This window comes from Canis lupus, chromosome 21 (assembly GCF_048164855.1).
Source record: "Canis lupus baileyi chromosome 21, mCanLup2.hap1, whole genome shotgun sequence".
Lineage (NCBI taxonomy): Eukaryota > Metazoa > Chordata > Mammalia > Carnivora > Canidae > Canis > Canis lupus.
Genome location: NC_132858.1, coordinates 20,936,699 through 21,191,333, shown reverse-complemented (window position 1 = coordinate 21,191,333; position 254,635 = coordinate 20,936,699). Strand labels below are relative to the sequence as shown.

The 254,635-nt window shown below is 43.9% G+C and overlaps 2 protein-coding genes, 3 long non-coding RNA genes and 1 pseudogene across 6 annotated transcripts; 2 read left to right on the top strand and 4 right to left on the bottom strand.

Annotated features, from left to right (window-relative positions):
* The first annotated feature begins 29,059 nt into the window (after positions 1 to 29,059).
* LOC140612843 (uncharacterized) lies at positions 29,060 to 201,324 on the top strand. 2 transcript variants are annotated; one of them, XM_072791010.1, is made up of 4 exons: positions 29,066 to 29,122; positions 94,612 to 94,738; positions 112,984 to 113,229; positions 200,885 to 201,324. In XM_072791010.1, the coding sequence occupies exons 3-4, from the start codon at positions 113,012 to 113,014 to the stop codon at positions 201,267 to 201,269; spliced, it is 603 nt and encodes a 200-aa protein (XP_072647111.1). In that variant the 5' UTR covers positions 29,066 to 29,122; positions 94,612 to 94,738; positions 112,984 to 113,011; the 3' UTR covers positions 201,270 to 201,324. The 2 variants fall into 2 exon arrangements, with proteins under 2 accessions (XP_072647112.1, XP_072647111.1); XM_072791011.1 differs by lacking the exon at positions 94,612 to 94,738 and having other exon boundaries at positions 29,060 to 29,122.
* LOC140613475 (uncharacterized) lies at positions 126,667 to 129,994 on the bottom strand. Its single transcript, XR_012014487.1, has 3 exons — positions 129,705 to 129,994; positions 129,003 to 129,156; positions 126,667 to 127,371 (listed from the first exon to the last, which is right to left on the bottom strand). It is a non-coding gene; the product is annotated as an uncharacterized lncRNA (long non-coding RNA).
* LOC140613474 (uncharacterized) lies at positions 146,851 to 151,399 on the bottom strand. The gene is made up of 3 exons (XR_012014486.1): positions 149,405 to 151,399; positions 148,487 to 148,842; positions 146,851 to 148,079 (listed from the first exon to the last, which is right to left on the bottom strand). It is a non-coding gene; the product is annotated as an uncharacterized lncRNA (long non-coding RNA).
* A 6,843-nt stretch (positions 201,325 to 208,167) lies between the features above and the next one.
* Positions 208,168 to 221,456, bottom strand: RCN1 (reticulocalbin 1). The gene is made up of 6 exons (XM_072791009.1): positions 221,188 to 221,456; positions 216,393 to 216,586; positions 215,039 to 215,217; positions 213,322 to 213,382; positions 210,187 to 210,386; positions 208,168 to 209,301 (listed from the first exon to the last, which is right to left on the bottom strand). Exons 1-6 carry the CDS (start codon positions 221,439 to 221,441, stop codon positions 209,194 to 209,196), a joined length of 996 nt encoding a protein of 331 aa, XP_072647110.1. The 5' UTR covers positions 221,442 to 221,456; the 3' UTR covers positions 208,168 to 209,193.
* Positions 221,457 to 229,788: 8,332 nt separating this feature from the next.
* LOC140612840 (L-lactate dehydrogenase B chain-like) lies at positions 229,789 to 231,046 on the bottom strand (annotated as a pseudogene).
* A 27-nt stretch (positions 231,047 to 231,073) lies between these two features.
* Positions 231,074 to 236,149, top strand: LOC140612841 (uncharacterized). Its single transcript, XR_012013954.1, has 3 exons — positions 231,074 to 231,656; positions 232,145 to 232,325; positions 234,016 to 236,149. It is a non-coding gene; the product is annotated as an uncharacterized lncRNA (long non-coding RNA).
* The last annotated feature ends 18,486 nt before the right edge of the window (positions 236,150 to 254,635 follow it).

The following is a 254,635-nucleotide window of genomic DNA, read 5'->3' as shown; positions in this document are numbered from 1 at the left end:
CCCCAGGCCTTGACCTCAATGGCTCTCAGGGCATGGTTTACTGAAGCACATCCCAGACCTGAGTATAAAATTAATAATACTAAAAAATAAATAAAATAAAATAAAATACTAATCTTTCAAATTTACGAAGCACTTACTATGTGCCAGTCACTGGGCTAAATGCTGTCTGTGGACATTTCATTTAATCTTCAAAAGAACCCAGTGGCATAGCTGTAGCCAACTGCTTACCAGGCATCTCCACTTGGCTCTCCCACTGAAACCAACAAGTCGGCATATTCAAAATGGAACCCATCATCTTCTTCCCCAAGCCTCCTCCTTCTCCCCGCTCAGTGGCTCCAGCCAGAAACCTGGGAGTCATCCTGGTCTCTTCCTTCTTCCTTACGCCTTCACCCAACATCCAGTCAATCGCCAAGCCCTGACAGTCCTAAATCTACATCTCTCTGCACTGCCTCTGCTTGTCTCCAGGCCCCCACCCCCATCATCGGTCTCTGGATTATTGTAACAACCTCCTAACTGTTCTCTCCACCACCAGTCTTGCCCTCTCTCATCTCTACTGGCACAGCAGCCATGAGGGCCTTCTCTAAAATGCGAGTCATCTTGCCTCACTGCCCTTTGCCCTTAGGATAAAGTTTAGATGTCCCAGGGGGTTACCTAGCCTTTGAACACCTGACCCCCACCTTGCGGCCCCACTCCAACAACTCACAGCTCCAAAGATCGACTTCCTTTTCTTTCATCTTTGACCCTTTGCTCTAAACTTTGTCTGGATCCCTCCTTCTGTAGCTTCCGTGTCCCATTTCTCTCAAATCCCTCTTATTCATCCTCCAGGTCCCAAGCTAAACAGAGAAGCATTTCCTGAACCCCCAAACTACCATTCCTGAGATCTCTCCTACAACCCGCACATTTCCCCTATAATTGCACTTACCACAGAAACCCCAGACTCTAAACCCCCATCCCAGCAGAATAACAGCTTCCCAGAGATGTCCCAATCCCTAGGACTGGTGAATATGCTACCTTACCAAGCAAAAGGGGCTTTGCTGATGATTAAGTCAAGGATTTTAAAATGGGGAGATTATCTTGGATTATTGAGGTGGACCTTAAATGTAATAAGGGCCCTTTCAAGGAAAAGAGAGAGGAGAGTCCAAATAAGAGGAGAAATAATAAAGGAAGTAGAGCTCAGAGTGATGAGGGCCATGATCCCAGGAACATGGGTAGCTTCTAGAAGCTGGAAAAGGCAGGAGCACAGATTTTCCCCCTGGAGCATCCATAGGAATGCAGCTCTGATGATAGACCTTGATTTTAGCCTAATGAGAACCACTTTGGACTGTTGACCTCCAGAATTGTCATATAAAACATTTTTGTTGTTTTAAGCTGCTAAGCTTGTGGGGGAATTCGTTATAGCAACAAGAGAAGACTACGGCATACTCTGCGTAGATTTTGTTCACCTCTCTAGCCCTCTTACCCAGAGCAATGACTGGCCTATTGTGTGTGCTCAGTAGTATGTTGGCCGGGTTATTGCTTTGGAAATATTATCCTCTTAATTTTTCTCCTAGCATTCTGCTCTCCCTCTCTGTACTCTAGCAGCTAGTCCCGGGGTTTCTTCCCCCAGGGAATAGGCATGCCAGGAAGAGTTGGTCACCTGGTCCCTTCTATGAGTTTTTTTAAAGTATTTTTTTAAGATTTTATTTATTTATTCATGAGAGATACACAGAGAGAGAGATAGAGACACAGGCTGAGGGAGAAGCAGGCTCCGTCTGTGGGATCCGAGCCTGGGACAAGGACCATGCCCTGAGCTGAAGGCAGAGGCTCAACCGCCAACCCACCCAGGCGTCCCATACTTCCTTTGAGTTTTTATGTATTTTTGTATTTGTATTTGCCACAGAGTGAAAAAAAAATCACGGAGCGAATGACTCTGAAAAGAAATCACTACACTTTAAAAGAAAGAAGGATTTTTTCTGAAGACCAGTAAAACATTCCTTTATGCAGGAGGAGGGGCTTGGGCAGGGAGATGGCCAGACCCGAGGGGGAGGTAGCTAAGTGATGCATGTTGGGTAGACTGGCTGGTAGGGCACATAGATGGCCCAGCTGAATGTCTAGTGCCCTCCAGGCCTGAAGGGGACAGGCAGACGGGGAAGTGTCTCAGCGAAGACCTGCGTGCACAAGCCGCTGGAACAGCAGGAAGACAATATTCCAGGCTTTGGCAGTGAGTCTCCTGAAACTTACACTAGACCTTTTAACATGAGCCAAGATCAGACCCGAGTGACACGGGAGTCTGACATAGGAATTAGGTTCCATTCGAGGAAAAGAAAGTTATGTGCTGCTTTCGTAACTGTCCTACCACAACTCAAAACTCTTTCTTGGCTGCGGAAGAAAATGTATTTGAACAACCCCTATCCCAGCAAGTGTTTTAAGTCCATCTTGATTTTTGAAATGAAAAGTTGGATCTCTAAGGCTTATGTTTTGGGGTGCCCACTCATTCACTGCATCCAGATAGTAGGCAACTCACTTAACCTCTTTACGAGAAGCCTGTGAGTTAAGTTAACACGTAGCCTTCTTGTCAAGATTAATTTTGAGTGAATATGTATAGAATACCTCTGTTTGGGTGTGCTGGCTAATTTACTTTGTGTTGAACTTTTTTTCTTAACCTGAGACATGTGTAGAGATGGAACTAGTGTTTCTTGCTGTAATTGGAGACAAGGGGGATGATAGCTTCATGTCAAAGCACCCCTCTGGCAGCTCAGGAACTTACGTAAGTGCCAGTTGTTATTAGCCAGGGCGAGCTCTGTTCTGGGTACTGGAATGTCAGTGGATAAAACAAAAATTCTGCTCCCACGGCACTTACATTCATTTGGGGAAACCAACAAAAACAATAACAACAAAACCAAATGAATATTTATTAGGTCTGGTGAAGAACAATAAACCAGGATAAAGGGGATGGGAGCTCTATTTTATTTATTTATTTATTTATTAAAAAAAAATTTTTAGCTCTATTTTTAAATAGGATAATTATTTGGGGAGAGACCCAAAGGAGGTCAGAGAGGAGGAGGGAAGAGTGTTCCACGTACAAGAGTCAGTGTAGGAGTCCAAGGTGAGGCATTGCCGTGTAGAAGGACAGCTGGAGGCTGGTGTGTTGGGACCAATGAGTGCATATTAGGTGAGTTCAGAGAAGTTCCCTACAAATCCACCTTGTAGGGAACTGTAAAGACTTTTATTTTTACTCTAGGGTGGGAAACCACTGGAGGGTTTTGAGCAAAAGAGTAACTTGATCTGACTTAAAGATGAAAAAGACCATGACCCGGCAATTCCAATCTCCAAGTATTGAAAACAAGTATTCAAACAAAACCTGTATAAGAATGTTCAGGGGATCCCTGGGTGGCTCAGCAGTTTGGTGCCTGCCTTTGGCCCAGGGCGCGATCCTGGAGTCCCGGGATCAAGTCCCGCGTCGGGCTCCCTGCATGGAGCCTGCTTCTCCCTCTGCCTGTGTCTCTGCCTCTCTCTGTGTGTCTCTCATGAATAAATAAATAAAATCTTAAAAAAAAAAGAATGTTGGTAGCAGCAGTGTTCACAATATCAAATGTGGAAACAATCAAATGCCCATCAACTGATAACTGGGTAAACTAAATGTGGTATATCCGCACAATGGGATATTATTCGGCCATAAAAAAAAGAATGAAGTGCTGAATCATGCTATAACATGAGTGAGACACAGAAAGATGGTAAGTGAGAGAAGCTGGACGAAAATGTTCCCATACTGTATGAGTCCACTGTTCGAGTATCTTTGGGCAAATCCATAGAAACAGCAGATTCATGGTTGGCAGGGGCGAGGGAGGGGGAGAGTGGGCTGTGATGGCTTAAGGGGTTCCAGCTTCCTTTGGGATGATGAAAAAGTTTTCGATCTAGATAGAGGTTAGAGGTGGTGGTTATACAACATTCAGAATGGATTAAAAGCCACTAAATTGTATATGTTAATATGTTTCATTTTATGCTATATGAATTTTACCTCAATGAAGAAATAAATAGAAGGATCCTTCAGGCTGCTGTGTGGGAATAGGCTCAAGTGGGTGAGGACAAAGATCAGCGGATGGTTCTTGTAATAATCCCACTGAGGCAAGGGGTGGCTTGGACAGGCTAGTGGTGGTGGGGTGGTGAGAAGTGGGGAGATTCTGGATATATGATTTAAAAGAAAAGTGCCTCAAGGTCCTCTCTGAGGCTCGTGCACATGGGACCCCATGACGTCTATACCTCCTATGGCCCTTGTGATTGCTTTCAGCTCTGAGTAGGACTGGATTTAGGATGCCTGGGTATTCTCCATCTTAAGGCAAATACCGATCCCAAGGATGACCACAGGGAATGGGTAGCTGTGGGCCACAGAGACATTTTGCCCGGGACAGAGTGTTGTGAGTCACCTTACCCCCAGTGAAGGATTACGCTCCACTTAAGAGCAGATAGGATGTTAAATCTCTGTATAAACTGTTTTCTTCTTTCCCATCAATAAACATTGCACAAGGGAGAACCAAAAGCACTCACAGGTCTTAATTGTTCAGAACGGTGACTAAGCCCCACTTGGTCAAGATTTTCTTGACTTAGCAGCTGTCCAGAAAGTGACGAATTTATGATTTGAGAGCAATTTCATTTTTTTCTCCCCCTGAATCACACAATAATTTGTGGGAATTAGCCACCTGATAAGATAAGGGGTGGGGGTGGGGAGAGGGGGGCTGGGGAGGGGAGAGGGCATTCAATGCCTCTCAGTGTTCCAGGGAGGGCTGTGGAATTTTCGGAGCAGCCCCGGACACACTGCAGGGACCATTAAAGGATTAGGCGGCCCTGGTCGGGCGGCTGCACAGCGGTGAGGTTAGTAAATCATGGGAGGCCGGGTCATTATCCTGGAAATTAGTTCAAGTGGTCTCCGCAGAGACACCAGCTATCAACCGGAGTCTCCGAGGAGAACGCCAGAACCCGGGGCTGAACTCGGGGACTTGCCTGGCAGAGACTTCCAGGTCACAGGCAATAGGCCCTGCTTCCCTTTTCTGGCCCAAACCTCCAAAATCTTAAATCCCACCTTCACTATCAGCACATTTTTTGCAGGGGTGGGGGAGCAATCCGTTGCAAGTTTGCTTCTCTCCACCAAATTGTATTAACTTTGCGCTTCGTTGCTTCGGGGGTGGGGGGGCGGGGAATAAATTGTTGAAACATGAGAATCATTAATTGGACAAAAAAGAAAGTTTTCTTCCACAGTGTGTGTCAACAGCTGAGGCTTAGATTTCTGCCTTTTCTCTTTCTTTGTGCATCGTTTTTTTCTTTTTATTGAGTGGAGGTGGGAGGGGGAGGCTTATTTCACGTAAACGTGGAACTATATATGTTAAAAAAGAAAAAAACACCCTAATCCATCTGGCCTATGGAATATGGAGGTTCTTGACAAAGGTAATAAGTGGGAATAAAAAATGTATTTGAGTTGCTTGCGTTTCACTCCCCAGATGCCCAGCCAAACGGCAGCAAATCTTTCCCCCTGACCCTCTTCAGGACATTTATTAATTATGCTGCCGAGTGAGACTCTGTTTGAGGAATCTGTCTCTGTGTCCTCGTGGAGTTCGACCGCCATCTGAAAGAGCAATTTTGCAGAAAGAGGGGATCTTGTGTTGCTGGTTTAAGGGCTCTTAGGCCCCTAATGCACCCTTGCTGGAGGGGTGTTAACAGACGAGGTGGAAGGATTCGGCTTGATTCAATCAGCCAACCTGCTACCAAGCAGAGGTTCTGAGGGTGTCGGGACCTGGGGCGGGTTGCCTGATAAGTGCAGAGGGACAAGCCCGCGGGGGGAGGGAGGCAAGAGTGGTGGCTGGGAGTCAGGACCTCCGTAGTGCTGCAGCTTGGATGAAGGCCTGGCATGACCACTTCCTGTCTGTGACGAGACACTGGATGCCCCTGAGCCTCAGATTCTTCATTAATAAAATGAGGAATTTTATTTTACGTAGGGCCCTTCTACGTAGGGCCGTTGGGAGAAGCAGGAGATAGTGTCTCTGAAGTGTTGGACATAGAGTAAGAGCTAAGAGCATGGTAGCTAGTTATTATTGTATTGGAGTGGGCGGTGGTGGTGGTAAAGGATTGCTTCCTTTGCTGTGTCCAAGAAAACTGCATGTCATGCCCTGGGATACTCACCGGTTCAGTGCTGGACTGTGCTTTGGTCGTGGTTACTTGCCTAATCAGCTAGTGGGGGGGTGGGGGCAGGGGAGGAACATTGGACTCAGGGTCAGAGGACCTGGTTTCAAACACCTTCTCTTCTGCTACCGAGATGGGCAGACCTGGGAAGAATTCCTTGTCTGCTGCAAGCCTCAGTTTTCTAATCTGTCAAGTGGGGCCACTCATCTGGGGCTCACCGATATATGGTGAGGGTCAAAAGAGATGACTCATTCATGTGGCTGTGCCGCATGGCCAGGAAGCACGCTGTGAATATAAGGTGGCGGCAGTTGCAGTGGCGAGTACTGAAGTCATGAGGCCTAGTGATATCATGGGCTGTCTTGGTACCCTCTGATGGCTTTGTTCTCAAAGAGGGCCTGGGAATGACAGATAGGAGGGATCCGAATGCTCCCAACCCCGTACATGGCTTTACTCCCTGGAGGTGGGACAGAAGTGTCCCCTTCACCCAGAGATACCAAATAGGTCTTTGGCAGGGCCGGTGTCTGTCTTGTAGCAGCTCTGCCTCTATCACTAGAATCACGGTAGGACCAGCTAACTTAGTCACCGCGTCCTCCTACCTCCCCTGGAACAGCCATTCCGAAGTGTGGTGATTAATCCTGTCCAGCACAAGCTCAAGAGGACTGGCCAAGGGCACAGCAGCTGGAGTGACTCCGGTAAATGTAACTGGCCTCCATCCCCCAAGGTCAGGGGAAACGGAGCAGGAGCTGGCCCAAGCCTGTTCTCAACAGCTTGTGGTTTCCTGGTGGGAAGAAAGCAGCAAAGACTAGGCCAGGACTCCATTCAGAGGAGGGCCTGGTCTCTTTCTTCCTTGCATGGCCGGGATCCCTTTAATACATCGTGCGATGTGCTGAGCTGTATGGTTTTGCAAAAATCTACCCTCAGAGTGGTAAATGATTCCCGACCAAAAAGGACCTTCCTTAGTACTTCTGTATGTTCTACTCGCCACCTTAGCAGGGAGTACAGATGGGAGGGGAGTCATGATTTAAAGCATGACAGACCGATTTCTAGACCCCCCTATGGGGATCCCTGTGTGCGTGATCAAATACCCCCAGTGTCAGCCTTCCCAGTGACCCCTGCCCAGGTATGGAACTGTGGGAGTTGAGTTTATCACTCCCCTCGCTCACTTCAGCTCTGCTCCTTCCTGATGAGGACTCAGCAGAAGACTGGCACCAATTTCTCAGAACAGAGATCTTTGATCCTAATGCTTTATGTGAGAGACCTCTCCAATATAACCTAAAGTGATCTGAGGAGACCATTCTAGATCAATTTGCTCTTTCCTTTATTGGAGACAAACTCTAAATTATCCTCTGGCTACCCAGTTGAACTTTTAACTCCAGCAACCCTACATCGAAAGCACCCCAAGAGAGACCTTCCACATAACCTTGTATTCAGCTTCTTACAATCCGGTTGATACCAGGGCTTCCTGAAAGTATTGGTTTCAATCAAAATCAACTTCCCAGAAAGGGCAACTGCGCTTGTCTGACTCATGGTCATGATTTCTACTTTTAGAAGGCTTAATTTTTAAGAAGATTGTTATTACAGAAGTAATATGTTTGCTATATAAAATAATTCAAAATGAGGTATGTAAAAATAAAAGGTAAAAAGCAAGCTTTTCACTTGATCCCATTCCCCACAGGTATCAAATGTTCATTTATATATAACATGTAAAAAAAAAAGTGGAATCATGCTATATATACTGCCTGCAATTTATTATTATTTTTTCACTGAAAAATATCTTGGACATCTTTCCATGAATATAAATTTTAGAGCAGGAAGCTAGGGTCCATGGATCCCCAGGGAGATCCATGGATGGACTTCAAGAGTTCACACACCCTGAAATTTTATGTGAATGCACATGTGTGCATTTTCGGGTTCACAGTGTTCCCTAGGTCTCAGAGACTACTATCACCCCCCAAAGAGTATAAGCAAAATCACCCCAATCCTACGTTCGAGGCTTTTCCTGTACTGGCTCCTCCAAAAATCACAGTTAAAACTCTTAGACATCATTGTTGAACTGCCACTGTGATATATTAGTCTAATGGTGACTTTATGAAATTGCCTTTAAATGCTAAGTATCTTCAAGCGTAGAAACTCACTCTAACTCAGTAACTTGCTCAGTCGACCACATTGTACCTCTCCTTGCTCTGTAAATTTTGCAGCAGCCTTGAGCCAAAAACAATAAAATCTGACCTGGACAAATCTGTGCAGTAACAACCAGGCTATTAATGGGGTCCCTGGGCTGTAAGGCTGTGCGATGCTCCGTCCAAACAAGATGGAAATTGAAAAGAGGACGACAGATAGCTTGTCGTCAGGTAACCGTTTCAGAAGAGAAACAATCAAAGAATTGAAAGCCTAGATTGCAAATCAATTTTTAATTCTTCGCTTTCTCCAACCATGGCACAGGTTGAGGATTGTTAAGAGTGCTCCTCGCCACCTCCAGCCCTGCTTTATCACAAGGGGGAGTTAGCCTAATCTGCAGGTTTCCTTGTTTATTATCTGTGTCCCCTGAGCACCCCCCCAAAAAAACGTAAGTTCCATCATCAGTCTTGGAACATCTTCAGTTGCCTAAGAAAGTGTCCGGCAGAGACGCCTGGGTGGCTCAGTGGTTGAGCGTCTTCCTTGGGCCCAGGGTGTGATCCCAGGGTTCTGGGATCGAGTCCCGCAGGGAGCCCGCTTCTCCCTCTGCCCATGTCTCTGCCTCTCTCTGTGTGTCTCTCATGAATAAATAAGTAAAACCTTTTAAAAAAAGAAAAGAAAGTGTCCGGCAAAGAGCACTTAATAGAAATCACTTAAATGGACAGATAAATCCATAAATTAGTGAAGAGATGTTGCTCTGCTGCGATCTGTGAGCCCCCGACACCTGGAAACTCAGGCTGGCATTTGCCCACGCTTCCAAACTTTCGAAAGCTGTGTGAGACACAGGCCCAAGTTCCCAAAGGAGGAACCAGGCTAGAAAGATGCCTCTTGGAATTCCTAGCTCAGGCCTGCAGCCTCTCAGCACTCAGCAAGCCGTTAGTTCCAGTTGTGGAAGGGATAACAGTAGCAAACATCTTTTCCATTCCCTGATTACAGAATGGGAGAAGGCTGCTTTTTTTTTTTTTTTTTCTTTTTTTTTAGCCTCGTCTTCAGTTTTAGGATGACAAAAGGCACCAGCGTGTACCATGCAATGATTTCACCCTCTAACACAAGTGAAAGGGGTTGAGTGCAGACAGGAAGCAGCTGCTCTGCTGTTCACTGGCACCCTGACCCTGTTTGGACCCACGACGGTCAGCAGCCTGTCCTCTTGGCCTGCCCCGCAGCCTGCAGCTAGGTAAGGCCGCCAAGCCTCTGCAGGGAGAAGAGGCCGCCCCCTGCCCTCCGCCGCCCCCTCTTCGGCACAGCCTTGTCGTTTCTTGGACTCATAAATCCTGAGCCAGTATTTGATCCCACAAAGCAAGATTGCGGTTATCTGGGTGGATGGGCCTGTCATGGGGCCTGCAGACAAACCGCAGCCAGGCTGGGCCGTGCTGGATCATTAGTCACCAGGACAGAAGTTCTGCACCGGGTCAACCCCAGGGCCAGTCCAGCTCTGGCCTCAGACAGGGCCCCAGGAGGACAGCTCATTATTGTTCTCAGGAACTCAAAGTCAAGCCTTGCTGTTCTTTTTTCGGGGGGTGGGGGGGCGGTGGGTAGGTGAATAAATAAATCTCTTGCATCTGTGTGCAGTACCTCTCGAACTCCAGTGTAGACAGGAATTCTCCTATAGAGTGTGATATAAATGCAGGGTATCCAGGGGTTCTGATTCAGCGGGTCTGACTCTAAAATGACCCTTAAAGTCCACCAATGGCCACCTTATGATGGCCTGTGCAGCACCCCCGATGGTGGCTTTGTGCCCTCCAGGCATTGCTCCCCTACATGCCACCCACCCACCCAGCCTTCCCCATGCAGGAGGCTGGAGGACGGTGAGAAGGTCTCCAAAATTCTGGCACCACTCAGTCCTCGCCTTGTTGCTTCTGGGGACAGAAGGCATCACGCGCTGCGCAACACGGGGACCAAGATGCTGGAGAGCAGAGCCTGGTGCCCCCTGGCATTGGGAGCCCAATGGGGGCCGGCTTCCCAAGCGACAGCGTCGGGGATGACAATCACAATGGTCACAACAAATCGAGCCCTTCCACACTCTGGGCAGGGAGCTGAGCTGTTTCTGTGGTTCTGTCACAGGGCAAAGCCCTACGTGATGGGTTCCATCACTACGTCCAGTTCGCAGATGAGGTCCTGAGAGGTTAAGTGACCTTCCGACCTCGGCAGGGTGGCTTTCAAGACTGTTCTACACCCGTGTCTCTCCGGGTGTGGACGGAGGAGCAGCACCAGGGATGTCCGTGATGGTTTTACAAATACGGTCACGAAAGTGTCTTCCCATCCAGAGGTGGAATTCCTCTCACGTCCGCGTGGCCTTCTGACAAATAGAATATGGCAGACGTGATGGCACGTCACTTCCGGGGTTATGTGTAAAAAGGCCGTGGCTTCCACCTCAGGGGAAGCAGTATCACACGTAAGCAGCCCTCTGGAGAGGCCCGCGGGGTGAGGGCCTCCCGCCAGCAGTCACCAACCCGAGTGAGCCCGGAAGCGGAGGGGCCGGGCCCTTCAGGGTCGGCAGCCCATGTGACAGCTTGCTTGTCACCTCACGAGAGAGCCCACCCCAGAGTCCTCCGGCCAGCTGCTCCCAGATTCCTGCCCCTCCGAAACTGTGTGAGCCAAGAAGTTATTGTTGTTCCACACGGCTACGTTTGGGGGTAATTTGTTGTTGCCTCAGTAGATAACTGACATGGCCGCCATCTGGGAGCTTTTGAGAAAGTCAGGCCTCAAGCCCCAGCCCAGGTGTACTGAGTCAGAAGGTGGGTGTTAGCAAGTCCCGCGGGTGTTTCACATGCATGTTAAGTTTGAGAAACACTGTTCTAAGCCGCTCCATCCCTAGTCAGTAATACAGACATAAGTGCGTACGGACGTGTCCCAAGGAAAGCTTTTGAAGTGAGCTCACCTTGGGTCATTCCTTTCCCCCTCGCCATCTTTTCCCCTTGGCTAAGGAAACCAGAGCCTCTGTCCACCCCCATCCCCACCCCCACCCACCACACCACCCTGGCGGCCATGTTGCTGGGTTGGCTGAGCATCCTTGCCCTCTTCCTCAGGCCCAGTGCGTGACAGGTGCCTCCTTGCCTGAAAATCTCAGTAACGGCTCACAGGAAACAACTCAAGGGAGCAAAGCTTTATTTTTATTTTATTTATTTATTTATTTATTTATTTTTAATAAATTAATTTTTTATTGGTGTTCAATTTACCAACATACAGAATAACACCCAGTGGGAGCAGAGCTTTAGACGGGAACCCGTGGAGGCCAGGTAACATGCAACTTGGGAAAAGTACCCAAGGGGTAGGATGCCGTAACATAAAAGTATGAATTTGATTCATTTCCCTGACATGGGGCCAGCCAGCCCGCCTCTAGGGGTGTCCCCTCTTTGGGGGGTTCTTAGTGACTTCAAAACCCGAGTCAACATACTGGAGAGGGGAGCAGGTGGAGGGTGGAAGGGGAGTTTTGGTTTCAGGTTATGAACATAGGGTCACCCACGTTTGGATGATGGTTGCTTTTCTTTTCTTTTTTTAGAATTTACTTATTTAAGGGACACAGAGAGAGAGAGTGGATGAGCGAGTGAGCGAGCAGGGGAAGGGGCAGAGGGAGAAGCAGGCTTCCCAGTGAGCGGGAAGCCCCCCCCCCCCCCCCCCCCCCCGATGTGGGGCTCAATCCCAGGACTCCAGGATCATGACCTGAGCCGAAGGCAGATGCTTCACTGACCGAGCCACCCAGGCGCCCTGATGGTTGCTTTTCTATGTCACGATTTACGCAGTGGGCCTGCTCTTGGTTTGGGTGCAGCTACTTCCTGGAGGACTGATACGAATTGTCAGGCCTTCGGGCTTGGGATGAGCAGTGGGAATCGAGGGAGGAGCCTTTGTTGCTTCTCGGTCCCCAGATGTTGGCACACGTGGCAAGGGACTGTCACCCTTTCAAACCATCCTTCTCGGCCTTGTCTGTCTGCCACGTGCCAGGATGCTTGGGAATGGTTCGGCCGGTTCCGAAACAGCACAGAATAAATAGTTGGAGCAGGTAGGTGAGATGTGGCTTCAGTCAATCTTTTTGGCTGTGTTTCTGGCCAATCCCCAACACATGCTCTTTCTACTACAGCCAAATGGAAGAGTTTCTATTCTGCAAAAACACTGTGGGTCTCACACCTAGGCCTTTGGATACTCGACTCCCTCTGCTTGCCAGCAATTCCTCCCTTCCCCTCGGGTAACTTCTATCCCTCCTTCCGTTCCTGACTGAAGTATCACCTCCTCTGGGAAGCCACCCTAGATTCCTCTGGGTCTGGTTTCCCCTCTTTGTGCTTTGGTAGCACCCTGCTCACTCCTTCCTCATACTATTATCACTCTGTAGGTGCTGATTTACTTCTCTCCCCTGCTAAACTGGAAACTCTGTGAGTGGCCCTGTCTCATTTATCGTCCCATTTATCACAGTGTCTGGCACAGATTAAGTGCTCAGAACTCACTGTCATTACGCCTGCATGAATGAATATTAGGTTGTGCCTAGAATGGTGCCTGGCCCCTGGTATGTGTTCAATAAAGGTTTTTGGAAGGAATTGGTATCTAGTGATTGTTTCCCTGGAGAGGTTAGAAAGGTGGTGGAACTCTTGAAGGAAGACCACCATCCCTCCACCCCGGCCCCGGAAGCCCCTAGAAGCCCATGTGAACCAGGAGATGCTCTTCCTAGGTCCAGCCCTATTCTACGGAGGAGTAAAGTTTTGGCCTCCACGGCAGCTTAGCTAGTGCTCTGCTTTCATCATGCCTCTGCTTCTCTCACTTCTCTTGACTTGATAAATAGAATTGAACTTTCTGGTCTGAAAGGTGCTGCCTTATTGATTCAAAAGCTGGCAACAGTGACCCCAGCACAGAAACATTTCCTGGGGATCAAATAACCAGCTCCTCTCAGCCCTCATCAATCTGCAGCCTGGCTACACGTCCACTTACTCTAGGACTTACTACCTGAACCCTAACCCTAAGGCCCCCAGGCCAGGGGATGGCCCAGATAATTTACTATCATCTTGAATTCCCAGGGTTGTAATTTAGAAGGACTTGCTGTTTGAGGCAAAACAAAGCAATACTTTGGTTCACTCAGGGTTCTGAGTGGTGCTACTTTCTGGGGATGAAATAATAATTCTGGATCAAAAATACTTTTTACACAAATTTTCTGGTCTGCCTTACATAAAAAGCTAGAGATGATCATGAATATTTCCAGCTCATAAGTAAGGAAATAACCTAATAGAAGTTGGGTAGATTGTCCTTTGGCCAGAGATACGATGCTATTCTTTTTTTTTTTTTTTTAAGATTTTATTTATTTATTCATGAGAGACCCACAGAGAGAAGCAGAGACATAAACAGAGGGAGAAGCTGGCTCCCTGCAGGGAGCCTCATGTGGGACTCAATCCCAGGATCCTGGGATCATGACCTGAGCTAAAGGCAGATGCTCAACCACTGAGCCACCCAGGTGCCCCTACAATGCTATTCTTAATGATAATAATAAATAAAATAGTCATAAGTTATTTCTTTAGCGTTTATTAGTGCCATTTAATACTTCATATAGATAATCTGAATTATCACACCAATATTACAGGTTAATATTACTACTGAAAATTTTGGGGGGTGAAATAGGGAATTAAGAGTACACTGATCATGATGAGCACTGAGTAACGTATATAAGTGTTAAATCACTACATTGTACACCTGAAAGTAATACAACACTGTAGGCTAACAACACTGGAATTTAAAAAAAAATTAATGAAAAAAATTTAAAACCCACCTTCACAGCAAAAGAAAAAACTTATTTTGAGGATAGTTGACACACAGGGTTATGTCTTATTATTATTTTCACCTGACACTTGCGGATATTGAATCTTAGAAAAGTGAAATGACTTGCCCAGGATTACAAAGCAAATCCATGGTAGTGCCCGTAGTCTACCTCCTATCAACTCAGCTTCCCAACCGGTCCTCCTAGTCATTATTCTGTGATGTCCCTGAGGTCAGGGACACCACGTTCACCTCGCCCTCCACTGTGTCCTAACCCACAAGCACAGAGCTAGCAGATGGGGAGGTGTAAGTGCCTGGTTCTCCTGCTTCCAAATCTGATGTTCTTTTAAATGTCTGTCCTGGGATCCCTGGGTGGCTCAGTGGTTTAGCACCTGCCTTTGGCCCAGGGCATTCCTGGGGACCCGGAATCAAGTCCCACATCAGGCTCCCTGCATGGAGCCTGCTTCTCCCTCTGCCTGTGTCTCTGCCTCTCTGTGTGTCTCTCATGAATAAATAAGTAAAATCTTAAAAAATAAATAAATAAATAAATAAATGTCTGTCCTGCCTCAAAGAAGGCAATGAAGAAGGCAGATCTGTGCCAGGCGTCAGGAGGCCAGTCAGGCCCCTCTCCCATCTATCACCAAGGCTTTTCATCCTCTGAGTCTCAGTGGGCTCAACATCCGAATGGTCACAATCAGAGCCACCATTTATCAAGTACTAACCACACAGTCAGCACGCTGCCAGGTACTCCGTGGGCGAGCACTGATTGGACCCTCTGCCCCACCCTGCAAGGGAGGCATTATTATTTCCGAGAGAGAGGTCAGTTGTGATTCAGAAAGTTGAAGTAATGTGGCTATAGTCATACAGTAACTAAGCGGTAGAGCTGGGATAGAACCCACATTCATGCCAAAAATAGGCTCCATGATGTTACCTCTCTCTTTAAAAACAGCTTTACTGAAACATAAAAAAAAAAACTATATCATATGGCTACTTATTGTTTATGATGCACTGGCTGTTAGTATGGTCACAGGGTTGTGTAGCCATCACCACAATCAGTTTGGGAATATTTTCATTATCCACCCCCCAAAGAAACTCCTTCCACCTTGGTTCCCTACCACCCCAACCCCACCATACACATCAGTTTGGGAATATTTTCATTATCTACCCCCCAAATAAACCCTTCCACCTTGGTTCCCTACCACCCCAACCCCACCATACACATACCCCAGGCGACCACCAATCTACATTCTATCTCTGTAGATCCTGGACATTTCACATAAAGGGAATCGTACAATCCTTTGCGACTGGCTTCATTTATTCTGTCTAATGTTGTCAAGATTCATCTATGTTGTAGCGTGTTTCAATCCTTCATTCCTTTTTACTGCTCAGTAATATTCCATCGTATGGTTATACCGCATTGTGCTTACCCGTTCATCAGTTGATGGACACGTGGGTTGTTTCTGATGTTATCTCTCTAACCCACCCCATTTGCCTCCCAGAGATGTCCTGAGGACCAAATAAAAATGAGACAAGAAAGCATTTTCTAACTGTCAAGTAGGAGGCAGCAGTTTTTATTGAGCTGATGGAAACAAATGAGGGCAAGTTGGCTTATGTTTGTTTATTTGTTTCCAACGAAGCACAGAGGATCCTGTGGCGGTAGTTGGAAATATAGTCCTGGCATAAGAGCTGTTTGTGTTCTTATCATTGCTAATGCCTCTTCGGCATGCCATTCTGTGATAATAGTTTCTATCTTGACTTTTATTTTTTGCTGTAAAACAAATGATAGCAAGTGGCTCTTTAAGGGAATAGTTTTTATTTGGAGTGATTCAAAAGTCTGGCATCTAACTTTAATGGAAAACAGATCTATCTTCTGCCACTAAACTAAGGAATTGTTGACTGGAAATAATCTTACTAAACCAATTAAAAAAACTCTTCACGGATCTTTCTCATCAGCAGCTCAGCAATTCATATATCTTTCAGATATCAGAAGGGGCTAATCATGTGTGTGTTACTAAGGAATCCACTGAGTATATTTTGTAAACACACTTAGATGAATCCAAGAAGAAAACCAGGACAGCTAGGAAACTCGCATCCTCTTCTCTTCCTTATCCTGGGGTGAAATGAAACAGAAGTGGGAGATTATGTTCTTTTCCCCATCTTAATTTAGCAAACTAGGAATTGTTTCAACCAAGTCCTACAAAGGTTGCATATGCTGCCCAAGATGTTCCTCGCATATAAAACACACTTTGGGGTTAGGTTTGTCAGCAGCCAATCTGAAGGCAGTAGAAGAAAATATCCACGTAAAATCTTTCCTGTTTTCAGCTAAAGGGGTGCTCCCATTATTTTCATAAGGGCCTCTACACAATTCAACAGATTTATTGAGTGCTGACTGCATCTGGCAAAGGACACAGAGACAGGCATACAAAGAGGTACCAGCCAGAGCAGGAGAAAAGTGATCATCGGGACAGGAAGGAGGGGCTGCAGTGGGGCAGGGGTTGTGGGGCAGGGGTCTGTACTGGGACAGCAAGTGGAAAGGCCAAGAGGGGCGGGAAACACGAAGAGCTAATAAGTTTGTTTATACATTTACTGTTTGCTAGACCCTGTGCTTAACACTTTGCACATATTTTCTTACCCGGTCACTGCAATTCAATAGTGGTCTGTCCCACAAATGGGTGCCACAGTGGATATCATTATAAACCCCTCTTTTAAGACGGAAACTTACTTAACCCAAGTTATACCCTTAGTAAGTGATGGAGTTCGGGCCAAGTTCCTAACCACCGTGCAAACCACCTCTCAATCAAACAGAAGCCAGTCTATTCAGGATGTTCCATATCAGAAAGTAGATAGAGATTTTTTTTTTCTTAAAGGAAAATGAAGTCAAATTTTCTCACTACAAATTATACAGCCTAGTTCTGAAATCTGAGTGTTGAATATGAGAAGATCAGAGTTTTATATTTTTACCATCTGGGCATTTTGGGGCCGAACATGTTATGGCAGTGGCCCCAGGCGAGGCTGGGAACAGGATGACTTTTATCTGTGATACTTCCACACCCCACCACTCCTCCAACATTCAGGCCCCTTCTGTACCACCTTTCAAGTTACCATCTGGCTGTCTCTTACCTCCACGCTGTCCCATGTCCCAGATCTGATGTTCGTTTCCTTCTATAATGCCAGAAGTAGGCTCTAGAGCTGGGAAAGACTGCGAGACGTTATCTGGTCTCTCTCCCATTTCACGGATGAGGAAAACTGAAGCCCAGAGAAGTAAATCACCCCAACTCACAGAGTTGGATAATAGGTGTCTGATGAACTGCTCCTAGAAGAAGTGTTGGTTTTTGGAGAAACATGAAAGGGGCCCACAGAATTCCCCAGAGTCTGGGATGAAGACCATTGGTGGCTCCTAAGATCATTTAGATGACGTTCAACAGCATTTAACTTCTCTGTCAATCCTTCTGGTTTAGGTCAGGGAGACAAATTCCATTTGGCCCTGTCTTTAACACCTACTGGGCGGCAATCTCTCTTTTTAACAGAAAGAGAACAAAGATGAGGCTCAGGGCCCTTGACTAGCTAGCTAGCTAGCTAGCTAGCACCTAATAACATTGTTTTGCTTTCATTGTATTTATTATTATGCCTCTGTTTTTGGCAAATGACACTGGCTTTCCATTGACACTCCTGAGGCAGAGTTTTCCCTAAAACATTATCTATTTGTTTTTGAAAAGTAGATCTGAATTGTTAAGCAAATAATATTGCATTCGGTTCACAAGTAAGACAAACATCTTCAGGATGGTAAACAACTGCCTTAAAAGCAAGAGCCATTTGAATGACAAAGAGCAATGATTTGGGGCCCTGTGCGGGACCCTGAGGTAAACACCTCTCAGATCACACTGCCTAGCCCCTTGCTTATTTTGAGAAGGGTCATCTTTGCTTCAGGATTGGGGATAAATTGGTGACTCGCTTAGCATCGTCCACCCTCCGCCCCATGATCCTGTCCACTCCCAGTCTGGCTTCTCCGTGGTGTGCTCATCTCTTCCTCTCCCACCCACCCCCCTCCTCTCTCCACTTCTCCCTCCATTCCTGCAATGGCCTCCAAATTCCCTTCTCTTCTCCCTCTGACACTAAAGATGGCAGATAACTCAGAGGGAATTACTTCACCTTGAAGAATGGTGATTCCCTGTGGCCTCCTTGAACAGGCTCGGGAGAGTGAAGAAATGCAGTGTGCCACAGTGAAGGAATGCTGGTGTGGGGGCTCCTGGCCCTGCCTCCCGGGAGCTTGACGGCCCTTGTACGGCAAGTCACTCTGTCTCTAGGTCTCACTTCCCTTTCTCAGCAGCAGCTATGCCACCAGCTCTGAAATTCTGCGTTCCAACAATCTGCGCCCCCCACCCCCTGCCCCCATCTACCTCACCCCTCTGCTTGCAGGAAGCTGGGCTGAAGAAAGGAGGAAGAAGGAGAAAGGAAGTGGTGAGGACAGCAGGCTTTTCCTAACCTGTGAAGTGAGAGACTTCTGGGTAGCCAGTCAGAGGCCCAAACACTTAGGGTTGTTGTGAGAATTAATCAAGATATTGACTGAAAATGTCTTCCCACAATACTCAGCACATGGTAGGTGCCCAATGTGAAGGCTAGTCTCATTGTCGTGGGATTGCTGAAGAGGTGAGTCAACATCCAGAGACAGTGGAGGCCGCTGGGGGGGCGGGGGGGCAGGAGGCTTCACCTGGGTCATTGGATGGAGGAGTCACACTTCGGCCCAGGCTGGCTTTCCCCAGGGAAAGGCCTGGAAAATGGGCCTATTCCCTTCCATTGGGTCTGACCAGGGACAGAGGGCACAGTCAGAAAAGAAATAACCCCAGGGAGAGAGTAAAGGGAATGGAGGCCCCTGTGCAGAGGGGTGGGGGGGAATGACAAGGAGCCAGTCAAAGGTCAGGAAATCAATATTTTTCTCCTTACAGATCTATAAGTTTAGAGGCTTGTAAAGGTCAACGTTGTCCTTTTAAAGTACCTCCAGGATTTACATCCCGAGTAACACTTGGTTTCCTCCACGGTAAACATGAAGATCCAATTAGTTTTCCCTATAATTCAAAGAGATCCGAGAAAACAGGGACCTTTCCGGTTGGGAGTCAGTTTGGCTATAAAGTTTCTTGCTACACTATTCTGAGGATGAACTTTAATCCATATCTTATCTCCTGTTTGAAAATGAACATCCCTTCTCTTCTTATCATAATGTTTCTGCTTTCTTTTTCACTTTTTCCCCCCCTTTCCTGAGGAGCCTTGGCCATATTCCTTTTTGGCAATTAGAATAAATTCCTCATACTTAGTTATTTGCTGCACTCGGTTACCTAAAGAATTTTTCTTCCCGACTTGACTCCAGAAGGCATTTTAAGGTCCTGTCAAAGCAGAATGTTGCTGGAACCCAAGCTTTCTGGGCCCTGATTCGAAGTCTTTTACAGCAATGTGAAATGGGGATCACTGAATATTTCTCTTTTTTATGGCATCTTTGACTGGGGATGAAATCACCGATGCAGCCGTTCCAGGAACCCTGTTTACAGAGGCTGCTTCTCAGCCTCTGGGTTTCTCCCTTTCCCTCTGGGTCCACTAATCCATCCTGGTCTTTCCCAGGGGACTAAGCGGTGAGGTGGGAGTTGCCAAATATAAACACACCCCAGGCTGGGCTTTCAGTCTCATGCTGGGTGTGGTGCTGGTGTGCAGTCACGAACAGGGCTAGCTCTGGATTCCTGGGGTGAGGGGATACAGAGGGCGAGAACCTCTCTCACAGGTGTGTGTGTGTGTGTGTGTGTGAGAGAGAGAGAGAGAGAGAGAGAGAGAATCACTACCATTGGAGTGTTCTGGGTCCTTCCAAAAGGGAGGACCGAGCTTTGAGTAAGAGGCCTGTGTGTGGAGCTAAGGAGTTGTGGGGCCTGTTTAGAAATCTGGAGAAATCTTACTTTGCTCTCTTGCCTGAAAGAAGAGGAATGAGCTCCGCAGCAACAAGATGATACCTTGTACAAAGCTCATTGGGAATATTTGGCAGGAAATATTGGCCTCCCCAGTGCAACCCCTAGTTGACAGAGGGTCCTGATCCTACTGAGTGATTACCACGACCAGGCCCTGTCAGAGAGACTTGACATGCATTATCTCACTTAATCTCAGAGCCTCCCTAGGAGACAAGTACAGTCATCATCTCCATTCCACCTCTACAGAAGCCAAGGCACAGAGAGGCTGATTGACTTGCTCAAAGCCCAACAGAGTAAGTGGCAGGGCACATTACATGTGACAGCCGGACACGTCCTATTTTTCTCCAGCTTTGGTGAGTGAAGAAGAGGATGAATGGCCATACACCTATCCAAGGTGGAGGAATGTTTTCTCTTTCACTTCCTAAAAGGCTGCCATTTGGGCTTTCCTCTCTGTTGCCCGTCAGTCCAGATAGGAGGTGTATCAAATCAGAATGCATTCTGAAGTTGCAAAGAACAGAAAATGCAGCTCAAACCGACTTTGATAAAGGAGATTTATGAGCTCATGTAATGGCAACTTTCAGACAAGGGTGATCCAGCACCTCAGTGACATTATCATGGACTCAGTTTCTTTCCGTCTTTCTGTTCTGCCTTCTGTTTGCATTCCAGGCTTCGTATGTGAGCAGTTGAGAAGGTGAGAGAGCACTTCTTTCTTCTAGCACTCCAAATCCAAAGTTCACCCTGGTTGGACAACTTAAGTTGCAGCTACTCCTTGAATCAATCACCACTCAAAACCAGGGCAGTGGAATTTGTTGGCCGACCTAAGTCAATCAATGATCACCTCTGGAAATGCGGGCAGTGTCTGCATCCACAAGCTATAGGAAATACACAGGAAGACTGGATACTCAAATAAAAATCTGGGCACAGTCAGGAAGGCGAGAGCAGAGAATGGTTAGTGTGTAAATAATTTATATCCTTGGATTATTTAAAGATAGCCACGGGATGCCTGGGCGGCTCAGCTGGTTAAGCATCTGACTTTTAATTTCAGCTCAGGTCATGATCTCATGGCTATGGGATCGAGCCCTACGCTGAACCCCATGTCGGGCTGGGTGTGGATCCTGCTTAGGCTTCTCTCTCTTCCTCTTCCTCTGCCCCTCCCTTGATATCTCTCTCTCTCTCTGTCTCAAAAAAAAAAAATCATGTCTTTGGTTAAAAATGCTAGAATACCCAATGGCTGAAATGTAGGAGATTATTAGTCACACTTAGAATGAACTGTGAAGGCGGGCCATTCCAGTTGGTGTCGTGGCTCGATGATGGCCCCGGAGATGTGGGCTTTTTCTGCTTTGTCATCTTCATGTTTCAGTAATGGTTACGACGGGCTGCTAAAGCTCCAGGTATTACCTTCTCAGATGTGACCTAAACAAGAAGGAAGCAGGAAGGATGGACACAAAAGGGCTGTCTTCCCAATGCATCTTGTCTTTTACTAATAGGAAAATCTTTCCCCACATGCCCTAACCATCTTTCTCTTTCATCCGACTGGCCTTAACTGGATCATGTGGCCATCTAGCTGCAAAGGAGGCTGAGAAAATAAATACCTGGAGTTTTCAGTTTCTGTGGTGGAAGCTGGTGAGGAAGAAGTGGATTGAGAATGGCCTTAGTAGTCATCCAATGTCTTGTTTGGGTAATTTTGTGCTAACAAAGTAGAGACCACGTCCTAAGATTCTGCTAGTGTCCATTACAGAGGATATTATCAGGATCTGACTGATGGTCTTTTTAGTAAAACTCAGACTCATAGGTAGTTAGTTTTTCATCCATATTACCTTCAAACACAAAATACAATGTAGCATTAGGTATTCAAGTGTTGACGTTGCTGAGAGGTTTATCAGAAGCAAATTTAGGCAGCAGCCTACTTCACATTGTCAACAGTAAAAGAACACCTCACACCTTATTAAAAATTAGATGTCTAAAGTAACCTTATAAAAACTGGAAATTCCAATATGGACTGTTAATTATTCTGAAATTGGTTTTTGCTCTAGATGGCAAAAATATTTCTCTGCTAATTAATTGCCTAATCTTCGCAGCTATAAGCTCAGTCTCAAAGTACGTTACAAATACCCTATCACTCAATAAATTGCAGCTAGTATCAGCAAAATATTTTTGGCTTATTTGAGGACTAGAGCAATGAGGCCAAGAAAGTGACTCAATAGATTAGGGAAACGGTAGAGTGAAAGATGCTGAGAACAATCTGATTACACACACATACATCCATTATGTTTGCAGTTTCAAACCATTCCAACTTTGGACATTTTTTTTTTCCTTCTGACTTCCTTTGAAAAATGACATGAACAGATTTTTCACTGCAGTTGGAAACAGACTCTGTGAGAAGAAAGAGGCCAATATTCGGGGAAACTGTGACAAATGAATCTGCTAGGAGGAAAGAAAAACTTAAAACATCCAGAGAGCTAAAGATCCAGGAGTAATTGCAGTTTGGCTGTGTAGGGCTGATGTAGACTTACATTTAGTACTGACTCACAACCAGCATTTCATGGTGCTTTAGCATTTATGAGGCATTTTTACGTATACTGCCAATTGGCCCAGGCTCTAATAAATCTCCACTAGAGCATATTTGGTATGTACAATTACACAAGGATGTAATAGGTTTTATTTTTGGCACCCCAGCAATTTATTCCCCACCTTCCCTTTTCTGGCAGCTGATTCAGGCCTGGCCCATCATAGTATCCATTCACCTGAACAGTTGGAGGACCAATCAGAGTCTTCCCCTGGGATTTTGATGTATACCAATAAAGTTATCCACCTACCCCATCAGCACCCTCTGTTGCAAAGCTGGAAGAGTAAGACTGGAGCTGCAGAGGGGAGCAATGGAGATGGAAAGAGCTTAGCATCACTTCTGGATCCAGAATCAATCTTTGCCTGAAGCCAGAGCTTTTGGGATGTCCTCCTTAGGCGAACCAAAAAATTCTACTTCTGGCTTAGCTTGTTTGGCTTGAGTGCCTTGCATAAAGAGTCCTGATCCATACCACCATTTACACAAGCTACAGTCCGTCTGCAAATTCAGCTTGAATTGAGCCTCTTTGATGAAGACTCTCCCAGGGACTGCCTCCTGCACATTACTTTTTCCAGGAGCCACACCACTCAACTGACTCCACCAAACAGCTGGCATGGTGTTGAATGCAATCACAATATTCTCTGATTTTTCAAATGTCTTTTCAGCTTTGTTGTAAAGTCTTATGGGAATTGATAATATATTGCCCAATAAATAAACAGAAATTCTTGAAGTTTTTTTTTTTTTTTTTTTTTTTTTTTAGAAATTGTTTGGTTAGAAGCTACACATCTTTGGAGAAGTAATATAAGCAATAGTTGAGTTCCTAGGCTAGCTCACAAAAGCCTATTCTATGAAAATGTGTGTACAATGGCAGAGAATAAAGAGTTGTCATGCATAAAACTGTGGCTTGAAAAAAATGAGTTTGATTTGAGAAAAGAAGGAGGTAGAAATAGACTTTTCTGGATCATCTGGAGGAGTTTCAGAGTTGTGGTTTTTTGTTTTGTTTTGTTTTTTTTAGTTTTAGTTTTTAACAAAATTACATGTCTATGTGGTCTGAAGAGTCAAATAGTTCAACAAGGCTTATCATAAAATCATAGCAGTTTCCAAACCACTCAGACTCCTCAATTTCTTCTTTAGAGACAACTGCCTTTAAGTATTTTAGTTGTTTATTTGGGTACTTAACACATGTGTCTAAGCCATTTCTTGGTTTTTCTCTTGTAGGCATTATCTACTGATTCTTAAGAATTTGGCTTTCATGATCATTTGCCCACCCTGGTGCACACCACTCATCCTCTCAATGCAATTCTATCTTAATTTTGGTCCAATCAATGTTTCATGGTCACATTATTGTGACTAGGTACATGCAGTTACATCTGAGCCATGCAGTATAAAAGAGTGCCAAGATTATTTTTTAATTTCTACCCCAATTTGATGTTTTCCCAGAAACAAGGATCATCTTGTTTGTTTCCTTAGGTTTTCACGTCATTGTTAATTATTAATTTAGCCTCAAATTATCTCCCAGTTGGCTATATATGTTCTCAAGAAGTTCAAAAAAACAAAACATTGTTTTTCATCAATTCCTCTTTTTGGAGACATCACTCCTGGAGCCTTCTGATCTGCTGCATTCTGGAATGCTTGTTCTCTGTGCCTATAGGACAGCTGCTATCCTACGACCTCCCTCCATCATTATCCTGGGGATCCTTCTGCCTTGCTCTTGAGTTAGATTTCTTGCTTCCTATATTTCAACTTTTTCTTGTTCCACTCCCTCATTTTGGTGGCATATCTTCTCCTCTAGTAGCTTTATTATTATTATTATTATTATTATTATTATTATTATTATTATTATTTTTTGGTAAACATAACCTAAAATTTACCATTTTAACTATTTTGAAGAGTACAATTCAATGACACTATGCATATTCACATTATTGTGGAAGCATCTCCACCATCCATCTCCAGGACTCTTCCCACCTTACCAAAGTGAAATTCTGTACCCATTAAAAACTCTTTGTTCTCACCTCACCACACACCCTGGTAACCAATCTTCTACCTTCTGTCCCCATGCATTTGACTGTTCCAGGTACCTCATATAACTGGAATCATATATTTTTGTCCTTAAGAAAGGGTATATGAAAGGTATATTTTTTGAGAACTTGCATATCTAAAAATATATTTATTTCTCACTTATTGATAATTTGGCTGGATATATAATTCTGTGTTGGATGTACTTTTCATGTTTAATTTTGAAAGTGCTGTTTGCATATGATATGCCAATTAAATCTCAGACACCTGGAGCCAGACTGCCTGGTTTCCATCCCAGCTTTTAACTATTTATTACCTGTGTCATTTGCGCAACTTTGTACTCTGCTACTGTGTATCTCAGATTTCTCACCTATAAAATGGGGATAAGAATAACACCAATTTCATAAGGTTGTTGTGAGGATGATTGTAAAGCACTTACTATAGTACAATAGAGTTAAAGTCTTGTCTAAAATATTAGCTACTATTGCCTTTCAACTTCTAGTGCTATTGTCAAAGCTGTTTTGATTCTTGATCCCTTCTAGGTCACTCATTTTTTTTTTTTCTTTGGAAGTGGTTAAAATCTATTTGAACTAATATTCTGAAATTTCATAGTGATGTTCCTTTGTATAGATTTATTTTATTTTATTTTATTATTATTTATTTATTCATTCATTCATTCATCCATGAGAGACACACATAGAGAGAGGCAGAGACACAGGCAGAGGGAGAAGCAGGCTCCATGCAGGGAGCCTGATGCGGGACTGATACTGAGACTCCAGGATCACACCCTGGGCCAAAGGCAGCGCCAAACCGCTGAGCCACCAGGGTTGCCCTGTATAGGTTTATTTTAAACCATTTTTCTGAATGCCTAAGAGGCTTTCTTCTTCTTTTTTTTTTAATAAGGAAAGTTTCTTTTGCTAAAATTTATTCATGAGAGACACAGAGATAGAGGCAGAGACATAGGCAGAGGGAGAAGCAGGCTCCCTGTGGGGAGCCTGATGTGGGACTCAATCCCAGGACCCCAGGATCACGACCTGAGCCAAAGGCAGGAACTCAACTACTGAGCCACCCAGGTGTCCCACTCAAGAGGTTTTCAATCAGGAACTAATGGCCTTCAATGTGGGAAAATCCAATTGATTAATCAATTAATTATTTAATGATAGCCTCCCTTCTTTTTTTTTTTTGGTCCTCTCTTCCTGGAATACCTATCATTTCGTTGATCTTTATTTTCACCTATATCTTTTATGCCTTATATTTTCATATATATAATGCTGAAGAGCTCTGCCTGTGTTATTTCCTTTTTAAAAACCAACCAAACCAGACTGTTCTTGTTTCATGGATTCATATCTTCTTTTATCTCTCTGAGAATCCTAATTTTTAAAAAATGTTTTTTTTCTTCTTTTTCATAGTCTGCTTCTTTCTGCTTGCTCCTACCGCATCTTTAACATTAGAATCTTACTTCTAACACCTGGTGATTCTTGGTATCTGCCAAGTAGGCAGAAAAATGCTGATTAGAAGCTCTATATGTGTGGATGGGGTTTGCCAACTATGGGCTTCACCACAAGGCAGTCTTATTGGATCTGATCAGGAGCCCTTCATGTCATAGAAAAGAATCTTGCAATTTCCTCACTGGAGAATGTATGTCAGGCTTCCAGCCTGCTGGGGAAGAGGGCTTGGGCAGTATTTATTTATTTATTTATTTATTTATTTAATTTATTTTTAATTGGAGTTCAATTTGCCAACATATAGCATAACACCCAGTGCTCATCCCGCCAAGTGCCCCCCTCAGTGCCCGTCACTCAGTCATGCCAACCCCCCGCCCACCTCCCCTACCACTACCCCTTGTTCATTTCCCAGAGTTAGGTGTCTCTCATGTTCTGTCATTGGGCAGTATTTAAACTTTCATTGAATTTTCTTGTTTTTAATGCACTTACCCTCTCAAGAGAACAAACCTTCAGTGTTTTGCTGCCATGGGGGGCAGTCACCCAGATGTAATGACTTGGAGAGGAGATCTAATGGATTCTTCAATAGCTTTCAGACTAAAACTCTGTTTTCTGCTGTGTCCCAGTTCTGCTGTTCAAATTGAGATTCTTTTCAGTGTTCACTATCACCTGCTTAGGAGTTTGATTTTGTGGGTCTTCTGTCCATTACCACTCAACTTTTTTTTTTTTTTTAATAACCAGAAAGGAGCAATTGTTCATGTTTTTCTTTTCACTTTACCCACCATGAACATTTTCCCAGGTCAATAAATATTCTCTGAACTATGTTAATAGTTGTCTTGTATTCCTTCATATAAATATACTATAATTTACTTAACCAACTCTCTACTGCTGGACAACTTGGGGTTATTTTCAAATTTTTTATATCGTAAGCAAGAAAGTGTTGGACATTTTTGTTGCAAAAATTCTGTTTGTATCTTTAATTATTTCCTCAAATTCAGTTACTGCTCCTTCTGGCAGTACCACTTTTGATAGGTCATTAATTCCATTGGGATGCTTTGTGAAACAAATTTTCTGCAAACAAATGTGTTTGGGATTGGTGACATTTTGTGTGGGTCCGTAGTTTAAAACACTCCACAGGGATCCCTGGGTGGCGCAGCGGTTTGGCGCCTGCCTTTGGCCCAGGGCGCGATCCTGGAGACCCGGGATCCAATCCCACATCGGGCTCCCGGTGCATGGAGCCTGCTTCTCCCTCTGCCTGTGTCTTTGCCTCTTTCTCTCTCTCTCTCTGTGACTATCATAAATAAATAAATTAAAAAAAAAACACTCCACAGATGATTTTGTTGTACAGTGCAATTTGGAAACCACCATGATCACAGACTCAGCTTCCATTTTCCCCAGGAAAGCCACGCTGATTGAGGCTGGAGTGAAGCAATAGAAGAAAACCCAGCAGGTGTCTTAGTCCATTTGGGCTTGCTATAGACTCAGTGGCTTATAAACAACAGAGATTTCTAACAGTTCTGGAGACTAAGATATCTGGGCACTGACAGATTGGGTGTCTGGGGAGAGCCCATTTCTGGGTTCAGACAGCCATCCACTAGCTGTGTCTTACATGGCAGGAGGGTAAAGAAGCTTTCCCAAGCCTCTTATGGAGTCACTAATCCCTGTAGGTTCTGCTTCATGACCTAATGATCTCCCAAAGGCCCCACCTCCAAATACCATTACACTGGGGATGAGGTCTCAACATGAATTTTGGGGGATGCAAACATTCAGGTCAGTTAGCAGAAGGGCAGGTATAGGTTTGGCCCAGAATGACAAATTGCTCAACGTTAGTAGCAGGCACTCAGCAAAATCCACCTACTTTTTTTTTTTTTAAATCATTGGTATGTGCTCAGAGCCCTATACAGTAGGAAGTAATGCTTTAAGCATAATTTTCTTAAAAAAAATTCATGAAATAAGGCACAGTTTGTTTGGAAGCCAAATTTTGTAGCCTACACTTAGAAAAAAGAAGAAGAAGAAGAAGAAGAAATAGAAGAAGAAGAAGAAGAAGAAGAAGAAGAAGAAGAAGAAGAAGAAGAATGTTTAATACTGTTGAGAGTTTTGAGGGAGTGCTCCAGATGGAAAAACAAGTACCATTTCAGCAGTGTCAAATAAAGGGCCAAATCTAGTAATTTTCAAACCATACCGAGCAGAAACCTCACAAGGCAAGCTTGTGAAAATGCAGATTTCTGGGCCTCATCATTCTTAATCTAGTTTATCAGCTAGAGTGTAGGCCCTAAATCCTGAATCTACACCAAGGATCCCTGGATATCTGATGTAGGTGGTCCTTGGACCACGATTTGAGAAACTGGCTTTAAACAATGTTTTGCCAGAAATTACTAGAGCTGCTTGAATCTGGAAACATCCGTAGAATTCCCTCTGTTAGCCATCCCAGGGTCTTGGGGTTGGGGCTGAGAACACTTTTCCCCATCAAACAGGGCTCCAAGCCCAGAAGACAGCGCGGGGCTGGCCCAGTTTGGAATGGTTTCCATGAAGTCGAGCGTGCAGGCAAACATTTGGGATGGGGAGGCCCTCTCCCCGGCTGGTCTGGGCCGCTGTTTGCTGAAAATTCACACAAGGCTGTCAGAATGGAAGCTATAGAGCCTCATAAAAGGGTTTTTTAAAAACGGCAATTAGAGAAAAGGAAAAGAAAAACAAGTGGGCTTGCTCTTTGGCACAAGGAAGCAGTGGCCGCTCAAAATTTGGAACCTTGGTTTTTTTTGGGGGGTGGGGTGGGGCCCCTGTTCTCTGCTCCTTAAATCTATGCAACTTAATGCTCCTCTTTCCTCCAGGCCCACGGTCTCTACTTTGAAAGCCCTGGAGTCCGACTAAAGCACCGCAGCGCAGCCCAAACCTCCGACCGCAGGGGCAGCCAACGCCCCCACCCCCCAGGCTGGGCCGGGAGCGGGTTCAGGGCGCGGGCGCAGGTTGCAGGCGCGCTCGAGAGGGGGCGCGGTCTCCGCCGCCGGGTCCGCCCTGCGGGGCAGAGGTCGCGGGGGGCGAGGCTCCCGGGCCCGCTGCTGCCCCGGGTCCGGAGACGCGCGCGCCCCCCGCCGCCGACGGTAAGCCCCCGGGACCCCGCGACCCCCGCGACCCGCGCAGGTCCTGGAAGCTCTGGAGCCCCGGCCGCTGGCGCGCGGACACACTCCGGGGGTCGGGGAGGGGCGCAGAGGCGCGGGGTGTGTCCCCAGCCGCACTCTGTGCCCTTGCACCCGCCGCTCCCCTTGACGGGTACACCTGCGTGCCCGGCCGGGACCCCGCCCAGCTCGAGATCCCTTCCAGAAATCGCCCCGGAGAGGGGAGCTTTGGGCCAAGCGAGGCCTGTTGGGTCCAGAACGCGCGCCTCCCGTTAGAAGAGCCCCGGGGTGCCCCCGGGGTGCCCCCCTCCCCCCGAGGATCCCCAAGAAGCTCCCTCCGCAGAGACCGAGAAGGGCGTGCGCGGACCCTGCAGGAGCCACCCCGTCGCTGCACCAGGGTTTGCGGAGAGCTCTGCACTTTTCAGCTCTACTTGTAGCTCGGAGAGGGTGTAGGTGGTGGTGACGTTGGAAATGAGATACGAGCCGCAGTTAAAAACACATCTATTGACATCGAAGACCAGAAAATTGCCCCGTTGTGCACAATGTATTCTTTTCTTCCCAGTTTTAACAACAATAACAACAAAAAAGGAATATTGGAAAACAACCGCCACCTCTTCCTATACTCCCACGGCCTTAATCCATGTGCACACGTGTTGTTGTTGTTGTTGTTGTTGTTAACATAGTTGCAATTAGAGGTACATGGCATTCTGATTTCAAATTCTGGGGCAAGGGAGGTAAATTACATCCGGACAGAACGGATGTCTTCATTAGTTTTAGGAGAAAGATCTTCCAGTGCATGAGCTGGAAGTTAAAGATTGTATCATGCTTTCAACCTATATTACAAAAGTTTAAAGGATAAAGGACATGAAAGGCTCTTTAAAAAGATCCTTTTGAGACATATAAATGTACATATATATTCGCATACATTCTTTTTGCATCTTCGTTTCAAAGCCAAGGACAAATTTCTTTCCAACATAGCACTTTGATCTTTATGCTCTTAAGGAAATAACTTTACCATGTACTAGGATTTTGAGAGCACTGGTTTTCCATCAGATATTTTTCAAACCCCTAATCACCATTTAATCAGAGGCCGCAGGGTCTTGCACCTCTGTTCTTTCTGGAATGCTTTTCCCTTGCCTTTGCTTTGCTAGCTCCTCCTTATTTAGATCTTAGCTCATATTCATTTCTCAGCCCACCCTCATACAATGATATTTTATTTTCTTCCAAGCACGCACCACGATCTGAAATTATTAATTTGGTAATTGCTGCACCCCCAGCCCCCACCGCAACAACAATGTAGGAGACGTTGCTGTCTTACGTGCTGTTATATTCTAGAACCGTACACCCCACTCCCAGTATCTGCTGGGACTGGGATTTAATAAATGAATTTACTAAAAAAACAATCTTTGCAACATAGGATAGCCTTGAGAGCACTTGCCGATTGTGACTGTGGAGGAAACATCTTTGGTCTCCTGTCCCCTACTCCCTTGCTTTTATCCCTTGGTGGCTTGGGTGCAGCTGCTCTCAGATCTGCTGGCCCCACTTAGGGCCCCACCCACGGTGACCCAGGCCAGCCCCAGGAAGTAGGCCCTGGAGGCAGCTGGGGCCTCAGGCAGTTTTTTTGGGGCCTGATTTTGGACTAGAAAGTGGCCGGGATTCTCCCCCAGAGGCCTGGGACTGCTGGCCGTGCAAACCCCCTGACCCTTTAGCACTTCTCAGCGCTTGGCTGCGTGTACGAGGCTGCAAGGTTCGTGGTGGGAGCTGCTCGTGAAAAACGCTCTGTTATTGTTGGCCTCCAGGCACAGGGAATAATTAGGGGAGTGACATGAGCTAAAGTGGAGGTCTTTCCCTGTGGGCTGGGCCACGGGACTGCAACTGGCCTGCTTGCTGGCAGAGGCTGTGGATTCCTGCGGAGTCCTACGTGGTTCACTTCTCAGAGGAAGCCTGGATGAGGAAGAGGCTGGGAGTGGGGGCAGAAAGTTTGGAATTTCCCGTGGTTCCTTGGGGATTGATTGTTGTCGAGAACCACCCTGGCCAACAGCAAGGTGAGGTGGCCGGGCCTGCCCGCCTTTCCTCAAGGCCACACACAGCTCCCAGGGGCTCACGGGTGCCTGGCCCAGGGCCTGGCTCTCAGATGCGCAGAGCTGGAGTCCAGCCGTGGGGGGAACCAGTGTTCTGGGAGCTGTCAGGTGCCAGAGAGGAGAAGCTTTCCATTGAGCTGTGTAGTTTCCCTGGAGGTGCCTGGCACCTGGTGGGTGTGACGTCAGGGTCCATTCAAGTGGGAAGTGTGAGGATGCCCTTAACACTGTGTTTTGGGCCTGGGTGTGTGTCGGAGAACGGAGACTCCAGAGGTCCACTGCCTGGATTCAAATCCTGGCAGCTCCATTTACAAACTGTGAGCATGCTCTTGCCTACTACCCCGTGCACCTGTAGGGCGCAGGTGGTACCTCCGTGGGGTTTGTTGGGAGGGTAAGATGTGGGCATTGTGGAAAGCACTTAGGACAGGACCTGGCTTATAGTAACAGGGTAAGTGCTAAACAAAACTGAAAAAGAAAGTATGGAAAAGGTAACAGTTCCTCCTGGGGGAGGACAGGGAAGGGGCACACTGGGGATTTCAACAGTTATTGTCATTTTTCTTAAACTGGTTGGGAACATGGGTTTCGTTATACTGTTCTTCTTTATGCTTTACGCATATAAATGTTTTAATAACGGTTCAGTATATAATATAACATTAAAACTGAACACTTAAGGACGCCTGGGTGGCCCGGTGGGTTAAGTGTTTTCCTTCAGCGTAGGTTGTGATCCCATGGTGCTGGGATCGAGCCCCGCATCGGGCACCCTGCTCGGGGGAGAGCTTGCTTCTCCCTTTCCCTCTGCCCTTGTGCTCTCTCACTCTGTCAAATAAAGCAATAAAATATTTTTAAAAAGTAAATATTGGGCAGCCCGGGTGGCTCAGCTGTTTAGCGCCGCCTTTAGCCCAGGGCGTAGTCCAGGAGACCTGAGATCGAGTCCCGCGTCGGGCTCCCTGCATGGAGCCTGCTTCTCCCTCTGCCTGTGTCTCTGCCTCTCTCTCTGTCTATGTGTCTCTCATTAATAAATAAATAAATAAATAAATAAATAAATAAATAAATAAATAAATAAAATCTTTTTTAAAAAAGTAAATATAACCACACACTTCAGTCTCCTGTACTGCATTTTAACACACTGAAGACTATTGAGGTATTATTCATTTGCGAGGCCTATCTTGTTCCTGTACAACCTTATGAGGGAAAACTGTTAATATTTCCAGCTTACAGATGCATAAAGTGAGTCTGAATAAGTTGTTTAAGGTCTGCTTTGTCAAACAGGAGAGGCAGGATTTATTTTTTTTATATTTATTTATTTATTTATTTATTTATTTATTTATTTATTTTGAGAGACAGGATTTAAATCAGCGCCTGGGTTCTTAATTGTGTATGGCTTTCTTAATGTGTCACAGATACAACAGGTTGTATCTGAGCTTGAAAAAAATGGAACTCATTGCACACTATGACTTAGCTGTGTGAATTGGGATTTTCTGAATCGTGAAACCAATCAAAACACAGAAATAAGCTGAAAATGGAAATGGCTGAGTGCAAATCACCACTCCTAGCCCTCTACTTCAGAGTTTATTTTCATTGAAACAGCCTCCTTGGGATGCCTGTGTCTCTACCTCTCTTTGTGTCTCTCATGAATAAATAAATAAAATCTTAAAAAAAAGAGAGAGAGAAAGAAAGAAACAGCCTCCTCTTCTCACAGGTCTATTAATAATAAGAAATGTTGTAAATTTTAATTTTAAATAAAATGAGATGCCACTTATACGTGCTTTACTCTGTATATAGAACATATAAACAATCTTCCTATAAAATATATGTTGAGATTCCATTAGAAAAAAGGTCTGTGATGCAAGAAAGAAAAAAGAATATTGACTATCACTGGCTTAAGGATATAACTGAGGTTTAGGAATTTGATGGTGTGTGTTAAATGTTATTCAACAGACATTTATTAAATGCTTTTATGTATAAAGCATTGGGTTAAGCATTTGGGGAAACTAAGAGATGATAGCACAGTTATAATCAAACTTGTTTGTAGTCCTTCAATTATGTAATGCATTAGTATATAGTGGACTTTTGAACTATACAGGTTTAAACTGTGTGGGTTCACTTAAATGTGGATTTTTTGGATAAATACAGTACTGTAAATGTATTTTCTTTTCCTTATGATTTCTTTTGAAGCTTTATTTATTTGAATGAGAGAGTGTTGAGGATGTACGCTTGCAAGCCCATGGTGGGGAGGGGCAGGGGGAGAGAGAACCCCAAGAAGACTCTGCGCTGAGAGTGGAGCCTGGCCTGGGGTTTGATCCCACGACCCTGAGGTCACAACCTGGGCCGAAACCAAGAGGCAGAGGCTCAGCCGACTGCGCCACCCAGGCACGTCCCCGCCCCATGATTTTCTTAACATTTTCTCTAGCTTGTTTTAATGTAGGAATGCAGTATATAATACATATAACATATGAAATATGTGTTCATAGACTATATGAACCGTAAGCCAACGGTGTTAGGCCAACGGTGTTAGGCTTACGTGGATTTTCAACTATGCAGGGATCCGTATCCCCACCCCCTGTGTGGTTTAAGGGTCAACTGTACTATGGACTATTTTGAAACTTCTGACACTTAACCAAGCTGACTGTACAATGGACTATGAAATTCCTACTGTCAGAGTCTTTGGTAGAATTCAAACAAAAGATTAATGATTTCACAAAGTCCCAGCATTTGAGCTGGACTTCAAAGATGGATAAAGACAAGGAGAGGGGTGCCTGGGTGGCTCAGTCGGTTGAGCGTAAGACTCTTGGTTTCAGTTCAGGTCCTGATCTCACAGTATTTGTCCTTTTGTGGCTAGCTTACTTCACTTAGAAGAAAGTCTTCGAGGTTCATCCACGTTGTAGCAGGGGTCAGAATTTCCTTTCTTTTTAAGGCTGAATAATATGCCATTGTATGGACAGATAGCCCAAACTTGTTTATCTATTTATGTGGGTATGGACCTTCGTGTTGTTTCTACCTCTCTGTGATCTTGATTAACTTCTTTAAGCAGTCCCTGCATGGAACTTCCCTCCACACAAGTTGGAGATGCTTTTTGAGTTTGTTTTAATTATGTTTGAGTTGTTAGTAGAAAATCACAAACCCTATCACTAAATCAAGATGTGAAATTGAGCTCATTCATCTTTAGAGAAAAAGTACTTTTTAATCCAGATTTCAAGTCAATTTGGATAGCACCGTTCTTTTTTTTTTTTTTTAAGATTTTATTTATTCATTTGAGAGAGAGAGAGAGAGAATGAGAGAGCAAGCACAGAGGGAGGAAGAAGTAGACTCCCCGTTGAGGAGGAAACCCAGTGTGGGGCTCAATCCCAAGATTCTGAAATCATGACCTAAGCCAAAGGCAATGCTTAACAGACTGAGCCACCCAGGTGCCTCTGGGTAGCACCAGTTCTGTACTTGATTGCGGGGGGACTTGGTCCCAGGAGCTCACCAAGGATGGATGAGGGCCAACTCAGCAGTTAGCAGTTCAGTGTTGGGGCCTGCTATGCTTTCCTCCATCTTTGTAAAGCCTCAAACTTTGGAGTGGAGGGGTAGAAAAGTGAGGAGGTTGGTTGGAGATCCAGGCCTAGACACCATGGAAAAGAACTGGACTGTTTCCCAGGAACATGCTACTTTGGGGGCTGCTGTTGTTCTTAGTTTTGAATAGGAGAAACATTGGCAGAGGACTTTGGTGGAATGGGGGTACAGGGAAACCACCAGAGTCCAAAGCTCAGGCCAGCTTCCCACACCGCTCTTTTCTCCTTCCTTAAAGACCTTGGTTTAGAGAAAACAAAATAGGTTTTCTGTTTTTGTTTTTAGATTTTATTTATTTGAGAGAGAGAGAGAAAGAGAGAGCACAAGTGAGGAATGGGGAGACGGTGAAGCAGACTCCTCGCTGAACAGGGAGCCAGACTTGGGCTCATCCCAGCACCTCGAGACCATGACCTGAACCAAAAGCAGACGCTTAACTGACAGCCATACAGGAGCCCCAGAGAAAACAAAATAGTTTTGACAGAGTTACTAGGTCGGAATAATTTCAGGTCTAGTTTATTTTTTTTTAATTTTTTATTTTTTTATTTATTTTTTTTTTAAATTTTTATTTATTTATGATAGTCACACAGAGAGAAAGAGAGGCAGAGACACAGGCAGAGGGAGAAGCAGGCTCCATGCACCAGGAGCCCGATGTGGGACTCGATCCCGGGTCTCCAGGATCGCGCCCTGGGCCAAAGGCAGGCGCCAAACCGCTGCGCCACCCAGAGATCCCCTCAGGTCTAGTTTAATGCATTTCTCCTTTGCCAGCCTTGCAGGCAATCGGTTTTTATCTTTGGAATTTACTGTTTCCCTAGTTGTGTGCCATGGTGCCCAGGGGTGCTGCAGTAAACACGCAGGGGTACCGTGGGATATATTACGTTTTTAAGGGAAATGGAACTATACTTGACATTTGTGGGATGCTCAAGAGCTGCTAGCTGGAGGTGCTCATAGTTTCAACATTAGGTCGTGCTACATTCCTTCCAGTGGTGTCATATCTTTGCGAAGCTGGGTTTTTGGTGCTTGCTGTGATAAAAACTGAGTACCTAATGAAAATCAGTGTGGAGTAGGAGATGAGAGCAGCAGTGTCCAATCTGATTCCCAGGTTTAAGAAGTTGTAAGGTGCCCGATAGGTGTATACAGTCCGTTAGTAAGTAATTATACCGTTTAAGAATGAAATAAAAAAATATATTTTTTCGATTTATGTGTATTATTCTTTCCAATGACCACACAATTGTTAGGACATAAATACTTCATACGTTGTTTGGACTTTAGCATTTAATAAATGGAGCTGTTAAGTGTTTCTTTCATCCAAGGGTGCCATTAAAAATTACTGAGACACTAAAGGCACAGTCTATCAAGAGAATTTGGGATTCTTTGCTTTCATTTATCAGAAAATTCCTGAAATACTTACTTTTAAATATATCAAATATGGAGCTGACGGTGAGGTCACAAGAGAAAGAAAATAAACATGTTGCTTTGAGATTTTTTAAAGCAAATGGCTTTATTTTTCTGATTGTAAAATTTAATAGGTATGGTTTATTTAAAAAAAAAAATCCAGAAAGGTACAAAATAGAAAACAAAACCTTCATATTTCCCCTCTCTGTTGTTTCCCCTTCCCAGAGGTTACAGCTGTTAACATTTTGGTGGATATACTTCCAGACTCTTCTCTCACGTTTAAGATTAGATGTTATGCAAAAATTGGATCATATATATTCTATTTTGCTTCTTCCTTTTCAAGGTTCACTGTATCACAGCTATCTTTCCACGTCAACATAAATAGATTTGGAATCACACATCATGCATATACATTTACTTTACACAGATTTACAAATAGACCTCCAAGGGGAAAAAGCCTCTCAGTTCTCAAACCTGATTAACTAACTGGAAGAGGATTCCACTGTTAGGGTAGCTCAACTGTGCCCCCTCGTGGCCCGATACTATATTTAACATTTTTCTTCCAAGATTTGCGGGAAGGCCTTGTAGTCTGATGGAAGATACAAAGGTGAATGAAATAAGACCTGTTTTAGAAACTCACAGTCCATAAGAGGAGATGAAATGTATAATGAAATAACTATGGGAGGAAAGAGAAAGTAATTAGGTACATCATAAGAGAGCTACAGTTAACAATCCCATAGGAGCAAGGGGTTAGTCCGTCTGTGAAGATTAAAGACTCCATGGCACAAGGGCAGCAGTAACTACCATAATAACAGAAAACATTAAATGAGTGCTCTTAAGCCAGGCACCACTCTTTGCACTTTTAAGAGCAAAGATGGAACTTCTCTCTTGTAGGCTTTACCCATGGGAAGGATTTCCACACAGAGGGGTCACAAGGAGATGATAAAGGATAGTACCCTAGGTGGGGGAGCTGCAGGAGCAAATGCGGGAGAGCCTGTGTAGAGAGGACCGGGCCTTGCAGATTGCTTGCAATGAAGTGAGAAAGGACATTAGAAAGAGGCAAGTGCCTCGAATCCCAGGCTAAGGAATGTGACCTTAATTCTGCTGACTGGCAGCGGTGACCAATGATTCAAGTTGTTTGGTCAGGGGAGCAATTTTATTGGAGCTGGACTTACGGAAGATTAAGTTTTCAGCAGGGCGAAGGATGAGAGGCCCATGGTGGAGGGGCCAGCCAAGAGGCTACTGCACCAGTCCAGGCAAGAATATAATGCCGCCTGGAAGAGGTGCAGCAGAGAATGGAAAGGAGACATGAATCAGAGCTTGGTTAGGAAGGCAGCAATGACAAGATTTCTGTCTTGAATTTCACAGTTTTATCACTTGGTGTGAAACCACAGTCACATTTGGTGAACTTCAAATGGAGCTCTTCATACCCGATGGTTCAGACCATTTAGTTTGATGCGAACTAAATAGATTGATTTGCCAGGGTTCACAGGCTGATCTCTTCCTCCTCCTCCAAGAAACTAGTTATTTTAGAGACACCAGCCAGAGCACATTATTCAGCCTCTCATTTGGTAATTTTGATGGGGCTCAGGTCCTCTGGCAGAGCATACTATTCCTAGCCATTTGCTACATTTGTGAAGGTGGCATGGTATTTAGAGGATGGTGTTACAATACGTTTCTTTTTTTCCAGTGACTATAAAAGCAGAGGCAATTTGCTGAGCCTGAGCAAACAGGGTTTGGATTAGGTCCGAGGGGCTGATTCTAAGGATGGGAGATACCTGGAGATTACCAGAATTGCACCATCAAGGGGGGCTGCGGCTCACTATTTTGTGGTCACTTAAACAGACGAGACAGTTAAGTTAGGTGATGGGAGTTTAGTTTGCCTTCCGAAATAATCAATTTTATTTTATTTATAAATGGTTATCAAAGAAATCCTGCCTTTAACATTATAAGCACCCAGTGCAGTGATTCTCAAAGCAGGGTCACCAGTTCATTGGTGAGTGCAGGATCCTCTGGATGGGCTCAAGCCTAACCCATAAATGTACAGGGTGTTATTTTATAATAAAAAGTAAGGCACATCAGCTCACTTTTATCTCTAATAAAGCTAATAATAAATGATTCAAATATCTTCCTCCCACTTCTTGGTTATCACAGGCTTTCCCCTGCCTGTGTGGGAGTGTCCCTACATAGTTTAAGAGTCACCGATGTGGAAAGAAGTGATTATATTGATTGCTCTTCGTGCATTTTCCTAGTAACTGGTGAACTTCTCTGCACTTCCTGGGTCGTCTGAAATATTGTTCCCCGAGAAACTATCTTGAGTTGTATCACATCTTAAAGACAAGTGAGTTGAATGAGGGGAAGTTATGTCAGGTGTTCCTGGGGTATCCGGGACCTAGAATTCAAAAAGATTCACATGGCTATCCTCTCTGAATATTAGGGGATGTGCTTTTGCTGGTGGGCAAAGAGGTGTGGCTCAATATAATATATAACATAATATAATGCAGTTCTTGAATTTGTGGATCACTAATTAACATGCTTGAGCTATTTCAAACTTTGCTGGAGTCATAATTCAAAACTGGTTTGTCATCGGGGTACAGCAGTATCATATTTCAAACCCTATCAGATGATAGTTATGTACTTTATCACTTTTTAACCATTTAAATTACATTGCTGTTAATAGGATCTGTGTTTTAACATCGACAGGCGGATTGCATGGTTCATGTCTAGTTGAGTTTTTATGGCTAATTGGGCACATATGTACGAGACTAACCCCTCTCTTCAGAACTGAGGGATTTTACTAAAAATGAGCATATTTTTATTACAGGCAGTTTAGTTTCATCTGCTTAAGTAGTTTCTTAAACATGAAGCATTTTTTCAGTACAAGTGTGCCTTAATGTGTTAACTGTATTTTTTAAATGCAGATTTCTTTCACTAGCTTAATGGGAATTCACAGAAATCATAGCCTTTTAATTAAAGCCAATCTGTTTCAGTGCCAGACATTCTGAAAGATTCCAGTGAACCAAAAAAGAACACATTTCTGCACTGGAAGTGTGCATATGGGAGCCTTCAGAAGCCTGACAGAAATGCCTGATGGAAGGATCTGAAACAGGAAAAAGATTAATAAAAAGAATGTCAGAGTAGTTTTCGGAATAGCTTAAATAATGTGTGTACTGAAATCATTTCCTACACCAAAGGATGATTTGATTGAAAAACTGTGACTCTTGCATAGTCTTAATGCTATGAAGTCTAAATCTCACTTCAGTCCATTTAAGCTAAAGAAGAGAGCTACGTTTTTTCAAACCTAAAATTGGTATAAATGACTATTTTCAGAACTAGCTCAAGTGGTCTGACAAGCAAAATTTGGAAGACAAAGGAACGGAATATTTGAAGTTGAAAGGATCCTGGAAGATCTGGAACGTACAGTCATTGTAAGGTGGTCATGGGGAAACACAGGATACATTCGGGTACAGTTTGGTCACACAGAAAGATCCAGGGACCAGAAGTCAGATGCACTTAACTCTCAGTGGGACCGGACAAGTCACTTAACACTGCTCTATTTCTATTTCCTCCATTGTAACACAGTGATTATATCCACCATAACCATTTTGTGGTTATTGTGAGGATCCTAATGAGCTACTGGGGATAAAAGCTTCTGGAAAAGCCATGCTAAAGTGTCATAAAAGTGGAATCATTTCTGTGGCTTTGGGTAACCATGGCCAGGCAAAGGACATGTTTTATTTGCCATGGCCTTACGCAAGTGCCTAGCACCTGCCTGGTGTAAGGAAAGGCTCCATAGACAGAGCTAAATGAGGGAAGAAAGGAAGGAAGGAAGGAAGAAGGAAGGAATAGTTCTCTTTGCTCTCGTTTTATATTCCCCCTCAGAGACTTGGGCCAAAAAAATAAAACTAGATGTGTGGTTTGGGATTCTTTAGAGTTTTACACAGGTGCACTGGGCTGGTACCCATCCAAGTCTGAACCACATGTATAAATACAAATCGAATCTGGTGGATATCCTAGTAGGACATGTGTACAGGATGTGAGGTGGGATTTCTTTCTGTGGTATTAGATTTGGCAGCTAGGACCATAGTTGCAGATGCAAGATTTTAAAGAAAGCCGATGACAGCGTGCCCCCTGCTCCTTCCCTTACCACCCCCCCCCCCCAACTATGGGGCAGCCTGCTAGGTCCTCCTACTTCCAATTGTTGACTCAAACTTTATTTCTCATCCTGAAGGCTTTTTCTGGCGGCTATGGGGGAAGCAAGAGAGGGCAAGTCTTCTTGGCTGCAGCCTTTTGGAGCAACAGAGCCTTTGGGGGGGGTAATTCCTTCAACAAATTAAATGAGGGGAGAAATCCCTTCTTGCTTGCAAGAAGAGAATACTGGCTTTAGGTTCCCTACTGGACATCTTCCTGGGTAGCGGCCTTGCAGATTTGTCCCCGGCCTGCTTAGCAGAGGGGAAGACTGGAGGAGGAGGCAGGACGCTGAGGGGTCTGGCTGCCACGGAGCCCGCACGTGTGCTGGCAGATGTGGCCAGGATGCCCAAGTCTGTCATGGTCAGGTGCACGCTCTGGTACAGGGCCTGTTGGGTTTGACTCTCTTGCTGGTTTTCTGGCCCAAAAGGTAGCCCAGCGGGTGAGGAAGCATTTCGAAGAGTCACACTCCCAGCTGCAGCCTGCTCTGCCGGGGAGGGAGATGATGAGGTTTAAATTGAGTCGCACTGACATTTGAAACTGAACTAACTGGCCCTAAGTGACAATGATCCAGAGGTGATGGAGCGCTTGCCTGAGACCCAACTCCTCCAATGGTGAAGGGAAATTTGACAGCACACAATAGAAAGCCGTGATCAGAAGATCGAAAACAAAGCCAAACCGAGACAGTTCGATGTTTTGGGGCCGTGAGCAGAGACTTTCATGAAGTTATTACATTAATTAGAAACTGTCCTCAACTCCAGTTGCTTAATCACAGAATCCAGACTCTGAGCAGATAAGACCTTAAAGATCATTCTTTCGGGGCTGTAGATTTCAGATGGTTGTGGGGGGCAGCCTGCAAAGGTTGCCCGGGACCCCTGGGGGTGGGACGAGGATGGGTGTAGATGAAGGCAGGTAGGGAGGCAGGTGGACACGCTGAGAAGGTGGGACTTCTGGTTTCTCTCCCTTTAGCTGGAAAAAGTTTGCTCTTATCTGCTTTATACATCAGGCTTCATTGCAAGATTACCTTTGTCCAAAGGGTTCCCCAGTTTAAAGAAAAAACTTCTGGGATCCCTGGGTGGCTCAGCGGTTTAGCGCCTGCCTTTGGCCCAGGGTGTGATCCTGGAGTCCCAGGATCGAGTCCCACATTGGGATCCCTGCATGGAGCCTGCTTCTCCCTCCTGCTGTCTCTGCCTTACTCTCTCTCTCTCTCTATGTCTATCATGAATAAATAAATAAAATCTTCTAAAAAAATAAAGAAAAAAACTTCCTTATAATCTAATCCTCTTAATTCTGAGATTAATAAATTGAAGTTCACACTGGGGAAGTGACCAGCTACAGGCCGCAGAGCCTTGAGCGGCCGAGTCAGGACACAGGTCATCATTGAGTTCTGCCCCTTGTCCCAAACCGAAGGGTGGCATTAGCCTCATGAATTCAAGGCACATTTATTAAGCAGCTACTAGATAGAGTCATGCTGTAGGTTTTTTTTTTTTTTTTTTTTTAATTTCTTCTTCTTCCTAAAAGATTAATGCAGTTACTGCATCCATTTGGTGCCTTTACTGCCGGAAAAATAACAGCCAGCAGGGGCTTTCTTGGGTTACCTCAGTAAGAGATCTCTTCAAGTCAAACACTATTAACTTTAATGAAGCGGCTTTGATGGTGGGGAAGAGACAGCTGACACCGCATTTCCCTAACAATAAACCACTCTGACAGATAAAAACAAACAGGCTCAAGATAACATATAGCATTTCGGAGAACAGGGCCAATAATGAATGTAGACGGATGTGAGCCCGGCTTTCCTCTAAAGCTGTGTCCCTCCATCTGTTGTGGAAACTTCTAAAAGGCAAGGCAGGGTGATCTAATCCGGCTTTTACAGAAACCACTGCCTGGGTTATTATAAGGATGGCCCTGGGAGGAGATTTTAAATAAACCTAGTCCCACCCTGGGCTCTTTCTGAAGACCCTCGTTGCTCCAGAGTAGGTACTGCATCTGAGCACTGATGTTTGTTTTTCCAGTGCTAGCAACTGTGGTAAATATGCTCCTCCACCTTCCTGGCCACGGGGTGGCCTACCCTGCTGACGTCCTCTCCGTGGGCTGTGCGCTCTCAGCTGCTGGAAGTGAACCCATGACCGGTGATCACATATGGGGCTGCCATCCTGGCAGATCCTGGCAGAGAACTTGGCCTAAAACACCACTGCAATGGCAATAAAAACCAGTCAGTGGGGACGTCTGGGTGGCTCAGTGGTTGAGTGCCTGCATTGGTCCGGGATGTGATCCTGGGGACCCAGGATCGAGTCCCATGTCGGGCCCCCTGCAGGGACCCTGCTTCTCCCGCTGCCTGTGTCTCTGCCTCTCTCTCTTTCTCTGTGTCTCTCATGAATGAATAAATAAGATCTTAAAAAAAAAAAAGAAAGAAAAGAAAAAAGAAAGTCAGTGGTGGGCCAGGTTTGATGGTCATGCCTGTGGGATGCAGCAAAGAGGAGGATGGTATACAGTGCAGAGCTTGGGCATGGTGCGGCCATTAGTCATCAAACCCAGATTTCGGTTAGACTATGATGAGTAACAAATATTACTTTACCAAAAGCACATTTCAGTTCCCCCTCCCCAGGCTGTCACGTAACAAACTACCCCGTAGGGTGTCCTTTCATTGGGGGCTGTTTTATGTGGGCAGTGGGGGAGGGACCATTATCATTGTATTTGCAGATTTTGAAGTTATTTTCTCCATGTATTTTCTCATTTGATCTTTACAACCTTCCTACTGACGTAGATTATTGTTAATCCCACCAATTTGCCCAGGGTCATGCAGGTAGTGAACGCCAGAGCCAACACGGGATATGTTTCAAGGCTTATTCTACTGGGATGGAAAACTCTGAGCGTTTCTCTCTTTCTCTGTTGGGGGTGGGGTGTGGGGTGTAACAGCCAGCAAGGAGAGTTTAAAGACACCCGAAATTATTATTAAAATCCACTGATGGGGGCAGCCCTGGTGGCTCAGCGGTTTAGCTCTGCCTTCAGCCCAGGGCCTGATCCTGGAGACCCAGGATCGAGTCCCACATGGGCTCCCTGCATGGAGCCTGCTTCTCCCTCTGCCTGTGTCTCTGCCTCTCTCTCTCTCTCTCTCTGTGTGTGTGTCTCTCATGAACAAATAAGTAAAATCTTAAAAAAAAAACATTAAAATCCACTGATGGGGCACCTGGGTGGCTCAGCGGTTGAGCCTCTGACTTTGGCTCAGGGCATGATCCCAAGGTGCTGGGATCGAGTCCCACATTGGGCTCCCCGCAGGGAGTCTGCTTCTCCCTCTGCTTCTCTCTGTGTGTCTCTCATGAATGAATGAATGAATGAATGAATAAATAAAATAAATCTTTAAAAAAAATGAATGGAGGCTAAAAATAAGGGATGCTTTAGGGCCAAAGTGGATTTGCGGGCTCTTCTTACCCAGTATTTTTTATTTTATTATTTTATTTTATCATTATTTATTATTTTATTATATTTTATTATATTTTGTTATATTTTATTATATTTTATTATATTATATTTTATGTTTGTTTGTTTATTTATTTATTTATTTATTTATTTATTTATTTATTTATTTATTTATAAAGTAGACTCCCTACCAGCTGTGTGTGTGTGGGGGGGGCTTGAACTCGGACCCCGAGACCTCATGCTCCAGGGACAGATCCAGCAAGGCGCCCCTCCCCGGTATTTCACCTGCCCAAGGAATCACTGCGGAATGAACCCCAGGGCCTGGGTGGAGGGAAGGGCTGCGGGAACAGCATCCTCCGGGGTGGGGCCGGAGAGCCGGCGGAGGATGCGGGGCCCGGGGTGCCCCGGGGCCTCGGCTCGGGGGGGATGCGATTGGCTTGGGGCGCCCCCCCACCCCGAGCCCCTCGGCCTCCGGCGCTCCCCGGCCGGGTGAGCAGCTAAGAATTTCTGAACACCACCGAGCTCTGCCCTCTAGTGGCTCTTTGAGAAACATTCACGATCCCTTAAAAAAAAAAAAAAAAAAAAAGGGAAACAAGAAAAAAAAAATCCGTTTAATGGCAGCGTTTAATGCTACCCCCAATTTAAAAGAGAATGGCCAGGGAGCAAGATGACCTGAGAACGCAGCGCCCCTGCAGCCCCTTCGTGCCTCACTGCTTCCCCCCTGGCCCTTGATAAGTTTAGGAACCGTGCACATCAGTTGAGAGTATTTTAATTAAAAAAAAAAAAATGAAGCAACACATCCCTAAAAACAGAACTCGGTTGGGATTCCCTGTTCTTGCTCAGTCCGGGGCCTCTCGAGCCCTTTTACTTGCAGCCTCATTTGTTTACATCGCTGGCTGAGCGCAGGGTTGCATCTCCAATTGCATCAACCTCCTCTCGCTTTCTTTATGAAACATCCCTTTGGCATTTCTCACCCTGTGCCGAGCTTTCCTCTTTTCTTGCGTGTTGAGAAGAAAGCGCCTTTAGGAGCATAGCCGCTTTAATATTCAGTTTTCTCCATGTCTCCAAAGTGAGGACAGACCTTAATTTATAGGGCGAGCTGAACTGTGTGCTCTCTTCCTAAGGTTTTTAACTTTACCCTTAAGTTGACTCTTGCCTACTCGGTGACCTTGCACCCTAATTTTTCCGTTTACTTCCTGTACTGCATTTGAAGTGCCTATAAATCACATCTCAGGTCAGCCCTTTCCTTAACATGAATAATATTTGTACACTCGCTGTGCAACACAATTTTACAACAATGCCAATTTATTTTTTTGGCAGTCTAGACTTTCATTCTTTTTTTGTTTTCCTTTTCAAAGCCCTATTGAATTTCAAGCCTCTCTCTTAGCTCGTAGCTTTAATGCACTAACTTTTCACCTCTCCGGGCATATCTGGAAAACATCACACGTGAGGTTCTAGTGGGCTGACCCAGTTTGATGCGGGTGCAAAAGCAGAATCGGGCCCAGAGGCAGGCTGTGATGGTGGAGGTAGACTGGGAAGGAGGGAAGGGTGGTGAGATAGGCCGGGGTGAGCAGATTCTCACCTGGTGCCTGGGTTGACCACTAACAGGTTTCCTGTCCCTGCCCCCTCCTCCCCCTCTTCATACGACCCTCCTTTAATTAAAATAACATACTTTAATGATCTCGTAATCATTGGTTTGTTTCCAGAAGCTATCAGGTTGTGTGTGGAAAAGTCAGTAGAGCAGAAACAAGATCCACTGACCTCATCTCCCAAGCCACGGAGGAGGGAATTTCAGCATTTGGTGCAAGCTGGGTAGAACCAGATAGAATTTTTATCTCAATCATATCTTCTACGAGCCTCGCTTTTTATGATAAACTCTGGCCATTTCCCTTCTTACCATTCCTCCACATTGTGAAAATCACTCAACTGTAGTTTGTACCCATTTTTTGTGTGTGTCCTTATGCTGTGTGTGTATGTGTGTGCATTGAATGTCCTCTGTCAGAGGGCTTAGAACTCTTAGTTATATACGTCGTTTCATAGTGTGAAATTCCTGGGGCCCTGCTCAGGCACTCAGCAGTATTTACAATTCTATGGGAACCCAGAACTTCAGGGTATCGTACCTGCCATATAATCAGCACGGTGGTCCAATTTACCTTTCAGGTGGATGTAGCAAAATGTGAAGACAGAGGGCCCTGCGGTTGGGTGACTTCCCTGTGTGATGGTGGGCGCCTCGCATATCCTTTCTAAGCCTTCACCTGTAAAATGGGACTGAGAGTTACACAGGTTTGGAATATATGAGGTGATTCATATAATGTGCTTAGCAGCACATGATGCTCCATTGTATAGTTCTTATAGTTGCGAAACTGGAGGATCGATTATAGGAGATCAGTCTGTAGGGTACAGACATGGACTGTGGGCTCAAGAGGGCCTGTGTCTGGACTCCTGACTCGTAGGCATCATTAACTCAGTGACTCTGGAACCTCATACAACCAACGAGCCTTTGGGTTCTCCGCCGAAAGTTGCTATCCTATGCTTCCATCCCAGGGCTGTTGGGAGGCATCAGTTCGATACGGGATGTACTGTGCGTGGTACAAGGCACTTAACACACGTGTTAGGCAGCTTCCCGTCTCCAGATCTTCTGAGATGCTGTGTATGGTCTCCAGGAGGCATTTCACCCCTAGTTTTGCTGGCTATGAGTCAGAGATAAAGCCAAAGGGGTCTGTTAGAACAACACTGCCCCGCCCCATATTAAAAACAACCATTGGGCAGCCCGGGTGGCTCAGTGGTTTAGTGCTGCCTTTGGCCCAGGGGGTGATCCTGGAGACCTGGGATCGAGTCCCACATCGGGCTCCCTGCATGGAGCCTGCTTCTCCCTCTGCCTGTGTCTCTGCCTCTCTCTCTCTCTCTCTGTGTGTGTGTGTCTCTCATGAATAAACAAATAAAATCTTAAAAAAAATTAAAACAACCATTTAACACTTTCTTTCCGATATCTTAAAAAACCCAGGAGCCCTTGGCTCTGTGGTTTAAAATACAACCTCCACCAAAACAAAGACTGCTGTTCTGTTAAAATCAAATGAATGTGTGTGTTGTTAGAAAACAATGGGTTGAGAGTTCTAATCCTGCTGCGGGAGAGCACAACTGCCTGGCTGGGAAATGGGGGCACCATGTGCCTGAGGTGCTAAGGATCTGGTCGGAGAGATGTCAAGGCTGGGTCCCTTCCGTGTGCCTTAGCCTCTGGCTTCTACCTCCTATCATAGCTCTGGGTAGGATTTTTGCTCAAGGGTCCCAAAGGCTTTTTTTTTCTTTTTTTCCTTTTGTAAATAAAGAATTCAGTTTATAGTCAGTGCTTCCTGGGGGTTGCAGAGGTGAGGGAAGGGGTCGTCCATGGACATGGGAGCCGGACACGAAAGATGCTCTCTGTGCAGACGTGGGGCCTGTTGGCTCCATGGGCAGGTCCGTGAGAAACAGCAACACCCACTTCGGTGCGAGCAGTCTGTTTTCTGCTTACATATACAGACTTGATTTATAATCCCAGGCCGGACAGCATCTGAGTCTAATTACCTGGGTATATGAAAGTTCAGGAGATCTCAAACGAAGTTTGCAATTCAGGGATGCGCTTTACCAGAAGCAGATGGAAAAAATAAAACACTTTAGTTTATGACTATTTTTCTATTTGGGGGAAGGAGAAAGAACAAAAAGAGTTGCCAAATTGATCCTTGTCAAGCACTAATTAAATATTATTCATGATTAATTCTGATGTTGATGTATTCAGTGTTTTAGCGGTGTCATAAATATCTGAAAGAATGAAATAACTCACTTTGTGTAGCTCTAATAAATCATGCATACCACAGTTCCCACGTGGCCTCATGAGCCAGCCCCTTATTATTATTATTTTTTAAGTGCATACACTTGTTAGTGACTTTTATGGAATATTATTAGACATGCGAGAAAATAATTTCCTAATTATGCCTTGCAGTTGCCATGTCATTCAGTTAACAAATACTTTTAAAATTACAAAGAATGAACAGTTTCTATTGTTTAGAGATAGATACTGAAATATTTACAGATGACATGTCTGGGATCTGCTTAAAAAAATACAGGTTGTCTGAAAGAGGGCTGAGTGGATGGGAATATAGATGAAACAAGAGTAGCCATGAATTGATAATACTTGAAACTTAGTGATGGGTCCAGGGGAGTTCACTATAATATCTTCTATTTTTGTGTGTTTGTGAAATTTTCCGTAATGAACTATTTAAATGATTTTTTTAATGATTTTTCCTTGGGAAGGAGCTCAAGTTTATTTCTCAAGGAAAGTTAGAGTAATCAGTTTTTGTTGAAAGCATATGTTCCTTTAATTACAAATCATGAGTCAGAACATGTTATAAATCCAGTTTGGGGCTGATAGACATGATGATGATGACGATGATGATGATGAGGAGGAGGAGGTGGAGGTGGCAAATACCAGTCGTAGCTTTGGCCTCATTGAACATTTGCTGTGTCCCGAGCACTGCGCTGCATCCGTTACACCTTTATTTAATCCTTGAGATAGCTATGCAGGTTAAATGTTTTTATCCTTACTCTGTAGATGAATAAACTGAGACAGAGATGAAATGACTTGTAAAAGTCACATGCTCTGTGACGGAATTGAGGCATCCAGGGCCCAAATCGAATTTTTTCTCTTTTTCAATTTATAAGGAGATTGCACCTAGTGGGACAGTTGGGCCGGAACCATGAATTCAAGTGATTTGAGCAGGAAGGGACCTTAGAGATGCTCTAGTCAGAGATGGCAAACGGATGACAGGCTTCCTCCCTGCTCCCGTGGCCGTGGTGGCAGACACTGCTGATGGATTGTGGCACTTGGCTGTGCTGGCTCAGAATCCCACTCAACCTAGTGCTCCAAACAGGTCAACTGGCTCAGAGTTGGCATTCCTTTAGAAAACGATTCATCATCTCTCATCCCTCTGACCACCTCAGCAGATGGGAAAACTGAGGCCTGGGAGAGAGGCAGGCCTTGCTCAAAATCTCACGGGTCATAGGTGTCAAAGCACTCGTTTCTCCTGGCATCGGTCCAAGGCTCCTTCCACCACAACAGCCCAGGCTCTTTCCAGATCAAACTTCCTATGATTCTCCATGTGTGAACACGAGAACTGCTTAGAACAGTGCCTGGTACATGCAAAGGACTGGATTGATATTGGCTATTATTACATCACTGTGTTACAAGGAGGCCAAATGTAAAATATGCCAACTCTAAGATGTAAGAGCTGTGACTCAAACCAGGTCAGCTGGCAAAAGCCTCTGCCAGCTTCCTAAAATGGTCACAGAGCCCCGGGCAGAAGCTGGCCCAACAGCTGCAGCCCCAGGCCCCGGGGCCCCCTGGCAACACAGACTGCTCAGCCTTTGCTCCCCAGTCACTGCTCCTCAGGAATGTGCATGGAGAGCACCATTCCGAGGGCTCTGTCTGCTGTAGATTGATGATGTAAAGCAGCCGACCTTAGCATTGCCTTTGTATGGCGCCAGCAGCACCCCACCAGCCTCACCTTGTCCAGGCTCGGCAGCTCCATAAACCACCCGGCTGGCTCCATGAGTTCCTGCTCTGATATGGCAACCAGATTTAGGCTTTGCTCCTAATTGTGGGTCTCTCTCTCCTCCTCTGAAGACTTTTGAATCATTCGATGACTTTAACCAACATTACTTCCACCACTCCCAAGCAGGATTCTCGTACATACACAAAAATGTCCAGCTGCCATAGTCTTTTATTCTTTGGTGGTTTTGTGGGTTGGTTCTGCTTTCCCCAGGAGCTTGGGAATAATGCAGGTATTGTGAGTGGAATCTGTTTTTTTTTTTCTTTTTTTTTTTTTAAAAATCTGTGAATTAAACAGCTAAGAAGCCCATGTAATTTGTGTGACAAGTGACAGCTTGTGTGAAAATAACTTACCCATATCCTGTTACACATTTGCATCCATTATGCTGGGTAAAGCCGTATGTCACTGGTAGACCATTAAGTCGTAGTCACCAATGTTTTCCTAGGTGAAAGGGTAATTATTTTTGCTGTTTGTTCATAATTTATTAATAGTCAGTGAAGAACATTAGGGTAAAGGATTATTTCAAACAAAGTGACAGATCAAATGTGTGGAAGGCATAGTGATCTAGCGGTTGATAAGAAAAGCTATTAGTGTAAAGATAAGCTTTCGTTTGGGATCTGCATTTGCTACTACTGATTGGCATTTCAGATAAAATAGGTGCGTACAGAAGACCGAATAGAAACTTAACGAGAACACCAGTAAACAGTTTCGCTTTGGATGAAATCAGCTGTGTTCTAGAGTAAAAGCAAATTTCCTATGATGTTATATGCGTTTTGAAGCATTAGTATGCAGAGTGATTTTAAGTGGCGCATGAATAATTTTTCTTTAAATAGTTATGTGTCTATCTTAAATGTGCTAGGAAAATAGTAGAAGTTATAAGACACATGATTTCTTGGATTGTTAGTTATTTTGCTTACACTGAGGTTAAATTAGCTATTTATGTTTTAAAAAGTGAGTGAAAGGAAGGTAAGTCAAAAGAAATAAGCCAATAACGTAAAGGTGGGTCAAATCTGACAAAAATTGAGATAAGAATATGCGAATTAATGATGTTCAAAGAACATTGGACTACAGACTGGTCGGGACCTTGGGATTAGTTTCTGTTCACTGGGGATGCCCCCCCACCCCATGTCTTGACGTAATATGTCTTATGTTGGAACCATCTGGAGCTTTCTTACAATCTTCCACCTTTGATTTGAATTTTCAGCATAATATTATTCTTTAACTTGTGAGGCAAATTGCAAAACAAAACATGGAATGTGATTCAAAGCAGGTGTTGGGTGGAAGTTACTGGATTTTTCTTCTGAGTGTAAGATGAAGAAAGATGAAAATCTTGAGTGTGTGATTGGCTTGAAGATAAGCTGAGGTCTTGTCCCAACTCTGCCACTAACTTCCTATTTGTTCTCTGGGATGACTTTGGCTTTTCCCAGACCTCAGTTTCCACATCTGTAAAATGAAAGGTTGAGTTGATCTCCAAGTTACCCTCTGGCCCTGACTTTTTGATTCACTCAATTCTGAGAGGTAGGAAAAGTGAAGCCACCCTTTGTGGTCTCATGTCCTGGGAAATTTAATGTATTTCTTAGCCTTTGAAGAGGGTATTACTAGCATCAGAAACTCAACTGATCTCTTAAGAAGTGGGATAAATAACTTCCTTAAAGGCGATGACACTCATTTGGGATGTAAATTTGGGTGTGCGTGTTAAAGTTAAACCGAGTCCCATTTCTTCATCACACACAGGATCTTTTTGGTAATGGGTGTCCCTCACCGGACTCAGGGAGAGGGTCAAAGATGATTCCCAAGTGAGCAGAACTCTGAAGCTGATTCTCGTAAACAGAGAGGAGGTTAGAGGAATGGGAAAGAGAGCTCAACAGAGAGAGTAGCTCAGACTAAGACCTGGAGAAGGAAAAGAACATGGTTCATTTAGGGAGATGCAAGGACTCATGGATACAGCCCACGATCGTCTGTGCCAGGCACTGTGATGAGTGATCAGGACAGATGGTTGCTTGGTCAGCCTGCAGCACGTGGTGGTGGTGGTGGCGGCAGGGAAGGCGTGAGACATTGGACAATGGGACTGTCACCCAAAGGGCCTCACAAAGAGGCCTTGGAGGCCTTGTTGAGGACTGAAGAGTCCGGGCTTCCAGCAGCCTACTGCCCACCGTAAGCAAGCAGTGGTTAAGGGGTGCCTGGCTGGCTCCGTTGGAAGAGCATGTGACTCTCGATCTCTCTAGTTTAGGTGGAGAGATTACTTAAAAAGGGAGTCTTAAAAGAACAACAAACAAATGCCTTTCCTAAAAAGAAGAAGAAGAAAAAGAAGGAGGAGGAGGAGGAGGAGGAGGAGGAGGAGGAGGAGGAGGAGGAGAAGAAGAAGGAGAAGGAGAAGAAGAAAGCTTTGAGATCAGGAGAATTGTGGGAAGGATGGAAGCTTTGGGATGTACTTGCCTTTCTCCAACAGCTCAGGCCCTGTTGGGGCCTTCCCTGTGAGGGAATCTTCCTGAATCTGGTCACTTGAAGGCCTCCTCGAGCCTCTAATGATAAATGTCCTTGTCCTTCTAGCCGGAGGCAGGGGGAGGGACAATGACTGTGCCCAGCATGGGTGCCCACTGTGGTCTCAGATGCTGATTCACAAATCACTTTTTTGTTTTTTGGGAGTTTTTCTTTGGTGAAAGCTGACTCTTGCCTTTGAGCTTCTTGCATGGACAAGGAAACACAATCTCAGGAGGTATTTCTGTGGATTAAAAAACATGGGTGTGTTTCTTCTTGCAAAAATTCTTCACTTTGTTGCTAATTTGCGCAGACCAGGTAAGTACCATTCTAGAGACAAGCTGCTTGTTCCTTCTGCTGATTTTAGACACAAGCAGCCTGTTCCTTCCAAACAAGCAGATCTGGGTAAGCCACTGCCAATTTGGTGAAAAAGTACAGCTTTGGAGCCCAGGAGATTTAGGGCTGAGCTAGGCACCCAGAGGTGGGCACGGGTTTTCTACTTCGTTCCATTACGGAGAGAGGATATAGAGAATCTGGGCATGCAGCCTCCTGCAGTGACTCACAGGGTCACTGCAGTAAAAAGAAAGTGTCCCCCCCCCAAAAAAATACCCCCCAAGACATAAAAAGGGTTCCACCACCACTATTCATTTTAAACTTTGCATTTGATGTCTATACATTTGAGGAGTTAAAAAATAACACTCTCCGGTGGACTTGTTGAACTGTATTTATTTATTTATTTATTTATTTATTTGGACTGTTTAAATTAAAAATCTGGCTCTGCTGCTTGCTAGCTGTGGGGCCCAGTGCAAATGGAATGCTAATATGCCTTCTTTAGAAGATTTTGGGATGGAGGGAATGTAAAGAACTTGGCCACGCTCTTGGGAGGGGGTCATGAATGGTAGCTCTTATTATTACCTGGTGGCAGTTTTGTTTTTCTGGTTAACTATCGCCTTTCCCCCGGAATGAAACACTAGTAACAACAATTTAACATGCATAGAGGTTAGTAAAGTTCATACGGTTTTTACAAATAGGAGTTCAACTGAGCTGGAAGGTAAGACACCTGTTCCTTCCCTTTTACAGGGGAATAAACAAGAATTGGAGCAGTTAATTCATTTGACCAAATTCTTAAGAGTGAATAAAAAACGAATCAGCACACAGATTCAATCTTTTGACTGAAATCTTGTGCTTTCTTCGTGCCATAGTTTCACTCTATGCCAAGAATGTCTCCTGGCTTCTGTAAGTGAACCGTCCTTACTCTTAGGAATCAAAACACCACTAGCCGCCTGGGCCCTGACATAAGCACTGGCTGGGGTACCTCTGGCTTCCTGGTTTCAGAGGGAGGCAGGCAGGGGAGAAATTAGCAGGGCTTTGGCAGGGGTGTTACCATCGTGCCTGGGATACATCTTGAAAACCCAAACCCAGTATTCCATTCCATTCGGGTTCAGCGGAGGGCTCCTTGCTGCTTTGTGGCTGCCTTGGAAAAAAGTACAGGTGACATCAGCTTGGACATTGAGTGTGATTCAGTCTTTGCGAGGGTAGCGACAGCTGCAGTGATGCCTCCTAGCCACCCCCTGTGTAATTCACAGTGGACATAGGTTTGGATCTGAGGGTATAATAATCATCCCTCTCAGAAGGCTCCTCCTCAAGTCCGGATCCTCCAGCATCATTTCTGGTTGGTTCACTGTGGTTTATGGAACTAGGTCACCTGTACGTTGTAGGTTCTGGTCCCCTGAGCTGCAGGTTCCTTCTCATTAGGATGCACCTAGGATCCTGTAGTTTGAGTTATTCTGTATTGACTTATTCCTTCACATCCACAAAGTCTAATTTTACTGCAACTGAAGACCTCAGTGTAAGCTATTTTTGCAGAATAGCTCACGGTCCTGTGATGTTAGAGAGAAGGCAGGTCCATGAGCACACCTGCCTGGGTTCTAATCCGGGTCCGCTTGCTGGGTAGGAAAGACCCTTCATCTCTGTGGCTGACGTTTCTTCTTCTCTAGGGTGAGAGAGTTGAAGCGATATCCGAGTCTCGGTCGGCTTTCAAATTCTGTGATGTTTAAGCAGTAGTTTAGGAGCACTTTAGAAGAATCGATTGGAACATCTCACTAACACTGGGAATTGCTAAGTTGTGGAGACATGAGTATTTTTATTCTTCTAAAAACTGGTTTTGTAGCTGTATGCACTAGGCATTAAAAAACATGATTAAGCAGTTTCTACGTATTGCCTTCTCATGGAAGCTAAAGGCTTTTTCTTTTTTAAATTAGAAAGTGTGTTTATTTTTCTTTTCTTCATATATATATTTTATATATATTACATATATATATATAATATATATATATAATATATAGTTCCTATGCCTGGCTTATGGTCAGAAATATGGAGGAGACCTTTAAAAGGTACAGGATTCCTTAGTATCTCCCAGACTTATAGAATTAGAATATCTGCATTAAGGCCCAGCAGTCTATTTCAAAACAAGCAGAGGGTCCAACAAACTCCCTGGGTAATTCTGATGAACAGCCAGGTTTGGGTTAAGCCTCTAAGTTAGCAGGCATTGTGCGATTTTGGTGGAGTCCGTTTCTGATTCCTGGCTCTGATTGTGATTTCTCATTTGAGAAGTTTTGTAGTGCTCAGGGTAAGTCCAGGGTAAGGTAAGTGCTCAGGGTAAGTCCAGGGAATCACCTGGGTTATTGACTGGTTAATGTATAGGAGAGGAAGCTCAGGCCTGTACCAAGGACGGGGATGATTGACTTGTCCAGTCTGTGCAGGTTGATCATTTGACTGCGTATCATACCCTGTCTTTGGTGCCCTCGGGTCTTCCCATCTCCAGGGCCTTCTGAGCTCCCACATGTGTGCCTCTTCATACAAGTCAATAATCCCATCCTACTTGGATTGCTTTCTTTCAATTTGGGGTAACCGTTTTGTTGAGATATCACTGAAATACAATTCATCCATTTAAAGTAGATAACACAGTAGTTTTAAGCATATTCACGAATAAGTACAGTCATCTCTTTTCTTTTCTTTTTTTTTAATAGGTTATTTTATTTTATTTTTTTATTTATGATAGTCACAGAGAGAGAGAGAGAGAGAGGCAGAGAAACAGGCAGAGGGAGAAGCAGGCTCCATGCGCCGGGAGCCCGATGTGGGATTGGATCCCGGGTCTCCAGGATCGCGCCCTGGGCCAAAGGCAGGCGCCAAACCGCTGCGCCACCCAGGGATCCCTCTTTTCTTTTTTTTTTCAATCATCTCTTTTCAAAGAAACTGTATTCAAGAGCTGCCATTCCTCCATCCCCCACAGCATCCCCCACTGCATCCCCAACACCAGGCAACCTCTGATCAGCATTCTGGGATTCATATAATATGGGGCTTTTTGTATTTCCTTCACTTAGCATGTTTCCAAAGTTCATCCATGTAGCAGTGTGTATCAGCACTTCATTGCTTTTGACAGTCAAATAATATTCCGTTGTATGGATATCCCACATTGTATTTATCTATTTATTCACTGATGGACATTTGGGTTTTTTCCACTTTTTGTCTATAATGTGTGTACAAATTTTTATGTGGCTATATGTTTTTATTTCTCTTAAATACATACCTAGGTAGAGTGTTGTGGGCTATATGGAAACTTTATGTCAGATTTTGAGGAAGTGCCCGCCTATTTTCCAACAGGGCTGCACCATTTTACATTCCTGCCAGCAGGATAGAAGGGTGCCAGCTTCTTGTCCTTGTCAACACTTGTTCTTTACCTCTAACAAAAACAGCCATCGAATGAGTGTGGAGGGATACCTCATTGTGGTTTCTTTTCTTCCTTTTTAAAGAGGATTCCTACCAAATGCAAAGTATTGAATTCATCTACGAAAGGTCTTAAAATCGAAATCAAAATGAACTTTTGATTGTTCATTGTAAATAAAAAACCCAAGAAAATAGAGATACACAAAAAAGTAGAAAACCGAAATCACCTACAATCTCACAACTTAGGGAAAACCAGTGTTACACTCTTGAGCATCTCCTTTTAGAATTCTTTTTTATGCAGTATTCACTTTTAAGAGGAGAATTTGGTAGGCTCAGTGAAACCAATTGGTAGGATTACGGAGGAGATATTTTTGAGCAAGACGAATCCTTACCTTTCTCTTTCCCATCTGAGATGAGACCAAGGTTGGGCCTCTTGGCTGCACCCCTGCAAAGGTCCAGACCACAGCAGTCTGGAGTCAGAAAAATATGTCTAGCAATGTAGCTGTTAGCAGTCACTGAATAAAGGTCCCTTGCCACGTAGACTTTGAGTAAGGCCTTGGGGGTGTGGGCTGGAGGTGACGAGGTTCTCTTACCCTGAACCTAAGAAACTTTTGGCAAGTGCTGTGAGAGGCATACTTTCTTTTCTTAAAACATTGATCATGGGCAGCCCAGGTGGCTCAGTGGTTTTGTGCCGCCTTCAGCCCAGGGCCTGATCCTGGAGACCTGGGATCGAGTCTCACCTGGGCTCCCTACATGGAGCCTGCTTCTCCCTCTGCCTGTGTCTCTGCCTCTCTCTCTCTCTTTCTCTGTGTGTGTCTCATAAATAAATATAATTTAAAAACATTGATCACATTGGACCCATTGGATGAAGGAAAGGATCATGCGTGCTGCAATCCTGTCTTTAATACGTGATCTGCATTTGCGCGTTGATTTAAAAAAGGCAATCTTTTCCTAACAGCCAGCTGATTGAGAATTCAGTGGTAACTCTTATTTTCATAACAACTCAAATTGTCAAGAGCTCATTGGAAGCCCGTGATTTGTATCTTAGAATATTCTCTCATCAGCAGTGGTGTTCTAACCAGAATCCAGGTGCCAAAGCTAGCGCAGTCTATTTTATATTTTAGCTCCGATAATAAAAACTAAGTATTGTGGAGCACCCTCTATATATCAGATGCCCTCCAGTCTTTTATGTGGATTATTTCATTTCATCCTCGCAGCCACCTTACGAGGTATGATTGATCACTATCCCGGTATTATGGATAAAAAAGCTGAGGCTACACATCTTGGTTTGGACATGCAGTCTGGCTGTGCGAGCATTCCAGAAAATGGTACTTGTCTAAAACTCACAATTAAACAAAACAGGAAAATGATCTGATTGAAGAAGAAAGTTTGCTTGTCTGGACTGCCTATGCCACCCCTTGACTGAAAGGCTCCTTCTTCTGTTTTTGTTGGATGTCACAGACATCCTCAGGGGAGGGTTCCCTCTGTCCTGCCCCTACTACTTGGAAAGAAGGTGTAGAATTAAGTGAGGCAAACCTCTCCTCTCTGCAGGGGACATTACTCCAACTATATACTTTGGCTACTTAAGCACTTTCTCTGGGAATACACTTGAGGAGTGAGGAAAAGCTAGGATTGTTTCAACTCCCTTTTTCTTGGTCTCGTCCTATATCCCTCCACCCCCATCCCAAGGCACCAGGGCAGGAGAGGAATGAGAGCAGCGCAGTGGGAGCCTTAGGATGGCGGGGTGGTTGGTTGGGCATGGGAGCCTTGCGGAGATGGACGATCTGGGCCTGGGGGCATGAAGACCATGTTAACCGCCAGCCCACCGTGAGCCAGGTGCTATACTGGACCCTTTATGGAGAGGGTGTCATAACAAATGCTGTTGTCATAAATAGCTAATAAAATTCTATTTTATTATGGTCACTAGTCAGTGAAGTAGGTGTTATTAGCTGCCCGAAACTTTTGGAACAGAGCTGGTGTGAACAGTTAAGACTGTCATTCTTATTGAATGGACAAGTTTGCAGGCTCAGAGCGATGAAATAACGCTTTTCACAATCCCCAAATGACAGAGCCAGGGCTGCAGTTCTGCTCGAATTCCAGAAGCTGTGTAAGTATATATTTAGTTTATTTGCTGGAGCCCTCTGGATCTAAGTCCAAGTCCTGTGCACTCTTGTGGGACCGCGGGGTGGGGTTGGAGCACGCCGTCTGCTCAGTGTAGTCGGGAGGAGGCCAGGATTCCAGCCAGGGGGTTTGGAGCCTTGGCCCAGGGGCAAGATTGAATGCTGTGATTGCTGACTTCATGTCCCATCTTTTACCAAAAACTAATTGGAATGAGTTGGGAGTTTTAAGTTACTGTTTCTAAAGTCTTTCTTTAGTGGTTAGGGACTTGGGATTAGGGTCAGACCTGGGTTGGAATTCAAACCTCAGGCTATTCATATATATTCCATTTATTTTATTTGTGATGGGGGGTTAATACTGCCCATTTGGTGGGGTTGTTGGGATGAAAATGGTAGGTATATGGTGAAAGCTCAAGTAACATTAGCTGTTACTGTTATTACCACCTGTGTATGCCCTTTTGTACTGCTCCAAGGTTTTCTGTCTTTTTTTCCCTTGATATTTATTTATTTATTTATTTATTTATTTATTTATTTATTTATTTGAGGGGGCAGGGAAAGAGAGAGAGAGAGTCTTAAGCAGACTGTGCTGAAGGTGGAACCCCATGGTGGGGGCAGGGAGTGGGGGGGCTCAATCTCATGACTCTGAGATCACAACCTGAGCTGAAACCAAGAGTTGAACGCTTAACCTACTGTGCCACTCAGGCGCCCCTCTTCCTACTTTCTTATACTCCCCAGAGGGGCTTCCTTGATACCCTCTACCATCTACCTCCATTGAGACCCACCAGCTCCAACTATTTGATGGAAAGTTATTCAGGAATTTGGTTGATTTTGCCTTTGTTTTGAGTTTGCTGGTTGGATGCCTTTAAGCTCTGGGAGACTCATATGCTGCGCTGGGACTCCCAAGGTTGTGTGTAGCTTCCATATTGACACCTATCTGGGGTCAGAGCTGCTCTATCAATTCTTTATTAAGACCAGTTATTTTTTATTTATGATGCTTGCGTGTTCATTAAAAATGTCACTCCCTGTTGGGGATACCATCAAGGCTTTTAGCCAGTTTTTATCAGGTTGTTAGAGTAGATATGAATATTTTAATAGAGAGAAAGAGCAAAGGCTTCAACAAACTTAATTTGTTCTGGAATCTAAGTGACAGGCTTAATGGGAGTGCCAAGTAATTCAGTATAATCAGCCCAGATAGTGGAATAAGGAACACAATTAAATGGACCAGGGAGCTTTTCCAAAGAGGCCACAAGGGGATTTTCCACCCCTGAGCAGCTGTAAATCACTGTTTCCCTGCATCCTTTGAGTCCAGGTAAGATCTTGCATAGCCACAGGCAGCTCCTAGCCCCTGTTAAGTTCCCAGGAAGCCAGGGGGAACATTTTTGCAGACTCCATTTTAACATTTATAGAATTCTTTTCCCAAGATGCTGATCTTATTAAATTATGTACAAAATGATGGATAAGTCAGGTCACTGCTGCCCATTCAAAGCGTATTTGGGACTTCAGTCTTGATTGGCAATCCTAGATACCATGGCCAGTTTCTTGGTGTAGTTTAAAAATTACCCACTTGGGGGAGCTTTATGATTGAATTTTAAAATCCTTATCAGTTTTTTTTTTTTATATGCGACATGTGAGATACAGATGAATACCACCCGCCCCCCCCCCCCCGCACCCACTACAGTGACAAGCTACTGAAGCAAGCAATGGTTGCAGAAATACAATGATAAATCAACGTGAGTGGTTTTACTTTATTGGCAATTCCTCCTTCTGAATTTTGAAGTTATTCTTGATTTTTAAAAAGCTTCCCTTTCAAACTAAAATAGTTTAAAGATAAAATGAAGAATAGCAGTACTTTCTGCTGTTTCTTGGATGAGTGTTCTGCGCATGTGGGCAGACATCAGTGCATACTTGAATAAATGCTTGTCCCAATTAATGTTCAATAGCCAAAGCACCAGAAAAATCTCCTTTGAAGTTTTATGAACACGGTCAATTGCAAAGAAGCTGAAATCATGAAACCAAATGTCTGAGCAGGGAATGCCGTTTTCCAGAGTATTCACCATGTAACTCTCCATCACCCTTTCTCTCTTTCACATAGGTGGGGCATGGAGAGGTCTAATGAAGGACAGTCCCTTGCTGCCCGGGCATATGTCCAGGTTCCAGATGGTCTTTAGGGTCTACCCAGATTTGGACAGTTTTGAAATAATGGAAAGCTAGTTAGGGTTCCTAATTAGGACATTTGCTAGAGAATGTTGTCACAATATGGACACACTATTAACCCATTTTACTATGGAATAAAATGAAACCAATTATAAAGCCCCGTATAGGAGGGTGATTCTGTGTGCCCACCTGCCCGCACAGAGGGAACGGGAGCGTGCTTCCCAGAGGGGGACGGCTTGCTCATTGTCTGAAGCTCCGTGTTATTCTCGTCTGTCTTTGCTCCTCTTTGTCCTTTCCTTTTGAGTTGTCAGGGCATTACTTCCTTAGTGTTCAATTATATTAATAAGGCTCTGCTCTTTCGACAAAGCTGACTTCTTGTTTTTCCTTTTCTCTCCCCGGAAGAGGAAGGGAGAAATGCTGGAGGGTCGCCTTTCAGCCTTTTGTCCATCTCTGTATGTGAGCAGCTGCTGCTGCTGCCTGCACTGGCTTCCTTCTGTGCCATCCCGCCCGCCCCTGCGCTCAGCCTCACCTTGCTGCACCCCCCTCTCCCCGGGCAGCCTCACCTTGCTGCACCTCTCTCTCCCAGGGTGGCCTCACCTTGCTGCACCCCTCTCTCCCTGGGTGGCCTCACCTTCCTGCACCTCTCTTCCCGGGCAACCTCACCTTCCTGCACCCCTCTCTCCCTGGCCAGCCTCACCTTGCTGCACCCCTCTCTCCCCGGGCAGCTTCACCTTGCTGCACCCCTCTCTCCCTGGGCAGCTTCACCTTGCTGCACCCCTCTCTCCCCGGGCAGCTTCACCTTGCTGCACCCCTCTCTCCCTGGGCAGCTTCACCTTGCTGCACCCCTCTCTCCCCGGGCGGCCTCACCTTCCTGCACCTCTGTCTCCCTGGGCAGCCTCACCTTGCTGTACCCCTCTCTCCCTGGGCAGCCTCACCTTGCTACACCCCTCTCTCCCTGGGCAGCCTCACCTTGCTGCACCCCTCTCTCCCTGGGCAGCCTCACCTTGCTGCACCCCTCTCTCCCTGGGCAACCTCACCTTGCTGCACCCCTCTCTCCCCGGACAGCCTGGCCTGTCTCCACGCCAGCGTCACACTCTGTCATCAGTGCCCAGAGACCAGGTCTCAGGTACGTGCTCCAGCGGGGACCCACTCCTCTCCTCCCCCCAGTCACTTGTTCACCATCTTCATTGGTCACATCGATATGACTTTCAGTGTCTGCTCAGTGGAGGAGAAATCTCACTTCCTCAGGAACCCTGTTGCTCCCACCAGGAAGACTTCTCTTTAGGAGACAAAAAAAAAAAAAAAAAAAGGTGCAGCTCACTCCTATTTTTATTTTCTGGTCTTTTGCTTTAACAGAGTGGTTTTCAAACTTTTCTTTGCAACCATGGACTTTTTTTCTTTTTAAATAAATCATATGCAGAACCCCAGACCAGTCCCTGCCTGGCTTCAAAGAGCTCTGTGGCAGATCGTTTCCCCAGACAGCTACAACCATTTCTGCTAAAATCTTTTGCAGGAGGGCTTTGCTGCTTCTCCCATCAAGGGGTGGAGTGTGTTTCTCCTCCCCTTGCATCTGGTGGGCATTTCACTTGCTTTGACCCTGAGAATGGGCTGATACGGAGGAAGCTGCGCTGCCCAGGTCCCAGCCCCAGCTTCGAGAGGCCTGGAAGCTCCCATTGCCATCCTCATGGGTCCCTGCCTTAAGACGACCAGGTGAAGAAACTGCCCCTCTGTCCTCTTGGGTCCTTACGTTAAGGCCACCAAGGGAAGAGGCTGCTCTACTTGGCCAGAGGACGGGGGGGTGGGATGGGAACTGAGGCCACCTTGCCACCATCCGGTACTGAGAGCAGGACATCTGAGGAGGCATCTGGGACTTTCCTGTCCAGGTGACTCCCCAGCTGATGGCAGGAAGATGAGCGACCCCACCAGAAAAGCAGAGGGACCACCCAGAGAAGTGCCGATTCAAGAGAAATAGTCAATTCTTATTAGTATTTTTAATCTTTTAAAAAATTTTTATTTATTTATTCATGAGACACACAGAGAGAGGCAGAGACCTAGGCAGAGGGAGAAGCAGGCTCTGCGAAGGGAGTGTGACCCCAGGACTCAACCCAGGACCCCGGATCATGGCCTGAGCTGAAGGCAGATGCTCAACCACTGAGCCACCCAGGCGTCCCCCAATTCTTGTTATTTTAAGCCACTAAATTTTGAGCTTAAATAGATGACCGAACTAGAAATAGAAATAGATGGCCGAGAGAGGTGCCCTCCAGGAAAATCTTAATGCTAGGTTTGCTCCGTGTGTGTGTGTGTGTGTGTAAGCCAGCTTATTTTTAATGATGAAATCACTTTCTGCACGATGACAGCGTGAACGAGGAGGGCCGGCTTCCAGCAGCCCTGTGTTGCTGCCTCCTCCTGCCTGTCCTCCCGGCTTCTCCCCCCACGCCCCACACCGCATCGTGGCTGAGCTTGTTCTGTTTGCGCACTGTGACCATTTTATAGATGCTTTGTGGAGAGCTTACGTACAATCGGATTTACGTTTGTAAACTCTTCCATCTCCTGTGCTAGCTAAGGGATCCCTGTGTCTACGGGCACAGGAAGGCCCATCTGCTGTGCTGTCCTCAGCAGCACGACCCCACTCCCTTGTGGCGCTGCGGATGGGAAGGGAGTGGGCAGGAAGGCCGCTGCTTGCTGGAAAACTTACCATCACCAAGATCAGCCACACTGGCCAGGTGGGTGTAAGGCACATATGTTACTCTTCTACTACAAGTAGGTGATTTTTTTTTTTTTTTTTAATTCTAAGGAGACAGCTGCTAGGGCTACTGTTGCACATTAGCCTATTCTTTTTTTTTTTTTTTTTAAGATTTTATTTATCCATCAATGAGAGAGAGAGAGAGAGAGAGAAAGGCAGAGGGAGAAGCAGGCTCCATGCAGGGAGCCCGACGTGGGACTCGATCCCGGGTCTCCAGGATCACGCCCTGGGCAGAAGGCAGGTGCCAAACCCCTGAGTCACCCAGGGATCCCCTCATTAGCCTATTCTTGATTGCTAGAGTCGGTGTCATCTTTCCTGGTACTACCTGGATAGTAGTTACCATATTCTCACTCCTCACTGTGTGTTGGGCTCTGTGCTGAGCGCTTCACATACAGCGTCTCATTCAGTCTTCCTAAAGACCCTGTGAGGCAGGTATGATTGGGCTCATCTTACAGGTAAAGAAGTGAGGACTCGGAGTGAAGGGATCTTGCCATCAGGGCTGGGGCATCGCACCCTCCACCGGGCACCGTTCACATAGTTGTCTGCATAGTTCACATGGTGGCCCTACTGGAGGTGGCAGTCGGAGGGGTAGCAGAGTTGGGATTCCGGACTCCCAACTCTCAGCACTTCATTTTATATGACTTCATTATAACTTCCACTTGTCTAAGCTCCTTTATTTCTTCTATCTCGATCTCTGTATCCTAGTGTCAATCCATCCAGTCACCTCTTCATCCATCTATCTATCCATCCATCCAGCCAGCCAGCCAGCCAGCCATCTATCCCTGCCTCCTTCTCTCTACCACTCACCCAGTCATCATCTATTTAGTCGATCAGTAAAGTTGAATCAATAATAAAGGTCCGAATATCCAGTTTCTTGAAATACACATGGAAACATTAATTCTCTAGTGTGTATTCTTATTTTTAAGTTCATTTGAAATAAAAATTTTAATTACTGAACGTGTAAACCAACCAGAAAAGAAAATCATTTTCTGGAAACCCTTGTGCCCACAATACAGATTTCATATTGTGCCATATTTGCTTCAAATTTCTTTGGTCCCTCATTTCAAAAATGAAAATAGAATAATGAGAGTCAAAGCTATGCCCCCTCCCTTTTACTTCTTTCTCCAGCTTAAAGATGGCATGTTATCCATGTCACATTCCCACCGTGATTTTGTGTATTTACTACATCTGTGTGTATCCATAAATAGCATTTAGTATTACTTTGAGTTTTATAGGTTGCCTTTACTATCAATATGCTTTTGCACCTTGCTTTTGCTCTTTGACATTATTTTTTGAGATTTAATCATTTTGACATGTATACATCTAACTGATGAGCCGTTAAGTTGTTTTACTTCTTTTGCCATTACGAATAATGCTGTAGTGAACATCTTGGAACAGTCTCCTTGTTCACAGGTGCACAAGCTTCTGTAGGGCAGACACTGGGGAATGGAACCGTGCGTCTTCTGCTTTCCTGTTCCAAATCCTCTCTGAAGCGATTGTGCCTCTTTACCCCCAACAGCACTCTACTGCAGTTTCTGTTTTCCCACATGCTCACTACAGCTGATATTATCTAGTCTGTATCAAATGGTGTCTTGTTTTTTATTTCTAGTTCCCTGAGCATCATTGCATAGTTATATAGGTCGTCCAGATTTCCTTTTTTGTGGCATGCATAGGCATAATTAATATCCTTGGCTTATTTTTCTACTGGATAATCTTTGCCTTTCTTATTGATTCATAGGAAGTTTCTTGTTTCTGGTGTTGTCCTGGCCACATCTTTTCTGGAAACAGATCCTTTTTTAGTTAATTGCATTGCAAGAACCATCTTTGTCAATAAACACAGCTTATCAAGTTCTGTTCAGTCTTTTGCAGCTGTGGGTCTCCCACATCTCCTAGACAAGCATTCAGAATGTTGTAGGTCATTACCTATTACTGGTCATTACCTATTACTAGGTCAACCAAACGTGGACAAACCGACATGGTCATAATTAAGGCATTGCTAATGACCTCATTTACCAGGCCTGTATTTCTCTTCTCCCTAACCTCTGCCTATCAGAACCACACTCTAGCAACTGCTGAATCCTTGCAAGGAGCTAAAAGGCCTGTTCCTGGTTTTAACTAATGAGTCAAATCAATGACAGAGAATTCATTCCCAATAAGTCCGTCTTACCTAAAACAAACCAATCCTAAGCATAAATAACCCACATTATACTTCCTGTGTCTTGGAGAGAATGTGTTCATTTAACTCTGTCTTCTCAGCCAGCTGCCCCAACAGCTTCCGTGATGACCTATAGGCAATGACCTAGAACACTGTGGGGTCAGTGGCCCTAGCTAGAGTGGGTAGTGGAATTTGTATATGAAAAAGCTACTCCAGAGGATTACGATCTGTGGCCATATTCGGAAATCTCTGAATTAGGCCAGCTGGTGTTCTGGGTACCATTCTGCCTTTACTGTGTGGCTACCTTCTGTCGAAGAGGGTATTTTTTCCCAAGACGAGGCAGGAAGCAGATCCAGATACGGGAAGAGGGTCCTAGGGAAGAACGGGAGCTTCCTCTCTCTCCAACGTATCCCCTACAGACTAGCTTCCCATCTGAAAATCTGTCTTATTCCTATTCATTGCTGTTAGGAGTCTTCCCAACCCTCTCCATCACTTTGGCCTAAATGAAACAAGCGCAAGAAAATACAATCCATTGCCCCTCCTCAAAAGTGAAATCACAGATGGGAGGTGGGGGATTGTTTTCTTACAGCTAACCTGGGAACTGGTTCCCTGATTCTTAAGATTTGTTTTTTTATTTTGTTTTTAGAAATGGGCTCTAAGGGGGTGCCTGGGTGGCTCAGTCAGATAGGCATCTGCCTTTGGCTCAGGTCATGATCCCGGGATCCTGGGATCCAGCCCAACATTGGGCAGCTGCTCAGCAGGGATCCTGCTTCTCCTTCTCCCTCTGTTCCTGCTTCTGTGCGTGCTCTCTCTCACTGTCTCTCAAATGAATAAATAAATTCTTAAAAAAAGAAAAAAAGAGATGGGCTCTAAGTTTACTGATCCATTTAAAAGAACAATCACAGCCACTAAACCTCTTGGCATAGAACCCTTAAGACTTTGTGTGACTCTGTGTTTTGTTAGTGTTGTCAAGATGATCCTCCTCATCCTATAGGATGAGGTTCCAGAGTGAGGCAAGAGGGATGCAAAGATGGGTCCAAAGGAGGATGTGGGTAATTATCAAAGTCCAGCATCTCCTCCTGTTGGGCATTTGTTGCCTGGAGAGCTCTGTGACTTCCTGAAGTGGTTGTTAGGACAGAGATGGAACAACAATTTTTTGTGCTGCCTAAACTAAGCTAAGGAAGCATTATGTTGAAACATAGTTTCATTTCAACAGAGTAACAGGACCATCCTAATCCTTGACTGCTTTGTTGGCCAAGGAACACATGAGCCTCCAAGGAGTTGGCCTGTTTACATGGGAAAATGATTCTGACCCTTCCTTCCTGCAGGCCATGTTTCCGGAGGGCTGAGGGGTGCCTGCACCCTTTCCGTGTTCTGTTCATACAATCTTGTGTTATGGAGTCTGGCATCAGCTACAGAATAGGATTATAGAAAGGAATTGCATTAATTGTCAGACTAAATCCGTGACCTTGATTGTATTACTCAGGAACTGGTGCCCAGGTAGATGAAATGTCCTAGTGTCCGGCTTACTCAGCTTTCTGTTTGTTCTCCATCTTCTTCCTCTTCTGTTTTCCTCTTTCAGTTCTTTCCATAGTCTTTTATGGAGAGAACCAGTGTTCAAATCCTACCCACTTGCTAGCTGTGTGACTTTAAGCAAGTCCCTTAATCTCTTAAAGCCCCAGCTTTCTCCTCTTTAAAATAGGAATAATAATAATGCTGGTCTCATAAGGTAGAATCAGGACTGATAATTTGTAGGGCCCAGTCAGTACAAATGAAAATGTGGGGGCCCTTAAAAATTATGAAGAATTTCAAAATGGTGGTAGTGAAGTATTAAACCAAGTATGGGGTCCTTCTAAGCACAGGACCATGTGTGACTGCATAGGTTACACACCCATGAAACCATGGAATCAATGAAATTAGTAGTATTATTATTACTTCTATTTGTTTGTGTCTTCCACTGCCTTTTTGTGCCCTAGATTTGCCAAACATGCCCTCCATCGAAACACGCACACATGTACTTATTATTCAGTTGTTTTTAAGGGTCCCTTAAGTCTGTGGAATTTGCTTTTTCTTCTTTGCTTGAACCTAATAACATAAACTACCAGGTATAAGATTCTGATTTCATTCAGAATGGTTCCATCTATATATTCCGCTTTTGCTTTGATCCTTCTCTGTGTTCATATCCGAGTGTAATTATTCCCATTACTTTTGTACTCTCCTTACATCCATCTTGTTCCATGGTTTTCCTAATTAAGTTTTTCAAAAGAAAATCATGAAATCAGAGAGGGAGACAAACCTTAAGAGACTCTTAACTCTAGGAAACAAACTGAAGGTTCTTGGAGGGGAGGTGGGCAGGGATGGGATAACTGGGTGATGGCCATTAAGGAGGGCACATGATGAAATGAGCACTGGGTGTTATATGCAACTGATGAATCACTGAACTGTACCTCTGAGACTAATAATACACTACACTATATGTTAATTAATTGAATTTAAAATAAAATTAAATTAAAAAATAAAAAGAAAGTCATAAAAAAATTAATGAGACATTAATTTATTGTTAACAATTCAAACGATGCTCAAGAAGGAAACGGGTTAGCAAGGGAGGAAATGGGATGGAACCAAGAACCAGAGAGCAGGACAGAAGAGAGATTTCAAGGGATTAAGTGTTTTGGTGACTGGGGTTTGGTTCATAAGCTCATCTCATTTGATCCTCACAATAACCTGAGACGAAAGATGGGATTGTTGTCACTAGTAAACAAGAGAGGAACAGAGGCATTGCAAAGTCAAGTAACCTGCTAGTCACATAGCTAGTCAGTGTTGACTCAAAATAGGAACTACTCGAGTAGACAGTAGTGTGTGCACCTATACGCGTGTTTTGTTGTGGTGGCTGTTAACTGGGACTGCACTATGTTCAAGTCCAAGTCCTTTTGTCATTTCACCCTTACATACTGTGTTATGCATTTCTAGAAAACATGGGTGTTTTCCTATATAACTGTAGTACCATAATGATACTTAATAACATTGGCAGTAATTCTTTGATATTACATATAACCCAATCATATTCAAATTACATTGATTGTCCCAAAAATGTCATTTTAACATCTTGATTCATGCACATCAGGATGCAAATAATGATCCCCATATTGCAATGGTTGTTATATTTCTTTTTTTTTTTAATTTTTATTTATTTATGATAGTCACAGAGAGAGAGAGAGAGAGAGGCAGAGACACAGGCAGAGGGAGAAGCAGGCTCCATGCACCGGGAGCCTGATGTGGGATTCGATCCCGGGTCTCCAGGATCGCACCCTGGGCCAAAGGCAGGCGCCAAACCTCTGCGCCACCCAGGGATCCCCTGGTTGTTATATTTCTTAATTTTATTTTGATCTATAGCAGAGTCACCCTTAAAAAAAAATGCCATTAACTTGTTGAAAAAGCCTGGGCAGCCGTTCTGTGAATGTCCCCAGTTTGCATTTGTCTGTTTGCTCCTCCTTGATATTATTTGACTTGCAGAACCTGTTTTTTAAATTCCTACACTGTATGTGGCCTCTCTTTGACATGTTGTTCTGGGTCATGCAAAAAGCAAATCTCCTTTTTTTATCTCTTTGAAAGATATCCACAAAGATTAAATTTGTTTTTCAGTGCTCTTCCTTTGGATTTTTGGATTTGTTTTTAAATATCAGTCTTAAATTTCCCCTAGGGATGGATCATCATTTAACTCTCTTTTCTCTGCTGTTTTATGTTTTGCTTACAGCTTTTCCACTTTAAATATGGTTTAGTGAACATTTTTGCAAATATAATACTTTGTATCATTTCATTAAAATACTTTTTTGTCATTTCTAACCCAGAGTTAGGGTGTCCAAAGTTATGATCATTTTAGTAGTTCAGAAAATTACTTTCCACAGGAATGAAGAATTTCAAAATGCACTTTTTTACATTAAAAAATTAAAGCTTAAAGTTTTCTCAGATTCAGTTGGAAGATCGCATAGGTTCTTTGAGTAACCACAGATTCAGGGGTGGGTGTATAATTGAAGATTTGTCCATACAATCTTTCCTAATATTTGTTCAAAGAGATGACAAAGGAGATTGCATTGCATGACCCACAACATGTCCAAAGAGAGGCAATATAATAGGGTAGGGATGAAATGAGATAATTGAAGTGATGTCCGGATATATTGGCCTAGTATGTCACAGTATTGTGATTTGGGCTCATTTCAGCACACCTGTTTTAAAGATTTCATTTTTAAGTAATCTCCACACCTAACATGGGGCTTGAACCCACAACCCTGAGATCAAGAGTTGCATGCTCCACTGACTGAGCCAGTTGGGTGCCCCAGTACATATGTTTTATTTTTTATTTTATTGTATTATTTTTAAAAGATTTTATTTATTTATTCATGAGAGACATAGAGAGAGAGAGAGAGAGACAGAGACAAAGGCAGAGGGAGAAGCAGCCTCCATGAGGGAGCCCGACGTGGGACTCAATCCTGGGTCTCCAGGATCACGCCCTGGGCTGAAGGCGGCGCTAAACCGCTGAGCTACCCGGGCTGCCCAGTACATCTGTTTTAAAGGAGATTTTGTTTTGGTACAATCTAGTGGATTGTAGCTTGGTTGTTGTAATGAATTCTGTCAAGAGCCAATACATTTCAAAAATATTCTTAGTCGGTTTAAGGATCTAAAGCAAAGTAACAACAAAAAATGAAAAATCCCAGTATTTTCTGTCTGTTATATCCCAGGTGGTTGATTTTTTTGTTTTGCTTTTTTCGTTAGATGATGTTTTGCAGACGTCTTTTGTAGAGAATACTTTACTGTGTTTAGGAATGAGGAATGTATTACAATGCTGATTTCATAGAAAGGATACAGTAATTAGAATATCAGTCTCCCTGATTCTTTCACACCCTCATGCCTGCCTTCTTACCTAAATCTGTAGCATCTTTTCCTCGCGTGTGTGATACCTGTTGGCTGTATTAGTTAGAGATCAGTTAAGCTGCTGTAACAAAGATCCTCTAAAAATGCAGTGGTTTAAATAATGTAGAAACTGACTTCTCTCTTCCATAATGGTTCCAAGGTGGTCCAGGTATTTGGGACAGCTCTGTTCTATGCAGTCATTCAGGAACTTGGGCTCTTCCAAGCTTTTAAATCTGTCATCCGTTATGATATAGCCATTGTCTGTGTGACTGAAGGTTGATCCTAGCCACTAGGAGTTCCAGTTCATGAGAAAGAGAGGGAGTCTGGGGCCAGGGAGGTCCTTTTGACTCAGAGTTTCCAGTTTACTTCCACTCATATTCCTGTAGTAAGAGCTTAGTCAAATGGCCACATGTAGGTGCAGAGGAAGCTTAGCAGTGTATTTTTTGGTGAGGCTGACAGGTGCCCAGGAAGAAGAGGAGAATAGATTTTCGTGGGCAAGTAGCAGTCTGTGATGTATTATTTATGTTGGTGGGCTCTAGAGTCAGATGCACATGAGTTCCAGTCTTGGCTTTGCCCCTCACCATCAGTGTGAGGGGCAAAGAACAAATTTAGAACAAATGATTTATCTTCTTGATTATTTCATTAGAAAAGTAGAGACAATCATTTCTGTTTTATTGGAGCTGTTAAGAGAATCAAGTTGAATGAGCAAGTTCATGCAAAGTGCTTAAGAGAAAAAGCACGGATAGTTACTGATAGTTAATAGCACAGATTTGGAATCAGACCAGTTGAGTTAAAATCCTGGCTCTGCATTTGCTGGCTGTGTGGCTTTAGAGTAATTACACAAAATTGCCTGATATCCACACTTTTTGTCTATAAAATGGAGATCTTATTAGTACCTACCTATAGAAAGACATGAATAGGCACTTTTCCAAAGAAGACCATCCAGATGGTCAACAGACATATGAAAAGATGCTCAACATCACTCATCATCAGGGAAATGCAAATCAAAACCACAATGAGATACCACATTATACCTGTCAGAATGGCTAAAATGAACAACTCAGGAAACAATAAGGGTTGGTGAGGATGTGGAGAACCCCCCCTCCCCCTCCACACTGTTTGTGGGAATGCAAACTGGTGCAGTCACTCTGGAGGTTCCTCAAAAAGCTAAAAATAGAGCTACCCTACAACCCAGCCATTGCCTTACTAGGTATTTATCTAAAGGATACAAAATTGCTGATTCGAAGGGGCACATGCACCCCAATGTTTATAGCAGCACTGCCAACAGTAGCCAAATTATGGAAAGAACCCAAGTGTCCATCGACTGATGAATGGATAAAGAAGATGTGGGCTGTGTGTGTGTAATGGGATATTACTCAGCCATCAAAAAGAATGAAATCTTGGCTCTTGCAGTGATGTGGATGGAACTACAGTGAATTATGCTAAGCAAAATGAAGCAGTCCAAGAAAGACAAATATATGATTTTACTCATATGGAGACTTTAAGAAACAAAACAGATGAACATAGGGGAAGGGAAGGAAAAATAAAATAAGATAAAAACAGAGAGGGAAAAAAAACAGAGAGGGAGGCAAATCATAAGATACTCATAAATACAGAGAACAAACTGAGGGTTGCTGGAGGGGAGGTGGGTGAGGGGATGGGCTAAGTGGCTGATGGGCATTAAGGAGGACACTTGTTGAGATGAACACTGGATGTTGTATGTGGGTGATGAATCACTGGATTCTGCTCGTGAAACCAGTGCTACATTGTATGTTAACTAACTTGAATTTAAATTTAAAAAAAGGGAAGGATTCAGTGAGGTCCTCCATGCTGGATATATTAAATGATTTATTCAAGCTCGATAAATCATGGTGGTCTTATTATGTCTGTTCATTTTTGTAACTCCTGAGTTTATCGCCATAAAAAAAGTAGTAAATTTTAAAAGTGTAAGCATGCATCTATCATGAGTTCTTGCATTCTCTTATGTCTCCTATAACTGCTTTGCTCCTGTGTCCTGTTAATATGTTCATATATTCAGATTGTGTACTGGTTCCTATTCGATTTCTTGGAAAAGCATCTACTGATGACTTTATATTCTAAATCATGTAGATTAGGCTAGTTAGTGTGAACTCTATAGCTTGTTTTAGAAGTTGAGTACATTTTTTTTCATAATGGTTTCAGTCCCATGCAGCCATTTTGAATGGATCAAGTTGGCCAAAAGAAATATCTTTATGGTTAGCTAGGCAATGTAATAAAAATGGAAAACATAGGGATGATACATGGCTGCTTTAACCTCAGGTTCTCTCTCTCTTACATCATTGCAGTGACACTGGATTATATTTTTCAGGCCTAATTTTGGGATATATTTGCAGAATTCTACTTTGATTTCATGCAGGTAGCCTTAAGTCCATGATGGCTCCCCTTCTCTTCCAGGGACCCCTCCATGATTCTCTTATGACTGCAGGGACACCTCCTTCTTGCCCCTCTTGCCACCCACTACTTACAGAGTTGACATGCTGCTGTGTGGTACCATTGTGCTATCCTGAGTTCTGTGGCATTCAGCCTGGCTCCAATGACATGAAATGAGGGCGTATGTATGTCTTTTTCAAACTTGAGACTAGCAAAAAGACAAAACCCCCTTTTGTTTGAAACCATTGGAAGTGTAGTTTTGAGTTCTTGTTCTTTTAGAGAAACTGTAGGGTGGGCCCTTTTCTTCCCTACACTCCCACCCACTGGCTGCTGTAGTTTTGCATGGAGTAATTGAGCAAATGAAATACCAAACCTATAAAAGGTAGCATTATCAAAGTGAATGAACGAACGCTTACCTAGCAGAACTGTAAGACATGGAAAAATAGGAAGACAAGTTAATGATCTAGAAATTGTATAGCTTTGCTGTCTTAGAATCATGGCAAATGGAACATATGGCATTGGGTCATTTTTTGCATTGATATGAAAAGAAAATGAGTTTATTTTACAAATAAATGGAGTTTGTGTTTCTGTTTGCTATTCATGACTGTAATGTTTACTTCTCTTGAAATAGAAATATGCCACCTAAATATTAAATATAGGGAAAGATTTTTTCAGCTGTTAATGAAGAATTTTTTCTTTACATGCCATGCCTTCATCCACTTCAATAAACATTTTATGCTTTTTTCTTCGTTTGCTATTTTACTTTGTCTGATGAGGCTGTCTGTGAATTGAGGCATCTTAAGAAAAAAAAAGGTGGGGGGAATTGGTGAAAAGACAGACTTGTTAAAATTGTTATTTGCCTGAGTATTAGAATTTCAGATTAAGGCGTAGAATCAAATTCACTTTATTTTCTCATGGATTTTAAGATATAACAGTGTTTCTCTTTCCCATTTTGAGATTCAGAATAGCTCTGGAATTCCATTAAGGTTGTCATTAAAAATTTACCACATTCATTGTCATGGTAGTGAACATTTAGTATTTTTTATCTTCGCAGCATCCCTTACTTCAGAAGCCTTCTTTTCCTTGTAGAAACAACCCTTGCCCTACTCTCAGTTCGTGTGACCCAAGCATGGCCAATCGAAGTCCCCTATTAGCCCATGTCAGTTACAAGACTTTAGAGAAGAAGGAGTTCTCTGCAGACCATTGAAATTGCTGGCTAGAGATGCAGTATGAAGTAGGCAGAGGTGATCTAGGCTTGTGCATGTTGAGACTCTGCTGAGACTGAGGCTAGCTGAGAGAAAATTGACCCAAGAGATGGAGGAAGGTTTCTAGCCATATTATTTGAGTACCCATGTCTGAAGTCATATTTACCTCTTACCACTGAATTTCTTTTTTTTTAAATTTATTTATTCATGAGACACACAGAGAGAGAATGAGAGAGAGAGAGGCAAAGACACAGGCAGAGGAAGAAGCAGGCTCCATGCAGGGAGCCTGCTGTGGGACTCAATCCCCGGTTTCCAGAATCACACCCTGGGCCGAAGGCGGTGCTAAACCACTGAACCACCGGGGCTGCCCTTACCACTGAATTTCTTATTTTCCCCCAAAATATCCTGAGTCGGTTTCATCCACTTACAGTTGAGAGAGTTCTGGCCAATACAGTCTTCATAATTTTCCTCAGGGAGCAATGGTTCAACATCTGGATCACTGTGTATTAACCACTTCACATTTAATAGGAAAATAGAGTATTAATTGAACAGTAGAATTAGCGGGGTCACCTGCTAGTTTTCTACTCAATGCAGAACTCCCTTCCTCAGTATCTTTCATTGATAGTCACCCTAGAATCAAAGTCATTTTGTTTCTTCAAGGATTTCAAGATACAGTAGGGTTTCTGTTTTCTATTCCGAGTTTCAGAATAAGTCCTGAGTTCCATTATGGCCATTACTTTAAAAAGTACACCCAATTCACCATGTCAGATAGCTTACTGTCTTACAGAACAGTGCATTCCAATTTGGAAAGTTCTAATTCTTGAAAGATTTTTTTCTTCTATTGAGTTGAAATGGATTTTATATTTATTTCACTCATTGGTCTCAATTCTGCTTCAAACTATGCAGATTAAAGCAAAGTCCCCCTTCCACAAGGTAACATTTGGGATATTTGAAATACCAATCATATCTCTACTCTGTCTTCTTTGCTCCCAGTTACATAACTCCAGTTTCTTCTCCCGTCCTTCATGAAACGGGAATATCCAGACCACCTTGGTCACTCTTGCCTCAATTTCTGTTTGTTAAATGTTCCTTTGATATGGGACCAGCACTGAGTTGGCATCTCCTTTTTATTCCTCTAGATACTTATATGAGTGTAGCCTTATACTGAATTGTATTTTGGGACTTCTATTTCCCACCTGCGGTTTCTGATTTATAGTAAAGTTGCTGTGACCTAGTACTTTCTTTCTCTCTACTTTTTTTTTGGTCTAAATGGTTCTTAAGCCATATCTGTGTTTGGGTTTTGATTATTTGAATCTGTACTAGGATTTTGCAAACAACCATAAGGTTTCCTTTCCTAAATATCCAGTACCATGTGAAGGGTACTGTTTTGCCCATGTGTTTCTGCCTCATTTGTGACCTCTGTTGTGTAGAATGATAGAAGATTTAATCACTGACACTTGGGCCATTGAAGTAGCCTACTGACTAGATAAGAGTATTCAGTTGATTAATTAGGAGCTGCATTCAGATCTGTGGGTAGGAAAGAATCTAATCGAATAGCTTAACTGTGCATAAAGTCATGTGGAGAGAGCCAGCCTAGAGATGGTATGATGTGTGCATCATCAGGTGTCTCAGGCACCTTCTATATTTATGTGCCACGACCCCAAAATTTGGCTTCTACTCTCAACTTTGCCTCCTAGTCTAACTAAGATTGTGCTTTCTAATATCTTGTCCAGATGATAGGAGGGACAAATGTTGCTTTTCCCAACCAAATAAGTTGGGTTCTCCCAAATCCCTACAATTCTTTCATTTTGATCTTATTGGATAGTATTAAATCATGTGGGCATCCCTTCCCCGTAAGAAAAGTAAGGAAATAGGTCCTTTATTCTGGGTAGCAGCATAATCATCCAAGAATTGGGATTCTGCTACTAATAAAAGAAAGTGGATATTTTGGAGACCACCAACCACATTCATGGGAAACTATGTTGAAATATTTTGTTTCTGGTCGTGGACATAAAAAGTAATGAAAAGATCTATTTAATTTGAACAATATCTTTCCTCCCTTTTGGATGGCCTTTGAGTTTGGAATGCTCTATTTTCCTCTCTAGGAATTTTCCTGAAGGCCTATTTAGAAGGTTATAATGTACTTGTTTTTGCACTTTTTCCTCCTCTCTTCCTGGCTGCCTAATTTAGCATTAATCTGCAGACTGTGGAGGTGGCAAAGATGAAAAGTGTTGGAGCCCAGGACATGTTTGAATTAAATACAACCCTGCCTTTTTAAAAAAATATATTTTTATTTATCTGTTTGTGCAAGCGAGCACGCACACACACATACACACACACACAAGTAGGAGGACAGGCTGAGGGAGAAGGAAAGAGAGAGTCTCAAGCAGACTCCATGCTGAGAACAGAGCCTGACATGGGGCTCAGTCTCATGACCCTGAGATCATGATCTGAGGTGAAGTCAGGAGTCAGACGCTCAACCGACTGAGCCACCCAGGTACCCACCCCAGCCCCTTTTTTAATATAGTAAGACTGAAGTCTAGTCTTTCCTTCTTTAATAGAACTGTGGCAGTAATTAAACCTGACATAATCTTTAATACACAGGGCTTGCTTGCATAGTTCTGATAGGCCCAAATTTCAGTACCCCAGTTTGCAAAACACCAGTCTCTCAATGATACCATTCAAATTTCAGTTACCAAATATATTAACTGAGAAGTTGCATAAAGTACAAACTGCTGCTAGCCCTTTAGTCCACCAATCAGTGCGTAAGTGACAGATGCACATCATGATTAGTGACCAATCAATGTCACTTCTTCTAGTCTTTCAGTGATTTGTCACTGCGCATGTGTTATTCAGCTCAGAAACAGACAGCAAAGTATGTATTTGTGTTTCCTCCTTGTTCTCTGGTGATAAACCCATGTGATATTTTATTAGAGGGGTAATCAAAAAGAGAGAACTGGCCAGAAAAGTGAAGGTGCAGCAAAGAAACAAAAAAGTGATAATGCTGCAAGTAAAGTTGGAATCAAACATAAATGGAAAGAAAAGAAATAGCTGATGGGGGCATGTTGACACTGCTGCCTTTTGAAAGATGTGCCATCAGAGGAACTTAGTGAAGGCAAAGTTGTTGACATAAAGAAGGGAAGTAGCTGTGATGAAAGGACAAAAATGTCCCAGAGGAGGTGACACCAGCAAAAACTTCACTTAAAGGAGCTCTTGGAGACATTTCATGACATTGAAAATACAAGCAAAGCATAAAAGGTTGTAAGCAAATGCGAAGTTAGAAAGTGAGGGGACAATTTGCTGGGGCATGGAAAAGATGCTCACTCCATTATAGAATGACAAGAAGGCAAGCACTTTTCAAACTAATCTGATTAGATCTTTTTTTTTTTTTTACAAATAAATACTTTATTTTCAACATTTGTAGTATTTTAATGTACTAAGTAAGCAACATTTTTCCCCCATACATTTCTAACCAATACTGAGGAAATTTTTAATGTTTCAACAGGTATTTTTAGAGGCCATGGTGTAATGTTTTTCATTCACAGTCTTGCACAATCTCAACCTGCATGGTCATTTTTATGGTCCTGTACTACAGTGAGGACTGCCTGTAGTTATACTCTGAATATCCACGACAATTTTACAGCTCAGGCAAATATTATCACCCCCATTTCTTCCATTCATTCATTCTTATAAATGAATGTCACAGAATGAATGAATGTGAATGAAAGCCACAGAGATTGTGCAGGTTCAAAATTACATACCTGAATAACTGGCAGGACTTGAACCATGATAATTTCCCTTTAAATTCATTGCCCCACTACCATGACACTTACATTCTTTCCAAATAATCTCATTAATATGTGAGGTATAAAGGGGTAACATGTCCTAAATGTAGAGTCTGCCAAAATCTAATGTGTCCCATGTCACATTTCACTGATTAGTGGATTAGTTTTCATTCTCAGGTTGCAAGCAACAGAGACTAACTCCAATGTGGTAGATTACTACAGTAGTGGTCTCCAATGAATCATGTCTCCTTGCAGCCACTTTCCTTGGCAAGATTTCTTTGCTATGCTTCTCATTAACAGATGAAGTCCATCCTCCCACTCCTTGAATTTGGGCTGGTTTTAAACTACCTTTGATCAATAAAATGTGGTGGAAGAGAAGTTTCACCTTCTGCTTTTGTTATTTTGGAACATTTCTCCATCATTTTAAGAAGCCCAGTTTAGCTTACTAGAAAATGAGAAGAAGCATGGAGAACTAGGTGTTTTAGCTGACTACTCCAGCCAGTTTCCAAGTGAGTGAGTGAGTGAGGCAGTCTGGGATCAGTCAGCCCCCATTGGATCTCCTCGCTGACTGGAGATTAGTTCCATTCCTGAACCCAGCTGACACCGCATGGAACAGAGACACACCACCCCAGCTGAGCCCGACCCAGATTACTAATCTACTGAATTATAAGTAAATAACTGGTTGTTTTTTTAAGGCATTAAAACTTTTGGAGTAGATTGTTACACAGCAACCCACTGGATAGTAGAAAGAGAATATATTGGAAGGATATGGGGTTATTTGTAGGATTGAAGGGAAAGCTGAAGTACAGAAAGCCTTATAGCAGGAATTACTCTGCAGTCTTGCCTGGGTACCACTTACAGAGTGAATGATCTCTAGATGTTTCTTCTGTTCTTGTGTTGTTCTGGTAAAGATTCAGAGTCCTGTGGGAGAAAATTTGATGGATCACATGTCTGTTCTAGGGATTTCTCAGGAGAATCTGGCAGAAGGAACTTCCAGTTTCCTTTTAATCTGCTGTAGTTGGGGAGGCAAATATTAGAACTTGTTCCCCCCAAATTGTACACAGAGACTACTCCCAAAAGAAATCAGGATGGGAGAAGGAATGAAAGATAGACATCTTCAAAATGACACCTGTCCGCTAGTTACTTCTCTTTCCTGACAAGGATTTAAAAAACATTTGAAGTATACAGTTTGTTATTTCATGGCGAGTAAATTTGTGGGAAATCAAAGGAATTTTATGTCCATGTAACAGGTATGTAAGTCAGTATATATGGAGAAAAATTGCATAGTGGACCAAAGAAGTTGAAGGTAAAAAGGACTCTGGAGCTCATCAAAGTCAAAGACCTCATTTTATACATGTGAAGACTGAGATTAGGCCAAGGATACATTAAGTTTGTGATAAAATCAGGACTAGAGATTGGGTCTTTTTCCCCCTGCATCCATGGCCTCAGTTGGGCTTGGGAAGGAAAAAGAAAAATTGACCTGATAAATTTGAAATTTTCATATCACCTTCCTTTTGGGTATTGTCACAGCAAGGTTTCTTTGGGAGGACTCTGCGACTATGTGTGGTACCTCCCAATAAAACACCCATTATCTCTTTTTTACTCCCAAACACATTCAAAGGTACTCAGGCCAATATTGCTTGGGGCCAGTCTACACCTGAAAAATCGGAAGAGGTGGTTGTTCCAAAATCCAAGCTAACTGGCCCATGAATCAGGACAACAGTGTCGGGTCAAGACTCAAACATTCTTAGAACTTTGGTTTCATGACATCTATACATTGTAGTTTCCCTTTGGTTTAAATATCTTGGTTTTTTGAAGGTTATTTGGGTAAAAATAGCATCTTTGAGTTCTTGTCAGATTCTGATGCATACTGTTCCTTTAAAGTCCTAATCCTGTGGTCAATTAGCCTGGATCATGGGGGATTATGGCGTCTGAGAAGAAACAGCCCATTGGAGAATCTCAAACTATATGAACACAGACCTACCACGGAGAAAAGACCCTGATATTATTAATGAAAAACTGTTGCATAAAAACAAAACAAAATGACAACAACAAATAAACAAGCGCAAGAATATATAGGAGGAACATTATTATGAAAAAGAGCTTAAAGAATATTTAGGTCTATGGTCTGGGAGAAAACAAGAAATTGGTGATAGTGGATGCCTCCGAAAAGGGGGATAGATGGCTGGAGATCTAGGTAGGAGGGACACTTTTCAATTTCGAACCATGTCTTTGAAGCCTTGCCGAAATAACTAAATGAAAACAACCAAATACATGAAGTGCTGCAACAATTCCTTTACCAGAATCAAGTGTTTTGTTTTGGGAACTTCCACTGTGTTTTTTAATGCTTCAAGCAAATTTTGGTGAACGAGTTATAAAGACATATCCCTTAGCCTTATTCTCTTGACTTGTTCGGTAATGTGGGGTTTTCTTTGGCCAAAATTTCAATTGTTGCTACCGTTCGGGTATTTTTTTCCATTCAATACAGCTTATCTCAGTATTTTCTGTCTTGGTATTAGTTGATTTTTATCATCCTAAAGACTCAACACATAAATAATACTCCATTTTCTGTCTTACTAGTCTTCTTGCACAATATTTGATATTTGGAAAATAGCTTCTAACCCATTTTATTTTCATGAAATTTCTCTTATCCTCTTAAAATGTGGTCATTGTATTAATGGACCAATTTTGCTTATCCAAAAGGTGGATTACTGTGCCATTTGTTGGCTGTTTCAGCGTATAAAGGATTAAATCAAGGTTGGTAACTCCAGGTTTCTCACTGGCATATAGGGAGATAGCAGTTCTCAGCAGGGTGCACCTTAATGGAGATTTTTTTTTCTATTTTGAAAGACATGTTTTTTGGTGTTTCTGCCATGGTTTTGCTTCCTCTGGAAATAATACCAGAGTTGCCGTTATTTGTGAGAGGAGAGAGACTGTAGAAAGAAAGGATATTGGCTTCAAGGTAAAGGTTTTGGCAGATCCAGTGCCATCTCATTGGTTACCAAGCTTTTCTGGAAAGCGTGCAATTATTCAGCTTGCACAGTACAATTAAGTAAACAATTCATTTAGTCTCTCTATTGATACTCCAGTGCAGAGGGACCAGGGTGGCTTGGGAGATTGGAAACGGGAGCTGTAGCCTTTTCCCTCCACATAGGTGGTTTGGATCTGTTCCTTAGGGTAGTGACCACATAGTGTCTCCATCTGATGGCTGTGCGGTGACCTGTGTGAAACGGATTGGTGGTTTCAGGCCCCTGGAGAGGCGGTCACATCCCAACATCCAGGATCCCAGCTGGCAGAAATATGTGAGGATTATACTGACATGATTCTATTCAGTTTGTGCTTTAGTGAAATTTATATGTTGAAAATCTTACTTGCAGGAAAGTAAGCTTTAGAATATCCTCATAAAACTCTAAATGGAAGTATCTCGGCCTTCCACATTTGTCTGATGATTAGCACACTTGGCCTATTTATTTTGTCTTCGAGGCTTCAAGAGTCTTTAGACTTCGCCCACATTTGTGAATGTTGAGGATAATATATCTGCTCACAGGTAGTACAAACTTCCTGAGGAAACACAATACCTGGGTACAGGATTCTGTTTTCAAGTTGTAGTAAATTGTGACACATCTTGGTACTTTTAGCTTCCTGAAGTGAAACAGATGTGTTCATAAATGCTAAAGATGTGCTTATAAAGTGCCATTCAGACCTAAGATATTTCTTAAACTAGGCCTGGGGGCCATGTTGATAGACCTACTGTTCTACCTCCAAATTTTCACTCTCCAATTCTAATATTTAATAACCTTTTCTACACATGTGCACACACATACAAATTTACTACTTTTATTCTTTGTTCTAGTTGGCAGAAGGAATCCACACCTGGGCCTCAGGTAGATAAGCTTTTCAAAAGTGAATGCAATGCTACACAAAAGGAATATGTATGTGCAAAATCCTAGGGTGCCATAGTTGCCAATAATGTCTGCGTAACCCTGAGATACTGTAGATTGTTGCCATTTGCCTAAGGATTCTTTGAAGACTCACTGTTATCACAGCTTTGGATGTGTAAATATTAATAAAGATGGGTAATAAAATTCTCTTTAGAGCTTGGGAGGAAGACATGGGCCCAGGCAGGGGAAATTCTAGCTTCTTCTTTTGTACCAACTCATCTATCCCCAATATTTTGTTGTGGTTCCCAAGGATTGGATGCCTCTTGGTGAGAACATCAGCTAGGTCTAAGATTTTTGGAATTTGATTTGTCAATGTCAGGCATCATCTTTCAGATGGAACGTGCTCACACCTCCTCCCTACAGGCCCAGCACCTTTACTCTTCCCCTTCCCACCTGTGTGACAAGTGGAAAAGATGGAGGAGGCCACAGATGAGTTAATATGGGGGCAGTTGGGAACATGCCTCCACTACTAATCATATTTGTGTCCTTCTGAGGAGCCGACCTCATGGGCCCTGCTAGAGGGCTACCCGCATGTGATTGGCTACCTGATGGACTACTTTTCTGGAGGAAGGGGCACATCACATGTCAGATCAGTGCTTGTCTTCCTGTTCTCATCTAGGTGGGGGGGCCGTGTGGCGGGGAGACATGATGCAAGGTGATGGGGCTGATGGATGCGTCCAAGTGGAGAACGTCTGTCCATGGAAGGGATATTCACCTAGTTGTAGCTAGTGGTGGTATTTCTCTATTTTAAAAAGAATGATGGACTCCTACTCTTTTTTGGGTTCCTGTGGGTAGACCACTATGATGAGTATATTCTAAAAACTCCTTTGCTTTCTTGGTAGAGAAATTGAACAAACTGGAGAAAGGCATGGGAAAAATAGTAGGCTTGGGCCTTTCATCTTCTCCCTTTACCTTTTCTGCCCAGCCTGATGGTGTTGGAGGCCCATGAATCCCATGGGTGTGGACAGAGCCACTATACACAGGTCCTGATAGAGTTTGGGGAGGTGGTGGGTTGAATTTGTGTCTTTGTTTATGACATACTTAAAATGCCAGGGTTTGCTTTATTTTGTTACTTGATTAAAGTTTATTATTTAAACTTCAGGGTATCATTTAAATGCAGTACTGAATTGGAAGAGGGTCAAGTTGGATCTTTTCATTGACAAGAAAATTACCAAGTCATAAATTCATCACTGAATTACAGAGACACAGTGGGATTTGTTTTCAACTTGTTTGATGGAGACTGTGCAAATTTTTTTTGCAAATTATTTGAGAAGAATCTTGTGGGAAGTTATAGAAATGATTCACTTGCTTGCAGGAAGACTGATACGACTTTTCTCTCCTGAGGTTGGCAATAAATGCTATTATTTAGTTTAGAGGAGAAAGGCTTTATAACTTCCTCTTTTCCATGACTCATAACTTTCTGAGCAGTCACATTGAGCTTTACAATGAGGGGTGTAATGAGAGTTTGGGGAAAACTGTTACCTAAATTGAGCCAGCCCTTCTGAGTGGAGAGCATGAAATAAAAAAGAGAAGCATTTGATCTTTCCAAACTTCAAATCTGCATTGAGCCCTGGCCCTAAGAACGAACTTTCCTGTTAAGAGGGAAAAAAATTTGGTGGCTATCTTAAAACAAACAAAATTAATTCTGGCTTTAGAGCTTTCATACAGATATTTTCAAGTTGCATAGGCTGTCTATAATTTCAGGAAAAGTGGGTAGCTTCAGGCTAGATTGTTTTCTCTGTTGGTGGGTGTAAATGTATATGAAAGCTATTTGTTTCTCATGTAAAATTGTATCTGTTGACATAAGCATTTTTTTTTTTAAAGCTTGGAGATGTAAGTCTGCATGAAAGACTTCACTCAAAGTTGTCCCTCCTGAGAACTTGAATTTAGTCAAACATGTTGCCGTGAGATGAGTCACAATTTGAAAGATTTTACATAGATTTCTCTCTGAATTTTATATCAGAACGGGTTTGTAAAGGAGAGTTAAGAGTAAATGCCAGTAGACTGAGGAGTGAAATGGAAAGTCTCTAGTGTTGAAATATCACTTGGGAAGGTACTATTCCGGCTAAAATAATGATATTTTGTATTTATCATCTTCTCTCTTTTCATTTGTTACCTGTTTCTGAATTCGCAATCTGTTCCTTTCTTCATATTGGAAAAGAACTAGAATTGGACTACTAGAAAAATGTGAAAAAAGATTATAAAATTGGATCCTTAGATTTAGGAAATTAAAATATTAAAAATTTTCACATGGATTTCATTACCATTTTATAGCCTAGTAAAGCAAAGGAGGCATCACAGGTTCATAAAGGGTCCCAATTTGTTTATTTTCAACAACATAATTTGAGGTTAAAACCTTTAGCTTTTTTTCTCTCTCTCCTCCTTGTCTGCCTGCCTTTCTATCTCTTTCTTCCCCTCCCTCCCCTCTCTTTCCCTTCCTTCTATACAGTAACATTTAGAGCTCTACAGCTTAGTGTCCCATAGCATATGTTTAGCAGGATCTCTTCAAAACAGGATGCAAAATTTTATGCCCCCCCCCCACCAATTTGCATTCAAATGCTGAATCTCTTTATCCAGATTGGAGGAGGGAGGAAAGGAAAGGGTAAATACATAGCTATTAAGTACATGTAATCATCGTACCCATTTGTCGTGTTGCTTCATTCATATTTTGTCCTGTCAGAAGAACTGGATTCTGGCCTTGGTTGTGCCATTAACCGGCTCTTTAACTTTGGTCTTGGCTCCTCAACAGCTCTGAGTCACTCTTTTCTCATCTGTTAAAGTAAAGTGGTTGGAATAGATGATCAGTGAAGACCTTTTCTTGATTGTATGCATACTCTATAGCTTCTCAGTCCTCCATCTGTGGGCATTTTAGTCTGTTTCCTGTCTGACTTCCCAGTTAATGGGGGATTTCACCCATGGCTGACAGGATGAAAAGTGAGAATTGAGTTCTGCAGAATTTTTCTCAAGGCAACTGGGAAGCTGCTTTCTCAAAGCCAGAGAGATGGGTCACATGGACGTACACTGCTCACCAGCTTGTTAATCCAGATACACAGAAGTCATCCATGTAGAAGTCATTTCTCTCTCTCTCTCTCTCATTTTCTCTCTCCACCTCTTTATCACCACCCCCATCCAATCTCACCTGTCATTTCTACTTCCTGAATATTTCTTGCCTCTGACTTCTGTTTCTTTTGACAGTGCACCGGATCAGGCCACCATCATCTCTCCCCTAAATGATTACAGCAGCCTCATAACAGATCTCCCTGCTGCCAGTCCTGCCTTATCTCTATTTCCCACACAATAGCCAGTGAGTTCTCATTTGATTCCACTCTCTGCCCCATGGTGGCTTTCTTGATTCCTACAGCATGCCAAGCTCTTCCTCTTGTCAAGAAATATTCTATTCCCTCCATCTGGAACCTTCCTTTTTTTTTTTTTTTTTTTTTTTGCATGTCTGGAACCTTCTCCTTCACTTAAATATCACCTCTTTAGAGAGACTTTCTTTGACTAAGCAATTCTCTATTACTGTCTATCACTTTTCTTTTTCCTTCTTGGTACTTATTACATGTTGTAACATATGTATTTGTGTGTGTAATGAGTGTCTTTACGAAAACTTAGGTGTAGAGAGAGATGGAATGTTATTTAATCTCTATACCCAAACCAGCTCATGAATTTCTCTCTAAATTAGTAATGATTTCCTCTCACCCTTCTTTGCTTTTCCCTTAAGGCAATTAAAATTCTGGGGGAGCTTAAGTGTTTCCTTTGCGTCAGGGATGAGATGTCCAGTTTGTACCATCTATCATTGATGGCCTCTACTTGATGTATATTGAGTTTTGAAGGGAATCAATAAGTAATACTCCTCTTTGCCTCTGAAATTCTGTCAGAGGAAGGCATAAGGAGACTGAAATAGCACCATCATTATTAAAGCTGATGTTAGAGGATGTGTTTTATATTTGTGGTAAATGGATTTGCTCATCGCTGCTCTAGCCTGAGAAAGCATTCTTAAAATAGTTGCTAACAGTAAATGCTGAGGTGGTTTTAATTAGGAAATAACTGGTTGTTTTAATCTTTATTCTCCTGCATCTCTGCCTGTGGGAAGAGGAGCTTGGTCATAGTCTTGGTGAATTTGTACGATACAATTTCAGTTACCTTCTTTTTTTAAAGATTTTATTTATTTATTCATCAGAGACACACAGAGAAAGGCAGAGACACAGGCAGAGGGAGAAGCAGGCTCCCTGTGGGGAGCCCAATGCAAGACTCGATCCCAGGACCCCGGGATCATGCCCTGAACCAAAGGCGGATGCTCATCTACTGAGCCACCCAGGCATCCTGCCTCCTGGTTTTCAAACCTTTGTGTAAATCCCTTCTCCCTGAGTACAGGCTGGACCTGATGGTGGCTCACATGTAATGAATAGAATATGACAAAAGTGATGAGGTATCATTTCTGAGATCAGGTGACATAAATACTACAGCTTCTCTCTCTCTCCCCACTGTCATTTTCTGTCTCCGAGGGAAGCTGGCTGCTACAGGATGAGCTGCCCTGTGGAGAGACCCATGTAGCAAGGAACTGAAGGAAGGTTTTGGCTCATAGCCAAGAAGGAACTGAAGCCTTCAGCCTAACAGCTCTCTAGGAGCTTGATCCTGCCAACAGCCAGGTGAATGAGCGTGGAAGTGGATCCTTCCCCACTTGACTGAGTCTTCAGATGAGGCTGCAGACCCAGTTGACAGTTTGGGTGCAGCTTCTGGAGAGATCTTGAGCTAGATAGAGTCAAGCAACTGAATTGTACCCAGATTCCCTACCCGCAGAAACAGATTTGTTGTTTCAAGCTGAAAAGTTTTGGGATCAGTTGTCAAGATGCGATACATAATGAATCCATTATCTGTGTGAAATAGAGACAACAGTGTATCCTATCCAGCATCTAGTGGCAGAGAGCACTTGGGAGGTGCCCAATACATGCTTATTGATATTTATAAGTGATAGACAACCAAAATATTTGTTAAATTATTCCAGGAATTAATTTCTCCCATTCCCTTGAAGGAAAATAAGGTCTTTGGGAGAGAAAGCAGACAATTCTAGAGGGCTACTTATGTTATTGTTCATCTGAGTTTTAATGTTAAGTACACTTTCTGTATTAATTGCTTCTCCTAAAGTGAAGAGGGAGTGGAGGGGGATATAAACAATTATAGCACGTCACATTAGGTCGAATATTAAAAGTGATCCCTACAGGGCACCTGAGTGGCTCAGTGGTTGAGCATCTGCCTTTGTCTCAGGTCTTGATCCCTGGGTCCTGGGATAGAGTCCCACATGTCTCTCATGAATAAATAAATAAAATCTTTAAAAAAAATTTTTTTAAAAAGTGATACCTGCACGAGACAGTCACATTGAAACATGGGCCAGAAAATCTGGTAGTGGAAAAGACAGCTAAACCAGTTTAGATAGACTTGGGATTTGGACGAGGTTAACAGATTTAAGTTCAAGGATAGTCTTTACACACATCAGTGCTAACAGTTTCCTGCCACTGCAATATTTTGTTAATGCAAAATATTTTCATCATGTTCTTTTCCATTCTGCAGGGACTGAGAGAATCCCAGTATTACTGTATATAGCCTCTGAAATAAGGTAGGACATAAGAGGTGGGAAAGCATAGTGGTTGGGAGCATGGACCCTGGCTGGAGTCAGATGGGCAGGGCTTGAATCTGAGCTCCCCCATTCTACTTTCCAGTCTTGTGATCTTTGGCATATTGCTTAACGTATCTGAGCTCTGGTTTCCTCAACTTTAAGATTATAATGGTATCTACTGGGAGGAGCAGAAATCCATATAAAGATTTACCAGGGTATTTGTCTTATACCTGGGTGATAGCCGTTGGTTATTTTTATTATTGTTACAAGTACTGAACACCATGACTGGCACATAGTAGACATGCATTAAATACCAATTTCCTGCCCTTTCTGTTTTTTGTCTACTTCCTAAAATCTAGCATATATTTTTTGAGTTCTATTTATTGATTAATTTATTCTCCAGTTCAAGAAATATTTTGAAACAGGAAATCTTAAAAAGACACTGTTTGTCTAAAGCCTCTCTACTTTCTCCTTTTATTCCTAAAGGTTTTATTGTTAGCAAAGCCTTCTGAGAGCTTTCAATATAAAACTGCAATCAGTAGCTTGAAATCACCAGGTAAAAGATTTTTTTCTTAAGCTTAGAAATTAGGAGTCAGCTGAGCTAGAGGGGAGGTATTTATCGTGTCGTTATTCTGGATATGTACGATTGAATGCCATTTTGTGTATTTTCTATGAGTATCAGGTTAGCAGGAAGGACTGTAGTTGTCTGAAATCGTGGGAGAAAGACAAGTGGACTCAGTGCTATATCAACAGGATGGAATATTGTAGGGAAATTACATAAGGAAAATGAACAGTGGCGGGTTGTTTTACACAGAATGCACAAGGGTTAACAAAAGTTAACCTACATGACAATAAATTTTAATCTTTCCTATTAGATAAAACTTTAATTTCGATTTAGTACATTTAACATTCTGATTATCAACAAGTTCTCAAAATAATTCTGCCTTTGTAAGCTGTTGCATTTAAAATAACTCATTTGAAAAGAGTAATTCTTCATCTCTGCTCAATGCCTATGATTGAATTGAATTCATTACTCACTTTCTAGGAAGGTATTACACATATCAAAGACAAAATTATGGTATTTCCAAGTCGCTTAGAAGTGTACAAAATTCTCCAAGATCAGGTTTTCATGACATGTAAAGGAACGGGGTTGATTGTTTAGTGAAGAGTTCAAAATGCAAAATAAAGCTAATATAAGGAAATAGCACCTTTGAAAGTGAAACTCAACTTTCACTTTCAGTTGAAGTGAAATTGATTGGCAATTGATTCAAGTCCCTTCGATTCTTCTTTAGTGTGAAAGTGATTTTGTTTGTTTGTTTGTTTTTAAATAAAATCTTATCCGTGGTCATTTTCGAGTATCCAAGGATTATCCCTAAGCAAAACCATTGGGGGTTCATGTCTTTGCTCCTTCATTCATTTATCCACTGATCGATTTCATTTGACAAATATTAATGGGTACCTGCTATTTGCCAGGCCCTGCATTAAGCCCTGGGATATGGTGGTGAGCCACGCATGCCTGCGTTTTGGGAAATACTGCCTTTTATATTGAACCCCATCCCCCCTCTGCAGAAATATTCACAATGCCTGTTCGCACATTAAAGGCTCTGAGAAGTCCTGCAGTGAAGAAACCTGTGTAACCTTCTCTGGTACAATGTTTCCTATATCCTTAGGGACTATTCTTTCTTGGAACACACTGTGGGAAATCTAGGTTAAGATAAAATAGGCTGCACAGAAGGACAGGATGACATTGGATAAAAAGGCAAGTAAAACACTGCTTTAATTCATACTTGTTGATTGCAGGGACTCTGTCACTGAGCAGCTTGGCACTCCACTTAATGAAGAGGAAGCATGTACTGCCTCGATTTTGTCCAAGACCCTTTCTATTCTCTGTATTTGCAGTGGCCACATGGTTCAGCTTAGGAAATAATACAAGTTCAACATGACCGGTGAGGTTTTTCAATTTGTTCACAATGGTCCTGGAGCTAGCTGTTTGCCAAAAGAAACCCCCCTACCATTCACGATGCTTCATTTGGGGGAAACAGATGAAAGTGTTGCTTATATGGTTAAATTGGATTCTTCTAAAACCATTCCAACAAATCGAACCTCTGAGAGAAGAGGTAATCTTCAGGTTGCGTTTTTTTTTTTTTTTTTTTTGGAATTACATACTTTCAGAGAGTTAAAATACCTCTCAAAAAAGTATATTAGTGTACTGCAAAAAATTAATACATGCAAAATAATGTAAGCACAGGGTACTTTTAATTTCTCTGTGGCCCCGGGGCACCGTTATCTGCTCTTTTCTGGGAAATCACTCATCATGTAGCTATTGGGGAAAGAGAGCACTTCGGCCCCTTTTCTGGGAGCAATCCAATGCAGTATGGATATTAATTAAATTTATTAAACAAATAACACAGCGACTCGGGGAAGCAGGGGTCCATCTGCTAGTTCTGCAGACAGATCTCTGCAGAGACGCGAGCTGAATGGTAGTTAAAGCGAAGTTGCCGAGCTCAGCAGATGGGCTCTTGTCTCCAGTGGGGGAGATTTGGTGGCGGTCCAGCAACTCTTTCCCCCCTCCAGGTTTTTGTTCCTTGCAACTGTGATTGAAGAAGCCCTTCTCTGTCTTTTCCCAGCCTTGTGCCTCCCTCTCTCCCACCCCACCCCGCTTTGTTTATGTGAGCGATGTTTAAATCTGAGTGATTTGTTAGAGAGGCAAGTCCCGGCTGATCTCATTTTGTGTATGTGCTGGAAAGCTCAAGCAGAAGATAATTAGGAAAATGTAATCCCATTGACTTTACACCCCACTTGTGTACATTGCAGGAACTCAGCCTCGTGCCCTGGAATAAAGTCTCTGAACAGATTTCAATTTTGTCAGCATTCCCCTTCTCTGCCTTGGGAAATTCTTATTATTCTGAGGTTTTAGATGCACATTATTCTTAAAATCGTTCTTTAGATTGCTTTTACACCTATGTTTCTTGTAAAACCATGCGATGGATTTAAGGATCCTTGTTTGTTTGTTTTTTCCTTATGTCTTCATGATCTGCTGGCAAGTGTGTAGGTGCCTTAAATCCCAGTGTCTCCTTCATTTGCCATCTGGGGTGAGATGTCACCAGTATTGTTAGATCAGCACATTTGTGATCTGCTGTATCTTTCAGAACCCCACCTCCCACCTCCCGACCTACCTCCTCCATGAAAAAAAGATGGGGAACCACTTTGCTTCCAGTTGATTATCGCTTCCCAGCGTTTGGGATGAGTTTTGACAAAAGCCCACTTGGGCAGAATTTAATGGTAGGATGTTAGATTAATGCAAATCACCTCTGGCCTCTCTTCCCCCCACCCCCAACCCTTCATCCCTACCTGAATCTTTGCAAGAATTATTTTGTAGAAGGCTCTGTCCTGTCTGGCTACATCCCCTCACCTGGGACCAGTGCCTTTCTCAGGGGAGGGTGGGGGCCGATGAAGCCTGCTAGGCAGATTGTGTGCTCTACTGATGGCAAACTTTTGGACCAAAGAGATGCCACCTTGGGCTGAGTCCTGAAATGCCCTTGCCGTAGTAGTTGTCTGATTCCAGCCAACCTGCCAGCAGGACACTTCTGCAGAGATCAAGGCACCTCTGTGGAATAGAAACTTCCAATCAGAATGCATTCCCTCCCTTGCCCCCGCCATTCTTTGCCAGCAGAGGTCTCTGCTGATTACAGAACCCAAAGAGAAGAGGGACAGATGTATCTGGGGTTTTGATTCTCCGCAGGTGTAGTGAGTTTGGTGGGAAGATGGAGGCCAGGCCTTTATTCCAGTTTGTAAGAAGAACCAACCAATGGATCTCTTGACCCAGAGCACAAGGAAATCCTAGCAGGCCGAGGCTCTATGCCCTAGGATGGTCGGTTCATTTCTGCCGCTCTTGAAGGTGTTCGGCCAAGGCCATCCTTGATATTGGTCCCTGTTTGTGCTTCTGGAACTAACTTGAAACCCCAGGCTCATTGACTTTAACCAGGAGATGCAATATTTTAGCTGCTGTTGCCAGCCCCAGCCCCTCACTGAGGTTCCAGCTCCCCCTCTGGCCATGCTAATATTCAGAATAGGAAGGCTTCTGTTACTATGGCAAATTGTTGGAATGAGGTGGAGATTTTGTTTTTCATTAGAGCCCTGCCAGCGATTATATTGTGAACTCTGAGAGTTATCGTTCCATCCCAGTTTTTTTTTTTTTTTTTTTATGGAATTTAAAAAGGCACAGCAAAAAAGACAGTCATGAAGTGGCTGGTGAAAAATGTTTGTTTACCAGCAAATCGTAGGTGAACTGCCAATTTATTTCTCTAATTTGTTGGAAGTCAGAATTGGCTGGGGGCAGAGGGGGGGAAGACTCTACATTTTGAATTCATAGGCTATTTACCAGTGTCTGCTCTGCTTCTCCTTCCACCCTGGTGTACCTGGACTAATTTTGTTCTCTGATTTAAATCGCAATCTAGTTGCTCTGGCATCTCAATTTAAGGGAAGATTGGATGTTGTTTTTCAAAGGGAATTGCAAGTGTTTTAGTCTTGTCTGAAAACAGATTGTGGCTTCTTTCCCAAGGATAAGCTTAGGAATTACATATAAATCTCAGGGTTTCATTCTTAGCAAAATGTTTTCAACCCTCTTGTCCACACATTAGTATAAATGAATAAAACAGAGAAAAAGCCAGAGAACACCCTGACAGACAGTGTGTGAATATTTCTGATCTGCTTCCTCAGCCTGCCATTCTACTGAACACATTTTGTTTACTCTATGGCTTCTAATTGCTTCATTGCAGATTTTGTAGGCAGCATGACAACTTGGAACTAAATGCATAAAAAAGCTTTTGATGGGGAACAGAAGTTAACACTCATCTGTAAGGAACCAGAGAGTAGCTTTAAAGGTAACAATTTATTTGAAAATTATCTGATAAGGGCAGGTATTTTTCAGATGTTCACATTTATTTGGCTATGATGTACCTCTCTTCTAGGAGCTCAAATGCAAGTTTTAAAAATATTCCATCTGGGGGGTCCTCGATTACTCCTTACTGTCTGTCTATCGCTTTTCTGGGGAATATTCTGTAAAGAATCCATATTTGGGAAGATCACCACCAGCCTTATGTATCAAGTCTCCAGAATTAAATGCTGTAGGTTTTCAGAGCATGTACCTCACTATGTAGGACAGGGACTGAGGAATGGTATCTTCATGCGAGACCCAGGCCTGGCAGCTTGTAGCTGAAGACACTGACCTCTGACCTGTGCTTCAGGGGACATAGCTCAGCTCCCGAGAGAAAAAGTAAGGTTCGTGATCCTTGTCATCCTTAATGATTTCTCAGCCTCTTCCCATGGCTCAGTCGTATTTCTGGTACCGTGTCTGGAGCTTTTCATAATCCTGGATAACAATAAATATTGATTGATTGCTAATTAGATTTGCATTTGGTTTCCAGGAGCCCAGCAGAATAATCCAGCACCCTATGTTTTGGCCTCTGGCCATCTGAGTCTTCTCAGGTCCAGGAATCTCTTATCTTTGCTGTGCTTCAGAAAACTGCCCTCCATTCTTCTGATCTAGTCTTCTGAAGTCAAGCTGAGGGGCCATCCTGGGGCTATATGATTTTTTTTTGTTGTTCTCATCCTACAGTATATTTTAATTCAAATTCAGAGTCTTGTGGTAGGAAGGGAATTTATGGACAAGTAGCTCAACTGCCTCCCAGTGACAGCCATGATGGAGGGATCATGCTGCTTATCCATTTGTAACAACAGAGAATTTACGCTTGCGTTGTAGTTTTTAATTTTATGCATTTTAAAATATTTTATTTATTTTTATTTTTTATTTTTAAAGATTTATTTATTCATGAGAGACACAGAGAAGCAGAGACATAGGCCGAGGTAGAAGCAGGCTCCACGTAGGGAACCTGATGTGGGACTCGATCCCAGGACCCCAGGATCACGCCTTGAGCTGAAGGCAGACACTCAACTGCTGAGCCACCCAGGCGCCCCTTAAAGTACTTTAGATGTTAGAAACTTATTCTTTAAAGTAATGAGTAGAAATTTCCATCTTAGAAACCCAGACTTTGTTTCTAGAAGTGATGAAAATAAAATCACAGTTCAACTCGCTGGTATCATGATATCCTTTTTTACATAATATGTCTTCAAGTAGGCTTACATTATTTAATGTTTCTATATATATGTATATTTTCAAGTATGCTTATATATATTTTTAAAGATTTTATTTATTTATTCATGAAAGACACACAGAGAGAGGCAGAGACACAGGCAGAGGGAGAAGCAGGCTCCATGCAGGGAGCCTGACGTGGGACTCAATCCTGGGACTCCAGGATCATGCTCTGGGTGGAAGGCAGGCACTAAACTGCTGAGCCACCCAAGGATCCCAAGTATGCTTATATTTAATGATCACTAGCTACCATTGCTAGTTCCTGGACTAAGTGCTTTACATGCATCATGCCATTTAGTCTTCACAAAACATTGATGTTCTCATTTTAAAGAAGAGAAGATTGAAGCAAGGAGATGCCAAGTAAGTTGCCCAAAGTCTCAGGAATCTAAAATAATTTAACGTTGTAGCCAATAGCCAAGCCTGGATTTGAAACCAAGTCAGCTGACTCCCATATCCCTGCACTTAACTGCTCTGCTATGTTGCTATATGGATTCATTTCTCATTTAGTTAAATCCAAAAGGAGCTTGAGGCCTCTTCCAATAAAGGTGCACATAAAATAACATAGTTCAAAACCAGAAGAAAAAGGTAAGTAATAGGAGAGTCCTTCAAATTTTGGGGGGGCAGCAATCCTATTGTGCCTAAATTTGCACTAAGTCAATGTTGCCAATTTCTTAAACTTTCTTCCTCTTGGGAAGAAGGTGGGTTGCTACACCCGCAACTCTTTGGAGGCAGAGGCCTCATCTTGCCCCCACTGTGTTTCTAGTGTCTAGATGACATCGTTAAGATTGAAGGAGAGGACTGGGGAAGACGAAGCTGGATACAGAGATTGGATTCAGGCTGCTGCTGCTAAAGCACACTCATTCACAGCAGGTGTTGGGTCAAATTGGATGGCATATGTGACTCGGGAACCCAAGGCAAAAATGGGGATGGGAGAGGAAGAGAGGTAGAAAAAAACGATACTTATCTTTCTTATCTATTCTCCACTGTATGCTATTTTGCATTTTTTGTATATATCATTGTTAACCACCTTGAATCCCTTTTCGAATGAAGCAAGATATAAATAAATGCTTATATAGGTGTACAGACACACATAGATACACATAAAATATTAGGTTGAATTGACCTGTTTAATGAAATCCTTTGTTGTTTGCTGAGATAGATAAAGAAAGTGTGGTGTCCTAATCAGGAGGAGGCTAGGTTGGGCTTCCCATGTGCCGCGGGAGCCATCCCTGCCACCATCCTGGGTAGCGTGACTTCTAGGCCTTTGCCATGCTGCTTGCCTTCCTCTGGAACTTGAGAGTTCCCCTAAAAACTCTTGTACTTCAGATTCATGCAGAAAGAATAGACATGTTCTTATTTTATTTACTGCAAACAATTTTGCTTCAATTCATGCAGCTGGAGACTGTATTTGTTTTTAAACAATTGTATACTTCACATGTATGTCATATTGATCTTTAGCCAACTAACCCCCTGGTTCTCATCAGAGAATCCCCTCCTTAGATTTGTGCAGGTGACGTTTTACACCTAAATCCAGGACTTTGCATTAATTATTCCCATTTTGTAGATGGAGAAGCAGGTTCAAGGAGGCCAAGTAAATCTTCCTTCTCTTGTGCTCCTGTTTTTTTCTCTACTGCTATGTGGCCTCTTCATTTTAATTTGTTTGCTCCCTATCCTCAGAGTTCTGCTCCTTTCTGTGGTTGATTCCATGTGTTCTTGACCACATGGTATCAGAGCACTGAATTACAGAGTTTGAGGGGATTTTTACAATATCTTCTCTGGGTGGGGAGTATTTTTAAAATATGATAAACAACTGATATTGGGTGTTTCCCATACTATCATTATGCTAAAATGATTGCCTTCCTCTGTCATCTTTATATACTAGGTCTCCAACTCCTGGGGGAAGGGGGAAGAAGGAAGATACCTACACAGTTTGATCAGAACTCAATAGCCCAATCATCACTGGGTGCCTTTGACACTCTTGCTTTATTCTCCCAAGAGAAGATTTGAGGGTGAGTGTGGTAGGCCTGGAACAGGCCTGCATTTTGGCTACTCATGTCTGATAATCAGTGCTGCTTGGCTGTGTTCAGGATGCCAAAGCCAAGTGGTGAGGTTTTGTCATGTTACAGACAAAGAATGTTTTACTAGTGGAGGTCATGGTGCACATCACTTATTTTCCATCAAGACAGAGAATTGGTTCGTGGATGGCCCTTTACACTCCTAAGTCAGGCTGGATAAGTCTCACTCAACATGAGAGTCTTCTCAGATATCAGAACCTTTTGTTTATGAAGAAGAAAACTTTGGGAAGTAAGGAAGGGCCTGATGAAAAAGCTTCTTCCTTTGGATAGGTCACAGTACAAAGAAGAAATTGTTTTTCTGTCTCCTATAAGCTTAAATAGACCAAGGCTACTGTTTCTCAGCTGGGGTAACTCCAGGAACAGGACAGTCTTGACCTGAATAGCCCTTTTAATTTCTGACCTGTGTCTTTCCCAGCCCTTACCAGGGGTCACTGAGGTGCAAAGACAAGCTTTGGTTTAGTTTTCCAGAACTTTTATTCTTTGTAATACTTGTCAATGTTCATTCATTTATCCAATATTTGTTGAGTGCTTTCTAGAATCGGGACAAACTAAAAACAAACAAACAAAAACAACAACAACAACAGCAGTGGGTCCTTCCCCTCAAAGAACCTCTGTATTTTATTTTATTTTATTTTATTTTATTTTATTTTATTTTATTTTATTTTATTTATTTGTTTTATTTAAGATTGTATTTATTTATTCATGACAGAGAGAGAGAGAGTGAGAGAGAGAGGCAGAGACACTGGCAGAGGGAGAAGCAGGCTCCATGCAGGGAGCCCGATGCGGGACCCGATCCTGGGTCTCCAGGATCACACCCCAGGCTGAAAGGGAGCACTAAACCGCTATGCCACCGGGGCTGCCCAGAACCTCTGTTTAGAAGAGGAGACAGATATTAATTAAACAACCACAGCAACAGTATTATAATTACAAAAGTGCTAAATGTTCTTAAGGAGAATGGACAGAAAGACCTCATTCTGGTGGTTATATAACAATTCTAGTAATCCTGTCCATGAAAGTGGACATCCAGATAAGGGGATGGGATGGGAGTGAAGGACCAGTGTGGGTAGATAGTAGGGAAAAAGATGTTGAATAATCTGGTAGTAATATTCATAAAGGTAATAAGTTGATATTTTTCATTTAATACTCTTCTAGAGCTTGAAGGTTTTTATCAAGTGGTATATCACTTTTATAATAAAAGAGATCTTAAAATAAAAACTAGGGGGGATAGGGATGCCTGGGTGGCTCAGTCGTTGAGTGTCTGCCTTTGGCTCAGGGTGTGATCCTGAGATCCGGGATCGAGTCCTGCATCAGGCCCCTTGCGGGGGGCCTGCTTCTTCCTCTGCCTGTGTCCCTGCCTCTCTGTCTCTGTCTCTCATGAGTAAGTAAATAAATAAAAATCTTAAAAAAAAAAAAACTAGGGGGGATGGATTGTTGGTTTAGACACAACGAACATTTACTTCTTACAGTTGTGAAGGTTGAGAGGTCCAAGATGAAGGAGCCAGCAGACTTGGTGTCTGGTGAGGTGTGGCTTCCTGGTTTATAGACGATTATCTTCTCACTGTGTAAATGGTGAAAGGGGTGAGGAAGTGCTCTGGAGTCTCTTTTATAAGGACACTAATTCCATTTCATAAGGACTCCACCCTCACAACTTGAGCACCTCCAAAACCCCTCACCTCCAAATATCATTATGTTGGGGATTAGATTTCATCATATGAGTCTTGAGGGGATATAAGCATGCAGTCTATAGCAACATATGATGTGTAAATCTCCTTATTCCTGCCCTGTCCAAGGAGGGGTGCCATTCTAGGGCAAAATCCTCCTCTTCCTTAGGACATCTCAGGTCCCACTCTGAGTGAAGGTATCAGCATCAACCCATATATTACATTCTAGTGATGCTTAATTTGTTTCTTAGTCTTGATATAAAAAAATGAACATGAATGGAAGTTCTCCTATTTTCTTCCTGCCTCCCAATGCTTCTCATCTTTGGATCATCCTGCATCTTCCACACTTTGGAGGTCACTGGATTAGAGGACAGGAAGACCGTTTGGAGATCTAAAGACAAACAAAGTAAAGCATCATTTTAAACATGTAGAGGTAGAAGTGACTGATTCTCTGTGGAGCAGATGATTTTCTTTCTTTTATTTATTCATTCAACAAACAATAAATTGAGCAATTCCTGCCAAGTGCTGTACTATATGCTGGGGAGCAAAAGATAATTCAGTTAGTCTCTGCCCCTGGGGAGCTCTTAGCTTAAAAAGGAAGACTGAAATGCAAATGAAAAATTGCAAAATGATACATGGAAAGAGGTAGTACAAAGTGTCCAGAGGCCCTCACCTTCCGTGTGTCTTTGTCACTTTCTTAATTGGCTTTACTCTGACCATTTCTTTTTTTAAAAAATTTTTAAAATTTTTCTTATTTATTTATTTATGATAGTCACAGAGAGAGAGAGAGAGAGAGAGAGAGAGAGAGGCAGAGGCACAGGCAGAGGGAGAAGCAGGCTCCATGCACCGGGAGCCCGACGTGGGACTCGATCCCGGGTCTCCAGGATCGCGCCCTGGGCCAAAGGCAGGCGCCAAACTGCTGCACCATCCAGGGATCCCTGACCATTGCTTTTAATTGCACCTCTTTCATGCAGCCTTCCCTCCATACAGGTGATGTTACAGTAGTAAGTATCCTGGTGTATCTTCTTTACATGCCACTTATCACCTTATAACATTCTCTATAATTACATATATATTATATTTATTTGTTTTTAAATATTTTATTTATTTATTCTTGAGAGACATAGAGAAAGAGAGAGGCAGAGACATAGGCAGAGGGAAAAGCAGGCTCCCTGAAGGGAGCCCAATGCGAGGTTCAATCCCAGGACCCCAAGATCATGACTTAAGCCAAGGCAGACACTCAACCACTGAGTCACCCAGGCACCCAGTATTCTATTTATTTTTATTGGTTCCCTCCCACAAGAATATCAGCTTCCCAAGGGCAGGGATATCGGTCTGTTTGGTTCACTAATCTGTCCCAACTCCAGGATTAGTTTGTTGAATGAATGAATGAAGCGATCATCAATCTCTGTCTGACTTTTGAAGGTTGTAGACAGGAGAGGAGAATGACTAAAGAGAATGTAATAAAGGTGATTTTTGAGCTGGGTCATACAGGGTGAGTTGAAGTTTTAAGAGGAAAGAGAGTGTTGTACAGAAGGAACAGTAGTATACACAATTACGGAGGTGAGCAGGAGCCTAGTGTGTCGGGAGAAGATGAATGGTTCAGCATGGTTGGAACTTAAGGCATATGGTGGAGAACAATGGAAGATGAACTCAGACAATTGAGGAAGATTGTGAAGTCCCTCACATATGTTGCTTATCATTGGGGGAACTTCAGACAGCAAAAAGTGCCTGAAGAGCTGTAAAGAGAAAAGTTGATAAATTAATTTGTGTAACATATGGAAAATCTTACTTCCTCTGTTTTCAAGCACAGTGCTTGTCCAGAGCATTGTAGTTGAGGAAAAGACTTTAACGATGTCCCTGGGCTTTGGATGAGTCCTGGGAGGAGTGACTGAAAATCTAGGTTAGGAAACATGCTGTTTTCATCTTTATCACCTGGCCCAGAGCTCACGACATGGTAGTTGTTCCATAAATATAAACAGAAATAAATGAAAGGATGAACTTGGTAAGAAGCGTGCAGATGACCTCTGAAGTGAAAAGGCTAACACATAAGTGGTGTCTAGTTTTATTCCCATGGGTGCTGATGTGAATGCCCCCCAGATGTGTTTGCGGATAATCTCCAGGACTCCTTTGTGGTGTCACAGTTTTGTGAGAAAGAGAATGAACTTTGGAATTAGGATAACTTGAATGTGAGTCCTCCATCACTTGCTAGCTGCATGCATTAAGTAAGTTCCTTAACCTCTCTGAGTCTCACATTCCTAATGGAGGGATGTCAGTACTTTCATCTAGGGCTGCTTGAGGATTAAATGAGATGGTCTGTGGAAGTGTTTCAGGCACTTATGGGAACTTCGTAAACATTCGACATGGGTGGCAAGACTCTTCATTCCTTATGCTCATGGGGAAGAATGAGGTGTTTGGGTCCACCTTGATAAGTAGGTATAGGGTTGAGACACATTGATGTTTCATTTTCCTTTGGTCAAAAGCAGAGTAAAATGAACATGACCCATCCCATTACCTCATAAGTTGGCAAACATTTCCTGTGGGCCAAGCAGTGTTAATGGAAATATAAACTCAGCGGTTAAATTACAGAAAAGATGTGTTTTTTTCTAATGACCCGTAATGACTGAACGCACCAGATACTGTGTTCCTCTTCTGTCCTGACAACTTTGGGGTGTGATGTAAGAAAGAGAGATGGTTAGGTTGGGGTGCTAATAACAGGGTCAAAGTTGTAAGAGTGATGACGGACACTGACCAGTTAGCGCCACACAGGTAAAGGGTCTGTCTTTTCATTCTAACCAGCCCTGGAATGTTGAAGATGTCACAGGATGGATAGGAGGAAGGATGGTTCCTCGCTCCTGGAAAGATCCTTGAGACTTGTGCCCTGTTGGTGGTTCATTAATCTCAGCTGAAATTTGAATCTTAGTGGGTCAAGCCTTGTGCTAACTGCCTTCTCCTGATCATCTCACTGAATATGCATAACAGCAATGTAGATATTATTTCCCCTACTATTTATTCATTTATGAAGCTTAGAAAAGTGATGAATCTTGTCCAGGTTTCCTTGAGGGGCAAGTGGTGGAGTTGGGACTTGAATCTCTGTCTCTTTGACCCTGAATTTGTAACCTCCAAAGTATTTTCCTCCAAGGTACAGCTATACTGTGCTTCTGTCTCTGTTATGAAGGAGAACCATTGTCTTAACACACATTAGAGCAGTTTGAATTAATGTCAGACACAGATGTGTGTCTTTTTTAGACTGTTCTCTTGCTGTCCTGTTTGTTCATTAAAACAAGCTTTAAAAAGGCTGCATGTGTTTATTTAAATGCTGACTTCATAGGGTAGGAAGAAGTGACATAGCTAAGTAATCAATTTTACTTACTTCTCTCTGTGATGTTTTTGTCTTGTGAGTTTGGGTGCAATATGCATGAATTATGTGTCATAGAGCTAAAATAATTTTTAAAGTTTCTAGCTTCGGGTAAACATATTTAACAGTAAAATATGACTTTAAAAAAATCAGTAAAATGATCGTTTAGGTAATAGGCCGGATTTAAGATACCCCAAGGATCAGATTACTGTAGTTGAAATTCTTCCTGGAGCATGAATCAAGCGTTTTGGGAAATGGCATTAATTCTCTTAGATGGGATCAGAATAAAGTTTCAGTGGATTAATACTCTGAGTTTCAAGAAGCTCAAGCCATCTGATATTCCTAGAAAGTCTAGGCATCAGCCTGGGCTGAAAGTTTGATTCTTATGCAATCAGTTAGCTTTATGCTATTATATGCCCTTGCCTGGCTCCCACCCCATATTATCTACGTGTTGGCTTTTGGTCCTTACCAGGGACTGGGTAAAATTGGGTGAGTTGCTTATACAGATTTATCACCATTTCCCAAAAGGAGATCACACTGCTCCCCCTCCAAGCATGTAATCCTCCTGTTCATAAATTCAGCAACTAATTTTAGAGAGTAAATGACATTAGAAAATCTTAAATTTTATATCATGTGCTAGAATTTGGCCTTTGTTTACTTAAACATTATTCAACCCAAGTACAAAATACACTGCTGGGGCCCTTTAAAACATTTTTTTTTTTGGTTAGATTTTTAATTCAACTATAAAGACAATTCAAGTGAGAAACTTCAGTGCGTTGATTTTGTTCTTTGCGTCATTGCACTGTAATTAGCTGAGTTGTGTTTTAAATGCAGCACAAGAACATCTTTCTTGTCTGTTTATGTCAGAAAAAAATGGCTAATGAGCACTTATCAAAAAGATGAACATTTTTTCATTAGATTAAGTAAAATCAAAAGAGATTTATAATGTACTATTATGTTTCAGCTTGGAATAAATTGAGTAAAATAGCTAATATCTTCACAGTTTCCTGAGAATTTCTTTGCATGGCAGGATCCTCCTCCCCCACGTACTTAGGCTTCAGCAAGTGCCCATTTGTGGTGATTTACTTTGTGAAGTCAGGGCACTTCCCAAAGGGTTTGGAATGCCATTAGTATTGTTTGTAAAATCTGAATATCTATGAAGCAGGTGTCAAAATTGATTTCCTTTGGGTATGCTAGTGTTCTTTGCTACTTGCAATACAGTTCTTTAAAATTGCTTTAAAAAATACTTTCCCTCTACTTTCTCTTGGTGGTCAGTCAAAATACCCCCTGGTACTCAGCACCATGCAGAGCATTCTTTTATTTATTTTGAGATATTTGTGTGTGTTCAAGTGAATGAATATTAACACCTGTGTTCTCAAAAGGTACAGGTGATGAAGGCTTATTCCTTACAAAAAGTTTACTGTAAAAATGTACACGTTTAAGAACCTTCTCCTTTTACATGTCACCTAGATGGCAGGTTATTTTCAGGTCAGCAAAAATTCTAAGACATTGCTTTCTTTTTTTACTAAGTGAGAGTTAAAATCCATTGTATCAGTGTCTGCTTGGGGTTGTATGTGCACATCCATAAAACAGCTGATATAACAAGGCCTTATATGGATGAAGAAGAATCTTAACTTCCTCAAGTTTTTTTGAGTTAGCATTAGAGTGGACAAGAGATAAATTCCCTGTATAAAAAAATGACAGACTCCTCTGGACACTGGAGACTTAATCTAATCACATAACTTCTGTCCACATAGCATACTTTTGGGGAGAATGTTTTGTTTGATGTACAGCATATTCACAAGTGAAAGAAGTTTGATAAGTTTCTGCAGAGTAATATACCCATGTAAGCACCACCCAGTCCAAGTTGTAGAACACAACTAACGCTGCAAAGACATTCTTTATGTCCCACCCCATTATTTATCAAAAGTAAGAATCACTCTGATTCATTTTGGAACTTTATATGAGTGCAGTCATACAGCAAGTACTCTTTTGTGTTTTGTTTCTTTCCCTCAAAATTATTTCTGTTGAGATATATTAATGTGATTATGTGTATCAGAAAGTCATTTTTCATTGTTGTGTAGTCCTCTATTGCATGAGTCTACCACTATTTATCCATCCTACTATTCATTTTGTTTCCAGTTTGGGGCTACGTGAACAATGTTGCTATAGGTATTCTTGTCTGTGTCTTTGGGTGGACATATGTATGCTTTTCTGTTGGATATATACAAAGGAGTGGAATTGTTGGATCACAGGATAGGTGTTTGTACAGTTTTAGTATATACTGTGAAATAGATTCCCGAATGATAGCTACCATTCATACTCCCACCAGAAGAGTATTAAAGTTCTAGTTGCTTTACATGCTCACCAACAAAATAAAATTTTAGCCATTCTGAGGGGCTTAAAAGTGAAATCATTGTAGTTATCATTGCATTTTCCTGATGGTTAATGATGGTTAGCACCTTTCATTATGCTTATTGACCATTTGTATATCCTCTTTCATGATGTGCCTATGTAAGTCTTTTGCTTATTTAAAAAAAATTGAGTTGTCCATTTTTTTCTCATTGATTTTTAGAAGTTCTCTGTATATATTCGATATGAGTTCTTTGCTGGATGTGTGTATTGCATTACTGATATCTTTTGATAAACATAAATTCTTAAATTTGAGGAAGTTATATTTATTAATCTTTTCTTTTATGGTAAGTGATTTTTATGTTCTGTATTCAGAGATTTATTTTGCTCACTTCAACATTAAGAATATAGCCTGTCTTACTTTCCAGAAGGTTTATTGTTCTTCCTTTTACATTTAGATCTGTAATTGATGTGGAATTGACATGTGTGCATGCTTTGAGGTAGGTTAAAGTTTCATTAAAAAAAGTCAGTTATTAAACACACCATCTTTTCCCCATTGCATTTCATAGCACTTTTTTCATAAATTAGGTGGCCTTATATGAGTGGTCTATTTCATAGACCCTCTATTCTGTATCAGTGATTTATTTGTCTATCCTGTATACACTACCAATATTTTAATTACCCTGTACTTTATAATACATCTTGATATTTGATCATGTAAATTCTTTAACTTTATTCTTTTTCATGTTTCTTTTGGCTATTCTAGCTCTTTTGTCTCTCCAAGTAAAAATTTAGGATCAGTTTATTAATTTTTATAGAAAAGCCGGCTCAAGTTTTGATTGGGTTTACATTGAACTTCAAGATCAATGCAGAGAACTGACGTACTTTGCAATAGTCTTCTAATCCATGGACATAGTACATCCCTCCATTTATGTAGCCCTTCCTTAATTTCTCTCAGCAATGCTTTGTAGTTTTCAATGTATGCATCTTACATGTTTTTTGTTAGCTTTGTTCCTCGTATCTGGTATTTTTGATGCTGGATATTCTTAGATAGCTTATATTATAATAATGTCAATGATATTGTTTTAAAATTTCATTTCCCAGTTGTTCAGTGTTAGTATATAGAAATATAATTGACTTTTAAGTATGATATCTATATCCCATGACTGCTAAATTCACTTTTATTTGTAGATTATTTTGAATATTTTATGTATTTAATCATATCATCTGTCGCCAATGACACAGATTTTTTTTTACAACTTAAAAAATAATTTTAATAATTTTAATTTCTTTCCTTTGGATCACCATGCTTAATGGAAATACAATGATGATAATGTTTAATAGTACAGTAAACATTACAGTGCTTAATAGAAGTGATGATATCAGACACTGTTTTCATTCCCAATCTCAGGGGAATAGGAAGTTTCCTTCTATTACTAGTTTATCAAGATTTTTAAACACCATGAACAGGCATTAAATCTCATCAAATGCCTTTTTTTGGGCGGCATCTATTTAGTGACTATATAATTTTTCTTACTTAGTTAATGGGGTAAATTATATTGATTGATTTTCAGATGTTAAAGTAGCCTTGTATTACTGTTATGAATTAACTTGGTTGAAATCTATTCTTTTTCTGTATCATAGGATTTGATGTGCTAATATTTTTATTTGGTTTTGTCAGATTTTTTTCATCTATGTTCATGAGAGAGATTGGCTTATACTTTTTCTTTCTGGTAATAATTATTTATTGCTAAGTTTATGGACCATGTAAAATGAATTCAGAAGTGATTTTATTTTATCCATTCTATGAAATAATTTATATAAGATTGGTGTTGGTTCTTTTTGAAATGTTTAAATAATTTACTGATGAAGCGATTCGGACCTGAAGTTTTCTTTATGAATAGGCTTTAAATTACAGGTTCTTATTTTTAATAGGCATAATACTATCTGGATTATCTAGATCTATCATCTTGTGTTGCTTTTGGTAAATTAGTATTTTAAAAAAGGTATCTGTCCATTTCATCAGAATTATCAGATTTGTTGGTCTACAGTTATTTATAATGCCTCTAATATTTTTAATGCCTGTAAGATCTGTAGTGATGTTCTTTTCCACCTTATAGTATTATTAGCATTTTATCAATTCTTCTACTTCTTTTTTTTTAATTTAAAGAGCCAACTTTCAGTTTTGTTGTATTCCTCTATTACAGGGATTGGCAAAATATGGCTTCTGGTCAGATCAGCCCATCACCTGTTTTTGTAAATACAGTTTTATTGGAAAACATTTGAATCCATTCATTTCTGTATTGTCTGTGCTTACTTTTGTACTACAATGGCAGAGTTGAATAGTTGTGATAGATCATGTAGCTTACGAGGTCTGAAGTATTTACTCTGTCCCTTTATAGAAAAAGTTTACTGACCTGTGCTCTATTATACTTTTTTTCTTATTTAATTAATTTTTGTCCTTTTATTATTGCTCTTGTCCTTTCTTTGAGTTTAATTTGCTGTTCCTTTTCCTGCTTCTTGAGGTGGATCCTTAGATCATTGATTTTTCATCCTTAGATTTTTCACTTAATTATTATATTTTCTCTAAGTATAGATGAGCTGTATCCCACAAATTTTTATGTATCATATTTGCATTTTATTCTGTTGAAAATGTTTTATTGTATATCTATTATGATTTCTTACTTAACTCCTAGGTTATTTGCAACTTTATTAATTGATTTTCAGGTATTTAAGGATTTTCAAAGTTTTTTCAATGTTATTGTTTTTTAGATTAGTTCCACTGTGGTGAGAGAGCATATTCTGATTTTAATTCTTTTAAATTTGTTGAGACTTTTTTTACAGGCTGGTATATTTTATTTTGGTAACTGTTCTAGAGCTACTTGAAACTCAGGTATATTCTATAATCATTGGGTGCTATGTTAAGTTTGTTGATCACACTGCTCTAATTTTCTTTTAACTAATTCATTTTCTTCTTGTTCTTTTAGCTGAGAGAGGTGTGTTAAAGCTGTCTACTGGGATTGGGAATTTGTTACTCCTTTGGTTTTGTTAGCTTTTGCTACATTTGAGACTATGTTGTGAGATCTTCATGTTTAATTGAACTTCTCCCTTTACCAAAAGTTTCTTTCTGTATAGTATTACTTCTTTTCTTAAAATCTATTTTGCCTGTCTTTAGTACATTTATACCAGCCTTTTTCTGTTGTTGTTGATGTTTGTATGTTTTCAATCTTTTTAGTCTAAGCTTTTCTGTGTCCTTACATTTAAGTAATGTGTAGTTGGGTTTAAGAAAAATCAATTTTTACAATTTTTGTCTATTATTTGGAGTATTTAGTTACAACTAATGTAATTTTTGCTATTTTTTTCTTAAGTCTACTACCTTACTGTTCGTTTTTTGTTTGTCTCATCTGTTTTTTGGTCATTTCATCTTACATATTTCCTTCTTTTGGATTTGAAAATATGTTTTTATTGATTAGTTTTCCTTTTGTTAATTAAATATTCATTTTCTATTATTTTTGTTATTATCCTAGAGGTTACAACATGCATTCTGGACTTACAGTGAACCTTAAGTTAGGATTCTTACCACTTACTGAAGAATGCAAGGACCTTAGAACTAAATTTGCTCTATTATCCCTTTGCTCCTATTGTGGACTATTTTAAATATATGTCTATATATATTTATATCATATGCATATGTTAAAAACCAGAAGATATTAATCATATTATTGTTTAAGCAGTCAATATTAATTTAAATTTACCCACTATGTACCTTTTCCAGTACTCTTTATTCAGTACTCTTCATTCTTTTCTGTCTTATTATGCTTCCATTAAGGATCATTGTCCTGCTTAAAATCTGCTGGGATGAATTCTCTCAGGTTTTGTTAAAATGGCTATTTATTTAGATTTCATTTTTGAAGGATATTTTCTCTGGGTGTAGAATTCTAGCTTTGCAATTATTTACTTTAAGAACTTTAAAGGTGCCATTTTTTTGTCTTCCGTTTTCCATTATTTCCATCGAATAAGTCAACTTAGGTTGTTATTTGAAGGTAAAATGTCTTGTCTTTTTTTCTTCAAGAGTCTTTGGGTTCCAGCAGTTTTGTTATGGTTGCTTTTCTTTAATTTAACCAAATGGGCATTACAGTGATTCTTGAATCTGTGGCTCTCTGTCTTTCAGTTTGGGAAATTTTTCTGTATCTCTTCAACTATTGCTTCTTACTCATTACCTGCCTCCTGTTTATCTAGAACTTTAATTACAACAATTATTAACAATAGCACTTTAAAAAAGTGCTATCCAATATATGTCAGTCACGCTTATTTGTATTTTAAATCTATCTGTTTGTGCTTCAATCTGAATATTTAGGCTGACCTATGTTCCAGTTAATTAATTTTTTCTTCTACTGTGACTAATCTGTTGTTTTACCTATCTACTGAGTTCATAATATAATGATTATATTTAGTAGATTCCAGTGCTCTGGTAAAATGATCATATTTTTTACCTGTTTTTTGAACATATGAATGATATCTTTTTGGATCAGCCTTAATTTTTTTTTAAGAATTTCAAGTGTACAGAAAACTTGTAGGAATTATGGAAAGCATTACTGTGTATCTTCTACCTAGAGTCACAAATGTGTTACATTTTTCCTCATTTGCTTTATCACCCTCTCTTCCATGTATAGGTGTTATCCCCTGCCACATTCACACACATTATTTCTTTCTGAATCATTTGACAGGATGTTGCAGATGTCATGCTTCTTTATTCCTAAATTCTTCAGTTTGTGTTTACTGAAAACAAGGAATTCATCTTACATAACCACAGTATAACTATCAAAATTAGAAAGTTTAATATTGATACAATATTACTGTGTGATCTACAATTTAAATTCAAATTTTATCAGTTATCCCAATAATGATCTTTATAGCTACACTTTTTCCCAGTCCAGTATGTGATCTAGGATCATGCATTTAGGGCTATTTAATCTCTCTTAATTAAAATAATTCTTCCACTCTTATTTATCTTTCATGATCTTGATATTTTTTTAAGAGTATAGAACTGTTACTTTGTGGAATGTTCCTCGATTTTGATTTTTCTGATGCTTCATCATGTTTGATTCAGATAATGCATTGTTGCCAGAAATGACACAGATGTGATATTGTGTCTTAGTCTCTTGGTTCGTTATTGGTATAATTGACTTGGATAAATCATACTGTCTTTGTGTGTGATCCACCATAAAGTCACTGTTTATAATGGGTAAGTAATTTGTGGGAGAAATATTTGGGGATCATATAAATATTATATTCCTCACCAAACTTGTACCTAGTGTATTTTAGCATCCATTGATGATTCTTGACTGAATCAGTTATTACTGTGATATTTGCAAAATGATGATTTTTAAATCTATTATCCTTTCTACACTTATTACTTGGCATACTTACATAAAGAATAACTTTTCCTTTAACCCCATTTATTAATTTTGAAGACTTATTTGAGAAGTTTATAATCAGGACGCCTGGGTGGCTCAGCAGTTCAGCCTCTACCTTCTGCTCAGGGTGTGATCCCGGGGTTCTGGGATTGGGTCCCACATCGGGCTCCCTGCGAGGAGCCTGCTTCTCCCTCTGCCTATGTCTCTGACTTCTCTGTCTCTCTTGAATAAATAAATAAAACCTTTAAAAAAAGAAAAGTTTATAATTCATTAATCTAATTTTATTTATTTGTTCTTTTTAGAAAGGGAGAGAGCAGTGAGGGGTCAGAGGGAAAGGGAGAGAGAATCCCAAGCAGGCTCCATGCCCAGCAAGGGCCTGATGTGGGACTTGATCTCGCAACGTTGAGATCATGACCTAAACCTAAATCAAGTTAGACACCCAACTGACTGAGCTACCTAGGTGCCACCCATTGATCTTATTTTCAAATTTAATGCTCAAATAGTACAGATTTGGTCATTTCAAACCCCCTCAGTTAGGCTTCTATGAACTTTTACCATCTTCTTTGAACATTTCTTTACTTGCTGGCACAGTGAGGTATTCCAGAATCGTCTTTTATTTTATCTGCCCCACCACTGGAATCAGTCATTTCTCTAAAGCATTCTGGTTTCTTTTTGTGGAGAAAGGTGTGTAGCACCTAAGATCTGGACACTTACGTATAATCATTTTGCTACTGGAGTGCCATTGTGTCTAGGCTCAATGGGGCTAAGAAATCTCTTTCTATCTCTAATCTATGAGTTCATATTGATACTTCAAAGTCTAATCTAGCACCAGAAGGTTCATTTTAATTTTTCTTCTATTTGTAAATCCTTTTGGCAAGGGAGAAACTTGGCTCACATTATCCTTGGCATATCTCTTTTTTCCCAGTCTTAGATTCACAGAAAGCAGTTTCAGGATTGTTAACCCTACTGCTATAAAAAAACATGTGCACTAGCCAGTGTTTAGTATTTGTAAAAAATTTTTGTCTTTAGACTGAGGGTATAGAGTCAAAATTCTGTATTAAAAAGTAATTATTGGGACATCTGGGTGGTTCAGCAGTTAAGAGTCTGCCTTCGGCTCAGGACATGATCCTAGAGTCCTGGGATGGAGTCCCACATCAGGCTCCCTGCATGGAGCCTGCTTCTCCCTCTGCCTATATCTCTGCCTCTCTCTCTCTCTGTCATGAATAAATAAAATCTTTAAAAAGAAAAAGAAAAAGTAATTATTTTTCCCTTCAGTGTGATTGTCACTCATTAGAAATATAGTTGGGCTCATATGTTTCTGTTTATATTCCATTTTATATTTCTTTCTCTTCCATCATTGTTAATTTAACTTCATCATCATCATCATCATCATCATCATCATCATCCCTGTCATCATCTTGTGTATGTAAAACATTAACATAAACCCCAAAATTACACAAAAAGCTATATTCAGCGGAGTGTTACTTCCCCTTCTTCACCCCTATCCACATTGTTAATGCACCCTCATTATAATGTTTCAGGTTCAGGCCTCTTGAGTTTCTTTTCGTAAATATAAATAAATAATTATCTTATTAAAGCATCAGCCTGGAGGATAGGCATCTAATTTAACACATCTGGTAGACTGCTGGAACATTCTCTGGGGATGGAGACTGGCTGGTGCCATCTTTATGCTCTCTCTTTGCCGTGCTCTAGAGCACCAGCATTTCCTGGATAGGAGCCTTTGTGTTTGGTGCCCTGTTTTTTGCAGCTGCTATCCAGAGGACACCCCTTGATCGTCTGGCTTTAGTAGCTCGGGGTGGGGTAGGGGCTTGCATTGCTGGGTCTCAGGAGACTATGGCTATCAGAGAGAGAGAGTTCTTGGCAGGGTGCCACCTCCAGGGCATTGCACAGATAGTAGACTGAAGCACACCCCAGTCCTGTGAAACAGGCCTTTTTGCCTGTCCTGGAGCTTTGTTCTGATGAGTGGGCTTCAGGTCTGGCATACATCTAATAAAGCTGCTTTCAAGGAACATAGGTTGTGGATACCATCTTGGTGCTCTCCCTCTGCCTTGCTCCAGCTAGCCAGTATCTCCCAGAAAAGAGCTTATTATCTCTTCTCTCTCACACAGAAGTAGGATACTATATATGGTTTATTGCACTTTGCTTATTTTGACTGACTGCAAATACATCCTGGAAATCACTCCTTATCACACCTTCTTTAGTTTTTATTTACAGCTGTAGAATATACCATCCTGGGAATGTACCATAGTTTATGCAACCAGTCTTCTGTGTATCTTTTATCATAATATTTTTTCAATAACAAATAGTGATATTCCTTGTTCATACGTATTTTTGTATTCTTGAAGGTGTACCTTCAAGGTAAATTCTTAGATATGAGTGAAAAGGTAAACTCACTTGTAATTTTGTTAGATATTGTCAAATTCTCCTCCCATAGAGGTGAGGGACATTCCCACCAGCAGTGTCTAAGAGTGTCTCTTTCCTTACAGTCCTGTCAGAAGAATGTGCTGTCAAGCTCTGTATTTTTACCAAATTTAATAATTGAGAAATGGTAACTCATCATAGTTATAAATTATGCTATGTGTAGAGTTTACATATGCTTTATATAAATAGCATAAATAGTATATATAAATTCTATTATGAAGAGAATCTTATAATTTCTCTTATGAAGTTCATCTTTTCATATGTTAAAAGGCCATTTAAAAACATTTGTGAATTATCTCTTTGTGACTTTCACTTATTTTTCTATTGGGTTTTTAAAAATCTTAACCCTCTTATTTAGAGTTCCTTATGTATTAGGGTAGATGTTAGCCCTTCATCTGTGATGTCTGGCAATCATGGCTGTCTTAAAATTTGTGTGAGTCTCTGAGTCTCTTTATTGTCTTTTTTTTAAAAATGATTTTGGGTTTTGATCATTTGTTCCTCTTTCCTGGTAGGCCTGGTTGGTTTCGACCGGATGCCAGACGTTGTTTATGAGAAGTTGTAGAGGCTATAGGTGGTATTATTTTCCTCTAGAGATGATTTAGTTTCCTTCTGCTGACAGATGATATTTGGGTAGACAAGCTTGTTTGAAACTGATCAATTTAAGGCTTGTCCTCAGTTAACGGGGTAGCCCTTCTCGGGTTGAAACTGAAAATCTGGAGTCTTTACCCTTGTCCTCAGCAGCCCTGAAAGCTGATTCTTGCATCCTCAGCACAATGAGACTCGTATTTTCTCCTTAGGTTTTTAGTCTGTTTGTCTCATCAGAGCACAAGCAGTGTTGGAGGCAGCAGGTGCCCCAAGGGGAACCTTCTCTACAGTTCACCTTTCTCCAGGATGTCGGCCTATCACTTTTTGTCCCCTCTTCCAACACGGCAAGACTACCATGAGCTGTAGGTTGATGCCATCTCTCCGACTTTATTCCCTGCCCACCTGGCAAGCTGGCAAACCCACCGATGAGGAACAGCAGTAGCAAGGGCAGGGCTCACTTGTGTGTTCCCCTGTCCCCAGGGTTACAGCCTGTGAAGTCCTGCTGCCTTGATTATTTGCTCTTAGCTTCCAACAGTTCTTTTTTTTTTTTTTTTAAAGATTTATTTATTTATTTATGAGAGAGAGAGAGAGAGAGAGAGAGAGACAGAGACACAGGAGGAAGGAGAAGCAGACTCCATGCCAGGAACCCGACACGGGACTTGATCCCAGGACCCCAGGACTGCGCCCTGGGCCAAAGGCAGGCGCCAAACCGCTGAGCCACCCAGGGATCCCTCCAACAGTTCTTCTATTACATGTCATCTCGCTTTTTTTTTTTAATTTTTATTTATTTATGTATGATAGTCACAGAGAGAGAGAGAGGCAGAGACACAGGCAGAGGGAGAAGCAGGCTCCATGCACCGGGAGCCCGACGTGGGACTCGATCCCGGTCTCCAGGATCGCGCCCTGGGCCAAAGGCAGGCGCTAAACCGCTGCGCCACCCAGGGATCCCTCATCTCGCTTTTATAGTGATTCTCAAACCACTTTCGGTGTATTCTGATCCTAGTTCTTCTATCATTGCTGGTGGCATGAGTCATCTCTCTACTTAGCACGTTTCATTATATTTGTATGGAAATGAGAGAAATGACACTGTCAAATTCACAAAGCATTTTAAAATTGACAAGGAAATTGACCTGCTCATACACTGCTGGGGAGGGTCTAAGTTGGCACCACCTTTCCGGAGGGCATTGATTTATATCAAAATCTTTAATAATTTATTTGCCCTTGGACTCAGCAATTCTGCTGCTAGGTGTTTACCCTAAGAAAATTATCGTGGTTGTGTGGGGAGTAGATTTATTTACAAAGATTCTACTCTCAGTCAATAAAATTGGAAGCAGAGTCCTAAGTGTGCAACAATAGGGGATTTGATAAATTGTAGTGTTTCAGTACAATGGAATATTATGGAACTCAGCATTACTAATGATGTAGAAGAATATGTACACATAATAATGATCTACTGTTGGGCACAAGAGATGATGACGTGGCATGTGCAGTATGGGCCAGTTTAAGAATGCATATACAGATACATAAATATCAGACTGGAATAATGCATATAACTGCTGTTGTTGGGTTGTTGGCTATTCCCCCACTTTGTTATGCATTTAAAAAATTTTTCCCCATTTTTGGAAAGTTACTTTCATCCCAAGAGAAAGAACACACTTTCAAAAAGCCTTGATAGTTGGTAGCCTCAGTTGATAATATCTTCTGGCAAACATTTTATTTTATACTGGTTGCCTGAGTTCTATCTTTATGCCCTGAGTGGTGTTATAGATTTCAGTATAAATGTACCCACCCTGGGGTGCCTGGGTGGTGAAGTCAGTTAAGTGTCTGACCCTCAGTTTCGGCTCAGGTTGAGATCTCAGGGTTGTGAGATCGAGCCCTGCCTCAGGCTTCATGATTAGCATGGAATCAGTTTAAGATTTTCTCTCCCTCTGACCCTACCCACTCTCTCAAGTAAAGTAAATAAATCTTAAAAAAAAAAAAGAAAGGAAGGAAGGAAGGAAGGAAGGAAGGAAGGAAGGAAGGAAGGAAGGAAGGAAGGAAGGAAGGAAGGAACTTGCTTTGGAAATACTTTGTGGAACAGAAGACCTCCATACAAATATACTTTAAATTTCCACTAGTCAAATTCAAAAGAGGCCTCATTTGTTTCTGTCAATGTCTGAAAAAGCCTTTTTAGTAAAGAGTCCTTTAAAAAAGTAAATAGATTTATGACAAGGACTTGGATTATCAGGGATGATTTATTTTCTAGGGAAAAAAATCGAATTTCCTTTTGAAACCAATTGCCAAAATTTAATGAAATTGCTTTTGTAAACCTGCAGTCAGGATTTCTGCACATTAGCCTTATCCTTTGTTGCTTTCTTCTTAAAGGTCTGCTCCAGGACAGCAATCACCAACTATGGCCTGCTGGGTCTCGAGGTTGCTTCCTAGGAATGTCCGTTCCTTGGGGACATCACCAAAGAACCAGAGAGTTGTGGATTGTCATCAACACCATGAGGACTATGGGTACTTCTTACCCATCCAGACGAGGTGGCAGGACAATGACCAGTATGGCCATGTGAACAATGCTGTGTATTACAGCTACTTCGACACTATTATCAACCACTACTTAATCAGGTAGGCTTGGCTTCTGAGCCCCATTTCCTCATGTCATTCCTCCAGCATGCCCTTAGTTGGGAGTACATGCAGGACATTATGGGAAGAGATTCCTTCCAGTTTCTTCTGCTAGTGCACTCTTTTGTTGAGCTGAGAGTCAGGTTATTCAAGAGGAGAACAGGTGGACTGACACGTGAGTGAGAAAGTGTCGCCCTGCTGTTCCTGCAGTCTCAGGTGTTCGTATATCTTGGTCCTTTGCACTAAATTGTCAGCAAATGTGCAGGCTTTGAATAGCAAATGAGCGTCTGTACAAAAAAAACACATATATTTAAACTTGAGCAGAAAATAACATCAGCCCTCGGGCCTTTTTGTGAGAAAAGCAGCTGCTTCCCCCAACATCAGGGAGAAGGAGAGAGTAAGGATATAAAGATGTCATAGCCTCTGAATGCAGTGTTGGCATGATTGCCTTCTGATGTATGTTTACAAGATGGTTCGTATGTATTTGGTTAATATAATTCTCTATATGAAAGATAGTGCTGTGAAAAAAAAAAGGACTGCGTCATATATAGATCTAAGTAAATCCTACCTCCACTCTGCATTAGCTGTGCAATTTTGATCGACCTATAATTCTTTTAAAAGATTTTGTTTATTTATTCATGAGAGACACAGAGAGAAAGAGGCAGAGACATAGGCAGAGGGAGAAGCAGGCTCCTCGCAGGGAGCCCAATGGTGGGACTCGATCCTGGACACTGGGATCACGTCCTGAGCCAAAGGCAGACAGACACTGAGCCACCCAGCTGTCCCTTGATCAACTTACATAACCATATTGAGTTTTCTATAAAAATAACTCACATCTGTTGAAAGTTTCTCTGTGTCTAGCACTGGGATGCATTTTATACAGACTTTTAAAAATTGGGATATAATTGACATATACCGTTATACTAGTTTCAGGCGTACAACATAATGATTTGATATTTGTACACACTATGACAACCACAATAAATCCAGTTACTATCCATCAGTATACAAAGCTACAAAACCTTGTTTCTTTTCTTGTGATGAAAAAATGTTAAGATTTACTCTTCTTGCAACTTTCAAATATGCAGGACAATACTATTGACTATAGTCACCCTGCTGTACATTACATCCCCATGACTTACTTCTTTTATGACTGGAAGCTTGTACCTCTTGACTCCCATTTCATTCACCCTCCAGCCCCTCTCCCCTGTGGCACCACTATTCTGTTCTCTGTATCTATAAGTCTCATTTATTTAGATTCCACATATAAATTAGTTCATAGGGTATTTGTCTTTCTCTGACTTAATTTCACTCATCATAATACCCTCAAGGTCCATCCTTGTTGTTGCAAATGGCTGAGTAATATTCCAGTGTGTGTGTGAGTGTGTGTGTGTGTGTGTGTGTGTGTGTGTGGACATACTTCATCTTCTTATCCATTCATCCATCAGTGTATACTTATGTTGTTTCCATGTCCTGGTTATCGTAAATAATACTGCAGTGAACAAAGAGATGCATATATCCTTTCAAATTAATGTTTTCACTTACTTTGGATAAATGCCCAGAGGTAGAATTGCTGGATCATATGGTATTTCTATTTTTAATTTTTTGAGGAACTTCCATACTGTTTTCTGTGGTGGCTACACCAATTTTAAATCCCCACCAACAGTGCACAAGGGTTCCCTTTTTTCCACACCCTTGCCAAAAATTGTTGTTCTTTGTCTTTTTGAAATACTCATTCTAACAGGTATGAGGTGATATCTCATTGTTGTTGTGGTTTGCATTTTTGCCTAATGTTGAGTGATATTGACCATCGTTTCATGTGTCGGCCACCTGTATGTTTTTTTTTGAAAAGTGTCTATTCAGATCCTCTCTACCCATTTTTTAATTGGATCGTTTGCTTTTTTCCTATTGATTTGTATGAGTTTTCAATATATTTTGATGTTAACCCCTCATCAGATATAGGATTTGCAAATATTTTGTCCCTTTGGGAATATTGCCTTTTAATTTTGTTGATGATTTTTGTGCTGTGCAGAATCCTTTTAGTTTGATGTAGTCCCACTTGTTTATTTTTGTTTTTGTTGCCTTTGTTTTTGGAGTCAGATCCAAAATATCACCAAGAGTGATGTCACGGAGTTTACCACCTATATTTTCTTCTAGGAGTTTTGTGGTTTCAGGTATTATGTTAAAATCCAATTCATTTTGAGTTAAATTTTGTGTATGGCATAAGATGGTGGTCTAGTTTCATCCTTTTGCATGTGGCTGTCCAGTTTTCCCAAAGCCATTTATTAAGGAGACTGCCCTTTTTTCACTGTATATTGTTGCCTCCTTTATTTTAAATTAATTGAAAAAATATGCATGGGTTTATTTTTGGACTGTGTATTCTATTCCATTGATCTATGTGTCTGTTTTTATACCACATCCAGACTTTTTATCACCAAAGCTTTGTAATATAGTTTGAAATCAGGGAGCATGATATATCCAGCTTTGCTATTCTTTCTCAAGATTGCTTTAGCTATATGGGGTCTTTTGTGGTTCCATACAAATGTTAGGATTGTTTGTTCTCTATCTCTGTGAAAAATGCCACTGGGATCTTGATAGGGATTGCATTGAAGCAATCTTATTCAGTCAGTGGCTAATGGGAGTTAATATATAAATACCCCAGCTTCCTCACCTCTTGGTTGAGGTAACTGTGACCCAACCCACTTTACACAGACTCTTGGCTTCTCCAGTGGGATTAAGCTCCAGTTCCTCAATTGGTAGCTTTTTTAAATTGAATTAAAATTTATATAACATGAAATCTATTATTTTAACCATTTCAAAGTGTACAAATTCAGTGGTTTTAGTGTATTCACTCGGTTGTACAACCATCACCACTGATTCCAGAACATTTCCATCACCCCAAAAAAGGAACCTCATACCTGTTAGTCACTCAGTTCCCCTCTCCTCCCTTCCTTTGGCACCTATGAATCTACTTTCTATCTCTGTAGATTTTCCAGTTCTGGACACGTCATTGTCCAGGATTGGCAAATGGAATTATACGGTATGTGGTCTTTTTTGTCTGTCTTCTTTCATTTAGCAAGATGTCTCCAAAGTTGATCCATATTGTAACCTCTATTATACTTCATTCCTTTCTGTGGATGGATAATGCTCAATTGTATGGCTATGCCACATTTTGTTTATTCACTCATTAGTTGATGGACATTTGGGTTGTTTCTACTTTTTGGCTTTTAAGAATAACACGGCTATGGATATTTGTGCACACGTTTTTATAAGGACATGTTTTCAATTCTTTTGGGCATATACCTAGAATGGAATTGCTGGGTCATATGGTAACTCTATGTTTAACTTACTGAGGAACTATCAAACTGATTTCCACAGTAGTTGTGCCATTTATATTCCCACCAGCAATGTATGAGCGTTTCATTTTCTCCACATTCTCGTCAACACTAGTGACTATATAGCTTTTTGATTCTAGCCATCCTGGTGTGTGGGAAGTGGTTATCTCATTTTGGTTCATAGATTATTTCCCTAATGACTACTGATGTTGAGCATCTTTTAATGTGCATTCTGGCCTTTGGGTATATCTTCTTTGGAGAAATATCTGTTCAGACCCCTTTTCTATTTTTTAATTGGATTATTTCTATTTTTATTGTTGAGTTTTAAGAGTTCGTCAAATATTCTGGCTATTAGGCCCTTATTGTATATGTAATTTACAAATGCTTTCTCCTGTTCTGTGGGTTTTTTCACTTTCACCAGTGTCCTTTGCTTTTAAAAACACACACACACACACACACACACACACACACAACACTCAGGGGGCTTGTTTTACTTAGAGTGGAAAATTATGCCAAGGACAAAATCAACACAAAGGAACAAATGACAAAAAGTAGCAGGAAAGAGACTCAGTTCAGTGCAGCTCCATGAGTCCAGCAGTTCTTTAGGTCATGGTTACATGTGGCCCACTGTAGGTGTCCATCTGTCCAATCTGTCTGTCCTCCCTAGATGGCAGAGTGGTACCTTTTCAAGTAGCAAATGCTTTATTGGTTACTTTCCCTTCCTGTCCCTTCCTCACTTCTACAGGAACACTTAATCTACAAATAGTACTTTATAGTTCTTGCTCACGTTGCAGATTTGCTGTTAGTGAATTGAAATTTCTTCTTCTTTCAAGAGGTTATGTACAGAACAGCTTTCACTTTGAGTGTTCCTTGTTCTCGCTTGGGTACTATGTGGTCCTGAATCTTCAAACTAATTTTACTTTGTGTGCACCTGTCAGTAATTCTTCTAGAAATAGCTTACACTTGCTTATCTAGGAATAATAAACTGTTTTTTTCAGCACTCATTGTAGCTTTTAGGAGAACGTGTGCTTTATAGTTTGAAATCCACAGCAGGTGGTAAAAACAGTATTTGTGGCTGTTTATAATTCCATGTCATTTGTCCCATAGGAATTTGACAGTGAATTTTCCAACTTACTCAGGACTATTCATTCTTTTAAAGGAAGGGTCAGCCTTGTTAGTTCTTTGGGTTGACTCTTGATCTCAGTGCAGTTGAGACCTAGTGGAGTGTCTAAGTCAGCCCGGGCTGCTGTAATATTATACCACAGACTAGGTGGTGTAAACAACAGATATTTATTTCTCACAGTTGCGGGGCTGAGAAGTCCAGATCAGGGTGTCAGCATGATTGAGTTCTGGTGAGGACCCTCTTCCTGGTTTGCGGACAGCTGCCTTCTTAGTGTGTCTTCACTTGGCTACAAGAGGAGGCTCAAGTCTCTTTCTCTTATGAGGACATTAATCTCATCATGGGGGCTCCACCCTCATGACCTCATCTAAACCTAATCTCATTGGGAGTTATGATTTCAAAATACGAATTTGGAGGGATATAGTCATATAGTCCATAACATCTCGTGTATGTGGCTTTTGAATATCTCTCTTATTTATGAATCTGGGATGTTGATGTACATACAGATAATGATGACGGAGTCCTTTATCCATTGAGGATTGTGTCTGTGTGGTCCTAATTTGTTTCAAACTGTTTCACACAAGACCAGTTTCTGCCAGTTTGGAGGGGGAGGAATAGGAATTAGCAGCATGTAAGGAAGAATTCCTGACAGAACAGAGTGTCCTTTCTCATGTAGGGGTCTCCACATATTACACATTTACTCCAAAATTGTGAAAATACCGTGGCCACCATGGCCTGGGACTTCCTAGTCATGACATACTTTTTCTAGGAGATCTGAGGATTATCTAATAGGTGGCTCACTGACTGTCAGAAGCCAAGCCAACACCACATAAAGGTGTGAGAACATGAGGAAGACCAGCTGAGGAGAGCCAACCTCGTCTCACCAGTGTGAGGTAATGTGAGGAGGGGCAGCTGGTCCAGCCAAAGCAATGCCAGCCTCACTGGCACACTCACCTCCTTTCACCTGGCTCTGTACAGATGGACAGTGCTGTACATGCATCGCGACATGGCCATCTAGAACATTCCATCTTTGAGGGGGATTTTCTGTAGGAGAGGGGACCAGGGAACTGTGGAGGGCATGATGGGGGAGGGTGAGAGAGACAGGGGAAGAGGCTGCAGCCTGCCCAAAGTTCCCATCACTTTGACACACCGAAGGGGTTAAGTCATTCTTGAACAGTTTATCGCTCATCAATTGTAATTAAATATGTTTATATTAAATTATGTTCTGTAATTAATGTAAAATCCTTTAGCCTGTGCTGTTATTAGAACCAGATGCTGAAGTACCAACAATATTTCAACATGACTGTGCTGCCTCGCCAGCTGTCTGACTGTAATTACTTTAATCTCAGCTTGTTATCTAATTATCACCTTTGTAAAGGGAAAAGTGCTCTCTAATGCTTACTGATTGTTTCAGAGGATGATGAGGAGCGGGGAACAGCTGTCAGAGATCGTGGGCCCTGCTTATCACAAGGAAGGAACTTATCCTGAAGCCTATTCAGGGCAAAACTGCTGGAAAAAAAAAAAAAAGAAAAAGACGTCCCGGGCGGGAGCTGGGGACTGGCCTAGAGAGGGGAGACAGTTGGTGCGGTGGTGAAGGGTGCGGCCCCGGTGGGTAAACTGTCAGGTGACACCTGCCTCTTCCAGGATGGCTGGAGGACAAGCTACTCACTCTGTGTGGCTCTGTTGCTTTGGCTGTAACGTGGAGACAGTCACAGTGCTCTAATGGACCTCAGAGGAAGGTTGCGAAGATTCAGGGAGATGGTGCACATGATGAAGCCCTCAGCCCAGTGCTTGACAAGATGCACATACTCAGTAAATGTTAACTGTTCTGCTTCCTTTTGGAAACAAAACAAAACAAAACAAAGCCCCTCACTGCTGGTTTTCTCCACTTCCATCTTAGCCTTTACAGCCAAATCCGAAACAATTGAAAATGGATGGGTACGTGCCAGCACCTTGGTATCATCAATTTGTTTTCCAAATTATGTTCAAGTTCGGTCCTTTTGGGACTGAAGCTTACCTTTGCATTGCTTTTTTCAGAAATGGTTCACCAAGTCAGCCAAGAGTAGAAGTAAGTATTGTCAGGGAAGTCTTGGAGCTCTTCTGTGGAATAAACTATTTTGGAGTCTCTTTCAGTACTTTGTGCATATGTTCACCAGTCAGCAGTTGACATGGTAAGGGTAGTTTATTCCAAAATGATCATTAAAGAATATTCCCTTAGGATGTTTAGTAGGCTTTTAATACCCTCCCCAGCCCCGTGCTTTACCTCTCAGGAGCTGTGGCGTCCATCAGAGGAGAGTTGGCACTGCTCCCCCTGCCCTGGCAATAGCATGTCCACCTCCCCCACTAGACTGTGAGCACCCTAGTCATTTATATATACCCAGTGCATTGTCTCGCCGGACACATATTTTGCCCTCCATGAGTATTCCCTGAAAGAGCACCACGAACCAACTTACTGTCCGACCAGCCAGGGTCACCGGGTTTTTTTCTTTCCCAGGAATGTGAAGAAACACCATCTCCTGGGGCTGTGCAGTAGGTCTGTCTCTCAGGTTTGTCCTTGCCCCCTGTTAGTGCCTTGTCCTCATGCAAGGAAACTGAAGCAGGCCTGTGGGGGAGACCTGTGAGAGCACCTGGTGGGGGCTGACCGTCCCGGTGAGGAGTCAATGTGTGTCTGGAGCAAGAGGCCACAGCTGGCCTACTCCGAGGCACACAACCTGAGGAGGACAAAGCAGTGGGTCTCTAAAGTCAGGAATGCCCAGCTGCAAAGCAGGCTGCTTTATGAACAGGGGCTCCCATCATTCATCAGAAGAGCATTAGCGTAAAGTCCCTTTGGTCAAAGGTATAAACCGGGCTCTGCAGTCACTCTTTGTTATAGTGTCTCTGTCTATTGAACGAAATATCCCCAAATGAGAGAAATAACCCAGCAACGATTTCCTGGAGGAAATCTCTGCCTGTAGTCTCATCTCCCATCACTTCCCTTGTGGTTCTTTTCTCTTGTGCAATAGGAAGCTACCTATGATTCCTTGCAAGCAGTTTGCTGAGGCTCAGCTGTGCCTTTGGTCCACATGATGCCTCTTCCTGGCATGCCCCTGCTCCTGTTCTTCTGCATCCTGTCTCTTCCCAGCTTTTGGTGACCATCCCACCACCACCTGTCGAGTAGACTATGTGCCCATCCTCTCTATTCCCATAGGGTCCTGGATTTTCTATATCAGAGATCCACAAATGTTTTGGTAAATAGCCAGATACTAAATATGTTAGGCTTGGTTGGCCATGGGTCTCTGTTGCATCTACTCAGCTCTGTAGTCGTTGTGGGAAAGCAGCCATAGGCAATATGTAAATGTGGCTGTGTTCCAATCAAACTTTATGGTAGCGCCCTACTTATTCTACTTGCTCAGTGCTCTTGGATTTTAATAGCTTGAGTCACTGCTCATAGATTGTTAATGTACCATTACTGAATTTTTCCTCTTGTAATGCCCTGTCACCCTAATCTGAACTCCTCAAGCTAGGAACTGTAGTGTCTTAGTCTTGATTTTCCCCCAAAAGCAGAGCTGAGACAAGATCCTGCCTACAAGATCCTATAGTTTGCTTTAGAAATTGATCCCAAGGAGCAAGAGTGGGGACCTAGGAGGTATAAACTAGAAGAAGGAAAGCCAGCCCAATGTTAATGTGCTGATCAGCAGTGTGGGCAACAGTGGCTGGGGGTCCCTGAAGAGCCATGTAGAACTGGCCTCAGAATTATCTGCCCACATGATAAAAATGGGGAGCACTTATCTCCTGGTTCCATCCCTCATTGGAAGAGTCTTGCCCTACATGGTGTTAGCTCCCTGATATTTCCAAGTCTGTGCATGTGTCAGAATTATCTAGCAGATTCCTACAACCTCACATGAGGTTGGGGGCAGAGACCTCCCCAGGGCATGATCTTAATCTCTGAGCTTCCTGGCACCCAAGAAAACAGGGGAACAAGATGAGCCACCTAATTCTCATTACCTGATAGAAGAAAACTTATTTCTTCTAGAGAAACAGGCTTTTTTTTTCTTCCTCTCAAATTAAATTCCAGAAGGGATTTAAAGGAGTTTCCCAAGCAGGCTTGAACAGTAAAAATCATCTGGATGCAAATAGCCTAGAAAGAGGGGTTTTATCTGGGGCTTGACCAGTGCTTGATGCAAGTGGGTGCTCAATGAATAAAAGAATAATGGGAAGTGTTTTCAGTAGCAGATTTTCATAAGAGGTGGCATCCTGCCTCTGATGACTGGTATAAAAGAGGGACTCTACTGGTAAGGTTTGGGACTGTCACTGAGGGTATGTTTGGGGGCTTGAGGAGTAGCCAGTAGGTCTTTTCAGCTGCCCTCCTTGCTGACCCTCACCAGCCTCTGCGGTTTCCACTTTCCCATGGTCTCTTTCCTTATTCCCCAACTTGGCTCCACAAGCAGACTCTACAGGTGTGGCTTCCTCATGGGGGCAGGTGAGAACAGTCTTCCTGGGGCCCTCAGCCGGCTCAGGGCTTCTCCCCTGGGGAGGCCTGAAGCTGCCCCAGGCAGGCAGGCATCCTAGGGGCTCAGTCATTTCTCCTGCTGAGTGGCATCTCCCAGACCCCAGACAAGGCCACACTCCCTCTTGAATACATTTGCATCTGAGGGCTTCTATTAACGGATGGATACTGTGTCAGTCTGAAGGCCTCAGTTAAAATACTATGATCTGTCTCCCTGAGCCCAAGGAAATCTCATTATAAATAAAGTAATCTCATTTGCGGGTGTGTTCTATAACCCACAGGCTCGGAAATGTACGGATACAGTATGCCTGGGAAGTAGGGCTGTCAGATTAATACATTGTGTGAAAATTGGGGCCGGAGGTCACCAGTCTCCTGATACACAAATCTCCCTCTGAGAATCTCATTTCATTCAGACTATCAGTTAGATTAAAAATACCCTAATTATCCCACTGAAATTAAATTACTTTATGTTAGGGTGATATAATGAACAACCATAAAGAGGATATATACAACCAATCATCTTATTAGTCACAGCAAGACCAGACCATACACTAAACGGACCTTGCTGGTTATTGTCAGCTAGTCTGTCGCACAAACAAGGGACGACGAAAGAAGAAAATGAGAGAGGTTAGCGCTGGTTCTGCTTCTGGCGGTTCGTGTGTTTTTCCCAGACAGGTGTGGGGTCCTCCTGTGTTCCTCCGCTGAGTTGCTAGGAGTTTCCCCATGAAGGTACCACCCTGGTCATTAATGAAAGAGCTATGAAGAGTCCGCTGCATTCTTGACCTTACTCACTGCCATGGTGGCGTGAGGCCTAGGGACTTAATGGATAGGACCAAGCATTCACTGCCCTTCGCTTTTTATCCCACAAACCTCCACAGTGTCTGTCAAGTGATGGGACTCTGTTGCCAAGAGAGCAACATGAGTTGTCCGCCACAGAAAGACTAACCTCTGTCTCTTGTATTTGTTGATAATGCTTGCTGCTATAGAGTCACGCCCAAATCTTAGTAATATAACATGATAAATGTTTACTTCTTGCTAAAATGACTAACACAGGTCAGCGTGTGTGTGTGTGTGTGTGTGTGTGTGTGTGTGCATATGTGTCCACACAGTCATTCAAGAACCCACCTTGTGGCTCTGCTCCCCTCTAGCTCAGAATTCACAGTAATGGGACTATCGACATTTTGGGGCTCACTAATTCCTTTTTACGGAGGGCTGTCTTGTGCATTGTAGGATGTTTAGCTGCATCCCAGGTCTCTCCCGCTAGGTCCCAGTAGGACATTCTCCCAGTGTGACAACCAAAAATGTCTCCAGACATTGCCAGATACACTTGGCGAGAGGGGCCAAATTTGTCCCCAGTTGAGAAGCATTACTCTAAGACAACAGAGCCTTCTGCGTTCCTCAGGGAGTCGGAAAGATATAGAAAGGAGGATTCTACAAGAGGTTTTTATAAGCCATGTCTGGACTTGGCATACATGACTTCCACCCACACTCTCGTAGGCAGAAATCACATGGCCTCACCTAAGTAAAAATGTCTAGAAGTGTCTAGAAGTGTGTCCAGGAGAAAAAGGAAATGGAGTTTGTTCAACATGAGGCACTTCCTGCCACACTGGCCTTCTTCAAGGACAAACCAAGGATACACAAGAACCTGGGATTTGGTATCTCCCTTTACTAGCACCCGAGGCTTTCATTCTGCTGGTTGCCACCCCGGGAACCCACTTAGGCCTGCCTTTTTATGTCTCTACCTTCTTTTGCTTCCCTATCAAAGCTCATCTGTCTTCCCTTCCATTATTTTTGCAGAGCCCTGATTTCTAACGAATTAAATAATCTAATCCAGGCTGAAGTGGTTAAAGGAAACTGATGGGCTCACGTAAAGCTCTTCTGAGGAGCATAATTATTAATTTTTAACAGAAACAGAGAGATATAGAAACAGAGAGATAAAGAGCCACCCCAGCAGATTGGGCAGAGAGGAAGGGGCTGAGCTGTGGGTGGATTATTTGTGCAACATGCTTATTAACAGGATAGTTATAAATAGAAAAAAATATTGACAATAGTTTAAAAGTTAATACCATTATCTTGGGTAGATCTTTTTATTAAATGATAAGCTAATAAGAAATAATCTACCAAAATGACCATGTTGTGGACTACGTGACTGTGTCCCTCCAAAATTCCTATGTCGCAGTCCTAACTCCCAATGAGATGGTATGAAGAGGCAGGGACTTTGGGAGGTAATTGGGTTTGGATGAGGTCATGAGAGTGGAGCCTTCATGATCCCCATAAAATTAGGAAGACAAAGAGAGCAGAGCTCACTCCTTTAGCCTTGTGAGGACATAGCAGTAGGGTGGCCACTGTAAACCAGGAAGAAAGCTCTCACCAGAACAAAATCTGCTAAAACCTGGATCTTGGACTTCAGGTCCCCCAGAAGTGTGAGAAGTAAATATCTGTTAAATCACCCAGTCAGTACAACACAATATTGTGTATTGTGGCAGCCCAAACTAAGACAGGGCACAATGTACTTTAACTCTTAAATAAAAAATTTCTACATGAGGTGAGCCTGTGTTCGGACAGTTTGGTCCTTTGGGGGACCAGCTCTCTTCCTCATCTCAGGTGTCCATGCACATAGATAGCAGCTGGAAGTTAAATTGTTTTTATTATTATCATTTTGAAGGGCACACAATTGAACTTCTCTCTTAGGCAGAGGATATGTAGACAGAGGTGGTTGGAAAGAGATCACCCGGTGGGTGCTGGTATCCCATTATTGGAGTCAGTACCTAACTGTTCTATTATTATATTACTTATCACCGTCAGTGCTTTTGTCTGTGTGTGTGGGCTGTTTTCCAGAGAGGTCTAGGGATACACTCTGATTTACCAACTTACTCCTAGGTGACATCACACCTTAAAAATTGTGCTACAAGGTAATGCTGCGGTGGAGAGTGTTTCGGGGTAGGAGACTGGTACCCTGAAATCCTGACTTGGCTGCGCCATTTCCCTTGTGATTGTGGGTGAGTCAGGTCTCAGCCGTGGCAGGTAAGGCTCTGAACACCCTGATGGGTTTTTGCCAGACAGTTCGTAGCCCTACCCCCACCTCCTAATGTGGCCTTCTCCATGCTGCAGCCAGAGAGCCACTTTCTACAGGTGTGATATTGTCTCTCCACCCACACTGCCACTTACAACTTCTCCATGGCATCCATTTGCATTTCAAATAAAGACAAAACTTCTTTACATGTCCTGCAAAACCCTGCAGGGTCTGGTCCCTTCTCAGGCTCCTCTGGTGCCATGCTCCTCCGTGCTCTCTAGGCTGAATGTATCCTAGCCTTTTCCCCAGGCCTCAGCACACTGCTGCCCAGGTAGGGCTGTGCACCTGCTGGGCTCTCTGCCTCAAGGGTTTTCCTGTCTCTCTTCTATTGGTTAACTTTTCTTTTTAGTTCTCAGCTGACAGGCCACTTCCCCGGGGACACCTTCCAGGCATGCTGACTAGGTCTGGTTCCCCTCTCCCAGGCTCTCTCGGTACCACCCACCACATAGCATTGTCAGAGTCGCAGTTTTTCATTTGTTGGAATAATGATTTGAAAGCAGCCTGTCTCCATCATTTGCTTGCAAGCACCATGAAAGTCGTGACTAATAGCTGTGCTCGTTGTTGTATCCCAGGGCTTGGCACATAGTAGGTGTGAATACATTTTTCTTGCATGAGTGCATTGAGGATTTGGGCTGTCTGGGAATATTAGTCAATCAGGCTTGATATGGGAATGCAACCTGTTTGATTCCCCTGCAAAACGGCTGACAATTTGGAAATCTCATTTTTATATTTTTGAGGGTTGCCCTGAAGAAAGCACAGTGAAAAAACAACAACAACAACAACAACAACAACAACAACAACAACAACGTCGTAGCATTCGTTAAATCTTTGTCACCTTGACTTAGTTGTTTCTACTGGAAATCTTAAAGAGCCTGGAAACCCCATAGTCTTCCAAAGCCTTTTTATTTAAGATGCATTTCCCCCGGGGCAGTGCTTATGCAACTGGCAACCCCAGGAGCCTGACTCTGGTGGAAAGCATGGTTTGTGGCTAGATAGCCTGGTTTGGGGCAGGAGAAGACTGCTAATCGTGTAGCAGTGACTCCGGCACTCCGAGCTCACTAATTCCCTGCCGGGGTTAAGGGATGAGGTGAGCAGCCCGAGACTGTGTAGATGTGAAAGTGGGAGGAAGGTTGGGCAGCCCCAAGAGAGCCTCAGCCTCTTATGATTCACGCCATGCAGCCACCTCTCAGCTCTGAACAGAGTGAGGTATGAAGTCATTTCCAAAGCAGCATCTATGAAATTCCATTACACGGTGCTTTTCAATTTAAGGGGAAAGACCTTTGCAGAAACTAATTTGCAGTTGCTTTAATCACGGAGCTCCGAGACAGCACACTTTCCCCATCGCTGCCGCTAAAAAGGCTCACACTGGTTTTGCAGATTGGGCTTCCCGCCCCCTACCCCCCACCCCCACCTCGGCTGGCTCCTGGATTCCTTCTGTGGTTGTTGTACATCCCGTAAGTTTTGCAATTTTTGAGACACAAAGGGAGTAATTATATTCAGTCCTCCTGGTGAATGTAAATGTTGTGGAATCAGAACCCATTTGAAAACACTCAGAATTAAATCAAAGCAAATGGAATCGCTCTAGGAAGGGGATCATCTTGGGGTTGTTTCTTCCCCCCTGACAGCCCCTCCTGCCTCCCAGTGCCTGTCTCTTGGATCCCCATGTTCTCTCTTTCACTGACACCACTGCGATTGTTGTGGAGACCTGGAGAAGGACGCCAGGGACTGTAGAAAGTGAAAGCGTTTGATGAGGAGTCAGGAAACCTGTGTCCTGTCTCGGTGCCCCTGGTCACCAGATTTAGTGCCTTAGGAGGTTCATTCAGCCTTTCTGGGGGTCTCATGTGCCAAATGAAGGCCCTCACACTTATCTTGAAGATCGCATGAGGTTTGGGGGAAGATTGAGTGACATAAAACCTGGGGAAGCATGTGAGTTCCCCCTAAAGGTAAGGGGGTGTTAGGGAGTTGGTGATACTGTTTTCCTAAGGGTGTTTATTAGAGGGTGGTTGCCTCAGTCCAAAGACTTCCTTTAAGGACCTCAAACTCCCCTACGTAGACTACGTAGGGGACTACATAGACTTTACAGCTGCCTGAAATTCTGCTGGGTTTGAAGCTTTGAGGCTCTTGGAATCTCCTGTGAAAATAGAAAGATTGAGGTTGGGGGGTGGGGTGGAATCCCACTAAGTGCCCCATTATAGGTTATCAGACATTTAGCAGGGATTTGTTTATCAGGCAGCCACTGACTTCTTGGGGAGAAGAATAAAGAGACCGATGTGTGGAAATAGGGGGGTTTTACAGGTTGGAAGTTTTGGGGGGGGTGTGGGGGGAAGTCGTGAATATCTTTATAATGCGGTGTTCTGGCTGACTTGTCAACACACACAAGGTACAATGACATAAGGTACAGGGTGCTAATACATCAGGTACTGGATTGAGTTTCCCTTAGTATTAGTCCTTCTTTTTGGCTATTAGCCACTAAACACACTTCATAGGGCTGCAGGGATCTCCTCCACACAACACACACATTACGGAGGCTGAAAATGCCAGATACTTGTTTTCCCAGACTCCTTTGCAGCTAGGACTCTGGCGAATGACCCAGGCTTTGGCAACGCATCTGCCCCAGGCTGTGAACTGGGAGCTGCTGATGTGTTGAGACGGGAACTGAGAGAGGGGTGTATCGATGGCAGCCACATCCTGCTTGAGGTGGCAATCATGACAGCGCTCTGGTGTTAACATCCAGCATGTGTCTGGGGACAGTGGCTGTGGCAGAGGTTTCTTCAAGGGACTCCCTCTGTGATATGATTTTGGGTGATATTCCTGGCAACATTGGCTTTAAACCTGTTTTTCAGCCCTTCGAGAGATCTGTGGGCTCTCCAGAATTCTTTTGATAAATCCCTTTTCATCCTAAAGTAGCCAGATTTCATTTCTGTGGGTCGCAATGCAAAATCCTGATTATAATGTGTATCTATGTCTTTGTCTGTATCTCTGTATAATATACTTAAATCTTCACAACTACCCTATGAGATTATGTATCTATTGCTTGCATTTTATGATAATAAAGTTGAAGTGCAGGGAAGGAGGGGTCAGGCAAAGATGAGTAGATATTTCAAAGTAGAACCAACCGTTGAACTCTGGCGTCTGGGCAAGATGAGCATGAGAGTGTGAGGAGGACCTCACAGCATTACTTGCTGAGAGGACCCAAGTGTGACCTGACTACACAGGTGCAAGAGGAAGGGGCACTGAGTATCCAAAGCCCTGGGCCAGCTCTGCTAATATACCTTAGCACCCTCTTCTCCACAGGGGGTGCATTCCAAGACCCTGTTGGATGCGTGAAACCTCGGATAGTACTGAAACTTAAATATACTGTGTTTTTTTCCTGTATATACAGACCTAGGATAAAGTATAATTTCTAAATTAGGCACACTCAGAGATTAACGACAACAACTAGAGCGCCTGGTGGCTCAGTCAGTTAAGCATCTGTCTTTGGCTTAGATTATGGTCCTGGGGTCCTGGGATTGAGCCCCTTGTCACGCTCTCCGCTCGGTGCAGGGCCTGCTTTTCCCTCTCCCTGCCACTCCACCTGCTTATGCTCTCTCTCTCTCTCTCTCTGTCAAATACATAAATAAAATAAAAACCCCAAATCCAATAACTAATAATAAAATGGAATGATTATAACAATAATCCATCATAGAAGTTATGTGAATGGGGTCTCTCTCTCTCTCTCTCTCAAAGTATCTTCTCGCTTTGGTAGCCTTCCCTTGTACTCACCCTTCTTCCTGTGATGATGTGTGATGATAAAAGGCCTGAGTGATGAGATGAAGTGAGGTGTGTGGCATCGGCATTATGATGTAGCCCTTCTGACCCCACGTCTGCTTCGGGGCCTGCGGTTGACCACAGGTAAGTGAAACCATGGAGAGTGACGCTGCGCATAAGGAGAGTACTGTATTTGAAGTTCTCTATAGATTACAGAGGGAGCCAGAGAAATCTGTTGGAACCACAAGAGCAGTAACAACAGTAATGATGATGATGGTGGTGTCTGGTTGCGAGGGAGTAAAGACCCTGATGATTCCATGGCACTTTCCACAGGTGCCATGAAGCAGCCAGTATTTTCTGTGTCCTCTCTGGCCCTATTTTGCAAGGGAACTCAACTGAGCCCTCTTACCGCAGGGGAGATTTCTGTCTCTTTAGTGCTCAGCTCCCGAGGCAAGATATAAGAGGCACCCATTCCCTGGCTGGTTTGCAGGGGTGCCCTGAGGGGAGACCTACTCTGATTTAAGGCACAGGCTGGCTTCCGGTTATTCTAGAAGACTTAAAAGAACTAATCCTTTAGCTTGGCTCATAGAAACAGTCCTCTTGTTTTTGAAGATTGTAGATTTGGTCAGAGTTCATGCTGCAGGGACTCCTCCCTCCCTGCCCAACCATAAAAACTCCCCCAAAAACTCTGGAATTAAACATGTCCTTAGTGGGTACCTGGGTGGCCCAGTGGTTCAGCGTCTGCCTTCGGCTCAGGTCCTGATCCTGGGGTCCCGGGATCCAGTCCCACATCGGGCTCCCTGCATGGAGCCTGCTTCTCCCTCTGCCTGTATCTTTGCTTCTCTCTCTGTGTCTCTCATGAATAAATAAAATCTTTTTTAAAAAATAAAAAGAAACACACCCTTGGTAAACTTGATGACTGTGTGGATCAAATATAACAAAGCAGTGTTAGTTATCAGAAAGCAGGTGACTTGCCAGTCCGAAACAGCAGCAGTGAGGAGCACTCCCTGTTCATCCGGGAGGGTGCGAATGATTGTACTTGCTCACGTGCTCCTGGAATTAAAACATTTATACATGAGCTTCTTCAATAAGGCCAGTTTAGGGAAGACTTTCATCTCAGGTTGTGTGTCAGGTTAAAATAACTGAGAAAACATACTTGTTTTTCCCTCACTTTGCATTAGAAATAGATTTGCATTCCGTATTAGAAGCAGATTTTCATTCCACATTAGAAATGGATTGTCACTCCACCATTGGCCCCTACAGTTTATTTTTAAAGGAAGGTCCCCTCGATGGCTCCATGTGAAAGCCTTCCGCTGAGCATGAGGCTGCTAGGAGGGCTCCCAGCGGCTGGCCCTGCAGGGGGTGTGGATCCTTGATCGCGCCACCTCCCCCTCTGCCGGTGACCAGGTGACCGTGTTTCTAAATCACAGAGAGTCTCTCATGTTCTGTCTCCCTTTCTGATATTTCCCACTCATTTTTCCTCCTTTCCCCTTTATTCCCTTTCACTTTTTTATATTCCCCAAATGAATGAGACCATATAATGTTTGTCCTTCTCCGAAAAAAAATGAGTGGGAAATATCAGAAAGGGAGACAGAACATGAGAGACTCGTAACTCTGGGAAACGAACTGGGGGGGGGGGGGGTGGAAGGGGAGGTGAGCGGGGGGTGGAGGTGACTGGGTGACGAGCACTGAGGGGGACACTTGATGGGATGAGCACTGGGTGTTATTCTATATGTTGGCAAATTGAACCCCAATAAAAAATAAATTTATATAAAAAATAAAAAATAAATCACAGAGAGATGTAAAGTCAAGGGTAAGGGGTGCATGAATAGAATGGTTTGAGGCATCCCTTTGGGAAGAACGCCTCGTGTGGCCAAGGAAAATGGGAAGAGGACAAAAAAAGAGTACACTGCAGTTATTTTCTGCTTCTGTAGCTCTTTTTCTTTTGCTATCGTTACTGGCAAGGGAAGTGTCCTGGCTGAAAAGTGGTGGAGGTTTTGCCTCTTTTCGGATACACCTTGTAAGCTTTGTAATTATGAAGAAGGAGTCTGAGAAGGGCGAGAAAGCCCAGGAAATGGGAGGTCTCTCTTCTTGCCATGCCGGGTAATGGTGGTTGTCAGTGCAAGTTCTAGATCAGATCGCATAGGTTGGAATCATGGAGGACAGGGCAAAGGGCTTAGCCTCCCTGTCCCTCAGCTTCCTCACCTGAAAATGGGGTAATAAGGATGCTGACCTTAGGGGATTCTTGGGTAAAGCACTTAGAAGAATACTTGGCACATCCACAGACAGCGCTGGCTACTGTAGGCTGTTGTTGTCTGCGCTCTCACTCCTAGGCTCTGTGCACAGTGCCAGCCACCTGCTGGTGCGACTTGAATGGCCCCAGACATCCCCTTTCCTGGTCACAACCTTACTCCTCTCCTCTTCTCACTGGCTTTCGAGGTTCCCTAATTCCATGCTTTTAGGAGAGGGGCCCCTTTCCAGTGACTCTAGCTGACTCCTTGAGGGCATGGCTCAGTCTTTAATGGGAGTAGGACATCACAGAAGTACCTGGGCTTGGGGAAGAGAAACACTGGTCAGAGAATGAGTGGCTGGTGACACCACCGGAGCTAAGCCAGTGTTTGTTCTGTGGATCAGAACTTGGCATGCTATGCTCTCCTTTCTCCAGGACACACAAGGTGGGGATAGGAATTCATTACTCAAGCATTACTGGGGATTCCCCAAGTTTATCTCTCCCATTGCTTCTATTTGCATATGAGTGGTATGTTCCATTTGTCAAAGATATTTTGTTATATGATATTACTTGAGCTTCACAAGACTCTATGAGGTGCGAAGGCGGGTATTACATCATTCCGCTGGAGGTGATTGAGGCCTGGAGAGGTTAAGTATAGTCCAGGGTTACATAGGTAATTAACTGCAGAACCTAAACCGGAATTCAAGTCTCTTTCCACTCCGCTACTTGGGTTTCCAAAGATGGGAGTCCTTGCACTGTAATGACAACTTCCAATGCGACCACATGTTCCTTTGCACTTTGACCATGTTTATCCTGGAAAACTCAGTCTTAGAATAGGCAAGATGCCCTTGCTAAAGAGTTTGCTGCTTCCTTACATGCCAGCCTTTGCTTTGTAGGGAAAGAAACCATCAACTATTTTCATACTCGTATGCCTTTTGAGTCTAGAAGATAACATCACATGGAGGTTCAGAACACTGACTCTGGTGTAAGCAGTCTGGGTTCCAATCCTAGATCTGTCAGTTTGCTGTATCACTTTGGGCAACTTATTTAGCATCTCAGGTTTCTATTTCTTTCTCTCTAGAATGGAGATAGGAATAGTTCTACGTCATAGATTTGCTCAAAATTAAATACGATAGGGACTGTAAGAGAAGTGGGAACAAAATCAGGAGGGGATGGTGTCATGGAGGACAGTTGCAAGGAAGAAATAACCTCTTGATATGAGGTCACTGGAGAAGTTAACTGGGACTCTTTGTGCAGTGTTGGGGTACAGCTCTTATTAGGGGGGTAGGCTGGGGCCAACTGAAGAGGTAGGAACAGAAAGCATAGACAACTCTTTTTTTTAAAAAGAGTTTATTTATTTATTTGAGAGAGAATGAGAGAGAACACACAAGCAGGGGAAAGAGGTAGAGGGAAAGGGAGAAGCAGACTCCCCGCTGAGCAGGGAGCCTGATGTGGGACTTGATCCCAGGATCCTGGGATCATGACCTGAGCTGAAGCTGGACACTTAACCGACTGAGCCACCTAGGCGCCCTAGCAACTCTTTTAAACAATGTTGCTGGGAAGTAACTAAGCGATGGTTTGAGGGTAAGGGGTGGTGGTGTGATCAATACATGTATTTTTTTTATAATTATGATGAAAAAGACATGAGCATGTTTAAATACTGCTGTGGACACAGTTGGGAGGAAGGGGTTGAATTATAAAAGAGAAGGGATGACCAATAATAATGACCGATATTCCCTGAAGGGCAAGTGGGGACATGGGACCCAAAGCCCTGAAGGAAATCCTGGCCAGGACAGGAGGTGGGACATTCCCATGGAGTCCCAGCAGGGAAGGGAGGAGCAGGCTGGGTGCAGATGTCACATAAAAAGGTTACATAATGGAAGCTGAGAGAGAGGGAGAGTTCCCATATGCTGGCCTCCTTTTCTGTCTGAAATAGATCGAGTTGTCTGCTGAGAATGTGGGATCAGGTGGATAGGGCAGGTCTGAGATTGGAGGAGAGTGGGGCAAGTTAAATATCAGGTCAGAGACCAAGAGGATGAGTAAGCTAGTGGCTGGGTTGCTCTAACAGGACTCTCCCAAGTGCCATGCCTGAAACAAGAAAAAGGTTTCTTTCTCTCTCACACAGCAGTCCATGTGAAGGTCTGGAGCTGATAGGGAGCTCAGCAGAGTTGAGGGAAGCACCAGAGCCAGATCATGCAGGGCTTTGTCGGCCCTGGGAAGGACACTGGGTTTCATTCTGGGTGTGATTGAAGGTATCAGAAGGGATGCGTAAGGAGGCAGCAGGTGGATGTCATGAGGGCAGTTGGGGAGGGCACCAGGAACCCATGTCTTACTAATGTCTAGAAAACTAAAAAAGTCGGGAAATGCAATAGGGCAGGAGGTGCCTCCACCTTTGCCCCTTGAGTACAGGGGCGCTTTGGGCATTTGCCTTATATTCCTAACGTGTGGACCTGGTAACGGAGAAAGTGAGGAGAGAGCTTGACTTCCTTCTGTGTCCTTCCTGCTTCTTGGACTGTTAATGCCCAGGGTGCTTTACATTTTATGTGAGGTCATCTGCGTGTACACACACACATGCACACACACACACACACACATACACACACACACTGAGCACAGGCTTTGGAATCAGGTGGACTTGGATTTAAACCTCAGTGACTATATGTACACACCAGGTGTCTTTGGAGAGTGAATTAATTGGAGCCTGCCCTTCCTCCTCTGTGAAATGGTGATAGGAAGAGAATATCCTTCACAGAGGTGTTGTGAAGATCAGGTTGAAGAGGGCAAGTGAAGTTCCTGGCACGTACTAAGGCCTCAATAAAATCCCCCCTACTGTTATTATCAAGTGTAATCAGTAGTCGTTACCATCATCACCATTTTACCTTTTTGCAAGAAGTTTCTTCTATCTATGAAAATAAAATGCCCAAAGCAACTCAAAAGGTACATTTGCATTTCAAAAAAACGTCTCTGTTTGGAGCCAGTTTGTGTCTTCCTCTCCAGGCCTGACCAGGCAGCCTGGACTCTGGAGAGAAAGTTATGGGGTGACGCTTTTTGATGGGAAACCACCTGCTCACCGTTTTGTGTTCTCCCCAGAGAAATCTGTTGTCCTGGGCAGTCTTTTCTTTGGATGGCAATTTGGCTGCTAGGAACGAAGCCGGGCTGCTTTGTGTCTGAGCGCATGGTGGTTCCAGGGCTCGGCATGGGGACGGAACAGCTAGTCATTAGCAGGTGATGATGGGGCTTCCCGCTGGTGGCCCCTTCTCCTGCTCAACAACCACGTGGAGTGGTGCCGTCTGTTCCTGAGCACCTCCACTTGTGTGGACATGTGTGTGGTGTTCTCGGCAGACTCCCTCAAGCATCTGATCTCAGGCTTGTCTCTTGTTTTGAGAGGCCGTGTGTCACAGATGGAGACAGAATCATCCCTTGTCTTCCAAGAGTTCGGATGCTCTATTTCTCCCCGAGAAGGGTGTGAGCAGCTACAGGTGAGGAGTTCAGAGTCTTGGTGATTCATCCCTGCAGGGCGAGGGGACCGCTGGCCCGGGACGATGTCCAGTGTGGGAAGTAAGTATTCAGGTCTGTGGGTCGGACGTTCTCAGGTTTGAATCCCAGCTCCAGCCCCTAGGAGGTGTCTAAGTTGGGACAACTCTGAACCTCCGTTTTCTCTGTAAAATAAATGCCTAACACATAGTAAGGGCTCAGTAAACAGCAAGTCATTGAGAAGACCTGGGGTCTGGTCTTGCGTGGGCCATCAACTAGCTAAATAGCCTTGCCTGTGTTATTTAACCCTGCCATTCTGGTGGGCAGAGGGTGTGGGGAGCTCAGAAGTCCCCGTTAGCTCTGGGGTTCTATGATTCTACCAGCAGCTTCTAGTCTAGAAGTCCCTCCTGAATCATACCTCTCTACATCTCCAGCTGATCACTCCTGCAGTGTAGACACATGCTCCACTACATCCTGTCTTTAAAACATTCTTCCATTACCTTTTAGCATATGTCTTTCCCAATAAGCATCCTAAATGCTTTCTCTACTCCGTTCATGAGTAGGAAACAGAAAAGGGAAAACAGAAAAATGATGTGAAGGCTGGAAGCTGCACAGAAATCCTGCCTCTTCCTGGTCTTAGCCAAGGAGATGCTCTGGAATGACACCAGCTTTGTCACTCCTGTGTGCCTATCATGGTTCATTGTATCTGTCAGCATGACTGGGCCACGGTGCCCAGATATTTGGTCAAACATTATCCTGGATGTTTCTGGAGGGTATTTTGGATGAGATTTCCTTGAAATCAGAGGCCTTTGAGTAAAGCAGATTGCCTTCCATAATGTAGCTGGGCCTCATCTGATCAGTTGAAGGTCAAAATAGAACTGAAGACTGATCACTGCTGAGCAAGAGGGTCACCCCCGCATTGATAAAAGTAAGGCTAGCTTTAAGGTGCCCTCCCTTCTGTGGTCCCCTTGGGGCAATGGAGTAGACATTATGTGAATGCAGATAAAACGAAACCCCAGGAACACAGGAAAAGGATGCCGCCTCCTGTGCTTCCTCGACTAGAAGACACTCTGTTTGGTATCCAAGTGGGTACCTTCTGAGGAATTTGGCTTTGCTCTGGGATGATCTTTCTCTTTAATTCTAAACTATCAGGTCATACTTTCAAAAGGAAATTCTCTTTTGGCAAATCTCTAGGAACATGGAAAGATTTCCAGCCACGTATTTCTGCCTGGCTCGACATTCTTCAAAAAGCCCAACTTGGTTTGGGAATAGAGAAACTAGCTTTATCTCAGATCTGTGTTTTCAGCACAGAGACAAATAGAAAAACCACGTTCCTGGTGGCATCACTTCCCCGTAGTGACTTGTGATCTCCGGCCGGATTCCACAAGGGCACTGATGCGCATTTAGCGCAAGGCTGCTGTGTTCATGCAGGACATCACGGAGACATTCAGAAGAAGAGAAGAATAAGACATGGCAACCTGTTCTCGGGGAGTGAGGAGGGCTTCTCCCTTTGAAGAAGCTTCTACCCTCGCCGTATCCCAGCATTCACCCTAGGGCAGGGTGACCAGGTGGCCGTATAAGTTGTCATCCGTAATGGGACACCTGCAAAGATGAAAGTAGATGCTGTGAACAGCAGCATCAGGACAAGAGATACCAACTGAGCCATCTGGCCACCATGCTTAGTATTAAGAGCTTTCTAGGGATCCCTGGGTGGCGCAGCGGTTTGGCGCCTGCCTTTGGCCCAGGGCGCGATCCTGGAGACCCCGGATCGAATCCCACGTCAGGCTCCCGGTGCATGGAGCCTGCTTCTCCCTCTGCCTATGTCTCTGCCTCTCTCTCTCTCTCTCTCTCTCTATGTGACTATCATAAATAAATAAAATTAAAAAAAAAAAAAAAAAAGAGCTTTCTAGTCTTCATAAGACGTAATAGGCTAAGTGAACAAAGGCCTGATCTCTTTCTCTCTCACTTGTAAATATTTAGTCGTGTTGGTGGAAACCTGTCAAAAATGAGAATTTCCCCTAATTTAATCAATTAGAGAAGTGAAGGGGGGGTGGGAGTGGAATGACTAGGACTTGATCTAAGCATCGGTCACGCTGGTGTCACAGAGGGACAGACTGCAGCCACCGCCCCTCCTGACATGAGGCCACATGAGGCAATCTGGGTTGAGTCCATCGAATAGCAGCAAAACTGCGATAAATCTCTCGCCAGCACCTCCCCGAACCAGAACTGTGGGCTCAGGATGATGATGGGTGAGCTAAATGAGGAAAGAAACTATTTTGTGCTTGTGGCTTCTAGAAGCATGAGTCATTAGCAACCCCCCCCCCCGCCACCATCCCCTCCTGATGGGGACCAGGACCCTCCAAGAAGCTCAGGACACGGTTAACGAGTGGCTGAGCATCTCTCCCCCGATTTTGGTTGACCCTTTTCATAAGTGACATTTTGTTTCAAAGTCTTGTCCATCCATCAATCCTTGTCCATCCTTCTGTTACCTTCCCAAGTCAGCGGTGCCTCTTCCCGGCCCACCTGGCACCAGATGTGCTGTCAGCCTCCACCGTGTGTCCCGTGTCCTCCGAGTGGCAGAAAGCGAAATCTCCGGCGACGTTCACCTGGAAGCGCTTGGCCCTCAACAGCTGCAGCCCCTTGATTACCTTGCCCGCCTCGGCAGCTCCGTGCCGCCACCGTATCAATTGCTTGTCAATTCGGTTTAGCCATGACTTTGACTGACTGGGATTGAGGGGAGTGGAAGTGGGGTGTAAGCGAATGGTTAAAATTAATTGCTACATAAGAAAAAATTGAAAGATAATTATTCCTGCTTTCCTGTCAGTGCTCGAGGGTAGATGACCTCATTAACTTGCAGCTTGTACACAATTCAATTACTAGGAGATGGAAAATACATTTTTAATTACCTCGGTGGCCTGCGTACCATTCATCTCCATTTGCACGGCTCTTTTTTTTTTTTTTTTTTTTTAACTGTTGTGCTCTGAAGAAGTAGCACCATCTTAGGAAGGTTGTCATAGAAGCCTGTTCCTGGCTCCTGTTTGAGGGAGGATGGTAAATGTGTGAGATTAACCCCTCGATGCTGGGTGATTTGCAAGGCAACCCTTGCCGGGGTAACGTGTTCTGAATTAGCTTGCGAGGTCAGAAAATTCCCAGTTCCTAGTGAGAGAGAATTTCCAAGGATAAAATTGTCTATTTGGTTTGCAGTCCTTGAAAGGAGAAGTTAAAAACTGTGGAAAGCGTGGAAATCAGGAAGGTGGGCCAGTACCCAAATCTATATGGACCCCGAAAGAAAGTTCTAGTGCTATTTTGATGCCTGTTGTTTTAGTGATTGAATTAAACAATGACTTAACTATCTCACGTGTATTGCTTGGCATCTCCCACCACCCTCACCTCCACCACCCTCTTAAAAAATTCCAGGACAATGTAGAAAAGTACCTAAGCTCTGGATGGTTTTGCAGCAAAGTCAAGTATAAGTGTTGTCTGTGATTTCTCTCAGGGTCAGTTGTGTTCTGGAGAGTAGCTGTCACCCCCTTTGCATCTCAGTCTCCTGTCCACAAAGTGTCCTGGGCATGGGTTCCCGGATTTTCTGAAACAAAGTAGATGTAATCACCTCTGGATAAAATTGTACATGTGGAACCTGCTCCTGCTACACACAGGCACACAACCACTCATGGGTTGTTCTTCCCTCTTCTCTCCAAATATGGAACTTGAGGTGGTGAGTCTACATCATACTTGTACAGTGTCTTTAGTCCACACATTTGCAGATTTAAGAGCCATATCTGCAAAGGCAGCTTATTTATTTGTATGAACTCCATGGATGTTGTTAATTAATGTGATGGTCATGTGCCTTGTATAGGAGGAGTAACAAGTATATATAGCATATTTTGAAAAATGTGGATGACTTTTTCAATTGACTTGCTATTGAACCCATTTGGATATAGCATCAGAATGGAAACATTGCTCTTGAATCCTAAAGGAAATACCTAAATAACACAATGAGCCATGTGACTTCTGCCAATGCCAGGTTTGTAAGGAGATCCTTTCCTCTCTTCTCTGTCTGTTCAGGCATTCATACACGAACTCAAGAATATCGAACACTTGCTCAGCAAGGCCTGGACCAGAGACACCCTGGTTTCCATGTAGCTCAAGGTCCAGCAGAGAGGATTGGCATGTAAATCAGTAACAAACAATGTCACATAGTAAATGTGCTGATGAGATATTCACAAGTAACTAAGAAGAAAATGTGGTGACCTTCTCTCCAGGGGCTCAGGAAAGCTTACTGTTTTACCAGGCTTATTTTTTTTCTAGCTCATGGTCCAGAGGAGAATGTCTCTCTATTGAGTGACCTGTGGTTAGCTGTCGTAAAGAGGGCCCAGAGTTCACATGACTTTAAGACTGGGGCTTGTGTCTGCAGGAAGGGGAAGGTCTGAAATCTCACCTCCCTGGGGGTAATTGGGACTAAGGATCTTGTCTGTACAATTACGAGAATTTACCACTAAAGGAGTTGGGTAAGTTGTCCACAGTTCTACCCAGTGGTGTGCTTTACAGGTTTCACAAGTGACTGTCCAGGAAAACAGTTTATTATAAACTTCACTGACATAAAAGAGGAATAGCTCCCAACTTACAAATAATATTGACACAGGCAACATACTTTATTGTAAGTCTCATTATCACAGGAGTGCTCTCGTTGATTTTTGCAGACCTCATATCTGTGGCCAACTTGTGGTTGCAGTCTAACCACTGTGACAAAATCAGACCATAAATAAATGGGTGTTGCAATCTGGTTCAGCAAAGAAGTTATTCACATCACTGGTGAAGGAGCACAGTTCCAACATGAATGAGACAACAAAGACGTAGACCAGAACCTGACTCGCTCCTTCTGGTCAATGACATGAGCTACTTCTTTCTTGAGGTACATACTAGCTTTCAAATACTGGAGGAATATTTTCTCAGTTTATTTTTATTTTTTTGTGCTTTTCACAATAAAATGGCTACAAAGATGGCAAAGTTTAAGTGTGATCTATAGTAACATTTTCTTTATAACTTCCTTAAGTCTAGACAACAAAACAATAAATCAAGCCTGATTTCTAGTTTTTGCTGATTTTCATGGTGTAATCCTACCACTGTAGCTTGTTTCAAGCTACCCATGAGATGTCATGGAATGCAGAGGTGGAGAGTGATACGGAGTTTCATACCACTGGATAGTATTTCCACCCCACAGATATGAGTGCAGTTAGTAGAAAAGGTAGTAAATTAATTAAGTGAGGAGTTTGAGTGCTATGTTCATTACCTTTGTTGTTTGATATAATTTGCTTGATTGTCAGTTGCCCTCTATTACCTTATATTTGGTAACTTCCTGGAGGGAGGTTTTCATGCTAGACCCAGGATGTTTGGAAGACCTCTTTCAATGCATATGCATTTTCTATAAATATTAACAAACTGGATCTTTAGAAGGAAGAATTGCCTATGAAGACTCAAGAGTTTTGTGTCAGACAGACCAGAGTTTGAAACTCAGTTCTTACAGTTACCGGTCTTTTAGGGGTTGGGCTGGTGACTTGCATCTCTGGGTCTCTATTTCCTTGTCTGTAAAATGGAAGTAAAGGTATCTAACTCTCACAGTTGTTGGTGGGTTAAATGAGATCATTTGAGGATGCTCAGCACAGAGCCCTGCATGGAGACAATGCATAACAAGTGGCAGCTCTTACAACTGAAGAATTAGCCTATACACCCTAGGTATGAACTCCACGAAGATATTTTTTTCCCCACTGAATGAAATAGTGGTGATGGAATGGAACTCTACTTTCTGTTACCCAGCCTTGAATTCTGTGCCCTGGAACAAGCCAGGTCACAGAAATAAGACTCAGGGCTTGTAGCCAGGTGTATGCTTATTCTAGGTCTTGACCCTGGGTGGGAGGAACACTTAAAATTGATTTCTTGGTGTTTTTTTTTTTTATTTCAAAAGTAACAAATTTTTCCTATAGAAACTTTAGAAAATGTAGATAAGCCTGAATCACCAGTAATTCCACACTCATCAATCATCAGTAACCTCCATGAACACTTCGGTGTTTTTCTTCATACATTAAATTTTTTTCTTTTGTAAGAATTGAATAATACCATAACACTACTTCACGATTTAATTTCTCTTACTGAACAGCATCACAAACATCGTTCATGCTAGTAAGTATTTTTCCTTCAACGCTAACTGTAGTAACTATACTGCGTGTGTGGGTAGGAGATACCTTCATATATTGACCACACACCCTGCTATTGGACATTTGTGCCATTGAAATATTTTCTGCAATCAGAAGTCTCTTCTGAAGGAGAATTTTCCTGGAAAAAAAGAATGCACATTTTAAATTATATATTAAAAATAAAAACCTCCATTCACTTTGAGGCTCTCCTGGCCTTGTCTTCTGTAGAGAAGGTAGTGTTCACACCTGGCTCATGAGAAAGAATGAAGACTCAGTGAGGCCAGGAGCTACAAACCTTGCTCTAGCTTCTGTTCATCCTCCTCAGCTTTTCCTTTTCAGGATTCTAGCTTCCTAAAGGATGTGACAAAGGGAACAAAGATTCCCAGAGCTTTGATCGCCGGCCTGGGTGGGTGGGTGGGTGGGGTGGCATGGTTCCTCATCCCTAAAATGCCTCTGCTGTCTCCAGGTGTTCCTTTCCGTGCTCATGACATGTGGACTGCTTTTTATCCTCTTAACACACCTTCCCCTTCACAACTTCCTCCTTTCCTCCTGGGTACAAAGAAATTCTCTGACCCTCTCTAACCTGCGTCTGCAGCAAAATCTTCCCCTGTTGCACGCAGTTAGGGACATTTGTCTGCTCCTACACTCCCCTTTGCCACACTTGCCTTGCACTGTGGCTGTGGCTGAGTGGTGGTGCAGTACTTCTCTACCAGAAGGTGGAAGGTGTGACATCATTGTTATTGGGAGTAGTTATAACTGTAGTTTAGCTGAGGTTAAAAGTGACATTAAGTATACCTTTTTGGACTAGCATACTACTTTTCAGAATTTATCTTAAGGAAATGATCATTTTTCTAAGCTGTAATTTCAAAGCTTTTCATTGTGTTTACTAAAAAATGTGAAATAATTGAAATATCCATCAGTAGGGGAATGACTAAATAAATTTTTGTGTTCGAATACTATGCTGCCATTACAAATTATAATATAAATTTATATTCTTTACATAGGGAGATTATGTAATTTATGGAATGATAAGAACAGGTTACAAAACAGCATGCTATGGCATGATTCCTTATCTGTTTAAAATGTGTTTATGTATGTGTGTATATGCATGTGTATGAGCATGCATGTGTACACATAGTAAAAATTCTGGAAGTATATACACAAAAAAATTAATAGTTTTGGAAGATACACTTTATTTTCTTTTTAGATTTATTTATTTCTGGGAGGGAGGGGCAGAGGGGGAGAGAGAGAGAGAGAGAGAGAGAGAGAGAAACATAGACAGACTCCATGCTCAACCCAGAGCCTGCGAGGGGGCCTGATGCCACGACCAGGAGATCACCACCTCAGCCGAAACCAAGAGTCAGTCCCGGGATCGAGTCCCACATCAGGGTTCCTGCATGGAGCCTGCTTCTCCCTCTGCCTGTGTCTCTGCCTCTCTCTCTCTCTCTCTCTCTCTCTCTCTCGCTCTTTCAATCTATGTCTCTCATGAATAAATAAAGTCTTTAAAAAAGTAAAAATAAATAAAAATAAATAAAGATGATGAAGACTGATGTTAGAATAAAATTATTTCACAAAATATGAAACTAGAAAAAGCATTTCTAAAATCAGTGTATGGTTTTCTTATACATGTGATTATGTGTGTGTGTGTGTGTGTGTGTGTGTGTGTGTGTGTGTGTGAATGTTGTAAGTAGACACTGGGCTATTTCATCTATATCCCGAAAAGGTTCCCCCCGGTTTTCTCATAGAAAAATGGGAGATTGGCATTTAGGGAGTTGCTTTATATTCAGACAATATGACATCTCCTGTGTTCAGCATATACCTGTGTCTGCTCCCTGTGTTACGTTCAACTAGTGATACTCTAATCAGTAATAACAACAGTTGCCAACTTTGCACACCAAGGCTCTCTGTTAGTTTGCTGCCATAGTGGCTTAAATGACAGAAGTGTATTGTGTCACAGTTCTGGAGGCTAAGGGTCTGAGATCAAGGTGTTGGCAGGGTTGGCTCCTTCTGAAAGCTGTGAGGGGGAATCTGTTCCTGCCTCTCCCCCAGTGTCTGGAGGTTTGCTTGTCATCTCTGGTGCTCCTTGGCTTGTAATAGCATCACCTCTATTGGTGGCTTCATCTTCACACTACATTCTCCCTGTGGGCCTGTCTCCAAATTTCTCCTTTATGGAAGGATACCAGTCATACTGGAGTAGAGCCCACTGATGACCTCATTTGCACTAGAGTAGATAACCTTTCTCCAAGTAAAGTTACAATCTGAGGTCCTGGGGGTTAGGATGTCAACATATGAATTGGGGTGGGGTGGGGGACACGGTTCAGCCCAGAGCAGCGGGGGTATTAGTGCTCTTCTACAGATGAGGAAATGCAGACTTGATGTTGCAGTAAGGAAGTGGTGCAGCCAGGGATTGAACCCAGCTTCGTTGGGAACCAGCCCCTTTGACTGCTTTGCCCAGCCATGCAGACTTCCCGGTCTGTGTGCACTCACAGATACTGCCTGGTGGAAATTCTCGCAGCAGCCATGGGGGCTGTGAGGTTTTACCTGAAGTTGATGCTACAATGAAACGCCTTCATCCTGATGGCTTTCTGTCCAGTTGTGAACCAGAGTACAAGTAGATAAGCTTTCATGTTTGTATAACTAGTCTTCACCCTTAGGAGATCTGGTCGCTAGGACTTGAAGTTGTGGTTCTTTCTTTTGTTCATTTACTGTTTAGTAGGCACCTGCGGTTAGGTGGGTAATGCTGAGAAAAATATAAAACGACAGAACCCTGGCCCTCATCCATTCCTGTTGCTAGTCTGAGGGGTGCATAATCAAATTAAACTTTAAAATGCGAAGCCCACATGTGAGAATCAGTTTGGCTTGGAAACTGTGGCCGAACTTTTGATTTTTAATTAGTTTCTGAGAAATAAACCTATTCCACTCTCAGCGCTTTAGAGCTTCCTCTGGCATGCTAGTGCTTCTTTGAAGAACAGAGGGTTTGGGGAGGTAATCGTGGGACCTTTCAAGATTCTGGAAGAGCTAGCAGGTGTTTTTACTAGTTTTAAGGTGGGAGGGATGAGAGTCATTAATTGAACCATGTGTCCACCTCTGTTCCAAGAGCCTGATACACATGGTCTCATTTTATTTAATTCTTGCAACAGCTGCTGTCCTTGGTGCTAATTTCTCCACCTTATAGGTGAAGAAACTGAGTTTGAATGAAATGAGAGTAGAGAATGGGCATTATTCTAGTGATTTCTGGAGAATGGAGTGTTTCCCAAGCACCCTCACCCTGCAGGCAATGAGTGTGCGGTGGCCGATGACATGGGCACGGTTCTGCCCTTCAGGACTGTGCAGGCTCAGGTCACTGGCAAAACTGAGGGTGGAGTCTGGCTCTGCTGTTCTCCAAAGCCGTGTGTATGACTAACACAAAGGGAGAAATGCCATTCAAGTTAGAAAGAAGGTAAGTAGGACCAAACCCTGTGAAGCCCACAGATTGGATAAAAGATTGTCACACCAGCCAGGATGGCATTAGCTTGCTCATGATCTCTGCCAACACCGTGGAGCTGCAATCTGACCCCGCCGTAATGCTATCAGTGGGGTCCGAAAACCCCACCACATAAGATGTAGGGTCACACTATTGTTTATTGAGAGGTGAATGGAATTGCTGGGGTGAATTTGCTGCCAATTGTTGATTGCCTTATATCCAAATTAGCATTATCCTGGGGCTTGAGACCACAGGGTTTTACTGTAATTTATCTAAAATCATAAACACTTCTCAGAGGAATATCATCTAGCCAAACATTGTTTCTAACAATATGTCATTGTTGTAAGTGTATTCCCCAAATCTTGTTTCTCTTTAATTTTCTTATGGACCCAGTCCAGAGTCTCTTAATGTCAGTTCTACTGACATTTTAGGCATGATAATTCTTTTTGTGGAGAGGTTGTGGTCTTGTGTATTGTAGGGCATTGATCATATCCCTGGCCTCTACCCTCTATATGCCATTAGCACATCCCCACAGTTGTGACAACCAAAAAGGTCTCCAGACAATGCCAAATGTCCCCTGGATGGGGGAGGGGAGGGCAAATCACTCCCTAGAGCTGAAGGTTGAGAACTCCTTCTCTAGCCCTATGGTTCTGTGCATTATCAGAAGTCTAGCCAACCATCAAATGTTTACTGGTGACATACTAGAAAGCACTAGGCCCACAGAATGATTGGAGTCACGTTGGGGAGACAGGACTTGGATTTGTGGGCAGAGGAGGAAACTGGAGATCAGAAGGGTCACAGGTGGTGAGCCACACCTGCTGAGGGTGGCATCAGGAAGACAGTGAGTGTGGCTGGGCCTGAAGGATACAGGCATAGGGAAAAGAAGAGTATGAGCAGGGACACCCATGGTCTGTTTGGGCCCCAGGAGTGTTATGCGTAAAGCAAAAGTAGAAGAGGAAGCAGGACAGGAAGTTGGGGTTGGAGAGCCTTGAATGGCTACACAGAGTCTTAGGCACTCTCTCAGAAAACAGGGGCTTCTTGCCAGGGTGTGGGGTCTATAGGTGGGTGAAGATCCCATGGATTCACTGTTGTTCTGTCCAAGGTCTTGTCCGCAGTACCTGGAGCTTGAGATCTTTGCTTCTGCCCTCTGTCAGCAACAGAGATGCTGCCCCATGCACTCTCTGCATCTTTTTCAGTGTTTTCTAATTCTGAGTCCTCTATCCCATTGACTTTCTTCTCTCTAAAGTTTTCTGTTCACCTCCTGGAGGGAGACTGAGCCTGATTGGCTTCACTAGTTCTCTAGTTACCATTATCCCTACTGAGCAAAGTTTTTGTGCTGGCCTCATCGTGGATCAGGGGAAGCCTATAGTTGGACTGTTTTGGGGTCAGGAACCCACCTGTGGTCCAATTAGGGGCTCTGCCTTGGGCTGCTTCCCGCAGTAAGGGGTGTGAAGATGGTACCATGGTCAACTGTCTGAAATTCTAACTCTGTAGACAGTGGGCAGGGTTCCTAGGGTTATGAAAGACTGAGTGCTGACTCCAAAGGCTCCATGTTGAAGGGAGATCATACTCTGGGTAAGCCCTGGCTGGGTTTAAGCCACTGCCTGTTTACTTACTAGCAAGTTACTTCAGGCAGATTTAAATATGCCCTAAGTCCCAATTTCAAGACTAAGGTTGATAATAATAGCACATACATCTCTAGAGGGTGGGAACTTTGTCCTTTTTTGCTGTTGGATCCCCAGCAACTAGCACGGTGCCTGGCACATAGCAGGTCCTTAGTACCTCAGTATCTTTATTAGATAAGATTAGCTACCACGTATTAAGCACTAACAACATCCCAAAGGGCCGTTACCTGTCCCAACTCATTAATCCTCACAAGGATGGTCAGAGGTAGATCCTGTTACTATCCCATTTTTGTAAACAAGGAAACTGAGAACCAGAAAGATTAAGTCACATAGTGGAGATACCCGCAGGTAATCCAGGCACCCTGGCTACAGAGTCCAAGCTCTTAGCTGCTATACCGTGTTCCCAAATGAGTAATTGATATACTGTATGAGAAGAGTCAACGCTTGATAAATGGCAACCTCTTAAAAAAACAAACTTCCCATTAAAAAGTAGTTTCTAAAATCAACGAGAAAGAAAGAATAGTGTACCTCCATACTAGATATTACACAAATGCTTGTTAGCTGATTGGTCTCCATCCCTGTCGGGAAAGTTGGTCTAGTTAAAAATAAGAGTCGGTGTTGATATAGTGTTTACTATGTCCTAAGCACCTTATATATACTAACTCAGTCAGTTCTTCCAAAGATCCAATGAGGTAGGTGTTTATTCGGCTCTCCACTTGTAGGAGGAAAAAAGTGAGGCAGAGAGATTAAGGCATCGTGCAGTGTCACCAAGGAGTAAGTGATGAAGCTGGGATTTGAACTCAGGCGGTCTGGCTCTTAACCATTAGGCTCCAGGAGAGTTCCCCTCCCCCGGGCAAGTTCCCTCTGTGGACCCATCATGATTACACATCTAACAGTCATGTGCAACAATATTAAGAGTTTTCAGAGAATCTTTGTTTCTCCAAACAAGCTGATAGAATTTTACAGCCTAGAGGTGTGATTCAGAGCCGTGGCATGAGAACATCTCTGTGGGCTTCAGAAATTGTATGCAACCTCTGCTTCATTCTGCACGCATGTTTGAAGAACATTGTTTTTCCTTACATTATTCTGTGGCTTTTCATGTCTGGATGGTCACCTGTGTTGTCTCAAATATACTGTGAGCTCTTTAAGAGCCATTTTCTCATCCTGAGCTGCTGCTTAACATGATCTTGACTGTGGTGCTTTTCAAACCCACGTGAACCTATTTAAACCCAACTCATAACTTCGATTCATTTGCTTCATTTGCGGTTAATGGAAATACACTGAGCATCTGTTGTGCTCAAGGCGACATGGAGGATTAGAGGTGGATGAGGCAGGATTCTTGCCCCTGAGAGCTTGCAGGCTAGCAGGCCAGTCTGCCATGAAAGCAATCAAATGTAATAATAGGCAGAATGAAAGGAGTGCTCTGTTAACATATAAACTGTGTGTTGCAGAAATGCTTTGAATGGAGGGATTGATTTTACCTGGAAAGAAGGGGATATTTTATCTGGATTGAAAGGAACAGTGATCATTCTGTTGGGAAGGAGGGCGACGTCCTCGTAATACAGGTGCTCAGAAATGAGATGACAAAACTAAGGTGGGACTAAATCATTAGAGTATCTTAAATGGCAAGTGAAGGAGTTTGGGCCTTATTCTGTAGGCAGTGGGGAGCCGCTGAAGGATCTTGAGCAGGAGAGTGACATAATCACCTTGTCAGCTCCAAGGAGGTCACTTCCATAGGTCAGGTGTGGGATGATGCAGTCCTCCTGAGGGCAGTGGAAGTGGACATGCAAAGGAGAGATGGCAAGGAATACGTGACTGTGGTGGTGAGAATGACATAAGCCAGTTATGATCAGCTGTCAGAGGTGAGGACAGAGGAGGTGAAGATGCGGAGCTTGGTTTCCATCCAGATGAGCTTGTGGTGACAGAGGAACAATGGAGTGTCCCTACCTAAGACAGAAGCCATATTGGTGCTGGAGACCCAAAGATGAATTCACACCATGCTCTAGACTCAACAGTCTCCCGGGGGGAGGCAAAAATGAGTGACTTACTCAGCCTGGAGTGGGCAGCGTGTAGTTCAACAGTCTTCATCCCAGAGAGGGTGGTGGTGAACTGGATTTTGAAGAACAAGGAGTGTGAGCAATGGACTTAAAGCAGGGGTTCCCCCACAAACAGGTGTGTAGGTGTCGGTGGGGCACAATGCAAGAGTAGGGATGGGATAGGGGTTGTCAAAGATGAGGATGAGGATGGAAAGTCTCACGTGAGCCAGCTTGTGGTGTTGTGGCAGAGGAGAGTGGGAGGGACACAATCACACTGTGTGGGCAGGCAGGGTGGAGGAAAGATGGGGGCCTTTGCAGGAGCCCGGACAGAAGGTGTTGATGTCTGGCCTTCTGGTGCTGGGCATAGAGAAGAGGCCATAAAGCGGCTATTGAGGACATGGCCTTTATCATACTTGGTGATGGTAGATGCCAAGGAAGAAGGATACTGGGGAGATGGTGGGTGTCTGGCCCAAACCTCACCTGGTTGTAGGGTCTGCCTCCACGTCGCCAGTCTGCCATGTTCCCCTTCAGGAGGGGGAACGTCTCACAGAGCTCACCGATAAGACCAGTGATGATCCTGCCCAGCGTCCGTTGCAGAACAGGGTACTGCCCCCCAAATGTGCTACCTTAGCAAAAGCAGCCTTGGTGGACTGCAGGGGACAAGGGGTTTCATTGTCATTTCACGAATCAAAATTGCAGTTTCAGGGAGGCTAGCTTATAGCCTGTGGTTGATTAAGGAGTCAGAGATAGCTTCCGTAGCAAAATGAGGGCAGCCGTTCAGGACTGGTGCTATCTGGCCCCTCACAAAGCCACAAGAGGGGTTTGACAAGAGGATCCTATTGGAAGGAAAAAAAAAAAATGAAACAAGGGTGGGGGGAGTTGTCAAAATCAGAAACAAAAAACTCAGGCACAACTCCAAGCCTGGCAGTGGAGTTGCCAGGAGGCCAGGTGCTGCTGCTGGAAGCCATGCTCTCCACTTGGCTTCGCCCTCTGTCGTGGCGGCTGTCCTGTGCTTGGCCCCGTAGGGCCCAGTCTCCCCACTGCTGGGGTCTGCAGCCATAAGCACGGAGGGCCTTGCTGAGGTGGTCTCAGAGAGTGAGAGAGGTGTCGGAAGGTCCTGTGAATGGGACACCTGGGTGGCCCAGCGGTTTAGTGCTGCCTTCAGCCCAGGGCCTGATCCTGGAGACTCCGGATCGAGTCCCACGTGGGGTTCCCTGCATGGAGCCTGCTTCTCCCTCTGCCTGCGTCTCTGCCTCTCTCTCTCTCTCTCTCTCTCTCTCTCTCTCTCTCTCTCTCCCTGTGTCTCTCATGAATAAATAAATAAAAATCTTAAAAAAAAAAAAAAAAAGGCCTGTGAAAAAGCTCTCTGAGGGCTCAAGGGGAGGAGTGGCAACACACCTGGTCTCTGTAGTTTGCGCGATGTGTCCCTTCCTGGTTTCCAAGAGTGTCCGGGGAGAGGCAGAGGCCTGCTCCTGCCCGAATCCGCACATCCTTCCCGGGGCAGGATCATGTGCCGGGTCCATAATGACTCGGTAGGGGCAGCTTCAACGCTAAACCAGAATTTAGCACCAGGCTTTGTAAGAACGTCGGGGACAAGCCTCGTGGTGAGGCTGAGGAAAAGCCTTGTTGGTTGGGCCTTTCTGGCCGAGCCCCAGCTGACTCTCCACTGCGAGTCTCTGGAGCCTCTTCACGGACACCCTCTATGTCCTGTTGTGAGTTCGGAGCCATTGTCTTCTGGAATCAGAGCACAGGGCTGGGTCTGCTTCCAGGTTGCCATTTCTCACGGGTTCTTGAAGCTGCCGTGGGTTCTGTTTTGTGTCTGTGAGGAGCCGTGAGGGAGAAATGTGGATCTCTTCCCAACCACTCATCCCTCAGCAACACAAAGGTGCCTCTTGAAAGGAGCTTCTGTCCTCAACTATGGGCCACCATTCCCTGTCAATAGACTTCTGTTTAGCCACGTTTCTCTGCGGTTATTTCTTCCAGCCGTGGGGACTAATTGTCATTTCCATCTGGTGATTTTTAACCTACGTCTGTAGAGTTGGATAGGAATGAACTGACGGTGGACCCAGTCATTCAGCTGACATTTACTGAGTACCTACTGGCTGCTGAGCCCCGCAGGCCATGGGAAGCACATGGCATCATGAGAGGCTGCCGCTGGTTTACAAGACAGTACGACTTTGTGCCCAGGACCAGGTGAATTTTGGTTGGATCATTACTTCATAATCTTTGAATCATCCTACAAGGCCAACGGTAGGTTATTAGCTTCTCTAAGCCTCATATCTTCATTTATAAAATATACTTGTACCCACCTCCTAGGACTACTGTAGGGTCCCGTGTGATGGCTCATATGAGGCACCGATTAGCACAGTGTCCCGACGTAGTAAGGACTCGACAGGTGGCAGCTATTATGATGAGAGGCTACCTGCACGTATTAGGGGAATGCCAGCGACCAGGCCCTAACCGAGCTTTACCGGGAGGAGGGGACACTGGACCCAGATAAGTCAGGCAACAACAGGGAGGAGCCTGAAATCTTCAGTTCGGGGAAGCATGTGGTTAAAAGGTCACCTTGGGAGCCTTGTCCAGCATCAGTGTTAGGCTCAGTGACCGGTTCCTCGAAGGGCATGATTAAATGTTCCCCCAAGGGTCTCGGGAGTTACGCTTTGCCTTCTGGGGGCTACAGAGCTTGGAAATAATGAAAAGACTAAAGCCCCACAAAAGCAAGAAGCGTGGTGATGGTATTCTGGTTTGTAATTTGCATTAGACGTAATTACATTTCCTAAACATAAAAGGAAATATTTGTGATCTGCAGAGAGGAAGCTCTAACAGACAAAGGCAGGTCTCTCTGGGTTCCCTGACCCATTAAGTGACAATCACGGTACCCGTGTTAAACATCTTCTAAGTGAAACAACTTGCCATAGCTCCGTGCGGCTAATGCCGGCAATAATGGCATTTCCTCCCTCGGTTGCGTAAATGTCAGCATTTATGATTTTAAATAATAGCACATGAGACCCCGGCCCTGATGTATTTGCCGGCTTTCTTTGCCACCCCAATTTAGAATTTCAAGTTCTTTTCCTCCTTTATTTTTTCCCCCGACTAACTGTTGTCCCACAGTGGCAGCGAGTGGTAAGGATGCCTGTGCAGAGAATCCAAAATATGGGGCTTAAACAAGAATGTCATTTTTTTTTCATACAAAAATGGATTTAGAAAAGCTTGTTAGAACTTCAACCCCCGTGGCAGCAAGTAGGAGGAGGGCAGGAAGGACAGATGCTGAGCAGAACTTCCAGGGGAGTCCGCTTCCTCGAAGAGTTTTCTGGGAGCCCCAGACAGCATTGCCGTATCCATCCCTTTGGGCATCACTTGGTCTCAAGGCCACAGCATCTGCAAGGGAGGCTGGGAAAGGCAGTCATTTAGCTGAGTGAGCGTCACCCGGGGTAACGATGGGGTTCTGTTACCATAGAGGCGAAGAGCGGGTGCTGTATAGCAATCATTTTAGCCAAGGAAGGTAATGGTTTTGTAAAATCCAGGATCATATTTGTAATAAAGGGTAGGAATAGCTGTAAAGCTGCATGATTGGCTTTTAAAAAAATAATTAAAAATGACTCCTGTTGTCTTTTTCCTTTTACAAAAGCAACACAATTTTATTGTTAGAAAATTTAAAATTGTGGATTAATGAAAAAAAAAATGACAATGGAAAGCCACCATGACTCCATCACAGAGCAATAACTGCCGTGAACGCCTTGGTAGCTGTCCTTCCAGAACTTTTTTTCATATATTCACATACATATATTTTCAGAGAAAATGGGATGATCCTATAGAAACATTTATTCTATGCTTTTTTGATTTAATAAGATAGGATATATGTTTTTTCTGTCGATAAATATTAAGAGACTTTAGACTGCTGGTATTTTATTGAACAGACGCCATAATTTCACTAACTAATCAATCTATTATTGAGCATGTTTCCAGCTTTTCACTAAAAAATGCTGTAATAAATGTCTATATAGAGCACATCCATGATGATTTATTTGGCATAAATTCCTAAATAAACTGAGAATCCTGAGAATGCACACGTTTAAAGACTTAAGCGAGTATGCCAAACTGCCCCCTGAAAGCCTGTCCCCATCAGTGCTGAGGGGTGCCCTTCGGGGTGGTCAGTTCAGATGCCCAGGGGAGCCACCTTGCCTTTGCACATCCGATGGAGAGCTGACTCCTTTCCCTTGGTGGCTTTGTAACTGCTTTAGCAGCACCCTGTTGGGTTATCCGATGGCTCTGCAGTGTGCCTATGCTTATTCTGTAGAACAGTGCAGTGGAGCCGGGCAGGGGGATCAGAGTGTGAGCCCCCAAAGCTTGTGGCAGGATAGGATCGGCCTCTTCTGTCAAAATCTTCGACTGATTTTGTGGAAGCGAAGCACCCAACAAAATGCACCCAACCGGGAGACTGAAGCCAGAGAATTGGGTGTGTGCCTCTGAGCAGCTTTTGCTCACACTCCCTTCATCCAATAGTGCAAAACTTTCCCTGTGAACATATGTGGCTTGAAATGTTTGCCTCTTCTGAAACCTGTGGAAAAACAGGGAGCTCACGTGGTTAATGAAGAGGGAGAGTTAGGAGGAGGGGAAGCAGGCCAGAGTCACTGAGGCGTGGAGACACCACGCTCCTCCAAGGACAGGCCTGGTGCAGCCTGGTGCCGGCCTGGGAGCACACCCCGAGGCTCCTCCCTCCTGCCCTGCTGGCCTGCCCCTCCCCGAACCACACACACACACACACACACACACACACACACGCGCACACACACACACACACACACAGTTCCCAGATCCCAGTTTCTCCTGTACAGAAGTCTCAGTCCTGTCTCCTGCGCTCCAGCCAACCCAGTGTCTGTCTGCGTCACCCTGACCCCAGCCCGTCAAAGTAGCCCAACAGCTGCCGGTCCGCTCATTTCACTAAAGCACTGGGCTTTAGCAAACCCTTTGGACCTCGGGCCTTCCATGGCTCCAAGAAACAAGGCCAGCTGGGTCAAAGTAGGAGGAACGAGGCTGTGCTCTTGAGTCGTCTCAACCACTAGCTTTTTCTCCATCTGCTTCCTTGTATCTCTCCTTTTTGCCTGCCAGGCTTCTTCCTTTTTTTTTTTTTTTTTTGTAAAGATTTTATTTATTTCGTGAGAGAGAATTAGGGGGTGGGAGAGGGAGAGAGAATCTCAAGCAGATTCCCTGCTGAGCACAGAGCCAGGTGGGGGGCTCAACCTCATGACCCTGAGATCATGACCTGAGCTGAAATCAAGTGTCAGATGCTCAACCGACTGAGCACCTGCCAGAGGCTTCTTTGGTGAGAGAAAAGGGATAAGGGGGAGGAGGCAGACAGATAGATTGACAGTGGATGAGTCGATCAGACAGTGAAAGGTCTCCCTACAACAGCAAGCAGAGAGGAGGACTGCTTTCCCAGCCCATGAGAAGCACCGAGAAGCAGAGCCCTGCGGCCCTGTATCCTGGGAGCTCTGAGTCTGTGGTTGAGGATTACCTAGTGATTTCATTCCACGGGCCCTAATAAGTGCCAGGCACTGGTAACCACAGGAGACTTAAAAAGAAGAAGAAAAAGCCATCGCAACGCTCACCCAGTCATGGAGGAGCTCCCAGTGTGGCAGGTGGGAGGTGGGAGCCGACCTACATATTGGCAGGGAGCTGTGGTGGGTATGCAAGGGGTGTGGGCAGAGGTGCGGCCAGGAGGAGGTGACCTGCTGGTGGGTGGGAACCTTACAGAAGAGGTGATGAGCTGCATCTTGAAGGAGGGTGTGTGGTGAAAGCAAGAGGGTAGAGAGCAAGGCAGGAGGAGGATGTGGGCAGAGATGTTGGTAGTGAGTTTGGGGAGAAGCAGGTGTTCATAGCCTGAAGCTGGAATTACAGAGGAGGTGATGGCAGGAGTAGGGTTGGGGTCAGATAGGGAAGGGCCTCCTTGACTACTTGTGCAGAAAATTAGTCTTTGAGGAGAGGAGAGAAAGGTTTGGTGGAGGAGGAAGGATTTGAAGATGAGGAAAGGCAACCCAGGGTGGAATGGGGGGATGGTGTGAACAGGGGTTTGGGGGCCCGGTGAGCGGTTGGTAAAAGACCAGCCTCGTGGGCCGGAGGCTTTGTGTGAGGTAGTGTTGAGAGATGAGGCTGAAAGTAGATCCATGTGGGAAGCAAGGACGCTCTGGAGGATTCTGAGCGAAGGAGTATACTAAAGTAGTGTTTTAGAAGGATTCATTTCTTGCTGTGTAGAGATGGTTCAGAGAGGGGGAGAGATTGAAGGCAATCGGGTCAGTTATGAGGTTCTTACAAAGACCCTGTAAATTGTGTGTGAGGACCAAGTCCTTTTTGCTTCCTGCTAGTCTGGGTCCTAAAGCTACCACTATTACCGTGGAGATTCTAGAAGGGTCACCAGAAAGCGTATACCCAGACTGTATTATATGATTACCCTACAGAAATGGTTTTGCCAGTTTCAGCATCAAGTTTTGCCCTTGTGAGAAGAAATGTGTGGGAAATATCAGAAAGGGAGACAGAACATAAAGACTCCTAACTCTGGGAAACGAACTAGGGGTGGTGGAAGGGGAGGAGGGTGGGGAGTGGGGATGAATGGGTGATGGGCACTGAGGGGGGCACTTGACGGGATGAGCACTGGGTGTTATTCTGTATGTTGGTAAATTGAACACCAATAAAAAATTAATTTATTAAAAAAAAAAAAGTTTTGCCCTTGCCTGCTATGGAGCATCAACAGAAGAAGTACTTTCGAAAGCACGCTTTTGTATCTTTTGCTAAGCCCAAAACACACCTGCAGTCCCTCTTCCACAATGACCTTTCTGTAAGCCATCGCACAATCCATCTCTCTAATTCAGGGTGAGGAAGGAAACACGTTCTATTCAGACAGACTTGTATGTTACCTTAAGGACGTCGGATAATGAGGACTAGATATCCCAGTGCCCTTGCCACTTTTTCCTTGGCCGCCAGGAAGCTCAGAACTAAATTTGCTTTGTGAATGTGGCGACTACCTCATTCTATTGCTCTCTATTCTTTTTCCTTGACTTCTTATTTTTTTTAATTTCTTTTTTATTTATTCTCTTTATCTGTGTTTGAATAAGGTACCTATCTCCCTACACCTGAGAAACAGGCTGGGTGTGTGTAATATGATTAAATCTTAAATGAAATAATTTCCTCCTCCCTGGGAAGGCAGCTCTTACTGTGCTTTTTCATGCAGCCAAAAAGCCGCTCCTCTTGTTGGCCCCAGCTCACGTCTGGTTGTGGTGCCCAGCCTGCCTCTCCGCCGGTTCATCCTGGCCAAGCTCCTTAGTAAGATACACTCACTCTGAGCCCGTCCGCCTCTGTTCGCCGGCCCTTTTGGCTTGAGATGTTTTCTCTCCTTTCTATATTTCAAAGCATTGTGGTAAATAATCAATTCAAACCAGCACCAAGTCTCTCTTTCTGTAATTCTAAAAACCCATTAAATTATATTGTTGGGAGAAAACAATAGCTGTGCTAATCATGCCCTGTGCATGCGCATCTTAATTTCCCTAGAGGCCTGAATATGAATTTTTACTAACATGTTAATTTTGTGTGTTAATCAGTAGCTGTAGGCCGAATGAATGGATTGACTATGTAAAACTGTTTGATATTGAAACAACTCCTTTTGACCCCCTCAAATTGGCTTCATTCCCCTAAAGACGGTTAAAGTTAATTAAGCACTCAATAGGTTTATGGTGTTTAAATTAAAATATATTACTCCTCATTGTGTAGTCATCAAGTGAGAAAGACATCCTCCTCCTGGCTGCCTGGCTGGCTAATGGGCTTATCAAAATTCATGATGTAATAAGAAGGCCGACAAGTGCATAAGAGACTCTGGCTGTCACTCAGGGAAGGACGGTGACCACCTTCGTCCACGAGAGGGCACAAGAGAGCCACGGATGCCCGTGGGCTGGCGCGTTGGTTTGGGGATTGGGAAGCCGGAAAGAGGCCCCTTGCAGGCCTGATTCTCTCATTTGTAAAGAAAGCAATCTGTGATTCTTTTTTTCCTATAAATGAGTAGCTCTCTCTTGATTTCTCTCATTCCCCCCCTTCTCTTCCATGTTCATATTTTACAGCCCTCCTCTGTCTTCTTGGGTTTGTCTGTGACTCTGTAACAGGAGCCATGTAGCAGAAAGCAGCCCGCATAGCTCTCAGGAGGAAAAAAAAATGCTGCCTTTCTTAGCCTGCCTAAGTTTTCTATGAAATTTTCATGGGGGATCTGAGTGGGGTGGGGGTGGGGGGGAAGCCTGAGGCTGGGGCTTCCCGAGGAAAATCACTGACATGGTTCAGAGAAAATATATAAAATAACACTTAAGTCTTCTCTCCAGAAAGACACATGAAAGCTATAATTGTGCCTGCTGACTTCCCTCTGGGCCTCTCAGGAGCTGGGGGTAGGGAATGCGGCTCTGCAGCCTGCCAGACAGTTAGCATTTAGATGCGGAGGGAGAAATGCTTAATGAAATGGGCAGAGTGCAAAGAGGGGGAGGCGGTGGTGAATCCTGCAGGAACGCTTACTTTGAATTAAAGCTGGGCCTCGGTGAGCGGGCCCGTCCTTGACTCTGCAGAGTCATTAGTCAGCCTGGGACGATTGTCTGTAATCACTCTGGGAAACTTCTTTCGATGGGTAATGGGGCTTAGTAGGGGCTTCCAGGGAGTCTGTGGCTCGTTCTTCCTGGACCGGTTTTAAGAAATCTGTACTTTGAGCTAGCTATTGTGTACGTGTGTGTGTGTGTGTGTGTGTGTGTGTGTGTGTGTGTGTACTGATGAGTGTGGAGGGTTGAGTCACAAAATGGACAGGCGATGCCTCTTCTAAAGGATAAGTAACCGTGGGTGTAAGACAAGGATAGAGCAGGGTGGTGCGGTGCATGAGGCAGGTGGCATCGTGAGGACGCCAGGTGGTTGTGACAAGAGATTTAAACTCCAAGCGGTAGGGTACAGATGCAATGAAACGCCGGGACACCTGCACCCCAATGTTTCTAGCAGCAATGTCCACAATAGCCAAGCTGTGGAAGGAGCCTCGGTGTCCATCGAAAGATGAATGGATAAACTCCAAGCGGTGCACGTCTGCCCCCCTTTAGGTCTGATGTGAATAAGCCCTGGAAGGCCCCGGGGCGGGGGCGGGGGGGGGTTGCTGGCTTCCATTCGTGTTATCTGTAATCGCATGGATTTTATTTTCCAGATGCTTTTGATGAGCAATTATGCGTAGCGACTATTAGTGGAGGGGAGTGGTTTTCAGATGTTGAGGCCCGGAGCACAACTGGGGGGTGCGGCCGAGGGGCCGGGGCCCTGCCCCTGCTTGGACCAGAAGGCTCTGCCTTTCGATCCCTTCTACACGGAACAGGGGGTGCGGCTACTTTCAATGAGAAAGAAAGAAGGAGGGAGAATTTCTGAACTTCTAGCGTATTGCCTTCTGGTTTACACAACTTTCCGCTTTCTCATTTGAGTCGTGCAACAGCTTTATTTCTCGGTGACCTGTTTTCAGAAAAGGAAGCAAAGAGGGGAGGAGGGTCCAAGAAATGTCTTCGTTGTCACTCCGTGAGTGGCAGAGTTAGGACAGAAACCGGGTCTTGACTCCAAATTCAGACCCCCTGCCCTGCAGCCGGGTAGGGTGAGGGCCTGGGACCGGAGGGGGAGAGGGTCGTGGCTTCCGAGGGCCCCCCGCGAGGGGGAGGATGAGCCAGAGGAGAAACCTGACGCTCGCGAGGCAGGTCAGCAGGAGGCAGCAGTGCCCCGGGAAGGGGGGAAGGTCCCGGGCCCTCGGGGGTGGGGAGGCCCTAGGGCCCCAGGCTGACAGGAGCCCTCCTCCCAGCCTGGCCTCTCGGCTCTGGAAGGGCCAAGGGTCCTGCCCCCAGGCGTCTCCTTTCATTTGGAGAGAGTGGGCATCATTCCAGGCCTTCAGTGGGCGGAGAAACTGAGTCCCAGAGGGCCTGGCTGCTGGGGAGTCAGCCCCACAAGTCTTAGGGCCCAGCCAGCAGAGGCCTTTCTGGGGGGGAAAGGATCGACTTTGGGGTGTGACATGGGAACAGTCATTTCCTGTCAGCTCCATGCGTGTAGAGACGCCCCGGCCCCGCAGAAGTCCTCCCACTGGCTCCTGGGACAGACAGGCCCGGGGGGGGGGGGGGGGGGGAGGGGGGGGCCGTTTTGTTCATCGTATTAAGACCCCGGCCCTCTCCCCAGCGTGTCCCGCTCTTTCTTCAAGTTAACCAGTAACTGGTCTCTTTGTTATCCCACTTCTGTGTGAGGGACCCTTCCAACAATTCCCACCGAGGGAGCACTTCTGATTTTTGTTTCCTTTCTCTTTCATGTCCCTTTGTGTGAGGGGCTCCACGCCGCCCCCCAGGATGTGCTCAGCGGCCTTCTCCTCCTCAGCGCCCCTGACGCTGCCCTCAGCCCTTCCCTTGTTCCCTTCACATCCCGCCTCAGGCAATAAACGGGGGGGCCGGGGAGATTTAGGGCTCCCCCAGTGAGACGGACTGGTAGGAGTCTCCCTTGGGAAGGAGCAGCAGGGACAATGGCATCTCAAAGTTTTCTTCTTTTGTGAGGAGCTCCTTCCCTCAAGAGGGGCCCGGTAAGGCACCGCCAGAGCCCACGGGACCAATTGGCTGGAAAGGAAATGACAATAAAAGTCACACAGATTAAAGTCTTCCGTCGGCACCCATTTAAGTAAAACAGGTTTGCAGGTTGCAGCAGAGAATTAACTGTTTGATTTGCTAGGAGCCAAGAGGAGTTTCGGCACTGAGCGTGAGGCAAAGAAAAAAAAAAAAAAAGAATTATATCACTTTTTAGATCACGTCTTAAGGCCTAGCCCCAGACTGGGACCTACAGGCAGCAGCTCCCCCAGCTGGGTCAAAGGTGCCCATTGGAAAGTCCAAATGGGAGGCCCTCAGGTTTTCTGGAAGGGTCTGTAGTTTGCAGCCCGGGAGCATGCTCTGTTGTAGAAACCTCTCCGTGTCATCTCTCCTAATTTGTGCACTTAATTGACAGCTTGTTAACAGTTCATTAGGAACACTGAAAACCATGTGGCAAAAACAGATCTATCTAGCGGAGAGGATGTGGTCTCTTCTTCAGAACCACTGTCTGTTGCATCCCACCAGAAACAAGATAGCACGGCAGGAACCACCCCCTGCCTCCTTTCAAAGCAAGTACTTTCCGTCCGTCCCTGCCAAACTCTTCAGTTCCTGGGACACTGGGCTGCCTCCCGGCTGGGGCTCTGTTCCCAGAGGACGGGGACCCCGGGGGCCTGCGATGGGTGCATCCAGGGTCCTGGGGCAGCAAAGGGAGGACTGGTCCATCTGTGAAGACAGTGTTAAAGGCTCCAGGGATTACACGGCCCCTCTGATCTTCCCACCTCCTACTCACCACTCCTCTGGGTCTCCAGAGACGGTAAATACTGCCTTTGTGGAGGCTGCTGGTGAGAACAGTCACAAGCCAAAATTCTTCCTTGTAATCTTCCCTGGTCCTGCGAGGGATCATCTTTGTGCCCACAACACTTTACATTTCCTTCTGTTTTCTATCCCATTGTGTTATCGCTACACAGGGGTTCCTCTTGCTCTGAGCATCTACGAACTTGTGTTATTTCCATCTCTGGATCCCCCACACCGAGCAATCTGGGGTGGAATTGTTGGAAGGATTGGTTTTAGGTCACCTTGAAGCATTTGGTTCTTGACTGCTCCCTGACCACCATCACCACCTGCGTCACCTCAATCCCAACCACCTAGAGGAATTACATTAGAAGAGTGGAATAGTCTCCAGGCCCAGGCTGTGTGTTAAAATAGGTTGCCTTTGACCAAATAAATTCAATCTGATTTCACTGCATCAAATATTTACTGAATGCCTACCGTGTTCCAGGACTTGGGTTCACGGTGGTGAACAGAGCAGACACAGTTCCTGCCCATATGGATGTCACTGATTATTAATTACAGTAATTGCTATAGATTATAAACTTAGGAGGAGCATTCCATCTTTCAAATGAATGTGAGATTTTAAAGCCCTCTGGAGCAGAAATATACTAAAGGATACTTTAGTGTCAAGAATTATTCTTTTTCAAAGAGCATCCTTTGCTTCTTACTTCTGGGGTTCCCCTTCCCCCCTTGTATGCCTGCCTTCTTGTCATCAGAAGAAACTAGCACGGCAAGCTTTTATGAGCTTGAGGGGAAAAAATGCATTTGAAGGGCCCATCACAGAGATTTGACATCACAGGCTTCCTTAAATCTTTTTTACTAGTTGTTGAAAAACGTGCTAGGCGTGGGCTTGACCAGGCTTCCTTGTGTAATCTTAGGGTACCAGCTGATAACACCTGAGCTTTGTTCATAAAATCTCTTTCTGTAGCTTTTAACTCTTAGGAGGCATTCATGTCTTTAATATGCCTGGATTATATTCGAGATTTCAATAAAGCACTCTGGAGAAAATCCATCCAAAATGAGGGCTTGCTTTCTTAAAGGCTTTGTGCTGGGGAGATTTCTGTCCATCCGGAGAAGTCTAGGAGTTAGGAAAGCTCTCATAACTCTCATCGGAAGGACTGAAATAAATTTAGTGAGACATAGTTGAAGCTACCAGAGAATTCAGCAATCCTCCAGTCGAATCCCCACGCATCCGGCAAGATAAAGTAACAACCCCGGACACATGATGCTGATGGTGGTGGATGTTTGTCGGGAGCCTCCCCGGTGTCGACCTTCTGCTTCTCACGTGGAGGGACCCCCTTGTATCCTCAGGGTACAGTTCGGGTGGGATGAACCCCACCTCTGGCTCCTGGGATGGGCTCTGATTGGCCTAAGCCGGCTGAGGAAGCCATGGGTCACTTGCAGTTATTAGTTCAGACATGGACATTGTGACCCAGTTCTGGCCAATGGCAGAAGACGAATCCGAGGATTTGTGGGGAACTAGCCAGGAGGCTGCTTTTCTTCTGCTGGACGTGAGGTCACTGCTGTTGAAGTCACTCTGAGACCCCGGGTGGTTACCTGGAGCTGCGGGCGACCGCTAAGTGAGGTTGGAAGGTCTTGTCAGTGTGGAGGAAGGCAGAGTGGACAGACTGTGAAGTCAGGTCCTCGGTGGAATTGATGCCGCCTCACCTGAAGCTCACCCTCTTTGGGCCTCCCACCCCTATAGGGGTCCTGATCAGGCACTCGAGCCCTGTGCCTATTTTTGGCTTGAGTTACTTTGAATTGGTGTTTCCATCACTTGCAACTGAAGCATTCCTAACCGCTACCTTCACTAATATCCAAAGTGTCCCCCACATTAGAATCACTTGGTCAGAGATCGATAAGAGAATAAAATTTAGCCAAAGGCAGCAATTGTGATGACTTTTGGGTAACTTTTTTCAGCTGTGAAAGTATCAACAGACTCTTTTTACCCCCTTATAAAGAATAACCATAGCAGGAATCCCAAGGAGCTCAGTCAGGGTTGGGCAGTCTGGGGTGCTGATGGTGCTCGGCACTGGCCCTGTTCCACTTTTGGGGGCCCGTTCCATTGCCTGGAATAGAGCCATTCATCCACAGAGCAGTTAGTGTTAACAGATAGCCAAGAAATTCACCCTGGAAAGTCCTGGACCACCCACCGTCCCTGGGTTAAGCCGGGGAGACAGATTCTGAGTCTGAACGTCACTTTATGTCGTAGAAAGAGTGGGAACAACTTTCAGCTCCACTAGACTGTAAGGGTCTGGAGCTGCACTGTCCAGTGGAGTGGCCAGTAGCCCGCGGTGGCCACTGGGGAAAGGGGCTAGTCTGAATTGAGATGTGCTATAAATGTAAAATATAGGTGGGACTTTGAAGATACAGTATGAAAAAGCTAAAGTATCTCTCTCATAATCGTCGGTATTAATTACATGTTGGAACAATAATGTTTTGATGTATGAGGTTAAATAAACTGTTCACATTAATTTCACCCGCTTCTCTTTACTTTTTATTAATGTGGCTACTGATGTGGAAATTTTAACTTTACCTGTGTGACTCTTGTTATGTTTCTGTTGGACAGTGCCTCTCTCGAGGTCGGAGACATTTCATTTGCTTTGTATGCCAGAGAGAATTCTCCACGTTGTTTGTTTCTGAGTGACTAGATCATGACTTAAACCTGCCGGTGAGAGCAGCAAAGGCTCGCGGCCTGTGTTTCCACTTTGTTGGCAGCCTTTCCGTAGACGTAACCTGATGTGGTGACGTCCTGAGTGAGGTCACACACCTGAGAGGAAAATGCAGAGTCTCCGTTGAAGAAGGTGACCATCCTAGACTGCAAGTCTGGGAAAGAGGAGGCCTCAGATAGGAAAGAAGCCTTGGAAGCTAGAGAAAGGAGCTCATCTCTTTGGTTCTAGACAAAGAAGGTTCTAGCTATGCCTGAAGACATTTCTGGAGTAGGAATTGGGAATGTGGCTTCAGCCACACAAAGGCAGGATGGAAGCAGGTGGGGAAAGGGTTTTAAGGGGCCCAGTTGGCAGTGAGACAGAGCTGACTCTCCTAATCCAGATGACCCAGCCGTGTGTTCTTCTGGGTTATTGTCCTTGAGCCAAGCCCGATCTACATGCCACTCTCCGGCCTCCATTGAATTGGGTCTGCTGGTCAGGGCTGGGTTGAGCCATGGTGGTTGTAGCAGCAGAGCTGGGTGAGATGTCCACAGCGGAAGGAGAAGCCCAAGACGGGCTGCCCCTCTGTAGTGTGGGTGTGCTTGCTCCATGGACAATCTCAGAAAAGCCCATCTGATGCTCATGGGAGTTATCTTTCAAGCAATACATCTCTGTGGTAATGTCAGGCAGGACTACCCCAGTGAAACCAGACAGTGATCCAGTGATGAAGAAAGATGTCCCCCAGTATGTGCTTGCTCAGGCTGCTTTGCTGAATGACCTCCAGGACTTGCCTACACCTACTGGACCAACGCCAGGAGGAGTCACTTCTAGAGTCACGTCCCATACCACTGAGCAGAAAGATGGTTTCTTTCTTTCTTTCTTTCTTTCTTTCTTTCTTTCTTTCTTTCTTTCTTTCTTTCTTTCTTTCTTCTTTCTTTCTTTTTAAAGATTTTATTTATTACTTAGAGAGAGAGCACAAGGAGGAGGAGTGGCAGGCAGAAGGACAGGGAGAAGTAGGCCCCCTGTGGAGCAGGGAGCCCAATGCAGGACTCAATCTCAGGACCCTGGAATCGTGTCCTGAGTCAAAGGCAGTTGCTTAACCTACTGAGCCACCCAGGTGCCCCAGAAGGATGTTTTCTATACCCTATATCTACTTCGGTTTTACATTATCATATGCCCCGTCCTCTCTACCAGATTGTGTACCTCCTGGCTGTGGCATGTTTGACACATGGTAGGCATTCAGGTAGTATTTTTTAAAAGAAGGCAAGTGGGCAGTTAGGGTCATGGGCTTATGTGAGCATATATATGTGGATGGTACCAGGCACTGGAATCAAAGACTGTAGGTAAAGTGCTTGGCACAGTGTCTGGCACACAGCAAATGCATTTACGTGTTACATATATATTTCCATGTATGCATCTGCATTGATGACCACATTGTCCTTAATGGTCTTGATCTTTCATTCTTGTTGGAGAAATCCTGCTCATTGCCTCACCGGGATAGAAGAAAGGAGATCCTGCATGTAAATATACTTGCCTTGCCCAGATTTGAAATGAAGATGATGCGGGGTCGAGTTCGGAATTCTCTGTTTTGGTGTAGACTGTTGATCAAGGTTGGAATCGTAATTGAGCTCAAGCTAGTGCTTCACTCCCTAGGTGATCTGAATCAGCCTACTTTAAAGTTTGGTGCAGACAAATGAATGACGCGAGTCACCACAAATTCCATATTCCATATTCTTTGGGAGCTGCAAAGCTAAGGAGCTCCTATATTCTACCCCCAAAAGAGAAATCAGATTTGAATCCTTTTTCTGGCATCTCCGCAGCCCCAAAGGAGCTCAAGTGAGCTGATGATACAGGAATGATCTTTTAGGGAGAAATAATTTGGACAAAGTTATTGACATTTATCAAGGTCTTATAAATTTTCCAGTTGCCAGCATGGCTGTTGCCACAATTCTTCCTAGTGGAGCCTGGGGAGTAATAGATTTTCGTTATTTGGGAGCTCTAGAGAAATTAGTACTCGCTATTTATTTTAAAAGTAGTTTTCAAGATTAGACATCTTCTGCAAATTATTCATAAAGCAAATAGTCCAGTGTAGCTTATTAGGAAAATCAGTATGAAAGTGGCACCAAATGGTACCAGAAGTTCCAGAAATTCTGGGTGAGAGGCTGGTGTTTACTTTTCAAGGAGGGCTGTTGAAACTTGCAGCTTTCAGGTTCACTGGTACATTCACAGAATCAAGATCTTTAAGGTTGACACTAAGAAAGATTGACAGTTTAATAAGGAATTGGCATTGATTCTCAGGATCAAATCGAGTGCTGCTGTCATTTTTTATCGATGCCAGAAGACCTAAAATCAACCCTATGCCCCAAATTCATTTTAGAGTTCCATTCTTCTCTTGCCAAAGACTGTCCATCTTCCTTGATTTGGTGTTTCAGCTTCTGCCCATTTCTCATTCAATCTGTCAGTTTTGTGCTTTATAACTGGGTGGGCACTCCTCCATCTCCACTGAGCCCCACTGAGAGATCTCAATGACATTACTTTCTGGAATAAATGACCTTCTTTTCTGATCTTCAGCTTACAGCCTCAGAATCTTAACTTCCTTCTAAACAGATACTGTCTTTTGATTCCATCCTGACGACCTCTTCTCTTCTTCTCAGAGTATGGGGTCTGGTGCCAAGCCCAGTGCCTCTAAGAAGGATCTCCCCTACTTCCTGGTCTTGGTTTCCATAGAGTGTCTGTTTCTTTCTGAAATCTCAAGCATCGAGCATGCTTTCCAGGATGCAGGACTTGGTAACCTTGATCAGTGTTGAGCAGCAGCCCAAGAATTTCAGCACACTTACTTGTTTTTCAAGGAAATATCGTATTATGCTTTGTCTTCAACTCGTCATAATTTCTGCCTGTCACGCTGCTGGTAACACATGACCAGATTTGGGAGGGGTGCCTGGGTGGCTCAGTCGGTTAAGTTGTGACCCTTGATTTTGGCTCAGATTATGATCTCAGGATCTTGAGATCCAGCCCTGCATTGCAGTCTGCATTGCGTGTGGAGCTGCTTAAGATTCTCTCTCTCCCTCTGCCTCTACCTACCACTCTCTCTGCCTTTCTTTCTCTCCCCTTCTTCAAAAAGAAAAGAAGAATCACTTTTCTTAGTGATTCTTCTCACATATACTATGAGAAAGGTTATGTGTGTATTGACATACCTAGTTGTCTAGTGTCATGGAATTGATTGGACTCCACACTTATTCAGTTGCTAGTTGGTTACGTGACTTCATTTGAACTAGTTACTTTGCCTTTCCGAGCCTCAGTTTCCATGAGGATAACGTAAGGATGGGGTATTTACCTCATGGAATTATTCTGAGGCTTATATTAGCTACATACTAGCAAATGCCTGGGAAGAGTGAAGTGATCAATAAAATTAGATCTCGCCCATTTTCTTAATGCTGTGTTCATGAGAAGTTCTAAGGTGAAATGTGATTACATAGTGACTTAAAGATTCCAGACAATCTTTAGAGAAATAGTTATTTTGTGAAATCTGCAAACTTTTGGATAAAATGAAAAAGAGACTAGATATTTTAGATATTTTTATGAACTTTGCAGAACATTTTGGATTGAGCTATGCTTCCATAAATTAAAATTTTAAATCCAAGTAAAATTAGAAATGGAATTTTTAGGAAATTTTCAAATGGTTAGACAAAAAAGCCAAACTATATTACCATTTTGCAAGTTTAAAAGACCTAAGCTTGCTCAAAATCAGTCAAAATCATGACTTTGGAATGCTAAGGGTCACTCCAGAGGTATCTGAAAATTTTCATTGTATATGAAAAACAAGGACTAGTTGATAACAAGCTTCTGTTCACAAAAGAAAAATCTCATGAAACCATCTTTTACTATATAGTATTGGCCTACATTGTACAAGAGAATCACCCACAGACCCTGTCATTCATGGTATCAGCCACTGTGCACTGGTCTGTATGTGATATGCTACATCAGGCGAGCACGCCCTGGTTGTGAAGGGAGGAGAAAGGGGCTGGCATTTTGCTCTCCATGACTTGACCGAGATGCTTAAGGAAGGTTCATCCATCTACCAAGGGGCAGTTTTATGCAGCTTGAAATCTATACATTCGGGAAAACTTCTGTTTACAAAAGAGAATACAGAACAACAAATACAAAATTAGATCCAGGGCCTTGAAAGGGACCCCAGTGAGTGCAGGGGCCTGACCCTAAGGCTGTAGTAACCTCATGTAAAGTGGTCCCGGCCAGATCAGTTATGAAATGTGGAAGGAGCTGAAATCCTAGAGACTGAAGGGGAGGCTCGGTTTAAGGCTGGTAATGGTTGTTCCTCATCTCCGGTGGCTGAGCAGTTGTCAGAAAACTGGGAATTGCAAAAGATGAATTTGAAAATGAACACCAAGATGTTTTCTAATTATAATTTGTGTTTCATTACCCTGTGCAAAATGTCAATGCTAAAATCATTTTTAAGCTAATAAAAATGCCAAGAACTACTACATAATTTGTTTTCTATATGCAATTTATCAAACCTCCATAGATACATTATAGTGCCATATGTGATCTTTAAAAAAAAACTTGCAAACTACATGTAACATAAATGGAGCTTTTCACTAGAGATCATGACTCGGAGGCCCAATGTGATTCTCAGCTGTTGGAAATATTTTTGTGGAAGGTGAAGCATACTTGGCTCCTGTGAGTTCTTTTAGTAGCATGGATATCACAAGGGTGATTTTGAAATTTCTTTTCAAACTCAGGATTGGGAATTTATTATTTGGCTATTTTAATCTTCATGCTTGTATTGGTATGCCAACTATCATCAAAGTCTTTCGTCTGTTTTAATAATTTAAATGGTATATTTCCCTTTTTAAACATCCCTTGGATATAACCATATGGATTCTAGAGTCTGAAGATTCAGGTTTATTTCGGGCACCCTCCTAGGATTTTAGGAATAACATTTATTTTTATCTTTTAAATATCTTCTTGGTGGAATACTTGGCTACATGCCCCGAAACAGTTACTTGGTCCCTCGGGGCATCACAGGGCCCTGTTTTCAGGGAGCTGCAAAGTCAGGTTGCCTCCTTTTCTCTTTTTCATTGGTGTCTCTTGCTCTGGCCCTTTCTTCCCTGGGTTCTGTGGAGCTGCAGCTTGTTCCAAACCCCCACCACTCTCCTGTTTTGCTTGCAGGCAGCCTGCTTACAACCATTGTAATGTACAATTAGCACTGAAGCACATGCAGATAATAAGAGAATCATCATAAAAGCACTAAACAGAGCAAATAACATTTCAGGCTGGATTTAATCCCAAATACCTGGCGCTCTAATGCAGGGAGGTAAAGAAACCCAGAAGCCAAGTAAGATCACACTCCAGTTAGCTGTAGAGGGTTGGGATTGTATGTAAATATCTGTACACACACACACACACACACACACACACACACACACACTGCAATGGTCGAATTCAGACATTAATCAGGACTGCGGGCGGAGGGAGTAAATACTGTAAATTCAAAGCGAAAGAGGCCCAGGAAAATAAAGGTAAGCCTTTAGGTTTGATGTAGCATTAAAACAGTTCTTCTGGCCTAAGGATGATAAGAGACATATTCAGATTAGAGGGACGGAATGAAGCCTTTGTGAAGGTGGGACCAGGGTCTTAGGCAGACTTTAAACCAGGGAGCTGAGCCACCACCTTGACCTTGGCCTGGCCATTTACATCTCTGTGCAGCAGTTTTCTCTTTAAAATGTACATTAAAATACCTGCTTGTGTCACTGAACAACTTCTACCAAGCATCCTGAGATGACTTTTCCTGACAAATCAGAATCCACCAGGAGGTGTTTCCCTTTTCTAAATAAGTTTATGTAGATCACACTAATAGCTAATAGTCAAGTGCTTACTCTGGAGTGGGACCAAGATTTGGAAAGATGAAGTCACTTTCCCAACTTCACACAGCCACATAGAGCCTGGGTTTGAACCTGTTCAATCTGATTCTGATTTAAGGATGTTCCTGGTGCTTCCCAACCAGGTCTCCTCCTTCCTACTTGGCTTTCCTGAGGCTGTTGTCACAGGAGGGGCATTTGGATGGGCCCTGAAACCCCACTGGGGTATTTCAGCCTCTCCCTCCCCTTTCCAGCTATGTGGAGATGGGTGGTAAGGCCGTGCTTGGAGAACCCTCACAACAGGATAATGTGAGGACAGTTCTGTGTGCTTGGAGGAGAGAGCCGGGTTTGTCCAGGTACATCCAAGTGCCTTGTTTTCCCAGAAACCCAGGGATACTTGAAGTCTGCAGGGCAGTGCTGGACCTGATACATAATAAATAGATCTTAGTCTTTCTCTCTCTCCTCTGGTATACTTTATAAGGCAGTGTGCAGAGCTGAGAGCTGATGATTTATTAATTACATTTTCCAGATGGAATGGCAGCCTAAGGGGTGATTTTCTACCCAAAATAGACACTGAAAATGTAGAGATGCTCAAGATCTAGTAACCGACCTTAATATTTTCATCTTTGCAACTAAACCTGAAAAGACTGCCAACTTGGAGGCAACTGTTCCTTTTCTGAGAGGTTGGTTTTTTACTGCGGAGAAAATAGTTCTTTATGAATAATCTCCAGCCTTAAAACTTCAGTTTTTACCAAATTCAATCACAAGTCTGAATTCTATTAACAACTTACTATTGCATTTATATCACAAGATCTTTCCAGTTTAAATTTTAACAGAGCTCAGAGAGAGTGAGATGAGGATAGAGTCCTTCACTTTGGTAGAGAAATTGTTTGAAAGTCTGCATGCTATTGGTACCTCAGGTGCGCCCAGAGTCAGTTTTGCACAGTTTTTTTTTTTTTAATTTTAAGTTGGATCTGACTTCAGCACACTGTGTATTTATACCCAAAGTAAATGAAGCTATTTTGCAAAGCTTCAGTGTGTGTGTGTGTTTTCTATCCTTTCTAATCTCCCGATAAAGCTTCTGAACCTCAGAAAACAAATCACTGGCCTCCAGAGATTGCTGGAAGTTATTATTTTTGTTTGCTCAATGTGAAGATAGCTAATCCTCCAAAACATCACATTGTGTGTGTTTTTCTCCTCATGGCATTTGGGTATTAGTCTTCAGCATGGTATGTACTTAATACTTCTCTTTCCAGTTTTCGTGGTGTGCGTTTTAATAGCAGAGGGGGATTTGCTGTTGATTAGGAAGGAAAATAGGAGGAGAAAAGTTCTTATTATATAAAATGATCCTTTGCTTACATAAAGAGGAATCTCTGGGGCTTCACTGGGAAAAAAACAAACAGGAGGTAAATGTCCCAGATGTTTACAGGTTAAACATTCCATAAGTGGCTCAGAATCAGCCTTTCCTGGCTGTCTCGAAGGTGGCTAATTGCTGGAGCATCCAAACCGTTAGAGTGACTTCATTTTCCCTGGGGATCGACACTCACAACAGGATAATGCTTACCCTGATAGAAGTGTCACAGTGGGGACTCAGCATAATTTGCTGATATGATATCAAAAATAGCATTAAGGTAATTACATTTTGCACTTGTAATATTTCACAGGCAATAATACAGTAGAAAATTGCACTTTTTTTTTTTTTTTGTGGTAACCTGGTCATTTGAAACTTTAGTGGCGGTGAAGCTGACATATTTGATGGGTTGTTGTTTCCTAAATGTGTGCTCAATTTATAAATGCGTAAAGGCAGTCATTTCTTCAATCATTTGACCAGGGTTAAAAGAACTGGAAGTAGTAAATGGGAACTGTTTCAATGGGTATCATGAAAAGTGTCTTTTTCACTGTAGTAGCAGAGAAATGAGAAAAGGTAAAAACCTCCTTTTGCCAAGGTTGGTATAGTGGAAACACTGTCTTCAGAGGCCAAAGACATGGAATCCAGGCTCTCTTCCCCTACCCTTGCTGTGAGACCTTTGTAAGTTCTTGAACCTCTCTGAGCTACTGCTTCAAACAGTAGTGCTGGATGGACTGATCTTTTGCAGGCTGTACCAGCTGTGATATCTATGATTCCAGAAGGAATTAAGTTTTTTTAAACGTATTGATTTTCTTTTAATTTCAAAAATTTTCAGGGGTTTTATTTCACCACAGAGGTGAGGTTTCTTTTTGTCAAGGGAGCATTCCAGCTTTCTGAGTCTTGGGGCTCACACTGTTTTCTTTAGACTTGAAATTTTGGCAGTAGCTTCCGGTGAAAAATGTTAGTGATTTAACTTCACTGAAGAAACTCTCATCCTTATGTTGCTCCAGGTGCATTTGCTGAGGAGTCTCCAATGCTGCCACTTTCTTAAACCACTCATGTCACTGCTTTCTCATCCAGGCATTTATCTGGCAAATCTTAGGGGCAGCTGGCTGGCTCAGTTGGTGGAGCATGTGACTCTTGATCTTAGGGTCATGAGTTCAAGGCCCATGTTGGGTGTAGAGATTACTTTAAAATAGATAAATAAATAAATTTAAAATAGATAGAGATAGAGTTTCATTATTTGGCAAGTCTTTATTGAGCAACTATTATATGCTGACACCGTGCTAAACTCTGAGCATATAGTAGTGAGTGAGATACAGCCCCTGCCCTCCTGCAGCTTAAACACAACACAAGTGTGTGTGTGTATACTTTTATATGTATATATACTTTATATACTTTTACAACAGGATATTTTTAATTGCAAGAAACAGAAACCCACTCATTAAAGCTAATTTAAGGGCATTTTTCAGAAGGAGAATAGGGCATCTCCTACAAGCCTAGGACAGGAAGTAGAGGTGGTTATTACAGAAACTGGAACGAAGTTCTTGATACTTTCTGGGCCCAGGCAGCGTCTCCCTCTTTGCTTCTCCCTGAAGCTACATCATTACTGCCCATTTCCTTTGTTCTTATCTTTGCAGACCAAAGGTGTCTTTCCACGTTCATCTACTTGCACAGAAGACTCACTGCTAGCTCATGTGACAACTTTGTGCAAATTAGGAAAAAGTGCCCCTTCCTGGGCACACAGCATAGCAAGCTGAGTTCGGTGCCCACTTGCTCCCCAGTTGGGTGCTCTCATACATTTGGCCCTACGTACACATGGTCCTATCTTAGTGCACCCAACATGATGTCTTAAGCTCCCAATCCTACATAACCTTCTAGCTAGGCTCCCCACAGGTCAATGACCATGTTTTCATGACCCAAACTCAGTTTCCTCAGAGAGAGAAGTTAGTCGGGCCTTGTGTCCCATGAAGACAATCAAATGTGTCCAGAGTGAGCGAGAAGCACACCCATGATAAATAATAGAGGAGACACTGTACACATCTCTGGGAAACACACCTCTGCCTGGGCTGGAGGTTCCTTAGAGGGGAGGCGCTGGAGGAGATGTGTGGCATCCGAATCAGATGAAGCTGTGTGGAATGCTACATATACCTGAGCCCTGGTCTTGCCCCTAAATCACTCAGACCCAGTGGGTTTGGAAGAGCAAGATGTTAGATGACAATGACAGCTGTGCTCCATCCAGTGTCAGAAAACCTTAGGGTCTGCTGTGAAAAGAGACAGAGAAAGTCACTATATAATGATAAAGGGGTCAATTCTTTCCACAGTCAGCTTCTAGTATCTTGTCTGAGATGGAGATCTCTGCCTTAGGCATCTCATAGTTGTCCCTTTTCTATACAGCAGTTCTCACAGGATCGCCAAGACACAAGGAAATGGGAGCATATGTCACAAGGGAGGAATCTGTGTTTCTTGAAATGCAATTCTCAAAAATCTCCACCCTACATTTTATAAATGCAGAAGAAGCTCCTGCAAAAGGCACAGGCATTCATCGGGGGTATCTTTTTATACCTGCCAGCTACAGGCTTTTTAGATGGAAGTCTATTGAAAGCCCTATTGTAGTTGCTAAAAAGTAACTGAGAAGATTCTATCTGGGAGGTAGTATCTCGTTATTCCATGAGTTGTGTCAGAGCATGTTGCACAATATCTGATATTTTTATCCATTAAATAAATAGGGCCAAAAAAATGGTTGATTTAGGTAGACTCACCTCATTAGGGAGTTGGCCTCGATCAAGGTGGCTCAGTGGGTTGTTCATGCTTTGGCCCAATATCTCTGCTCCAAAATCATAGTAATGAAAGATAAAATATTAAAGTAGAAAACCGCAGAGGTATAAAAGGCTAGGCTCAGAAATAAGATAATTATGTAGACAAGAAATGCAGTATGAATGGGGCTGAGCCCTTGGGCTTACTGACTCTGGATCTGGAAGTCAACAAGGATGATTAAGAAGTCCACCTGTGAGGAGTAAAAAAGATTAATAGTGTTCACTAGGCCATGTTCAGAGCTGAAGCTGAGAGCTAAGGTGCAGCTCCTTTGTGGAAGGGCTAAAAGTGCTGACCGCTGCCTGGAGCTGTGCCACTGTTTCTCACCCTCAGTGCCATTAATGCTTTGGACCAGATAATTCTTTGTAGTAGGGTTGTTCTGTACACAGTAGGATGTTTAGCAACATCCCTGACCTTGACCCACCAGATGCTATTAATAGCAAACACCCACCTCCTGTTGTGACAACCAGTAATGCTCCAGACATTGCCAAATATGCCCTGGGGGAAAAATCAGCCCTGACTGAAATCACTGGGCTAGAAAAATGATGGAAGTTGGAGAACACAGAGGCTTCCAAGTAAGAACTTAACCAAGTTGCCCCCTATCTCATGACTGAATCTTTGTTTTCCCATTAATACATGGGCAGGAACCCTGAAATGCCATTAAACTATCTAATTGGGGTAGCCTGTATGGACGTAAGTGCAAAGCTGTCACACAAGAGGCGTTAAGCAAACAATGAAAGGCAATCCATCAATCAAAAATGAATTAGGAATGTTGGAAATAAAATATTATAATCACTGAATTAAAAAAGCAATAGGATAAAGTCTGGATTATACACAGTTAAAGAAAGGATTCATGAATTGGAGGATAGCACTGAAGAGATAATTCAGAACATGGCACTAGCAGGAAGGACACTTTAATGAAACAAAACAGTAATATTTAAAAAAAACCTATCAGACATGGAGGATGGATCAAGGACTACAACACAGGAAATGGCATGATACTACAGATAGAAATAGTATCTGAAAAGATACTGAAAACATGACCTCCTTAGGTTCAAAGTGCATGCTTAATTCCAAGCAGTAAATATAAAGAAAAACTTATATCTAGACACATCATAGTAAAACTGTTTAAAACATAAAGTATAATTTTTTATAAGCAACAATAAAGACCAGCAGATTCTGAAATAATATATTCAAAGGGACAGTAACTGTCAACCTAGAATTTTTCTACCCCATGAAACCATTATTCTAAAGCAGGAGTCTGCAAATTTTTTCTGGAAGAAAACTATTTCAGATAGTAAATATTTCAGGGCCATATGGTCATTTTCACATGCTAACATCTGTGTCACATTTGGGAAGAAGATAGAACTACTGATTAATTTGGAACATTGTTGTACAAATATAAAGGTAAGTGGATGGGTTACAATATTAAGGATAACCACTACGAGAATAGCAATACAAGCCATTGCTTTTAAACCAACTGAATAAGCAAGAGGCATTATTAAAAATTTTGTCAATCTAAAAGAAGCCAGAAAAAGAAAGGAGGTAAGAAGCCAGGAAAATGGATTAGGTAATGGAAAAAACAAACTACGAAGTCAGAAGCAATTCAGTAATCACAAGAAATGTAACTAATCCATTATATGACAAAGACTATCAGACTGGATCAAAACCAAGTAAAAATTAAAACACCACAAAACCCTCAATTTTAAAGGACTGTCCATCATAAATTGTATTAGGAGGCAAAGACTTTCAGATGATTCCTGTGCCCTGGCTAATGTCCAGTGCCTACAGAAGATTTAATATCTTGGGGTTAGAAAATTCCAGTAGTCCCTTTCCGGAACTGATAGCTGAAAAGTGAGAGAATTGGATTAGAAGATACCTATAGTCTTTTCAACTCAAAAACTCCAAGATTTAATGCTTTCCCAATGTGGCATCTTTGTGGGCAGAGCTTTATGCTGGCATTCTGGAGAATCGAGGAAACACTGTATACTACCATCCACTGTGATGGAGGCTGGCCTTGTCAATTGGCCATTTAACATTTTGATTGCAGTCTCAATTCCACATTGTCACTGGTCTACGTTAAGGAGCCTTTTGCAGGACAAATGTTTGTTAGGATCATACACTTATAAGCAGCACGGAGATTGACCTGTGAGAGGCAGGAGAGGGCTTTTGACTCCTAATATGTTATGAAAGTTTGATCAGAGTGGGAATTTTCTGTCATGGGTGATTAGTATCAGCTCAGATTAATATTCTCTTTCCCTAATGCAGTATGAAAAGTGCCAACATAAGAACACTTTGCTATGAGACGGAGAGAGAATGCAGAATGATGCTGATCACAAGGTCTAGTATCTCCTTTCTGAAAAATGCGAGCCTTCCTCCACCCCCTGTTTATTCTTTTTTTAGAAAAGCTTAGCCTCCTTTTTTTTATTAGATTTTTCCAGCTTTATTGAGATGGAATTGGCATGTAACATTGTATAACTTGAAGGTGAACAGTGCAATGATTATCACAATAAGATTAGTGAACCCATCTATCATCTCACATAGTTACAATTTTTGTGTGTGTGGTGACAACTTTTAAGATCTACACTCTTGGGGCGCCTGGGTGGCTCAGTGGTTAAGCATCTGCCTTTGGGTCAGGGCGTGATCCCGGGATCCCGGGATCGAGTCCCACATCAGGATCCTTGTATGGAGCCTGCTTCTCCCTCTGCCTCTGTCTCTGCCTTTCTGTCTCTCTCTGTCTCTCATGAATAAATAAATAAAATATTTAAAAAAAAAGATCTACACTCTTAGCAACTTTCAAATACACAGTATTATAAATTATAGTCACCCTTACATCCTCCGATGTATGTATATTACATCCCCAGAACTTATTCATCTTATAATTAGAAATTTGTACCCTTTGACCACATTCACCAATTCCTCCCACTTCTCTCTCCTGGCAACCATCAATCTGCCCTGTTTTTATGAGTTCAGTATTTTTTAGACCTCATATATAGATGAGATCATATAGTATTCATTTTTCTCTGACTTATTTAAATTAGCATAATGCCCTCAAAGGGTCATCCATGTTCCTGCAAATGGCAAAATTTCCTTCTTCTTATGGCTGAATAATATTCCACTGTATATACACACTACATTTTCTTTATCCATTCGTCAGTGGATGCTTAGATTGTCTCCATATCTTGGCTATTGTAAATACTGCTGTAGTGAACATGGGGAGGCATTCATCTTTTCAAGTTAGTGTTTTAATTGCCTTCAGATAAATGCCTGAAGTGGAATTGCTGGATCATATTTAATAGTTCTTTTTTTTTTTTTTTTTTTTTAGGAAACTCCATACCGTTTTCCTTAGTGGCTGCACCAATTTACATTTCCTCCAAACATGCACAAGGGTTTTCTTTTCTCCTTATCAGCCCTTGTTCTTTCTTGTCTTTTTGATAATAACTATTCTAACAGGTAGGAGGTGGTGTCTCAGCATGTTTTTTTTTTTAAGTATTTAATTTATTTATTCATGAGAGACACAGAGAGAGGCACAGAGAGGCAGAGACACAGGCAGAGGGAGAAGCAGGCTCCATGCAGGGAGCCTGATGTGGGACCCAATCCCAGGACTCCAAGATCACGTGCTGGGCTGAAGGTGGTGCTAAACCGCTGAGCCACCCAGGCTGCCCCTCAGTATGGTTTTGATTTGCATTTCCCTGATGTAATCAAGGAGCACCGTGGTTATACCCAGGGTTGTTAAGCACCTTTTCAAATACCTGTTGGGGGATCCCTGGGTGGTGCAGGGGTTTGGCCCCTGCCTTTGGCCCAGGGTGCGATCCTGGAGACCCGGGATTGAATCCCATGTCGGGCTCCCGGTGCACGGAGCCTGCTTCTCCCTCTGCCTATGTCTCTGCCTCTCTCTCTCTCTCTCTCTCTCTCTCTCTGTGACTATCATAAATAAATTTTAAAAAAATTAGAAAAAAAGAAACAAATACCTGTTGGTCATCTGTATGTCTTCTTTGGAAAAATGTCTTTTCAGATCCTTTGCCATTTTTTAATCAATTGTTTGAGTTGGGGGGGGGTTCTTTGTTTTGCTATTGAGTTGTAGGAGTTCTTTATATATTTGGGGTATTAACTCCTTGTTAGACATGTGGTTTGCAAATATCTTCTCCCATATTCTGGGTTGCTTTTTCATTTTATTGATTTTTTTTCTTTTTTGTTATACAGTAGATTTTTAGTTTGATTAGTTCTACTTGTTTATATTTGCTTTTGTTGCTTATACTTTTGGTGTCAAATCCATGAAATCATTTTGATAAGGATTGATTGCATTGAGATTGCATTGGGTACTATAGACATTGTAATAATATTAACTCTTCTAATTCATGAACATAGTATATTTTCCCATTTATTTGTGTCTTCTTCAATTTATTTTATCAATGCTTATAATTTTTAGTGTCACTCTTTCACCTCCTTGGTTAAATTTATTCCTAAGTGTCTTATTGTTTTTGGTTCTTTAGTAAATGAGAATGTTTTCTTTATTTCTTTTTCTGATATTTCCTTGTGAGTTTATAAAACACAAATGGTTTTATATTTTGATTCTTATATCTTGCAACTTTATTGAATTACTTTATTATTTTTCATTTATGTTGTTAATCTTTTGCCTTTTTTTCCTATTCTCTATTTCATCTACTTCTGCTCTAATTTTTATTATTTCCTTCCTTCTAGTAACTAGGGCCTACTTTGTTCTTATTCTTCTAGTTCCTGGAAATGTAAAGTTTGAGATCTTTCTTTGATTTAAACTCTTCTTTTAGGGATCCCTGGGTGGCTCAGCAGTTTAACGCCCGCCTTCGGCCCAGGGCATAGTCTTGGAATCCCGAGATTGAGTCCCACATCGGGCTCCCTGCATGGGGCCTGCTTCTCCCTCTGCCTGTGTCTCTGCCTCTCTCTCTCTCTCTCTCTCTCATGAATAAATAAATAAATAATCTTTAAAAAAGTATTAAACTTCCCTTTTAGAACTGCTTTTGTTATATCTCACAAATTTTATCTCACAAATTTTGATATGTTGTGTTTTCATTTTCATTTGTTTCAGATTTTTTTTCCTCTTTTGATTTCTTCTATGATCCATTGGTTGTTCAGAAATGTGTTTAATTTCCATGTACTTGCAAATTTTCTCACTTTCCTCCAAATTTCATACCATGTGGTCAGAAAAGATATTTGATACAGTTTTTATCTTTTTGAACTTGATGAAATTTGTTTTATAGCCTAATGATACAATCTATCCTAAAAGATGTTCCATATACTTGAAAAGAATATGTATTCCGCTGCTGTTAAACGGAATGTTCTATATGTTTAAGTCCATTTGGTCTATAGTGTTGTTAATCTATGGTTTCCTTATTGATTCTCTCTTTGGATAATCTATCTATTGTTGAAAATGGGGTATTAAAGTCCTCAATTCTTATTGGATTGCTATTTATTTCTCCTTTTAGTTCTGTACTTGCTTTATATATTAGGTGTACTGATGTTTGGTGCATAAATATATAGAATTGTTATATATTCTTGATGGATTGACCCCTTTATCATTATATAATGACTTTTTTTGGTCTCTTATTATTTTTAGCTTAAAATCTGTTTTTTTTTTTCCTGATATAAGTATAGGTACCCCTGATTTCTTTTGGTTACCATTCACTTGAAATATCTTTTTCCATCTTTTCGCTTTCAGTCACATGTCCTTAAAGCTAATGTGAGTCTCTATAGGCAACTTATTGCTGGATCTTGTTTTTTTTTACATTCAGCCATTCTATGGCTTTTGATTGGAGAATTTAATCCATTTACTTTTAAAGTGATTATGAAAAGGCAAGAATATACAATTGCCATTTTGTTCATTGTTTTCTGACTGTTTTGTAGATCATTTGAACCTTGCTTTCTCCCTTGCTACCTTCCTTTGTGGTATGATGATTTTTGTGTGTGTGTGGGGTGGTGGTATGCTTTAACTTCTTTATCATAATCTTTTGTATATCTGCTAAAGATTTTTTGTTGGTTGTCAAATGACACTTATATAAATTATCTTAAATTTATAGCATTCTATTTTAAGCTGATAACATCTTAACTTCCATAGCATACAAAAACTTTATACTTTTACTCCTCCCCTCATATTTTAGGTTATTGATATTACATTTTTTTGTATTGTGTATCTAATAGCAAGTTATTTTAATTGTTTTTAATATATTTAATATAGTTTTTAAGATACTTTAAAAATTTTTAAGCAATTGTAAGTGAATTATGCATCACCATTATAATATAAGAGAATCTTTGACTATATATATTTACTATTACCAGTGAGTTTTACACATTCATGCATATTATGTTAATAATATGCATGTTTTACTTTAGCTTGAAGAACAAACACCCTTTAGCGTTTCTTGTAAGGCATGTCTAGTGGTGATAAACTCTCTCAGCTTTTGTTTTTTGGGGAAAATCTTTATTTCTTCATTTCTGAAGGATAACTTTGCTAGTATAGTATTCTTAGTTGACTTTTTTTCTTTTTTTCTCTTTTTTTCATTCTACTTTCTCCTGGCCTATAAACTTTCTGTTAAGAAATCTGTTGATAGTCTTATTTCTATTCACAAATTAATAAGAATAAGAATATTGATATGTAACAACCATATGAGTATTTACTATGTATGCACTAGGAATGGGACTAAATTATTTACAGCTATTAACTCATTGAATTCATCCAACTCCACTATTACCTCATTCCATGTATGTGGAAAAAGGCTCAGAGGTGTTGTGGCTTACCCAAGGTCACCCAGCCAGCGAGCAGCAATGTAGGACCCCAGTTCAGCAGGTGGGACTGGGATTCAACCATTGGGAGCACTGCTGTCCCTTTTGTGGATGTAAAGGCTGTAGGTTTTGGTGTGTTGGTTTGTTTTTAAGGATCTCGTAGGCTCTGGACCAGGATTTCTCAACCTTGACACTACTGACATTTGAACTAGAAAATTGTTTGGTGGGGGTGGCTGTCTTGTGCCTTATAGGTTGTTTAGCAGCATCTTTGGCCTTTACTCATTAGTTGTCAGGAGCACCTCACCCCCGACCCCCAGCCTGGGTTGCAAAAAACAAAACTGTCTTCAGAAATTACCAAATGTCCCAAGGTGGCACAGTCTTCCCTGGTTAAGAACCACTGGTCTAGATGAAGCTCTTCCACTTTTTGCTGGAGTGTCTCACACAGTCTGATGTAAGACTCACTTCCTTCCTCCCTCTCTATGTTGATAGGGGCTATTGTTTGCAGACGTGAGAGCAAGTCCAAGTTTTAGTTCAGTTGAGGGTAGATTTCCGGAGTCCTGAGCTTTTCTTGTGATAAAGGCATCCAGGCTTCTACTAGTCCAGTAAAAATGAGAGACTTCTTTATGTCTCATGACAGTCACACTGGGGTGTCTGTCTCACTCCTCCTTCCTAGGAATCGTACCACCTGGCCACGATCAGCTATATGTCTGGCCATAGCTGGGGGCCCAGGCTGGATATCTTATTGCAAACTAACCAGTCAGTTCTATCTCCCAGGAAGTTGACAGCAGCACCAGAATGAGTTTCTCCTGGTGGCTAGAGCTGTGACCTGTGAACGTAGCAGCTCTGGTGGCTGTCTTCCTGCACTGTGTACTGATTGGTATAGAGCAATGGTTCTCCTGGTTGGTGCTTGGATCAGCAACAGCAGCGTGGCCTGAGAACTGGTGAAAAATGCAGATTATCGGGCTCCTCCTCAGACCTCTGGAGAGGAGCCCAGTAATCTGCATTTTAAAAAGTCCTCCAGGTGATTCTGACACACACTAAGTTGGTATAGAGGGTGATAGGGACCAAGGGAATATGATCCATGAGAGAAAGAGAGAGCTCCTATGGATGGAATAACTTCCCAGTTCTCAGTTCCATTCCTTCTGATGCCCAGCTGGTCGTGTGCCTTCTCCTGGCTTTGGTGAGCTACTTTTATGTCCAAATAATAGAATATGCCTGGACTTATTTTTTCCCCCTTAAGTTGATTGAAGGCAGTTTCTTTTGCTTGCAGCTAAAAAATCTCTACTAATGCACCTCACAATATGACTACATACAGTTCATGTAGAGAGGAAATTATATGGAGCAATATCTCCCCAGCTGCTCAGAAAAAGACTGTAATTTTATCAAGAACTCTTGAAAATATTTAAAAGCTTCAGATAAAATACCCACGTTTTTTTTTCTTTATCATCAAGAGCAAGAATTTGTATGTGTGCATGTGTGTGTGCATGCAGAAGTTTATCTACTGAAAACCCCCACCTTTTTGCCCTCCACACTCATCTCTCTTTGTAATTTTTATTTGTCAGTGCTTAAGGGCTTGGTATTGATTTTTCTCTCACTTGACTATTCTAGGTTAGCCTATAGTTAAGATATATCTCAGTCAGCTGACAAATATTTATGGAATGTCTGCAATGGGCCAGGTGTTTGGAGGGTCAGTTGGCCATGTTCCCCAGATAGTCTCCCCTCAAAGAACTTGGAGGAGAGAATGCAGTCTTACTATGTTGTATGTCATAATGCAGCATGAAAAGTCCAGGATGAGGTTTATGTACGAGGTTCGGAGGAAACCCAGAAAAAAGAGTGGTGAACCTTCAGAGTAGGAAAGTTCTGGGAAAAGAGGAAGGAGAGGTGGTGGTCAGAGAATGCTTCCTGGAAGAAGTTCCACCTGAATTCAAGACTTGGAAAAGGGATTCGGTATCCACCAGGCAGTAAAGATGAGGGAAAGAGGGTGTTTAATTTGTGATTGGAAAGTATCCCAAGGGACAAACTTGGTGTTTTGTTCCTCATCTTGTTCTTGATTCTGACTGACCTAGAGGGTCAGTATATACATCAACACTGGAAATAAGGCAAAGAATTTTCTAGTTTCTTAGCCTCTGAAAACTGTCTCTATTATAGAGCACTGGCAATTTCTCTTCCTGGACATAATTTATTAACTGGACTTTCAACATGATGTAGCCGAACATAACTGGCCTTTTAAAGTCAGCCTTGTGAGGAGAATAGACTGTATGTTGGTTTATCTCGACCAGGAGAAAAATAAAAAGTATGAAGGGGGAAAAAAATTCCCTATTAAGTTTTATAATTATAATATGAAAATTCAGTTAATTTCTTTTATCATGGTGAGTCATTAAAGACTGAAGTAGGTTCCCAGCCTTTTGTTTCCAGAACAATCCCCTAGAGGCTTAGTGCTCCGTCATCCGAATGGGCCTGATTAAAGCGGGGAACCTCTATCTTCAGATTACTGCCCTCCGTCATTAGCATTACGTTATCTTGCTCTTCAGACTGATTTTTAATTTTTATGCTTGCAATTATAAATGATTTACAGGGACATTCATCGCCCGACCTGTCCTGAGTCATTAAATTCACCTAGGTTGAATGGCCCGATGTGCACCTGAAATTAACCAAATCAGTGACATTATCTTGCTGGATTTTTCAGAGGCTTTAGAAATAGAGGAGACTCCTTTCTCCCTCTCCACTCCTTGGCTTAATGGGAAAATATTTTTAATTGATAAAAGAGGTAATTAGCCAAGGCTAAGAGGTGCACACTAATTGTGCAGTATATCTTGCAGAGTTAGTTGGGCCGTGGCTTCTGGAATAGAGGGGCAGATGACCCAAAAACGGACCTGGCTGTAGTCACATGGGGCCAGTTTGAGTGAATTTTATCTCTCTCAGTTAAGTTCAGGGGAAGAACTGTGGTAATGCCGATCGGGGACCTACTATGTGCCACCAAGAACTCTCACAACACTCCTTTGCTCCTCTCAGTGTTGTGTTCTGTATTGTTTTATTACAAGGAATGGAAACTTCGGGTGGAATGGAGACTGGGATGTCACTCAAACCAAGGAAAAAGGAGCCAAGGGTAGGCTCTCCCATGCTCTTTTTCTGTCATTCAGATGCCATGTCATTGTTCTCATTCTGCTTCTCTCTTTCTTATCTGTTTACCTCAAAGCTCTCTTTCTTCTTGGCTGGCATCCTCTGCTCATCTCTTTTGTGCTTGGGTCCAAAGAGCTTGTGCCAACCCCCTTCATCCAGGGCCTTTTGCCTGAAGCACCCACCACTGGCTTGGCAATGGCCTTACTCTTCTCAGTTGAAATTATCTGTAGAACATCAGTGGTTTCTTATCACCTAGTGATTTTTCTTCCCTTGGGTCAAGAGTATGCCCCTGGTCCACTGTGGCCAGAAGGGACAGAAGTTGCAGACAAAACCACTAGAATGAGGATAATGCATCTTTAAAGCAGGTGTGATCCTTCCCATTTTCCAGATGAGGAAACTGAGGCTAACTTGTTAGAGGTCATATAACCAGCACGTAGCCAAGGCAGGAACTAGGGACAGTTGGGACTGACTCCAATTTCCTGCTTTATCCTTGATGTTCTGAGTCTGCAACATCCACTTGTTACACAAGGTATAAGAACAGGGGAAGCTCAAGAGCCAGACTGGGTGCCAGTTAATGTGGTTAGGGTTCCTATGACCGCTTTGGCAGTGTAAGTAACACCACCTCGCTCCATTGTCTCACGTCCCTCTGTGTCTGTCCAGGGACATTAAAATAGCCCATCCCATCCTCCTGAAATAGAGATGAAAGAGGAAACATCTTGCACATCTTGAGCTTTGGAAACAGCCCAAAGAAAATCTGGTTGGAGGGTCATGAAAGGTATTTGTCGGGCTCTGAGAGTGAAGCTTGATGAGGAAGGGGACCAAAAATCAACACTTTTCTCACTGCCAGAGGATGGAGATCTGTACCTCCATTTACCAGCTCTGAGACTTACTAGCTGGGTGACTTTGGGCAATTAACTTCACCTTCTGATCCTCTGTTTCTTCATCTATATAATAAAGATGATGTAGTTACAAAAACTAGATGAAGCAGTGTGTGCAACAAGAACTGTCTGTCACGCAGGAGTCACCCAGGGATTGTCAACTCTTCCCTCCTCGCTGTCTTGTCAACACATGAAGGCCCTGGCCTCTTAATAATTATATAGCCTTGATATTAGCCATTGCTCTGGGTCTGAGAATCCCTTGGAAAGTTCTGTTAATCAAGGGACTTCAGTTTTTATTTACCCAGCATCCCTTTCCTCCTTTAGATAATGGCACCCCCTTACTTGGTGAGAAGTGCCCCTTTCCTCCATGTGGTTCTGGTGAAGCTGTGGATTCAGCACCACACCAGGGGGCGGTCATGACACCATCAACCTGGCCTCACTGATTGAACCAGAGATGGGCACATGACTGAAGGTGAACCAGTGAGAGTTTATATTCAGGTCTGGCAGGCTGGAGCTCGCTCCCTTTGGGGTGAGTGGTCAAGTGGGGATGATAGAGCCTCTCTCACTGCAGGAAGACATGTCCACAGGAGCAAACAGAAGCAGAGTTAGATAGGAAAGCAGGACAGGGCTAATTTCTGGGAGCATTGCTTCAATCCCTAGTGACCTGAGACTACTCTTAAACTTCCCAGTTCCATGAGCTAAAAGTTCTCCATTTCTGTGTAAGCCTTTTGAGCTGACTTTCTATCACCTGCAGCTGGAAGAAGCAGTGCTGCAGCACTGAGTTTTTTCTAGTCAAGTGGTTGGGTGAAGCTTTTGTCCCAGTGATAACCTTCCCAGCCAGAGCCTTTTGGCCATCGGAGACCACAGAAGATCCCGTGCAGGAGTGGTGCTGCCACGGTGATGCTCTGTTTGCTGTTGCTCATGCTCTTCCAGGACGTAGGCACGAGCTCTGAGGGCCCCTTACGCTGCCTTCCTTCCTTACCTCCCAAGCTGTAACATCAGCACAGGTGCAATGTACCTTAACGATCCACCAGCACCATTTGCAACCATAGTCCAACACCTCCTATTAATCTCTGAGTGGATACCACTTGAAAGGTACGCTCCATTTCTCTTCACAAAACCATTTAACTGGATTATAGATGCCCGTGTTCACAATTGCTTCATCATTACGAACCATCATTGATGAGATGAAATGTGCTTTCTGTTGTGGCACTGGCACAGGAGCTTCCCCATCTTCACCTCTGTGTCCAAATTGCTTGCTCCCAGCCACATCTAAAACCTGTCCCTGTGTTTGTGCCCCATCACAGCCTGCCTCTCCCTTCTCATAGGCCTGCCTGCCAGCCGGGCCTTCACATGGGTATTGACCCATCTGGAATTTCTCCAAGCCTTTTCTAGCCTATTTCCCAACCAGGTCTTTTTCACAGATTCCCTATGTTCTTCTGAACCAAATACATGGCTTCTTCCTGAAGCAGTCTCGAGGGATGGGCTTTGGAGTCAGATTTATGTTTGGGTTTCACTGCTATCAATTGCTAGTTATGACTCTAGACAAGCCTCAGTTTTCTCATCTATAAAATGGAGAAGTATGAGGGTGCCCAGGCAGGCCTGAGAGAAGATTCAGATACATTTGGCTTATGATGTCTGGGAACAGCTCCCTCCTCCTGGATCTGGCACTACTCAAGTATTTCCAGGGGAGCCCTACTTCCTCTCTCGTTCTCTCCCTCCTGGCTCCTAGGAAATCATTGCCTCCTGGGTTTCCTCACACCACTTGGGTCCCTCAGTCTTCTTCTTCTCAGAGCTCTCTTCATTGTGTGCCTGGGTCCTAAGTTGGGTTCTCCTTAGAAGCAGACCTTGGAACAAGGGTTGGAATGTAAGTGATTTACTGGAGAGGTGGTCCTAAGACAAGCAGGTAAAATAGACATGTTGAGGCAGTGAGGTGAAGGAAGCTAGAGCAGAGATGAATGAGGAAGTAACTGCTGTGGGCAGCTGGGGCCGCATCCCAGGGAGACCCCTGGGAGGTGGTGTGGGACACACTTGAGTAAGGAAGCTAGACTGGTTACCCTCTACTTCCCATCAGCCATTGGCCAGGGTCTGTTAACCCTGGGATTTGTGGCCTGCAGCAAGCTCAACCTGAGAGAAGGCCCTGGGGAAGAGAGTTTCAGTAAGATTCCATGGGCTTATTTGGAAACTGAGCCCTGAGGAGATATGGGAAGGGCACTGAGGGCATCTGTCATGGCCCCCAAAATGCAGGGTTCGCCCTCTGTTCTCTTCTCTACCTCCACTCTGTGCTCACCATGTACCCTGCCAGACGCTTTCTGACTTCAACACCCATCTGTCTACCAGCAATTCCTGAAGTTCTGGCTCCAGCTCTGCTCTCTCTCGGGTTCCAGGACTCTGGTCTCCACTGCCTTCTGAGCCTCTCCCCCAGGCTGTTCCATAGGCATTTTGAAGGAAATACTTCTGAAGCTAAACTTATCATCCTTTTCTTCCGACCCCACCCCAAACCTGATCTTCCTTTTATAGTATCGTTCTTGGTGAACAGCCCCACTATATTTCCATTCTCCTAAGCTAGAAGTTTCAGAGTCATCTTTTTGCAGCAGCCATGTGATTCATCCTCTTGTCATCAGATTCTCCTACTCCAGCCTATCCTATGTTTAGCTGCCAAAACTATTTTCATACATACTGCTCACACCACTTTGCTGTAAAATTGTCTATTATCTGTTGTAATAGAAACCTCTTGAGGTATCTGTCTTGCTCCAGTAACCCTTGTAACTTACCCCTATCTGCACAAAAGTGGGCCGATAGCTGCCATATTATCCCTAAGACTCTCTCCATTGTCACCAGCACGGTTCATTGGACAAGCTGTGCTGGTCAGATTCTCCCAGGAATTCTGAATTGGAGCTAAAAGTTCTTGACTAGAGAGAAAGAGTAACTCGAGCTGGGGTTGGCAATATTTGCTTGGACACATGACCCAGGCTTGGCTGATCGGGGCACTCTACTTCTTGACTACAGTGATTGGTTCAGAAGGGTCCATGGCCCAACGCCAGGCCAAGCAGTCATCCCCTGAACTTCTGCTGGAACTTTCACATGAGAGGCTTGCTTCTGGCTGTGAACATAAGCTCTACAGATGATTTCAGTTGAGAGTGGCCATCTTTGCCTGCACTTCAGGATAGGCTTTTGAAAATGAAGCCATCACAGAAGAAAGTAGAGTGAAACAGAGTGCCAGGATCCCAAGGATGTCCCTAGACCCCTGCATCTAGCAGTGCCTGAAGTTGTGTTGAATCTAGACTTCTCCCATTTTTTCTTATGATAACTTATATAACATACAATTTACCATTTAAGCCATTTTTAAGTGTACAGTGCAGAGGCATTAAGCGCATTCACATTGTTGTGCAGCCAGTGCCACCACCCATCCCAGACCTTTGTCATCTTCCCCAGACTAAGACCGTTAAACAGCAGCTCCCCCACTCTCGCCTCCCCTCAATCCCTGGCAATTACCATTCTTTCTGTCTCTGTGGATTTGACAACTCTCAGCACCTCATATATGTCGAATCCTACAATGTTTGTCCTTTGGTGAGTAGCTCATTTCACTTACCACATCTTCAGGATTCATTCAGGTTGTAGCATCTGCCTAGACTTCCCACTGTTAAGAGCCAATAAATCTACATTAGCCTGAACTGTTCTGAGTTATATTTCTGTCACTTATGACCAAAAGAATTCCTGGCTAATATAGATATGAAGAGAGAAAGAAAAAATGAGACAAAAGGTAGAGGAGAGTCCCTCTGGAAAGCTTCCATCTCCTTTCTAGGCATGACTGCATGAGGCCCTTGAGGTCTCTAAAGACATGACCATCTCTTTCTTTCTCTCTGTCAATCATATGAATTCATTTCTGTTAAAATGAAGAGCTGTAACCAACATCCTTCCTTGTTCCCTCTGAGGTAAAGCCTGAACGTCTCCAGTGTGGGATAAAGGGCCTCCATCTTTAAGTCCTATCACCTTCAAGAGGATCCTATTCTTAAGCCTCGCCGAAGCTCTCGCCGTTTACCGAATAATTCAGTATTTTTGGTGCCTCCCTCTCTGCCTAGAATGTCTCTCTTTTCCTAAGCAGAGAACTCCTACAAAGCCTTTGAAACCCTACTCCTCTCTGTAGTTGCTCTGACTTCCTTTTAATTCTCCGAAGCCACAGACATTTTGCACTGCAACTGTTTATAGATTTCTTAGTCTTTAGATGAACAGCTCCAAGAGGGGATGGGTTGTATTTGTTTCTTTATATTCTAGACACAGCACAGTTGCTAACAGTGACTTTTTTTTTTGAATAAATGAACATGAAAAACTACTTGATAAGACCCAATACTTGATATCTAAATACTGAGGGCTTGAAAAATTGCTTACCATCTAAGTAGGTGAAATATGTTCCCTGAAGGCTTTTTTTAAAAAGGTATTTTCACTATTAATAAAAATCCAGAGTGAATCCTAAGCCCGGTACAGACAGAGTTAGCAAATATTTCCAAGAGTGGAAACTCAGATAAATAATTCTTCACCATATTTGGTCAGTTGTGGAATAGTGTTTTTCCATGGTCTGGCTTGCGCTTTGCAGCATGTATTCTTTTTAAGGATATACAATGTCCATTACTTGCTAATTATGTTGGATTATCCCTTAATCCTTATACTCCTGGGTGAACTCAAGAAATGATGGGTCATGACATCATGTGAAAATTCACCTTCTGTTGCTCTCTGGTATTGTTTCTTTCTTTTCCCTGTTCCCTGTATCTGTCTCTGCCTGATATATTTGGAAGACATTCGAGCTGGACAGTCCAGCTAAATGAGACATTTTGTTAATGTGCTGCCTTCTCCATAGGTTGCTTTAGAGTTAGATATTTTTCTTCTTGTGGAACACATAAAACCCTCACATAGACCCCTCTGGCCTACCACAGCTTTTTTTTTTTTTTTAAGATTTTATTTATTTATTCATGAGAGACAGAGAGAGAGATGCAGAGACACAGGCAGAGGGAGAAGCAGGCTCCATGCAAGGAGCCCGACGTAGGACTTGATCCTTGGCCTCCAGGATCAGGCCCTGGGCTGAAGGCAGCGCTAAACCGCTGAGCCACCCAGGCTGCCGGCTACCACAGCTTTTGAAAGGATAGAGGATCTTTGTCATTTAGAAAATGTCATGTCTTTGATTTTTCTAACTGATGGTCTTGAGTCATAAGCACAGACCGTTTTCTCCAAATTTCTTTGTACACCTAATTCTTTCTTTTCCACAAAAGTAGCTGCTTTTAAGAAAAAAAAGATTTTATTTATTTGTTCCAGGGAGAGAGAGGGAGAGACAGACAGACAGCACAAGTTGGGGAGAGAAGAGGCAGAGGGAGAGGGAGAGAGAAACTTAGACTCCACACTGAGCATGGAGCCTGACCCTGGGCTCAATCCCAGGACCCTGAGATCATGACCTGAGCCAAAAATCAAGAGCCAGCCACTTAGCTGACTGAGCCACCCAGGACCCCACAAAGGTAGCTTTTTAAAATTTTGGTAATATACATGCTCAGTTTGGGCAATTTAGAAAATTCAGGAAAAAAAAGAAAGGGATTATCATTAATAATTGCATAATCCCATGATCAGAGCCTGATTTTTGTTAAGATGTTGGCATATTTGCTGTTGCTAAGATATTGGTTTATCTCCCTCTATTGTAGTATTTTTAAAAACATCTCCACTGAGGTATCACTGGCATAAAATAAGCTGTGCATACCGAAAGCATACCATTTGATGACTTTGGACATATTTCCACATTTGTGAAACGATCACTACAATTGAGATAATGAACATCACCCCAGAGTTTCCTGGTGCCTCCTTGGTCATCTGTCCCTGCTGGTCCTTCCCACCCCCAGGTATCCACTGATCTACTTTCTTTCACTAGAGATTCGTTTGGATTTTCCAGAAATTTATGTAAGTGGAATCATACACTGTGTACTCTTTTTTGTCTGGCTTCTTTCACCACTCAGCATAATTATTTTGAGTTTCATCCACACTGTTGTGTGTTCGTTCCTTTTTAATTAATGACTCATATTCTATAGTGTGGATGTACCGTACTCTGTGGACTTGTGAACCGACATCTGGCTTGTTTCCAGCTATTATAAATGAAGCTGCTGCAAATATTCGTGTACAAGAATTTCTGGACTTTTATTTCTCTTGGGTAAATACCTAAGAGTGAAATGGCTGGCTCATATGGTAGGTGCATTGTTTACTTTTTTTCAAGGAACTGACAAAGTTTTTTCCCAAGCAGTTGTATCATGTTACATTTCCATCAGCAATCAGGATTGACATTTCCAGTCCTTGGCATCACTGTCACTTGGTATAGTCCATCTTTTTAATTTTAGCCATTCTAGTGGGTGTGCGATGGGTATCTCCTTGCGGTTGCAATTTTTGTTTCCCTAAAGAGTAATGATATTGAACATCTTTTCACATTCTTATTGCCATTCGTATGTGTTCTTTGGTGAAGTATCTGTTCAAATCTTCTGCACATTTTAAAAGTGTAGTGTATATCTTCTTCTTATTGAGTTGTAAGAATACTTTATATTCTAGATCCAAGTCTTTTGTTGGAGAGGTTTGTCCAATATTTTCTCCTAGTCTGTGGCTTGCCTGTTCATTTTTTGTACTAGTGGGTTTTGAAGAGCAAAAGATACTAATTTTGGTAAAGTCCAGTTTCTTGATTTTTCCTTGATAGCTTGTTTTTTATGTCCTATTTAAGAAAATCTTGCTAAACCCAAAACCACTAAGATTTTCTCCTGTGCTTTCTTCTGTATGTCTCCTAAATTTTGATCTATGAGCCATTTTTAGTTTTTGTTTACAATGTGAGGTATGGATCCAAGTCATTGTTTTGTTTTGCATACGGTTCTCTGGTTCCAGCATTTTGAATAATTCTATATCATCTCTTTGTACATGTGCTATGATAAGCTTGGTATCTCTGTGGTCCTGTTGAATGGTTGTGTGGCCTTTTACAAGTCTCTCTGACTTTCCATATCTCAGTTTAATAATATGTAAGATGGGTATCATAGTTACTGGCCCTATCTATCTGAAGAGTTGTTCTAGTGATCGACTATACAACTATACTTATAGTTGAGATAAGTAATATCACTCATGGCTTTTTTTTTCTCTGAAATGTTGGAAACGTGAAAGTCAACCTTGATGCTTCCTTCCCCATCATTGCCATGCTCAGGTACTTCTAGGTATTTATTGAATCTGTTGTCTCCTTACAACTCTCACCCCTACTGTCTTCATCAGGCAAGACTCTTTGCTCATCCAGACTATTGCAGCATCCTACCAACTGGTCTCCTGCCCCTGGATTTGCTGCCCTTTTGCCTGACTTCTCTGCTGCCTCCAGGGTGAATCATCAAACCTTGTTGGTTGGGTTATCTTCTGCTTACACCGTATCATCCATCCAAGTCCATGCTCTGGCCCTGCCTCTGCTCTAGCCTCATCTCCCACTGCTCCCTGCTGATATTTTATGTGCAGGATCACACTCTCTTCCTACCCCCTAACTACCCAAGCCCCTACAGACACATGTTGCTCACCTCCATGAGCCTGGACTCTAGCAGTGAGACTTGCCTCTTCTCTGTGTTCCTACTGTACTCTGGGAGCTACCTCCATGCCCAGAGTGTCACGTTGCCTTTACCACATCGCACTTTAAGTACCACTTGTGTCTCTCCCGTCAAAATGTAAATAGCTTAAGAAAAGGCACTGTTGCTTTATGCGTTTTTATATTTTGACATCCAGCATAGAGTTGGGCTCAAAGTAGAACCAAGAGTTATTTGACGATCTAAACATGGTATCAGAAGTTACCAGGGGCGAAATGGCCATTGGAAATCATCCAGGTGAGCATTTCCTCACCCAGACTCAGAGCCGATGACTATAGAAAGTTTCTACCCATGTCTCTGGAATGAGGGAAAGGGCCGGAATTAATGTAAGGCCTTACTCTTTTGTCTTGGCAGGGATCATTGGTGGATACTATTTAAATAGGAGGGTAGGAGGTGGAGGGAAAGGTTATTAAGAACAGTATCTGAGAATGAGACTATGATTATCTCAGTATCTCCCCACAAAATACTTGTTAAAAGGAAAAATAAAAACTAGAGTAGAGAAGATGCCGGGGTGGCTCAGTCAGTTGGGCATCCAACTCTTGATTTCAGCTCAGGTCGTAATCTCAGGGTCATGAGATCGAGTCCCGAGTCAGGCTCTGTGCTCAGCAGGGAGTCTGCTTGAGATTCTCTCCCTTTCTCTCCCTCTGTCCCTCCCCCTGGTCACATGCATTCTCTCTCTCAAATAAATAAATAAATCTTTAAATGAAATCTACAGAAAAGATACACAAGAATGTGAATATATTTACTACCACTGAACTATACACTTAAAAATGGTTAAAATGGTAAATTTTGTGTTGTGTCTATTTTACCATGATAAATAAAATAGACAAGAGGAAAAAAACTATATGGTAGAAAAACTGGACAATAAATACCTTAATCGAGTGGTCAAAATTAACATCACTAATGGTCTAATGGACACCATGGGCCTGTAGATGTGAGACCTGAGAAGGGCCCCTTAGCACTTACATAGCATTCCAGAAAAAGTACATAACCGCAATCCAACCATGGGGAGTCACGAGGCTGACCCAAATTAAAGGTCAGGCCATACAATAACTGGCCTGTATTCTTGAAAAATATCAATGTCATAAAAGGTAAGGACGGTTCCAGGTTAAAGCATGACAACTAAATGTCATATGTGAACCTGGATCAGCTCCTGCCCCACACAAAAAAGAAGTTTCCTTCTTCCTTTCCTTCTCCCTCTTCTCCTTGTCTTCCTCCTTCTTCCCCTCCTCCTCCTCCTTGTTTTTAAGCAAAGCACTTTATAGAGATAGCTGGTAAACTTGGAATTTTATCTATTAGATTAGAATAAAATGTATTCCTTTTCCTGAGTGTGCTAACTGTACTATTGTTATGGTAGAGGCTCTCCTTGTTTTTAGGAACTACACACTGAGCTGTGTATTTGAGGGGAAGGTGCACAACCTACTCTCAAGTAGCTCAGAAGTAATCTGAGTTAATGCTAAAGCCCATGTGGCAAAGTGTTACAAATGGATGACTCTGTATAAAAGATATGCAGGCATCCTTTGTACTGTCCTTGCAAACTTTTCCTTAAGTTATGAAAGTATTTCAAGACGAAAAAGTTTTTAAAATTGCCTGGGGATTGATGCAATAAATGTCATATCCATACAAGGTCATGTGTGGCAGCGATCAAAAATAATGAAAAGAAATATATTTATCAATGTGAAAACAAGTTCCTGACTTAGAATTGATTGAAGAGAGCAGGTTGCAGTACTCTCTTGGTTTTATTCAGAATAAAACAAAAATCTCCTTTTCTGAAGAACAGTCTGGAAAGATGTGTACCAAAATGTCAGTGCTGGTCATTGCTGAGTTAGGAAATAAAGGGTAATTTAAATGTTCCTCTTTAGATTGATCTCTGTTTTCTCTTCTTTCTACATTGCACATGCATTAATTGTGCCACAAAATTAATTAGTAAATATTGTAAAGAAACAAAGGATACAAAAAGCTTTGAAGCCATGCACAGGCGTGGACTGATGGGGGGCCCTCTGAGCTGGGGTATTTGTCTTCTTCAGTCACCTCTTTTCCTGGTAGAAGCTTGACATTCTACCAATTTCCAACATCACCCTGTGGTGATCTAAAGAAGAAAACCCTGTATCCCCCATCCTCTGTCTCCTGCGGCTCTGCCTTCTTAAGATAGAGCCCTCAGAGAGTCATTCTGGTGTATTGGGTATTCTAGATTGCTCTTTGTGTATTCTTTGTGTTTCCTGCCACCAGGTGGATTTAAGGTAGGTTTTTTCAGCTGCTTGTCCTCCCAGTGTCCCTAACTAATGGCGAGATGCTGGATTTTAGGGATGTCCCTGAGTGTTGTGCGTAGGGGAAATGTCACCCACCTCCTTCTCTTGCGTTCCCACCTGCTCTCAGCAGGGGCAAGAATGATCACTACATCCTGGCCTGCTGAATTTGAGGGCTTGGAAGATGGAACAATCTCGCTTTTCAGAGATGCCTTCTTTGAAATCTCTCACTCTAACTTTGCTGCAGGTCCTGCAAAGACAAAAAGCACGACAGTTATGATATCGTTAGTGTGTAGGTTAAAAGTTTCTCTCTCCCCTCGTCTGTCTTGCAGAGCCATCTCTAATGGTTGATTCAGCTTCTGGATGTCCCAGAAAATCGGATCATCGTCTACCACATTTACCCTTTAAGACTATGTTTTCCTGTTAATTGAGCATAATGTCACGGTCTTCTTATTTTTATTCAAAATGTTTTAATGAATTTGTTCCACTTCCTTCATTTTCTTGTCTTGAGTTCTTCATCAGCGCCTTTAACGTTCAGTTTCTGAACACAGATTTGGAGATTTTTGCTTATTATATATTGTACCTCTTGAGACATGTTGGATTTTCTTGTCATTTTGACACTGATTTACCAGAATGAACTTCCTGCGAGAACACTGTTGCGAAGAAATTGTTCTGCTCTGACAGCAGATGATTGTCATTAGTTTTGCTCAGTTTGGGGACCCAGCGCATACGCTGTGGAAATTGCAGTGGTGATGATCTGCAGTCCACTGGGTCTGGGCATTTTCTTAATGTGAGCTACCGCCAGCTCATTACATCAGCTTCTTATGTTTGGAGATAGGCAACCTGGTTTAAAAATATCATTTTTATTATTTATTTTTATATTGCCAAGTGACAAGATAAGCACAGCATGGAGTAAAGGCTTGCTTAGATATTTGTTCAGTCTCATGTCTTCCTGGACCTTAGTTCTAAGGACTCTTTCTTGTTGTTTTTTTCTTGATCTCATTTGTCCTTTAAAATAAAGCCAATATGTGCTAAAACTAACCGAAGGAAAAACTCAGTATTCCTCAGGTCATGCTTGTTCAAAATATCCCTTTCATCCCTTTGGGAAATAAAACAGCTTAAAAGTTTGCAAATGAATTTATTTGCATGGTCATTTCCTTTAGGTTTGGAATAATATTCTTGAAGTACTTGGAAACCCTGAACCTAAAATTATACTCTGCTAGAAAGTGGGAAAATAGCCCCAAAGACTAAAAGGTAGCTGGAGGAGGCCCCACTTTTGCTATAGGTGCTGTTACTATCAAACACTGACCTTTGTGAGATGTGGAAGCCAATCAGCCAAAAAGGCACAGATTTTGGTCCTTTGAACCCTTCCTTGAATGTCTCTGGAGCCACAGCTTTTCATCCCAGTTTGCTGCCACCTGGCCCAGTTCTCATGATCCCCTTGTCTCCTCATTGGTGCCTCTACATCCACTCTGGCCTTCCGCAGCCTGTTCCCTAAAGGGCTGTGCTTGAAATGCAAATGTGATCATGACTCGGCTTCCCTCTAAAGCTCCACATGGCTCCTCATTCTGTTCTGGCTAAAATCCAGTTTGTGCATGATTGGGCCTAACCTTCCTCTCCCATGTCATCCACCACCATTCTTCGCTCCAGCCCTGTGGTCCTGCCACAGGGCCTCACTGGCCTCCCTTCGTTCCCTTAGAAGCTCTGTGCTCCCACCTGCCTCCATTCGGGGGGGGGGGGGGGGGGGCTCCTTCATTACAGCATCTCACACGGCCCTAGCTCTCTCCTGCTGAACAAACCTTCAGTTTGTTTCCACATATTCATTATTGTCTCTCTTTGATTAAGCTCCACTTGAGAAGAGAACCGATCACTGCCATGGTGCCAGCACCAAACCCAGAGATGTGGTTAAGTCAGAAAAACTCAAGATGTGGTCTAGGTCAATTTGCTGGTTTCCATCAAAGAAAATTAACTCCACAATTGGGTGTGCTTACACCATTGCCACAGACTGACCAGGCAAGACTTTGTGCCTCTTGAGTAAATTCCTGTCTGTTATAACAATGCAGCAAGCATTAGTTCAGTTCTATAGTATTTACTATGCAAGTTACATTGGCTCAAACTTATTCTGACTCAGTTGCAGGACCCATCCTCTCTTCCCTTTCATTTGAGTCTTCCTCGAAGTTTCTGAAGTGTGGCAGCCGCCAAGCCTCATCCAGCCTCTGCTCTTCCTTTTGCTGTTGTCCGCTGTCCCAAAACCAACAGAAGGAACAATCCAGAGGCCTTTCTCCACAGTTCCCCTGGGAGATCACCAGCGTCCACACACTGGCTGGTTACCCGGGTCCTTACACATGGAGTCTTCCCAAAGTAAAGGAAAAGTTTGGCCCAAAGATGAATGTAAGTCTCCACCCCTAGAGGCCAAAACTGTTCACAAAGGTTCAAAAACTAAACAAGCAGCAATAACAACAAAAAACTTTAAGTTTTAGAAATCAGCCAAGACATATAAAATACGCATCACCTTATTTAATTTACACAAAAGTCCAGGACTGTGTTATTATCTCTGTTTTAGAGATGAGAAAACACTGAGGCTCTGGGGACATTGACTCCCCAACATGGCGCCAGGGCCACGATTAAACCCAGATCTAACCATGTTTGCTCTTAACCAGTGCAGGCTGCCGTCGGTGGGAATGGCTGACATTGCATACGATTAATTTCAATGATCTCTGTTGTCCAGAATCATCCTGTAAAGGCAAAATCATCCAATAGGCTTGACTGAAGATAAAGTATTTATAGCAAGACACACACTGCATTCCTACGTGTTAGTTTTATCATCTTAATCTCTTAACTTCAGACATGCTCACATGTAAGGTATGTTCCCCCAAGTCTCTATTTCTCCTTGTAACATATAACCTACTAACACCACCTGGGCAGGGGCCTCCTTGTGCAGACTCCCCAGAGCTGATATCCCTTTCAGCTGCCTGTGTGATGCTCTTTGAGGACTTGGCATGGCCCTAAGGTCATGCTGCCAAGCTTGTGCTTATTCTTAGTTTCAGGAGGGTGGGATAGACTTGTTGCCAGAATCCTGCTCTGGCATTCCAGGTAACTGACCACAAGCTAAAGCCAGTTCTGCTATTTATAGTGAGTGACAAAAATAGCCTCATCCCTTTAAAAGGTGCGCCAGTGCCATATGCCCGCTGGCCTCCTACCATCTGAAAGATGCTTCTCTCCAGACCTCAGATGGCAGCAGGGCTTCTGATACAGACCCAGAAGCACCATGGTGCACACATCTGCTCCAGGGGCACCCAGAGCATGGGGAGACACAAGTGTGGGGCTTTGGCACAGGAGTCAAGCTAGAACCTAGTTATGGACTCAAGGAATGAGGCAGGAGCTTAGGAAGAGGGGAATGAGGTGACGCTGACTCCAGTTGTCGGAGTTGGGTAGAGTCAGGGTAGGAACATGAGCATCACTTACCTCTTCCTGAGCCATGACCCATCCACAGACCCACTGGTCCCAGCCTTGGGCTGGGACTCAGTCTGGGTGTGAAAGGTTAACGGACCCAGCTGAAAGGGCTGGAGTGAGAGTAGAGTGTAGGCAGACCATGTTCCTCCCTAGCTGCACGTAGGTGAGCAGCTTACTTTGTCTCTCTGAGCTGTTTCCTTACCCAAAGCGGTTGGCCTAGAGAAGCCACTGCTGTGCCAGGTGTGTGCCTCAGAATCCCCTGGAAGCTTGTCAAAATCAGGATGCCCAGACCCTTGCAGACTGATTTGGGAGGTCCAGGGGGATACTGGGAATCTGGTTGTTTCCTAGGTTCCCTAGGAGATTGTGATCCACACCAGTGTTGGAGAGCCCTGTACTAGATGAACACAAGGGGTCTTCCCAAACATCCCTGTGTTCTAAAGTTTACCCAGTTGGCGATAAGAAAGCACAGATGGTAGGCATCTGCCTCACACAGTGATTGGGTGGCATCGGAATCAGACACTTTATCAGTCACTTGCTGCACCCCAAGAAATAGCCAACTGGGAGCTTACCCAAAGCCAGTTTTTCATGTGAGTTCACACCCTTCTCCATTGTCTCCTGGGCAACCCCTCCCGCTCATGGCTTAATTACCATCTCTCCCAGAGGTCACAAATTGGGGGCCACAAAGACAAACCTAGGCTAGCCACACACAAGTTTTATTTAGTCTGCCCAGTATTTTTTAAAGTCTATTTTGTGTAGGGTCAGACTGGGTATTTACTTTCTGGCTCACCACGAGCCCACCACACCCGAATGTGGCACACCCATCCAGCTTCAATCCTTTACATTACCTGCCTAGACCCCAATTTTAGATTTAATGCAGTGTCTTCACTCCTGTGTCCAGCACCGACCTCTCTCTGAGCATTGGGCCCATATACCCACAGGTCTCTTGGGGACAGAATCCAGTTGTGTATTTAATGGAAGACCTGGCACATTGGTCAGGGCAGGGTAAACATTAGTGATATTATTATCCTTACTGTGCACCTCCTCTTGTCTTGTGGGCACCTCAGTTTATCCTAGTGTTCAAAACAGAGCCCAGGACTTTCCTCACCTTCACCCCCGGTCTCTTCACGTTCCCTCTTTCCACAAATGAAATCACCAGAAAGCAGGCCCTTCATCTAGGGCCCTTTTGGGCCCTTTTGTCTCCTTCAGTCTGACTTGACATCAGACCTTGTGCAAAATCTCTTTTGGTTCCATTCCATTTTCTCCGATTCACTGTCACTATCCTAGCCCATGCCACTACTGCCTTTGCCAGGACTGTGGTAGTTGCTGGATTATTCTCCTGGGGACATTATTGTTTCTAACCCATTGCTCAGTTCAAAGCCACAATGCTCATTAAACAAACTTGATCTTGCCTCAGCCTTGCATACAGCCCATTTACTGGCTTTCTGTTGGCCCAGGATAGATTCCCAACAAGATCCTCCCCGGTCTGGCTCCTGCCTTCTCCCCAGCCTCCTCTGGCAGTCTGTGTTCCAGCCATCTGGGACTTGTGTTATCCCTGGGATGTGCCCTACTATCTCTGGCCGCTGGGCCCTTACATATGCTGTTCCTCCTCCTGGAGGACTCTTCCCCTTACTATTCATTTAAATAGTTGTGACATTTTATTTATGTTCCACTTAGCTCTTACTTCCTCAGAAAGTCTTCCCTGATACCCAAGATTGAGTCAGGCCTCCTGCTACAAGCTTGCAGAGCCCCTGTGCCTTCCCTGGCATAGCATTCATCACACGGCAACATGATGGCATGCTCTCTAGACCAAGAAAGGCTACACGAGGGCAGGAATAGTCACTCTCTAGGTTGTTCCCTGCTCTCTCTTCTATGTCTAGCACATGTATGGAACAAAGTAGTGCACGAAGTGTGCTAAAGAAAGGGAGAGAAAACAAAGAAGGGAAGCATGGAAGAGGAACCAGAAAGGAAGGCAACTAGCCACTCCTTCTTTCCAAAGGGAGGACAAGAGTGCACACATCGCACCCCCAACCTCAATCTCCTAAAATAGAGAACTTATGAGAGCAGGAATTCTCTTACTCAGTGCTGTGCCCTCAGTATCTCACAAAGAGTAAGTGTGCTGTGGAGGTCATTCTAAGAACGTCTTGACCTAGATTATAACCCATAACATAACCAGTCAGAGAACTACTATTTTTTTGTAACACACCTTGAGCAATGACTTAACTCTTCAGAGTATGTACATATATATACATATATATGTACATATATATATATATATACATATAAAGTCTGATAAAAATTCAAATCTTAAAAAAAAAGAAAGAAAGAAAAGAAACAATAGATAAATTTCACACCAAGTACCCTGTTATTACTACCAGGGAAATCAGATTGGATTATGAACTTGCCAGTAGGAGGTCTGTTGTCCAAACACAGTAACACTGACTTGCAACACTTAAGGAAAATAATTCTTAAAGGCATAGAAACACTTAACATGCAGTTCATCTGCTGGACTCAAATGGAGATTTGGGCTACACCATCTAGTAAGCCAGAATGGAGGAGAAAGTGTGAACTTTGGCCCTTGAGAGCCGGAAGTTTGGGCCTAAGCCACTACTTACTGCGCACTTGCCTTTGGGAGATTGATTCAACCTCTCCTCTTGACTTTTTTCCCTGTAAAATGGAGAAAATGAGACCTGCCTTGCAGGGTTGTTTGGAAGATTAAATATAAAATGTAAAGCACCTGGCACAGCCCTGGTGACCAGGTGCCCATAGATGAGACTGTTGCAAGCACCTCTGCATTTCAGTTATTTAAGGGTATGATGGTTTGGCTCAGAGATACAAGGAGCTCATGAAATACTCCTCTCCCTGTGGAAAGAGGCATTATTTCTTTACTGTCAGTGTCCTAAAAGAATGAGAAAACCAGTGGCAGAGAAACAGGAAAGCAATAGCAACAAAGAAGCATGGGAATGAAAATCCAAGAATTGGATTCTCACTGGATCTTGGAGTCAAGGCTTTTCTTTCCTTGTTTCCCTTCTCCCTCTCCCGTATTCCTGGGGAAGCCTCCTCAGTGAGGGTAACCAGGGGCGGGATCCTAATGGACAGAAGGAGTTTTGCTTTTCTAGGCTACTCATCACTCCAGTGCTTTTTTATTTTTTTATTTTTAAATTTATTTTTTAAAATTTATTCATGAAAGAGAGGCACACAGAGAGAGGCAGAGACATAGACAAGGGGAGAAGCAGGTTCCCTGTGGGGAGCCCGATGCAGGACTCAATCACAGGACCCCAGGACCACGACCTGAGCTCAAGGCAGATTCTCAACCACTGAGCCACCCAGGCATCCTACTCCGGTGGTTTTTTTTAAAAATAAAATTCATATTCAGGCATTTTTAAAAATAACTTTTTTTTTCTTATTTCAAAGGCAAATCGTGTTCATTCTGGAAAATTCATACAAGCAAAAAGAAGAAAAAAGTTAGCCAAAAACTCCACTGCTAGATGACTACTGAAAACGTTTTTTGGAGTCTATCCTTTCAAATTTCAAAATGTTTTCTAGGCAATAAGTACATCAACCAATATGTCTCATATGACACATGAGATCAGATGGTACATACCATTTTGTAACCTGATTTTTCTCACTGAACAGCTTTCCTTTTTTTTGTTTTTAAGATTTTATTTATTTATTCATGAGAGACACACAGAGAGAGGCAGAGACACAGGCAGAGGGAGAAGCAGGCTCCATGCAGGGAGCCTGACGTGGGACTCGATCCCGGGTCTCCAGGATCACACCCTGGGCCTAAGGCAGGTGCTCAACCGCTGAGCCACCCAGGTGTCCCTCTGAACAGTTTTCCATGTCAGCAAAGGAACATTATCTAATGTCACCATGGGCGACTTCGGCAGGTGCCTGGGGTGGCTGGCCGCAGGTATTTGCCGTCCCCTCCCTGGGTGCAGACTGGTGGCTTTTCTGTGAAGAGTGATTCACTGAACGACTTGGTAGTCAAACCTTTCCGCAGCCCCTGATTGTTCCCTTACAATGAATTCCCACATTCATAGTTTATTTTCTCAAGAAAAGAAAACAGTAAGACAGTGCATTGAAAATGTTTAGGTCGTAAGTGGGCCTTACAGGTAGCGGTGGTGGGGAGACTGTCATTCAGCATTATGCTTTTATTTCTGATCCTGTTCAACTTCCAAATTTATCTCAAGGCAACCTCATTTCTAGTCAACTGACTTAAAAAATAAATAAGACACAGTCACTGTCCTTTAAAGAAATGATAATCTAATAGCACAGATAAGAGACACGGTAAACATCTGTATAAGTGAGTTTTCTCTCTCAATTTGATGCCAAAGTTCCTCAGCTATTCGCAATAAGAAGAAAGGTAAGATGGAATTGATAATACTAATAATAGCCCATGTTTGATGAGCGCTTATATATCTAGGAACTGTTCGTGTAGGACGATGCTCACTGTGTTAAGTGACATGCGTCACTGATTTCTACTGCTAGCCCCTGGGGTAGGTGTTATGGTTATGAACATTCTGTTGTATAAATTGTGATACAAGGTAGTGAAATAATTTGCCCAGGTAACTCAGCTAGTGAATGGTGGCCCTCTGAGGCTAGAGCCCTTTACTCCGAAACATATTCTTGGGCTGGGATAGAGGGTCACAGGAGCCTGGAATAAGCATTGTCATTCAACCTTCCAGATACTGCGGCCTGAAACCCAGCTTGCTGACATCTCCCATGGTAGGGTTCATGGTGACCAATCAGTGTACCTTCCACAAACCCATCGGCTTTCCTCAGGTCCCAGTGGCTGCTTTGGCTGTGGAGAAAATGGGTCACTCCAGCGTGCATTACCGCCTGGCTCTGTTCCCACCTAAGGCCACCAAGGAGCTGCCTTCTGTCAATCACTGGGACCTCAGTGATGGCTTTTTCTTTGGCCACCCCAAGCTGGACCATTTGGAATCTTTAGCCTGTGCCACTGGGTCTTCAGTCCATGTCTTTGTAAATCCAGCCACCAGCAAACCAATGGGCCTTCCAGAAGACTTCAGGAAGGGCCTTCTGAGGCTAATGAGTGCAGCTTCTGTGTGAATCATCCGTGGAAGTTTGCTCATCAGAAAATAAAATTCTGTTTATCTTCTAAAACGTTTTCTTTAGATTTCCTTGGCATACCTTTTAACCCTCAAAATGACTGTCAGTTCCTTAAAAGTTTTTGTAAACAGAGTCATCTGGCTCCACTGATCAAGCGTCTGTTTGTGTCCGGCCAGGGGCAGAGTGCTTTACACAGAGTCTCCGCCAGACACCCGGTAGGGCAGGTAGTACTCTTATGGCCTTTTTCAGAAGAGGAAAAGGAGGTTTGCAGAGTCGAAACAATTGGCCCAGAGTCCTCCAGCTGGGGAGTCCATCTGATTCTCAGTCTCCCGGGTGTGCTCTCTTGTGTGCACCTTTATGGCTAATATCCTAGCACCACGGCCACACACGTCCCTGGGTTGGGATCACCACCCATCTGATAAGACTGGTTAAATCTGCTCGGCTTCTTACTGGTAATAACGATGTAACCTCTATTTTTTTTTTTTTAAAGATGAGAACATAAAAAAGAAAAAAAACCCAACAATACCTTTCTTTCATGTATTTAAAACAAGCAACCCTCTGACAGTTTTCTGATCCACAACTTCGCTTACTCACTCCAGCCATGGGCAGAAACCTAAAAGTAAGCACAAATAAGTAGTGTCTGCAGCTGAACCGTGTAAGGACCCTGCTTCGCATACTAATAAAAATGGTTACCTTTTGCTGAGCACTGGCTTTGTCAAGTACTTTCTGGGCATTTCCTTGATCAATCCCCATTCCTCTTCTCGGAGGTAGGGATTACTGTGGCCATTTTTCAGATGAGATCGCGGAGGTTTTAAAGTGAATTTGCTAGAGTAGGAGAAGGAGTTCTAGTCTAACCTTTGCCTGAATCCGGGAAAGGGAGAACCACAAGCTGACTCTCTCTGAGCCTCAGTTTCCACCTCTGAAAACAAGACCCCACATGACCTTTTTCAGTTGGGGCTCTGGATGGTTTTTGTTTTGTTTTGTTTTTGAAATTGCAGAGAGCTCTTTTGATCTGCTTTTGAATTAAGTTCTGAATCCCTGCTGCATATGCACAGGGCTTTGTGAATGTTGTCACCACAATAAAACAACAACAACAACAACAACAACAAAAAACAGTGCTGAGTGTGATTCCTTTGACATTTAATGCAGTCTGTTTCTTCCAGTAGTAGATCCATCTTGCATAGAACATTTTGCACAAGAAGGGAAGACTATGAACCAGCAGCCAGTATCCATAGGCATGGCCTGCCTGAGGGGTCCCACTTGACCTGCTCAGAAAGGGCCTTAAGAAAAACTCCTGAGGTCAAACTCTCCCTCTTTGCAGATGACATGATACTGTATGTAGAAAACCCAAAAGACTCCACCCCAAGATTGCTAGAACTCATACAGCAATTCGGCAGTGTGGCAGGATACAAAATCAACGCCCAGAAATCAGTGGCATTTCTATATACTAACAATGAGACTGAAGAAAGGGAAATGAAGGAGTCAATCCCATTTACAATTGCACCCAAAAGCATAAGATACCTAGGAATAAACCTAACCAAAGAGCTAAAGGATCTATACCCTAAAAAGTACAGAACACTTCTGAAAGAAATTGAGGAAGACACAAAGAGATGGAAAAATATTCTATGCTCATGGATTGGCAGAATTAATATTGTGAAAATGTCAATGTTACCCAGGGCAATTTATACACTTAATGCAATCCCTATCAAAATACCATGGACTTTCTTCAGAGAGTTGGAACAAATCATCTTAAGATTTTTGTGGAATCAGAAAAGATCCCGAATAGCCAGGAGAATATTAAAAAAGAAAACCAGAGCCGGGGGCATCACAATTTCAGATTTCAGGTTGTACTACAAAGCTATGGTCATCAAGACAGTGTGGTACTGGCACAAAAAAAGACACATAGATCAATGGAACAGGATAGAGAACCCAGAAATGGGCCCTCAACTCTATGATCAACTAATATTCGACAAAGCAGGAAAGACTATCCACTGGAAAAAAAAGACAGTCTCTTCAGTAAATGGTGCTGGGAAAATTGGACATCCACATGCAGAAGAATGAAACTAGACCATTCTCTTCCACCAGACACAAAGATAAACTCAAAATGGATGAAAGATCTATATGTGAGACAAGAATCCATCCAAATCCTAGAGGAAAACACAAGCAACACCCCTTTTTGAACTTGGCCACAGCAACTTCTTGCAAGATACATCTATGACGGGAAGGGAAACAAAAGCAAAAATGAATTATTGGGACTTCATCAAGATAAAAAGCTTCTGCACAGCAAAAGAAACAGTCAACAAAACTAAAAGACAAACTACAGAATGGGAGAAGATATTTGCTAATGATGTATCAGACAAAGGGCTAGTTTCCAAGATCTATAAAGAACTTATTAAACTCAACACCAAAGAAACAAACAATCCAATCATGAAATGGGCAAAAGACATGAACAGAAATCTCACAGAGGAAGACATAGACATGGCCAACACGCACATGAGAAAATGCTCTGCATCACTTGCCATCAGGGAAATACAAATCCAAACCACAATGAGATACCACCTCACACCAGTGAGAATGGGGAAAATTAATAAGGCAGGAAACCACAAATGTTGGAGAGGATGCGGAGAAAAGGGAACCCTCTTACACTGTTGGTGGGAATGGGAACTGGTGCAGCCACTCTGGAAAACTGTGTGGAGGTTCCTCAAAGAGTTAACAATAGATCTGCCCTATGACCCAGCATTGCACTGCTGGGGATTTGCCCCAAAGATGCAGATGCAATGAAACGCTGGGACGCCTGCAACCCAATGTTTATAGCAGCAATGTCCACAATAGCCAAACTGTGGAAGGAGCCTCAGTGTCCATCGAAAGATGAATGGATAAAGAAGATGTGGTCTATGTATACAATGGAATATTCCTCAGCCATTAGAAACGATGAATACCCACCATTTGCTTCGACGTGGATGGAACTGGAGGGTATTATGCTGAGTGAAATAAGTCAATCGGAGAAGGACAAACATTATATGGTCTCATTCATTTGGGGAATATAAAAAATAGTGAAAGGGAATAAAGGGGAAAGGAGAGAAAATGAGTGGGAAATATCAGAGAGGGAGACAGAACATGAGAGACTCCTAACTCTGGGAAACGAACAAGGGGTGGTGGAAAGGGAGGTGGGCGGGGGGTGGGGGTGACTGGGTGATGGACACTGAGGGGGGCACTTGATAGGATGAGCACTGGGTGATATGCTATATATTGGCAAATTGAACTCCAATAAAAAATAATTAAAAAAAGAAAAAAATCTTTTCTGTGTGTGTCACTTTTCAGTCCTTGTGGTTCTTGCATGTGCATTGTGTTATGTGTATTTGTGACTACTCTGAGGGCTGAGTATTATTATTATTATTATTGTCCACGTTACAATAGGGCTTCAGGAGGAAGGTGACCTATTGAGTTGTTTGTTTACCTACAAAACTTCTGTGTAGCAGAGGGAGAACTCAATCCAGCCACACCTTTGGACCCATCTTTCCATGCCACCAACTCTGCATCTCATCCCAATGGTCCTGAATTTTCAAATTTCACCATGCAAGACCACCAGTGTTTAAAATGGCAGCAATATTAACAGTGGATTCTCCAAGAGGCTCTTTAATTGGGGGCAACATAGTGGGGTAATTATGAGGGTGGGGGTCCCCCATCAGATGAACCTGATTTGTATCCTGGCCCTGCCATTTCTAATTAGGAGGATGCTATTTGACGTTGGGCATTGTTGGGGGTGCAAACACATTTGCTTGCCTATGTTTGATGCTCACACCCCCCAACCACAGCTGTCATGGACGGGACTCTGTTGCTTTAGACCCCTGAGATGGTGGAGTTGTTTGCTCCCACAGCACAGCTTCTTCCTCTTCCCAATGGGTCCCAGCCTCAGAGGTTGTTGTGAGGGTTCCAGGAGAAATGTGTGCAAGAACTTGGGAATAGTGGCTGGTTTGTGCCTGTTAGTGTAAAAGAAAAGAAATGCCATGTGCTCCAGCTACCCAAGCACCTCCAAGATAGGAAAGTAACCAAGCCTTACATTCATTTTCTTTCCTGTGCTTCAGTGGGAGTTGCACACTGTTTGTTTGTTTTTTTCTTCCTTTCTGTCTTTTAAGATTTTATTTACTTACTTGAGAGAGAGAGAGCACACAAGCAGGGAGAGCTGCAGTGAGAGAGGGAGCCCAATGAGGGGCTCAATCCCAGGACCCTGGGACCATGACCTGAGCCGAAGGCAGACACAACTGAATTTGCCACCCAAGTGCGCCCAATTTCTACTTTAAAAGTGATAGAGGTACGGAAGACACACAGGATGGTGGGATGTGTTACATCTACAATACGTTTAGCTAGCCTCGGACTCGGAACTGACCAGAATTGACAGTACAGATGGATTCTGTGCAAAGAGCGCCAAGTTCACATAAATCGCAAGCATTTTAAGTACTGATGACACAGTCTTTCCACTTAAAAATCCAAGTTTTTAATACTTTATCATGAGCCAAAACAGTGAATGTTACAGCACTCATTGGTTTTTAGGGGGGAAATTCTAGCACTATAAACTCGTTTTAAGACCCTAGAGAGCCAGATTTTAGTTGCATGTTCTTGGGAGGAAGCCAGATTTTTATAAAGGTGGCAAAATCAGTCTAGAAAGACTTTTAAAAACATCCAGTCAGCCATCCACCACTTAACTCCACAAGATGTTTTCGTTGGGCTGCTAACAAGTAGCCATGTCGCTGTTGTTTGCTGGGCACTTCTGAGCAGATAGGATTCATGCCTTTGCTAACAAGAAACAACTACAATAATCCAAGCAGGTGAAGAAAACCTTCAGGTGTTGCTGATTTTCTAACTACATTTTTTTTTTTTTTGTTACACTCGAATTCATTCAAAAACCTATAGTAAGAGACAAGAGGTACGAGATGTGTGTTCGTGTTTTGCTTGGACAGATTTTGGCTCCTAGCAATTAATGCTCTGAGTTACATTAAGCATATAAATAATGCTTTGTGACATTACAGTATTTCCCATTACAGATCAATTTTGTAGCATTTGTCCATAATCTGACTTGAAATGTTACCTAGAAACAAAATATGTTTTCCTTGAAACAGTCAGACCCTATTAGAAATCTAAGGCTTTACAAATCACCATGTTAACAGTTATGTCCTCTAGCTAAGGTTTTCTTTCTTTAAATAGTGTTAAATTCAGCCCCAGAAGCACTAGTCTCTGTGAGGGTTCTCTTCTTATGTGCACTGACTTGAAAGGAAAAATTTAGTGCTCAAAATATATTTAACATCTTACTATGCATAACTTAATAAATCAACCAGCATTCCCTTTTAGGGTGAAAATAATGTTAGCACCTTTTACAAGTGTTATGCTTCTAATTAGGTTACAAGATATTATTTTCTCATTTTTTAAAAGACAGGTTTTCATTGCTTAAAAAAAAAAAAATAAAAATAAAAAGGGTGTCCGCCTAATTCTGGGTAAGAAGAGTTATTCTCACTCCCTGACCATATAATCATATGTCACGGGTGAGCCAAGAAAAAAAGGGAACATGGATCAGATCTGAAGGTTGGAGCGTAAAACCACCCAAAAAAACCCAGTGGAGATTTGGGGCCAGGAGCACCTGGATTTGAGTGCCAGCCCTGCCATTTAATCACTGTGGAGTCAAGCAAATTACTTAACTTCTCATTCAGAGAATGTGAGCTATTTTTTAATTATTTATACAGTTTTTTTTTTCCCCCTGAAGAAATTCTCTTTGATGAAAGCCAACAACCTCTCATTCATTCAGCACGTAATTATGGAGTACTTATTATAGACTAGACTTTACTGCTCTAGGTCCTGGGCAACCAGGCCACTGCTCTCACACTGCAGCATGGGGAAGATGGACAGCATACAAACAAGAACATGTCAAGTGTTGCAGTTGGTTGAAGGTGGCCCCCTGCAAAAGATATGTCTACCTCTAACCCCTGGAACCTGTGAATGTGACCTTACTTGGAAAAATAGTCTTTGTAAGGATCTTGAGACAAGGTCATCCTGGATTATCAAAGTGGACCCTAAATCCAATGACAAGTGTCTTTGGAAGTCACACAGAGGAAGAAAAGGCCATAAAATGGAGGCATAGGGTGGAGTGATGCGCCATAGCCAAGGAACACCTGGGGCCACCAGAATCTGGAAGCAGCAAGGATGGATTCTCCCTGAGAGCCCCAGAGGGAGCGCGGCTCTGCCAACCCCTTCATTTCAGACCTTGGCCTGAAGAACTGTGAAAGACTAAGTTTCTGTTGTAAGCCCCCCTCTTTGAGGTAATTTGTACATCAACCCTAGGAAGCAGTGGCTTCAATGGCAATATGTATCAAGAAGAAAATGAAATGGGGAAATGAGACAAAAATCTAAACAGGGACTCAAATGGGACCACTGTAAATGATGCAGTGTGGAAGGCCCCCTGGTGGAGGCACCCTGAGTCCCTCCATGCGGGAGATGGGTGTTCTGAATCTGAGGGCAGCAGTTGCAAAAGGCCCAAGCTGGGAATAAACTCGGCATGTTGGAGGACCAGAAAGTCAATGGGGCTGGCTATGGGAGGTGGAGAGGAGGGTGGCAGGGAGATGCTGATGCAGAAAGGGACCAGACCCTGTCGGACCTTGGAGGCCTTTGAAACCCGTCCCAAAGAGTTACAGAGACTTGGAGATGCCCTTACTAGCAGAGAAAGAAGGAAGTTATGTTATTTGTTAAATAAGTAAATGTGAGCATGTTCTAATCGTTCTAGTAATTGGATTAAAAGCCCAGAGCCTTCAGCATCTTACACATGGAATCCCATCCCACTGTTAATTCTGTATGAACAAGAATGTCACAAATAGCACATGTGAGGTCAAACACCACAGGACACAGGAGAAAATCCTCAGTGGGATCCTTTTATTTTGTTCGCTATTTATAAAGTAAAATTTCAACCTGTAAAAGTTGTTTCTACCAGTTCGGTCAACGGCTTGGAACATTCCTAATTCCCGGGTGTGGTGGTCCCCAGGGCAGGTCCAGGGGACCAGATGGAGGGGTTCCAAAACTCCACAATACCAGCTTCTCCAGGATCCCACTGCTTCATTCTTACTGGCGATCAGCGAGGAAATGGATTGTATTTCTATTCACTTTTTCAAAGATCAGACCTACCTCATTTGCATGACAAGAACATTTTCTCAAGTATAATAGTGTTGATCATTTTCCTATAGCTCTGTGAATGCCTGACATTCATTTCTTCCCTACCTCTAAAATTCCTTTCTTTTTCACATTATCTTTCTTGATTGCTTCTTATTGTAAAAATAAAGAACACAAAGATGCGGGTTTGTTGTGCACATGAGCAGGTCCGCACAGAAAAATGCACAGAGGATTTATATACCATTTACAGTGACAGCTCAGAGTACAAAGTCAAGAAGGAAGAATCTGGAATATGAGACGTGCTCTGAAATAAGCCTGCATAGGAGGATACCACTGTAGCTTCGTCAGACTTTCCGCTCACTGACTATTCAACAGTGGCAAATGTAAAAAATGTGCAGTTAAAATACATAGCAGTCGCTCCACACGGTGCCCCCCAGCCCACCCAACTTCTAAATATGAGGCTTTTTCACATTCTCTCCCCCTTTCATTTATGTTTACTGAAAAAAGCTAAAAAATCATGTTTTAGCAAGTGTCCCCATAGAGCATAGTGATTTACCAAGATTTTAATGTGTTTGGAGAGAAGTCTTACTGAAACAATAGCGATGACTATTTTCCAGTAAATATTGGGTGGAAAACAATTTAACCCCAATCCGAGGTTATAAACTTGCTTTTTGGGGAGGCCACAAGTGCTGTAAATGAGACAACTGCAGCAACCATCCAAAACAATAAAAGAAAGCCTATGACAGTCTGCTGTATGTACTATGGGGAGGATGCATCAAAGTTCATCATGATTTTTTGTGAGGTCTTCCCCATAATTGGTAGCTTGGCTTCCAACAAACATGTTCCAGTTCTCCAATATCTCCTCTTTAGTTAGCTTTTCATCCTGTAAGAGGGAGGAAAGACCTCTGTCACAGAAGTTCTGGGAACTCTGAGCAGTTGTTCAGCATGAAGCTCTCATAATTTCATGGATTTTCAACATTTAAAATTAGTACATGGCATAATTAAGAAGCTGTTAGGCACGTCCTTCACCCACGGTCACTGCCCACCAAAAACCAAACTGGAACAGCCTCCTGGCTTAAGAGCTACGGTAAAATATAGCAGGCAAGTCCTCAAGGAATTCAGAAGCTAGAATCCAGTTATGTCTACAAGCAGTGTTGGCATTCCCCAAAACACGCCCCAAAGAATTCCACTTCCCTTTTATGGCTTGACTCTAAAACTCTCCTGTCTCCCAAGAACTGGGGGCAGTGATCAAATTGGGAAGAAGCAGGACTTCTTTCTAAATCTTGTTTATTTATTTGGATATTTATTAATAGATACTGAAGTGCTGGGCATCAGAGCCAGCAGTACGAGCTTGCTTGGATGTAATGGGATGGGCATGCTTGTGTCTGACGCATTACAAATGTCTGATAATATCTGCTGACTGTATGAATGAACAAACCTATCTTATGGCAACTCAGGGTATACCTCTTAAATCCAAGCCTGGGCCACAGCAAACAAAGTTACCGTTTCTGTAATCCTGGGAGATGGGAGTGAATTAAGTGTGTGGCCCTTAGCGGACTGTTCGGGAATGTCTGGGCCTAATGAGTTTACATGGGTTATCATGGTATTGGCTTAAGTTTACAAGTCTCATGTAGGGCAAGAGTGAGAGCAGTTGATCAGGACGTGGCTGCATGGGCCTGGGCCAATGCTATCACCAAAGAAGCAAACAGAACCAATCTTATGTAAACTGTGTCCCTTCAAGGAACGATTCTAGAAGATCGTGAAATACCTTATTTTTGTCTGACTCATACACCAGGTGCCTGGCCTCGGCCTGAGCGTGGTCATAGTCTTGAGGGAGGATCCAGTGGCGAATCTCATCTTTGTCCAACTTCCCATCCTTGTTCAGATCCCGGAACTCATTAAACTGCTCCCGTTCTGACAAAACCCAGTCTGGCTCAGGGCCGTTCTCCTCGTGGGAAAACATATCCGCTAGAAGGGAAGGTTGTCTTTAGTTATGAAGATAAGTGGGAAGGTAAGTCAGTAAGTCAAGGAAAGCCTGACCTCTTGAGTTTTGGGAAAGATGGTGACCAATCAAGAGCCCCAACCCAAATGTCTGGTGGGCGCTTTCTTGAGAACGACGCAGTGATTGATCCACTACGAAGGCTGCTTCGTGGAATAGAAAGAAGGGAGCTTATGAGCCAGAAGATGTATCCTGGCTCGACTTAGTTCAGTGACTGGGATTATGTTCCTTAATTCAGTAAGTCTTAAGTTGTCTTATCTATTATGTGGAGGTAATAATTTACAAAGCACAGAGTTATTATGAAGATTAAGTAGGATACTTTCTGTGAAAAAACTCTACAACCCAAACTGGCACTGTATAGGTGAAAAACCTTTTCCTGTAGGATGTGCTTAATGTTGGTCCTTATTATGTTATATATGTTTTTATATATAAAATATTATATTAGTATTATTTATTATATATAAAATACTTTATAATTTTTTCATTTAACTTTCATAATAATCTTATGAAGTAGATACTGTTGGTTTTCCCATTTTATAGATGAAAACACTGAGGCTTACCCTTAACCTTAACAAAGACCCACAGCCAGTATGAGCTTGAGACTACATAGGGGCAGGGCCACTCTGCTTCCACCCCGGTCTTAACCACTTATTCCTATTGTTGTTTGTATTATTTCCAAAGGGCTTTCTTTCCCATAGATCGTTTTATTTCATCCTTACAACAATTCCGTAAGATGAATCATTATCCTTCTTTTACAAAATGACAGAGAAAAAAGAAAAAAAGAAGGCAAAGTTTATGCGTTGTTTGCTAAGTGACTAGATCTCCTTGGAAAAGACAGATACCCACCCTGTGGGCAGTTTTCTCTTTAATGGAAACACAGCTTGGAAATGCCAGGGGGTGGAGAGAGCAGGTCATGAACGAAGGAAAAAGAGAGGCAAGACCCTTGGTTCAGCCACAAGGCAGACCCACACCTGACACCTGCAGACTGTTTTTAAGAGAAGGTTGTCTGTATTTATTAGCTAACTTGGGCTTCATCTACTCCCGCAAGCATGCAGGCTATGTATTCCCATTTTCCCGATGAGGAAACTGAGGCTTATCACGATCATGTGACTCTCACAGGGTCACACAGCTAGAAAGTGGAGAGGCCAGGACTCCTGAGTCCAGTGCTCCTCCCAGCGCCCCACATCACCACCGGTGTTCCACTCACTCCCACCAGAAAAGAAGGCTCCTCTGTGCCTGAAGTCACTTGCTGGACCAGTCCACACATCGGGCCTCTCGGACTGCAAGCTGCTCAGAGTTGCATTTTCAAGCACAAGGCCCCCCACCATGCACCGCCCCCCCAACATAAAGGAGGGAATGAAGTTTCTTTAAGGCAAAGCCACTCAGAGCTTTGCCCCTGATTCTGCGCTGTTTCAATGCGGAGTTCAGGAGGGCCAGGAAGAGCACACACTTTTAATCAAAAGTGCTACATTGCTCGTTTCAATCCGTCAGCCTTTTCTGTCTAATTCCATCACCACCGTCAAGGTGAGGCGTCCGCGGCTCTGAACCGTCCGTCGCACGCACACCAGGCAAGAGGAAGGCTCTGCTGCTTGCCCTGACGCGGGGCCTGTCAGCATCTGTTACTCTGCAGAGGTAGGGCCGCCAAGATCACTTTAATTACTCTGGTGAGAGCTACCTGTCTGTTAACCACGGACCGGCGGACGACGGCGTGCGGGCCTTCGGATCAAATATCATTTCTCATGATTAGAAGAAACTTTGCTCCTCATTACCAAAGGCGCTTGTTCTTGGGCCTGGGGTGGCAAAGTCAGACACAGCCACAGACCACAGACCGATGGCGGCGCGGGCTCCAGTTTCACACTGACCGGGGATTAACTGATGATTAACTGCTCTACGGAGTACGCGTACAAAAATCCTACGCATCGTCCCACCCCTCAAAAGACTTGCCAGCTTATACTTTACTGACACTTGGGAGCAGAAGAGCTGCTGTGAGAAGGCACCTGCCACTTGGAGCCACGTGCCAGAGCCCCAAATTGCCTCCCCCAGTCCTTTATGCAGCTCCAAAGGGCTCTAACCAGCAAGGCGGCGTCTGACTCAGCTGCCGTTAAGTCCACGGGTGGGTGCCTGGTACCTGAAAACTTCCTGCCTAAGTGGAGCCCATCAGAACAAAATGCCAGGTTCGGTAGTCCCAGTGAAAGGCACCAAATGGGACAGCTCCGGTGGCTCAGCGGTTTGGCACCGCCTTTAGCCCAGGGCATGATCCTGGAGACCCGGGATCGAGTCCCACGTCAGGCTCCCTGCATGGAGCCTGCTTCTCCCTCTGCCTGTGCCTCTGCCTCTCTCTCTGTCTTTCATGAATGAATAAATAAAATCTTTAAGAAAAAGAGAAAGAAAAAAAAAAAAAAGAAAGGCACCAAATGGCCAACCGGGGGCAGCCGTGCACTCTGTAAAAGGAGTCAGCCCTCTAAGGAGGCTACCCTACCCCTCTGCAGATGCCTGGGCATCTCCACAGCTGGAATCATCACAGCTCCATCTGCTCCGTACTTCTGGGCCCCACAGTGTGACTTCAGGGGCTCTCGTCTGGCACAGTCTGCTCTGACCTCACTGGGAATCTGTGGGATCTCCATGTCCATTTTGCAAGGGTAAAACTAGACAGTGTGGTGGGGGGCACCTCGCAGAGCCATGGGGCCCGCTCGCACCCACCGTGTGAGGTCTCCAGAGTGCCTCCCTGATACTGTACCACTAGGGCTGGTGTGACAAGTCCCTTCCCAGTGGGAGGGCACAGGAGTGACAATATCAGACTTGCAGCTGTTGCTAACAGAGACCTCTGGGGAAAGTAGCTTGATGTGGGGGTGCAGGAATGTTGCCCAGTTGGGCCAGCAGAGCAAGACTCCAGGCCATACTCACCAATATACTCATCTTGATCCACGAACCCATCCCCATTCTTGTCGATGTCCTCCAGAGTTTCCTGGGAAGCAAAAGGGAACAGAGAAGGCAAGATGGCTACACGCCCCAAGTAAATCTGAGAAGTCTACCGGTTGTCCTTTGTCTGGCTTTATGGCTGAAAATCCCTGGCCACTTTTGGCTGGTCTCCTTACCTCCCTGGGCATTGGTTTCTTATCTGTAAAAAAACAGGCAGTGGCTTCTGTTCCTCTTCCCCCATCCCACCATTTTAAGAGCAGAACACTCTCTTCAAATGAAAATATAAGTAAAAGCCCAGAAGGGCTCTGATTTTTATCAGGAAGCCCTGCCAGGCCAACCATCTCCACCATCCAGCCAAACCATCCCCTGCGGTACCAGTGGACGAGATACTCACAAAAAATAGATGCCGGGGCTCAGTGGACGACGGACAATAAGTTGGTGTCACAAAAATATGAAACAGTGGGCAATTAAAAAGTAAAAGCATATCTGACTTTTGAACGTGTATGTTCTGCATTTAGTATATTTGACTTAATTGGGATTACGGCTAGGGTGAGTAAGTAAATGAATTTACGATCCACTGTCACAGCAACTCAGAGGCATCCTGGATGGAAGACAACAGCCAACCCCGGGAGCAGAGAGCCAATCCAGAGGCACAGGATGCACTTGTGGACAATTCAGTTCCTCTGGCAAATCACCTATCCTAAATGGATGGTGGGTGGTAAAAAGATCCCTAGAGCCACTGCCCAGTCCTCGGTGTCATGGTGATCACGAGAGTGAAGCATGAGGCAAGAGCGGGCCCCATCCACCAACTGGGCAACGGAAATAGTCCAGGGTTGATTATGAACAAACACTTAAGCCACTTGTTTCCCAGCATCGAAGCAGTTAGAACTGGCCTGGGACATCTGCCCGGGAAATAGATGATGGGAATTATTTTACTGTTCTGGAAAATGAAGACATTTGGGACCCAACCTGATGCCATGGAAAGCACTATGGAAACCATTCCTCAAAGCCTTGGGTCAAAATCAGACCCATGCCCCATGCGGCCTCCCAAGCCCTACTCCTATGAGGAACATCCTTCTCCCACTCTCAAGTTCCCCAATGGTTTAACAATCAACCAGTCCATTTCAGAGTCTTTTTCTTGTTCCCTCAGGGCTGAAAAATGGGACAGAGTCCAGCTAGTTGATCCCTAAATCCATCTGCTCTTGCCCGGCCCACATCTGAACAGTAGCTCCCTGCCTCGTCCTCTTTAGAAGGAGTCCATGGAAGGTGAAAGGGAGGGAGGATCCATTTCTTGGCCAGAACAATCATGGCAGACTGTTGCCCTCTTTTCTTTCCCTCTCTTGTCCTTGGTCTCCCAGCTGGTTGTCGCCAGGATGACCCGGAAGCCACAAGATGGTCGAGTACACGGTGTAAATAGCCCGGGTACCTGACAGGACTTGGAGAAGTGCCCAGAAGGCCCACCTGACTTGGGGGACCACCTGCACTGGTCTTGGGAGAAGCTTTGTTTTCCACGGCTGGGCTCAGGGCTGTTACAGTGGGCAGCCTGTCCCGACTAAGCCAGCGGGTAGGCGGGTATTTCCCACCTAGTCCACTTCAGGGTTCTTCTCTTAATTCCTGTCAAGCTGAAGAATGCTCTCTCTTTGGAAGAAGGGACAAGATTTTAGTACAGATTTGGCTCTGGCTCAGGCTCTATTTGTCTTACCAAAACCACAATTTCCTTCATGTGCTCAAACTCCTCAGGGTGCAGGAAGGCGGTGAACTCCTCCCGAGTGGCGGTCTGGTCACCATCCAGGTCTGCAGCCTTGAACCTTCTCTCGTCGCGGGGCAGCATCTTTTTAAAGGTGTGATGATCCAAAGAGTCTTGAAACTCAGCAGGGTTTCCTGCAGGATGTGCGCGGAAGTGTTTAAACTGGGCTGCTAAGGAGAGCGTCTCCTCCCAGATCACTCATCCTTCGTGCCCAAATGGTACACACAGGACAAAAGGTCCCGAGCCACTGAGTTCTTTGAAACATTTTCTTTCAGGATGGCTTTAGGGTCTGTTCCTTCACCTCCACCCCCGTCGCCGCCCCACAATCCAGGCCCTAACAGCTTATGGGGGCATTACAGCAAGTGGTTAAGAGTGTGGGCTTTGGGCCTACTGCCATGCTTTTTCTTTGCAGAACTCTGCTTTCGTCATATCATTCTTTGCTCTAGAACATGCACAGGCTCCCCAGTAACCATGACATTCTGTCTGCAGGTTTCTGTCTAGCTTCCACGATCTCCCTGAACCTAGCCGTGAGTGTGTGCTCCTCTGGCTCTCCTCAGACCTGTCTCCTAGCTCTCGTTACCCTGTACCCAGTGGGGCTGCACCCTGTGCTTTGTCCACATCCCTCTATCGTTCCCCATGAACAAGCATGTCTTATATCCAAACCCTGCCCACTGCTGAATGCACTGCTGCCCCTTTGTTCCTCCAGCTGGCCCACCTTCCCCTCTTGTCTCTATCTCTTCAAATATATATCCATTTTTCAAGGCCCAACTCCCAGACCACCCTCCGCCAGGAAGCCTTCCTTGACTGCTCCAGCCCACTTGGTCTTTGCTTTCTGAAACTGGGCAACATTTTGAAACTGTACCACAGACACGCTTCACCTCTGCTCTGTTCTCTTTGCCTCTGAGGTTGTCCGCTCAGATTGGACAGCAACCTCAGTCACTTCTGTGGGGTTTTTTTAATAGAGGGAGGTGGGGGAGGGGCAGAGGGAGAGAGAGGGAGAGAGAGGTAGAGAATCCTAAGTAGGCTCCACACTCAGTGCAGAGCCCATCATGGGGCTCAATCTCAAGACCCCGAGCCCAAATTGAGAATCCGATGCTTAGCCAACTGAGCCACCTAGGCTAAGTCACTTTTTATTGGACCCCAGACCCCTCCCACTGCTCACCACCTACAGACTCAGACTAAGCAGCTCTGTACATTCTTAGCAAGCAGAGGAGGATGTTACACAAGTGGGCGGTAGATGTGTCAAGAGAGAAGAGAGGCTCCCTCAAGGAGCTTGTTGTGCGGGCCACAGCTGTGCAGCACCTCTTACCTAGGTAGTAACCATACGTGGCTTGCTTGTATTCCTCCCAGGAAATTTTATCATCTTTGTCCCGATCATAATCCTTCCAGACTTTAGCGACATTATCGTAGATGTATCTTTTCTGCACTCGTTTGATCCAGGTTTTCAGCTCCTCAGTGGTTACAAAGCTGTCCCCATCACTGTCGATTCGATCAACGATCTTCCTGTAGTTTAGAAAAAAAAAACAAAAAACAAAAAAACCCACAAGGCTATTATCAAGGTTTGTGTGATCCTGATCCAGAAAAAGATCAAACACCGCAGAATCTAAAATGCATAAACAACTGAAATAAAATCAATGATCCGATGGTGCTGCAAAGGATCTTGAAGTTTCTCTTTTCTGAAGACAATGTGCCTCCCCCTGACCCCGTGCCAATGGCAGACACTGCCAGAGAGGGCCATGCCCTCTGTCCTGATAAACCCAGAGGTGCCTCAGAAGCCTTCTCAACACAATGCTTTGCAGGAGGACACCACCCACTGATCAGAGTTGATGTGTAAGATGAAACCTAGCAGTCTCCTCCGGGTGCAGTCCGACACCCTTGTTTTAGAGTGATGGCACAGAGGCGGAGGGAAATGGGATGACTTTTCTGAGATCACACAGCTAGCATGTGCTATGATCAGGGTAAGAAATTACATCTCTGGGCTTTAGGGCCAATGCAAAAAAAAAAAAAAAGAAGAAGAAGAAGAGGAAGAAGAAATAAAGGAAAATTCTATGTAAGCCAAAAGATAAGTGAATGCGTCTCTTCTTTTTTTAAATCTCACCACTTTGGACTCAAAGACTTGAAACTTAAAGCAGAAAGAGACCAGATCTTATTGACCAAAGCCTAAGATGTCAGCGATGAAGGAGCCTTCACACCACAGAAATTATTCAAGAAACTGGATCAGCTGAGCAGCTGCAGGAGCCGACGCCCCTGACCTCAGGGTGAAGATGCCCAGGTCCAAGAGTGGTGTCTCCTGTTCCACAGCTGGCCCAGGGTCCAGCGACTGCCCATTGGACTCGCCTGGGGCACCCTAAACCCTAATGCAGAGCAAACTTCAGGTTGAGAACTCACCAGTGTCCATCTCTAGGTCCAAGGGTCCCAAGCTAGGGATGCTCTCCCTGTGGATCAAGGATACCCAGAAGCTATTTCTTAGGTTTAAAAAAGTATTCCTTTCCCCTATAATCCCTTTCACTATTTCTTATATTCCCTGTAGGAGAGAAAATGAGTGGGAAAAATCAGAGAGGGTGACAAAGCATGAGAGACTCCTAACTCTGGGAAACGAACAGGGGGTAGTGGAAGGGGAGGTGGGCGGGGGGGATGGGGTGACTGGGTGACGGGCACTGGGGGGGGGCATTGATGGGATGAGCACTGGGTGTTATACTACATATTGGCAAATCGAACTCCAATAAAAAATATACTAAAGAAAGAAAGAAGTAAGTATTCCTTTAGTGGTCCATTTACCTGCGATGGGGCCACCCAGGTTAATTAGGGATCTGTTTCTTTGCTTTGGGCTGGAAACCTGTCAATTCAGTGGTAAAACTTTCTTACTGTCAACAGAAGTCCTAATTGACAGTTACTCTTTGATGAACTACAAATGAGGAGAAAAACCGCAAGAGACTCTTAACTCTAGGAAATAAATTGAGGGTTGCTGGACGGGAGGGGGGTGAGGAGATGGGGTAACTGGGTGATGGCATTAAGGAGGGCACGTGATGTGATGAGCACTGGGAGTTATTTGGAACTGACAAGTTAGACAACACCACATCTGAAACCAATGAATATGTTGTCTAATTGAATTTAATTGAATTTAAATTAAAAAAAAAAAAACCAGAGATGGGGGATGAATGCATGAGGACATGTGAAGTCCCCATCGCCCTCCTGAATCTGGGTAGCCCGAGCTCCTCTTTCTCAGCAAAGCCTGAGCACTCCTAACAGCTTTAATGCGTCCCCTCACTTGCCATTTTAACAGGTCTCAAGACTAACAAGCTGAGCCTCGAGGCTCCCCTCCAGGGAAGCACAGCCTCTCGGGGTCTCAATTTCCCTGACTCTAAATTGGAACACCTGCTTTACATGGGATGTTGCGGCGAATAAAGGAGAGAATGTGTGCCTGGCCTTACGAAGGACAGGACCCTAGATCACAGACAGACCGAGAGCTCAGCAAACACCCAGCGAGTAACAGAGTGTGCAGAGCCTCCAGGCAGAGCCCCGGGCAAACCTGGACATCTGTGGCCAGCCTCCTGCAAGGCGGCCCAGCTCTGCTCCAGACAATGACGGACACATGGGAATAAAAGTCGCCGGGTGTCCAGAGAAACCAGAAATGAGGGTGTGTATGTGAAAGCCCTCAGGGTGTAGTTTCTGTTTTCTCTTAGACCTTGCAGCATGTCTGTGAATGCGTGCGGCCTGCGGGCCTCCACCTTGCGGGGCCCCTGGCCTACGTGTCTCCAGGGGCCTCAGAACGGTCACGTTCTCAGAACCCAGGGTCAGGTGGTGATGGCCTGGATCCAGCCACACTCCTCCCTCAGCAGCCCAAGCTGGGAGGGGGTGTCTGGTGCATGGGGAGCTGTGGACAGAGGCGGCTTTTCATGCTCTATCCCGTCCCCAATGGCACCCATCGTTTCCAAGCCTCCACCTATGGCCTGGCTTCACCTTACAGGTGTGTGGTGCGTCCGCTACCCACTACCCAACCCGTGATTCAGGCCAGAGATCAGATGACCCCCTGGGTTCCTCCCTTGTCTTCCCCACCCCCATATCGAGTCAAGAGCCAAGTACCCACGTTCTACCTACCACATGTGTCTAGATTCACCCTCTCCGGCCCTCCTTGCCACTCCCCTGCCCCTGATCGCCCCATCCATGCCTCAGTTATGTTCTCTGTTCTGCCGTCTGACATTCCTGACAAGTTTGGGGGATGATGACATTTGATCGTGTACGGGATAACATCTAATCTCCACCTCAGAGGTCCTTTCTGCTCTGCCCTTAGCTTCCCTCCACTCCCACCTCCTACTTCTGTGCTGTCCCTTTACTGTCCCAACACTCCCCATCCCCCAGAACAGGTTTCAGTACCTTTATGAGCAGATTGTTTTCTCTGCAGGAATGCCTGCCCTTGCCTGTACACCTGGCAACCTCTGAGCCATCCCACAAGCTCTCATCAGGTGACAACCCCGAGCCCTGAAGCCGCTCTCTCCAACCTGAAGCTCTGGGGCTTCCTCCTCCCGAGCCTGTGCACTGGGGTTTGTATATGCGGCCATCCCAGCATTCGTGCAGTGTCTGCTTGGGCGATTCTAAGTACTTTGAGGCCTAGAGCATACGGCTTGTGTCTGCCAGCCGGCCAACCTGGTGCCTGACACACAACAGCCATTCAGAGGTCTGCTGCATGACTGAATGAATGAAGCTGAGGTGTTCATGCAAGCATCAGATGGAGACCAACCACCAGCCCCATTTCTCACCACTAGGCTCGCCTATCAGGATAAACGCATCAAAGCCGGAAGCTGTTAGGACCGCAAACTGCAGAGTTCCTTACTCCAAATCCCCAGACCTCTCGGCCTCCTCCCTGATGACAACGTGGCACATGGCTGCCTCTCAGGGTCCCAGAATAAATCAGTTACCAAGTGCTTCAAAGCAATACAATAGGCCGAACTCCTCAATGGCCCCCATTGTTAAATCCTGAACCAGCGGAGAAAAGTACTTTTCTGCAAAATAAAGGGTGATTGTTTGGAGATGACTTTGAAGTTGAAAGATCTTTTTATCAGCAGGCAGATGGTGCACCTACACAATAGGTATAATTTAGCCTCCTATTTTAACCAACCACGTTGGCCTTTGGTAGCCCTCCTCAGCACAGGGATGGCTGTGTTCTTTTTCATGCAGCAGGACAAGAAGATCCTCCACCCCCAGGAAGCAGGTTCCGGGAGGAAGGCCTGGTGCCCATTAGGCAAGGCTACTGGGATCCCCCCCCTTCTCCCCCTCCTTCCCCAGCCCAGCGCAGCCCAGCCCAGCGCAGCCTCCACCTGGGATCAAGTTTTGGCTGCTGGTTCCTCTGTGGAAGGGTCCCAGATATCTCTGCCCAAGCCCAAGTGAATCCCCAGGGGACCTGGAGAGGGTGCAGAGATGTACCGAAGTTTTGTGTTCCAGGCTTGGCTCCCGATTCAGCTGGCTTCACCAGCGAAGCTCTGCAATCTGCCACCACACCCTCCAGCTTGTTGCCCTCCCTGCCAAAGCACCGGGTGCCTCCGCTCACATGTGCTGGAAGCACAAACTCGGGGACCAGTTTCCATTCCCGCTTCTCACTCCCTGTCCCCTAATCCCCCTCTGTCTCCTCAACAAGCTTTTTATATCCCTCCTCCTGCCCTCCCTACTATCAGGCCGAAGGCCAGGGCACCTCTGGCCCCCCTCCCCACCCCCCACCCCCACCCCCACCCCCACCCAGGAACTCCCACCGGGCATCAGCCTCTCCTGCATCCGCAACCCCCCCCCCCACCAGTCTTTTACCCATTTACGTTCATCCTGGGGACCTTCTCGGCAGGGTCACAAGCCCTCCACTCGGGGAATGTGGAAACTGGGAGGGTGGGCGAGAATCCTGTCACTGTCCCCAAAGGCCACGTGCGGCAAGTCTTCGGCTGCACACCGCTGCCCCCGAGGGGCCTGGGGGTGCCCTCGCCGCCCTGGCTCCCGCGGCCGCGGCCACGTCCCCGCCGTCCCCGCCGCGGCCCCCGCCCTCCGGCCGCGCGCCCGATTTCGCTTTCGCTTTGCGGCGCGCGCCCCGCCGTCCCCGCGGGCACCTGCGCGGCCCGGCTCACCCCAGCCTCTCCTTGCTCTCCTCCGAGGTGAGCTGGTCGAAGGTCTTGGAGTCCTCCTTGCCCAGGAAGGCCTCGTGGTCGTACTGGAAGCTCTGGTTGTCCTCGGGCGGCCGCTCGCCCAGCTCCGAGTCGGGCCGCACCACGCGCTCCTTGCGCACCGTGGGCTTGGCCCGCAGCGTCCGCGGCGCCAGCGCCAGCGCCAGCAGCAGCCCCAGGGCGAGCCCCAGGGCGCGGTCGCGGCCGCCGCGCGCCATCGGCGGGGCGGGAGGGCGGCCGGCGGGGGGCGCCGAGCGGGCGGCGGGGACGGCGGCTCGGCAGCGGGGCTCGGGCGCGGCGGCGGCGGCGGTGGCGGCGGGGACGGGGCCGGGGCGGGGCGGGGCGGGAGCGGACGGGGGGCGCGCCCCGGGCCGCGGGCAGGGAGGCTCGGGCGGCCGGGCTCGCGCGCCCATTGGCCGCCGGGCTGCGGGGGGCGGGGGGGGGGGCCCGAGCCACGTCGGCGGCCCGGGGGGTGGGCGCGGGGCTCGGGTTTCGCCTCGGCCCCTCCCCGCGGTCTGGTCGCGAGGGGCGGGCCCCGGCGCGCGGGGCTGGGGGCCGGAGGGCTCCTGGGAGACGCGCAAGTTCTTTGTCAAGCAACAGATGTTCTGGATCAAATGCGCCCTCTCTTCCTCCAGTGCCGCAGAACTGAGGGAGGGAGCGAGGCGCTGGCCCTCCCCAACTTCCAACGGGGCGCCCGAATCCCGGCCCGCGACCCCGCCCCAAGATGCGCCCCTAACTGGACACACCCCCCCCTCCCCCCGCACATTTGGAGTCTGGTCCCAAACACGAGAGTCTGGAAAGAAACCAGGGTGGCCGAAGTCCCCTGGAACCACGGAGGGTCGCAAACTCAAAGGTCCGGGAGGGCCCAGCGAGGAGCTCCCGTGCGCCGAGGCCGCGGCCCGCGAGCCTGAGCAGCCCTGGGCGTTCCCAGGGCCCGGAGTGCGGGCCCCGGGCTGCTGGATGGTCCCATTTCCCAAAGGAAATCGGGATTGCAGCTGGCTGATGCTTTCCCTTCTAGACGATGGGAGCACTTTTTTTGCAGAGCACTACATGCTTTAAACAAATCCTGTCTGTACATTGAAGGCAAGAGTGGTGCTGCCGACACAGAGAAGCTCTGTAGAACTTTCTGCAGTCTTGGAAACCGTCCGTGTCTGGGCTGGCCGGCAGTGGTTATCGAGCGCCTGATAGGTTGCTAATGTAACTAAGGCTTTGAGGATTTAATTTTAAGTTTACACTTAAATAGCTGCACGTGGCTCTGGCTATGGTATTGGACAGTACAGGTCTAAGAGCAAAGATTCCGTGTCACAGCCTTTTGGGACTCATTTGAAAACCACGGGTCTCCCTCCAGAAAAATGCACATACGGCCACTGGCACGAGTGTTTGATGAAAGTGTCAGGAGATTCACGAATCTTCTAAAGCCCCGCTGATGAGCCTAGGTTAAGCATCCCTGGAGCACTAAAGCTGAGGTTGACGAGAGGAGCCCACTGCCACAGCCCGGGACAGCGGTACTCCCAGAGCATTTCCTTTATCTTTTCCTGTCCCCCTATCCTGATGGTCTAGAAGAGGTCACTGGGTTGTGTAATAAGGATACCAGGACATATCAACGTAGATTCAAGTACCTTTTCTTATGAAGAGTTATCTGAATCAAGTAACGAATAATTATTGTGTGCCCTTCATGGCCTAAGCACTGGACTGGATGATGAGGTTACAACGGGGAACAAGACAGTCATCGTGTCCGCGGAGCTAGAGCGTTTGTACAGATCCTTCATTCATTCAATAAACTAAGCACCTGCTAAATGTCAGAGTACCGTGAGGAGTCCTGGTTAACTGAGTGGCAAGTCCGTGTGACAAGAGCTGAGGGAAAAAGGTGTTCAGTATTATGGGGGTACATCAGAGGGACAGGACCCACATTTGGGGATCCATTGGGGGAAGGCGTCCCAAAGAAAGGGACATCTGCACTGAGGCTGAAGATGATAGGCTAAGCCAGACCGCAGGGCTGTGGGTATATGAGGGAAAATAAGGTCCTGTGTGAGTTGGCGTGAGCAGTGGAGTTTGAGGTCATGCCCTTGTGACCCTGTATATCCCCACCTGCCCACGGTGAGATGTGGGGATGTCAACCTCAGTGTCACAACCTTCTTAGGGCAGGCAGTGCGGTGCTTAAGAAGAGATATGTCACCCACCATCAGTATAGAGGCTTAAATTTCCAGCAATAAAGCAACAGTTACTTCGGGTGCAGGCGAGCTCCCTATTAAAATGTGAGGGCACTGAGGTGGGTGGCTTTGTACCTTCGGTGCTCATCACACAGGCAGGATGTGAACTGAGTAGGGGGGGAGAAGGAGGAGTGGGAGGAGGCCCAGAGATCAAGGCTTAAAAGGAGGAGAAGGATTGGGAAGGGAATAGGAAAGTGGGTGGAGATTGGAGACAGTCTTTGCTTTGCTTATTCACAACTTTGCCACAGGCAGGCCTGGGCCCTTGGGACTGATCCAGACTCTCGGGATTGAGGGCGGCACATCCTCTGCCCTGTTCTAGTTGGCTTTCTGCCAGACACTAGTGGTTTCCAATATTTAGATTGTTCCAGAGGTAGTCTTGGCTCCTGTGGGAATTACCAGAGAATTCTAGTACTGCTGTGAATCCAAAGAAGTTTATGTCATTTCCCCTGGGATGGCATCACTTTTTTTGTTTCTTTTGTGGAACCTCAAATGTCAAAATGACTATTCTTCCCATCGCCACCCTCTACTTTTTAAAATACCTTATTTATTTGGAATTTAGGTTTCCTTTACCATTTCAAAAATGTAATTTATTTAAAGTAGAAAAAACAAAACAGTTCACCTACTGTAAACTGTTGAGACCCACATCGAGCATCCGAACTCTTAAGACATACAGTTGAGAGACAACCTTGCAAAAACATTTAACTTTGAAAACCAATGGGGCTCATATCCCAAGACCCACAAGATTGTAGTGAGCCAAGAAACCAAGAAATAGGGAAGTTTGGGCCTCAGGCTCATCGGCTTCAGGCTCAGGGATGGCCAATTGCACCCAGGGTTAAAGTGAAGGAGGTTCCCCACTTCCTATGAAAGCGTTTGCCAGAGCACCAGCATCTCCTGGAAGGGAGCTTTGACACACATATGGTGTCCTGATTTTTGCTGCTGTGGCCTGATGAGTTCTCTTGATCACTTGGCTCCAGAGACCAAGGAGTTTGCAATCCTTGTCCTGTAGGACTCTAATAATTACCCAGAAAGGAGCTTACTTTCTGTCACCCAGAAAGGAGCTCATAGTTGCATCTGGTATGCCAATTTTTGTGGCTGCTGCCAGAGAGCACCTCTATATCACCCAGCTCTGATGGCCAGTAAGACTTATTTACTGGGTCCACAGCACTATAATCAAAGGATGCAGAATTCTTAAACAGCTGCCACCCCCAGGGCACAGCAAGAGGCAGCTTAGAGCTGTGAAAGAGGCCTATTAGCTAAGCATCATCAGGCTTAGACTTAGAAGCAGACTTCTAATTACACATCCATCTAGGGGGGCTGTGATCCTTTCCAGAGATAATCAGAGGGCAGGCTCTACCTTTAGCCTTACCCTCTGCTGCAGTCCAGAGCACCAGTGTCTCCTAGAGGGTACCCATGTCTGGTGCCCACTCTGATGGCTCCTCCCAGGGGACACTTTTACATTGCTTGGCTCTGGTGGCCAGTGGGGCTTGTGCTTGTGATCCCACAGGACTATATATATTTGCATATCTTTAAAAACTGATGCCTGAGAGTCTGACTTCTAGTAAGTCCGACTTACTAGTTGCTGAGATCCTCCTCTTTGGGACATTATCAAGTCTTGGTACATCCTGAACTACTGGGAGCTATTAAACCTATAATAGACTGCTTGGGCAAGCACAAAGGTTTGAGAGACAACAAAGACCTGGGGCAAGGTTGGGTGACAAGTTTCATCTCCCACACAAGCCCCCTCCTTCATGACTGGGAGAGGGGACTGTTTCATCTACTACATAGAAACCACCACAGAGAGTCAAACTAAACAGAAAACAAAAAAACAAAACAGAAGAATATGTTCCAAATGAAAAAAAAAAAAAAAACAGAAGATAAAACCTCAGATAAAATGAAGAGAAGTGACTTATACTTATCTCTGATAAAGAATTAAAAGTAATGGTCATAAAGATGTTCACCAAATGGGGAAAACGGGATGATCACAGTGTAAAGTGCAACAAAGAGGTGGAAAATATAAGAAAATACCAAACAGAAGTCACATAGCTGAAGAATACAATAACTGAACTCAAAGATACACTACAGGCCTTCAACAGCCTAAGCAGAAGAAAGGATTAGTCAACTCAAAGAGCAGTGGAACTCACCCAAACAGAGCAGTAAAAATACAAATAAAAGAGTGAAAAAGAGTAGAGATCATTTAGTGACTCAAATACATTAACATTCTCATCATAAGTTTCTCCGAAGGAAAAAAGAGAGAAAAGGGGGCAGGAGTCTTATCTGAAGAAATACTGGTTGAAACTTCCCTAATTTGAGGAAGGAAATAGACATCTAGATCCAGGAAGCCTAGAGAATTCCAAATAAGAGGACCCAAAGAGACCCACACCAAAACACATTACAATAAAAATGTCAGAAGATTAAAAGCAGCAAGAAAGAAAAAATGTGTTACAAGAAAATCTTCATAAAATTATCAGCAGATTTTCCAGCGAAAACTTTGCAGGCCAGAAGAGAGTGGTATGATACATTCAAAGTGCTGAAAGGAGAAACACCTCCAAACAAGAATACATTACCTAGCAAGGTTATCATTCAGAACTGAAGGAGAAATAAAATGTTTTCCAGAAAAGCAAAAGCTAAAGGGGTTCACCAATAAACTGGCCTTACAAGAAACATTAAAGGGCTGTCTTTAAGCTAAAAAGAAAGGATGCTAATTAAGTGATAAAAACACACATGAAATCACAAGCCAGCTAGTTTACCAGAGAGAACCGGGAAAAGAGACAGCGAAGAAGAGCCCTCCTGGGGTCAGAGCACACCTCAAACACCAATCTCAAAAAATTACCCCTGGAAAGGATTATGAGTTTAATGGGATCTGACTGGGGAGCTGTCTTTGCCCCAGGACATTGGCTAAAACTATAGAGCAATTAGCTGGCAATTAGTGGTGCCTAAAGTTGGTTGTGGTCTAGGAAATAGTCAAAAAGAGCCCTGCTTAAACCACTGTGGTTCCATGCATGTCTGAGGTAGCACCTCCTAAGGAGCAATGTCAGACGCTTCACAATGTGAGGGAAGAGACTTCCCCTAAAAGACTCCAGCCAACTGGACTATCAACAAATAAACAAGCAAACAACAAGGAGAAGACCTAGAGGAGGAAGACCACTATCTAGAGTTCTAGGCTATGTTATCTAAAATAATCCAGTTTTCAAAGAAAATTACAAGACAGGGAAAAAAAAATAGAGGCAACAAGAAGTGCCAATGAGGGAAACCAGATCCTATAGCCCACCAGCCAGAAATCCTGCATCCAGCAAAGCTACCTTTCAAAAGTAGTGATGAAATAAAGACATTGCCAGATAAACAAAACCAGAGAATTCGTTGCTCACAGACCTACCTTACAAGAAGTATTAAAGGAAGTTCTTCAGACAGAAAGCAAACGACCCAAGAAACTAATTCAAATACACACACGCATACACACACACACACACACACACACACAAGCACCAGTAAAGATAATAACATAATTATAAAAGGCAATATAAATGCATATTTCTTCTCCCCATAACTGATTTTAAAATGTATATGTAAAATATGTATATAGTCGTATTGTTAGGCCTATAACATATAGATACATAATATATTTGGCAATAACAGTATAAAGGAAGTGGATGGGAACAAAGCTATATTGGACTGTATTAGATCAGATGATAAATAAAACCAAATCCACAGGACAAATAAAAAGAACCAGAAAAGGCAAATAAAAGGTAAATATAACAAAAGCTATAAATATATATTTGCTTTACTTTCTTTTTTCAGCTCCTTTAAAAGACATAAAATTATATAAAGTAATAATTATAGCAATGTATTGTTAGGTTTGTAACATATCTGTAGATGTAATATGTGTAAAAATAATAGCACGTGCTGGAAAAGAGAATAGTTATCGAGAATGAACATTTCTATATTTCGTTGCAATAAGTTCGTGTATCTAACGTAGATTCTAATGAGTTAAGATGTAGAACATAGGCCTTAGGTCAAGTATTAAGGAAATAACTCAAAAAATATATGGTTGAAAAAAAACAGTAAGGGACTGAAAATACTACACTGGAAAACATTCACTTAATGCAAAAGAAAGCAGTAAAGGAGGACCAGAGAGACGAAAAAGGCAGAGGGAAAGCATCACCAGCTGGAAATCTGGCTGAACACATAGAAACCAAAGGCATCAGAAATGGTCACCGAAAGGGTAAATATTATGACATTTTTTTCTTATTTAAAACGTTTATTTAAAAATGTAATTGACTTCTCAACTATAATAACAATGTATTGTGGGGTTGATAACACATGCATAAGTAAGACACATAATTACAACTGTATATAGGATATAGGCCCAGAGGAGAGAAATGGAAGTCCGTTGTTTTAAGGTTCTTATATTACACATGAAGTAGTGAAGTATCACTGGATGGTAGACCATGACATAGTAAAGATTATGCTGTAAGGGTTAATTCCAGTGGGTCAGGACTTAATCTGAGCTATTTTGCTTAAGTTTCTGCATAGCAAAGGCATGAAACATACCCATTCATAGTATTGCCTTGAAACCAAGGGTCCAGGAAATTTGGGGGCGATTTTTACAACTTTCCGGCATCGATTGAGACTCCTGGAGGAGTCCGCCATGTAGCAAGAATATGACTGGACATGACTGGACAAGGTGCCATCTGGGGCTACTTGGTTCTGAGGTGTTCAATATACACAACAGTGGTTCCTGATCCAAGACATAAATTGCATTTGGCTGTGTGGCCATTATAGAAAAAGGAGGCAATAGAAGACTCCTTCTGACATTTCCAGACCCCCCCACTGTGAGATGGCCTTTGGTTGGGATGCATGTTTTTACTTTAATGTTGGTATGTATTTGCTGTGGAGATATCTATCTATCTGTATCTATATCTACATCTATATCTATATGTCTTTGTAAGCATGGCCATTTTGGGTCCCATGAGTCTTCATCCTTAGCAATTGACTCTTCAACTCCCATTATTAATGTGAAGTCTCCTCTAAACCCTAAAGCAACACAGAAGTATCAAAGCAAAGAGTTGAATGAACCAACAAAGGTCATAGAATGGAGTCATAAAAAGTACTCAATCCCAAAGAGAAAAAAAAGAACCCAGAACAGAGGAGATAAGTAGAAACAAATAGCAAGATGATAGACTCAAACCTGACCATGTTAATGGTCATATTAAAGGTAATTTGTAGAAACACTCCAGTTTAAAAGGCAGAGATTGTCAAATTATATAAAAAAGCAACTCCCACCTGTATGCTGCCTACAGGAAATGCATCTTAAATATAAAGATACAAATAGGTGAAAAGGATAGAAGAAATAGACCATGCTGACACTAATCAAAAGAATGTTAGAGTGACTACATTTATATCAGATAAGGAATATTTCCGAGGATAGAATATTGCCAAGAGTAAAGAAAGACATTTCACAATCACATAGGGATCACTTAATCAAGTGAGTATAACAATCCTCAATGTTAATGCACCTAATAGCAAAACTTTCAAATAAATGAAGGAAAAAAATAGCAAAGAGAAATAGACAAATACACAGCTCTGGCCATAAGTTTTTAGAAAATGCTCCCTCAATAGCTAATGGAACAAGTAGCAAATCAGCAAAAATATACTAGACTTGAACAACTCTAGCAATGCTCGGCCTGATTAACGTTTTAAAAAACTCCACCCAATAACAGCAGCATACATATTACTCTCACGTGTAAAAATTCACCAAGATAAAACATTTTCTGGCCCATAAAACAAGTCTCAATAAATTTAAATGGACGGGCCTGTTACTACCAACTGTTGGATTTCAGGGGCAAAGCTGAAGTAGCCAATGAAAGAGTTAGCCTCAGGCAATGAAAAACTAGCCTATCTCAGGACTTCCAGTTTCAGCTTCAACAAATAAAGACCTTAGAGGTTGTCACTCCTGGATTTACAATAACAGAAAAAAAAAAAAAAAAAGCTGAACAAACTGAGAATCAGTGACTTCTTGGACCCACCAGAAAATTGAGATTGTAGAGCAAACCATCACCCTCAAATCCAGACAGATAGGTGAATGCAGAGCCACGGTTAGTTTACCTGGAGCAGAAGCTGCTGGAACCAAAAACTGATAGGAACACTAAAATGGCAATTTTGCTGAATTGCTGGAGTCAATGTGTCGACTACAGGGAGAATGAGCATCTCCTGAGTGCTATAGGCTTGAGGGCAGAGGGGAGACTTTTATGGGTTTTACCGCCATGAATGCCACCAGGTTCTCATGGTGAAGTGTCAAGAGAAAAATCACCTTCTGTCTCTGGTAGGTAGAAGGGGAAAGTAACCATTCTTTTTTTTCTTTTTTTTCCCTACACTACAATAGTTAATTGTATTTATTCATGGCTCATGCTGTAAGCATTAAACCAAGCATGGGCTTTGATTCTGTGAGCCCAGATTCACATATTTAGGAAGATAAAAGCAAACTGTGATCCATGTATATGGATGAAAAACTAAAGGCTCACAGTTAATCACATCATGGTTTTAAATTTCTACAGCCTAAAAGCCAGAAGTCACAGATCTTTTAGGTCTTTCTGGATGTCCCACAAGGTATCTGTACTTTTCTTGAGCTGGGCAACCTCATCATCCTTCAGCTTTTGGTTGATCACACTGGTTAAGCCCCAAGCATTCAGGATACACGGAAGACTCAGGAAGACTTCGTTCTCAATATCATACATGCCCTTCACCATTGTTGACACTGGATGAATCCTGGAGAGACTTTTCAACATGGATTCAATGAGATCAGCCACACTTAATCCAATAGCCCAGTTGGTATATCCTTTTAGTTTGATGACTTCATAGGCACTTTTCAACCACCGTCTTATGCACTTCCTTCCAATTTTCACTGTCGTCGTCTGTTCTCATTTCTGGATTCAGTTCCTGAAGAGAAACACCTGCCACATTCACTCCACTCCACACAGCCACACTTGAGTCGCCATGTTCTCCCAAAATCCATCCATGGCAGCTGCTGGGATGAATGCCAAATTTTTCAGGCTTAAAATAGCAAAATCTAGCAGAATCCAGATTTCACCCACTTCCAATCACACGGTGCTTGGGTAGTCCACTTAGTTTCCAGGTAACATATGTAAGAATATCCACTGGGTTGGAAACCACAATTATGATACAATGAGGACTGTACTTGACTATCTGAGGAATAATGAATTTGAAGACATTAACATTCCTTTGCACCAGATTGAGGCGGCTCTCTCCCTCCTGCTGGCGGACTCCTGCAGTCACCACCACAATCTTAGAATTGGCAGGCACAGAGTAATCTTTATCTGTCACAATTTTAGGTTTCTGAAGAATTAAGCTCCCATGCTGTAGATCCATCATTTCTCCTTTGAGTTTATCTTTTAAAACATCCACAAGGGCAAGTTCATCAGCCAGAGACTTTCCCAGAATGCTGATGACACATGCCATACCAACTTGTCCAACACCAACTACAGTGATCTTATTGTTTGGGATCGCTACCTCTTCTTCTGCAACTGGTGCAATCAGTTTTCCCTTAAGAGTTGCCATTGTTCGGGCACTGAGGGGGACACTTGACGGGATGAGCACTGGGTGTTATTCTGTATGTTGGTAAATTGAACACCAATAAAAATTATTTTATTAAAAAAATTTCAATGTTATATCAGCAAATATGCATATATAGTTAAGAAATTATATACTATAGTGATTCCACCTACATACAAAAGTACACTAAAGAAAAAAAAAAAAAAGAGTTGCCATTGTGCCCCAAGACAACTGGCTGTAAGAGTCACGTGAAGAAGACAATGTTCTAAAAAAAAAAAAAAAAAAAAAGACAATGTTCTAAAGTAACCATTCTGAACCCAGTAACCATTATGCTCAGAGTGTTCTCCATGACAAAGAACTACTCTCCAGTGAACAAGACTTTCCAGAGCGTTATCTTACCTGGGGGAAGGGCACTTCCCTGTCTCTCCCTCCAGTTAATGATGACTGTGCCAGGAAGGGTAGATTAAAGAGCAGGAAGATGAGTTAGGAAACCATTGCCAATTTAACAAAGAGTACAACTTTGATATCTCAGACCAAGCTATTTTTATCTCCGGTGCTATTAACTGAACTGTGTTTCCCGCCTGCTACCCTCCCTCTATCATACGTGGAAGCCCGAATTCCCAGTGTGACAATAGTTGGAGATGAAGTCTTTAGGAGGTAATAAAGGTTAAATGAGCTCATGAGTGCAGGGGCCTAATCTGATATGACTAATGGCATTATAAAAGGAAGAAGAAATAGAAGAGAGAGATCTCCCCCTCATAGCTTGCCTGCATGCACACACCAGAGAAAGGCCATCTTAGGATATAGCAAGAAGGTGGCTATCTATGATCCAGGAAGAGTCCTCACCAGAGACCAGCCGCGGGGGCTCTGATATTGGATGTCCAACATCCAAAACATGGGAAAAAAAATCTGTTCTTAAAGCCACCCGGCCTGTGGTATTTTGTTATGGCCTGGACAGGCTAATATACCTGGCAATTATACTTTATGGTTGTCCACGGCCCTAGATTATTTGTAGAGAGGGAAGAGGATGCCAGTCGAAAATGGAAGAGCCTAAAAAAATGCAAGAAAGAATAGGCAACTGATGAAGCAAAGTTCTCCATCAAGGAAATTAAAAATTTTTTTAAATGTTTATTTATTTATGATAGTCACAGAGAGAGAAAGATAGAGAGGCAGAGACACAGGCAGAGGGAGAAGCAGGCTCCATGCACTGGGAGCCCGACGTGGGATTCGATCCCGGGTCTCCAGGATCGCGCCCTGGGCCAAAGGCAGGCGCCAAACCCCTGCGCCACCCAGGGATCCCCATCAAGGAAATTAGATGAAAGCCAGGTACTTGCACCTAAACATTGACACAAGAACAAAATTCTGCATTAATTTCAGAAGATCCACGCATCACCTGGAGCGCCTTATGGACTCCTGTCTGTCCTGGGGAAACCTGTTGGATTGGGACCAAGAACTTTGGCGGGAGATGGGGGTGGCAGCTGGGGGGGGGGGGGGCGCGTGTTGGTTAACAGGACACAAGAAGGCAGTTGGAGGAGGAGGAAGGCCAGCCTTTGGATCTGACATGTTAAGACTCAGTGTCTCCACGGAGTATGAGTGGGCAGAAGCAGAGGTTTTGGGGCATAGAAAAGATTGAAAAGCTTAAGATCCACTCAAATTAGGGGGGAAAATGAGGAAATAAGTAGTAATGTGAAAAAGAAATTCAGGTTTTTAGGGACAGCCAGCTGGAATGGGATTACATATAATAATACTATTATTATATGGCTGCTGTAGAACCCCTCAGCCTGATGTGTGATTTCACCAGCTCCGTGAAGCAGGTGTGAGCAACAGCAGCACTTGTGGCAGGAAAAAAAAAAAAAAAGAATGTGGGATTTATTACAAATTGAGGATTGACAAAGAGAGTGCAGGGATAGAGTTGCTATAAAGTAGGGCAGATTTTAAATGAGGATCTAACTGTAAAATGTTGGATAAGGAAGGAGAAGGGGGGAAGGAGAGAGAAAGAGAGGCAGGAAGGGAGAGAGAGAGGGAGGGAGGGAGAGAGAGGGAGGGAGAGAGGAAGGAAGGAAGGAAGGAAGGAAGGAAGGAAGGAAGGAAGGAAGGAAGGAAGGAAGGAAGGAAGGAAGGAAAGGGAAGGGAGGGGAGGGGAGGAGGGAGGGAGGGGGGAGGGAGGGAGGGAGGAAGGAATTAGTGTTAGGGATGCTTGGCCTGCCCTAGGGCATTGAATTCCTTATTCTGAATGTATGGAATTTGATAGCCGTCAGTAGGGATTTAGAGAAAGGTCTCTTTTGTTTGTTCAAGGGTTGTAACTAAGCCCTGTAGGCAGGAAGTTGCCAGGGTGCTCTGGTGGCTCCCAGTGTCCTCAGCCCTTGTCTCTGGGGGAGGGGGCTCTGCGGTGTCCTGGCTCTAACAGGGGGCTGGAAACATAGGTTTCTTCTAAACTTTGGGGCTGGTGTGAAGCCACCTCCACCCACACAGAGCTTCTCTTCTCAGGTTTGCTGGGGTGGGGGTGGGGGGCGGGGGATTAGAGAAGTATGTTCTACTACCCACACTCCTTGGTGGATCTCAGAAGAGGTGATGTTTCCAAGTTTCCCACACAGGATGCTGTAGACATAAAGTACCAATGACCCTACCCTAACAGGTACCTGAAAGCCACTCAGGATTATTTATTACTGGTAAACCGAAAGGTCATCAAACAGATGTTGTATTCCATAACAAATATGTTTTTTTTCTCTGCCTGAAAAATTATGCAAGTAACACATATTCTTATAGAACTGTAAATGTGGATAAACAAAAGATGAAAAACACCCCAAATCCTACCACCCAGAGATAACCATGTCAAGCCTCTTGTTGTATATCAGACCTGACACTTTCATTTGCAGGTGCAGACATGTATGTTTTATGAAAATGGTGTCATATTGTATACAGTGTTTTGCATTCCTTCTCTAATTTATCAGTCTCTTGTGAACATTTCCAGTCAGTGTCCATCTATACAACATTCCTTTTTCTTTTCTTTTTTAAGATTTATTTATTCATGATAGACAGAGAGAGAGAGAGAGAGAGAGGCAGAGACACAGGAGGAGGGAGAAGCAGGCTCCATGCCGGGAGTACGATGTGGGACTTGATCCCGCGGCCCCAGGATTGAGCCCTGGGCCAAAGGCAGGTGCCAAACCTGCCCAGCCACCAAGGGATCCCCTACACAACATTCCTAATGGCTGCATGATATCCTGCCACTCTTCAATTATTGAATGTACTGCAATTGTTTCAGGTAGCCTTTGACACAATAATGCTACCTAGTGAGTGACCATAAAATGGCAGTGGCTTATAAGAATAAACATTTGTTTACTTTACAAGATTGCAGGAGTTCAGCTACTCTGGGCTCGGCTGGGCTGTTCTCTGCTGGGCTCACTTATACCTTTGCAGTCAGCTACCTGTTAGCTGAGCAATCCTCATTTTGACTTGTTCACATGTCTGCGACTGGGTGGCTACTGGCTTCTTTAGGATGCTCACAGTTGGGACAACCAGGGCAGTTCTGGTCTGTCCGGGTGAGTTATCCTTCAGGAGGCTAGCCCCAGCGTGTTCCTGTGGCTATTCCGAGACAGCAATGTGCAAGCCCTTTCGCAAGCCTCTGCTGGTGTCCTATTTGCTCACATCCTGTTGGCCAAAATGCAAGCCATGTGGCCAACCACACAGAGTAGAACAGCTTGGCACAATGATGGGCAAACGGTGTGGATCCAGGGAGGGGTAGAGGACTGGGGACTTTTTCTACAGTAAATTCTTGTACGAATATCTTGGCGAGTTATCTGATTGTTCTGTGGAACAAATCCCTACAAGTAGAATTGCTGGATATATCATTTTCTGAAGACTCTGAAGATAAACTCCCAAATTGTGCTCCAGAAAGGTAGACCACATTACATTCCCACTAATGGCAAGTAACAGAGCAGATTTCTCGATGACTATCAGGTATAGAAAAATATGCAAACTATGGACACTCCACGGATCTGTACTTAAGTTGTATGATGTGCCCCCAAAGGCTCATAGACATAAACCAGGAAAACTAAGGTCACCTTGGAAGTCTCAAGAGAGGCACCCCAGTGTGAGTGTGGTTCTCTGGAAATGCATGTCCTATTCTTTCCTGAAGAAGTATTGGAAAAACTTGAAATGAACAAACAAAAAGAAACGCCCACAAATAACAACAACAACAGAAGTATTGGAAAGATTCTAGATAATGTGGAGGGACAGAGAGGGTAAACATAGATCCTGGTTTTCATGGAACTGTCTTGGTTTACCCAATTGTCTTGGCTTAATTATTATTTTTTTTTCTTGGCTTAATTATTAAGTGAACCCCTTTCACTCTCAAAAGATTTCCATTTTGGATTACAGATCTTATAATGCCCAGGTAAATGTCACCTTAACTAAAATCACTCCCTTTGATTTCAAACTCTTTCATTCATGCAACTCATGATTCTTTGAGTTTTGTGTTTTGGGGTTTTGTTCTGTGTCAGACACTGTACTGATGATACAGTCTGAAATACTTCCGGAGAGAAGTATTGATGGGATAATCACAGAAATCCATGTGGAACTACAGCAGTGGTGAATGCTACAAGGGAGAAATCCATGGTTCTAAGAGGGTCTATCTAGTAGAGAGATCTGATCTTTTTGCAGGTGTCAAGGGTGAGTCCAAGGGGAAGTAATGCTTTAGCTGAGCTTGGAAGGATACTTTGGATTTACCCAGAGGGAAGCATTCCTGGGGCAGGTAAGAGCATGTATGAAGATTCTGACCAAAAGAAGCAGGTACAGACAAGGATGTGAAAGAAGATTCATGTAGCCGTGGTGGAGAAAACCAGGGGAACTTGGAGTGAGATCAAATTGGAGAGCTTACCCAGCATCCCCACATCTCTCTTCCTTCCCAGCACAATCTCCATTTTGTTCAGGAATTCAGATGTCCTGGAACACAGTGTTTTGTCTCAGGGGACACTGCCTTCACTCCCAGTTCAAGGGAGTGGTCCCTTTCCCAGTAATTTAATTCAGCTTGTGCCCTGATTCTTGCAAATGAGAAGAGAAGGCAAGTTTCCTGTGGACTTCCAACTTTCCTTGTTCCTAAGTGTGAGTCAAAAGAAAAGATAGTCTTTAATTGTTCCTGTGAGTTTTGTCAAATCTGGATGTGAGGGGTGGGGGTCGGGGGGGGCAGCTGCAGCCATCTTCTCCTCCTAAAGATGAAGCTGGCAGCAAGGGTGGTGGAGTAGCCATGTGAAAAGAACCTTCTCCCTTGATAAAGGTGGAGTTGTTGAATCAACCTGCTCCAAGGCTACGCTACCTCAGGACTTCCTGTGATACGGGACATATACCTTCTGAAATTCCTTATTGTTCAATCAAGATTAAACCGAGTTCTCGTACTCATGGTCAAAATGTCATGATAAGAAAGAAGAGGGTAGGGGCACCTGGGTGGCTCAGTGGTTGAGCATCTGCCTTTGGCTCCGGGCATGATCCCAGGGTCCTGGGATCAAGTCTCGCATCAGGCTCCCCTCAGGGAGCCTGCTTCTCCCACTGCCTATGTCTCTGCCTCTCTGTGTCTCTCGCTAATAAATAAATAAAATCTTCAAAAAAAATTTAAAAAAGAAAGAAGACAATGTCTCTTATTTATGTTGGAGGCTATGTTAAGGACTGAGTTTTTTTTCTGCCTTATCCTAAGATCTATTGAAAGTCATTAGAGATTTTAAGCAGAGAGCATGACCCATATTTTCATTTTGCAAAGGGTCTCTTTTGCTACTGCATGGAGAAATTCTAAAGGGACAAGAGTGGATGCAAGGAGACCAGATAGCAGGCCTTTCCCTTGGATGGAGAATCTTCTTGGGCCCCACAATTAGGGTGGTAAGTTGCAGAATGAACATCATTTAACCAACATCACTACAATTCAGTTTTGATGTTGCTGTTTTTAACAGTATCTCAAAGAGCCAATGAAAGATGCCAATGCAGAATGACCTCCATTCAAGGGCCAGTATTTTTGATGAACTCTGTACTGTCTTGCATTGCCCTGGGTCTCACCCTCTTCAAGGGTTAGCCCTAAAGTTGACATGTTTGAGATGGTAATCTGGATAGAAGGTGGTGATAATGGAGATAGAGGTGGGGAAGAGTAGCTGAAATATGTTAGATATGTTAGATATGTTAAAAATAACATATTTGGTGAAAGAATGAATAGAGCCAATAAAGGAAAGAGAGGGAGATATTGAGGATGACCCTCAGGTTTCTGTGCAAAAAGAGGAAATGATGGTACCATTGGATGATATAGAAAATTATGGAAGAAGCCCCAGTTGGAGGAAGAGGTCCATTGAGAGTTCAGTTTGGACATGCTAAGTTGAATGTACTTTTGGATATTCAAGGGGAGGTTGCAAGAAAGTGAGGGTATGGTACTCAGAGGATAGATGGGAATGGAGTTACTAATATTTTCATCATGAATGTTTTAGGAATTAATCAAAACTATGGACAATGAAATGGCTTTGGGAGAGGAGACCTAAAAAAGAAGAAGCTTAGGGTCAGGCCTGCAGGACAAGGGAAGAGGAAGATGAGGCATGCAAAGACCATGGATAGACTTTTATCAGAGGCAGAAAGAGAATAAAAATGTGGTGTGTTATGGAACAAGGAAATAAAGTATTTCAAAAAATAAATAGTCCACAGAGGCTCTGATAATTGTTTAAAAAGTCAAAGAAATAAAACAGCTAGTCTCTGAAGATGACCCCCCAATGAATGGTGCCTCCTGAAATTAATACCTCTGTGGAGCATCCTTCACATTGGATGAAGGTTGCCCCTGTTCAACCACTAAACTGCACAGAGGAACACTATGGGACTTTTGAGTTTAGGTCATGTAAATCCTTTTAATGTCCTCCTTGGTCTCTTGAAATGCTTGCTCAAAGGGAGGCCAGCCATCATGTAGGAAGTCCTTTTATCTTTAGACATTCACGTTGTGATGAAGTCCAAACTAACTGTAAGAATGCCTCATGGAAGGAGACAGGGAGAGAGAGAGACCAAGAAAAGAGAGAGAGACCTGGCCAGATGCAGGTTAATCTAGCTATTCCAGCCTGGGTATCAGATGTGAGGAAAGAAGCCATCTTGAATGTCAAGATGATTCCAGCCCTTTGAGAAACCCCAGGTGAGAACAGTGCAACTGATCCCAGTCAATCCACAGGACCATGAGAGATAAAAATAAATTCTTGTTTTAAGCTCCTAAATTTTCTACTGGAACAAAATAGGAATTGAAAAAAAAATGTCTGTTTGATTTGGTGATATAGAAGTCATTACTGTTTCTAGGAACAATATGGGCAGAAGCCAGATCTGAGTGGGTTAAAGAGCGAGTAGGAGCTAAAAAAAATAATAAAAATAAATAAATAAAAAGAAAGAAAGACAAAGAAGAAAGAAAAGAAAGAAAGAAAGAAAGAAAGAAAATGAAAGAAAGAAAATGAAAGAAAGAAAGAAAGAAAGAAAGAAAGAAAGAAAGAAAGAGAGAGAGAGAAGACAACCTTTTTTGGAAATGTTTGGCTGTGGATGGGGAGATAGAAAGGTTAATAGTTGGAAGAGGATGTGATATGAGGGAGAGTTTTCTAAAAGTGATCTCTACTATGTCATGTTTAAAAAATATGACCTATGAAGTATTCTTACTAAGACTGAACCTAAATCTAATGAAATCTCTTGGTGTAATTACCAGTTTACCAGAAGTGTGAAGAATAGAGACACAAGGTATCAACATTGTAAGGATATGATCACCCAAATCAAGAATTTGGGATAATCTGCATAACAAATGGCCCAAGAAATCAATCTTTCAAAAAAAATAAATAAAGGCAAGGAGACTATTACAGGATAAAAACAACTGGAAACATAACAAAGATACAATGTGGGACTCTTGACTGAATCCTGATTTTGAACAATCCAACTTATAAAGACATCTTGAGACAGTTGGGAAAATGGACTATGGATTGAGTATTAGAGGATATTAAGGAATCACTGTCCATTATTTTGTTATAATAATGGATGGATGTTATATTTTTTGAAATCTGTTCTTTTCATCTGGAGTTGCACCTTGTGGTCACTTGATACATGGGATTGGCTTTTGAATACATCCATGAACTGATGACAATTACTGAGGTTTGGTGATGGGTATGTGGTGGCTCCTTATACTAATTTCTCTGCTTTTGAATATATTTGAAAACTTCTATAATCACAAGTATTAAAAACTATGTTAAATAATTCTTCATTCTATTAAGGATTTATGGACAATATTCAAGTGTGGTGTCTGAGTATAGAATATGTCCTTATCAACGCAATTACTCTCCAAGTGGAATATTGGAGGACTCCCATAGTAATTTTTACTCTAGTGATGCTCTACAATGAGAAAAGAAAGCCAAAGGGAAAGGTTCAGTTAAAAGAATGTGCCTAAAAACACAGGAGAGAAGAGGCATAATAAAGTGTAAGGTTCTGAGAAGGAGGGCAAGGTGGGGTCCAGAGTCAAGGTGAAGGATGGGACCAGTAGAGACAGGGGTGTGTGTGTGTGTGTGTGTGTGTGTGTGTGTGTGTGTCTAGAGGAGGAGAGAATTCTCATTTGGTAGCCTCTAAATCCTTAGAGAATTAGGGACTGAGGTCCGATGCTACAAGGTTGTGGGATTAGTAATTAGGAAATTATAACTCGAAGAGAGTAGAAGAGACTTGACAACATTATTGAGGTGGGTGAGGAGTGAGTTTCCGGGGGAAACAGAGTAGAATTGCAGAGCAGGGAACAATTGCAAGGATACTTAGAATAAAATGATGGCCCAAATACCCTAAATTGGATAAGAACAACAATGGAAGGAAAATGCGATATACTAGAAGAAAAGAGAAGCCTTGCTAGTCTGACTACACACAAATGAGTTGAAGAACGAACCTACCTTCAGAGATCTGGGCTCAAGAAGCACGGGCTAGGGACTGTGCATTAATGCAAGTGTAGATAGTTCTTGGACCCTAGTTTGAGCAACGCTGCCCTAGTGGCTGGAAAGGAAGTGAAGACAACTTGGAGCAGAGGATGTGCCATGTTGCAATGGGGAAGCATGGTGGACTGACAAGAGACCTTGGGTCTGCTGGTTGTTTCAGGTAGCTCTGTAGCTTTCTTGACCTGAGGGATTGCAATTTGTCCAGTGGGATACTCTTCCCAGAGTCCTGGGAGGGGCTCAGACACAAAGATGGGCGGCCTGCAAAGTAACCCTGTTCATTCTTGGACTAGAGAACTACTGGAGGGCCCTGTTGTTTGTTGTTTGTTTTTGCAACTTTTGATTCTAGAAATACAAATGGGCTTTCAGAATCAACCAGCCAACACTGTCGAAGTTGGCACATTTGGGCTAATTGTCTTCCTTTTCATTTAGACTTATTTCCCACTGAGTGTGAGGTAGCACTTTCAAGTAAATCTTTGGTAATTCCCAGGCATAAAGCAATTGCCTTCATTTCCCAGCGGGACATACTAAAGTGGGTTCATTTGTGGAAAGAACGGGAATAGCAGTTTCTACAGCTTAAGGCCAGTAAGAAAACTGCTTCCCACTCCCCCGCCCCCCCAACAGTCATAATCCACTCATGCTTTAAAAAAGGATTTCAAAAATCAAAAGGACTCTGAAAGTCTGGAATGCTAGGAGGATGTATTAAGGCACATTTGCTTAGCCAATTTATCTATAATCTAGATAAACTTACCTCTTGTTTCTCTCCTTTCGCAACTTCCTTAACCGCAGACCCCATGAGCCGCCTGGATGTCAAAGAATTAAGCCTGTCTTGAATGAACAGAAGTAACAGGAGTACAGAGAGAATTGCTTTCTCTTTTCCTGGTCTCCTCTGTGATCCTCTGATTTGAATTTGGAGAATAAAGGGGAGGCGAGGTGGGTGCTCCAGGGAGGGGAGCACAGCCTGAATTAAGCCTGACAGCCAGTAGGTCATGGGGCCACTGTCTGGACAGCCTGACTGAGGCCAAACAGAAACCAGGCTGCTTGGTGTGGGGGAGCTGGATGAGAGAGGCTGAGCGGAGGGGCTCTGAGTGGTGCCTGGGGAAATCCTGAGCCATTTAAATGAGCCATTTAAATCTGACAGACAAATTGGTGTTTTAAGAAGATTTACCAGGCAGTGATGTGCAGGATGAGGTACGGTAGGTGGGGGCAGTGGAGGGGGGTGGGGTGGGGACCAGGGGTGGGAGGAGAATGAAGCTAGGAGAATAAGATTCTGCTTGGAGTTAGCAAACACTTATGGAGCACCTACTGTGTACCTTACCTTGTGCCAGCACCACGGTCAAGCATGCGCTCTCTCGGTGGACAGAACCAGCATCTGCCCTTTTGTCCAAGCCAGAACCCTAGCATCATCCCTTCCTCTCCTCTCCCCAGCAATCTATCAAGCTGTCCTGTCAATTCCACGTTTCCTTCATCCCCCTTCATCCCTTATCCTACTTCCGCAGCTGAGCGCCTCCCCTGGCCTGCGGGTCTCCCTGTCTCCAGCCTCCCCTCTAACTCATCCACCTGGCAGCTGTGGTGGGGTGGGGGTGGCCTTCCTAAAAGGCCACCTCCCCCAACAGAAACCCTTCAGTGGGCTCCCCATTGAGGAGGTTAAGTCGGGGTCTGTAGCAGAACCACGAGGCCTTTGATGGCTGGGTCCTGCTTAGCGCTCCTTCCTTCCCAGGGCCTCTGCTCCCCACCTTGAATCTTAGGATGTGACACGCAAAGATGCTCCCAGTACCTCTCGTCTCCTGTGGGGTGATAATATCCTCCATTCTATTTTTTAAGAGTTCATTTATTTATTGATTCATAGAGACACAGAGAGAGAGGCAGAGACACAGGCAGAGGGAGAAGCAGGCTCCCTGGGGGGAACCCAATGCGGGACTCGATCCCAGGACCCCAGGATCATGACGTGAGCTGAAGGCAGATGCTCAACCGCTGAGCCACCCAGGCGCCCTAATATCTTCCATTCCATCCCTCCTCTCTGGCTTATTCTTCAAGAATTCTTTAGAGATCCTTTCCTTCCAGAAGCTCTTTCTGGCCCACAGGCGCCTCCTGAGTTCTTTCGAAGAACTGTCTCTGGCCATCCTCGGGCTTGTCACAGCGTGCTGTCCCTGCTGTCATCGGCCTTCCCTTCTCTGCGTGTGAGCTTCCAGAAGGGAGGGGCTGCATCCTCCTCCTCACCCAGCACCATCCTGACCCGTAAAAGGTGTTTAGTAAATGCTCATCAGATGGAAATAGATGAACTTGTAAGAACCTGGGTGGCGAGAGGCAGAGGGGGTTGGTCCCATTTTACAGATTAAGAAACTGAGGCTCAGAGAGTGATTTAATAATTTGTCCAGGGCTTCTCAGCTCAGCCTAGAATTTATCCACTTCTGGGTTGCCAAGTTCTTATCCAGGGCTTTTTCCTCTTCCTCGCAGTCATGGGATGGAGATCGTCAAAGAAAGGCATCCTCTATAGTGCCTTCAATTCTGGCCGGTCATTCGGAAAGCTTTGGTGGGGGGGGTGTCGCTGGGGGAATGAGTATGACAACAGATGAAGAGGCTTTGATATATTAGCAAGGGATTTCATAAGCTGAAGTATGATTAGCTTTGGAGATTGCAAAAGGCTAGGAGTCCAAATGAACAATTTTCCAACATAATTTGAACATTTATTTCACTGAAGTTATTATTCACGACATAAATCCTCCCTGTTTCTGAGAGCCGAAGGATATGGTTGCATGTGTTCATTGCTGTTTTTATTTTATTTTATTTTTTTCTGTTCCTCACTCCACTAAATGCTCTTTGCCTACAGTTTTTTTTTTTTTTTTTTGATTGCCTGGAAGAACCGGGTTGCAGAATGATAGATATTGTTCATTTAACTCTAGCATTTACTTTTCCCCTAAACTAGAGCTCTGTTCATGATTGATCAGACTTCTCCCCCATTTAGCACCCATGTAAAACATTGCTAAAGATTGGGTCTGCAGCTCGGATAACATTTTTGCAGCAATCTGTTCAAGCCGCAGCAGGCACGCCGAGGGCCATGGAAGCTCTTAATGAAACGTCGGTGGATATTAGGAGTTTATGGCCTGGAAAACAGTACAAATCAAAGCGCAATGCTTACTGTTTATCTGTTTAGAACATTTTTATTTTCTAAACCTAGCAATGTTCATCTTTTTCTTCCAGCATTTCGGTTTGGTTCTTTACATATTGATTTTCCCATTCACTGGCATGCTCCAATGGAGTTGGAGCACTCAGGTGGGCCGTCTGTACGAGTGCCAGCCAGGGGGCCAGCATCCTCTGTCCTAGACTCCTCACCTCAAGGACTGGGAGAGAGCTGGGCTCACTGATTGGGAAAAAAAAAAGAAAGAAAGAAAAAAATCGCTACACCTGTCTCCCCTATGTGGTCTTTCCTTGAGCCAGCAGGGTTGACCTTTTATTATTATTATTATTATTATTATTATTATTATTATTATTTTAGGGTTGACCTTTTATATTAATATGTACATGCCAATCTCACAGCAAAAGTAGCATTCTCTTCTTAGATTTTATAAGAAAATGTAATAGACAGGGTCCCAGCAGAAACAAAATCCATCACGACGGTTTGCCCAGGGGTCGGTAATTTTTTTCTGTGAAGGACCAGATATAAATATTTTGGTTTTGGGGAGTCACGTCATCCCTGTCGCAGCCGGCCACACAGAGCACCTAAGTGACAGGTGACCAGTGTGGCTGAGTTCCATTCAGGAAGCCTATCTTTATGAAAAGTGGCTGGGACGGGACCAAAATTTGCTAACCCTTGGTTTAAATGAAGAGACTTTAAGGGTCCATGTACAATATATGGACAGGATCAAAGGAACAAACCACGGGCACTGGGGGGGCCCAGGGAGCACAGCAGCAGAGGAAGAAGCAGCACGGCTGGTGCCCAGTGAGAGAGGGGCCCTGGAGGCAGTGGAAGAAATACCCCCACCTCTTTTTCTTTCCTCCCTCCCTCCTCAGATCACCTGCTGGTGCCTCTCGTTGTCTGATCCAATCAGGCCCCAGCTGGCCAGGGGCCTGGGAATGAAATCCCTACAGGGCAGCATGTCAGAGGGGAGAGCAGATCAGGAAGGAGGCAGACAGAGGCAAGAGAATGAGCAGCCTGGGAGATAGCCCTTTGGGGATTACTCAGAACACACTCCTTTTGGGAGTGAAAGTAAGTTTGGCCCCATCCCTTGACCCTGACCATATTCTAGAGAACTAAGGCTCCCCCACAACCCAGCTCCAGATTCTGGGCATGTGATCTAACTGAGGCTAATGAGGCCCAGGCGCAGAACCTTTGTTTGTTTGAATTGTTGGAAAAGATAAGCTCTCTTTTTTTTTTCTGGTGGATCCAAGGTTAGGACTTTGGCAGCCAGCTGACCATGTGGTGAGGCCATCAGAGGGGAGAGCCCGTGCCCAGTAATCACGGGGGAAAGCAGAGTGTCAGGGGGATGGGGAGAAAGCCAAGTCCTGTTACTGTCACTGAGCCCCTGGATCGAGCTATTCCTGACGCAAACACTCTGTTCTTAGTTGGGCAAGCCAATTCACTCCCCTCTCACTGAGACCACTGTTCTGCTTCCAGCAATTGAAAGAATCCTGGCTGAGAAAGATCTGTCTCTGGAACCAAGGCCTGTTTCCCACAGCTGTGTGGACTTCACATGAGGCACATCCCATTACCAAAGCCGGCAAGAGACAATGCTGCTCCTGGGTGCATGACTATTATCCTGTGTGCATGCAGCTGCTTTCCAGTAGTGGCGTTTGTGGCTCGCGTGTACGTTTCTCAGACACAAAAATCTCTCCTCTTTTGAATATCTGCATGGCATGGGCCTCATATGTCACACAGACAGCAACTTCCTAGGTAATTACATAGGTATAGTGATAACCATAGCAACCTAGCAGTTCTGAGATGTCATGCAGATGGCTGCAGCTCGGGGCCACTGATGTTAATTTACTACTTGCCCAGCTCTGGGTTTTGCAATGACTTTTCCTTTGCTTGAACAGAGGGCTTCTCACCACGCAGCACCTCCCATCGGTCGGAGATGTCCCAAGTTATAAATTTTACAGGCCGGAAAGATGTCCCAAATGGAGAACCGACAAAGTTGCCAACTTAATTTTGCTGGGGGAAAGAACGCATCACAAAAGAGATAAAACAAGCAGGTGCCGTCTGCTATTGCCATCATTTCATAAGTGAAAGGAGAGAATAAAGGTGAAGCCCTTGAACCGAGCACCGTTAGCCTTAAGAAAAATGTGTGATGCTGTTGGTTGGAATGCAAACCGGTGCAGCCCCTATGGCAAACAGTAGGAAGGTTCCTCAAGAAATTAAAAATAGAAATAGCATATGATCCAACAATCCCACTACAGGGAATTTACCCAAAGAAAACAAAAACATTAATTCAAAAAGATATATGCATCTTTCCTGCAGTGTTATCTACAGCAGCCAAGATATGGACGCAACCCAAGTGTCCATCCTTGGAGGGACGGACAAGGAAGCTGTGGGGTATCACAAGGGAATGATACACAGCCGTAAAAGATGAGGTCTTTCCATTTGCCACAACATGTGTGGACCTAGAGAGCATCCTGCTAAGTGAAAGAAGTCAGACTGAGAACGACAAATACTATATGACTTCATTCACAGGTGGAATCTAAAAAACAAAACAAATGAATCACTAAAAAAACCCAAAAAGCAGAAGCAGACCCATAAATACAGAGAACAAAGTGGTGGTCGTCGGGGGCGGGGGGTGGATCAGGAGATGGGCAAAGTGGGTGCAGGGGAGTGGGAGGTGCAGGCTTGCAGTTCTGGCCTGAGCAAGTCGCAGGGGTGAAAGGTGCAGCGCCGGGGATAGAGTCACTGCATTGCAGTGGCGTCGTGTGGTGACAGCCCATCTCTGCACTTGTGAGCACAGCACGAAGCGCTGAGAAATCGAATCTCTAGGCTGTGCACCTGGGACTCACGTCACATCGTGTGTCCACTGTGTTCAAAGAAAAACACTTTTTCTCAAGCACGACGAGGGGGACACTGCATCTGGTCGGAGCCTTGCGCACAGCCAGGCCACCCGGGTGAAGGGTACGCAGGGCCTCAGTCCGGTCCTCGCTCGGCCAAGCCTGTGCATGCGTTGCGCCCACTTGGAAGAGGGGGTACTTTTTTCTTTACACAAAGAGGCCTCCTACTTGCCCAGTTGTGGGCCCTCAGGGCTGTGTCTCCCTAGGAAGGGCAACTTTTTCTAGCCTTCACAGAAGCCTTCTGGAGCTGGCAGTGGCCCTGCTCTAAAACATTGCACTAGGAGGAGCCCCTGGGTGGCCCAGTCGGGGAAGCGTCTGCCTTTGGCCCAGGTCATGCTCCCGGAGGGCCTGGGATCAAGCCCCGCATGGGGAGGGAGGCTCTGTGCTCAGTGGGGAGCCTGCTTCTCCCTCCCTCTCTCTCTCTCTCTCTCTCTGGTTCTCAAATAAATAAAAGCTTTAAAAAAAAAATAAAACATCTCACGGGGAGCTGTGCTTTACCCATGCCTGGGCTCAACAGGCGTGCACAGGGAAGGTGGAAGGGGCTTCCATCAGCGGGCTGACCTTGGGGGCTCTTCTCCCCCAAGGGAGGGGTGGGGTGCTCTGCTGCACGTCTCGGGGATCACCATTCTTCTCCCGGTCCCGGTGTCCAGCTGGAGGGGCTGGTGGACAGGGAAGACCCCGGGAGGCCTCCTGTTTCTCAGTCCCCCTGAGAGGGCCGCAGGACGCCTGCTTGGGGAGGCGCCAGCTGTGTACCTGGTGAGGCCCTGGGGCCCTGGGGACCTGGGCCTAGAGGGTCCCCTAGAGGCAAAGTGAGAATCCCACACCTGAGTCAGAACCGCAGGATCTGTGGCAAGTTGCAGGGCTCGGGAAGCGCCAGGTGTGTCCCTGGGACCAGGCCCCGCTGAGGGACGCTCCCCTTGGCCCTGCCGGGTGCAGCTGTGCACCTGCCCTGCCCCATCCTGCGTCTGCTCGTCACAGAGGCCACAACTCCTAGAGGCTCTGTTAGTCACCCAGGGCTGCCCTAACAAAGTGCCACTAACTTCTTGGCTGAAAATGACAGGCACGTACTCTGGCGCGGGTCTGGGGTCCAGGGGCCCCACATGAGTTTGGGTGGCCGGAGAGCAGGGCGCAGGCCGGGCTCCGTTCTCTCCAGAGGCTCTGGGGGGGATTCGCTCCCCCTGTCTCCCAGCTCCTGGGGCTTCATTCTTTGGCTCCTGGCCCCTTCCCTCATCTCCAGAGCCCACAGTATGGTGTCTTCAGACCTGTCCCCCTGCTTCTGCCATCACGTCACCAGCTGCCCTCTCTGTGTGGGCCTAAGCTCAAGCCTCTCCCTTGTCAGGATGCTTGCGATGGCATGGAGGGCCCACCCAGATCACCCGGGCTAATCGTCTTATCTCAAAAGTCTTGATTTAATCACACCCACAAACATTTTACCGTATGAGGTAACATTCCCAACTTCCAGGGATGTCTTTGAGTGGCCGTTTTCCAGCCTACCACAGAGGGTAGGGGACTGGCCCAAGGCCACATAACAAGTGTGGGGCTCAAGCTCGGGCGGACCGTCTCCAGAACACACTGCCCACCCAGCAATCTTGCCCAAACCAGTGTTTCGGTTAGGGAAGGCAGCGACTTGAGAAACGTGGCCGGTTTGCATGAAGTTATTATTATTATTTTTTTGCACGAAGTTATTAAATTGCCTTCAGTATTGTAGGATGGAAGAGCGTTCCTCTTTTTGTAAAAAGCTAACTTAACTAGCTCACCCCTCTTTGCAGCTAGATTGAGTCTCTGTCATATTACAAAGTAACCGTGAGGAAACCCTGGTTTGTTTGCTGTTTGTAGCTCTGTCATTAGACTTGGGATTTATTAACAAATTGGAAATATCTGATTAAGAGTCAGAGGTGGGAGTTAGCGTTAAGGAGATGTAATGATAAATACTCAAGGACCTTATTTTCCTCTTGGCCACATCTTTATTCCTAGAGAAAGCAGTGGATGTCTCATAAGAGACCTTAAAACTTCTGAGTACAGATGTTGTGCAGAGGTGCCTGGTGATCTGTTCAGTGCTGCCCGGCCTAGAAACTCCCCTTCATCAGACACTTCTCTTTTCCTTTTTTTTTTTTTTTTTTTAAGATTTTATTTATTTATTCATGAGAGACATAGAATGAGAGAGAGGCAGAGACACAGGCAGAGGGAGAAGCAGGCTCCATGCAGGGAGCCTGACATGGGACTCGATCCCTGGTCTCCAGGATCATGCCCTGGGCTGAAGGTAGGCACTAAACTGCTGAGCCCCCGGGCTGCTCCACTTCTGTTTTCCTTTGTTTGCAACCCACAGAACTGAGTAAGAAGAGTTCTGATGGGATACAGTCTGAATGAAACGACGATTCTAGTCTTAGAAGAAAAGAGAACAGGAGAACAATTCATACCTAATATTTACTACGCGTTTACTATGGGCCAGATACATTATATATTGATTTCCTTTAACCCCACGTTACAGATGAAGGAACTAAGACCTAGCAAGGTGAAGTAACTTGCCTAAAATGAAATGTCTAGGGGCGCCTGGTGGCTTAGTCCGTTAAGCATCTGACTCTTGATTTCAGCTCAGATCATAGTCTCAGGGTCATGAGGTTGAGCCCCGAGTTGGACCCTGCACTGAGCATGGAGCCTGCTTAATATTCTCTCCCTCTCCCTCTGCCCTATTGATACGGAAGGGCTAGGTTCTCGTCTTATGGAGTTGAAGATGAATCTCTCAGACAATGGAGAGTGAACTAAGCCACTCTAAATAAACTAAGTTTATTAAGCAGAGATACAGAGAAGTGAGAGGGTCCCACAGGGTTGCCACTGAGGGCTTTGAGTGGCAGTCTTTTATTGAGAACCTAGCCAGGGAGCCCTCGGCCTTGAGACTCTTGTGCAGTCTTGGGTTGAGCAGGGACTATGGATAACATCTTAATGATGTATTTCTTTGTGGTCTGATGGGTTTCTGCAGTTACTTAGTAGCCATTAAAGGGAGATGCTCCCAAACGTTTTGGAGCTAGGGAGCCAGGTTTATTATTTTTCTCTATTTTTCATGTCTTCTCTCTGTTTTCTTGCGATAGGTAGGAGCCTGACTCTGGGCCTTTCCCTTTTCGTTCCCTGCCTAGCCCCATCTGCCCCTAACTCATTCCTACATTACTACCTCCCCACTGGCTCATCCACACTCTCTCTCTTTATAAAAATACAAATTAAAAGAATTGGGGCACCTGGGTGGCTCAGTTGGGGAAGTGCCTGCCTTTGGCTCAGGTCATGATCTCCAGGTCCTGGGATCGAGACCCATGACAGGCTCCCTGTTCAGTGGGGAGTCTGCTTCTGCCTCTGCCTCTCCCCCTGCTCATACCCTCTGTCTCTCAAATAAATAAATAAAATCTTCTTTAAAAATTTAAAAAATAGGTTCTTTCTTTAAAAAAGGAAATTTCTGGTAGACAGTAAAGCAAGAACTTGAACCCAAGTCTGTCTGTTTCCCAAGGCCATGCCCTACATGATGGATTTCAGAAGGCCCAGGTTCCTCCCATTGTTGGTCCACCTGCCCTTTAGTATCAGAGGTTAAGGACCTGGGTTCTGCAGGCAGAGTGCAGGGGTTCAAACCCTGGTGCTAGCACCCCAGGCTCTGGAACTTTAGCCAAATAACTCAACTCTCTGCTACACTGCTTTCCGATTTCTGAGACATTGACGTCCATACCACCTCCCTTGTATAGTTCTTGTAAAAATCCAATGGATTAATACAAATAATATGTTTGGAACAGGAACTGCCTCATAGTAAGTGAATTCTTGTTTTGAGGACAGCAAATGACTTATGCAAGAGAGTCCATTTACCATCGACACCTCACTGAAAAGCCGCTGACATCAAGCCAGAATCAAATGCAACTACTAGGTAATTAACAAGGAAAATTCTACCTCTTTACTTGTTTTTTTTTTTTAATTCAAAGATTTTATTTTACTTATTCATGAGAGACACAGAGAGAGAGAAGCAGAGATACAGGCAGAGGGAGAAGCAGGCTCCATGCAGGGACCCCGCTGCGGGACTCCATCCCAGGTCTCCAGGATTATGCCCTGGGCCGAGGGTAGGCACTAAATCGCTGAGCCACCCAGGGATCCCCTAAACCTCTTTACTTGTTAAAAAATGTCCAATAAAAACAAGCAAATGAAAGACCAAGAAGCCTGGGATCACTGAATGATACAATAATTATAATAAAATGTGTGTTTGCGTTCCTTCATCTCCGTACCGGCTTCAGGGGAGTAACAGTCTCCCTTTAGCAGCTCTGACATGTTTTCCAGGAAGAAGAGTCTCCTCTTACCCCCAGTCATGGACCACCCTGGAGACAGTCTCCCGGGTTTCAGGGTGATCGGGTGTCCCCTGCTGTGATAGGAGCAGACCTCGCTGACGGCACTGCACAGCCTGTACACCAAGGCATTCCAGAAACTAGTTGTTATAAAGCTGCTCTGTGTCTAGCACTGGCCTGGGCACTGTCAGGGAGCCAGAGGGCATATGAGGCATCGCCTGCACCCCTCTGAACTGCCAGGTAACTTGTAGAGTCAAGCATCACCACAGAGGTCAGACAACTAGAGCCCCAAGGACTGCACGGAGATGTACACAAACCATGGCTACGGGTCCTACTTCCATGGTGGCCAGAGAAGTATGAGCATGTCCTGAAGAGGTGGGACCTGAGCTTGCCATTGAATAGTTGGCACTGGGATAAAGAAAGAGAAAAAGAAAGGGCATGCCACAAGGGATCAGGATAAGCAACAGTCCTGAGGGTGGAAACTCACCTTGAATGTACTTACTGCGCACCGGACATGATCTCCTCCTTGATCCAAGAGATCATTCTCTCTTCATTGATCCAATGAAGTTTAGTGCTCTCCATAGGCTTCCTATGGGGACGAGTCACAGATGAGCCTGTCGCACACTGATCAAAACATAAACTTCCCTGTGTGTGACTCAGCCACTGGATTGTTGGCTCCTGTCACGGGGCGCCCAGCAGTGGAGTGGGACTCCCCGCTGATGCTGGAGGAGCAGGAAGCGGGCTACAGTGATGGGAGAGTAAATGATGAGGAAGGTGGAGGACACGCTGAAGCAAACGGGGTTCAAGAGTGAGGTGGGGAACTTAAAACTGAAGACCGTGATGAAATAATAATGTGTTGTGTCAAAGTCCTGCTGTGATTTGACTGTTTTTGCCTGGCCATGGTCTGCCCTCTTACCTGATGGGAGTTCAGGCTAACCCCCATCGACCCCCCTCTCTGGGATCTTCTTGTCTGCAGAGAGCATCTGCTCTTTGCTGAGGGATAATGTGGCAGGAAGGGTAGCCTGTGGCTTCCCTGGTGAGGCCTGTTAGGGGAGCACATCTCTCTGGCTCTGGGGTTCAGTGGTAAGGGGCCTGTGGCAATGGGGTTCACACATGGCCAATGAAACATGAGCAGAAGCGAGGTGCTCCCTTCTGGGTAGTAGCTCCAAGAGTGAAGGCAGGTCTCCCCACACTCGTATTCCCCCCCTCCCCCCAACTGCCAGGATGATTGACAGCATTCCAGGTAGCCAGTGTTCCACCTGCTGGGGCCCTGGGTGGGGATGACACCAAGCAGACCCTCAGCCAGCCACAGTGGGCATGCGGTGTGAACAAAAAAATCAGCCTTTGTTTTGATCAGCCACCAAGATTCCTGGTTGGTGGTTACTGGGGCATGAGCTACCTGTCCTAACACTCGGTCTGTTGCTCCTGCCAGTCTGAGCCACTCTTCCCCAAAGCATCCTCCTCAGTAACAGGCTGACGCCAACGCTTTTAGCTGTCCAGCTCTTTCTCCCCCTTCTTGAACTCTGATGGGACACAGGTTATTTGGGGCTCCCCCACAACCCCATAGCCCACTGGATGAGGGTTCAGTCTGCAGACCGGCAGGTAATAATCATCCTGCAGCTTGGTCCACATAAAGGAGGAGGGTTGGAAGCATCAATAGAAAATGTATTGGTGAGTTCTGATGTTGTGAAGTGAGTGGAAGATTATTTAGATAAACGGATTAATCTGATTGAAATGGTTCCCAGAAGTAAATGTCAATGAACCAGACGTAATAATTTCTTGCTCATGAAGTAGTGTTAGTATGCATGTGATCTGAAGTTTATGTTAAAGCACAAGCACGAGATTGCCTCTTGGGCTGTGGGTGGTGTAAACAGGGGATAGGGCCACCACGAATGGGAGCTGTTTGTGTCAAGTACGGTTAGCTCAAGCAGGATGACGGGCCAAACTCGAGGGTCCTGGAATGCAGTTGTGAATCATAAACATTAAGTCAAGGCCAGAACCGTATCTTTTGTGTAGAAATTAACATCAGCTCTCTGTAAACATTTGCTAAGCAAATTCCAAGTGGCCTCCCTGTGCTGGAGGTTTTGCTTCAGCGCTTCAGGATAACAAGTGCCGCCTTCAGAGGGAACAATTGCCCTCTTACAGTGTGTGTGTGTGTGGGGGGGGGACCTCAGGAGAGAGAGTTACCCAGTCACGTGTGTGTGTGTGTTTCCCGAACGAGGCTGCTGTTACAGTGTGTGCCCAAATTAAGAGTTCTGTGATTAGATAACAAAAAGTCGAGACAATACTGAGTTAAAGAAGTTTCTTTACTGCAGAACCTCTCAGAGACTCTAACTCGCTAATGTTCACCGTCGTTCTCCAGGAGCTATTATAAAATGCAGCAATCATAGCTTCCCAAACTTTCTTTTGACCACAGAACTCAGATAGATAGATGATAGATAATAGGTAGACAGAGGGATGGAGGGATGGAGGGATGGAGGGATGCAAGGATGGAGGGATGGAGGGATGCAAGGATGGAGGGATGGAGGGATGCAAGAATGGAGGGATGGAGAGATGCAGGGATGCAGGGATGGAGAGCTGCAGGGATGGAGGGATGCAGGGGTACAGGGGTGGAGGGATGGAGAGTTGCAGGGATGTAGGGATGTAGGGATGGAGAGATGCAGGGATGGAAGGATGCAGGGATGGAGGGATGCACAGATGGAGGGATGGAAGGATGCAGGGATGGATGATATGGGCATAGATGTATAGACATGTGTAGCATTTTGCGGGACTATTTGTAGATGAGGAAGAGTAACTGAAGAGTAACTGAAGCCGTCAGTATACCTGTGACTAGATAAACTGACAGCCTTTGATGTGAGATCACAGAGTGAAAATTAAATCAGCTAATTAGGATGCTTTGGATGCAGGAAACAGACTTCCGTGGAAAGGGGCCTTAAACAATAGGAATATTATGTCATGTAAGAAATCTGGAGACCAGGTGATTTCAGGTTTGGTTAATTCAGCGGCTCTACAGTAGTGTCATGAATTCAGACTCTCTTTTTGTTTTCTGTGCTCTGCCTTCCTGAGCACAAAGGCGGCGTCTTCCCTCTGATTGCAAGACGTTGCTGTAGTTTCTGGCACCAGGAAGACGCAATCCTCCACGAAGTTGGAAAGAGCCGTTTCCTCTGGGGTGGCTCCTTTTTTAGGAAAGAAACTCTTTTGCAGACCCTCCCCCGCCCCCACACTCACACCACCCTCGAAACTCTCCTTTAGCTCCACATGACTAGGTGGGGGGTGCATGCCTGTGCCCTGAATGAGAAGCTGGGGAGGGGGGTACCTGGCATTCTAAGCCTTCATAGTGGGAGGTGGGTCCTACCAGTAAGGGGAGTGGGGTGTCTCAGCTAAGAATGTCCAGTATATAATTGCATGATCTTCGTGTTTTAGTTTGGGTTCTCCAGAGTAGCAGCACATAATAATATTTGGGGAAATACTGAGTTAAAGGTTAAGAAATCTGTGTATAAATACAAAGAGACACATTATAAGGAATTGGCTCGTGTGATAAGTCTCAAGATCTGCAGCTGGGCTAGAGACCTGGGAGAGCCAATGGTGTAGTTCCAGACTGAGTCTGAAGGCACGAGAACACCAATGTCTGGCTTAAAGACAGTCCGTCGGAGAAAGAATCCTCTTACTCTACTCTTTTGCTGTTCAGCGCTTCAACAGCTTGGATGAGGTCCACTCAAACTGGCAGAGGGCAATCTGTTTCCTTAGTCTACTGATTCGAATGTTGATCTCATCCAAGAAGACCACCCCAGGCACACCCAAAATACTGTTTAACCAAATATCTGGGCACCTCATGGCCCAGTCAAGTTGACCCATAAAATTAACCATCACCTTCAGGTAAGTTACCTCTTTGAGCCTTAGCTTCTTCCTTTATAATATAGATTTCTAATTGGATTGCTGTGAGAATTACATAAAATATCATATTTAAAACACACAGCACAGGATCTAGCACATAGTTCACTCTTAATACAGAATTTTGGAGCACAATGTTGGACTCGTTGTAACAGTAGCCACCCCAATTTCATTGACTCTTTCTCTTATGTTTTTATGCTGTCACCCCCTTAGTCGCCTATAAATGCAGAGTTAGTCAAGGACTCCTGGGGGTATCACATGCAGACTTAAAAATTAGTATGTCTTCTGTTAATTGGCTCACAGCTATGATATTTCTTTCCTACTCTGGCCCCTTGCAAGTGTCAGGTCCCTGCTGATGTCCATCCAAGGGTGCATCTCTACTGATCCTGGATGGCATCCTTGAGCTCTCCAGAGCTGGGTTCTGAGCAGAAGTCAGTGAAAAACCCTCTGAGTTGCAGAG

What these genes read in the sequence shown, in the direction of transcription:
- RCN1 (XM_072791009.1), bottom strand. Translation starts at nt 221,441, where the DNA reads ATGGCGCGCGGCGGCCGCGACCGCGCCCTGGGGCTCGCCCTGGGGCTG. An exon ending in GAGAGCAAGGAGAGGCTGGG is followed by an intron (nt 216,587 to 221,187) that starts GTGAGCCGGGCC and finishes TCTAAACTACAG; the next exon opens with GAAGATCGTTGATCGAATCG. An exon ending in GGATCAAGATGAGTATATTG is followed by an intron (nt 210,387 to 213,321) that starts GTGAGTATGGCC and finishes CTTCCCTTCTAG; the next exon opens with CGGATATGTTTTCCCACGAG.
- LOC140612843 (XM_072791011.1), top strand. Translation starts at nt 113,012, where the DNA reads ATGGCCTGCTGGGTCTCGAGGTTGCTTCCTAGGAATGTCCGTTCCTTG. An exon ending in ATCAACCACTACTTAATCAG is followed by an intron (nt 113,230 to 200,884) that starts GTAGGCTTGGCT and finishes TCAACCTTCCAG; the next exon opens with ATACTGCGGCCTGAAACCCA.